The sequence below is a fragment of the Podarcis bocagei genome (genome assembly GCF_964188305.1).
Source record: "Podarcis bocagei genome assembly, chromosome: W".
In the NCBI taxonomy this organism is placed as follows: Eukaryota; Metazoa; Chordata; class Lepidosauria; order Squamata; family Lacertidae; genus Podarcis; species Podarcis bocagei.
Window position 1 is genome coordinate 79,571,237 of NC_138131.1, and position 259,000 is coordinate 79,830,236.

A 259,000-nucleotide genomic window follows, 5' to 3' on the forward strand; every position below is an offset into this window, starting at 1 on the left:
GTTCATTGACAAGAACCTGAAGAGAGGTTTCATCAGAGAGTCCAGAGCGGTGGGAGGTAGCCCAGTGTTTTTTGTGGATAAAAAAAACACGGACAAGCCGAGGCTTGTGTGTGACTTCAGGGCTTTAAACGCAGTGTCAGAACCAGTGGCCTTCCCTATGCCCAGGATTGACGACATTTTGACCAGGGTGCGGAAGGGAGAGATTTTTACAAAGCTGGACCTAAGGGGGGCGTACAACCTGATACGTATAAGGAAAGGGGATGAATGGAAAACCACCATGTTCACCCCTTTGGGGGCATTTGAATATTTAGTTATGCCCTTCGGTCTACAAGCAGGCTCGGCGTGCTTCCAATCGTTTATGAACCACGTACTGGGGCCTTTGCTTTACAAGAATTGTGTGGCCTTCCTAGATGACGTGTTGGTGTATTCTGAGAATGAGGAGCAGCATGTGAGAGACGTCAGAGAAGTGTTGAGCAGGCTGCAAGCCAACCGGCTGTGGGTGAAACTGGAGAAGTGTCAGTTTCATACCAAGGAGGTGAAATTCCTGGGGTACCGCCTGTCAGACAAGGGATTGGCCATGGATCCCGGCAAGGTCCAGGCAGTGCTGGAATGGAAAACACCCAAAACAAAGAAGGATGTGCAGAGGTTCCTAGGGTTTGGGAACTTTTATCGTAAGTTCATCCGAAACTTTGCTCACCTGACGGCGCCCATTACGGACTGTCTCAGCAGTAAGAAGAAATTCGTTTGGACTGAGGAGGCGGAGCGAGCATTTGAGGAACTAAAAAGGGCCTTCGCCTCTGAAGAACAACTTCTGCATGTGGATTTACAAAAAAAGATGAGAGTCGAAACTGACGCATCAGACAGAGCTATAGGGGCGGTGCTTCTGCAGCCAGGGAAGGAGGAGTCAGAGTGGAGACCATGTGCTTTTTTTTCGCGAAAGCTGAACAAATCCGAGAGGAACTACATGGTGTACGACCGAGAACTACTTGCCATTCATGAGGCTTTCCGGAGATGGAGGCACCTGCTAATTGGCGCACAACATAAGGTGCAAGTGTGCACTGACCACAAGAACCTAGAGTATTGGAGAACGGCCCGAGTGCTCAACCAACGGCTAGTGAGATGGGCCCAGGAGTTCTCCAAATTTAACTTTGAGATTTGTTACGTGCCAGGCCCAGAGAACATTAGGGCGGACACTCTCTCACGCAAACCTGAATATTTGGAGGGGGAGGGAGCACCCGAAGAAAGACATGTCATTCCAGAGGACCGCTGTGTGTGTGTGTGGGCATTGGTGGGGCAAAGAGAACTGGTAGAGGGAACGGAGAATGATGAATACGCCCAGGACAAACTCAGGGGTCTCAGGAGGGAGGGAGATAAACCCGGAGGTTTTGAGGAGAGAAACGGGGCGTTGTATTACAAGGGAGCGTTATATATACCTGAAGGAGAGTTGAGGGGGAAGGTACTCAAGCAGCTGCACGATAGCCCCACAGCGGGGCATTTTGGGCAACACAAAACCATGTGGCTGGTTACCAGGGAATTTTGGTGGCCCAAGGTCAGGGAAGATGTGCGGGAGTATGTGAGAGGTTGTGACCAATGCCAGCGAGCCAAAGGGGAGAGGCGGGCGCCGGCAGGGTTATTAGAACCGCTACCCACACCTGAAAGACCATGGGAAGCAGTGGCAATAGATTTCATGACTGATCTGCCAAAGTCCAGAGGGAAAACAGCCATCATGGCTGTGGTAGACCTGTTAACCAAAATGGCCCACTTTATAGCCTGCTCACATGCTGTCACGGCAGAAGAAACAGCTAAATTGTTTGTAGAAAATGTGTTTAGGTTGCATGGCGCCCCCTTGAGGGTGGTTTCAGACCGAGGGAAACAATTTACTTCCAGGTTCTGGAGGAAGCTCATGAGCTTACTGCATGTAGAGGTCAATTTTTCGACTGCCCGGCATCCTGAAACCAACGGGCAGGCGGAAAGAGCCAATGGCATCCTCCAGCAATATTTGAGGTGTTATGTGAATGACAGAGAGAATGATTGGGTGGAGAAGCTGGCGTTGGCGGAATTTGCCTACAACAATGCGGAGAACGTGTCCACAGGGATGAGCCCCTTTTTGGCTAATTACGGGTGCCATCCCAGGGCTTTCCCAGGGGGGGAAGGGGAGAGATGGAGCGTCCCGGCTGCCGAACAGTTCGTAGAAGAAATGGAAGCGATCCATCGTCAGCTCCAACTTAACTTAGACAGGGCCAAGGAGGCGTATAAGAGGCAGGCAGACAAAAACAGAAGGGAAGGTGAAACCATTAGGGTGGGGGACCAGGTGTGGCTGTCAACCCAAGGGTTACCATTCAAAGGGGGTTGTAAGAAGTTAAGACCCAAAAGACTGGGCCCATTTGAAGTCACGCAACAGGTCAACCCAGTGGCTTTCAGACTCCGGTTACCGAACCACATGAAGCTGCACCCAGTTTTCCACAGGTCGTTGCTGTCACCGTATAAAGGGGACAGAGAAGGGAGGTTCACCCGGGGACCAGCAATGGAGGAAAGGGAACACAGCAACCATGTGGCGGAGATCCTCGATTCCAGGTGGAGGGGAGATCAAGTGGAGTATTTGGTAATGTGGGAAGGGGAACCGGAGTCGGAAAACACCTGGGTCATGGCAGAGGATGTCAATGACGAGGTCTGAATAGAAACTTTTCATCAGAGGTTCCCACGTAAACCTCAGCCTGTAGCGAGGTTCCGGAGGGAATACTTTGCTACCACAGATGAGGAAGAGGAGTTGGAGGGGTTCACAGATTCCGAGGAGGAGGAGGATTCAGCGACCCGGAACGGCGACCGATGGAGGGAAATGTTCGAGACGTCTGAAGATGAAGAGGACTCTTTTAGGGGTTTTACCTCCTCACCGCCCGGAGGAGAGGGAACGGGAGGGGGTGAAGGGGGTCCTGGAGGGGAGGTGGATGTCAGGGAACTGCCATCGGAGGGACAGGTGGTGGAAGGGCTCATGGAGGCTGGGAGAGACCCAGCAGCTGAAGCAGGGGCCAGCAGGGGGAGACGTGGGTCTCTGAGGGAAAGCGAGCAAGAGGGAGGGCTCAGGGACACGTCTAGCGAGAACAGTGGGGAGGTTTCTGAACCTCCCATAGGGAGACCCACTCCTCGCCGGAAACTGTCACGCCGCGAGTCCAGAAGACGTGTTTCCGTTAAGGAGCTTTTATGCTGGAAGCGATTCCGAAAGCAACCACTGTCGGAATCTGCAAGTGACTAGAGCAGCCATGTCTGAGGGGCTCCGTCACAGACAGAGGCTTGTGGACTTGAACAAACTCTGAGGGACTACGATTTTTACGCACAAGCAGCTCATCATCCCATCACAATAAGTATGCATGCCAACCAAATGCATTATTGAAACCTTCTAAATCCAAGATATCTGTATTCTCGAGGAGCATCCACTCTTTCAGCCAGCAAAACGCTGCTGCTTCATAGTACAATTTTAAGTCCGGCAGGGCAAATCCCCCTCTTTCTTTTACATCTGTCAATATTTTAAATTTTATTCTGGGCTTTTTGCCCTGCCAGACAAATTTCGAAATGTCTTTCTGCCACCTCTTGAAACAGTCCATCTTGTCAAGAACCTGCAAAGTTTGAAACAAGAATAACATTCTAGGCAATACATTCATCTTAATAACTGCAATTCGGCCTAACATTGACAGTTTCAAATTTGACCATATTTCTAGATCTTTTTTGATTTCTGACCAACATTTTTCATAATTGTCTTTATACAAATTCAGATTTTTAGATGTCAGATGAACCCCTAGGTATTTCACCTTCTTAACCACTGTCAAACCTGTTTCATTCTGGAATTTCTCCCTCTCCATACCTGTTTAATTTTTCTCTAAAACTTTAGTCTTTTGTTTGTTCAGTTTGAATCCGGCCACCTGACCAAATTCTTGAATTATCTCCAACACCCTCTTTGTACTAGTATCTGGCTCTTGTAAAGTAAGTACCAAATCATCTGCAAAGGCCCTTAACTTATAATGTTTAGCTCTGACCTGTACACCTTTAACCTGCTGGTCATCCCTAATCATATTTAGCAAAACCTCCAGGACTGATATAAAAAGTAATGGGGAAATTGGGCACCCTGGTCGTGTCCCAGGGCTTTATCATCTTCTTTTTATGTAGGTGGAAAACAAAACCCCTTTTTGCTTAGGTCGGGGGAGATTCCGGTGCAAGTAATTTGTGATAATAAGAGGCAGAATTTTATTTTTGTTTTGTTTTGGTGTGAATTAATAAAAATTATGTTTGAAAAAAGAAAAAAATGGGTTTGGGTTAGGGTTAGGGTTAGGGTTAGGGTTAGGATTGGGGTTGGGGTTAACCCATTCGAATTGAAATAAGACCAATCAAAGCTTATTCGTCTTCTTTCTACGCATACGGAAGCAAAAAGACGGTGTTGTGTTATTTTAGTTTCATTACACACACTTTGCGATTTCTGGGTCAATGTGCATTAACACCAAAGAACACGACTTGAAATAAGTGAAGTCCAATATTCTTCTTTCTATGTAGCTGGAACACAAAACAACCTGCTTGGCTTTATTTAGGCTTATTACACTTCGCTTTGCTAGGGACAGGGTTAAGGTTAGGGTTAGGGTTAGGGTTAGGGTTAGGGTTAGGGTTAGGGTCGGGGTGAATGACCACAGAAAGAACAATCCAAGCTTATTCGTCCTCTTTCTATTGAGATGGAACCAAAACACATATTGTCAGAGCTGCCCAAGGTCCCAGCTCACAAAGGACCAACGCCAGTCCGTTGTTATATACAAGAGTCTTTATTGAAGTTCAGTTTGTCTTTCACATCAGCAGCGCGCAGCTCTACGTCTGAAACTCTAGACCGCTGAAGCTCCGTCTGAGTCTCCTCCCCCCAGACACCAGTTTAAGACCCTAGCCTTGCTCCACCTCTTCCTTTGCTCTTTCCTCCTCTGGGTCCGCCTGTCAGCTGGGGTCTCGCCCTTCCTAGACTCTTCTGACGCTGAGTCCCCTGAGTCTTCCCCCTGCCTCCGATGGGCTTTAGGACCTTGTTCCCCATCCGGGTTTTCTGCTGTCCCGCGCGCCTGTACATTCGAACTTGGCACGCAAGCCCATCCGGCAACCCTCCTCCTGACTGTTACACTGCTCCTGTCACTGCTTCCCCCTTCGGGGAGGCCAGCTGGGCCTGACCTCCCCTCCGTTCCCCCACTCTCCGACGGAGGCGTGGTCAGTCCCGACTCTTCTTCTCTCCCTGCTGGAGGAGACGCTGCCCCTGACACCTGGGACTCTTCCCCCCCACTATGCTCTGGTGGGGAAGCTGGTCCTGATCTCCAGCTGCTGCTTTGGGAGTCCCCGCTGGCCCCTTGTTTCTGGTGTGTCTCCCCTGGGACCCCCCTTGCCCTGACCATCGGCGCCTCCTTCTGGGAATCTTCTGATTCGCTGGAGAAGCTCATGGAATCTCTCAGGTCACTGCCGTACTCCCCTACGCTGCCCTCAGATCCTTCCCCTTCGCTCTCCACCTCCTCTCTCCCCTGTACCTCTGCTCCTGAGCCCCTGACATCCATCCCCCCTCGAAGCCCCCCTTCCCCCCTCCCCCTCTTCTGGGGCGGGTTCCGGGTGCTCCAGTGCTGTGGGGGTGAGTGCGGGATACAGTTCCTTCCCCCTGGCGTGCGGCCGACCAGTTGGATCCGGCCAGCCCGTAATGGGCTCGTCGACGTCGATCTCCTCTGCTTCCATCTCTCTGCATTCGTGTTCGAACCCAAGGTCCTCCCCCAACACGTCCATGTCCGTCTCTCCCCCTGTTACCTCGGGTGATGCTGTGTGCCAGGGCCCCCTTAGCAGTTCCCTGCTCCACCCCACCTCCGGTTGAGTGTCCCACCAATAAGAGCGATCCATGGCAGACCCCGAGAGTGATCCCTCCGGGGAGCTTGTGTCTTGCGCCGTTTCCTCAGCGGATGAGAACCCCTGGAACATGCTGGCTGAAAGTGTGGGTGTGAAAAGCCAGTCGTCGAAATAATCTGCCGACATAGGTCTGTGCGGGAAGAGTGCATGGAACTCGTCTTTGAGGTAGTGCTCCTCCAAGGCATAGTCCGGCACCCACCTGTTGGCGCTGGCCGGGGTACCTTCCCTGGCGAGGAGCTATTCAACTCCCTCTTCCCCCCATCTCGAATCTAAAATCTCCGTGACCTCGTTGAGTGGCGCCGCCCTCGGTGACCCCTCCCCCGTTGGCGACTTTCTAAGTGGGCGAGGTGCGGTCCCTGGCGCCTGAAACCTGTGGGGTTCCTTGTAGGGTGTGAGGACTGACCTATGAAATACTGGGAGCATTCTGGAACCCTCCGGGAGTGTCAACCGGAAGGCCACTGGGTTGATTTGTGCCTCGACTTGCTAAGGCCCTAACTGCTTGTGTTTGAGCTTCTTCTTAGCTAACGTTCTGGCCGGCACTGCCTGGGCCGCTAACCAGACCCAGTCCCCCACCTGGATGTCTTCCCCGACTCTCCTGTGCCTGTCTGCCTGCACTTTGTAGGCGTGTTTTGCTAGTTCCAAGGTCCTTCGGAGTTGGTCGTGGACCTCCTGCAACTCTGCTGCCAAGTGCTCTGCACGCCGTGGCTCCCCCTCCCCCTTCGTCTCTAACCCCGGGAAGGTTCTGGGATGCCGCCCATTGTTGGCGAAGAACGGTGTCACCCCTGTAGACCCGTGCTTCGTGTTGTTGTAGGCGAACTCGGCCAGCGGTAGGTAGTCCACCCAGGTCGAGGGCTGTTGATTCGCGTAGCATCGCAGGTACTGCTGCATGATGGCGTTGACCCTCTCCGCTTGTCCGTTGGTCTGCGGGTGTCGTGCCGAAGCTAAGTTGATCTTGACGTTCAGGATACCCAGCAGCTTCTGCCAGAAGCTCGAGACGAATTGGCGACCCCGGTCGGACAGGATGGACCGCGGTAAGCCGTGAACTTTGAACACATGGTCTATCAACAGCTTGGCGGTCTGTTCCGCTGTGGCCACCTTCACGCAAGGAATGAAGTGCGCCATCTTGGTGAACAGGTCTACGACCACGAGTACCGCTGTTTTGCTTCGCGAACTGGGCAGATCTGTGACAAAGTCCAGGGCCACCCTCTCCCACGGTTCGAGCGGCGTCTGTAGCGTTTCCAGCAGTCCCGCCGGCTTCCTGTGCACTGGTTTGGCCCTTTGGCATGTGTCACACCTAGAGACGTAATCCGCGACTTCTCCCCTCATCTGGGGCCACCAAAAGTCTCTGGCCACCAATTCCGCCATCTTGTCCTTGCCGAAGTGCCCAGCACTGGGCGCGTCGTGTAACTGCTGCAGGACTTTATCTCGGAGGTTGTCCCCAGGCACGTAGAGAGCCCCTTTGAGGGTGAGCAGTCCGTCGCGTATCTGGAACTCGTCGTCCTTCGCTGTGCCGCTTCGCACCTCCTCCATCTTGGATTGTGCGAAGGCATCCGTCTGCAGCGCACGACGCACTGCGTCCAGGTCCACGGTGGCTGAAGTGCATGCCCACGCTTTCGGTGCGAAAATGTGTTTGGCCGCCACCGGTGCCGCTTCCTCGAGATACTGCGGTTTCCTGGATAGTGCCATGACGTTGTTGTCTCCCGGGATGTATTCCATCCGGAAGTCGAAATCCGCGAAGAACTGAGTTTGCAGGGCAGCAGTTGAAGAAGGAGCAAAAAGGGTTTTCTTGTGTGTGTGTGTTTCTTTGTGGCTGATTAGCTGTTTTCCCTGTGTAAAGGTCAGAGGGGGCAGGGTTTCTGTTGAGGCAGGGAATTAGCTGTGGGAGGAGCTTATCAGAGTTTGCAGGGCAGCAGTTGAAGAAGGAGCAAAAAGGGTTTTCTTGTGTGTGTGTGTTTCTTTGTGGCTGATTAGCTGTTTTCCCTGTGTAAAGGTCAGAGGGGGCAGGGTTTCTGTTGAGGCAGGGGATTAGCTGTGGGAGGAGCTTATCAGAGTTTGCAGGGCAGCAGTTGAAGAAGGAGCAAAAAGGGTTTTCTTGTGTGTGTGTGTGTTTCTTTGTGGCTGATTAGCTGTTTTCCCTGTGTAAAGGTCAGAGGGGGCAGGGTTTCTGTTGAGGCAGGGGATTAGCTGTGGGAGGAGCTTATCAGAGTTTGCAGGGCAGCAGTTGAAGAAGGAGCAAAAAGGGTTTTCTTGTGTGTGTGTGTTTCTTTGTGGCTGATTAGCTGTTTTCCCTGTGTAAAGGTCAGAGGGGGCAGGGTTTCTAGCGGCGCACGCACTTATACCCATCTTTTAGATTTAGATTTTAAATCTAAATGTGCAGGGAATGTGCAGGCGACCTTGGAACGGACAGCTCACGGAAGAACCCCGACCAAACCCAAGAGGAGGCGTGTAGTGGTGATAGGGGATTCCCTACGGAGGGGAACAGAAGCAGTGATCTGTGGGCCTGACAAGATGTCACGGGAACTGTGCTGTCTCCCCGGGGCTAAGATCCAAGATGTAACTGAACGACTGCAAGGAATCATAAAACCCACTGACAAATACCCCTTCCTCTTGGTTCATGTGGGAACCAATGACACTGCAAGCAATAGCCTCCAGAAGATCAAAAGAGACTACGAGGCTCTCGGCAGGAAATTGAAGCAACTAAATGCACAAATTGTCATCTCATCTGTCCTCCCTGTTGAACGACGTGGCCCAGGGGGAGAGGGGAAAATAGTGGAAGTGAACAGCTGGCTTCGCAAATGGTGTAAACAGGAACGGTTTGGATTCTCAGATCACGGACTGCAGTTTCTTGAGGATGGACTTCTGGCAAGTGATGGGCTGCACCTCACAACGGTTGGGAGAAATGTTTTTGCCAAAAATCTCAGAAACCTCATCAGGAGGGCTTTAAACTGACTAATGTGGGGGAGGGAGACAGTGCTCCTGAAGGTAGGAGTCTATCAATTAATGAAGATGATCATACAAATGTCATAGACCAAATGGAGCAAACAGCACGCGGACCTTGTGGTGGGAGGAAAAAATCCTTAAATAAGAGACACGGGGGAATGATTAATGGACTTCAATGTCTGTACACTAATGCGCAAAGCATGGGAAATAAACAAGATGAGCTTGAGCTCTTGGTACAGCAAACTAAATATGACATAATAGGTATCACTGAAACCTGGTGGGATAAGTCCCACGATTGGAATGTAATAATGGGGGGGATACAATCTATTTCAGAGAAACAGACCAGACAAGAAAGGAGGAGGAGTGGCGTTATATGTCAGGGATGTGTATACCTGTGAAGAGATCCAAGATTTAGATCCTCAAAGCCAAAGTGAGAGCATTTGGGTCAAAATTAAGGGAGAGAAGAATAACAGAGACCTCATTGTGGGAGTTTACTATAGATCCCCAAGCCAAACGGAGGATATAGATGATGCCTTCCTGGAACAGATGGCCAAGCATGCAAAAGGAAGGGAGATAGTAGTAATGGGGGACTTCAATTACCCGGATATTTGTTGGACGTCAAACTCAGCCAAGAGCATAAGGTCAAACAGATTCCTCACTGGCCTTGCAGACAACTTCATTGTCCAGAAAGTGGGAGAAGCAACAAGAGGAACAGCCATTTTAGATCTGGTCCTAACCAATGTTGATGACCTGGTTAGTGGGGTAGATGTGGAAGGATCATTAGGCGCGAGTGATCATGCTCTTCTGAAGTTTACTATACAGCGGAAAGGAGCAGCCAAGCATACTAGGACTCAATTTCTTGACTTTAAGAAAGCCAACTTCATAAAACTTAGGGAAGTGCTGGGTGAGATCCCATGGACAGCAATACTAAAAGGAAAGGGAGTTCATGATGGCTGGGAGTTTGTTAAGAGCGAGATAGTAAAAGCACAACGTCAGGCAATACCAATGAGACGGAAACATGGAAGGTGCCTAAAGAAGCCAGGGTGGCTATCTAAAGAACTTTTAACTGAATTAAGATTAAAAAAGTATGTGTACAAAAAATGGAAAAGGGGGGAAACCACCAAAGAGGAATTCAAACAAATAGCCAGCACGTGTAGACACAAAGTCAGAAAAGCTAAAGCACAGAATGAACTCAAGCTTGCTAGAGAGGTTAAAAGCAACAAAAAAGGCTTTTATGGGTATGTTCGTAGCAAAAGGAAGAACAAAGAAACAGTGGGGTCACTCAGAGGAGAAGATGGTGAAATGCAAACAGGGGACACAGAAAGGGCTGAACTCCTCAATGCCTTCTTTGCCTCAGTCTTCTCCGATAAAGAAAACAATGCCCGACCTGAAGAATTTGGAGCAAATGATTGAGCAAAGGAAACACAGCCCAGAATAACTAAGGAGATAGTACAAGAATATTTGGCTAGCTTAGATATATTCAAGTCTCCAGGGCCAGATGAACTGCATCCAAGAGTATTAAAAGAACTGGCAGATGTGATCTCAGAACCACTGGCAGTCATCTTTGAGAATTCCTGGAGAACAGGCGAAGTCCCGGGAGACTGGAGGAGGGCAAATGTTGTCCCTATTTTCAAAAAGGGGAAAAGAGAGGACCCAAATAATTACCGCCCAGTCAGTCTGACATCAATACCAGGGAAGATTCTGGAGCAGATCATTAAGTAAACAGTCTGTGAGCACCTAGAAAGGAATGCTGTGATCACCAATAGTCAGCATGGATTTCTGAAAAATAAGTCATGTCAGACTAACCTGATCTCCTTTTTTGACAGAATTACAAGCCTGGTAGATGAAGGGAACACAGTGGATGTAGCCTACCTTGATTTCAGCAAGGCATTTGACAAGGTGCCCCATGATATTCTTGTAAAGAAGCTGGTAAAATGCGGTCTTGACTATGCTACCACTCAGTGGATTTGTAACTGGCTGACTCACCGAACCCAAAGGGTGCTCATCAATGGTTCCTCTTCATCCTGGAGAAGAGTGACTAGTGGGGTGCCACAGGGTTCTGTCTTGGGCCCAGTCTTATTCAACATCTTTATCAACGACTTGGATGATGGACTCAAGGGCATCCTGATCAAATTTGCAGATGATACCAAACTGGGAGGGGTGGCTAACACCCCAGAGGATAGGATGACACTTCAAAACGACCTTGACAGATTAGAGAACTGGGCAAAAACAAACAAGATGAATTTTAACAGGGAGAAATGTAAAGTATTGCACTTGGGCAAAAAAAATGAGAGGCACAAATACAAGATGGGGGACACCTGGCTTGAGAGCAGTACATGTGAAAAGGATCTAGGAGTCTTGGTTGACCACAAACTTGACATGAGCCAACAGTGTGACGCGGCAGCTAAAAAAGCCAATGCAATTCTGGGCTGCATCAATAGGAGTATAGCATCTAGATCAAGGGAAGTAATAGTGCCACTGTATTCTGCTCTGGTCAGACCTCACCTGGAGTACTGTGTCCAGTTCTGGGCACCACAATTCAAGAAGGACACTGACAACCTGGAACGTGTCCAAAGGAGGGCAACCAAAATGGTCAAAGGCCTGGAAACGATGCCTTATGAGGAACGGCTAAGGGAGCTGGGCATGTTTAGCCTGGAGAAGAGGAGGTTAAGGGGTGATATGATAGCCATGTTCAAATATATAAAAGGATGTCACATAGAGGAGGGAGAAAGGTTGTTTTCTGCTGCTCCAGAGAAGCGGACACGGAGCAATGGATCCAAACTACAAGAAAGAAGATTCCACCTAAACATTAGGAAGAACTTCCTGACAGTAAGAGCTGTTCGACAGTGGAATTTGCTGCCAAGGAGTGTGGTGGAGTCTCCTACTTTGGAGGTCTTTAAGCAGAGGCTTGACAACAATATGTCAGGAGTGCTCTGATGGTGTTTCCTGCTTGGCAGGGGGTTGGACTCGATGGCCCTTGTGGTCTCTTCCAACTCTATGATTCTATGATTCTATGATTTATTCGTCCTCCTTCTATTGAAATGGAAACAAAACACCTATGCTTGATTTGGGCTGATAACAAAAATGTCACTCTGCGATTTTTGAGTGAACGTGCTTTCTAACTCCCAAAACACCAATTTGAAATAAACCCCCAAAACACCAATTTGAAATAAACCCAATCAGAGCTGTTTGGCTTTTTTTTACCTTATTGATAAAGCTCTGATTGGGCTAATTTCAAATCCAAGATTCTTCTTTCTATGTAGCTGGAACCCAAAACAACCTGTTTGGCTTTGTTTAGGATTATTACACTTCTCTTTGCTAGGGTTGGGGTTATGCTTAGGGTTAGGGTTACTTTTTTTGTTAGGGTTAGGGTTAAGGTTAAGGTTAAGGTTAAGGTTAAGGTTAAGGTTAAGGTTAAGGTTAAGGTTAAGGTTAAGGTTAGGGTTCGGGTACTGGTTCGGTTTCGGGTACGGGTACGGGTTCAGGTTTGGGTTTGGGTTTGGGTGAATTACCACCGAAAAAACAATCCAAGTTTATTCGTTCTCCTTCAATTGAGATAGAACCGAAACACCTATGGTTGATTTCGGCTGATAATAAACATGTCACTCTGCGCTTTTTCAGTGAATGTGCATTCTAACCCCAAAAACACCAATTTGAAATAAGCCCAATCAGGGCTTTATCATCATCTTTTTATATACGTGGAACCCAAAACACCTTTTTGCTTTGGTTGGGGGTGATTTTGGTGCACACCCAAAAAACACCATGCGAATTGTAATAAGCCCAAAGAAAGCTTATTTGTCTTCTTTCTACGCATATGGAAGCAAAAAGACGGTGTTGTGTTATTTTGGTTTCATTACACACACTTTGCGATTTCTGGGTCAATGTGCATTAACACCAAAGAAAACGACTTGAAATAAGTTAAATCCAATATCAATCAATCAATCTCTTTATTCGACCGATAGTCAGAATTAAAACATTACACAATAATTATAAACTATAACATCATAGGAGATACATAAGTAAGGTAGGGCCACAGAAATAGACCTCTCACAGATAACCCACATCAAAGCATTCAGTTATACGTTTCCGACACTTGAGTGCCAGGAAAAGAAATTTAGCCACTGACAAGGTTGTTTTCCCAGAAGACTGATTTAGCAGATATGCTGTCTGCTTTCCTCTTTGTCGGGAACTGAGCTGGGGTAAGTATGGTGTTATAAGATACTGTCTTAAATCGTAGAAGGGACAGCTCAATAAAATGTGCTCTGTGGAGTCTACCTCACCCAATGCACAGTGGCATAATCTCTGGTCATATGGAACTCCTCCATATCTTCCCTTCAGGACCGCCGAGTCAAGAACATTCAGCCTAGCCGCAGTAAATAGTCTGCGGTATTCCACGTAGTGGATATCCGCCAGGTAGCAAGCTGGAGCAGCCCGATACAACTGCTCCCCCAGAAACAACCCAGGTTTCACACGGGCTATGTCCTCCTGTCTGGCAATATCCTTTAATCTTTGCGCGATCACCGCCTTTGCGTGACTATACGTCATGGACTCTATATAAAGGGAGGACAACCCACACTTCTGCACTTCCTCCACTATCTCCCCTTCCCATGGAGATTTAAAGTTATCCCTCAGAATCAAGGGGGCCAAACCCACCGGTCTGAAACAGAGCTTGAGCCATAGCCATAGCTTCGCTTTCAGGGCCACATACCTAAAGGCTTGGCAACCGGTTTCCAATCTCATGATCGCGCCTGCCACGGAGGGGGGGATCCTGAGTATGGCCCTGAGGAATTGGGTTTGGATAGATTCCAATTTTTCAAAATCCCTACGTGAGCCCAAGGCAATGCCCACCAGCAGGAGAGGGAGGACTTTCATTTTAAAGAGACGTAAGGCAACATTGACAGTTTGTGCCTGTTTCTTGGAGTACAGGGTTCTAATCACCAGGGCTGCTTTGGATGCGTTCGAGGCTATGTATTCTCTGTGCGCCAGGAAGGACCTATTTGATCTTACAACCTGACCCAGGTACTTGAAGCAACTGACCTGCTCTAAAGGAATACCATTAATTGACCATAAATTAGGTTTCGGTCGAGCAGCAAAGACCATTATTTTGGTCTTGGCATAATTTAATTGGAGCTCGTGTTGGGTCTCATATTCATGAAGAGCTCGAAGCATCCTCCTTAATCCGATGGGGGAGGTAGCTAATAGGGCGGCATCGTCCGCATACAGTAGGACATTTAAGGCTCGTCCTGCCAGTTTTGGTGGATGGAAATCAGCATTTGCCATATGTGCCACTAGCGAATTAATATAGAAGTTAAACAGAGCAGGGGCAAGCAAACAGCCCTGTCTTACCCCCCTAGTGGTGGCAACCGGATTGGAGACTAGCCCCTTACTATCTATCCTAATCCTCAAGAGGGTATTTGTATGCAAATTAATAATCAGCAAGAGAAGGCGACGGTCGATAGATGTCGCTGCCAATTTTGTCCATAGCTGGTTCCTGGGAATTAGATCAAAGGCCTGCTTAAAGTCTATAAAGGCGACGTGGAGGGCTTTTAGGCCATTGCCAGCGTACTTGGTGGCCAAGTGATTTAGGATTAAGATTTGGTCTGTTGTTGATCTTCCGGGGCGGAAACCCGCCTGCTCCTCTGCGATGATATTGTTGCTTTCCATCCAGGTCGTTAATTTGTTAAGTAGAAATCTTGAATAGATCTTCCCAATAACATTTAGCAGGCTAATTGGTCTAAAATTGGCCGGGTCTGTGCGCGGCCCTTTCTTGTGAATTAACACAATCAGTGCAGAGTTCCAGCTTGGAGGAAATTGTGCTGTTTTGTTTATATAAGTAAAAAGAGCTGCTAGGGGTGGACACCACCAATCCTTATTGGCTTTAATAACATCTATGGAAATAAGATCGTCTCCGGGTGCCTTGCCCGCCTCAAATTGGCCTATAAGTGTTTCCACTTCAGAGCAGGTAACAGGATCCCACTCTGGCAAGGGGGCCAAATCTAACCTTACTCCGCTGGCTGCGTGAGCTGCATATAAAACGGAGAAGAAGCTTTCCCAGGTGTCAGCTGAAATTTGGGGTTCTATCCTTGACAACGGTCTACCCAGATATCTGGAAATTTGATGCCAAAAGGAGGAGGGATTTCTATTTTCTGCAGCTTTTAGAAGGTTCTTCCAATCATTTCTTTCTGCCGCAAGCTTCTTTTCCTTTAATAGTGCTTTATACCTTCTCTTGAGGTTCATAAGGTGACTGCTAGGTGCGGAGTCATTTGATGCCCTATATGCCAAGAATTCATTATATAGGTTGTTCTTGAAGTGCCTACATTCCTCGTCAAACCACTTTTTATGAGAGAAATGGTTACTATTCATTACCAGGGTCTTAGCCAACGAAGGTTTTACTAAATTGTCATATATTGGCAGTGGCTCAACTGCCTGGATAAGGGAGTCCCTTGTCTCTTGCAGTTGGTCAGACCAAAGGAGTTCATTTATCCGTTGAGCCATATTGTCGGTCCATTTTAAGGCCGTGGGCCTCATCTGAAGCTGGTTATTTGTAATAGGCACACAGGAATAGGTAGCCAATTCTCCATCCAGGGTCAGAGAAAGTTCTAATGGAAAATGGTCACTTTCCAGCCTCGTTACCACCCTAAAGTTGGAAATTTTGGGAATTAGGTCTACTGATGTCCAAATAAAGTCTATGGTAGAGGCTCGGGAGCCTGACCAGAAAGTAAATTCGGCAGGGTAATCAGAACTGAGAGCTCCGTTTAAAAGGTGAAAATTAAGAGCCATCAAGGTTTGTCTACATTTAAAACCTGCATATGTAGCAACACTGTCTTTAAAATTCCTGGGTAAAAGGTCTGAGGTTAAAATGGGTAGTGAGGGATATTTATTATACTTAGCAAATAATGATTTATCAGAGTGAGACAATCGGCCATTGAAATCTCCTGCAACTAGGAAGGTGGCTTCAGGATATTTCTCTAGGAGAGTTTCAAGAGTCTGTTGAATTTCCCTCCATCTTTGGTCCACCAGGTTTTTCTTATAGATTGGGTGCAAATAAACATTAATCACCACAAACACTTCCTCCGCTGTTTGTAGCTTTACACCCAGCATGGATGACGACTGGATGTCGATTTGTTCCACCTGCAGGTTTAAGGCCAAAGAAACTAGGGTAGCCAACCCACCTTGTGGTCTGCCAGATGATAGTAAATTCTGTTGTGCATTCAGGTAGAAGCCCTTATACCCTGATAGGGAGAAGCCCTCACAAGCCCAGGTCTCTTGCAGCAAAAGAATATGGCTGCCTTTTATGTAGGCGACAAAGGATGGATCCATCAGCTTAGGTTTAATGCCAGCTACATTCCAGGATAAGAAAGTTAGTAATCTCCTGGTCACCCCTTCGAGTCATGCTGGGCCTTGCGGAACCAGCACGGCAGAATCCACCTGGGAATGCATGCGGCGAGGGGGGGCAATAGGCTGGAAGAAGGAAGTAATTGTAGCTTGCTTACCAGGCAATTTCCGAGCACCACTTACCGCAGCAGCAGCCATGGTTTGAGGCTTAATTATTGGTAGCTGCAGGGATGGATTCTGGTGCACAGGAGTATCACTTAACGACAGGTCCATAGACTCTACATTTAAAGTATGCTCTAAGATTGAGGGGGGTGGGCCTTTTGGATCTGCGGATGCTGTAGGGAACATGCAGTGTAAGGCAGGTGGAAGGCATCCTTTTCGGTTTGCCTCCAAAAGAGCATCCAGTCTTGCCACAGCTTCCGAGTTTGACCAGAGGGTTGTCGAATCTTCCACTGTATCCTGCCCGGGCTTGACATCCCGAGGCCGTGTACAGCCAGGTTGCAGATCAAAGGTCGTTAAAGCAGGTACCACTTGGGCTTGTGTAGACTGATCTACAATTGGTGAGGAATTCATCTTATTTACATGAGCATGATCTTCTGAGTTACGGAGACAGAGTAGCAACTCGTCCAATCTGTCTGTTATCTCTGTCCGCTCCAGTTTTGGCAATTGGCAATTGGGAGAAGGATAGAAGTAACTCACGCTCCGTAGAATTCTCCAGATGTATAGCCTTTGTCAGTGGAGGCAGGGGGGCGTCAATCCAGCTGATTAGATCTGCGGCCAGGGGAGTTGGGGTCGTGGCAATTGGCGGACCCTCAGACTTATCTGCTTTCTTTTTGAACGAGCAGTTTGGTAAGAGGGGGCAGATCTTGGTATTGGTAAAGACTCTTGTAGCAAGGATTCCATAGTTAATTAGAAGGCTTCTTGAGGACATAATAAGTGCAGGGAGCTTTTTGGTTTTAAAGGAGAGCAGCACTCTCTGCCTCTGAGGTCTGCTGCTAATATGATCAATATGCCTCAGGTCAATAGAGCTAGGGATTACCCTCAGAAGCTCCGCTAGGTGTCTCCTTATATCACTCTTATAATGCCAGTTTATTACCTTGCCTCTAAAGGGGCAAACCGTTAGGCAGATTTTGGTAGCTTGCAGCAGCAGTTTGTGAGGAGGTGCAGACTGTTGTTCCTTCTTATTTTGCTCACCTTGCTCACTTTTCTGATTGCCAGCAGCTTGAGGAATTATACAGGAGGTATGAGGTAAAACGGGTGCTCTGGGCATTTGTAAGGGCTTCATCTCAGGTGGTACATCAGGGGAACTGTCTTTACCTGTTAGGGATACAAGCGAGATAATCTTCTCCAAGGATCCTCGGATGTCTTTTATGTATTTAAAGATGTAGTCCACTGTTCTAGCAACCAGGTCTAAAGTAGTTGAGTGTTCAAATAGTATCTCATCAATGCAGCTTTCACGGGCTCTAGTGCAAACATTCGAGTGGATGCCAGTATTATTATTGCTTGAAGGTTTAGTAGGCAGGTTATCAAAAGGTTCTTTCACACTGGTTTCTTCGTCATTCATCTCTGCTAGCAGCGTGAAAGAGTTTGAAACCGGGATATTAAAAATATCCTTTGTACCTTCAGATTCGCTAATTTTTGTTTGTTTAGCAAGAGGCAGGCATCTCAGTTCCTCTGTGTCGTCTATATCTCTGGAATCTCTGGTACGTTTCCCAGTTCCTCTCCCACAAGCAGGGCTGTATAGTTGCTTAGTCATTTCTCTCTTCATGCAACCGCCCCAGTTTCAAGGTTAATGGTTGTCTCCCCGATAGAAAAAGGCGTCCTCCTACTTACTAATTTAAAACTAAGACTAAAAACTAAAAACTAAAGTTAAAAGTTAAAAGGTTAAAAGGTTGCTATGCTCATTAAAACAATGTTAAAAGATAAATCAGGGAGCTCACACTCACGCTGACTAAGTGCCGTTCGCCATCTTCAACCTCTATTTATTCCGATAGAACCATATCCTACGCATATGGAAGTGAAAAGACGGTGTTGCGTTATTTTCGTTTCATTACACACATTTTGCAATTTCTGGGTCAAAGTGCATTAACACCAAAGAACAAGACTTGAAATAAGCGAAATCCAATATTCTTCTTTCTATGTAGCTGGAACACAAAACAACCTGTTTGGCTTTGTTTAGGCTTATTACACTTCGCTTAGCTAGGGCTTGGGTTAGGTTTAGGGTTAGGGTTGGGGTTGGGGTTGGGGTTAGGGTTAGGGTTAGGTTTAGGGTTAGGGTTAGGGTTGGGGTTAGGGTTAGGGTTAGGGTTAGGGTTAGGGTTAGGGTTAGGGTTAGGGTTGGGGTTGGGGTTGGGGTTGGGGTTGGGGTTGGGGTTAGAGTTAGGGTTAGGGTTAGGGTTAGGCTGAGGGTTGGGGTTAAGGTTAGGGTTAGGGTTAGGGTTAGGGTTAGGGTAGGGTTAGGGTTAGGGTTAGGGTTAGGGTTAGGGTTAGGGTTAAGGTTAAGGTTAAGGTTAAGGTTAAGGTTAAGGTTATGGTTAAGTTTAAGTTTAAGTTTAAGTTTAAGTTTAAGTTTAAGTTTAAGTTTAAGTTTAAGGTTAAGGTTAAGGTTAAGGTTAGGGTTAGGGTTAGGGTTAGGGTTAGGGTTAGGGTTAGGGTTAGGGTTAGGGTTAGGGTTAGGGTTAGGGTTAGGGTTTATGACCACGAAAGAACAATCCAAGTTTATTCGTCCTCCTTCTATTGACATAGAACCGAAACAACTATGTTTGATCTCGGCTGATAACAATCATGTCACTCTGTGATTTTTGAGTGAATGTGCATTCTAACCGCAAAAGCACCAATTTGAAATAAACCCAATCAGGGCTTTATCATCTTTTTCTGTAGAATCATAGAATCATAGAATCATAGAGTTGGAAGAGACCACAAGGGACATCAAGTCCAACCCCATGCCAAGCAGGAAACACCATCAGAGCACTCCTGACATATGGTTGTCAAGCCTCTGCTTAAAGACCTCCAAAGTAGGAGACTCCACCACACTCCTTGGCAGCAAATTCCACTGTCGAACAGCTCTTACTGTCAGGAAGTTCTTCCTAATGTTTAGGTGGAATCTTCTTTCTTGTAGTTTGGATCCATTGCTCCGTGTCCGCTTCTCTGGAGCAGCAGAAAACAACCTTTCTCCCTCCTCTATGTGACATCCTTTTATATATTTGAACATGGCTATCATATCACCCCTTAACCTCCTCTTCTCCAGGCTAAACATGCCCAGCTCCCTTAGCTGTTCCTCATAAGGCATCGTTTCCAGGCCTTTGACCATTTTGGTTGCCCTCCTCTGGACACGTTCCAGTTTGTCAGTGTCCTTCTTGAACTGTGGTGCCCAGAACTGGACACAGTACTCCATGTGAGGTCTGACCAGAGCAGAATACAGTGGCACTATTACTTCCCTTGATCTAGATGCTATACTCCTATTGATGCAGCCCAGAATTGCATTGGCTTTTTTAGCTGCCGCGTCACACTGTTGGCTCATGTCAAGTTTATGGTCAACCAAGACTCCTAGATCCTTTTCACATGTACTGCTCTCAAGCCAGGTGTCACCCATCTTGTATTTGTGCCTCTCATTTTTTTTGCCCAAGTGCAATACTTTACATTTCTCCCTGTTAAAGTTCATCTTGTTTGTTTTGGCCCAGTTCTCTAATCTGTCAAGGTCGTTTTGAAGTGTGATCCTGTCCTCTGGGGTGTTAGCCACCCCTCCCAGTTTGGTGTCATCTGCAAATTTGATCAGGATGCCCTTGAGTCCATCATCCAAGTCGTTGATAAAGATGTTGAATAAGACTGGGCCCAAGACAGAACCCTGTGGCACCCCACTAGTCACTCTTCTCCAGGATGAAGAGGAACCATTGATGAGCACTCTTTGGGTTCGGTCAGTCAGCCAGTTACAAATCCACTGAGTGGTAGCACAGTCAAGACCGCATTTTACCAGCTTCTTTACAAGAATATCATGGGGCACCTTGTCAAATGCCTTGCTGAAATCAAGGTAGGCTACATCCACTGCGTTCCCTTCATCTACCAGGCTTGTAATTCTGTCAAAAAAGGAGATCAGGTTAGTCTGACATGACTTATTTTTCAGAAATCCATGCTGACTATTGGTGATCACAGCATTCCTTTCTAGGTGCTCACAGACTGTTTGCTTAATGATCTGCTCCAGAATCTTCCCAGGTATTGATGTCAGACTGACTGGGCGGTAATTATTTGGGTCCTCTCTTTTCCCCTTTTTGAAAATAGGGACAACATTTGCCCTCCTCCAGTCTGCCGGGACTTCGCCTGTTCTCCAGGAATTCTCAAAGATGACTGCCAGTGGTTCTGAGATCACATCTGCCAGTTCTTTTAATACTCTTGGATGCAGTTCATCTGGCCCTGGAGACTTGAATACATCTAAACTAGCCAAGTATTCTTGTACTATCTCCTTAGTTATTCTGGGCTGTGTTTCCTTTGCTGAATCATTTGCTCCAAATTCTTCAGGTCGGGCATTGTTTTCTTTATCGGAGAAGACTGAGGCAAAGAAGGCATTGAGGAGTTCAGCCCTTTCTGTGTCCCCTGTTTGCATTTCACCATCTTCTCCTCTGAGTGACCCCACTGTTTCTTTGTTCTTCCTTTTGCTACGAACATACCCATAAAAGCCTTTTTTGTTGCTTTTAACCTCTCTAGCCAGCTTGAGTTCATTCTGTGCTTTAGCTTTTCTGACTTTGTGTCTACACGTGCTGGCTATTTGTTTGAATTCCTCTTTGGTGGTTTCCCCCCTTTTCCATTTTTTGTACACATCCTTTTTTAATCTTAACTCAGTTAAAAGTTCTTTAGATAGCCACCCTGGCTTCTTTAAGCACCTTCCATGTTTCTGTCTCATTGGTATTGCCTGACGTTGTGCTTTTACTATCTCCCTCTTAACAAACTCCCAGCCATCATGAACTCCCTTTCCTTTTAGTATTACTGTCCATGGGATCTCACCCAGCACTTCCCTAAGTTTTATGAAGTCGGCTTTCTTAAAGTCAAGAAATTGAGTCCTAGTATGCTTGGCTGCTCCTTTCTGCTGTATAGTAAACTTCAGAAGAGCATGATCACTCGCGCCTAATGATCCTTCCACTTCTACCCCACTAACCAGGTCATCAACATTGGTTAGGACCAGATCTAAAATGGCTGTTCCTCTTGTTGCTTCTCCCACTTTCTGGACAATGAAGTTGTCTGCAAGGCCAGTGAGGAATCTGTTTGACCTTATGCTCTTGGCTGAGTTTGACATCCAACAAATATCCGGGTAATTGAAGTCCCCCATTACTACTATCTCCCTTCCTTTTGCATGCTTGGCCATCTGTTCCAGGAAGGCATCATCTATGTCCTCCGTTTGGCTTGGGGATCTATAGTAAACTCCCACAATGAGATCTCTGTTATTCTTCTCTCCCTTAATTTTGACCCAAATGCTCTCACTTTGGCTTTGAGGTTCTAAATCTTGGATCTCTTCACAGGTATACACATCCCTGACATATAACGCCACTCCTCCTCCTTTCTTGTCTAGTCTGTTTCTCTGAAATAGTTTGTATCCCCCCATTATTACATTCCAATCGTGGGACTTATCCCACCAGGTTTCAGTGATGCCTATTATGTCATATTTAGTTTGCTGTACCAAGAGCTCAAGCTCATCTTGTTTATTTCCCATGCTTTGTGCATTAGTGTACAGACATTGAAGTCCATTAATCATTCCCCCGTGTCTCTTATTTAAGGATTTTTTTTCTCCCACCACTAGGTCTGCGTGCTGTTTGCTCCATTTGGTCTATGACATTTGGATGATCATCTTCATCAATTGATAGACTCCTACCTTCAGGAGCACTGTCTCCCTCCCCCACATTAGTCAGTTTAAAGCCCTCCTGATGAGGTTTCTGAGATTTTTGGCAAAAACATTTCTCCCAACCGTTGTGAGGTGCAGCCCATCGCTTGCCAGAAGTCCATCTTCAAGAAACTGCAGTCTGTGATCTAAGAATCCAAACCGTTCCTGTTTACACCATTTACGAAGTCAGCTGTTCACTTCCACTATTTTTCCCTCTCTCCCTGGGCCACGTCTTTCAACTGGGAGGAGAGATGAGATGACAATTTGTGCATTTAGTTGCTTCAATTTCCTGCCGAGAGCCTCGTAGTCTCTTTCGATCTTCTGGAAGCTATTGCTTGCAGTGTCATTGGTTCCCACATGAACCAAGAGGAAGGGGTATTTGTCAGTGGGTTTTATGATTCCTTGCAGTCGTTCAGTTACATCTTGGATCTTAGCCCCGGGGAGACAGCACAGTTCCCGTGACATCTTGTCAGGCCCACAGATCACTGCTTCTGTTCCCCTCCGTAGGGAATCCCCTATCACCACTACACGCCTCCTCTTGGGTTTGGTCGGGGTTCTTCCGTGAGCTGTCCGTTCCAAGGTCGCCTGCACATTCCCTGAGGACTGACTTTGCTGCTCGTCTTCATATACCTGATCGACTGTAATGAGGGAGAGATCCTCAAATGGAGTCTGCTCTTCGTCTTCCATGCTAGGGGAGAGGACCTCAAAGCGACTGTGTATTTCTAAACAATCAGAGCGAACCCTGGGCCTCCTACTTCTTTGAGTCACGTTTCTCCATATATCTGGCTCCTGTGTTGGTGAACTAGCCTCCTTCTCAGGGGAGTCCCCTGTCTCCTCCTTGGTGGAGACGGTGTGCTCTCTTGCTTCCAAGAAGAGCTCCAGCTCTCTAATTCTTTGGAGCGTAGCTACACGTTCCCCCAGTTGCTGGACTTTGTCTTTTAAGAGGGCAATCAACATGCAATTGCTGCAGGTAACGCTGCCTGCAACCTTTGGCAAGATGGCAAACATTGTGCAGGAACTGCAGGCGACTGCAGCTGTTCCCTCCCCCTCCATTCTGAGAACGTGTCGTTGGGGGTGGCTACAGCGGTCCTCCATCATAAAAAGCGTGAACACAGGACAAATAACTCCCCCCACAAGAAAAAAAACAACCTAGGTCTCCCCCAACAAACGTTTGAGACTAGCTCCCCTAAATCTAAAAGCTAATCAGCCACAAAGAAACACACACACACACACACACACACACACACACACACACACAAGAAAACCTTTTTTGCTCCTTCTTCAACTGCTGCCCTGCTAGGTCTGATAAGCTCCTCCCACAGCTAATCCCCTGCCTCAACAGAAACCCTGCCCCCTCTGACCTTTGCACAGGGAGAACAGCTAATCAGCCACAAAGAAACACACACACACACAAGAAAACCTTTTTTGCTCCTTCTTCAACTGCTGCCCTGCTAGGTCTGATAAGCTCCTCCCACAGCTAATCCCCTGCCTCAACAGAAACCCTGCCCCCTCTGACCTTTGCACAGGGAGAACAGCTAATCAGCCACAAAGAAACACACACACACAAGAAAACCCTTTTTGCTCCTTCTTCAACTGCTGAGATTCAGACGGAGCTTCAGTGGTCTAGAGTTTCAGACGTAGAGCTGTGCGCTGCGGTTGTGAAAGCAAAACTGAACTTCAATAAAGACTTTTGTATATAACAACGAACCGGCGTTGGTCCTTTGTGAGCTAGGACCTCGGGCAGCTCTGACACTTACTGTTAGGGTTAGGGTTAGGGTTAGGGTTAGGGTTAGGGTTAGGGCTAGGGCTAGGGCTAGGGCTAGGGTTAAGGTTAAGGTTAAGGTTAAGGTTAAGGTTAAGGTTAAGGTTAAGGTTAAGGTTAAGGTTAGGGTTAGGGTTAGGGTTAGGGTTAGGGTTAGGGTTAGGGTGAATGACCACGAAAGAACAATCCAAGTTTATTCGTCCTCCTTCTATTGACATAGAACCGAAACACTTATGCTTGATTTGGGCTGATAACAAAAATGTCACTCTGCTATTTTTGAGTGAACGTGCTTTCTAATCCCCAAAACACCAATTTGAAATAAAACCAATCAGAGCTTTATCATCTTTTTTTTATGTAGATGGCACCCAAAACACCCTTTGGCTTAGGTCGGTGGTGATTCCGGTGCACACCCAAAAAACACCATGCGAATTGTAATAAGCCCAATCAAAGCTTATTCGTCTTCTTTCAACGCATATGGAAACAAAAAGATGGTTGTCAGAGCTGCCCGAGGTCCCAGCTCACAAAGGACCAACGCCAGTTCGTTGTTATATACAAAAGTCTTTATTGAAGTTCAGTTTCACCTTCACAACCGTAGCGCGCAGCTCTACGTCTGAAACTCTAGACCGTCGAAGCTCCGTCTGAATCTCCTCCCCCCAGACACCAGTTTAAGACTCTAGCCTTGCTCCACCTCGTCCTTTGCTCTTTCCTCCTCTGGCTCCGCCTGTCAGCTGGGGTCTCGCCCTTCCTAGACTCATCTGACGCTGAGTCCCCTGAGTCTTCCCCCTGTCTCTGGCGGGCTTTAGGACCTGCCTCCCAATCTGGGTTTTCTGCTGTCCCCCGCGCCTGTACATTCGAACTTGGCGCTCGCGCCCAGCCGGCAACCTTCCTCCTGACCGTTACACTGCTCCTGTCACTGCTTCCCCCTTCTGGGAGGCTAGCTGGACCTGACCTCCCCTCCGTTCCCCCACTCTCCGATAGAGGCGTGGTCAGCCCTGACTCATCTTCTCTCCCTGCTGGAGGAGACGCTGGTCCGGACACCTGAGACTCTTCCCCCCCACTACGCTCTGGTTGGGAAGCTGGTCCTGATCTCCCGCTGCTGCTTTGGGAGTCCCCGCTGGCCCCTTGTTTCTGGTGTGTTCCCCCTGGGACCCCCCTTGCCCTGACCATCGGCGCCTCCTTCTGGGAATCTTCTGATTCGCTGGAGAAGCTCATGAAATCTCTCGGGTCGCTGTCATACTCCCCTACGCTGCCCTCAGATTCTTCCCCTTCGCTCTCCATTTCCTCTCTCCCCTGTACCTCTGTTCCTGAGCCCCTGACAACAGTGTTGTGTTATTTTGGTTTCATTACACACACTTTGCGATTTCTGGGTCAATGTGCATTAACACCAAAGAAAACGATTTGAAATAAGTGAAAACCAAGATTTTTCTTTCTATGTAGCTGTAACACAAAACAACCTGTTTGGCTTTGTTTAGGCTTATTAAACTTTGGTTAGGGTTAGGTTTAGGGTTGGGGTTGGGGTTAGGGTTCGGGTTAGGGTTAGCGTTAGGGTTAGCGTTAGGGTTAGGGTTAGGGTTAGGGTTAGCGTTAGGGTTAGGGTTAGGGTTAGGATCAGGGTGAATGACCACCGAAAGAACAATCCAAGCTTATTTGTCCTCCTTCTATTGAAATGGAAACAAAACACCTATGCTTGATTTGGGCTGATAACAAAAATGTCACTCTGCGATTTTTGAGTGAACGTGCTTTCTAACCCCCAAAACACCAATTTGAAATATGCTTGGCAGGGGGTTGGACTCGATGGACCTTGTGGTCTCTTCCAACTCTATGATTCTATGAAATAAACCCAATCAGAGCTTTATCATCTTTTTTTTATGTAGATGGCACCCAAAACACCCTTTTGCTTAGGTCGGGGGTGATTCCGGTGCACACCCACAAAACACCATGCGAATTGAAATAAGACCAAGCAAAGCTTATTCGTCTTCTTTCTACGCATATGTAAGCGTTATTTTAGTCTCATTACACACTTTGCGATTTCTGGGTCAATGCACATTAACACCGAAGAAAACGACTTGAAATAAGGGAAATCCAAGATTCTTCTTTCTATGTAGCTGTAACACAAAAAAACCTGTTTGGCTTTGTTTAGGCTTATTACACTTTGCTTTGCTGTGATTAGGGTTAAGGTTAGGGTTAGGGTGACAGTTAGGGTTAGGGTTGGGGTTATGGTTAGGGTTAGGGTTGGGGTTAGGGTTAGGGTTAGGGTTAGGGTTAGGGTTGGGGTTAGGGTTAGGGTTAGGGTTAGGGTTAGGGTTAGGGTTAGTGTTTGGGTTAGGGTTAGGGTTAGGGTGAATGACCACCGAAAGAACAATCCAAGTTGCTGTGCTTAGGGTTAAGGTTAGGGTTAGGGTGACAGTTAGGGTTAGCGTTGGGGTTAGGGTTAAGGTTAGGGTTGGGGTTAGGGTTAGGATTAGGATTAGGATTAGGATTAGGATTAGGATTAGGATTAGGATTAGGGTTAGGGTTAGGGTTAGGGTTAGGGTAGGTTTAGGGTTAGGGTTAGCGTTTGGGTTAGGGTTAGCGTTAGGTTTTGGGTTCGGGTTCGGGTTCGGCTTAGGGTTAGGGTTAGGGTTTAGGTTAGGATTAGGGTTAGGGTTAGGGTTAGGGTTAGGGTTAGGGTTAGGGTTAGGGTTAGGGTTAGCGTTTGGGTTAGGGTTAGCGTTAGGTTTTGGGTTCGGGTTCGGGTTCGGGTTCGGCTTAGGGTTAGGGTTAGGGTTTAGGTTAGGGTTAGGGTTAGGGTTAGGGTTAGGGTTAGGGTTAGGGTTAGGGTTAGGGTTAGGGTTCTTGTGATTGACCACTGAAAGAACAATAGAAATTTTTTCAACCTCTATTTATTCAGATAGAACCATATCCTACGCATATGGAAGTGAAAAGACGGTGTTGCGTTATTTTCGTTTCATTACACACATTTTGCAATTTCTGGGTCAAAGTGCATTAACACCAAAGAACAAGACTTGAAATAAGCGAAATCCAAGATTCTTCTTTCTATGTAGCTCGAACACAAAACAACCTGTTTGGCTTTGTTTAGGCTTATTACACTTCGCTTTGCTATGGTTAGGGTTAGGATTAGGATTAGGATTAGGATTAGGATTAGGATTAGGATTAGGATTAGGATTAAGATTAGGATTAGGATTAGGATTAGGATTAGGGTTAGGGATAGGGTTAGCGTTAGGGTAGGGTTAGCGTTTGGGTTCGGGTTCGGGTTCGGGTTCGGGTTCGGGTTCAGGTTCGGGTTCGGGTTCGGGTTAGGGTTAGGGTTAGGGTGAATGACAACCAAAAGAACAATCCAAGTTTATTCGTCCTCTTTCTATTGAGATCTAACCAAAACACCTATGCTTGATTTCGGCTGATAATAAACATGTCACTCTGCGATTTCTCAGTGAATGTGCATTCTAACCCCAAAAACACCAATTTGAAATAAGCCCAATCAGAGCTTTATCATCTTCTTTTTATGTAGATGGAACCCAAAAAACCTTTTTGCTTTGGTCGGGGGTGATTCCGGTGCACACCCAAAAAACACCATGCGAATTGAAATAAGCCCAATCAAAGCTTATTCGTCTTCTTTCTACGCATATTGAAGCGAAAAGAGGGTGTTGTGTTATTTTCGTTTCATTACACACATTTTGCAATTTCTGGGTCAATGTGCATTAACACCAAAGAACACGACTTGAAATAAGCGAAAACCAAAATTCTTCTTTCTAAGTAGCTGGAACACAAAACAACCTGTTTGGCTTTATTTAGGCTTATTACACTACGCTTTGCTGGGGTTAAGGTTAGGGTTAGGATAGGGTGAGGGTGAGGGTGAGGGTGAGGGTGAGGGTGAGGGTGAGGGTTAGGGTTAGGGTTAGGGTTAGGGTTAGGGTTAGGGTTGGGTTGAATGACCACCCACAGAACAATCCAAGCTTATTCGTCCTCTTTCTATTCAGATGGAACCAAAACACCTATGCTTGATTTGCGCTGATAAAAAACATGTCACTCTGCGATTTTGGGTGAATGTGCATTCTAACCCCAAAAACATCAATTTGAAATTACCCCAATCAGAGCTTTATCATCTTTTTTTTATGTTGATGGAACCCAAAACACCTTTTTGCTTTGGTTGCGGGTGATTCTGGTGCACACCCAAAAAACACCATGCGAATTGAAATAAGTCCAATCAAAGCTTACTCGTCTTCTTTGTATGCATATGGAAGCGAGAAGACGGTGTTGTGTTATATTGGTCTCATTACACACACTTTGCGATTTCTGGGTCAATGTGCATGAACACCATAGAAGATGACATCAAATAAGCGCAATCCAAGATTCTTCTTTCTATATAGCTGGAACCCAAAACAACCTGTTTGGCTTTGTTTAGGCTTATTACACCGCTTTGCTATTTGTGGGTGAATGAACACCGAAAGAGCAAGCGAAGCTTATTCGTCCTTTTTCTACTGAGAGTGAAGCAAAACACCTATGCTTGATGTGGGCTGGTAACAAACATTTCTGAGATTTTGGGGTGAATGTGCATTCTATCCCCGAAAACACCAATTCGAAATAAGCACAATCAGAGCTTTATCATCTTCTTTTTATGTAGATGGAACCCAAAATACCTTTTTGCTTTGGTTTTTGGTGATTCTGCCGCACACCCAAATAACACCATGTGAATTGAAAAAAACCCAATCAAAGCTTATATGTCTTCTTTCTATGCATATGGAAGCGAAAAGATGGAGAAGAGTGACTAGTGGGGTGCCACAGGGTTCTGTCTTGGGCCCGGTCTTATTCAACATCTTTATCAACGACTTGGATGATGGACTCAAGGGCATCCTGATCAAATTTGCAGATGACACCAAACTGGGAGGGGTGGCTAACACCCCAGAGGACAGGATCACACTTCAAAACGACCTTGACAGATTAGAGAACTGGGCCAAAACAAACAAGATGAATTTTAACAGGGAGAAATGTAAAGTATTGCACTTGGGCAAAAAAAATGAGAGGCACAAATACAAGATGGGGGACACCTGGCTTGAGAGCAGTACATGTGAAAAGGATCTAGGAGTCTTGGTTGACCACAAACTTGACATGAGCCAACAGTGTGACGCGGCAGCTAAAAAAGCCAATGCAATTCTGGGCTGCATCAATAGGAGTATAGCATCTAGATCAAGGGAAGTAATAGTGCCACTGTATTCTGCTCTGGTCAGACCACACCTGGAGTACTGTGTCCAGTTCTGGGCACCACAGTTCAAGAAGGACACTGACAAACTGGAACGTGTTCAGAGGAGGGCAACCAAAATGGTCAAAGGCCTGGAAACGATGCCTTATGAGGAACGGCACCCATCACCGATTGTCTCAGTAGCAAAAGGAAGTTCGTCTGGACAGAAGAGGCACAGCAATCTTTCGAAAAGCTAAAAAAGGCGTTTGCTTCGGAAGAGCACCTATTGCACGTGGATCTGCAGAAGCCAATGAGGTTGGAGACAGACGCGTCAGACAGAGCGGTAGGGGCGGTGCTTCTCCAGCCGGGAGACAAGTCCAGCTGGAGGCCGTGCGCATTCTTCTCGAGGAAGCTGAGCAAGTCTGAGCAAAACTACACAGTGTATGATCAAGAACTGCTGGCTATTTATGAAGCCTTTAGGCGCTGGAGACATTTGTTAATAGGGGCGCAGCACAAGATCCAGGTGTGCACGGACCATAAGAACCTAGAGTACTGGAGGACTGCACGAGTACTCAACCAAGGACAGGTGCGGTGGGCTCAAGAATTCTCCAAGTTTTTCTTTGAGATTCGATACGTGCCGGGAGAGGAAAACGTCAGAGCAGACGCCCTCTCCCGGAAGCCGGAGTATCTGGAAGGAGAAGGACCTCCAGAAGCACGACATGTGATTCCCGAGAACCGATGGGTGTGGGGGGGAGTGTTAGTTGAGACACGAGAACTAGTAGGACTGACGAGGGACGACGAGTTCGCCCAAACGAAAATCCGGGAACTCAGAGGCACGGGGGGAAACCATGGGGGGTTTGAGGAGAAAGATGGGGTACTATATTACAGGGGAGCACTATATGTACCAGGGGATGACTTGAGGAGAAGGGTACTCAAACAACTCCATGATAACCCGACGGCGGGGCATTTCGGTCAACACAAGACCATGTTGCTGGTCACCAGGCAGTTCTGGTGGCCAAGGGTGAGGGAAGATGTACGGGAGTACGTACGAGGGTGTGACTGCTACCAGCGAGCAAAGGGGGAGAGGGGGGCGCCCGCAGGACTACTGGAACCTTGACCCACACCGGGAAAACCATGGGAGGTGGTGTCCATAGATTTTATGACAGATTTGCCCAAATCGAGAAGGAAAACAGCTGTCATGATGGTTGTTGACCTGTTAACAAAAATGTGCCATTTTATCGCTTGCTCGCATGCGGTGACGGCAGAGGAAACTGCCGGGCTGTTTGTGGATCACATCTTCAGACTGCATGGTGCCCCCTTGAGGGTTTTGTCCGACCGAGGGAAGCAATTTACTTCCCAGTTCTGGAGGAAGCTCATGAGCTTGCTGGAAGTCGAGGTGAGCTTCTTGACGGCCAGACACCCAGAGACCAACGGGCAAGCGGAAAGAGCGAACAGTATACTCCAACAATATCTACGCTCCTATGTCAGCGAGAGGCAGAACGACTGGGTGGATAAACTGGGGCTGGCAGAATTTGCGTACAATAACGCGGAACACGTGTCCACGGGGATGAGCCCGTTCATGGCCAATTACGGGTGTCATCCCAGGGCTTTCCCAGGGGGTGGGGAGGAGAGGTGGAGTGTGCCAGCAGCAGAGCAGTTTGTGGAAGAAATGGAAGCCTTACACCAACAACTTAAAATGAACTTGGAAAGGGCCAAGGAAGTGTATAAGAGGCAGGCAGACAAGCACCGCAGGGAAGGAGAAACCAGGTGTGGTTGTCAACCCAGGGGTTACCTTTCAAGGGAGGGTGCAAGAAGGTGCAAGAAGTTGCGGCCCAGGCGGCTGGTACCTTTCGAGGTAACCCAGCAGGTCAATCAAGCTCAAGTTGCCGACCAGTATGAAACTACACCCGGTGTTCCATAGGTCCCTACTCTCTCTGTACAGGGAGGGGCTGGAATTTCCAGGGCAAGAGAGAGAGGTCCCCACTCACCCACGCATAGAGGAGAGGGAACTCAGCAGTCAAGCCACGGAAATACTTGATTCAAGATTGAGAGGAGGGGAAGTGGAGTATTTGGTGGCTTGGGAGGGGGAACCTGAGTCGGAAAACACGTGGGTTCCTGCGGAGACCATCAGGGATGAGGATCTCAGGGGAGAGTTTCACAGCAGGTTCCCAAGGAAGCCCAAACCGGTAGCGAGGTTCTGGGAGGAGCAATTTGGCACTACAGATGAGGAAGAAAAGTTTGTGGGGTTTCCGGCCTCCGACAAGGAGGAAGGAGAGGAATCGGAGGGTGAGGAATCGGACTGGGAGGGTGATCTGGTATGAAGAGATAGCAGCAGGTGGAGAGCTATGTTTGAATCTTCAGAGGATGGGGGTAGCTCCTTCCGGGGATTTCCCACATCGCCATCAGAGGGAAGGGAGGAACTTAGGCCAAAGGAACGGGACGGAGGTGAGGGGGGTTCTGGGGGGGGAGGTGGATGTCAGGGAACTGCCATCGGAGCCTAGAGTGGAGGTAAGGCTCCCCGACCATGCAGGAGAAGGGACCAGCAGAGGGAGAGAGAACACTCCCTTTGGGGAAGGTTATCAGCGTGACACTGGGGAGGAAGGGGACCAGGGAAGGACTTCGGAGAGAGGGCTCCAAGACTCTTCCACAGAGACCAGCGGGGAGAGTCCAGTACCTCCGCTGGCTACGCCTACTCTGCGCGGAAATCTTCCGCGCAGGGAGGCTAGGCGGAGACTGGGCGTCAAGGAATTTTTATGTTGGAAGAAATTCAGGAAACGCCCACTGACGGATTCTGCCAGCGACTGACAAAGCCATGGAGGAAGGGCTGTCCAGCCAGGGAAAGGTTTAGCCAGGCAACGTTGCCTAGAACTTCAACATCCTTTACGCACGAGCAACCCCAATTCCCATTACACACACACTTTGCGATTTCTGTGTCAATGTGCATTAACAGCAAAGAACACGACATGAAGTAAGCGCAATCCAAGATTCTTCTTTCTATGTAGTTGGAAACCAAAACAACCTGTTCAGCTTTCTTTAGGCTTATTACACTTCGCTTTGCTATTTGTGAAGAGAATCAGAACTTACAGGGTTAAACAGTTCTGAGTGACGTCTCACATTCTGAGGCGTGGTTATGTTCACATACGGGAGTGGTTTCTCTGTGTGTGATTCTTGTTTCGGTTTGACCGAGAGGCGAAAGATATGCCCTCTTTCGCCTGGCTGATTTATGATGTTTTTGCTACACGATTAAAGACTGTTGGAGATAAGCAACAAGGCTGCGTACAGTCTGATTTATTACACACACATTGCAACAGTTTTCTACCACTGCGGAGACTCTGCTGAAGGAAGCTGACAGTGAGCTACCCACGGGAGTCCAGTGTGGCGCAGGGAAACGTGCCGGACTCCATCATCAAGCCACAGGTTATGGAAGTCAGCCAAGCTTTTGAAGCTGTTGCCAGGTCGTGCTGGTGTGTGTGAAAGCCAGCTAGAGTCCTGCCTAACGTTTGAGGCAGATCGGAGGAGGCTGATGGAGTGGGAGCTGAGGAGCCACGTCGTCCGGAGTGCCCAGTTTGGCTGCTGAGTGAGTACCTTTGGAAAAGCCAACAGAAGGGAGGCAATGTCTCAGTTCCAGGAACATGGCTTTGAGCTTAAGCTGCCATGTCAGAAACTGACTAGCCAAACTTGGTTGGAGTGGAGCTTTCAAGCAGAGCTGCTGTTAGTTGGGGAGCGGCTGTGGGATGTTGTCCAGCCGATACCGAAGGCAGCTGGGAAAGCAGAGGCTAAGAGAGCTGCAAAGCAAAGTGAAGTTGAGAAGAGTGTGCTTGCTTTTTTGGCAGAAAATGTGGATGCTCATCTGGTGCCTGTTGTCCTGGGTGCAAGAAGGCCAGAGGCCGCTTGGCTAGCACTCCAAGAAGCTTGTGGAGCTGGAGTGGGAAGCAAGGGCTGAGAAGTGGCTGCATCCGGAGGGGAGAGGCAAGATGGCGCCGGCCATTTTCTTGAGAGCCGATACACAGCTGGGAGGAGCTGGGAGGCCCCACAGGGGGGCGAAGGGACTGTTACTGTTACTGTTGCTGCTGTTGCTGCTGCTGCTACTGTTGCTTTTGCAGAGTCTGGGGGCTGTGTGGATGCTGCAACGTGTCTGTGTGAGGAGCCTGGAAAGAGGCCAAGTGCTGGGAGCCCTTTACCCACCAGAGGGGGTGCAGGAAAGCGTCCTGGGAGTCCCGTGAGAAGAGAGGGCCAAACTGGCACAGAGAGCCCTGCAAGTTGTAAGAGAAGGGGGGCCAAGCCAGCAGAAGACATGGTTCAGGCTTTTCCCATTCGTCGATGTTTTGTCTGTGAGTCTGTTGACCATCTGCGTCGTTCCTGTCCGCAGAGAGCCAGAGAGGCCGGGCAGGATGTCTCCAAGGTCGTTTCCCATGGCAGTCAGCCAGGTTTCCATGGCAGCCAGTCCAGGAGAGGAGGCCAGCGTGGGAAAGCGAAGGGAGGACGTGACTCAGGGAGTGAAGACGGTTCTTATCACCTAACTGCCTCCATGGCAACGCTATGGAACAACTCCAGTGAGGACAAAGTGATGCGCTGGGTCATCGACTCAGGAGCCAGCCATCACCTGAAGCCACCACCTAGTGGCGGAATGCGGAACTGCAGAGCTGTTTCAGCTGGGAAAACTGTTATTTTTGCTGATGGGTCACAGAGGCCTTTGTCTAACGTGGGAAATGTTTTTGTTTCTTTTTTACAGGCGGAGCTGGAAGTCTACGTTGTGCCAGAGATGCATTGTTGTCTTTTATCTGTACCTGCTCTTGTAAAGGAGGGTTATAAGGTTTGCTTTGAAAATGATGTCTGTTCCATTTCCAGGGGTGGGAGACAACTGGTCAGTGTTGCATGTCAGAACAACCTATTTGTTCTGGAGACACCTCTGGAGGGTAAGGGAGACGCCGAGACAGCACAGGCGAAGTGTGCTAGTGTTCCCATTCATGATTCTTGTGTTCACTTGTGGCACAGGAGAATGTCGCACAGCAGTTTGGAAGATGTCCAGAAGTTGCTCAGATGCACGAAAGGTTGCAAACTGAAAGCATGTGGTAAATCCCTAGATTGTAGGGCATGCAGAAGGGCAAAGGTACAAAGGTGCAGTTATCTCAGAAGTAAGAGGGTAACCACAAAACCTTTTGAGCTTGTGCACATAGACCTTTGTGGTCCCATGCAAAGTCTGAGTCTGGGCGGGGCCAGGTTTGTGCTGACGCTGACAGATGATTTTAGCCAAAATGGCTGGTCTTTCTCGTTGAAGCGGCATGGCGAGGCAGCACAACTGATTAAAGACTGGGTTGCGGAAGTGGAACTACGGTTCTCCAACAAGGTTCAGGGGTTCAAGAGCGACCGAGGGGCAGAGTTTACTGGGTCTGCTCTGCAGAGGTTTTTCAGCCAGAAGGGAATACGTCACAGGGTGACGGGTGCTACTTCTCCCAAGGAGAGGGGCGTGGCAGTGCACAAGAGTAGAGCTCTCGCTCAAGCTGCTGAGGTTCTACTGTGTGACTCCGGTTTGCCTCAGAGCTTTTGGAGCGAGGCTTGGAGGGCTGCCAACTTTACGATGAATAGGTCCTATAACTCGGTTATAGGTGACACACCGTTTTTCTTGTTGCACCGGAAAAAACCGCAGGTGCATTTCTTCCGTGTGTTTGGTTGCGAAGCCTGGGTGCTTGTGCCAAAGGCCCAACAGAAGGAAGGTGATCCGAGGTTCCAGAAAATGATCTTCTGTGGATATGAGCCTGCGACAAAGGGGTGGAGGTTTGCATATCAAGAAGGTGATCAGACCAAGCTTCTGATCAGCAAACATGCTGAGTTCTGTGAGCAGAATGGTTGGTCAAGACTCAATGAGGGTCCTGATGTTCTCTCAGAATGTCTGTCTGATTCTGAGGAGGAGGGAGAGCCAGAGGCTGAACCTGTTGCTGAGGACCAGGTCTCTGAACAGGGTCAAGAACAGGGTTGGGTTTCTCCACAGGTTGTTAAAAGAGAGCCCAAGAGTGAGCCTTCATCTCCTGTTAGCAAAGTGCAGAAGGCCCGAAGACGCAGTAAGTCAGAGGGGGAGTCTTCAGATGTAGAAGACACACTTGCTGGTCCCAGTGGGTCAGGAGGAGCACCTGAGACTGTGCTCAGACGATCCGCACGCACAACAAAGGGGGTGCCACCTGAGAGGTTTCAGGTCACCAGGGCATGGGTTGGTTTCGCGCAGTGCGAACCTGGGAGTTTTGAGGAGGTTCAACAGTTGCCTGAGACAGATGCCAGAAGGGGGCAAGAGGCAATGGGAAGGGAGTTGAACTCAAAGAGGTCTGTAGATGTGTGTTCACAGTTTCCCTCAGGATGCGAGACGAGAGGGGGTGTGAAGAGAATCAGAACTTACAGGGTTAAACAGTTCTGAGTGACGTCTCACATTCTGAGGCGTGGTTATGTTCACATACGGGAGTGGTTTCTCTGTGTGTGATTCTTGTTTCGGGAGTCCAGTGTGGCGCAGGGAAACGTGCCGGACTGCATCATCAAGCCACACTATTTGTGGGTGAATGAACACCGAAAGAGCAATCGAAGCTTATTCATCCTTTTTCTATTGAGATGTTACCATATGTTTACCTATGCTTGATTTGGGCTGGTAACAAACATTTCTGCGATTTTTGGTTGAATGTGCATTCTAACCCCCAAAACACCAATTTGAAATAGGGACAACCAGAGCTTTATCATCTTCTTTTTATGTAGATGGAACCCAAAACACCTATTTGCTTTCGTTTGGGGTGATTCTGGCGCACACCCAAATAATACCATGCGTATTGAAAAAAGCCCAGTCAAACCTTATTCGCCGTCTTCCTACGCATATGGAAGCGAAAAGATGGTGTTGTGTTATTTTGGTCTCATTGCACACACTTTGCGATTTCTGTGTCAATGTGCATTAACAGCAAAGAACACAACATGAAGTAAGCGCAATCCAAAATTCTTCTTTCTATGTAGTTGGAAACCAAAATAACCTGTTTGGCTTTCTTTAGGCTTATTACACTTCGCTTTGCTATTTGTGGGTGAATGAACACCGAAAGAGCAATCGAAGCTTATTCGTCCTTTTTCTATTGAGATGGAACCAAAACACCTATGCTTGATTTGGGCTGATAATAAACATGTCACTCTGCGATTTTTGGGTGAATGTGCATTCTAACTCCCAAAACACCAATTTGAAATAAGCCCAATCAGAGCTTTATCATCTTCTTTTTATGTAGATGGAAACAAAAGGCATTTTTGCTTTGGTTGGGGGTGATTCTGGTGCACACCGAAACAACACCATGCGAATTGAAAAAAGCCCAATCTTTTTTTTTTCTTTTTTTTTAATTTTAAAACCTTTATTTTTATTCCAACAACTTAAAAACACATATACATCGTTCACTAAAACAACATCATCAAGAAGGTAAAAAAAAAGAAAAAGAAAATTAAATAGATCCAAAATCAAATTCCATATTGTTCAGGTACTAAATCCTTATACACATCTGTTACATTGTTAGACTTCCCACCACCACAACATGAGCTGTAATTCAATAATATATTCGGCAGTGTCTTTTGTTAACCAATATTACTACCTCGCAGTTTTTATATTATACCTACTGTGATTTTGATATTTCCTAAAATCATCTCCATGTATGAGAGGAATTTGTTCCAATCGTTAATAAATTTGGTGTTTTTCTGTTGCCTGATTTTCAATGTCATTATTGCTAAATCAATATACTCAGTTAGTTTGGTTTGCCATTCTCTGATTGTTGGGACGTTGGGTGTTTTCCAATTCTGTGCCAACAGTATCCTAGCGGATACTGTTGCGTACTGGAATAGGGTTTGGTCGTTTTTCTTGATTTCATCCCCGACCATTCCTAAAAGGAATGCCTCGGGCTTTTTAGGGAAGGTATACTTTAGGATCTTTTTTAATTCCTCATAAACTGAGGTCCAGAATTTCTTTACCACCTCACAGGTCCACCACATGTGATGGAAGTCTCCCTCCTTCTTCTTACATTTCCAACAGGTCTTGTCTCCGGTTTTATACATTTTAGCTAATTTTGTTGGTGTGATGTACCAACGGTACATCATCTTTTCCATATTTTCTCGGAGACCGACACAGGCTGAAAATTTCATATCCTTATTCCATAGTTTTGTCCATCTTTCGTATTCTAGGGGGTATCCTAAGTCTATGGCCCATTTAATCATAACCTCTTTGACCTCCTCATCCATGGTGTCCCAGTCTAGTAGTTGGTTGTACATTTTGGTTAAGAGTTTTGACTTCCCTTCTATTATTTCTACTTGGAACTTAGATTTATTCTTGCTCATTCCGACTTTTTTGTGCTCATTCCATAGGGCATTGATTTGATTTGGTGGAAAAAAGCCCAATCAAAGCTTATTCGTTGTCACGGGATTTGGGGTTGCTTGTGTGTAAACCTCTAGCTGTTCCAAACTGCTTAGGGTCGGTTGTGTCTTTCCCTGACTGAGCAGCCTTGGCGCTGCTGCTCAGTTGCTAGCAGAATCCGTGAGTGGGCGTCTCCTAAATTTCCTCCAGCATAAGAATTCCTTAACGGACAACCTCCGCCTCACCTCCTCCACCCTCCTCACTGACTTCACTGGAAGAGTCTCGGAGCCTCACCTCCAAGCTGCTCTCCGCCTCTCCCTTCTTCCTGGTGTCCCCTGGACTTCCTTCCCCAGATGACGTTCTCTCTCTTCCCTTACTCGTCCCCTCTCCTGCAGAGTCCCGGAGCCTCGCTTCTCCCCTCTGCTCCGATGTCAGTTCCCTGACATCCACCTCCCTCCCAGGGCCCTCCCACCCCCCCGTCCTTTCCTCGGACGGTGATGCAGGAAACCCCCGGAAGGAACTCTCCCCTCCATCTGATGATTCAAACACCCCTCTCCATTTGCTGCTGTCTCTTCTCTCTCCCCAATCTCCCCAGTCGGATTCTTCTTCTGACACTTCCCCTTCCTCCTCTTCGGAGGCGGGAAAACCCTCAAAATCTTCCTCTTCATCGGTGGTGCCCAATTGCTCCCCCCAGAACCTCTCGGAAACCTTTCTCGGAAACCTGCTATGAAACTCCTCCTGCAGATACTCATTCCTAATCTCTTCTGCTGGGACCCATGCATTTTCCTCTGCTGGCTCCCCCTCCCACGCCACCAAATACTCCACTCGCCCCCCTTTCCACCTGGAATCGAGAATTTCAGCTGCATGGTCACTGAGTTCCCTTTCCTCCATCTGTGGATGCAAGGGTGTTTCACTTTGCTGACCCAGAAATTCCCTCCCTTCCCTGAACGGTGAGAGTAAGGACCTGTGGAACACGGGGTGCAGTTTCATGTGAGATGGCAATTTGAGTCTAAAGGCCACCGGGTTAACTTGCTGGGATACTTCGAACGGTCCCAGTCTCTTTGGCCGTAGCTTCTTGCACCCTCCTTTGAACGGTAACCCTTTGGTAGACAACCACACCTGGTCTCCCACTCTTATGGTTTCTCCCTCCCTGCGGTGCTTGTCAGCCTGCCTCTTGTACTCTTCCTTGGCCCTTTCCAGGTTTAACTTAAGCTGTTGGTGTAAAGCCTCCATCTCTTCCACAAATTTTTCAGCTGCGGGAACACTCCAACTTCCCTCCCCTTCCCCTGGGAAAGCCCTGGGGTGACACCCGTAATTCGCCATAAACGGACTCATCCCTGTAGACACATGTTCTGCGTTATTGTATGCAAACTCAGCCAGCGCTAAGTTGTCCACCCAATCCTTCTCCCTCTCGCTGTCGTAGCAGCGTAGATATTGTTGAAGTACGCTGTTCGCTCTCTCTGCTTGTCCGTTGGTTTCGGGATGTCTGGCCGTTGAGAACCCAACCTCGACGTCCAGCAGACTCATAAGCTTCCTCCAGAATCTGGTCGTGAATTGCCGTCCTCTGTCGGATAAAATCCTCAAGGGGGCGCCATGCAACCTGAAAACATGCTCTACAAACAGCTTTGCTGTTTCTTCTGCAGTCACCGCATGCGAGCACGCAATAAAATGGCACATTTTGGTCATCAAGTCAACTACCACCATTACTGCCGTTCTCCCCCTAGCTTTGGGTAAATCCGTCATAAAATCAATTGCTACCACCTCCCGTGGTCTCTCTGGTGTGGGTAAGGGCTCCAGTAACCCTGCAGGTGCTGTCCTCTCCCCCTTCGCTCTCTGGCAGCACTGGCACCCGCGTACATATTCCTTCACATCTTCCCTCACCCGTGGCCACCAAAACTGCCTGGTGACCAGTAGCATTGTCTTATGTTGGCCAAAATGTCCTGCCGTGGGGTTGTCATGCAGTTGTTTGAGTATTCTGCTCCTCAAATCCCCCTCAGGTATGTACAATGGACCCTTATAGTACAGTGCCCCGTCCTTTACTTCGAAACCCCCCCCCCCTGAGTTTCCCCAGTGATACCAAATTCCCGGATCTTGGTTTGTGCATCCTGATCATCCCTCGTCAGACCGGCCAGCTCTTGCCTCCCGACGAACACTCCCCCACACACCCATCTGTCCTCGGGAATGACATGTCGTGCTTCTGGTCCTCCCTCCCCTTCCTCGTATTCAGGCTTGCGAGAGAGGGCGTCTGCTCTGACATTTTCCTTCCCAGGCACGTACCTAATCTCAAAATTAAACTTGGAAATCTCTTGAGCCCACCGCACTTGTCGTTGGTTGATCACTCTTGCCGTTCTCCAATATTCCAGGTTCTTGTGGTCAGTACACACCTTGACTTTGTGCTGTGCACCTATGAGAAAATGTCTCCATCGTCGAAAGGCCTCGTGAATTGCCAGTAGTTCCCGATCGTACACTGTATAGTTTTGCTCTGACTTGTTCAGCTTCCTGGAAAAGAAGGCACACGGCTTCCACTGTTCCCCATTTTCCTGCTGGAGCAATATGCCCCCCACAGCTCTATCTGGCGCGTCCGTCTCTAGCCTCATCGGCTTCTGCAGATCCACATGTAGGAGCTGCTCTTCCGACGCGAAAGCCCTCTTAAGCTTTTCAAAGGAACGCTGTGCCTCTTCTGTCCATTCGAACTTCTTCTTACTGCTGAGACAATCCGTTATGGGTGCCGTTAGATGGGCGAAGTTCTTGATGAACTTCCTGTAGAAATTTGCAAACCCCAAGAACCTCTGCACGTCCTTCCTGTTCTTGGGGGGCTTCCATTCTAGCACGGCCTGCACCTTGCCTGGGTCCATGGCCAAGCCCTTGTCTGACAACCTGTAGCCCAGGAACTCCACCTCTCGTGCATGGAATTGGCATTTCTCCAGTTTGACCCACAGCTGATGCTCCTGCAGCCTTTTCAGCACTTCCCTGACATCTTTCACATGCTGCTCCTCGTTCTCTGAGTAGATAAGTACGTCGTCCAGGAAGGCCACACAATTCACAATTGGAGTCCGAAGGGCATAACTAAGTACTCAAAGGCTCCCAGAGGGGTGAACATGGTGGTTTTCCTTTCATCCCCCTCCCTCATCCTTATCAAGTTGTACGCCCCCCGAAGGTCCAGCTTGGTAAAAATCTTCCCCTTCCTTACCCTGGCCAAGATTTCATCAGTTCTGGGCATTGGGAAGGTCACTGCTTCCGACACCCTGTTCAACCCACGGTAGTCCACTACGAACCTGGGCTCATGGGAGTCTCGCTTGTCCACAAAGAACACTGGACTACCCCCCACCGCCCTCGATTCCCTTATGAACCCTCGCTTCAGGTTCTTGTCAATAAACTTCCGCAATTCCTGCATCTCCCTATCTGACATGGCGTACATGCCCATGACATGCCCACTGGCAGCTGAGCGTCTGGGAGCAAGTTGATCTGGCAGTCAAAGGGCTTGTGGGGGGGTAGCCAATCCGCCTCCTTCTCGCTGAAGACTTCTTCCAAGTCCGCATACTGAGGTGGTATCTTCCCTTTTTCCCCTACTGCCATCCCTGCCACCCTGGCTACTGCCATCCTCGAGGTTTCCCCTCCGTGGCAATGCTCTACGCAGTGGGCCGACCCAAAGGTGACTGTCCGCTGATGCCACCCTACTACTGGGTCGTGCAGTGCCAGCCAACTCATTCCCAGTATGATAGGTGGTCCTGCTAAGGTGGCTACGTGAAAGGCAATGGTCTCAGTGTGTCTGGAAACTGTCATTTTCATGGGCGGGGTCTGGTGGGTCACTTCCCCTCCCAAAAGTTCTCTCCCATCAATCGTGGTTACTTGCAGGGGATGTTCTAGAGGCACCACCTGTAGCTGGTGTTCTAGCGCAAAATCCTTGCTAAAGAAGTTGCAAGAGCTGCCTGAATCCAGCAGCGCCTTCACTTTGATGGGGTGTCCGTTTGGGAGTTCTAGCACCACCTCTATGACGATGGCTGCTCGGGGAGGGTCTGGTTTGGGCACTTCTACTGGTTGCTCGCCTGGCTGCTGTGCCCTCCTTCCTGCAGCCAAGCACGGCTGTTTCCCGGAGCCTCTTTTTTTTCCTCCTCACTCCCCACTGCCCCCACCATTCCTTGCCACGCCTTCTTCTGAGGGCATACTCTGGCAAAATGTCCCGGCTGCTGGCATAGGAAACACCTCTTACTGGTTTTCCCCTCCTTCTTACTCACCTCGCTGGAGTTTGAAAACCCGCACACGCGCGCTCCTCCAATCTCCATTGGCTCCTCGGGTGGCACAGTAGACACTGGTATGTCTGGAATGCGGTTGTCATGCCAACGCTCTGCTCTCCCTTCCCGCCTTTCCAGCGTGCGCGTCTGTCAGGGGCTCAGGGACAGAGGCACAGGGGAGAGAGGAGATGGAGAGCGAAGGGGAAGAATCTGAGGGCAGCATAGGGGAGTATGACAGTGACCCGAGAGATTCCATGAGCTTCTCCAGCGAATCAGAAGATGCCCAGAAGGAGGCGCCGATGGTCAGGGCGAGGGAGGTCCCAGGGGGGACACACCAGAGACAGGGGGCCAGCGGGGACTCCCAAAGCAGCAGCTGGAGATCAGGACCAGCTTCCCCACCAGAGCAGAGTGGGGGGGGGAAGAGTCACAGGTGTCAGGTCCAGCTAGCCCCCCCCCCGAAGGGGGAAGCAGTGACAGGAGCAGTGAAACGGTCAGGAGGAAGGTTGCCGGCTTGGCGCGCGCGCCAAGTTCAAATGTACAGGCGCGCGGGACAGCAGAAAGCCCAGATCGGGAACCAGGTCCTAAAGCCCGCCGGAGGCAGGGGGAAGACTCAGGGGATTCAGCGTCAGAAGAGTCTAGGAAGGGAGAAAACCCAGCTGACAGGCGGAGCCAGCGGAGGAAAGAGCAAAGGAAGAGGTGGAGCAAGGCTAGGGTCTTATACTGGTGTATGGGGGGAGGAGACTCAGATGGAGCTTCAGCGGTCTAGAGTCTCAGACGTAGAGCTGCACGCTGCTGATGTGAAAGGGAAACTGAACTTCAATAAAGACTTTTGTATATAACAACGGACTGGCGTTGGTCCTTTGTGAGCTGGGACCTCGGGCAGCTCTGACAGCGTCTCTTGTCGGACTCCTACAGCGAGTGCCAACTTGGTCAGCTGGTCCATCGATTCCGGGTGGGGTGAGCGGGAAAGTTCGTCTCTCACCCAAGGGGATAAGCCCTCCTCAAATAACATTTGTACTGGTTCCGAACTCAGGTCCCACCCAAGTTTATGGATCAGCATAGCAAATCTCAACCAGTACTCTCTCACTGACTGGTTTCCTTGTTTGCACCCAATCAGTTCTTTGCGCGTCACGCTCAGTTCAACATCGCTCGAGAACATGTGATCCATCGCGCTAAAAAACTTTCTCAGGTCCTTCAAGGCCGCGTTCTCCGCTGCCATTAAGGGTCGAACCCAATCTCTGGCCCGCCCCTCCAGGTGCCCCACCACGAAAGCGACTCTTCCCCCATCGTGGGCAAAGTCATCGTACTACAGCTCCAGCGCATACTGCACTTCTGTCTTAAAAACGTTATAATCTCTGGGGTTGCCCCCAAACTTCTGCACAAGTCCCGGTACCTTTCTTGCGATGGGGGTAATCTTCCCCTGGGCATCATGTGTCCTCCTTTCATCCAGCCGCGCCGCTAGTAGAGCCAGTTACTGCTCCAAGTCTCGGTTTCTCTCCTCCAGACTCTGTCCGCCTTTGGCCCCCTCTCCTGCGCCGGCTCCTCCGGTTTGACTCATGATTGTATCCCGGTCCTCTTGCACACAAGCAACGTAAGGGACTCACGGATTGCTGTCACGGGAATTGGGGTTGCTTGTGTGTAAACCTCTAGCTGTTCCAAACTGCTTAGTGTCGGTTGTGTCTTTCCCTTACTGAGCAGCCTTGGCGCTGCTGCTCAGTTGCTAGCAGAATCCGTGAGTGGGCGTCTCCTAAATTTCCTCCAGCATAAGAATTCCTTAACGGACAACATTCGCCTCGCCTCTCTGCGCGGAAGCCTTCTGCGCAGAGTGGGCGTGCCGAGTGGTGGTCCTCCACCCTCCCCACTGACTTCACTGGAAGAGTCTCGGAGCCTCGCCTCCGAGCTGCTCTCCGCCTCTCCCTTCTTCCTGGTGTCCCCTGGACTTCCTTCCCCAAATGACGTTCTCTCTCTTCCCTTACTAGTCCCCTCTCCTGCAGAATCTGGGAGCCTCGCCTCTCCACTATGCTCTGATGTCAGTTCCCTGACACACACACTTTGCGATTTCTGTGTCAATGTGCATTAACAGCAAAGAACACGACTTGAAGTAAGCGAAATCCAAGATTCTTCTCTCTATGTAGCTGGAACCCAAAACAACCTGTTTGGCTTTGTTTGGGGTTATTACACTTCGCTTTGCTATTTGTGGGTGAATGCACACCGAAAGGGCAATCAAAGCTTATTCGACCTTTTTCTATTGAGATGGAACCAAAACACCTATGCTTGATTTGGGCTGATAACAAATATGTCATCTGCGATTTTTGGTTGAATGTGCATTCTAACCCCCAAAACACCAATTTGAAATAAGCCCAATCAGAGCTTTATCATCTTCTTTTTATGTAGATGGAACCCAAAAGACCTTTTTGCTTTCGTTTGGGGTGACTCTAGCGCACACCCAAATAACACCATGTGAATTGAAAAAAGCCCAATCAAAGCTTATTCGTCTTCTTACTATGCATATGGAAGCGAAAAGATGGTGTTGTGTTCTTTTGGTCTCATTGCACACTGTCAGTGGCTCAGGAACAGAGGTGCAGGGGAGAGAGGAAATGGAGAGCGAAGGGGAAGAATCTGAGGGCAGCGTAGGGGAGTATGACAGCGACCCGAGAGATTCATAGAATCATAGAATCATAGAATAATAGAGTTGGAAGAGACCACAAGGGCCATCGAGTCCAACCCCCTGCCAAGCAGGAAACACCATCAGAGCACTCCTGACATATGGTTGTCAAGCCTCTGCTTAAAGACCTCCAAAGAAGGAGACTCCACCACACTCCTTGGCAGCAAATTCCACTGTCGAACAGCTCTTACTGTCAGGAAGTTCTTCCGAATGTTTAGGTGGAATCTTCTTTCTTGTAGTTTGGATCCATCGTAGTTTGGCTCCGTGTCTGCTTCTCTGGAGCAGCAGAAAACAACCTTTCTCCCTCCTCTATGTGACATCCTTTTATATATTTTAACATGGCTATCATATCACCCCTTAACCTCCTCTTCTCCAGGCTAAACATGCCCAACTCCCTTAGCCGTTCCTCATAAGGCATCGTTTCCAGACCTTAGACCATTTTGGTTGCCCTCCTCTGGACACGTTCCAGTTTGTCAGTGTCCTTCTTGAATTGTGGTGCCTAGAACTGGACACAGTACTCCAGGTGAGGTCTGACTAGAGCAGAATACAGTGGCACTATTACTTCCCTTGATCTAGATGCTATACTCCTATTGATGCAGCCCAGAATTGCATTGGCTTTTTTAGCTGCCGCGTCACACTGTTGGCTCATGTCAAGTTTGTGGTCAACCAAGACTCCTAGATCCTTTTCACATGTACTGCTCTCAAGCCAGGTGTCACCCATCTTGTATTTGTGCCTCTCATTTTTTTTGCCCAAGTGCAATACTTTACATTTCTCCCTGTTAAAATTCATCTTGTTTGTTTTGGCCCAGTTCTCTAATCTGTCAAGGTCATTTTGAAGTGTGATCCTGTCCTCTGGGGTGTTAGCCACCCCTCCCAGTTTGGTGTCATCTGCAAATTTGATCAGGATGCCCTTGAGTCCATCATCCAAGTCGTTGATAAAAATGTTGAATAAGACCGGGCCCAAGACAGAACCCTGTGGTACCCCACTAGTCACTCTTCTCCAGGATGAAGAGGAACCATTGATGAGCACTCTTTGGGTTCGGTCAGTCAGATTCCATGAGCTTCTCCAGCGAATCAGAAGATTCCCAGAAGGAGGCGCCGATGGTCAGGGCAAGGGGGGTCCCAGGGGGAACACACCATAAACAAGGGGCCAGCGGGGACTCCCAAAGCAGCAGCGGGAGATCAGGACCAGCTTCCCCACCAGAGCGTAGTGGGGGGAAGAGTCCCAGGTGTCAGGACCAGCGTCTCCCCCAGCAGGGAGAGAAGATGAGTCAGGGCTGACCATGCCTCTATCGGAGAGTGGGGGAACGGAGGGGAGGTCAGGTCCAGCTAGCCTCCCAGAAGGGGGAAGCAGTGACAGGTGGGAACGTTTGGGCAAAGAGGGGCTGCCAGGACCCAAGCCGGAGGGAGTTGGCCTCGGGAAGAGGGGGGGCAGCATCGTAGCCCACTTCGACGGGGACCTGCAGCAGTATCCTAACTTCAGGGCAGACATAGCTTTCACGCTCAATTTGCTTCGGAAAGACTTTAGAGATGAGGAGGAAAAAGTAGGGTTCATAATCACTCATCTGCATGGGGAAGCTAAATCGTGGCTGCACAATTTATGGCGTGAAAATGATCCCGCCCTCCAGGATTCAAACGCATTTATCAAAGCTATGGACGCTTGTCTTAAATCAACGGTAGATGTGGATGTGGCCAGGAGGGAAATGCACGGGCTGACGCAGGGCAAAGCCACGGTTAGACAATATCACTCCCGCTTTTTTGCGTTAGTAAATGTGCTGGGCTGGGAGAAGGACTCAGCTGACGTGAGGGATCTGTTCTGGGAGGAGCTAAATGGAGCCGTGAAAGATGAGCTGGCGAGGGGAGAGAGACCTACCAATACCACAGAAGTCGTCCAGAGGGCGCTGGCGATAGGGGTGCGCCTGGAAGAACGCCCTTGGAGCAGGGATGACGGACGGATGGCACGCACGCCAGCCAAACAACTCCCTTCCTTCCCAGAGAGCCAGGGCGCGCACAATCCACGCCACCACTGGGGGGGGAGAAGAGCCGATGGAGATAGGTGATGCCAGGGCTCAGACAGCGACCAGAGCCCAAACACCGGGAGCAGTCAAGACGAAGGCTCCTAGAGGGAGCAGGAAGTGTTATATCTGCAACAGTGCACTGCACATGACCAAAGAGTGTCCCCAGAGGATCCAGAAGCACACTGCAGCCTTAGCAACAGTACGGGGAGCAGTTCAGCAGGGGGAACAGCTGCAGGGAAACGACGAAGCCTGGCTGGAGGCAGAGGCACTGGGACCCAGCCAGGCGAGTCAGTGAAGCAGTCCCCAGAGATTTTGCAGCCCACAGACCCCCTCCCACCCAAACCAGTGGTGCAACTCACCGCATCACTCCAGCTGCCAAATGGAATCACCCTGGAAGTCCCTATTACCATTGACTCTGGTAGTAATGCAGACTTTATAGGAGTGGACTTCATCAGGCTACATTGCATAGCGCTCCTACCAGCCACGATGCCCCTAAACGTCGTCACGGTCGATGGCAGGAAGCTGCTGGGTGGACAGGTGGTGCAGCAAACACCGCCTCTGGTAATGCAAATTGGAAATCACCGGGAAGTCATCAGCTTCAATGTCACCCACCTGTCGGACACGCCCATAGTGTTGGGCATGAGTTGGCTGGATAGACACAGCCCGGCATTAGCATGGTACCAGCGAAAATTAACCTTCTGCTCCTCCTACTGCGCAGAACACTGCATCCGAACCAGCCAGGAAGAGGAGGGACAAGGGGATGAACCACAGCTACACCTAGGCATGGTGCAGGCGGTACCCAACAAGTACAAGGCGTTTTTGGAGGTCTTCTGCGAGAAGGAAGCGGACAAGCTGCCTCCCCACCGGCCCTACGACTGCGCGATTGACCTCCTACCGGGGGCGACGCTGCCGACTGGAAAACTGTATTCCATGTCTGAAGACGTACTGCCGGTCACCAAGATGGCGCACTTCATTCCTTGCGCGAAGGTGGCCACAGCGAAACAGACTGCCAAACTGTTCATAGACCACGAGTTCAAAGTTCACGGCTTACCACGGTCCATCCTGTCCGACCGGGGTCGCCAATTCGTCTCGAGCTTCTGGCAGAAGCTGCTGGGCATCCTGAACGTCAAGATCAACTTAGCGTCGGCACGACACCCGCAGACCAACGGGCAGGCGGAGAGGGTCAACGCCATCATGCAGCAGTACCTGCGATGCTACGCGAATCAACAGCCCTTGACCTGGGTGGACTACCTACCGCTGGCCGAGTTTGCCTACAACAACACGAAGCACGGGTCTACAGGGGTGACACCGTTCTTCGCCAACAATGGGCGGCATCCCAGAACCTTCCCGGGGTTAGAGACGAAGGGGGAGGGGGAGCCACGGGGTGCAGAGCACTTGGCAGCAGAGTTGCAGGAGGTCCACGACCAACTCCGAAGGCACTTGGAACTAGCAAAACACGCCTACAAAATGCAGGCAGACAGGCACAGGAGAGTCGGGGAAGACATCCAGGTGGGGGACTGGGTCTGGTTAGCGGCCCAGGCAGTGCCGGCCAGAACGTTAGCTAAGAAGAAGCTCAGACACAAGCAGCTAGGGCCTTACCAAGTCGAGGCACAAATCAACCCAGTGGCCTTCCGGTTAACACTCCCGGAGGGCTCCAGAATGCACCCGGTATTTCATAGGTCAGTGCTCACACCCTACAAAGAACCCCACAGGTTTCAGGCGCCAGGGACCGCACCACATCCACTCAGAAAATCACCAACGGGGGAGGAGTCCACGAGGGCGGCGCCACTCAACGAGGTCACGGAGATTTTAGACTCGAGATGGGGGGAAGAGGGAGTTGAATATCTCCTCGCCAGGGAAGGTACACCGGCCAGCGCCAACAGGTGGGTACCGGACTATGCCTTGGAGGAGCACTACCTCAAAGACGACTTCCATGCACTCTTCCCACACAGACCTATGCCGGCAGATTATTTCGACGACTGGCTTTTCACACCCACACTTTCAGCCAGCACGTTCCAGGGGTTCTCATCAGCTGAGGAAACGGCGCCAGACACAAGCTCCCCGGAGGGATGACTCTCGGGGTCTGCCACGGACCGCTCTTATTGGTGGGACAATCAACCGGAGGTGGGGTGGAGCAGGGAACTGCTAAGGGGGCCCTGGCACGCAGCATCACCCGAGGTAACAGGGGGAGAGACGGACATGGACGTGTTGGGGGAGGACCTTGGGTTCGAACACGAATGCAGAGAGATGGAAGCAGAGGAGATCGACGTCGACGAGCCCATTACGGGCTGGCCAGATCCAGCTGGCCGGCTACACACCAGGGGGAAGGAACGGTATCCCGCACTCACCCCCACAGCACTGGAGCACCCGGAACCCGCACCCGAAGGGGAGGAGGGGGGAAGGGGGGCTTCGAGGGGGGGATGGATGTCAGGGGCTCAGGAACAGAGGTACAGGGGAGAGAGGAAATGGAGAGCGAAGGGGAAGAATCTGAGGGCAGCGTAGGGGAGTATGACAGCGACCCGAGAGATTCCATGAGCTTCTCCAGCAAATCAGAAGATTCCCAGAAGGAGGCGCCGATGGTCAGGGCAAGGGGGGGTCCCAGGGGGAACACACCAGAAACAAGGGGCCAGCGGGGACTCCCAAAGCAGCAGCGGGAGATCAGGACCAGCTTCCCCACCAGAGCGTAGTGGGGGGGAAGAGTCCCAGGTGTCAGGACCAGCGTCTCCTCCAGCAGGGATAGAAGATGAGTCAGGGCTGACCATGCCTCTATCGGAGAGTGGGGGAACGGAGGGGAGGTCAGGTCCAGCTAGCCTCCCAGAAGGGGGAAGCAGTGACAGGAGCAGTGTAACGGTCAGGAGGAAGGTTGCCGGCTGTGCGCGCGCGCCAAGTTCGAATGTACAGGCGCGGGGGACAGCAGAAAACCCGGATTGGGAGGCAGGTCCTAAAGCCCGCCGGAGGCAGGGGGAAGACTCAGGGGACTCAGCGTCAGATGAGTCTAGGAAGGGCGAGACCCCAGCTGACATGCGGAGCCAGAGGAGGAAAGAGCAAAGGAAGAGGTGGAGCAAGGCTAGAGTCTTAAACTGGTGTCTGGGGGGAGGAGATTCAGACGGAGCTTCGACGGTCTAGAGTTTCAGACGTAGAGCTGCGCGCTACGGTTGTGAAGATGAAACTGAACTTCAATAAAGACTTTTGTATATAACAACGGACTGGTGTTGGTCCTTTGTGAGCTGGGACCTCGGGCAGCTCTGACACACACACTTTGCGATTTCTGTGTCAATGTGCATTAACAGCAAAGAACACGACATGAAGTAAGCGCAAAGCCATTTCCGAGCTAGAGAGGAGAGGGGGTTGCGGGCTAACCCCTCCCACACACTCCACTCGCAGGTGCTTGCCTTTTGCCCCCGCGAGAACAGGGGAATCCCCGGGCGTGCCGGCAACTTTTAGCAGCGTCTTCACAGGCATTAGGGTGATTTATGCAAGGTGCCTGGCGCTCCAGGGCACTTTAATCCGGAAATCTAATTAATCAACAGATCTATTTAAACTAAAGCCCTGGATAAAACAAATTTAATTGAAGGTCACGTATAAATGAAAATATAATTAATTAACAGATCTATTAAGTGCCTGCCTTCGATCAGACAAAATTTAATTGAAGTGCTTTATTTTATTTTTTTTTATAAAATTTTTATTGGTTTTACAAAATTTTTAAAGAGAAACAAACACGTAAAAAGACATACAAACACGTATAATTTCGTAACATTTTTTCGTAAACTTCTTTTCCGGGACTCCCCCATACCCCCCCTTTCTGCATCCCAATGTCCAAAATATTTTTTTAGCAACTTCTAAATATTCCTTTCCAACCTCTGTCGTCTTAATCTTTTCTATAATCTTATCTCATAACACTGTATCCCTTTCTTCCTGAAAATTTCAACATTCTAACATTCATCAAGTTTATAATAGTCCTTAAGGTAACTTTTAAATTTTCTCCATTCTTCTTCCGCCGTCTCTTTTCCCTGATCACGGATTCTGCTTGTCATCTCAGCCAATGTCATATAGTCCATCACCTTCATCTGCCATTCTTCTAGAGTGGGTAGATCTTGTGTCTTCCAATACTTTGCGATGAGTATTCTTGCTGCTGTTGTAGCATACATAAAGAAAGTTCTGTCCTTCCTTGACACCAATTGACCGACGATGCCCAAGAGGAAGGCCTCTGGTTTTTTAGGGAAAGTACATTTAAGTACCTATTTCATTTCATTATAAATCATTTCCCAGAAGGCCTTAATCTTCGGGCATGTCCACCAAAGGTGATAGAAGGTACCTTCAGTCTCTTTACATTTCCAACACTTATTATCAGGCAAATGATAAATTTTTGCCAGCTTGACTGGGGTCATGTACCACCTGTAAACCATTTTCATAATGTTTTCCTTTAAGGCATTGCATGCCGTAAATTTTATACCGGTGTTCCACAACCATTCCCAGTCAGCAGACATAATGTTTTGGCCAATGTCCTGTGCCCACTTAATCATAGCAGATTTAACTGTTTCGTCCTGTGTATTCCATTTCAGCAGCAAGTTATACATTCTTGATAAATTCTTAGTATTGGGTTCTAACAATTCAGTCTCTAATTTTGATTTTTCCACCTGAAAGCCAATTTTCCTATCCTGTTTGAAAAATTCCATTATTTGGTGATATTGAAACCAATTTTGTACTTTATGTTTCATTTTCTCATGACTTTGTAATTTCAATTTATCTCCCTCCTGTTCCAAAATTTCCCAATACTTCGGCCATCCGACCTCCATATTGAGTTTCTTCACTGCCTTAGCCTCCACTGGTGACACCCATCTGGGGGTTTTGTTTTCCAACAGATCTTTATATCTTATCCAAACATTAAACAGTGCTTTTCTGACAATATGATTTTTAAAGGCGCTATGCAGCTTAATTTTATCATACCATAGATATGCATGCTGTCAGAGGCTGCCTCAGGTCTCAGCTCACAAAAGACCAACGCCAAGCTCTTCTTATATACAAGGATGTTTATTGCAGTTCATTATTGGTTCCACAACCGAGGCGCGCAGCCCCGCGTCTCTAACGTCAGACATTTGAAGTCCCCTCTGAGTCGGTCCCGCCTCTACACCAACTTAAGAGGCTTGTGCTAGACCACCTCTTCCTGTCTTTCCTTTTCCGCAGGGTCTTTCTGCCCCCCCTGGGTTCCTTCCCTCCTGCTCTCTCCTGAAGCGGATTCCTCAGATGCCTGTTCCCCCCTCCTTCGTGCTTTGGGGCTAGGCTCCTCCTCCGGGCTTTCTCCATTTCCGCGCGCCTCCACATTTTGAACTTGGCGCGCGTTCGCTACCCCTGACCTTCCTCTTGACACTTACACTACTCCCTGTACTACTCTCCGCCTCTTCTGGCAGGACGTCCTGCCCCGATCTCCTTCCCCTGTCTCTTTCCTGCTCCGCTCCGTGTGTCACACTGGGAACTCCCCTCTCTTCCCTTCGTTCCTGCTGGGAAGCCGGCCCCGATCTCCCACTCCCACTCGGGGTTTCCCTGCTGCTTCCCTGCTCCTGGCAGGTCCCCCCTGTGACCCCCCTTGTCCTGACTAGGGGCGCCCCCTCCTGAGAAGCCTCCGATTCACTTGAGAGACTCATGGAAGACCTCAAGTCATTGTCATCCTCTTCCTCACTGTCCTGGGATTCTTCCTCGTCGCTCTCCATCTCCTCCCTCACCTGTGCCTCTGTCTCTGAACCCCTGACATCCATCCCCCCCTCGAAGCCCCCCCTTCCCCCCTCCCGCTGCTCGGGCGCAGGTTCCGGGGGCTCCGTCGTTGCGGAGGTCGCTGCCGGACACAGGTCGTCGACGTCGATCTCCTCTGCTTCCAGTTCATTGTTTGTGTACTCGAACCCATTGTCCTCTCCGAACATGTTCACGTCCTCCCCTCCCCCTGTTGCCTGGGTGGGGTCTGCTTGCCAAGGACCGATCCGCCACCTCGTGCGCCAGTCCTCTTCTGGTTGGTCGTCCCACCAGTAAGAAGGGTCGGTGTCCACCCCCGAACACGATCCCCTTGGAGGGCTCGACTCTGGCGTTGTCTCCTCTGCGGAGGAGAACCCTCGGAAGGTGCTGGCGGAAAGTGTGGGCGTAAAAAGCCAATCGTCGAAAAACTGTGCTGGCATGGGCCTGTGTGGGAAAAGGGCATGGAACTCGTCCTTGAGGAGGGGTTCGTCCAAAGCGTAGTCCGGCACCCAACTGTTGGCGCTGGCCGGGGCGCCCTCCCTGGCGAGAAAATATTCTACTCCCTCTTCCCCCCATCTCGAGTCCAGAAACTCTGTGACCTCGTTGACTGGTTCGTCCTTAGGTGACCTCCCCCTCTTGGGCGACTCCCTGCTTGGTTCTGGTGCCGTCCCTGACTCCTGAAATCTGTGTGGGGCCTTGTAGGGGGTGAGCACCGACCTATGAAAGACCGGGTGCATTCTGGAACCCTCGGGGAGGGCCAATCGAAACGCTACGGGATTGATCCTGGCCTCAACTTGGTACGGCCCTAGTTGCCTGTGTCCTAGCTTCTTTTTAGCTAACGACTTGGCCGGCACCGCTTGGGCCGCTAACCATACCCAGTCTCCCACCTGGATGTCTTCCCCCTCCCTCCTGTGTTTGTCCGCCTGCACCTTATAGGCTTGTTTAGCTAGCTCTAAATGTCTCCGTAGCTCGTCGTGCACTTCTTGCAATTCTGCTGCGAAATGGTCGGCTTCCTGTGGCGCCCCCTCCCCCTTCGTTACGAGCCCCGGGAAGGTTCTGGGATGCCTTCCATTGTTAGCGAAGAACGGCGTCACCCCCGTCGACGCGTGCTTCGTGTTGTTGTAGGCAAACTCAGCCATCGGCAGGTAATCCACCCAAGCCGCGGGTCGCTGATTGGCGTAACATCTCAGGTACTGCTGCATGATCGCGTTGACCCTCTCTGCTTGGCCGTTGGTCTGCGGATGTCTCGCCGACGACAGGTTGATTTTGACGTGCAGGATCCCTAGGAGCTTCTGCCAGAAGCTGGACACAAACTGGCGCCCCCTGTCGGACAGAATGGACCGTGGCAACCCATGCACCTTGAACACGTGGTCGATGAACAGTTTGGCTGTTTGCTCCGCTGTCGCCACCTTCGCGCAAGGAATGAAATGCGCCATCTTGGTGAACAGGTCTACAACCACAAGCACCGCCGTCTTGCCTCGCGAACTGGGCAGATCAGTGACAAAGTCCAGCGCCACCCTCTCCCATGGTTGCAGTGGCGTTCCCAGCGGTTCCAGCAGTCCCGCTGGCTTCTGGTGCACTGGCTTGGACCTTTGACACGTGTCACACCTGGCGACGTACTCCGCGACCTCCCCTCGCATCTGGGGCCACCAAAAGTCTCTGGCCACTAATTCCGTCGTCTTTTCCTTGCCGAAGTGGCCAGCGCTGGGTGCGTCGTGCAACTGCTGCAGAACCTTCGCGCGGAGATCGTCTCCCGGAACGTAGAGAGCACCTTTACGGGTCAGCAGGCCGTCGCGTATCTGGAACTCGTCGTCCTTCGCTGTGCCCCTCCGCACCTCTTCCATCTTGGACTGTGCGAACGGATCCGCCTGCAACGCGCGACGCACCGCCTCCAGGTCCACGGCGGCTGAAGCGCACGCCCACGCCTGCGGTGCAAAAATGTGCTTGGCTGCCACCGGTGCCGCTGCCTCGAGATACTGCGGTTTCCTGGAGAGCGCATCTGCTATGACATTGTTGTCGCCTGGGATGTACTCTATCCTGAAATCGAAATCCGCAAAGAACTCCGCCCAGCGTATGTGCCTCTGGCTCTGTAGCTTCGCCGTGCGCCAGTACTCTAGGTTCTTGTGGTCCGTGCGGACCTGCACGGTGTGCTTGGCTCCAATGAGGAAGTGCCTCCACGCCTTGAAAGCTGCGTGGATGGCCAGCAACTCCCTGTCCCAGATGGTGTAGTTCTGCTCCGACTTGCTGAGCTTCCGGGAGTAGAAAGCACAGGGCCTCCAGTTCCCCTGCGGGTCTTCCTGTAAGAGGACGGCCCCCACCGCTCTGTCAGATGCGTCAGTCTCAACCCTCATGGGCCTGCCAGGATTCACGTGTAGCAGCTGTTCTTCGGACGCGAAGAGACTCTTAAGTCTCCTGAAGGACTGCTCCGCTTGGTCCGTCCAGGTGAACTTCTTCTTCTTGGAGCTGAGAGTGTCCGTGATAGCTGCCGTCTCCCTGGCGAAACCCCTGATGAACTTGCGGTAAAAGTTGGAGAAGCCGACGAACCTCTGGACCTCTTTCCGATTTCGCGGGCTCTTCCAGTCCAACACCGCGCGGACCTTGGCGCTGTCCATGGCTAGTCCCCTGTCGGACAGCCTATAGCCCAGAAAATCCACCTCCGTCACGTCAAATTGGCACTTCTCCAGCTTGGCGTAGAGCCTGTGCTCCCGTAGCCTCTGCAGGACCTCCTTCACGTCGCTCTCGTGAGCCTCCGGCGATTCTGAGAAGATCAGAATGTCGTCGAGGAAACATACGCACTTCTTGTAGAGGAGTCCCGCTAGCACGTGATGCATAAAAGCTTGGAAAAGTGGGAGCCATTTTGGAGACCAAACGGCATAACTCTGTATTCGTAGGTGCCCAACGGCGTGAACATGGCCGTCTTCCACTCATCACCCTCTCGCACGCGTATGAGATTGTAAGCTCCGCGGAGATCCAACTTGGTGAAGATCTTCCCTTTCCGCACCGTCGCGAGCAGGTCGTCAATCTTGGGCATGGGAAAGGCCGGCTTTGTCTTTGAGTTTATGAATCTAAAGTCTACGATCAGCCTCTTTTGGGGCGTGTCCTTCTTCTTCACAAAAAACACAGGACTGCCCCCTACAGCCTTCGATTCTCGGATGAATCCCCGCTGCAGGTTGTGATCTATGAACTCCCTGAGCTCCTGCAGCTCCTCCTCGGACATGGAATACAGCTTCACAGGCGGCAGCGTTGTCCCTGGCAAGAGGTCAATAGCGCAATCGTAGGGCCGGTGAGGTGGCAACTGGTCAGCCTCCTTTTCGCAGAAAACCTCCAAAAACCCCTTGTACTTGAGGGGTACTGCTTGCGCCATGCTGAGACGTAGCTGCTGCCCCTCCTCTTGGCCCTCCTCCTCCTGACCGGTCTGGATGCAATGCTGCGCGCAATAGAACGAGCCGAAGGTGAGCTGCCGCTGGTACCACGCCATGGTCGGGCTGTGCCTATCCAGCCAACTCATGCCTAACACTATAGGCGTGTCTGACAGGCGGGTGACGTTGAAACTGATGACTTCTCGGTGATTGCCAATCTGCATCACCATGGGCGGCGTCTGTTGTACCACTTGCCCCCCCAGCAGCTTCCTGCCATCCACTGTGACGACGTTCAATGGCAGCGTGGCTGGCAGAAGCTCTATGCGATGCTGCTTGACGAACTGCACCCCCACGAAGTCTGCGTTGCTCCCACTGTCAATTGTGATGGGGACCTCCAGGGTGCGTCCATTAGGTAGCTGGAGAGTTGCAGTGAGCTGCACTACAGGCTTGGGTGGCAGGGGGTCTGTAGGCTGCAAAAGCGCTGGGGACTGCTCTACTGACTCGCCTGGCTGTGCCCCAACATTGCTGATTCCAGCCAGGCATTGTCGTTTCCCTGAGACTGCTCTTCATGCTGTGCTGCTGCAGTTACTGTTGCCAAGGCTGCAGTGTGCTGCCGGAGCCTCTGGGGACACTCTTTCGCCATGTGCGTTGCACTGTCACAGATGTAACACTTCCTGTTCCCTCTAGGAGGCTTCTTCTTGACTGTTCCGGACGCTGGGGCTCCGGCCACTGACTGAGCCTTTGCACTCCCCAGTTCCATAGGCTCCTCCCCTGCCTGCAGCTGAGGTGAGAGACGCGGACGTCCTGGATCTCTGGGAAACAAAGGAGGCACTCTAGACGGTGCGTGAAGCTGGCTACCCCCTTCATTGCGCCAAGGGCGTTCTTCCTGGCGCACTCCAATGGCAAGCGCTCGCTGCACCACGTCTGCCAGGGTTTTAGGTCTGTCCCCCCTTGCCAGCTCGTCTTTCACAGGGCCAGAGAGCCCCTCCCAAAATAAGTCTCTGACAGCCAGAGAATCTTTCTCCCATCGCAGCACATTCAGCAAGGCGAAAAAGCGAGCATGGTACTGACGTACTGAAGCCTTGCCTTGCCTTAAACCATGGATCTGCTGGCGTGCTACATCCACATCCACGGTAGACTGGAAGCAAGCGTCCATGCATTTGATAAATTCATCAGAGTCCCTTCGAGCAGGGCAATCCTCGCGCCACAGATTGCGCAGCCAAGCCCTCGCTTCCCCATGCAAGTGGGACACAATGAAACCCACCTTCTCCTCCTCATCTTTAAAGTCGTCGCGAAGCAAATGCAGCGCATATTCTACGTCTGCTTTAAAACTGGGGTATTGCTGCAGGTTCCCATCGAAGTGGGCTACCAAGTTGCCCCCTCTTCTGCCCAGTGCTACTCCAGCAGCTTTGGTCCCCGGGAACCCCACTTGGCATGCATGATCCCACCTGGCTTGCAGATCTTGGCACCGCTTTTCCGCCTCTTCCCCCTTCTTCTGGGAGACCACTACCTCAGTGGTAAGCCGGGAGACTGCGTTGCGTAGCTCAGCTATCTGCTGCTCCATACTCATGGCTGCCAAACTTCATGAGCTTTGCAAAAAAAAAAAAAAAAAAAATGCGTATTTTTGGAGGGGACTTACTGTCAGAGGCTGCCTCAGGTCTCAGCTCACAAAAGACCAACGCCAAGCTCTTCTTATATACAAGGATGTTTATTGCAGTTCATTATTGGTTCCACAACCGAGGCGCGCAGCCCCGCGTCTCTAACGTCAGACATTTGAAGTCCCCTCTGAGTCGGTCCCGCCTCTACACCAACTTAAGAGGCTTGTGCTAGACCACCTCTTCCTGTCTTTCCTTTTCCGCAGGGTCTTTCTGCCCCCCCTGGGTTCCTTCCCTCCTGCTCTCTCCTGAAGCGGATTCCTCAGATGCCTGTTCCCCCCTCCTTCGTGCTTTGGGGCTAGGCTCCTCCTCCGGGCTTTCTCCATTTCCGCGCGCCTCCACATTTTGAACTTGGCGCGCGTTCGCTACCCCTGACCTTCCTCTTGACACTTACACTACTCCCTGTACTACTCTCCGCCTCTTCTGGCAGGACGTCCTGCCCCGATCTCCTTCCCCTGTCTCTTTCCTGCTCCGCTCCGTGTGTCACACTGGGAACTCCCCTCTCTTCCCTTCGTTCCTGCTGGGAAGCCGGCCCCGATCTCCCACTCCCACTCGGGGTTTCCCTGCTGCTTCCCTGCTCCTGGCAGGTCCCCCCTGTGACCCCCCTTGTCCTGACTAGGGGCGCCCCCTCCTGAGAAGCCTCCGATTCACTTGAGAGACTCATGGAAGATCTCAAGTCATTGTCATCCTCTTCCTCACTGTCCTGGGATTCTTCCTCGTCGCTCTCCATCTCCTCCCTCACCTGTGCCTCTGTCTCTGAACCCCTGACATCCATCCCCCCCTCGAAGCCCCCCCTTCCCCCCTCCCGCTGCTCGGGCGCAGGTTCCGGGGGCTCCGTCGTTGCGGAGGTCGCTGCCGGACACAGGTCGTCGACGTCGATCTCCTCTGCTTCCAGTTCATTGTTTGTGTACTCGAACCCATTGTCCTCTCCGAACATGTTCACGTCCTCCCCTCCCCCTGTTGCCTGGGTGGGGTCTGCTTGCCAAGGACCGATCCGCCACCTCGTGCGCCAGTCCTCTTCTGGTTGGTCGTCCCACCAGTAAGAAGGGTCGGTGTCCACCCCCTAATCCACTGTCCTGGGATTCTTCCTCGTCGCTCTCCGTCTCCTCCCTCACCTGTGCCTCTATCTCTGAACCCCTGACACATGCCAACCAAATGCATTATTGAAACCTTCCAAATCCAAAATGTCTGTGTTCTCGAGGAGCATCCACTCTTTCAGCCAGCAAAACGCTGCTGCTTCATAGTACAATTTTAAGTCCGGCAGGGCAAAACCCCCTCTTTCTTTAGCATCTGTTAATATTTTAAATTTGATTCTGGGTTTTTTGCCCTGCCAAACAAATTTCGAGATATCTTTCTGCCACCTCTTAAAACATTCCATCTTATCAAGAATCTGCAAGGTTTGAAACAAAAATAACATTCTAGGCAATACATTCATCTTAATCACTGCAATTCGGCCTAACAATGACAGTTTCAAATTTGACCATATTTCTAGATCTTTTTCAATTTCTGACCAACTTTTTTCATAGTTATCCTTATACAAATTCAAATTTTTAGATGTCAAATAAACCCCCAGGTATTTCACCTTCTTAACCACCGTCAAGCCTGTCTCCTCTTGGAATTTCTCCTTCTCCATATCTGTTAAATTTTTTCCTAGAACTTTAGTTTTTTGTTTATTCAACTTAAATCCGGCTACCTGGCCAAACTGTTGGATTATTTCTAGAACCTTTTTCGTACTAGTGTTTGGCTCTTGCAAAGTCAATACTAGGTCATCTGCCAATGCTCTTAACTTATAATGTTTAGCTCCGACCTGTACACCTTTAACCTGCTGGTCATTTCTGATCATATTCAGCAACACCTCCAGAACCGAAATGAAAAGCAATGGGGAAATTGGGCACCCCTGTCGTGTTCCTTTTTCTATCTTGAATTCCTCAGTTATTACATTATTTACAATCAACTTAGCTTTTTGCTCAGAGTATATTGCACCCATACCATTCTCAAAACCTTGCCCTACCCCCATCCCATGAAGATTCTTTCTCATAAAACTCCAAGAAATATTGTCAAAGGCTTTCTCCGCGTCCACAAAAATCAATACTGCTTTAGAGTTTATATCCACCTCTAACTTTTCCAAAATATCTATTATGTTCCTTACATTGTCTGCTAGGTGCCTTTTTGGGAGAAAGCCTGCTTGGTCCTTATGAATCTTCTCCATCAACACTTTTTTAAGTCTTTTTGCCAAAATGTCTGCAAAAATTTTGTAATCCACATTAAGTAGTGATATTGGGCGGTAGTTCTTCAATTGAGTCTTTTCAGTCTCTGTCTTTGGTATGAGTGAAATGAACGCTTCTTTCCACGATTCAGGTGCCTTTTTCCCCCTCTAAAATCTCATTACAGACTTCTTTTAATGGTTGAATCAACCACTCCTTCAGAGATTTGTAATATCTGGAGGTCAGTCCATCTGGTCCTGGAGATTTGCCCAATTGCATATTCTGAATGGCAGCCTCTATCTCTTGCTCTGTTATTCTCTGATTCAGATCCATCTTACTTTGATGAGAGATTTTTTGTAATCCATATTTGTCAAGGAATTTGTCTATTTCTTCTTCATTTTGCGGTCCTTGAGTATAAAGTTTTTTGAAATAACTCAAAAAGCAATTTCTAATCTCATTGGGTTTAGATATGTTTTTTCCATCCACTTCTAGGCTTGTAACTGTATTTAGTTTCTGTCTTTTCTTCAATTGCCATGCCAGAAGTTTACCACATTTATCTGCCGATTCAAATGTCTTTTGTTTCATTTGCTTTATCTTCCATTCAATGTCTTGGTTCATCAATTCCATGTATTGTGTTTGGTATAACTTAATCTCTCTCAAAATCTCCTGGGACTTTGGCTTTGCTCTTAATTTTTTCTCTCCTTCCTTTATCTTTTCCAAAATCTTTTCCTTTTTCTCATTCTGTTTCTTCTTCTTTATTGAATTTTGTTGAATTAAGAAACCTCGCATCACAGCTTTACTTGCGTCCCAGATCACTCTTTTTTCTACCTCGGCCCTTAAATTTATTTCAAAGTAGTCCTTTAAGGTTTTTTGGGCCTTCATATGAATCTCCTTATCTCTAAAGAGGGTGTCATTCATCCTCCATGAAGTGCTTTATTGGGCAGTTTAATTGACAAGTGATCTCATCTCTTTACCCCTTTAAATAATATTCTAATTTAATGCAGAGGCGATTTATGGGGTTTAGTAAAGGGTGAATTCAAATTATCTCATTCTGCTCGCGGGCTCTGCCTAGGCATTAAGTTTCATAATTTAGTATAGTCAATTCATAGTTGTTATAGATAAATAATAAATAGAGAAATAAACAATTATTTTCTTTGGTTCCTACCTGTGTAACTGGATTGCATTGTTTTGAGTATTGCCCATTGAAATGGGTTTGGTGATTCTGGCTCCCGCCTTTTGAGGAAAGGCTGCCCTGTTTTGTTTATTGCGTAGTGAGAGGTTAAATTCAAATAACACTGTGTTCATTTTAGAGCTAATTATATAGCCATTATTTTCATATAGACCAAATTAGGGCACAACGAGCCTTACTGAAATTAGGTTAGACCTAAGTCAGTGTGGTTAATACTGACTGAGACAGCGTGGTTAATACTGAACTAGGTTTAGCCAACCTCTTCAAGGTTAGTTAATAGCTAGGCCAGTGTTGATAATACTGAACTGGGTGCAATTAGCAATCCCATAATCAAGTGCAAGCTAGACAGCGTTGACAATACTGAGCTAGGTAATTCTTGGCCGTGTTGCTGATCACGGACAGTGGATTGCGATTGCATTTAAGTCAGCGCAGGTGATACTGAACGGGTAAGGGGGTACACGGACCTCCTAGGTAGGCAATTTTAAATTGCTAGGCGAATAACTTAGTGGTTCCAGTTCACGATTCAGTTTGAAATGGCTTCCGGTGGAGACCAGCAGGCATCCACTTCCGCCAATCAGCTGGCACCCCCCGCAGGCAATGCGGGCGCTCAAGTGCCGGCCATGCCTTGCGACCCTCAAGCCTTCGCCCAATTTTTCATGGCGTTTGAAACATTTTACAGACAGTGTAGGCCTAGGGGGGCTTTGGCGCTTCCAGCCCCGGAACTGTCACAGGAGGTGATACCCGACACTCCTTCTAGCTACCAAGTTCAACAGGACATCCCCGTCATTGCAGGGGGCAGCAACCAGTCAGAAACGGCGAATACAGGTCGCCCAAATACCCGTGCACAGGCAGCCATGGCTAAGAAAACAAACCAAAGCATAGGCAAAGGAAGGGCGCCGGCTAAGGGTCCCGGCAAGGGGAAGGCCACCGCCAAGGGTGCCAGCGGTAACGCCGTCTCACAAATTGTAGACATTCCTAGTGTGTTTCAGGAACAGCAGCCCCAGCACAGCTCTACCGAGGACAGCGCGGGTTCCGCCCTGGAGGATGAGCACATTGAACCTCCCACCCCTCAGCCAGCGGCAAGTGCGACCCCAGCCAACGTTGAGGTCCAAGGTGGGAAGAGGAAGTCCAAGAGGAAGCACACGTCCTCTAAGAAGAAGAGAAGTAAGCAGTCAGAGACCGAGGATGAGTCAGGTACGCCATCCTCTGATTCGGATAGCGAGGGCCCCATGGATAGCTACTGGGGCTTGGGGGAAGATAATCCCACTTTGGGCGCATGAAAGGAGGGCCAATTCCCATCGTAAGACCTTCAATGGTGTACTGGCATGGAAGGATGGGGCATTGGTGGAGGATGTAAAAGTTGCTACCAATCAATCCACTGATTTTATATTGGGGAACCATTTGTCCCAGAAGAAGAGGAATAAGATCCTCAATGGGGATTACGTGGACATGTTTACCCTTCTCCCTCCAACCAAATTGACAGGAAAACTAACTAATGTGGGGGAGGGAGACAGTGCTCCTGAAGGTAGGAGTCTATCAATTGATGAAGATGATCATCCAAATGTCATAGACCAAATGGAGCAAACAGCACGCAGACCTAGTGGTGGGAGGAAAAAATCCTTAAATAAGAGACACGGGGGAATGATTAATGGACTTCAATGTCTGTACACTAATGCGCAAAGCATGGGAAATAAGCAAGATGAGCTTGAGCTCTTGGTACAGCAAACTAAATATGACATAATAGGCATCACTGAAACCTGGTGGGATAAGTCCCACGATTGGAATGTAAAAATGGGGGGATACAATCTATTTCAGAGAAACAGACCAAACAAGAAAGGAGGAGGAGTGGCGTTATATGTCAGGGATGTGTATACCTGTGAAGAGATCCAAGATTTAGAACCTCAAAGCCAAAGTGAGAGCATTTGGGTCAAAATTAAGGGAGAGAAGAATAAGAGAGATCTCATTGTGGGAGTTTACTATAGATCCCCAAGCCAAACGGAGGACATAGATGATGCCTTCCTGGAACAGATGGCCAAGCATGCAAAAGGAAGGGAGATAGTAGTAATGGGGGACTTCAATTACCCGGATATTTGTTGGATGTCAAACTCAGCCAAGAGCATAAGGTCAAACAGATTCCTCACTGGCCTTGCAGACAACTTCATTGTCCAGAAAGTGGGAGAAGCAACAAGAGGAACAGCCATTTTAGATCTGGTCCTAACCAATGTTGATGACCTGGTTAGTGGGGTAGAAGTGGAAGGATCATTAGGCGCGAGTGATCATGCTCTTCTGAAGTTTACTATACAGCGGAAAGGAGCAGCCAAGCATACTAGGACTCAATTTCTTGACTTTAAGAAAGCCGACTTCATAAAACTTAGGGAAGTGCTGGGTGAGATCCCATGAACAGTAATACTAAAAGGAAAGGGAGTTCATGATGGCTGGGAGTTTGTTAAGAGGGAGATAGTAAAAGCACAACGTCAGGCAATACCAATGAGACAGAAACATGGAAGGTGCTTAAAGAAGCCAGGGTGGCTATCTAAAGAACTTTTAACTGAGTTAAGATTAAAAAAGGATGTGTACAAAAAATGGAAAGGGGGTGAAACCACCAAAGAGGAATTCAAACAAATAGCCAGCACGTGTAGACACAAAGTCAGAAAAGCTAAAGCACAGAATGAACTCAGGCTTGCTAGAGAGGTTAAAAGCAAGAACAAAGGCTTTTATGGGTATGTTCGTAGCAAAGGGAAGAACAAAGAAACAGTGGGGTCACTCAGAGGAGAAGATGGTGAAATGCAAACAGGGGACACAGAAAGGGCTGAACTCCTCAATGCCTTCTTTGCCTCAGTCTTCTCCGATAAAGAAAACAATGCCCGACCTGAAGAATTTGGAGCAAATGATTCAGCAAAGGAAACACAGCCCAGAATAACTAAGGAGATAGTACAAGAATACTTGGCTAGTTTAGATGTATTCAAGTCTCCAGGGCCAGATGAACTGCATCCAAGAGTATTAAAAGAACTGGCAGATGCGATCTCAGAACCACTGGCAGTCATCTTTGAGAATTCCTGGAGAACAGGTGAAGTCCCGGCAGACTGGAGGAGGGCAAATGTTGTCCCTATTTTCAAAAAGGGGAAAAGAGAGGACCCAAATAATTACCGCCCAGTCAGTCTGACATCAATACCAGGGAAGATTCTGGAGCAGATCATTAAGCAAACAGTCTGTGAGCACCTAGAAAGGAAAGCTGTGATACCAATAGTCAGCATGGATTTCTGAAAAATAAGTCATGTCAGACTAACCTGATCTCCTTTTTTGACAGAATTACAAGCCTGGTAGATGAAGGGAACACAGTGGATGTAGCCTACCTTGATTTCAGCAAGGCATTTGACAAGGTGCCCCATGATATTCTTGTAAAGAAGCTGGTAAAATGCGGTCTTGACTATGCTACCACTCAGTGGATTTGTAACTGGCTGACTCACCGAACCCAAAGGGTGCTCATCAATGGTTCCTCTTCATCCTGGAGAAGAGTGACTAGTGGGGTGCCACAGGGTTCTGTCTTGGGCCCAGTCTTATTCAACATCTTTATCAACGACTTGGATGATGGATTCAAGGGCATCCTGATCAAATTTGCAGATGACACCAAAGTGGGAGGGGTGGCTAACACCCCAGAGGATAGGATGACACTTCAAAACGACCTTGACAGATTAGAGAACTGGGCAAAAACAAACAAGATGAATTTTAACAGGGAGAAATGTAAAGTATTACACTTGGGCAAAAAAAATGAGAGGCACAAAAACAAGATGGGGGACACCTGGCTTGAGAGCAGTACATGTGAAAAGGATCTAGGAGTCTTGGTTGACCATAAACTTGACATGAGCCAACAGTGTGACGCGGCAGCTAAAAAAGCCAATGCAATTCTGGGCTGCATCAATAGGAGTATAGCATCTAGATCAAGGGAAGTAATAGTGCCACTGTATTCTGCTCTGGTCAGACCTCACCTAGAGTACTGTGTCCAGTTCTGGGCACCACAATTCAAGAAGGACACTGACAAACTGGAACGTGTCCAGAGGAGGGCAACCAAAATGGTCTAAGGTCTGGAAACGATGCCTTATGAGGAACGGCTAAGGGAGTTGGGCATGTTTAGCCTGGAGTTAGTTCATTCGAGACCCAAATTTGATTTATTCTTGACATTGACTAATTGGTTCCGAATAAAATGTAAACTGTTTCTCCAGTGGATGTCTAAGTCTCCAAACATCAATTAGATTACAGTTTTTCGTCATTGAAAAGAAAGTCTTGGGTAGTTTTCCTTCTTTGCTAACCTGAAATTGTTCTTAACCTGAACTTTAGCTAATGGGGCCTCCTGCTGCCATTGAGCCGCCAGAGCACGATTTCTGTTCTCATCCTGAAGCAAAGTTCTTAACCTGAAGCACGATTTCTGGGTTAGCGGAGTGTATAACCTGAAGTCTATGTAAAACGAGGTACCACTGTATATATTTAAAAATTGCATCCAATTTTGACAGTGTTATTACAAACCACTTCATTCAGCCCTGCAACATCTTGCGAAGCAGCGATATACTAATATGCATCTGTTATTATGTGACATTGGTCAAGGCTTTCTGGGAAATAATATATGATGAGTTTAAAGAAAATGTTTGAAAATACATTTGTCAAAAAAGCCAGAAGCCTTCTCACTAGGTATAAGACTTCTTATGTCTGCAACGACGGCAGCAAGAATGCAACTAGCCCAATGGGGCTTAAATTGGATTGTTATGAATGAAAAAAATTAGTAAAAAAATATTTCAAAAGAGAATGCTACTTGCCCAATTAATGGGGCTTAGATCAGGTTATTCATGAAAGAAATGATAAAAAAATATTTAAAAGAAGAGAGAATGCTACTAGCCCAATTAATGTGGCTTATATTTGATTGTTATTAATGAAAAAATTAATAAAAAATAATTTAAAAAGAGAATGCCACTAGCCCAATTAATGGGGCTCATATGGGATTGTTATTAATGAAAAAATTAATGAAAAAATAATTTACAAAGAGAATGCCACTTGCCCAATTAATAGGGCTTAAATCAGATTGCTATGAATGAAAATAATAAATTCTTTAAAAGAAGAAGAGAGAACGCTACTAACCCAATTAATGGGGCTTCTATTGGATTGTGATTAATGAAAAATTAATAAAACATTATTTAACAGAAGAAGAGAGAACGCTACTAGCCCAATTAATGGGGCTTATATTGGATTGTTATCATTATCATTATTTTTCCAGGCCTTCCCATCTAGAGCCCAGAAACTCTGTAACAGTTACCTTCTCAAAGTGATGAATCGCCAGCCAGATTTCCCCTTGCGCATTGAACACACAGCCGAGGTTACTCCATGCCACAGCAAAGTTGGGTTGGGTCTCGATGGCTTTCAGGTAGCAGGCCTTGGGAGGGTCGAGAGGTAGGTAGGTACAGGGGGAAGGGGGTATTTGCACAAAAGAAAAGCAAGAGAAAAGTCCCAGTTAGCAGAGGCTTGACAACCATATGTCAGGAGTGCTCTGATGGTGTTTCCTGCTTGGCAGGGGGTTGGACTCGATGGCCCTTGTGGTCTATTCCAGCTGTATGATTCTATGATTCTACTTTAAATTTAACCATTACAGGTGGGTTTTTTAAAAAAAATTAATCCTGCTAATGTATTAACCTGTGTGCACTGCTTTTGTCAATATGCAATAAACGTTTCCCATTCTTTTTTATATTAAAACTGGAGGCATTTTTTCAGCTGCAATGGGCCTCCGGTGTCCTGTTAGTACCATTAGTTGGTACCATTTCTCGTACAGTTGATATTCCTTGCATAGATAGATTAGATAGATGATAGATAGTTAGATTAGATTAGATTAGATAGATAGATTAGGTAGGTAGATTAGATAGATACATATATAAGAAAGGTTGGTAGATGGATAGATAGATTAGTTAGATTGATTGATTGAGTAGGTAGATAGATTCAGGCATGGCCAAACCTGGCCCTCCAGCTGTTTTGGGACTACAACTCACATTGTCCCTGACCACTGGTCCTGTTAGGTAGGGATGATGGGGGTTGGAGGGCCAAGTTGGGCCACACCTGGATTAGATGGTAGGTAGGTAGATAGATTTGATAGATAGGGTAGGTAGATAGATAGATAGATAGATAGATAGATAGATAGGCAAGTAGATAGATAATAAGATAAAGTCGGTAGATTGATAAGGTAGGAAGGTAGGTAGGAGGCAGCCTAGGTCAAAGTTGACCCACTTATTTAAAAGTAACCATGCTGTTATACAGTGGTACCTCTGGATGCGAACGGGATCCGTTCCGGGGCCCCGTTCGCATCCTGAAGCGAACATGCTCGGGTCACAATTTGCTGCTTCCGTAGATGCGTGTGGCATCATTTTGAGTGTCTGCACGTGCGCAAGCTGCAGAACCCGGAAGTAACGCGCTCTGTTACTTCTAGGTCGCCACGGAGCACAACCCGAAAATGCTTAACCCGCAGCTACTTCAACCTGAGGTATGACTGTATTAGTAACAAAAATCTATTATCTTAAATATTTTCAGGCGGTGACCCTGGACCCCAACTTCCTGGATGCTTACATTAATCTGGGGAACGTCTTGAAGGAGGCGCGTATATTTGACAGGTAAGCAAATAGGCATAGAGCTTATATTCTCTTTTTTATATAAATGTTTTTTATTGGTTTTGCGTATAATCACATTACGTCTTATATTCTCAGTTTAGTGGTTGCACCCATACCCAAACTAACTCCCATTGTTGCCTAGAGGGTTGATTTTATTTAAAGCAAATTGATTTAAATCCCAAATCCATAAGACTTGATTTAAATCCCCCTTTTACCGGAAGGTTCAGCCTTGCTGGCATCCTCTTAATATTGACAATCGGAGGCAGGTTTCCTTTTTGGAATCCTAACTTCAGAGTCTTTTCTACAGTTATATCAAAATGATTTGGTTCTGCTATATACAGCCCGATTGTGACGAAATGATGGTGAGTTTTAATAAGTGAACACTTTTTATTTGAACAACTTTTCTGCTGTACTTGATTGGAAGGAGAAAAGAAACATTTCCTTCATAACAATTTAAGCAATTTATTTCACTAAAACAGTAACATGGTAGCATATGTATCCATGTTGCTTAACTGATGTGCTGAAACATTTTTTCCCCAAGAAAAACTTGGACTGAGTTTTCGCACACATGAAAAACTTAAAACAAATAATTCTTCCCCGAATTATTTATTTATTTATTTATTTCTACCCCGCTCTCACTGGCCAGGGCCGGGCTCAGGGCGGCTAACACCAAATATAAATTACAATAAAATAGAATAGAAAAAAACCCCAGTTAATTAAAATACAGCTTAAAATGCAGCCTCATCAAGACTACAAAGGGAGGAAACATCAGCTATTCACCCAAGCCAGCTATCCATGCTGGTGCTACATGGGCCAGCAAAAAAGCCACGGGAAAATTTATATACCAAATCCCATATAGGGTGTCAGAGTGAGTCTAAGCATAGAGCGAGTTAAAATAATCAAGCCTGGAGGTGACCATCGCATGGATCACTGGCCAGATCAGGGCGAGAAAGGTAAGGAACCAATTCCTTAATACGGCGGAGGTGGAAAAATGCCACCTTTGCTGTGGCTGCAACCTGTGCCTCCATGGAAAGAGAGGCATCGAAGGTTACACCCAAGCTCTTGACAGAAGGCTCTGGCACTAATTGCGCCCCCACAAGAGATGGGAGTTGGCCCCCCAACCCCATGTTGTCCTGACCCAGCCAGAGGACCTCTGTCTTCGAAGGATTTAACTTCAACTGGCTCCCACGCAGCCACCCAGCCACGGCTTCCAAGCATCTGGTCAGTGTGTCTGGGGCCGAGTCCATTGACAGATAAAGTTGGGTGTCATCAGCATATTGACGACAACTCAGCCCTAAACTCCGGACAATCTGGGCAAGGGGGCGCATAAAGATATTGAAAAGCATCTGGGAAAGGATTGTGCCCTGCGGCACTCCACACAACAAGGAGTGCCGCAGCGACAACTCCCTCCCTAGCGCCACCCTCTGTCCCCGACTTGAGATAAAGGAGCACAGCCATTGTCTGACTGTGCCCTGAATCCCCACGTTGGCAAGGCGGTGGTCCAAAAGTTTGTGATCGACCATGTCGAAGGCCGCTAACAAATCTAAAAGAATCAGCAGTCCCGGCCCGCCTCGATCCTCTTAATCGTCCTCCCAAAGCATTTTATTTTTTAAAAAACAGATTTTTATCCACCCTGGTGACAATGAAACTGAACCAGTCCTTGATCTCATTTCAGAGCCGTTGCAGCCTACCTACGGGCCCTGAGCCTGAGTCCCAACCACGCTGTTGTCCACGGCAACCTGGCATGTGTGTATTACGAACAGGGGCTGATCGATCTGGCAATCGATACCTACAAGAGGGCCATTGAGCTCCAGCCCCACTTCCCTGACGCCTACTGCAACCTGGCCAACGCGCTGAAAGAGAAAGGCAGCGTAAGAAACTGGTCCCTTTTGCCTTGGGGTGGGGGGAACATCTATATAAAAGATGTTTTATAGATGGTACTTAACACCTGCCAAAATAGCTAAAATGTATAAAACAAAAAAACTGTGCTGGAGGTGCAGTAAAGAAGAAGGGACACTTATACATTTCTGGTGGGCCTGTGAAAAAAAAATACAGAAACTTTCCTATTAGGCAGTGGTGTCCAAACTTTTTTCAAAGAGGGCCAGATTTGATGAAGTGAAGGGCCATAAGGGCCGACCAAAGTTGTTTACTTTTTTTAAGGATTGAAGTTGTTGAGCTCTTTTCTTAGGGTTTAAATTGTTGAACTTTTTTTAGGATTGAAGTTGTTTAGCTTTTTCTTAGGCTTTTACCCCATGCTGAATTGGCCAGATTAACAGAGACAATTAGGGCACAACCCAGACAAGAATTCCAAAAGGAATGGGGAAAATGCAGAGAATACTTTACCAAACAGTGCCCCAAAATATACACTTGGACTTGTTTCAATTAATTTCTACAGGAGACTTTGTGGTTTAAGTCATAATTAGGAAAAATTGTAATAATCCCATACAAAAGAAATAGTATACAAGAGGTAAATAAGGCGGCCATTTAACAGAATAAAGTCTTTTATTTTTATGTTATGTTTTCTTTGTGTAAGAGGATAGGAGTTTAATTTTGATAATTAGTCAATGGTGGTGGGTCTGTTTGTATGTATGAGTTGTTGTGGACTATGTTATAAATAAAATAAAAATTAAAAAAAGAAAATGAAACCGGTCCCTTTTGCTTTCTGTATGTCAGAGGGTTTGCTGAAAAAAGCCTTCCGGATGATGGTGACCTCGAAATTGGGCTCTTTGGGGGGGGATTTGGGGTACAGAACCTAGAAGAAGTCCTCTTTTATTTTTTCCTTTGTCATATCGTCACATACAACTTTGCTCATACCAAGCGTCGACTCCCCTCCCCCTTCCCCCGCTCCCACTCCCTGGCTTTCTTAAGCAGTCACGATCCTCTTAGCATTTCTATATCACCCTTTAAAAATTGTCCAGTAGCACCTGATGATGATGATAATAATAATAATAATAATAATAATAATAATAATAATAATAATAATAATAATAATAATAAAAAAAAAAAATTTATACCCCGCCTATCTGGCTGGGTTTCCCCAGCCACTCTTGGCGACAAAATATTAAAATACAATAGTCCTTCCCTAAACAGGGCTTGCTAAACTTGGCTTCTTCTTGGTATAATTTTTTGTATGCAGGTCCACTTCTTCAGATACAAAAGCTTCTACCAAGACCAAACTGAGTTGGTCTGCAATGTGCTACTGGACAATTTATATATTTTTTATATATTTCAACTGCGTTAGACCACCACAGCTGCCTACCTGAACATATATCGCCCTATTTACCTTCTTACTCTACTTAAAACAATTTACTTTAGCATTTGTAAATCACTTTCAAAAATTAGCCTCTGGTTTTTTTAATAACAGTATATTTAAAGATCTTTTTCAATTCTTTGTAAATCATATCCCAGTAGACTTTGACTTTAGTGCACATCCACCACCTATGGACGAAATTCCCTTCCTTCTCCTTGCATTTCTAGCGTGCCTTATCTTGAGTTATATATATTTTAGCAAGTTTAGTCGGCGTCAAATACCACCTATACGTCACCTTCATTAAATTTTTAATTAGTGCTGTACATTCAATAAATTGTTTTTGCCCATAATCTTTCCCACTTATCTAATTCAATGTTATGACCAAAATCTTGAGCCCATTTAATCATAACCGACTTAACTTCTTCATCCTTTGTATGCCATTCTTATATGTTTTTGGCAATGATTTTCTTTTACTATCTAGCAACTCTGTCTCTTAATTTTGATTTAGTATGACCAAAACCATTTCCCTTACTGTCTTCCTTAAATACATCTTGCAAAAGACGGTAAGTGTGCGGGAAAGAGAGTTTGAATCGGATTAGTCTGCTCTTGTATTTATGTTCCCCTAAACCAAGCATGTCCAAAGTCCACTTTGGGGGCCTTCCACCCATCTCTCCTAGATCTCAAAATGCATTGGTTTTGTCATATTTCCTGCTATCCTGCCAAAGAATTTAAATTTTCCCAATGTTCTTTTAGACCAGGCATGTCCAAAGTCCAGTTCAGGGGCCTAATCTGGCCCTCTGGTCGATTTAATCCGGCCCTCGTGGCGGTTTATTTATTAGGGCAAAACTTCCCCCAAAAAAGCTCAAGAACTTTAATCCTAAAAAAAGGTCAGCACCTCTGAGGTCAAATCCTTAAAAAAGGCTCAACAATTGTGGGGTTTTACTGTTAATATGCTTCTTCTTAATTGCATTTCACTATTAATATACTTCTTAATTGTATTTCAGTTCAACAATGACTTTGATAAAATACATCTTTTGTGACGTGCAGAAGGCTTGAGTTACCTATGAGGTGCAACAGTTACCATATAGCATATATTCAATATAAAAAACAGCAACAATTGGTTGTTGACAAAGGACAGCTGGCATATATATATAAAAGATATTAACTGATATGCATGCCATTCCAGATATAGCTATATAATCTCTACTGTTGGTAAGAGAAGAACTTTGGAGCAGGCATTTTCAAAAAAAGAGTTTTTTATGAACCGCTCTAATACCAAGTTACCGTCAGGAGCTGAGGGGCCGTATCAAACCTCAATCCAGCCATCACATCACAGAGCAGCCTTTTGGGCTCCTGTGAAAGACATACTAATATTCGTGTAAAAACTCTGTTTTGTGTTTCGAAGGTTGCCGAAGCTGAGGAATGCTACAATACAGCTCTCCGTTTATGTCCGACTCACGCGGATTCTCTTAATAACCTGGCGAACATCAAGCGAGAACAAGGGAATATCGAGGAGGCTGTCCGCCTCTACCGGAAAGCTCTTGAGGTACGTGCGTGGAGAATTACAACAATTAAATTGAGATATAAGGGTTAGGCATGCGTACCCTGGACTCCTAGTCTGGGTCTTTTTAAAAATCGCCGATCAAATTTTTCTTGATCAATAACGGAAATAATGGTGAAGAAGTGAAAGTGAAGTAGCATTTTGAGGCTCGACAAAGCATGGTCCGATAAGTCCCTTTTGGAAGGAAGAGGGTCTGTCCCCCTTTTTATATTCCTAGGCCTCCTGGAATGACCAAAAATCTGCTTTTTCATCAGAAGAACAATGCAAGGTGTTAAGGAACGGTACAGAAATTGAAATAAAAGCTGGGCACATGCTGTTCTCTGTGTCGGCTGAGCTTGATCCCCTGACAGTCTTATTTTCTAACAGTATTTCCTATGCGTACGAAAAAGGCAGTTCATAGGCCCATTATTATTATTATTATTATTATTATTATTATTATTATTATTATTATTATTATTATCATTACCACAAATCATTCCAAACGGTGATTTATTTTGCAGCCAGCCCCTGCCACATTTGAGCATCAAAGAGGGGCTCTTTAAAATACGGCATTGGTCATTTGACAGTCTGATCTCCCAACAGTATTTCCTATGCATGCTAAAAAGGCAGTCCATAGGTTCCTCCTCCTCCTTAATTTTTGCAAGTCAATCCAAATGAGGATTTATTTCACGCCCACAACCTTTGAGCCTCAAAGAGCAGCCTCCGTCTCTTTAGAATGCTTCTCAGGGAAACTAAGAGTAAGCTTCTTCCCCGCAGGTCTTCCCGGAGTTTGCAGCTGCGCATTCAAATTTAGCCAGTGTTTTGCAACAGCAGGGGAAGCTCCAGGAGGCCCTCATGCACTACAAGGAGGCCATCAGGTGAGCTTCCAAAGCCATGGGGAAAATAGATTGAAAGAGCTCCTCCTTACTGTATTTTAATCTTTTGCTGGAAGCCGCCCAGAGTGGCTGGGTATAAATAATAAATTATTGTTGCTGTTGTTAATAATTATTATTACTCCTCATGCGCTGGTCTGGTGCCTGTGGGAAAGCTCTCCTCTTGTGGATAAAGCACTTTCTCTTTTTCTTTTAGGTTTTTTTATTTTTTATTTTTATTTTTATTTTATTTTTTGTCCCTTGAAGGACAGCCAAATTTAAATAACAATTCGACACACAGCTGCGAGGCATTTGCGAGCTTTTTTGCGGAGAAGGTCCTGTTGCTCTGCCATGACCTCCCTGCCAATTTGGATACAATAAAGGAACTGGAGGCCCCTCGACTGTCCTCGGGTCCAGTATTGGACCACTTTGACCGGATATCCCCAGCCGATGTGGACAGACTCCTCCGAGCTGGAAAGCCCACCACCTGTCCTCTTGACCCGTGCCCGTCCTGGCTGATTAGAGCGTGCCCAGACAAGGTGCGGGCCCCCCTGGGGGATATCATCAATTTGTCCCTTGGCACTGGGATATTCCCAGGGGAACTGAAGGAGGCAGTGGTGTGTCTGCTCTTAAAGAAAACATCATTAGATCCTTTAGATCTATCCAATTACCGCCCGGTTTCGAATCTTCCATTCCTGGGTAAGGTGATTGAGAGAGCGGTTGCTGAACAGCTTGGTAGGTTTCTGGATGAAACATCTGCTCTCGATCCATTCCAGTCCGGCTTCCGCGCTGGTCATGGGACCGAGACGGCTCTGGTCGCCCTAACAGATGATCTCCGCAGGCAGCTGGATCGAGGCGGGTCGGGGCTGCTGATTCTTCTAGACCTGTCAGCAGCCTTCGACATGGTCGATCACGAACTTCTGGACCACCGCCTTGCCGACGTGGGGATCCAGGGCACAGTCCTTCAATGGCTGCACTCGTTTCTCTCCGGTCGGGGACAGAGGGTGGCGCTTGGGGGGGGGAATTGTCATCGCGCCACTCCTTGGTGTGTGGAGTGCCTCAGAGTGCGATACTCTCCCCGATGCTTTTTAACATCTTTATGCGCCCCCTCGCCCAGCTTGTCCGGAGTTTTTGGCTGGGTTGCCATCAGTATGCCGATGACACCCAACTCTATCTGTTGATGGATGGCCATCCTTACTCGGCCCCAGATACACTGACCAGATGTCTGGAAGCTGTGGCTGGATGGTTACGTGGGAGCCGGTTGAAGTTAAATCCTTCGAAGACAGAGGTCCTCTGGCTGGGACGGAGCGATATGGGATTGAGGGGGCAACTCCCATCTCTTGCATGGGTGCAATTAGTGCCAGCATCGTCCGTTAAGAGTTTGGGTGTAATCTTCGACACCTCCCTTTCCATGGAGGCGCAGATTACAGCTATAACAAAGGCGGCATTTTTTCATCTCCGCCAAGCTAAGCAGTTGGCTCCTTATCTCTCTCACCCTGACCTAGCCACTGTGATCCACGCGACGGTCACCTCCAGACTGGATTATTGTAACTCGCTCTACGTGGGGCTGCCCTTGAGACTGACCCAGAAACTCCAGCGGGTGCAGAATGCCGCGGCGAGACTCCTTACGGGGTCTTTGCTGCGAGATCATATCCATCCGGTGCTGTACCAGCTGCACTGGCTCCCGGTGGAGTACAGGATCAGGTTTAAGGTGCTGGTTTTAACCTTTAAAGCCCTATACGGCCTAGGACCCTCGTACCTATGGGACTGCCTCTCCTGGTATGTCCCACAGAGAAATTTACGGTCTGCAAATAAAAACACCCTAAAGATCCCAGGTCACAGAGAGGTTAGGTTGGCCTCAACTAGAGCCAGGGCCTTCTCGGCTGCGGCTCCAATCTGGTGGAACGCTCTGTCACAAGAGACTAGGGCCCTGTGGGACCTGACATCCTTCCGTAGGGCCTGCAAGACAGAGCTGTTCCACCAGGCCTTTGGTCAGGGCGCAGACTGACTCCCTCCTCTGGCAACCTGCACAGAATTTTGCTTGATGGTTGCCATTAATTTGATTTTAATTTGATTTAATTAATTTTATAATGAATGTTTTAAAATGTTGGACTATTTTGATTGTTGTTAGCCGCCCTGAGCCCGGCTTCGGCTGGGGAGGGCAGGATATAATTATTATTATTATTATTATTATTATTATTATTATTATTATTATTATTCAGTTTTTTTATTTTATCATTTTATTTCCATACACTCCAAACATTTTCAATATATACAATACTGGGATTATACAAACCCCTTGGACTCTCCCCCACCCCCACCCCCCGTTTCCATATTTTGCCATCTTTTCTTGCATGTAATTACAATGATTCGTTCTATTCCATTTCCTTATTTGCTACTTTGGCTTCATCAATGTTATATCAATCCTGCCTGTGGAAAACCATCTAATTCGATTTTAATTTGATCCCGATTTGTTTTTAGGAGGTAATTTAATTATTGTTTGATTTTATACTAATGTTATATATTTGATGTTAGCTGCCCTAAGACCGGTTTCGGCCAGGGAGGGCGGGATACAATTATTATTATTATTATTATTATTATTATTATTATTATTATTATTATTATTATTATTATTATTATTATTATTATTTCTAAATATGTATCTTTAAGGTATTCAATAAATTTTTCCCATTCTTGTTTAATTTTTTTTTATATATAAATAGTTTTTATTAAGTTTTAGCATTTTATATTCAACACAAACATCATTCTTGCAGACAGCATAGATGAATCCCAATCTCCCCCAGCTTCCCTCTTCTGGTTTTTTAAATATTTACTTCTCCTGCCTATCTCATTCTCCCTTAATTTTGCCATCTTTGAACTAACGATGGTTATATCCTTAAGGTTTTTGCACCATGCTTTTTCACATTTCATCTTCATTATTTTCCCCATTTTGTCCTTTTAACTTTTTTCTTTGCTTAAATTTCCTATCATCTTGATGTCTGATCTTCACAGTCATTTTGATAATCCACTCTTCTTTTGTTGGGACCTTCTCTTCCTTCCACATCCGGGCTAAGAACATTCTGGCATAAATAGAATACACTGTCTTTTTAGGTCTCTTGGTATTTCTTCACCCGTTAAACCTATTAGAAAGGCTTCTGGTTTTTACACAAATGTTCTCTCCCCCCCCCCCCCCCAGTTAATTATACAGTGGTACCTTGGTTCTCAAACTGAATGTGTTCCAAAACCAAGGTGCACTTTCCCATAGAAAGTCATGCAAAACTCTATCTAGTGAACAATAGTGAACAATGTGGTGACAGAAGAGCTTCAGATTGAAAAAGGTACACGTCAGGGGTGCCCCCTGTCCCCTTTATTGTTTATCTCAGTCCTGGAGGTTTTGCTGAACATGATAAGGAAGGATCGGCAGGTACAAGGAATACGGGTCGGAGTGAAACAATATAAACTGAAAGCATTTGCAGATGACTTGGTTTTAACATTACAGGAGCCAGAATCTAGTACAAAAAGAGTTCTGGAACTGATACAGAAATTTGGTTGGGTGGCGGGTTTCAAGTTGAACAAACAAAAAACTAAGGTGTTAGGGAAAAATTTGACAGCTACTGAAACAGAAGGGTTTCAGAAGGAAACAGAACTAAATATTGTTAAAAAAGTGAAATACCTGGGGGTCAATCTCTCCTCCAAGAACCTGAATTTATTTAAAGATAATTATGAGAAATGTTGGTCAGAAGTTAAAAAGGATCTAGAAATTTGGTCAAGACTGAAGTTGTCCTTGTTAGGCCGAATTGCAGCTATAAAAATGAACGTTTTGCCAAAGATGTTGTTTTTGTTTCAGGCCTTGCAGATTGTGGACAGAGTGGAATGTTTTGGAAAGTGGCAGAAGGATATCTCTAAATTTGTCTGGCAGGGCAAAAAGCCCCGAATAAAGTTTAAAATACTAACTGATGCAAAGGAAAGAGGGGGATTTGCCCTGCCGGACTTAAGGATATATTACGAAGCTGCAGCCTTCTGCTGGATGAAAGATTGGATCTTGTTGGAAAACACTGATGTCCTAGATCTGGAAGGCTTTAATAACTCGTTAGGTTGGCATGCGTATTTGTGGTATGACAAGGCAAAAACATATGGAATGTTTAAAAACCATATTGTCAGGAAAGCAATATTTATGGTCTGGAAAAAATACAAAGACTTACTAGAAAGCAAAACTCCGAGGTGGGTATCACCAATAGAGGCCAAGGCTCGGAAAAAACCCAATATGGAGGCCGGTTGGCCGAAATATTGGGAAATAATAGAAAACATTGGAGATAATTGGAGGTTGCAGAGCTTTGAAAGGTTAAAGGGTAAAGTGCAAGATTGGTTTCATTATGCCCAAATTAATGAGGTTTTTAAGCTAGATAAAAAAACAGGATTCCAGGTGGAAAAATCGAAACTTGAGACAGAATTGTTAGAACCAAAGACCAAGCTATTATCGAGAATGTATAACTTGCTGCTTAAATGGAACACTCAGGATGAGACAGTTAAATCAGCCATGATAAAATGGGCCCAGGACATTGGTTATAACATCATGTCTGAGGACTGGGAAAGGTTATGGACCACCGGTATGAAGTTTACGGCATGTAATGCCTTGAAAGAAAACATTATGAAAATGGTATACAGGTGGTACATGACCCCAGTCAAGCTTGCTAAGATCTACCACTTGTCCGATAATAAATGCTGGAAATGTAAGGAGGCTGAAGGGACATTCTTTCACCTCTGGTGGACCTGTCCAAGAGTGAAGGCCTTCTGGGAAATGATATATAACGAGTTAAAAAAGGTGTTTAAATACACTTTCCCTAAGAAACCAGAGGCATTCCTCCTGGGCATTGTCGGCCAGAAGGTGTTAAAGAAGGATAGAACTCTTTTTATGTATGCTACTACTGCAGCAAGGATTCTTATCGCTAAGCATTGGAAGACTCAAGATTTGCCCACACTGGAGGACTGGCAGACGCAACTGATGAACTACATGGAACTAGCCGAGATGACTGCAAGGATTCGAGACTTGGGAGAAGAAGCAATGGAGGAGGACTGGTGTAAATTTAAGGACTATTTGCAAAAGTATTATAAGTTATATGACTCTTAAGACGCCGTATGATTTGGAATATCAGCCCCAGCAACAAAATGGTTTATATAAGAAATTGGATAATTTTTACGAAAGAATCAAGGTTTAAATGGGTAAAAATGACAATATGTTATATTTTAAAAGTAAATTGAAAACAAGAGATTTAAACTTAAACTGCAATTGAAAGTAAAAAGAAACACATGAAACAAGGTTATAATTTGCTGATAATTTTATTGTTAAGAATGCACTATGTGGGAGATGTGGGGAAGCCCGATAGAAATCTGAAATAAGTTGTTGAAATGGTTGAGATTTTCTGTTTTTTCTTTCTTTCTACTGTCTATGTTCTTTCTTTTCTATTTGTAATCTGGAAAAAAACGTAATAAAAATTATTATATATAAAAAAAAGAAAGTCATGCAAAACGGATTAATCCGTACCAGACTTTGAAAAACAATCCCTAAAACAGCCATTTAACATGAATTTTACTATCTAACGAGACCACTGATCCCTAAAATGAAAGCAGTCATCCATGTACTGTACTCTAAAATAAATACAACAGTCTTGTAAATGATAAAAATGAAAATTATTTTTTTTCCTCACCTGCACTGATGATAGTCATTGTTCGGATGGGGACCGGGGCTTCTATCCGTTTCTGCAATCACACAATCAATCAATCAATCAATCAATCAATCAGTAACTAAACTGGGATCCGCACAGTCGCAAAAACAAATGAACCAAAAAAGCCTCCGAAACAAAAACACCACATAAATTGCAAAAACCAAAGCACCAAACTTAATCTGTTCCCGAAGTCTGTTTGATTGGTGCAGGCGCCCCAGAAAGAATAGCTGACAGCCAAATTTGATGTTTGGCTTCCGAAAAACGCCTGGAAACTGGAACACTTTTTCTGGGTTTTCGGCATTTGGGAACCAAAGCGTTTGAGTAGTAGTAATAATAATAATAATAATTTGTTTTTGTTTGTATCCCACCCTCGCCGGCCAAGGCTGGGCTCAGAGCAGCTAACATCATAAAAACAACACAACGAGCCTAAAAGCAGACATCAAGTAATTCAAATAAAAATTAATTCAGACAAGTTAAAATCCGGGCAGGTGGCAATTATTAGGGTGGAATTGAGAGTGATTAATAATTGCCAGAATTGAGGAGCATGGAATTTCCCAAAAGGAAAGTGCTGCTTGTCCGTATGAAGAGGATGCCACAATGCTGAACCTTTCTGTATAAAAAACCTTCTGTATAAAGAAACCTGTATAAAAAACATTTGAGAACCAAGGTCTCACTGTCTCACATGACCACTAGGGTGGTTCATAAAAAACACTTTTTTGAAGATGCCTGCTCCCAAGGTCTTATCTTACTACACTAGGGATTATATAGCTATATCTGAAATTTTGTGCATATCAGTTAATATCTCAACCCTCCATGAAAATAGCTGTTTTCTTGGACGTTTTCCTATTTTGTGAAGGCTTTGGAGAAGGCATTTTTTAAAAAAGTTTTTTTAATGAACTGCCCTAAAGACCACCGTATAGGATAGAAAGAGCCTTCTTGACCCTTACATTTCCAGCGTAACTTCAGAGTATTTTTGTACCAAAATGGCACTTTTTCTCTCCCCCTCCATGTCAGAATCAGTCCCACTTTTGCAGACGCCTATTCCAACATGGGGAACACCTTGAAGGAAATGCAAGACGTCCAGGGAGCTCTGCAATGCTACACAAGAGCAATCCAGATAAATCCTGCGTTTGCCGATGCCCACAGCAACCTCACTTCCATCCATAAGGTAAGCTTTGTGTCTCTGCTAAATCTATTTAAAAAAAAAAAAACTGGGGGGGGGGCAGCAGGGGAATCTTAGTTTTTACAAAAGGAAAACAACTGGCAAAAGCCGTCCCAAACCGAGATGGGGCACAAAAAGAAAAAGGGGAGAATTGGAATTTATGCTGGAAGTGTGAGGAGGCAGAGGGCACGCCGATACGTTTATGGTGGGGCTACAGAAACGTTAAAAAATTCATGAGGAAATAAAAAAGATGATCAGAATTAATTTAGAGGGGAAAACCAGAGGCATATTTACTGAGTATAAGAGGTAAAGAAATACCACAAGATGGGAAGATATTATTCTTATACGCGACAGCTGCAGCAAGGCTACTCCTTGCACAAAACTGGAACAGGAAATATATACCCACAAAGGATGACTGGATAAAGAAACTAATTGAATTTATAGAACTGGCAAGGTCAAGTGCAGTAATAAGGTACCAATCAAACTGGAAAATAAAAATATAATGGAAATGGTTTGAAGATTATGTGTTCAAGTACTGCTCAAAAACTAACATGTTGATATGTTTGGTTTAATGTTTGTAAATCTGGTTTATAATAATAATAAATAGTAAGTTAAAAGAGTTAAGAAATATAAATTTAGATAAAAATTGCAATGTGAATGTGAGTGAAGGAAGTCACGTGGGTATTTGGGTAAATGCTGAGTTGTGTATAGGGTTAGATGTGGGGAATCCATATATGTAATGTATAGTGTTGAAAATGTACGGCAACTAGCATGTAAAATGAAATCAAAAATAAATAAATAAATAGGGGGGAAATAAAAATGGCAATGTGAAATATTATATAGGAGGGTGAGGGGCGGTGGAGGGAAGCCACAAGGGTGGTTTTAATGTCTGAAATTTTGGGTGGTAGGGTAATACGAATTTTGTTTTGTGTCTATGTGTTTGTTTGTAAATAAATTTTTTAAAAGGAAAATGAAAAAATTGCTATTTTTACTTTGAAATAAAAATGGGGGGGGGAGGTCTTATACGGGTGATTGGGTGGGTGAATGGCTCATTTTCTTAAATTTGAGCCCCCCCAAATAGAGGGTGGCTTATATAGACGGAAAGTATGGTGGAGTTCCACACCCAAAAATCTCATTGTGACTTCCAATCACCCCTACGTCACATTTCCGATGGCGCCCTTTTGCTCGTCTCTCCTAGATCTCAAAATGCATTGGTTTTGTCATATTTCCTGCTGTCCTTTGTCAATCCACACCTGCCAAAGAATTTAAATTTTCCCAACATTTTTTTTTAGACCACACATGTCCAGCGTGTGGCCGGGGAGCGTAACCTGGTTTACTTACTGGGGCAACCCCCCCCCCCCAATGCTCAACAACTTCAATCCTAAAAAGAGCTCAACAACCTTGGGGTTAAATCCTAAAACAGCTCAACAAATTTGCCCCGCCCTCATGTCAAATCTGGCCCTCTTTGGGAAAATTTGGGCACCCCTGTAAATTTAGACAATACAGTCCTATCTCGGGTTAAATATGCTTCAGGATGAATATTTTTGGGTTGCGCTCCGCAGTGACCCAGAAGTAACGGAGCACGTTACTTGCGGGTTTCGCCGCATGCACAGACCCTCAAAATGATGTCATGCGCAGAAGCGGCGAATTGCGACGTGCAGATGCGGGTTGCATTCGCTTCAGGATGCGAACGGGGCTCCGGAACGGATCCCATTCACATCCAGAGGTACCACTGTACTCTGCAAGTGTCCTGTTCTCTATGAAATGTTTCTTCCAAAACCTCTCGTAATTCTGCCTGTATTATAATCTTGCTAATTCTGCGTATTTTAGCCTTTTTGCTAGCTACGCCAACTTAGTAGGGATGGGATTCTCCTTTCCATCCTTTGTCTGTTAAGATTCTCGCTGCGGCTATTGTAGACACTGTGACTTGCCATTGTTTTATAACCATTTATTGTAACATTTATTCTATGATCAATTACAATAATCATTCATTGTAATATTCATTTATTGTACGATTAATTACAATTTATTGTAATTGTTAAGAGTAGGTTTCTATTGAATTTTTACATGCTGATACTCAATATTATTCTATAGCATGGGGAGGCAAACTACGGCCCCATGGCCTTCTCAATCTAGCCGGGAGTCGGCATGTTTTGACACGAGTATAATGTGTCCTTTTATTTAAAATGCACCTCTGGGTTATTTGTGGGACATAGGAATGCGTTCCTTTTTCCCCCTCCCCAAAATCTAGTCTGGCCCCCACAAGGTCTAAGGGACAGTGGACGGCCCCCTGCTGAAAAAGTTTGCCGACCCCTGTTCTATTCCAATGATTGTTGAATGTTACTTTATAAGTCTACCAGGTGTGGATCATCGTGCCTTCTGTCTGTTCTTCATCTTTGGTTTTGATGGTTGAGAAAAAAGCTAGTGGCAATTGCTGAAATATCCCTCCCTTTCTAGGATTCCGGAAACATCCCAGAGGCAATTGCTTCGTATCGCACCGCCTTGAAACTGAAGCCGGATTTTCCTGACGCTTACTGCAACCTGGCGCACTGTTTGCAGGTGAGGCAGAGTTTTAAGGGCCAACACTCCCAGGGTTTCCGGCATTTGGGAACCGAGGCGTTTGAGTCCCAAGGTACCACGGTAATGGTAAAAGCGTCACCTAATTCAGGAATTGTCCAATGTCACTTTAGAGACCAACTCAGTTTGTTCTGTGTCTAAGCTTTCATGTGCAGGCAGACTTATTCAGATACACTGAAGCGGAAGTCCCCACACCCTGATATTTAGAGGGAGGGTGGGGCGGGGTATTTCTCTGAACGGTAGTAGGACTCAATCGGTATGGTCAACCTGTGGACGAATGTGTCTCATTACATATCCTAAAACTATTTCAGGTCATCTGCGTACCATCCCTTGTTTTTTCAGTCATTCACAGTTGCCAGCAGGTGGACCATACCCATTGACTCCTACTACCCTTCGGAGAAAAACCCCAACTCACCCTCCCACTATATATCAGGGTCTGGGGGCTTCTCCTTACTCTTATATAGCAGGGTCTGGGGACTTCTCCCTCTGTATATCAGGGTCTGGGGACTTCCGCTTCAGTGTATCTGAAGAAGTGTGCATGCACACAAAAGCTTATATCAGGCATCCCCAACCTGCGCCCCCCCCCGATGTTTTGGCCTACAACTCCCATGATCCCTAGCTAACAGGACCAGTGGTCGGGGATGATGGGAATTGTAGTCTAAAACATCTGGAGGGCCGAAGGCTTGGGGTGCCTGGCTTATACCAAGAACAAACTTTGTTGGTCTCTAAGGCACTACTGGACAATTTTTATATATATATTGACTTCATCAGACCAATACGGCTACCTACCTGAATCTAGAACCCTGGTTTTCTTTGCCCCCTTTCAGATCGTCTGTGATTGGACCGATTACGGCGAGAGAATGAAGAAGCTTGTCAGTATTGTGGCTGACCAGCTGGAGAAGAACCGGCTCCCTTCGGTGCACCCGCATCACAGCATGCTGTATCCACTGTCTCACGGCTTCCGAAAGGCTATTGCCGAGAGACATGGGAACCTTTGCCTGGACAAGGTGGGTCTATGCTGTGAAGAGGTGTGCGCCGCTCCGTTCCGTCAGAGTTTGAATGCTTTCATGTTGGCTTTGGATATATAATAATATATAATAATTTATTATTTCTACCCTGCCCATCTGTCTGGGTATCCTCAGCCACTCTGGGTGGCTGCCAACCAAATATTAAAAACACAAGGCAGCATTAAATATTTAAAAACTTCCCTAAACAGGGCTGCCTTCAGATGTCTTTTAAAAGTGAGATAATTGCTTATTTCTTTGACATCTGATGGAAGGGCGTTCCACAGGGCGGCCGTCACCACGAGAAGGCCCTCTGCCTGCTTCCCTGTAACTTGGCTTCTTGCAGGGAGGGAAGCGCCAGAAGGCCCTCGGGAGAGGGACCCCGGTGTCCGGGGTGGAGATGCTCCTTCAGGTCTACTGGGCCGAGGCCATTGAGGGCTTTCAAGGTCAGCACCGACACTATGAATTGTGCTTGGAAACGTACTGGGAGCCAAAGCAGATCTCTTGGGACCGGTGGTATGTGGTCTCAGTCAGACTGGATTTAAATCCTTTATTTTACAGAAAGGCTTGATCTTGCTGGCATCCTCTTAATATTGACAACCAGAGGAAAGTTTCATCTGCTGGGCTGTTTAGGGCTTTCAAGGTCAGCACCAACACTTTGAATTGTGCCCGGAAACGTACTGGGAGTCAATGCAGGTCTTTCAAGACTGGTGTTATGTGGTCTCTGCGGCTGTTCACGGCCCCCAGTCTGGCTACCACATTCTGGATTAATTGCAGTAAGGTAGCCCCACATAGAGCGCATTGCAGTCGTCCAAGCTGGAGATAACAAGAGCATGCGCCACTCTGGCAAGAGAGTCCGTGGGCAGGGAGGGTCTTATCCTGCATCCCAGATAGAGCTGCCCTGGACACAGAACAGACCTGTGCCTCCATGGGTCCAAAATGACCCCCAGACTGTGCAGCTGGTCCTTCAGGGGCACAGTTGCCCCGTTCAGGACCAGGGAGTCCCCCCCACCCGCCCACACACCACAGAACTTCAGTCTTGTCAGGATTCAACCTCAACCAGTTAGCTGCCATCCATCCTCCAACCGCCTCGAGGCACCCGCGCAGGAACTCCACCGCCTTTGCCGGCTCTGATTTGAAAGAGAGGTAGAGCTCTCTATCAGGCTTCCTCAACCTTGGCCCTCCTGATGCTTTTGGCCTACAGCTCCATGGTCCCTAGCTAGCAGGTCTAGTGGTCAGGGATGATGGGCACTGTAGTTTGAAAACAGCTGGAGGGCCAAGGTTTAGGAAGCCTGCTCTGTATTGGCGCCAATGGCTGTTAAGCGAAAAAATTCCAGGGTGAGTGACTCCTTGACAGCCTAGCTCACGGGGCACTTGTCCCCCATGGGTCCATGCTGTCAGTAAAAGGAGGAAGTCCCAGCCCGGTAATTTGGAGCAAAACAGTGGTCAGTAGACCATGATTCTTAATGTTGCACCACAGGTCTGCCCAGGAGTAAGAACCCCGAGCATGGGGCAATGTCAACTTTTAAAACTTCCTTCTTCCCCCCAGAATACACTTCAAGCAGCATCGTTGATACATCATCACTACATCACTAGCACATCACAAATGAGGAGGGGTATACAAGGGTTATGCATTCACTATGAGGTCCCTTTATCAGACCCCTTAAATCTCCATCACTGAAAGAACAATAAAACTCTTGACACGTCCTTTCCCACTGGACTTGTCTGGAGATGGGCATTCAGAACACCTGCCTTGCTAAACTGCCTTGGCAGATGTCTATGGTTGCCCCCTTGGTCCCTCCCTCGGTGGGGTGCCGTGTATGTGCTCTCAGGCTTGGGGAATTCTGGCGGGATGCCCTGTTCCTGCTGCCTACATGACTTCCTGCTTCTTGGCTCATGGAGGGAGGTGGAGCCCAAATTCGTTCAAATGGCGGAATGAGGAGAGTCGGTTAAAGCATAGATTTTCTGCGTGTCTTTCTTGGGCTGTCAAGTCAAAGGTATGTATATTTGTAACATTGGAACAACTTCAAAGATGTGGCCTCATGTCCCCCACCCCCATGTCATTTCCGTAACCCGGCTTTCTTGAATCCCCTTGCTAGATCAACGTGCTCCACAAGCCGCCTTACGAGCACCCCAAGGACCTGAAAGGCAGTGAGGGCCGGCTCCGCGTTGACTACCTGAGCTCTGACTTTGGGAACCACCCCACCTCCCATCTCATGCAGTGAATCCCAGGCATGCACAATTCGGACAAATTTGAGGTGAGGTGCACAAGAGGGCAGCTGTGTGAGTAGCTCAGGCGGCAGAGCGCTGAGACTCTGAATCTTGGGGTCATGGGTACGAGCCCCACGTTGGGCCAAACGAATGAATACAGCCTAGGACCGCCTCTCCACGGAGGATCTAACAGTCTGCAAATAAAAAAATGTTAGAGGTCCTGGGCTTCAGGGAGATTAGGCTGGCCTCGACCAGGGCCAGGGCCTTTTCAGCCTTGGCCCCGGCCTGGTGGAACTCTCTGCCACAAGAGATCAGGACCCTGTGGGATCTGACATCTTTCTGCAGGGCCTGTAAGATGGAGTTGTTCCGCCGGGCCTTTGGTTCAACCTGACTCCCCTTCTCTTTTTGTGTAAGGACTAGTATGAAAGAGGCCTCCCAGTGTTCTCACAGGCCCATATAAGAGTTGGGCCTGATGAGCGTTTACTGTTCCCAACCCTAATCCTGCGGAAAGCCATCTAATTGGATTTGAATTTGATCCTGGCTTGTTTTCAGGAGGTAATTTCGTTATTGCTTGATTTTATACCAGTGTTACATATTTGGTGTTAGCCTCCCTGAGCCCGGTTTCGGACGGGGAGGGCAGGATACAAATAAAAGTTATTATTATTATTATTATTATTATTATTATTATTATTATTATTATCATTATCATTATCATTATCATTATCCTCTTAATTTGCATCAGCCCTTGGTTGTAGCAATAAAACAACGAGATGATCTGCAAGGAATAGAAATGAAAAATCAATGATATCAAATACATTTGAGGGTTTTGAATCGAGAGTGGACCTTATTCTGACTGCCCCAGCTCAAAACCCGGCCGCCTTTGCCGTAACCTGCTCCTCTTGATCTGCCAAGAGAGGACTCTGGGGTAGTGGTTGGGCAACCCGGAACAGGCAATAAAGGAGGGGTAATCATCTCACGACAAACCTAGACAGCATCTTAAAAAGCAGAGACACCACCTTGCCAACAAGGTCAGTATAGTAAAAGCTATGTTTTCCCAGTAGTGATGTATGGAAGTGAGAGCTGGACCATAAAGAAGGCTGATCGCCGAAGAATTGATGCTTTTGAATTATGATGCTGGAGGAGACTCTTGAGAGTCCCATGGACTGCAAGAAGATCAAACCTATCCATTCTGAAGGAAATCAGCCCAGAGTGCTCACTGGAAGGACACATCCTGAAGCTGAGGCTCCAAGACTTTGGCCACCTCATGAGAAGAGAATCATAGAATCATAGAGTTGGAATAGACCACAAGGGCCATCGAGTCCAACCCCCTGCCAAGCAGGAAACACCATCAGAGCACTCCTGACATATGGTTGTCAAGCCTCTGCTTAAAGACCTCCAAAGAAGGAGACTCCACCACACTCCTTGGCAGCAAATTCCACTGTCAAACAGCTCTTACTGTCAGGAAGTTCTTCCTAATGTTTAGGTGGAATCTTCTTTCTTGTAGTTTGGATCCATTGCTCCGTGTCCGCTTCTCTGGAGCAGCAGAAAACAACCTTTCTCCCTCCTCTATGTGACATCCTTTTATATATTTGAACATGGCTATCATATCACCCCTTAACCTCCTCTTCTCCAGGCTAAACATGCCCAGCTCCCTTAGCCGTTCCTCATAAGGCATCGTTTCCAGGCCTTTGACCATTTTGGTTGCCCTCCTCTGGACACGTTCCAGTTTGTCAGTGTCCTTCTTGAATTGTGGTGCCCAGAACTGGACACAATACTCTAGGTGAGGTCTGACCAGAGCAGAATACAGTGGCACTATTACTTCCCTTGATCTAGATGCTATACTCCTATTGATGCAGCCCAGAATTGCATTGGCTTTTTTAGCTGCTGCGTCACACTGTTGGCTCATGTCAAGTTTATGGTCAACCAAGACTCCTAGATCCTTTTCACATGTACTGCTCTCAAGCCAGGTGTCCCCCATCTTGTTTTTGTGCCTCTCATTTTTTTTGCCCAAGTGTAATACTTTACATTTCTCCCTGTTAAAATTCATCTTGTTTGTTTTTGCCCAGTTCTCTAATCTGTCAAGGTCGTTTTGAAGTGTGATCCTGTCCTCTGGGGTGTTAGCCACCCCTCCCAGTTTGCTGTCATCTGCAAATTTGATCAGGATGCCCTTGAATCCATCATCCAAGTCGTTGATAAAGATGTTGAATAAGACCGGGCCCAAGACAGAACCCTGTGGCACCCCACTAGTCGCTCTTCTCGAGGATGAAGAGGAACCATTGATGAGAACCCTTTGGGTTCGGTCAGTCAGCCAGTTACAAATCCACTGAGTGGTAGCATAGTCAAGACCGCATTTTACCAGCTTCTTTACAAGAATATCATGGGGCACCTTGTCAAATGCCTTGCTGAAATCAAGGTAGGCTACATCCACTGCGTTCCCTTCATCTACCAGGCTTGTAATTCTGTCAAAAAAGGAGATCAGGTTAGTCTGACATGACTTATTTTTCAGAAATCCATGCTGACTATTGGTATCACAGCATTCCTTTCTAGGTGCTCACAGACTGTTTGCTTAATGATCTGCTCCAGAATCTTCCCTGGTATTGATGTCAGACTGACTGGGCGATAATTATTTGGGTCCTCTCTTTTCCCCTTTTTGAAAATGGGGACATTTGCCCTCCTCCAGTCTGCCGGGACTTTGCCTGTTCTCCAGGAATTCTCAAAGATGACTGCCAGTGGTTCTGAGATCACATCTGCCAGTTCTTTTAATACTCTTGGATGCAGTTCATCTGGCCCTGGAGACTTGAATACATCTAAACTAGCCAAGTATTCTTGTACTATCTCCTTAGTTATTCTGGGCTGTGTTTCCTTTGCTGAATCATTTGCTCCAAATTCTTCAGGTCGGGCATTGTTTTCTTTATCGGAGAAGACTGAGGCAAAGAAGGCATTGAGGAGTTCAGCCCTTTCTGTGTCCCCTGTTTGCATTTCACCATCTTCTCCTCTGAGTGACCCCACTGTTTCTTTGTTCTTCCTTTTGCTACGAACATACCCATAAAAGCCTTTTTTGTTGCTTTTAACCTCTCTAGCCAGCCTGAGTTCATTCTGTGCTTTAGCTTTTCTGACTTTGTGTCTACATGTGCTGGCTATTTGTTTGAATTCCTCTTTGGTGGTTTCCCCCCTTTTCCAGTTTTTGTACACATCCTTTTTTAATCTTAACTCAGTTAAAAGTTCTTTAGATAGCCACCCTGGCTTCTTTAGGCAACTTCCATGTTTCAGTCTCATTGGTATTGCCTGACGTTGTGCTTTTACTATCTCCCTCTTAACAAACTCCCAGCCATCATGAACTCCCTTTCCTTTTAGTATTACTGTCCATGGGATCTCACCCAGCATTTCCTGGATTTCCTTGAAAAGACCCTGGTGTTGGGAAAGATGGAGGGCACAAGGAGAAGGGGACAACGGAGGACGAGATGGTGGGACAGTGTTCTCGAAGCTACCAGCATGAGTTGGACCAAACTGCGGGAGTCAGTGGAAGACAGAAGTGCCTGGCATGCTCTGGTCCAGGGGGTCACGAAGAGTTGGACACGACTAAACAACAACACAATCATCTCCTCAAGGCTTTTTATAAAGCACATGCACTACTGATTTGGTGCTACATGGGACATGAGCGTTTCCCATGTGGAATCTGTCGGAATCGTCCCTCGAGTCCAGTCCAGGGCGAGACATTTGATCTTGCAAGGTTCAAAGCTGTCGGCATTTTGGGATTGCTTGGTGATGCAGATCAGGTGCTGGAGAGTCGAAATGGGACGGTGGGAAATTTCCTGATAACAGTCAAGTTGTTCTGACACTTGAGATCATTTAGGCACTGACAGATTAGACCAGGCATCCCCAGCCGTCGGCCCTTCAGATGTTTTGGACTACAATTCCCATCATCCCTGACCACTGGTCCTGTGAGGTAGGGATCATGGGAGTTGTAGGACAAAAACATCTGGAGGGCCGCAGGTTGGGAATGCCTGGATTAGACTGTTTGCTTGACTAAAACCCAAAGTCAGTATCTGTTGTGGGGATAAGCCACAAGAGGGAAGCTCTTTGGCAAAGATTCCCACATTGCAGGGGGTAAGCCTAGATGAGCCTCGTGGCCCTTTCAAACTCCCTAGTTCTATGATTATATATTAGCAATTGCTTCATCATTGAGGAAAGCTGTGATGGTTCATGCGCTTCGTAAATTCTGGCCTTTTCCTGCGATGTTTGGGAAAGATGGGCTTTGTCTACTGTTTATCGGCCTGTGTTTTGCTGCGCCTCACGTGCTTCCTGCTCAAGTGACCCTCAAATGTATTTTATACAATGGACTTTTTATTTCCATTCTTGATTGATATTTATTACGGCCATTGGCCCGTCACACGACAGTTTCCCACCAACATATATATACTTAAACCTCCAAATTTAAAACAGCTAAAAACTTACAAGAACAGACAAGAACCAAAGCAAAATAAGCAAAAGACCCAACAACATACATTACAATAAATTTGCAACATAGACATCGTCTTCTGCTCATAAATTAATAAAAGACATCAGTGGTGATATCACCTAGTTACATCCTAAAACATATATCATGGTTTAAAAGGGTCATCCGAGCCACACAGGAGTCCGTTTTTCTTCTTTAGGGATAGGACGCTGATCAAGAATCTGGCAACCGTGAGTGATCTTAGGGGATCTTCATCATTTAGTAGATATCTCAGTTTGGCTTCATTCCAATCATCGGCGATTCCCTTTAGATATGGATCAAGAAACTTGCTCCTGGCCGATGAGTGAGAAGCACAATCAAAGATTATGTGATGCAACGATTCCGGTGCCCCACAATTACAATCACATAAGAGCGATATCTGTCCATTGGAAAATCTATTTCTCAGCACGTTCGATGGGAAGGCGTTGAATCTTGCCTTTATAAAGGCATATCTATGAGTCGAAGAAGTTAAGGAATTCAAATAGTTTGGGAGCCTTAAGAGGGGTAATAAACCAAGGTTTTGAGGTGAGCAGGTACCATTGCCCAACACCATTTTCTGCTGCAAGTCCATCTCCTCTAGTTTACAGGTTACTGTTCTTTTAGCTGGAACTATGTCCTGCTCTAGTAATTTAGATGGGGAGATTCCCATTGCCGTAATTTTCAGTTGTAAATTTTTTACCCATGGGCTCTGGAAATCATCTCTCCACATACATTGTATCAAATACAAGTTTGGGAGATTGTGCCATAGAGATAACCAGTGACAGAGTATGTGCTTCCACAGGGCGTTTTCCAGGGATACAATATTAAGTTCCATGTGTAACGCTGTATTACTTACACAGTTGGGCAGTTTCAATATCCCTCTTAAAAACTGATTTTGAATAACCTGTAGGTGAGATAGGTTGACAAAAGTCCCCCAAGTTGAGATGGCATAAGCAATTGTCGGGATCACCTTGGCCTTGAACACTTTCAACGCCGATGGGATGTGGAGGGCTCCATCGGTGAAGAAGAATCGCAAGATCGCCAAGGAGATAGCTTTGGCTCTGTTTGTAACATAAGCTACATGGGCCTTCCATCTAAGGTTATGTTGTAACCAAACTCCCAAGTACAGTAGTGCCCCGCAAGACGAATGCCTCGCAAGACAAAAAACTCGCTAGACGAAAGGTTTTTTCGTCCGCGATTTGCCTCGCAAGACGAATTCCCCTATGGGCTTGCTTCGCAAGACGAAAGCCCATAGGGAAATCTCCGGGGACCTCTTTTAAATGCTAGCGGTGGGGAGCAAAGCCTTTCCCCCCCCTCCGGCCTTCAGAAGAGGTCCAGGAAGGCTGGCGGGGGCCAAAAGGCTTTGCTCCCCAGCGCCAGCATTTTAAAAGCAGTCCGGGATAGCAGGGAAGCGCTTCCTGCTATCCCGGACGGCTTTTGAAGGCAGGAGAGATCCGCGAAGCCTGGGCGCGCTGCGCGCAGGCTTCGGCATGCCGGCAAGTCTCCGCCAGCAGCGGCAGCGCTGCCGCTGCTGGCAGAGAGATCCGCGAAGCCTGGGCGCGCTGCGCGCAGGCTTCGGCATGCCGGCAAGTCTCCGCCAGCAGCGGCAGCGCTGCCGCTGCTGGCGGAAAGGTCCGGGAAGCCTGGGCATGCCGGCAAGTCTCCGCCAGCAGCGGCAGCGCTGCCGCTGCTGGCGGAAAGGTCCGGGAAGCCTGGGCCGGACAGCTTTTGAAGGCAGGCGGGGGGAGCAAAGACTTTCGCCCCCGCCAGCCTTCAGAAGAGGTCCAGGACCTGTTCCGAAGTGGGGAGGGGGGGCGGAGACACCTGGCCCCGCTGCCCCACTTCGGAAAGCTGTTCCGAAGTGGGGAGGGGGGCGGGGACACCTGGCCCCGCCGCCCCACTTCGGAAAGCTGTTCCGAAGTGGGGAGGTGGGGCGGGGACACCTGGCCCCGCTGCCCCACTTCGGAAAGCTGTTCCGAAGTGGGGAGGGGGGGCGGGAACACCTGCCCCTGCCGCCCCACTTCGGAAAGCTGTTCCGAAGTGGGGCGGGGGGGCGGGGACACCTGGCCCCGCCGCCCCACTTCGGAAAGCTGTTCCGAAGTGGGGAGGGGGGGCGGGGACACCTGGCCCCGCTGCCCCACTTCGGAAAGCTGTTCCGAAGTGGGGAGGGGGGGCGGGAACACCTGGCCCCGCTGCCCCACTTCGGAAAGCTGTTCCGAAGTGGGGCGGGGGGGCAGGGACACCTGCCCCCGCCGCCCCACTTCGGAAAGCTGTTCCGAAGTGGGGCGGGGGGGCGGGGACACCTGCCCCCGCCGCCCCACTTCGGAAAGCTGTTCCGAAGTGGGGAGGGGGGGCGGGAACACCTGCCCCAGCCGCCCCACTTCGGAAAGCTGTTCCGAAGTGGGGCGGGGGGGGGGGCGGGAACACCTTCTGAAGGCGGGCAGGGGGCGAAAGTCTTTGTCCCCCCTGCCTGCCTTCCCAGGGGCTTTTAAATCGCCCCGGACAGCGGAGAAGTCCTCCGCTGTCCGGAGCGATTTTAAAATGCCGCCCGCCAGCATTTTAAGATAGCCCCGCACAGCGGAGAAGTCCTCCGCTGTCCCAGGGTTTTTTAAAATGCTGGGGGTGGGAAGAAAAGCCCTTGTCCCCCCCCCCAGCCTTCAGAAGGTGGCCTGAAGGTGGTTTCCCTAGGAACGCATTAATTGATTTTCAATGCATTCCTATGGGAAACCGTGCATCGCAAGACGAAAAAACCGCAAGACGAAGAGAATTGCGGAACGAATTAATTTCGTCTTGCGAGGCACCACTGTATTGGAATCTATAAACTGGTTCGATGACTCTCCCATCAATTCTCCAATTATGGAGTTTCCGGCTCTTTGAGAAAACTAGGATCTTAGATTTTCCATAATTAATTGTAAGGGAATTTGTGTTACAATATGATCCAAAAAATTTTAAGGCCCTCCTGAGACCTACTCTAGAAAAGGAGAGGATGACTGCGTCATCCGCATATAGTAACAGAGGGCAACGATAAAGTGCTAGGCGGGGTGCGTGAATCCTTTCTTGAGCCTCTGTTAGGGGAGTCCTCATGTCGCTTATGAATAAATTAAACAGGAATGGAGCCAATATACAGCCCTGTCGGACACCTCTGTTAATGGGAATTGAATTGGTGAGATCGCCCTCCGGAGTGAGTCTCACTCTGGCCACTGAGTTCTCATGGAGTTTAATTATTAGCCAGAGAAGCCTTCTGTCGATGCCCCAGCGGGTGAGTTTTTCCCAGAGGATGTTCCTGGGGATACTATCGAATGCTGCCTTTAGATCAATGAATGCCACACAGAGTTGGCCACCCTTTGGGGTGGAATATTTCCAGGCAAGATGCTGTAAAATTAGAATATGATTAATTGTTGACTGTTTTGGGCGAAATCCAGCTTGTTCGGGCCCAATTAATTTTTTCTCTTCGGCCCATTGGGTAAGTCTGTTCAACAGGAAGCGGGCATACAGTTTCCCCACTATTGAGAGCAGACTGATATTTCTATAATTTCCTGGGTCGTCTGGTGAGCCCTTTTTGTGGATTGGAACGATAATAGCGTCCTTCCATACTTCCGGGATCATTCCAGAGTTGTTAACGGCATCAAAAATGGTCGCCAGGACTTAAGCCCACCAGTCCGCATGGTATTTTATAGCTTCTGCCGGGATCAGGTCTGGCCCAGGCGCTTTCCCTGTTTTGAGTTTAACGATCAAATCATGGATGTCCTCCGGATCAGTGGGGGGCCAGAGGGGAAGCTGTTCTTGAAATTCATCTCTTGTGTTAGCAGTACAGTCAGTTGTGGCAAAATAATTTTTTAAGTATGATTCCCAAACCGGGGCAGGAATAATAGTTAAAGGGTATCTTTTAGTTCTTTGATTTAACAGGAGCCAAAATTGTCTGGAGTTCCGTAATGATGAGGCTTCTATGATTGCCCGCCATTGATTCACTTGCCATTCCTGTCTAGCTCCCTTTTGAATTTGCTTGTAGGCCGATTTTGCTTGGAAATATTCTTTTGGCAGGACCGTTGCTTTATATTCTTTGTAGATGTTACCAAGAAGTTGTCTAGCCTGTTTACAAGCACTATTGAACCACAATGCACCTATCTTCCTTTGTGTTCGATTTATTTTATGCGTCGGAACAGAGAAGAAGGACGATAGATCTTCTGACAGATTCGAGAATAGTCTTAGAGTTTGGTCATAATCGTAGTAGTCCTCAATTAAGCCTGAATATGCTTGTTTTAGCCCTTGTTGGAAATATGCTGAGTATTTTTGGGCCTGTAATTCGGACCATTTAACACTTTTGATTTGCAATACTGAGTTCGTAATCAGATGTGTTGGGTGCCTGTCTCCATCTGGGGTCCAGTCTATAGTCATTGTGGCGACCAACGGTAGGTGGTCGCTCAGTTGAATATTTTCAACTTTAAAATGGGAAAATTTGGGGAAAATGTCATGAGATACTAACATATAATCCAGGACACTGTTTGCAGAGGAGCTTATGTGTGTAAAATCACCCGGTACGTCTGGCGGGCAGTTCCCGTTTAGAATCACTAAGTTTAGACGTAGTACCAATTGGTAAAGAAGGGTTCCTGCTTCATTTACCCTTTTGTCTTTGGAAAGTCTTTGAGTATGGAGGGCGAGGTCATTAATGAATTCTGGAGTTATCCACCATTTGGCTTTGATTAAAGACTCCCAGTTTGTTGCAATGCGAGCATTGAAGTCCCCTGCTATAACATTGGGTATATTGGGGTATTTGGAGAGACAAAGAGTAAGATGTTCCTCCAAAATTCCCCATTTATTGTATAAGTCTGCAGTGTTGCCTCCAGGAGGAAGATAGACATTTGTTATAACAAGTTCAAAATTTTTCCCCGTAATCAGGGCTGTAATTGCAAAGGTGGAAGCATTTACAAGCGTGAGTTTTGCCTGTATTTTCAAGGAAATTGCTATAACTAATCCTCCACTAGGCCGGCCTCCTTTAGTAGACGGGCATGCCGGTAATGATGTAACATCAAAACCATTAATATCTACTCTCCCCTCTTCCCATGTTTCTTGTAAAAGAATTACTTGGTGTAAGTTTATTAGTTTTACAAGGTCCGGGTCAGATTTTTTCCCCTTCCAACCTGCTATGTTCCAGCTTAAAAAGGAGAATGGGGGGGGGGGAGATTTGACTGGGGTTTGGGTAGTCACAATGGAGAAGGGGGGAACGCTGATCTTGGGTTGTCAGATTTAAAGAAGTCAGTAATTTTCCTTTGACTAATAGTAGATGACTTCTCTCCTTTTGACGCAGGTGTGCCTCTTGAGCTGTTTATAATTATGCTCTGCTCGCTCGGTCCTATAGGGGTAGTGTCCTGGTTTGGTCTGATCTCCTCTCTGAAATCCCTTGTTTTATCAGAGAGCTTATCACCTAGGGGGGCAGAGATTAGGTCGGTACAAGTTTTAGCTATTATTAGATTTTCCTTCCATGGGTATATCATCTTATTTATATGGCCCAAGGGGTCTTCTGTCCAGTCCGTATCGATAACAGATTGAACTTCTAGATCATCAGCTAGGGATTCTCCGTCCGATAATGATGACTCCAGGTCAGGCATTGAGGAATGTGTCGAAATTTTGTTTACATTTTGCTGTTCTTTAGTAGATATATCCATTCCGGTTGGTACAGGATGAGCTGGTTCCAAATTAACTAATGAAGGTGGCGGGACGATTGTCTGTATCGTTGCCTTGGATTTTATAGACCTATTTTGGGGCTGTGGGCTAAATTGGAGAAGGTCCACCGAGCCTTCAATGGCCCTGTTTGTTTGAATTTCTTTGTTTCCTATTTTACTTTTGGCCTGAAACATCTTCTCTCTTAATTTGTCTAATTTATTTATTATTTTTTCTTTTTCTTGTGATTGTAATTCATCAAATGAATTCATAAGGGCGCTTTCACCACTGGATATTCTGGAACTACCCAAATTCATTCCTAGTTGTGGGCTGCAGACGATCTCCTCCGTTCTCTGTGGGGAGAGCAAGATCTCTTTGTCTGGCGATTTTATAGAGCTTGTTTCTGAATCTAATGTCTCTTTCCCTTTTTCCACAAGTAGTGGATTTACTATGCTGTCCGCAAAAACCCTTGTGGGTATGATTTTTGTTTTTATGAATTTCCATTTTTCTCTTATTATTAATAAGGGTAATCTCAGCGAATGGAAGGCTAAAATAACTTTGTAAGGGCCATTTGATTGAGTTAGCGGAAGTAAAGCACGAAGATCGATATGAACTGTGCTTATTCTCAGGATTTTACTTAGGGCAATTTTAGCTCCTTCTAAGCTTGACCAGTCCCATATCTCTGACCTTATCGTTAGGCACACCTTCTTTGGTTGCAGTGTTAGATTTTGCTTACACATGAGATTGTTTAGTTTGTATTTTCTCATCCCCTTTGCCCCAGATTTTGGTGGGGCTATCCGTGGAGGTCCCCTCTGGTAGTTATTTTTGAGGGCAATTTTGGCATCCATATCCATCACTTTTTCAGTTAGCTTGGAAATTGAGCACGTCAGAAAGTCTATCTTTTTAAATATACAGTCCAGTGTCCTAATGACTAATTGTAAATGGGAGGACTCATTTCCCAGCTGGTTCTCTTTATCCTGGATCTTTTTTCCATCCACGTCGGACCCACCTTTAATGGGAGTGCTCGTTAGATTACAAGTGTGTAAGATGGTATTTTGGGGCTTGGGAATGGCTACATCCAAGTCACTTAGTGGAAGAAATCTATTGTGTGTAGTAACTGCTGCTTGAGGATTTGACTGGACTCTTCTTCCCTTAGCTTGTAGCTTGGGGCTAGGGAGAAGCAGTAATTCCTCTGCTTCTCTGAGGCGTTTCCTCTTGCCCATAGCCACAGTAGATATGAACTAAATAATATAAATAATACAGGAGAGAAGAAGGGAACTTCCTACCACAGTCAGTGATTTAGCTGTGCAGCTGAGTATTTAACTCCAGGGATTTCTCCACAGTTCGTTGAAGAGCTATAATAAGAGTAAAATTCCGATAGAGATTTACTCCTGTTGAGGGCTCTAGTAAATCTTCTCCAGCTCAGCCCTCTTCACGGTTAATTATACAAGTCAAGGGCTCTCAATTTAAATCTTTATCCGGTCCCCCGTCCCTCCCCTATTCGGTCTCTGGGGTAAGTGAAGGCAGGCTTTACTTAAAACAGAAGGGTCTCACCGCTTTGCGAACTTCCAGGCTTTTGTTTTGTTTAATTGGAACTTCCGTCTCCTTTCTTCTCACCTCTCTCTGCCGTAGACTTCTTCTTCGCCTCTCAAAGTGTAATTTCAGCAACCCGAAGCCTCACAGCCTCACAGCTTTCCACACTAGCTGGTAGGATGACGAAGTGCAGCTGGAGAAAGCGGCTCGGGAGGGAGGCTGGGTCCTCAAGCCCGTCGGGTTCAGCTGCTTGTCCAGGCACCTGAGGACTCCTATGGTCTCCTCTGGTCCTCCCCTGGCCTGGCTTCAAAACTTCGGCTTGGCTTCTTTCCCTTCCCCAAGTATTGAGACTCCGCTCAGACCCTGTCTCCAGGCTACAGCTACAGCAGCGGTGATCCAGTGCCCGGGAGTAATTTTAACCAACGCTTGCCTTCTAGTTCCTTGTGTAGCCGGTGATTCAGTGTCCTTCCAACAAGGGAGACAAATTGCTGTGTCACTTGTAGGTTTAAATGCCTTAGCTAGCAATTAAAACAGGTAAAAAGAAATTAATAAAACTGTTAAAAACTAATAAAAAACTGCACGACTAGCATGGAGCTTAGAGCAGGGCTGCCCTTGCCGGCGCCATCTTGGAAGCTCTCCCCCCACCTCTCGGGCGTGGAATTGGCATTTCTCCAGTTTGACCCACAGCTGATGCTCCTGCAGCCTTTTCAGCACTTTCTTGACATCTTTCAGATGCTGCTCCTCGTTCTCTGAGTAGATAAGTACGTCGTCCAGGAAGGCCACACAATTCTTGTACAGCAGGGACCCCAACACGTGGTTCATGAAAGCTTGAAATGTGCTGGAACCCGATTGTAATCCGAAGGGCATCACGAGGTACTCAAAGGCCCCCAGAGGGTGAACATCGTGGTTTTCCATTCATCCCCCTCCCTCATCCTTATCAAATTGTACGCCCCTTGAAGGTCCAACTTGGTAAAAACCTTCCCTTTCCTTACCCTGGCCAAAATGTCATCAATTCTGGGCATAGGGAAGGTCACTGGTTCCGATACCCGGTTGACCGACCTATAATCTACGACCAAGCGGGGCTCCTTGGAGTCTCTTTTGTCCACAAAGAACACTGGACTGCCCCCCACCGCCCTTGATTCTCGTATAAAGCCCCTCTTCAGGTTCTTGTCAATGAACTTCCGCAACTCCTGCATCTCCCTGTCTGACATGGCGTACAGCTTACCCACTGGTAACTGAGCCCCTGGGAGTAGGTTGATCTGACAGTCAAAGGGCCTGTGAGGGGGTAGTCTATCCGCCTCTTTCTCACTGAAAACTTCTTCCAGGTCTGCATACTGAGGTGGTACTTATGGCAACGGAGAGGCCAAAGTTGCCATGAGTTCCAAGAAAAACAAACATGGAGTCCAGCACGCTTCCCTTTGCGCAGCTCTGCTGTCTGTCCGTGCTGATCCAAAAATCCTTCCTGCCTCTCCCTCTTGCCGGTAGCAGAGATAAACACAGCGGTGAAGCAATTGCAGTAATAAATTCAGACACAAAGGCGTTCCTTATCTTCTTAGCCTTTAATCATGAAGTTTAACAGCATAACTTCAAACCTGGTGAAAGCTCACCCATCTTGCGTCCTCTCTCCGCAAAAGCGAAACCAGACTGAAACTCTCAGAGTCAATCCACTCCCATAAGAGTTTCTAACCACGCCTCAGGTAAGAGACGTCACACAGAACTCCTTAACCCTGTGAGTTCTGAAACCAATAACAGTACTCTCACCTTTTCTCCCACCGCTATCCCTGCCACCCTGGCTACTGCCATCCTCGGGGCTTCCCCTTCGTGGCAGTGCTCTACGCAGTGAGCTGACCCAAAGGTGACTGTCCGCTGGTGCCACCCCACTACTGGATCGTGCAGTGCCAGCCAGCTCATTCCCAGTATGATTGGTGGCCCTGCTAATGTGGCAACGTGAAAGGCAATTGTCTCAGTGTGTCTGGAGACCCTCGTTTTCATGGGAGGGGTCTAGTGGGTCACTCCCCCCCAAGAGTTCTCTCCCATCAATGGTTGTTACTTGCAGGGGGTGTTCGAGAGGCACCACCTGGAGTTGGTGTTCTAGTGCAAAATCCCTGCTAAAGAAGTTGCAAGAGCTGCCAGAATCCAGCAATGCCTTCACCTTAATAGGGTGTCCGTTGGGGAGTTCTAACACCACCTCTATGGCTATTGCTGCCCGGGGGGGGGGGGTCTGGTTTGGGCACCTTCACTGGTTGCTCGCCTGGCTGCTGTGCCCGCTCTCCTGCAGCCAAGCCTTGCCGTTTCCCTGCTCCTGCTCTCCCCCCGCGGCCCCCACCATTCCTTACCACGCTTTTCTCTGAGGGCAGACTCTGGCAAAATGTCCCGGCTGTAGGCAGAGAAAACACTTCCTGGTCGTTTTCCCCTCTTTCTTGCGAACCTCGCCGGAGTTTGAAACCCCGCGCACGCACGCTCCTCCAATTTCCATTGGTTCCGCGGGCAGCACGGGCGGTGCAGGTGGCCCAGGCACGTCTGGAATGCGATTGTCATGCCAACGCTCCACTCTCCCTTCCCGCCTTTCCAGAGCACACGCCTCTTGGCGTACTCCCACAGCAAGCGCCATTTTAGTCAGCTGGTCCATCGATTGCGGGCGGGGCGAGCGGGAAAGTTCATCTTTTACCCAAGAGGCTAAGCCTTCCTCAAATAGCATTTGCACTGGTTCTGAACCCAGTTCCCACCCGAGTTTGTGGATTAGCATTGCAAATCGTGACCAGTACTCTCTCACTGATTGGTTCCCTTGTTTGCACTCCATCAGCTGCTGGCGTGTCACGCTTTGCTCCACATCACTTGAGAACATATGGTCCATGGCGCTAAAAAATTTCCTCAAGTTCTTTAAGGCGGCATTCTCCGATGCCATTAAGGGCCTAATCCATTCTCTGGCCCCGCCTTCCAGGTGCCCTATCACAAAAGTGACCCTCCCCCCATCGTCTGCAAAGTCCTCATACTGCAGGTCCAGCGCATATTGCACATCTGTCTTAAAAGCATTATAGTCTCTGGGGTTGCCTGAAAACTTCTGCACTAGTCCCGGTACCTTCCTTGCGATGGGGTTGGGCTTCCCCTGGGCATCCTGAGTCCACCTTTCATCCAGCCGCGCCGCTACTATAGCCAGTTGCTGCTCCAACTCTCTGTTTCTCTCTTCGAGCGTTGGTTCCTTCCTGGCCCCTCTCCGGCGCCTGCTCCTCCAGCTTGACTCATGACACTGCCTCTGCTGCTCTCCGCACAAGCAACAAGGGACTGACGGATTGCTGTAATGGGAATTGGGGTTGCTTGTGCGTAAACTGCAAGCTGCTGCAAGCTAGTCGTATAGCTAAAACTTTCCCTGGTTTGACAGCCCTTGAAACGCGACTGTCTTAGTCACTGGCAGAATCCGTCAGTGGGTGTGACCTAAATTTCTTCCAACATAAAAGTTGCTTGACTCCAAGTCTCCTCCTAGATTCTCTGCGTGGAAGCCTTCTGCGCAGCGTGGGCGTGCCAAGCGGAGGTCCTGTGCTCTCTCCGCTGATTTCACTGGAAGTGTTATATGTCAGGGATGTGTATACCTGTGAAGAGATCCAAGATTTAGAACCTCAAAGCCAAAGTGAGAGCATTTGGGTCAAAATTAAGGGAGAGAAACATAACAGAGACCTCATTGTGGGAGTTTAGTATAGATCCCCAAGCCAAACGGAGGACATAGATGATGCCTTCCTGGAACAGATGGCCAAGCATGCAAAAGGAAGGGAGATAGTAGTAATGGGGGACTTCAGTTACCCAGATATTTGTTGGATTTCAAACCCAGCCAAGAGCATAAGGTCAAACAGATTCCTCACTGGCCTTGCAGACAACTTCATTGTCCAGAAAGTGGGAGAAGCAACAAGAGGAACAGCCATTTTAGATCTGGTCCTAACCAATGTTGATGACCTGGTTAGTGGGGTAGAAGTGGAAGGATCATTAGGCGCGAGTGATCATGCTCTTCTGAAGTTTACTATACAGCGGAAAGGAGCAGCCAAGCATACTAGGACTCAATTTCTTGACTTTAAGAAAGCCGACTTCATAAAACTTAGGGAAGTGCTGGGTGAGATCCCATGGACAGTAATACTAAAAGGAAAGGGAGTTCATGATGGCTGGGAGTTTGTTAAGAGGGAGATAGTAAAAGCACAACGTCAGGCAATACCAATGAGATGGAAACATGGAAGGTGACCTAAAGAAGCCAGGGTGGCTATCTAAAGAACTTTTAACTGAGTTAAGATTAAAAAAGGATGTGTACAAAAAATGGAAAAGGGGGGAAACCACCAAAGAGGAATTCAAACAAATAGCCAGCACGTGTAGACACAAAGTCAGAAAAGCTAAAGCACAGAATGAACTCAGGCTTGCTAGAGAGGTTAAAAGCAACAAAAAAGGCTTTTATGGGTATGTTCGTAGCAAAAGGAAGAACAAAGAAACAGTGGGGTCACTCAGAGGAGAAGATGGTGACACAGAAAGGGCTGAACTCCGCAATGCCTTCTTTGCCTCAGTCTTCTCCGATAAAGAAAACAATGCCCGACCTGAAGAATTTGGAGCAAATGATTCAGCAAAGGAAACACAGCCCAGAATAACTAAGGAGATAGTACAAGAATACTTGGCTAGTTTAGATGTATTCAAGTCTCCAGGGCCAGATGAACTTCATCCAAGAGTATTAAAAGAACTGGCAGATGCGATCTCAGAACCACTGGCAGTCATCTTTGAGAATTCCTGGAGAACAGGTGAAGTCCCGGCAGACTGGTGGAGGGCAAATGTTGTCCCTATTTTCAAAAAGGGGAAACGAGAGGACCCAAATAATTACAGCCCAGTCAGTCTGACATCAATACCAGGGAAGATTATGGAGCAGATCATTAAGCAAACAGTCTGTGAGCACCTAGAAAGGAAAGCTGTGATCACCAATAGTCAGCATGGATTTCTGAAAAATAAGTCATGTCAGACTAACCTGATCTCGTTTTTTGACAGAATTACAAACCTGGTAGATGAAGGGAACGCAGTGGATGTAGCCTACCTTGATTTCAGCAAGGCATTTGACAAGGTGCCCCATGATATTCTTATAAAGAAGCTGGTAAAATGCGGTCTTGACTATGCTACCACTCAGTGGATTTTTAACTGGCTGACTGACCGAAACCAAAGGGTGCTCATCAATGCTTCCTCTTCATCCTGGAGAAGAGTGACTAGTGGGGTGCCACAGGGTTCTGTCTTGGGCCCGGTCTTATTCAACATCTTTATCAACAACTTGGATGATGGATTCAAGGGCATCCTGATCAAATTTGCAGATGACACCAAAGTGGGAGGGGTGGCTAACACCCCAGAGGACAGGATCACACTTCAAAACGACCTTGACAGATTAGAGAACTGGGCCAAAACAAACAAGATGAATTTTAACAGGGAGAAATGTAAAGTATTGCACTTGGGCCAAAAAAATGAGAGGCACAAATACAAGATGGGGGACACCTGGCTTGAGAGCAGTACATGTGAAAAGGATCTAGGAGTCTTGGTTGACCACAAACTTGACATGAGCCAACAGTGTGACGCGGCAGCTAAAAAAGCCAATGCAATTCTGGGCTGCATCAATAGGAGTATAGCATCTAGATCAAGGGAAGTAATAGTGCCACTGTATTCTGCTCTGGTCAGACCTCACCTGGAGTACTGTGTCCAGTTCTGGGCACCACAGTACAAGAAGGACACTGACAAACTGGAACGTGTCCAGAGGAGGGCAACCAAAATGGTCAAAGGCCTGGAAACGATGCCTTATGAGGAACGGCTAAGGGAGCTGGGCATGTTTAGCTTGGAGAAGAGGAGGTTAAGGGGTTATATGATAGCCATGTTCAAATATAGAAAAGGATGTCATATAGAGGAGAGAGAAAGGTTGTTTTCTGCTGCTCCAGAGAAGCGGACACGGAGCAATGGATCCAAACTACAAGAAAGAAGATTCCACCTAAACATTAGGAAGAACTTCCTGACAGTGAGAGCTGTTCGACAGTGGAATTTGCTGCCAAGGAGTGTGGTGGAGTCTCCTACTTTGGAGGTCTTTAAGCAGAGGCTTGACAACCATATGTCAGGAGTGCTCTGATGGTGTTTCCTGCTTGGCAGGGGGTTGGACTCGATGGCCCTTGTGGTCTCTTCCAATTCTATGATTCTATGATTCAAAGATGATAAAGCTCTGATTGGGCTTTTTTCAAATTGGTGTTTTTGGGTTTAGAATGCACATTCAACCAAAAATCGCAGGTGACATGTTTGTTACCAGCCCAAATCAAGCATAGGTGTTTTGGTTCCATCTCAATAGTAAAAGGACGAATAAGCTTCGATTGCTCTTTCGGTGTTCATTCACCCACAAATAGCAAAGCGGTGCAATAAGCCTAAACAAAGCCAAACAGGTTGTTTTGTTTTCCAACTACATAGAAAAAAGAATTTTGGATTGCGTTTACTTCATTTCGTGTTTTTTGCTTTTAATGCACATTGACACAGAAATCGCAAAGTGTGTGTAATGAGACCAAAATAACACAACACCATCTTTTCGCTTCCATATGCATAGAGAGAAGACATATAAGCTTTGATTGGGCTTTTTTCAATTCGCATGGTGTTATTTGGGTGTGCGCCAGAATCACCCCAAACCAATGGAAAAAGGTATTTTGGGTTCCATCTACATAAAAAGAAGATGATAAAGCTCTGATTGGGCTTATTTCAAATTGGTGTTTTTGTTTGTTTTTTATGTTTTTTTAAAAGATATTTTATTAAATTTTCACAGTAAAAGACAAAAAAAGTACGAAATCACACAAAACAAAAAACAATACGATACAAAAATACAGACATCAAACATACAACATAGTTAAACCAAACTTCCATAACCCTCTTTCTTGACCCCCCTCGCCTCTCCCTTTCCTGTGTTCCCATTTACCAAATCATGTTCAGCAATGCTTCACCTTCTCTCAGAATTTGTTTTAAATTAAACATTTCAGCTATTATGTCTCCAATTTTACCCTTTGTTATCAAATATTTAGATATTTAAACTTGACATAATATTATTCAAATTTCATCTTTGTTCTTATAGTTCAGTTATTTTCATATTTTGTTCAACTAGGTTACTAATGCCATGTTGTCTTTATATCCTGCATCATTCTAACATTCATACATTTTACAGTACTTTTGCAAATAGTCCTTAAATTTTTTCCAGTCCTCTTCCACTGTCTCTTCTCCCAGGTCCCGCATTCTGCCAGTCATTTCTGCCAATTCCACGTAGTCAATCAGTTGCATCTGCCATTCTTCCAGAGTGGGCAAATCTTCTATCTTCCAGTACTTTGCGATGAGTATTCTTGCTGCTGTTGTCGCATACATAAATAAAATTCTGTCCTTCTTTAGCACCCTCTGGCCAACAATGCCCAAAAGGAAGGCCTCTGGTTTCTTAGGGAAGGTATATTTAAATACCTTTTTTAGTTCATTATTGTCCCAGCTCACAAAGGACCAACGCCAGTCCGTTGTTATATACAAAAGTCTTTATTGAAGTTCAGTTTGTCTTTCACATCAGGAGCGTGCAGCTCTACGTCTGAGACTCTAGACCGCCGAAGCTCCGTCTGAGTCTCCTCCCTCCAGACACCAGTTTAAGACCCTAGCCTTGCTCCACCTCTTCCTTTGCTCTTTCCTCCTCTGGCTCCGCCTGTCAGCTGGGGTCTCGCCCTTCCTAGACTCTTCTGACGCTGAGTCCCCTGAGTCTTCCCCCTGCCTCCGGCGGGCTTTAGGACCTGGTTCCCCATCCGGGTTTTCTGCTGTCCCGCGCGCCTGTACATTCGAACTTGGCGCGCGCGCCCAGCCGGCAACCCTCCTCCTGACCGTTACACTGCTCCTGTCACTGCTTCCCCCTTCGGGGAGGCCAGCTGGACCTGACCTCCCCTCTGTTCCCCCACTCTCCGACAGAGGCGTGGTTAGTCCCGACTCTTCTTCTCTCCCTGCTGGAGGAGACGCTGCCCCTGACACCTGGGACTCTTCCCCCCCACTATGCTCTGGTGGGGAAGCTGGTCCTGATCTCCAGCTGCTGCTTTGGGAGTCCCCGCTGGCCCCTTGTTTCTGGTGTGTCTCCCCTGGGACCCCCCCTTGCCCCCTACGCTGCCCTCAGATCCTTCCCCTTTGCTCTCCATCTCCTCTCTCCCCTGTACCTCTGCTCCTGAGCCCCTGACATCCATCCCGCCCTCGAAGCCCCCCTTCCCCCCTTCCCCTCTTCTGGGGCGGGTTCCGGGTGCTCCAGTGCTGTGGGGGTGAGTGCGGGATACAGTTCCTTCCCCTGGTGTGCAGCTGACCAGTTGGATCCAGCCAGCCCGTAATGGGCTCGCCGACGTCGATCTCCTCTGCTTCCATCTCTCTGCATTCGTGTTCGAACCCAAGGTCCTCCCCCAACACGTCCATGTCCGTCTCTCCCCCTGTTACCTCGGGTGATGCTGCGTGCCAGGGCCCCCTTAGCAGTTCCCTGCTCCACCCCACCTCCGGTTGAGTGTCCCACCAATAAGAGCGGTCCGTGGCAGACCCCAAGAGTGATCCCTCCGGGGAGCTTGTGTCTGGCGCCGTTTCCTCAGCAGATGAGAACCCCTGGAACGTGCTGGTTGAAAGTGTGGGTGTGAAAATCTGCCGGCATAGGTCTGTGCGGGAATAGTGCATGGAACTCGTCTTTGAGGTAGTGCTCCTCCAAGGCATAGTCCGGCACCCACCTGTTGGCGCTGGCCGGGGTACCTTCCCTGGCAAGGAGATATTCAACTCCCTCTTTCCCCCATCTTGAGTCTAAAATCTCCGTGACCTCATTGAGTGGTGCCGCCCTCGGTGACCCCTCCCCCGTTGGCGACTTTCTAAGTGGGCGAGGTGCGGTCCCTGGCGCCTGAAACCTGTGGGGTTCCTTGTAGGGTGTGAGGACTGACCTATGAAATACCGGGTGCATTCTGGAGCCCTCCGGGAGTGTCAACCGGAAGGCCACTGGGTTGATTTGTGCCTCGACTTGGTAAGGCCCTAACTGCTTGTGTTTGAGCTTCTTCTTAGCTAACGTTCTGGCCGGCACTGCCTGGGCCGCTAACCAGACCCAGTCCCCCACCTGGATGTCTTCCCCGACTCTCCTGTGCCTGTCTGCCTGCACTTTGTAGGCGTGTTTTGCTAGTTCCAAGGTCCTTCGGAGTTGCTCGTGGACCTCCTGTAACTCTGCTGCCAAGTGCTCTGCTCCCCGTGGCTCCCCCCCCTTCGTCTCTAACCCCGGGAAGGTTCTGGGATGCCGCCCATTGTTGGCGAAGAACGGTGTCACCCCTGTAGATCCGTGCTACGTGTTGTTGTAGGCAAACTCGGCCAGCGGTAGGTAGTCCACCCAGGTCGAGGGCTGTTGATTCGCGTAGCATCGCAGGTACTGCTGCATGATGGCGTTGACCCACTCCGCTTGTCCGTTGGTCTGGTGTCGTGCCGACGCTAAGTTGATCTTGACGTTCAGGATGCCCAGCAGCTTCTGCCAGAAGCTCGAGACGAATTGGCGACCCCGGTCAGACAGGATGGACCGTGGTAAGCCGTGAACTTTGAACACGTGTTCTGTGAACAGTTTGGCAGTCTGTTCCACTGTGGCCACCTTCGCGCAAGGAATGAAGTGCGCCATCTTGGTGAACAGGTCTACGACCACGAGTACCGCTGTTTTGCCTCGCGAGCTGGGCAGATCTGTGACAAAGTCCAGGGCCACTTTCTCCCACGGTTCGAGCGGCGTCTGTAGCGGTTCCAGCAGTCCCGCCGGCTTCTTGTGCACTGGTTTGGCCCTTTGGCATGTGTCACACCTAGAGACGTAATCCGCGACTTCTCCCCTCATCTGGGGCCACCAAAAGTCTCTGGCCACCAATTCCGCCGTCTTGTCCTTGCCGAAGTGCCCAGCACTGGGCGCGTCGTGTAACTGCTGCAGGACTTTAGCTCGGAGGTCGTCCCCAGGCACGTAGAGAGCTCCTTTGCGGGTGAGCAGTCCGTCGCGTATCTGGAACTCGTCGTCCTTCGCTGTGCCTCTTCGCACCTCCTCCATCTTGGATTGTGCGAAGGCATCCGTCTGCAGTGCGCGACGCACTGCGTCCAGGTCCACGGTGGCTGAAGCGCATGCCCACGCTTTCGGTGCGAAAATGTCTTTGGCCGCCACCAGTGCCGCTTCCTCGAGATACTGCGGTTTCCTGGATAGTGCATCTGCCATGACGTTGTTGTCTCCCGGGATGTATTCTATCCGGAAGTCGAAATCCGCAAAGAACTCCGCCCAGCGGATGTGTCTCTGGTTCAGGAACTGCGCCGTGCGCCAGTACTCCAGGTTCTTATGGTCCGTGCGGACCTGCACAGTGTGTCTGGCTCCGATGCGGAAGTGCCGCCACGCCTTGAAGGCTGCATGAATGGCTAGCAACTCCCTGTCCCAGATGGTGTAGTTCTGTTCCGACTTGCTGAGTTTCCTGGAGTAGAATGCGCAGGGCCTCCAGTTCCCTTGCGGATCTTGCTGCAACAGGACCGCCCCCACCGCTCTGTCTGATGCGTCAGTCTCAACCCTCATTGGTTTGCCGGGGTTTACGTGTAGCAGCTGTTCTTCGGACGCGAAGAGATGCTTGAGTCTCCGAAAAGACTGTTCCGCCTGGTCCGTCCAGGTGAACTTCTTCTTCTTGGAGCTGAGGGTGTCCGTGATAGCCGCCGTCTCCTTCGCGAACCCCTTGATGAACTTGCGGTAAAAGTTGGCGAAGCCGACGAACTTCTGGACCTCCTTCCGATTGCGCGTGCTCTTCCAGTCCAACACCGAGCGGACCTTGGCGCTGTCCATGGCGAGTCCCTTGTCGGACAGCTTGTAGCCCAGGAAATCCACCTCCGTCATGTCGAACTGGCACTTCTCCAGTTTGGCGTAAAGTCTGTGCTCCCGTAGTCTCTGCAGGACCTCCTTGACGTCTCCCTCGTGAGCCTCCTGCGATTCCGAGAAGATCAGGATGTCGTCTAGGAAGCATACGCACTTCTTGTAGAGGAGGCCCGCTAACACGTGGTGCATGAAGGCTTGGAAACAATGGGAGCCATTTTGCAGACCAAACGGCATAACTCTATATTCATAGGTGCCTAAAGGCGTAAACATGGCCGTCTTCCACTCATCGCCCTCCCGCATGCGTATAAGGTTGTACGCCCCTCGTAGATCCAACTTGGTGAAGATCCGTCCCTTCCTCACCGTCGCAAGCAGGTCGTCGATCTTGGGCATGGGGAATGCTGTGGGCTTTGTCCTGGAATTTATGATCCTGGAATCAACTACGATTCTCCGTTGGGGCGTGTCTTTCTTCTTCACGAAAAACAGGGGACTGCCCCCCACTGCTTTGGATTCAAGTTGTGATCTATGAACTCCCTGAGTTCTTGCAGTTCGTCCTCAGACATGGAATATAGTTTTCCAGTCGGCAGTGTCGCCCCCGGTAGGAGGTCAATCGTGCAGTCGTAGGGCAGGTGGGGAGGCAGCTTGTCCGCTTCCTTCTCACAGAAGACCTCCAAAATTGCCTTGTACTTGTTGGGCACCGCCTGCACCATGCCTAGGTGTAGCTGCTGTTCATCTTCCTGTCCCTCCTCTTCCTGGCCGGTTCGGATGCAGTGTTCTGCGCAGTAGGAGGAGCAGAAGGTCAATTGCCGCTGGTACCATGCTAATGCCGGGCTGTGCCTATCCAGCCAACTCATGCCCAACACTATGGGCGTGTCCGACAGGTGGGTGACATTGAAGCTGATGACTTCGCAGTGATTTCCAATTTGCAGTACCATAGGCGGCGTTTGCTGTACCACCTGTCCACCCAGTAGCTCCCTGCCATCGACCGTGACAACGTTTAGGGGCATCGTGGCTGGTAGGAGCGCTATGCGATGTCGCCTGATGAAGTCCACCCCCACAAAGTCTGCATTACTACCAGAGTCAATGGTAATAGGGACTTCCAGGGTGAATCCATTTGGCAGCTGGAGTGATGTGGTGAGTTGCACCACTGGTTTGGGTGGGAGGGGGTCTGTGGGCTGCAAAATCTCTGGGGACTGCTTCACTGACTCGCCTGGCTGGGCCCCAGTGCCTCTGCCTCCAGCCAGGCTTCGTCGTTTCCCTGCAGCTGTTCCCCCTGCTGAACTGCTCCTCTTACTGTTGCTGAGGCTGCAGTGTGCTTCTGGATCCTCTGGGGACACTCTTTGGCCATGTGCTGTGCACTGTCGCAGATGTAACACTTCCTGCTCCCTCTAGGAGCCTTCGTCTTGACTGCTCCTGGTGTTTGGGCTCTGGTCGCTGTCTGAGCCTTGGCACCACCGATCTCCATCGGCTCTTCTCCCTCCCCCAGTGGAGGCGTGGAGTGCGCGTGCCCTGTTTCTCTGGGTATGAAGGGAGGTGTTTTGGCCGGTGTGCGTGCCAGACGACGCTCATCCCTGCCCCAAGGGTGTTCTTCCAGGCGTACCCCTATCGTCAGCGCTCTCTGGACGACTTCTGTGGTAGTGGTAGGTCTCTCCCCCCTCGCCAGCTCATCTTTCACGGGTCCATTTAGCCCCTCCCAGAACAGATCCCTCACGGCATCAGAGTCCTTCTCCCAGCCCAGCACATTTACCAACGCAAAAAAGCGGGAGTGATATTGTCTCACCATGGCTTTGCCCTGCTGCAGCCCGTGCGTTTCCCTCCTGGCCACATCCACATCTACCGTTGATTTAAAACAAGCGTCCATAGCCTCGATAAATGCGTTTGAATCCTGGAGGGCGGGATCATTTTCGCGCCTGTCAGGGCTGCCTCAGGTCCCAGCTCACAAAGGACCAACGCCAGTCTCTCTTTATATACAGAAACGTTTATTGCAGTTCATTTTTCGTTTCACAGCCGAGGCGCGCAGCCCCACGTCCGTAACGCTAGACTGCTGAAGTCCCCTCTGAATCAGTCCCTCCCCTGCACCAGTTTAAGATGCTTGCTTTGCTCCACCTCCTCCTGTCTTTCCTTTTCCGCAGGGTCTTTCTGCCCGCTGGAGTTTCGCCCCTCCTGGATTCCTCTGACACTGAATCCCCAGATGGCTCTCCCTCCCTCCTGCGGGCTTTGGGACCTGGCTCCTCCCCCAGGCTCTCCGTTTCCCCTCGCGCTTGCACATTTGAACTTGGCGCGCGCGCCTAGCTTCCAACCTTTCTCCTGATCGTTACATCACTCTCTCACTGCTCCCCTCCCCTTCCGGGAGGATAGCTTGTTCTGACCTCCCCTCCGTTCCTGCCGACGGAGCTGCTTCCCCTGACACACTGGAACCTCCCCCCCTTCGCTACGCTCTGGAGGGGAAGCCGGTCCCGATCTCCAGCTGCTGCTTCGGGATTCCCTATTTGCTCCTTCCCCCTGATGAGTCCCCCCTGGGGCTCCTCTTGTCTTGGCTACAGGCGCCCCCTCCTGGGAATCCCCCGATTCGCTGGAAAGGCTCATGGAATCCCTCGGGCCACCGTCCTCCTCTTCCTCACTGTCCTCGGACTCTTCCCAATAGTCCTCCCTCTCCTGCCTCCCATGTGCCTCTGCTCCTGAACCCCTGACATCCATCCCCCCTCGAAGCCCCCCTTCCCCCCTCCCGCTGCTCGGGTGCTGGTTCCGGGTGCTCCATTGCCGTGGGGGGTAATGCTGGAAACAGTTCATTTCCCCCGGTCTGCCGCCCCCCAACTGGATCCGGCCAGTCCTTGATGACCTCGTCTACGTCGATCTCCTCTGCTTCCAATTCAGTGTATGTGTGCTCGAACCCGGGCTCCTCCCCCAACACGTCCATTTCCGCCTCTCCCCCTGTTACCTCGGGCGATGCTATTTGCCAAGGCCACCTTAGCCACCTCCTGCTCCACCCCACTTCTGGCTGATCGTCCCACCAGTAAGAGCGGTCCGTGTCCACCCCCGAGCACGATCCCCCCCCGGAGACTTCCAGTCGGCGCCAGCGTTTAATGGCGGTCCTTTCTCCGAGCTCCGGAGAAGGACTGCTCCGTGAGTTCGGGTCTGACCCGCTACGGCAAGCGGGGGACCCCTAAAATCACAGGCGCAGAAGCCTGTGAACAAGGAGACTCGGTGGGAACCAGAAGCGCCCCCCTTTACTGCGAAAGAGCCTTTTTAAAGGCTCCGGAACGGCATCGGGAGTGAGCGTGGTGCTGAGAGTCGCAACCCAGCCCGCGGAGTGAAGCCGCGTTGCCATGAACGGAGAGCGCCGATTCCTTCCTGTAAATTGAAATTCGACTGAAAAACCCGTGAGTAGGACTGAAAGATTATTTGGGACTTTAAAACTAAAATTTAAAATTCAGCCGGAAACGGGAAAGGCAAAAAATAAGGAAGTCTGCCTTCCCCCAACTGCATGACAGACTAAGCAACGAAAACACAAAGCTGCATCTGAAGGAAAATAATCTTATGACTGCTTAACCTTGGCATTGGACATGATCTCCTCTCTAGCAGGCAGGGGCAGAGGGGAGAAAAAGTGACTTTATAACCTGCATGACTTTTTAAAAGAGAAAAGTTTTCCGCTGCCTTAATCCCCTGAGACGGACTGTCAAAATAAGATACCAGGAACTGTATTTAGAACTTGATACAACTTGTTACAAAGTTATACTGTGGAAGCTCTGCTTGTTACAGTGTTGGGACTTTGCTGCAACAACTCTTTGGATAGTGTGGACAGAGTAATTATATAGAAAAAGTGTTGCAGCACTTATATTGAGGAATCCTGGTCTCTTTGTTCTTTGTTTCCTTCACTTGGACATTTTGGTTTGCTCCCTCTAGAGGGTTGAGAAGTAACAGTTGCACAGCAACGGATTAAGACAGTGGGATTTTCCATCAGGAAACTGCTCCTGTGAGAACGTCCTTGGGACATGAGCGGCCCAGCAGATGAGATAACTACCAGAGCTAAAGCAAAACAACAACAACAAAAGAAAAGAGGCTCAATATCAAGCCTAACACCGACAGGAGCAGCTGGGCAAGAAAAAGTGACAGCTGTTTCAATGGATTCAATGACACAGGCGTTACTCAAGTTAAATCAATCTTTAGAAGCTTTGACAAAGCAGAGTACAGAAAATTCACAAAAATTAACAGAATTAACAGCAAGGTTGGACTTGAATACGAAAAGTGTGACATCTAACACAGAATCTATAAATAAGCTGATTGAAGAAAACTCTGCAACACGTAAAATCGCAGAGGACGCCAGACATATTGCTGAAGAGACACAGGAAAAACTAGAACCAATCTCCAGAAAAGTGTATGAACATGATGCAACCTTGTCTTTGCTGGAATTACAGAGAAAGGAGAGAAACCTGAAATTAAGACTAGTTCCCGAAAGTGAAGGGGACAGCCTTGTGGAGTTCCTCACACAAGAGTTTTCTGACTTTTGGCAGGAAGAATTGCAGGAGGAAGAATTTAAGATAACAACAGCATTCAGATTGGGCAGGAGACAGAACAGAAAGACTCCGAGGGATTGCCTGATTACTTTTAGATCCAAGGAAGAAAGGGACAAAATATTAAAACTACATTACCAAAAGGCCTTGGAAATTGAAAACTCTCATATACAAATCTTCAAGGACATCCCTAAATATATTCTTGAGGTGAGAACCTTCTATAAAGATCTGGTCTACCTGCTGAAAAGGAACAACATACTTTTTAGGTGGGAGTTCCCACAAGGACTGTCCTTTAACTACAAGGGAAAGAAGGTGAAAATAAAAACAATTCAAGACAAAGAGAAGTTTTTGGAGAAAAACCACGAGGATTTGCAGAAGGGAACGGTAGACCCAATTCCAGAGGTAAAAGGGGCGGTAGATATCTTGAATCTATCGTTTGGACTTAAACCACCATCAGAGGAAGAGCAGCAACTTGGAGCGGTAGGAGGAGTAAATGACAAATAACAAGATGGCCCTGCAATTCCTTAGCTGGAATTGTAATGGGCTGAACATGCCCACGAAAAGACGTCAAGTTTTTCATATTCTGAAAAGAGAAAAATTGGATTTGCTTTGCTTACAAGAAACCCATGTGACAAGGGTACACAGGAAATTACTTATAAATAAAAGACTAGGACAAGAATTCATCTCATCGGATAAAGTTAAGAAAAGAGGAGTGGTGATTTATGCAAAAGAGAAATTGGCCCCAAGAATGATGTTTAAAGACGAACAAGGAAGATATTTGGCAATTGAAATACAAATACAAGGAGAAAAACTGTTAATTGTTGGAATTTATGCACCAAATGAAGGGAAGGCGGAATTTTTTAAGAAGCTGCATGGAACTCTGATGGACTATTTGGACTATAATGTAGTAATCATGGGAGATATGAATGGTGTGGTTTCTACAAATATGGACAAGGCACAAAGACAGACAATCTCTAAGGAAGGGAGACTTCCGAAGACCTTCTTTGAAATGACTGAAAATATGGACTTGATAGATATTTGGAGAACAAGGAAGCCACTCGAAAGAGAGGGAACTTTCTTTTCTCAAGCAATGATGACCTGGACCAGAATCGATCAAATCTGGATTACTAGTGGGCTGGCTCCAAAGATCAAGAATATAGAAATCTGCCCCAAGACTTGCTCTGACCATAACGCCGTGAAGATGGAAATGAAATTTATAACAACTGGTCAATTTAGATGGAGGATGAATGACACCCTGTTTCGAGATGAGGAGATCCACAGAAAGGCCCAAAAAACCTTAAAGGACTATTTTGAATTAAACCTAAAAACTGATGTAGAAAAAAGAGTGATCTGGGACGCAAGTAAAGCTGTGATGCGAGGATTCCTAATCCAACAAAATTCAGTAAAAAAGAGAAAGCAAAATGAGAAGAAGGAAAAGATCCTGGAAAAGATAAAAGAAGGAGAGAAGAAATTGAGATCAAAACCAAAGTCCCAGGAGATTTTGAGAGAGATCAAGTTATACCAGACACAATATATGGAACTGATGAACCAAGAGATTGAATGGAAGATAAAGCAAATGAGACAAAAGACATTCGAATCTGCAGATAAATGTGGTAAGCTTCTGGCTTGGCAATTGAAGAAAAGACAGAAACTAAATACAGTTACAAACCTAGAAGTGGATGGAAAGAATATATCCAAACCCAATGAGATTAGAAACTGTTTTTTGAGCTACTTTAAAAAATTATATTCACAAGGACCGCAGAAGGAAGAGGATATAGATGAATTCCTTAAAAAATATGGACTACAAAAAAATCTCTCATCAAAGCAAGGTGGATCTAAACCAGAGAATAACAGAACAAGAGATAGAGGGTGCCATTCAGAACATGCAACTGGGCAAATCTCCAGGACCAGATGGACTGACTTCCAGATACTATAAAGCTTTGAAGGAGTGGTTGGTACAACCGTTAAAGGAAGTCTGTAACGAGATTCTAGAGGGGGAAAAGGCGCCAGAATCGTGGAAAGAAGCTTATATTACACTCATACCAAAGACAGAGACTGAAAAGACTCAGCTTAAGAACTACCGCCCAATATCATTACTCAATGTGGATTACAAAATCTTTGCAGACATTTTGGCAAAAAGATTGAAAAGAGTGTTGATGGAGAAGATTCACAAGGACCAAGCAGGCTTTCTCCCAAAAAGGCACTTATCGGACAATGTAAGGAATATAATAGACATTCTGGAATTGCTAGAGGTGAACATAAACACTAAAGCAGTGCTGATCTTTGTGGATGCGGAGAAAGCCTTCGACACTATTTCTTGGAGTTTTATGAAAAAGAATCTTCATGGGATGGGGGTAGGCCAAGGATTTGAGAATGGTATGGGTGCGATATATTCTGAACAAAAAGCTAAGTTGATTGTAAATAATGTGATAACTGAAGAATTTAAGATAGAAAAAGGGACACGACAAGGGTGCCCAATTTCCCCATTGCTTTTTATATCAGTCCTGGAGGTTTTGCTAAATATGATTAGAGATGACCAGCAGGTTAAAGATGTACAGGTCGGAGCAAAACATTATAAGTTAAGAGCCTTTGCAGATGATTTGGTACTTACTTTACAAGAGCCAGATACTAGTACAAAGAGGGTGTTGGAGATAATTCAAGAATTTGGTCAGGTGGCCGGATTCAAACTGAACAAACAAAAGACTAAAGTTTTGGAGAAAAATTTAACAGGTATGGAGAGGGAGAAATTCCAGAATGAAACAGGTTTGACAGTGGTTAAGAAGGTGAAATACCTAGGGGTTCATCTGACATCTAAAAATCTGAATTTGTATAAAGACAATTATGAAAAATGTTGGTCAGAAATCAAAAAAGATCTAGAAATATGGTCAAATTTGAAACTGTCAATGTTAGGCCGAATTGCAGTTATTAAGATGAATGTATTGCCTAGAATGTTATTTTTGTTTCAAACTTTGCAGGTTCTTGACAAGATGGACTGTTTCAAGAGGTGGCAGAAAGACATTTCAAAATTTGTCTGGCAGGGCAAAAAGCCCAGAATAAAATTTAAAATATTGACAGATGTAAAAGAAAGAGGGGGATTTGCCCTGCCGGATTTAAAATTGTATTATGAAGCAGCAGCGTTTTGCTGGCTGAAAGAGTGGATGCTCCTCGAGAATACAGATATCTTGGATTTAGAAGGTTTCAATAATGCATTTGGTTGGCATGCATACTTATGGTATGATAAAATTAAAGTGCATAGGGCCTTTAAAAACCAGATTGTCAGAAAAGCATTATATAATGTCTGGATAAGATATAAAGACTTGCTGGAAAACAAAACCCCTAGATGGTTGTCACCCTTGGAGGCTATGGCATTGAAAAAGCTCAATATGGAGGCCGAATGGCCAAAGTATTGGGAAATCTTGGAACAAGACGGAGATAAATTGAAGTTACAGAGTCATGAGAAATTGAAACCCAAAGTACGAGATTGGCTCCATTATTATCAAATAATGGAGGTGTACAAACAAGATAGGAAAATTGGCTTCCAGGTGGAGAAATCAAAATTAGAAACTGAATTGTTAGAACCCAATACTAAGAACTTATCAAGAATGTATAATTTGCTGCTGAAATGGAATACACAAGATGAAACAGTTAAATCAGCTATGATTAAGTGGGCACAGGACATTGGCCATAATATTATGTTTGCTGACTGGGAATGGTTGTGGAACACCGGGATAAAATTTACGGCATGTAATGCTTTAAAGGAAAATATTATGAAAATGATCTATAGGTGGTACATGACCCCAGTCAAGCTAGCAAAGATTTATCATTTGCCTGATAACAAGTGCTGGAAATGTAAAGAATCTGAAGGTACTTTCTACCACCTTTGGTGGACGTGCCCAAAGATTAAGGCCTTCTGGGAAATGATATATAATGAAATGAAAAAAGTACTTAAATGTACATTCCCTAAGAAACCAGAGGCCTTTCTCTTGGGCATTGTCGGCCAATTGGTGTTAAAGAAAGATAGAATTTTCTTTATGTATGCTACAACAGCAGCAAGAATACTTATCGCAAAGTATTGGAAGACACAAGATCTACCCACCTTGGAAGAATGGCAGATGAAAGTGATGGACTATATGACATTGGCTGAGATGACTGGCAGAATCCGTGATCAGAGGAAAGAGACGGCGGAAGAGGATTGGAAGAAATTTAAAATTTATCTTAAGAACTATTATAAAATTGATGAATGCTAAAATGTCGAGGTGTTGAGAAAGAAAAAGGGATTACAGTGACATAAGAATAAGTTGAAGAAAAGACTATGAGGACACATATTTGATAAAATTATTTAGAAGCTGCTGAAATAATCTTGGAAATTGGGATGCAGAAAGGGGAGGTATGGGGGAGTCTGAGAAATGAGGGTAATGAAAAAAAGGTTAGGAAATTATACATGTTTGTTTGTCCTTTTATTTGTTTGTATTGTTTAAAAAATGCTGTAAAACCAATAAAAAATTTATATATATATATAAAAAGAGCACAATCCCCTTGGAGGGCTCGATTCCGGCGTCGTCTCCTCTGCGGAGGAGAACCCCTGGAACGTGCTGGTGGAAAGTGTGGGCGTAAAAAGCCAGCTGTCGAAATAATCCGCTGGCATGGGCCTGTGTGGGAAGAGTGCATGGAACTCGTCTTTGAGAAGCGGTTCCTCCAGAGCATAATCCGGCACCCAACTGTTGGCGCTGGCCGGGGTACCCTCCCTGGCGAGGAGATATTCTACTCCCTCCTCCCCCCATCTCGAGTCCAGAATCTCCGTGACCTCGTTGAATGTCGTGGCCCTCAGTGACTTCCCCCCCCCTCTGGTGACTTTCTGCGTGGGTCTGGTGCTGTCCCTGGCTCCTGAAACCTGTGTGGGGCCTTGTAGGGTGTGAGCACCGACCTATGAAAGACCGGGTGCATTCTGGAACCTTCTGGGAGAGTCAACCAAAAAGCTACAGGATTGATCCTGGCCTCAACTTGGTATGGCCCTAGCTGTTTGTGTCCTAGCTTCTTCTTAGCTAACGACTTGGCCGGCACTGCCTGGGCCGCTAACCATACCCAGTCCCCCACCTGGATGTCTTCCCCTGCCCTCCTGTGCCTGTCTGCCTGCTCCTTGTAGGCGTGTTTAGCTAGCTCCAAGTGCCGTCGGAGTTCCTCGTGGACCTCCTGCAATTCTGCTGCTAAGTGCTCAGCTCCCTGCGGCTCCCCCTGCGCCGTCGTCTCCAACCCCGGGAAGGTTCTGGGATGTCGCCCATTGTTGGCGCAGAACGGTGTCACCCCCGTTGACGCGTGCTTCGTGTTGTTGTAGGCAAACTCGGCCAGCGGTAGGTAGTCCACCCAAGTCGCAGGCTGTTGATTGGCGTAACATCGCAGGTACTGCTGCATGATGGCGTTGACCCTCTCCGCTTGGCCGTTGGTCTGCGGATGCCTCGCCGACGCTAAGTTGATCTTGACGTTCAGGATACCCAGGAACTTCTGCCAGAAACTGGAAATGAATTGGCGGCCCCGGTCGGACAGGATGGACCGTGGCAAGCCGTGAACCCTGAACACGTGGTCTATGAACAGCTTGGCGGTCTGTTCCGCTGTGGCCACCTTCGTGCAAGGAATGAAATGCGCCATCTTGGTGAACAGGTCTACAACCACAAGTACCGCCGTCTTGCCTCGCGAACTGGGTAGATCAGTAACAAAGTCCAGCACCACCCTCTCCCACGGCTGTAGTGGCGTCTCCAGCGGTTCCAGTAGTCCCGCTGGCTTCTTGTGCACTGGTTTGAATCTCTGGCAAGTGTCACACCTGGCGACGTAATCCGCGACCTCTCCTCGCATCTGGGGCCACCAAAAGTCCCTGGCTACTAAGTCCGCCGTCTTCTCCTTGCCGAAGTGACCCGCGCTGGGTGCGTCGTGCAACTGCTGCAGGACCTTCGCGCGGAGATCGTCCCCCGGCACGTAGAGAGCACCTTTGCGGGTTAGCAGGCCGTCGCGTATCTGGAAATCGCCGTCCTTTGCTGTGCCCCTCCGCAGTTCCTCCATCTTGGATTGCGCGAACGGATCCGTCTGCAGCGCGCGACGCACCGCGTCCAGGTCCACGGCGGCTGAAGCACATGCCCATGCCTGCGGTGCGAAAATGTGCTTGGCCGCCACTGGTGCCGCTTCCTCGAGATACTGGGGTTTCCTGGAGAAAGCATCTGCTATGACATTGTTGTCTCCTGGGATGTACTCTATCCTGAAGTCGAAATCCGCAAAGAACTCCGCCCAGCGTATGTGCCTCTGGCTCTGGAGCTTCGCCGTGCGCCAATACTCTAGGTTCTTATGGTCCGTGCGGACCTGCACAGTGTGTCTGGCTCCGATGAGGAAGTGCCTCCACGCCTTGAATGCTGCATGAATGGCCAGCAACTCCCTGTCCCAGATGGTGTAGTTCTGCTCTGACTTGCTGAGCTTTCTGGAGTAGAACGCGCAAGGCCTCCAGTTCCCTTGCGGATCTTGCTGCAAGAGGACCGCCCCCACCGCTCTGTCCGATGCGACAGTCTCAACCCGCATGGGCCTGCTGGGATTCACGTGTAGCAGCTGTTCTTCGGACACGAAGAGGCTCTTAAGTCTCCGAAAGGACTGCTCCGCCTGGTCCGTCCAAATGAACTTTTTCTTCTTGGAACTGAGGGTGTCCGTGATAGCCGCCGTCTCTTTCGCGAAACCTTTGATGAACTTGCGGTAAAAGTTGGCGAAGCCGACGAACCTCTGGACTTCCTTCCGATTGTGTGGGCTCTTCCAGTCCAACACCGCGCGGACCTTGGCGCTGTCCATGGCGAGTCCCTTGTCGGACAGCCTGTAGCCCAGAAAATCCACCTCCGTCACGTCGAACTGGCACTTCTCCAGTTTGGCGTAGAGTCTGTGCTCCCTTAGCCTCTGCAGGACCTCCTTTACGTCACTCTCGTGAGCCTCCGGCGATTCCGAGAAGATCAGGATGTCGTCGAGGAAGCATACGCACTTCTTGTAAAGGAGTCCCGCTAGCACGTGGTGCATGAATGCTTGGAAACAGTGGGAGCCATTTTGGAGGCCAAACGGCATAACTTTGTATTCATAGGTGCCCAACGGCGTAAACATGGCCGTCTTCCACTCATCACCCTCCCTCATGCGTATGAGATTGTACGCGCCGCGCAGATCCAGCTTGGTGAAGATCTTCCCCTTTCGCACCGTCGCGAGCAAGTCGTCAATCTTAGGCATGGGAAATGCCTTGGGCTTTGTCATCGAGTTTATGGCCCTAAAGTCTACGATGAGCCTTTTTGGGGGCGTGTCCTTCTTCACGAAAAACACAGGACTGCCCCCCACTGCCTTGGATTCTTGGATGAATCCCCGCTTCAAATTGTGCTCTATGAACTCCCTGAGCTCCTGCATCTCGTCCTCGGACATGGAATACAGCTTCGCAGTCGGCAGCGTCGCTCCTGGCAAGAGGTCAATTGCGCAGTCGTAGGGCCGGTGGGGGGGGCAACTGGTCAGCTTCCTTTTCGCAGAAGACCTCCAAAAACCCCCTGTACTTGTGGGGCACCGACTGCACCATGCCCAGGTGCAGCTGCTGCCCTTCCTCCTGGCCCTCCGCTTCCTGGCCGGACTGGATGCAGTGCTGTGCGCAGTAGGATGAACCAAAGGTGAGTTGTCGCTGGTACCACGCTAATGACGGGCTGTGTCTATCCAGCCAACTCATGCCCAACACTATAGGCGTGTCTGACAGGCGGGTGACGTTGAAACTGATGACCTCGCGGTGATTCCCAATCTGCATCACCATGGGTGGTGTCTGTTGTACCACCTGCCCGCCCAGCAGCTTCCTGCCATCGACTGTGACAACGTTTAAGGGCAGCGTGGCTGGTAGAAGCGCTATGCGATGTTCCTTGATGAACTGCACCCCCATGAAGTCTGCGTTGCTACCGGAGTCAATGCTAACAGGGACTTCCAGGGTGAGTCCATTAGGTAACTGGAGAGTTGCAGTGAGTTGCACCACTGGCTTGGGTGGTAGGGGGTCTGTAGGCTGCAAAATCGCTGGGGACTGCTTTACTGACTTGCCTGGCTGAGCCCCAGCATCTCTGCTTCCAGCCAGGCACTGTCATTTCCCTGAAACTGCTCTCCGTGGTGAGCTGCCTCTGTTACTGTTGCTAAGGCTGAAGTGTGCTTCTGGAGCCTCTGGGGACACTCTTTGGCCATGTGTTGCGCACTGTCACAGATGTAGCACTTCCTGCTCCCTCTAGGAGGCTTAGTCTTGACTGCTCCGGGCGCTGGGGCTCCGGCTGCTGTCTGAGCCTTGGCACCACCAAGCTCCATCGGTTCCTCCCCCTCCCTCAGCGGAGGCGAGGGATGCGTACGTCCCAGGTCCCTGGGAAGAAAAGGAGACGCTCTAGCCGGTGCACGCACCTGGCGACCCTCATCACTGTGCCAAGGGCGTTCTTCGTGGCGCACTCCTATCGTGAGCGCTCTCTGCACGACGTCTGCGAGGGTTTGAGGTCTGTCCCCCCTTGCCAACTCATCCTTTACGGAGCCATTGAGTCCCTCCCAGAACAAATCTCTCACTGCCACGGAGTCCTTTTCCCAGCCCAGCACATTCAGCAATGCAAAAAAGCGCGAATGGTACTGTCGTACTGTAGCCTTGCCTTGCCTCAATCCATGCATCTCGCGCCTTGCCACATCAATGTCCACGGTAGATTGGAAACAAGCGTCCATGGCCGCGATAAATGCGTCAGAATCCCTGCGGGCAGGACCATCTTCGCGCCATAAATTGCGTAGCCAGGCTTTAGCTTCCCCATGCAAGTGGGATACAATGAAGCCTACTCTCTCCTCCTCATCTCTAAAATCCTTCCAAAGCAAATGCAGCGCATATACGACGTCAGCTCTGAAACTGGGATAATGCTTCAGGTTCCCATCGAAGTGGGCTACTAAACTGCCCCCCTGCCAGCCGAGTCCAATTCCCTCTGACCTGGGCCCCGGGAACCCTTCTTTGCATGCACGCTCCCACCTGGCTTGCAGATCCTGGCATCGCGCTTCTGCTTCCTCTCCTGTCTTTTTGGAGATCAGTACTGCCGTGGAAAGCTCCACTACTGCGTTTCGCAGTTCTGTTAGTTGCTCCTCCGCAGTCATCTCTGCCAACCTTCGTGAGCTTGCAAAAAAAAATTTTTGCGTACAGAGCGGGGACTTACTGTCAGGGCTGCCTCAGGTCCCAGCTCACAAAGGACCAACGCCAGTCTCTCTTTATATACAGAAATTTTATTGCAGTTCATTTTTCGTTTCACAGCCGAGGCACGCAGCCCCACGTCCGTAACGCTAGACCGCAGAAGTCCCCTCTGAATCAGTCCCTCCCCTGCACCAGTTTAAGATGCTTGCTTTGCTCCACCTCCTCCTGTCTTTCCTTTTCCGCAGGGTCTTTCTGCCCGCTGGAGTTTCACCCCTCCTGGATTCCTCTGACGCTGAATCCACAGATGGCTCTCCTGCGGGCTTTGGGACCTGGCTCCTCCCCCGGGCTCTCCGTTTCCCCGCGCGCTTGCACATTTGAACTTGGCGCGCGCGCCCAGCTTCCAACCTTTCTCCTGATCGTTACATCACTCCTCTCACTGCTCCCCTCCCCTTCCGGGAGGATAGCTTGTTCTGACCTCCCCTCCGTTCCTGCCGACGGAGCTGCTTCCCCCTTTTTTTATTATAATTTTTTTTATTGGTTTTACAATTTTTTTAAAAACAATACAAACATATAAAAAGACATACAAACACGTATAGTTTCATAATCTTTTTTTCATAAACCTTGTTTCTCAGACTCCCCCATACCTCCCCTTTCTGCATCCCGATGTCCAAAATTTTTAGCAACTTCTAATTATTTCTCTCAAGCCTCTGTCCTCTTAATCTTTCCTTCAGTCTAATCTTATATCACTGTAACCCTTTCTTTCTCAAAACCTCGACATTCTAACATTCATCAAGTTTATAATAGTCCTTAAGATAGATTTTAAATTTCTTCCATTCTTCTTCCGCCGTCTCCTTTCCCTGGTCACGGATTCTGCCAGTCATCTCAGCCAATGTCATGTAGTCCATCACTTTCATCTGTCATTCTTCCAGGGTGGGTAGATCTTGTGTCTTCCAATACTTTGCGATAAGTATTCTTGCTGCTGTTGTAGCATACATAAAGAAAATTCTATCTTTCTTTAACACCAATTGGCCGACAATGCCCAAGAGAAAGGCCTCTGGTTTCTTAGGGAATGTACATTTAAGTACTTTTTTCATTTCATTATATATCATTTCCCAGAAGGCCTTAATCTTTGGGCACGTCCACCAAAGGTGGTAGAAAGTACCTTCAGATTCTTTACATTTCCAGCACTTGTTATCAGGCAAATGATAAATCTTTGCTAGCTTGACTGGGGTCATGTACCACCTATAGATCATTTTCATAATATTTTCCTTTAAAGCATTACATGCCGTAAATTTTATCCCGGTGTTCCACAACCATTCCCAGTCAGCAAACATAATATTATGGCCAATGTCCTGTGCCCACTTAATCATAGCTGATTTAACTGTTTCATCTTGTGTATTCCATTTCAGCAGCAAATTATACATTCTTGATAAGTTCTTAGTTCTTACATTTCCAACACTTGTTATCAGGTAAATGGTAGATTTTTGCTAGCTTGACTGGGGTCATGTACCACCTATAGATCATTTTCATAATGTTTTCCTTTAAGGCATTACATGCCGTAAATTTAATACCGGTATTCCACAACCATTCCCAGTCAGCAAACATAATTGTCAGAGCTGCTTCCAGATCCTAGCTCACAGAGGATCACGCTAGCCAGCGGTCACTTTATAAAAGTCTTTATTGAGTTACAGTTTCCATTCTCAAGCTGCGGCGCGCAGCTCTACGTCTTATGGGTTAGACCGGCGAAGCTCCGTCTGAGTCTCCGCCCCCTGTGCACCAGCTTACTAACCTAGCTTTACTCCACCTTTTCCGCCTGACCGTTATTCTCTGGGTCCCTCTGCCCCCCGTGGTCTCTTCCTTCCGGGACTCTTCTGACGCGGACCCCCCGGACCCTCCTGTCTCCTTGCGCCGGGCTTTAGGACCTGGCTCCCTTTCAGGGCTGCTTACTGCGCCACCTTCCTGTGCATTTGAACTTGGCGCGCGCGCCCAACCTTCCACTTTCCGCCTGACCGTTTCTTCGCTCCCCGATGGAGGTGTGGCCACTCCTGACTCGTGCCCTCCCTCCTGTTGCGAGCTGCCAGCGCTCGATACCTGGCGCCCTTCTTCTCCCCTGCTCTCTGTTGGTGACGCTGGTCCCGATTTCCAACTGCTCCCCTCTGAGCCCCCTCTGGACCCTTCTCCCTGGGGTGTCCCCCTAGGCTCCCCCCTTGCTCTGGCCACTGGTGCTCCTTTCTGTGAATCTTCTGATTCACTGGAAAGACTCGGAGATCTCGGGTCGTCGTCATCACTCATCTTTTCTTCTGCCTCCTCCCCCTCGCTCTCTGTTTCCTCCCTTGCCCTCGCCTCTGCTCCTGAACCCCTGACAATAATGTTATGACCAATGTCCTGTGCCCACTTAATCATAGCTGATTTAACTGTTTCATCTTGTGTATTCCATTTCAGCAGCAAATTATGCATTCTTGACAAATTCTTGGTATTGGGTTCTAACAGTTCAGTCTCTAATTTTGATTTTTCCACCTGGAAGCCAATTTTCCTGTCCTGTTTGTAAACCTCCATTATTTGGTAATATTGGAGCCAATCTCGTACTTTAGGTTTCAATTTCTCATGACTTTGTAATTTCAATTTATCTCCATCCTGTTCCAAAATTTCCCAATACTTTGGCCATCCGACCTCCATATTAAGTTTCTTCAGTGCCTTAGCCTCCAAGGGTGACAACCATCTAGGGGTTTTGTTTTCCAACAAATCTTTATATCTTATCCAAACATTAAACAACGCTTTTCTGACAATGTGATTTTTAAAGGCCTTATGCACTTTGATTTTATCATACCATAGATATGCATGCCAACCAAATGTATTATTAAAGCCTTCTAAATCCAAGATATCTGTATTCTCGAGGAGCATCCACTCTTTCAGCCAGCAAAACGCTGCTGCTTCATAGTACAGTTTTAAGTCCGGCAGGGCAAATCCCCCTCTTTCTTTTGCATCTGTAAGTATTTTAAATTTTATTCTGGGCTTTTTGCCCTGCCAGACAAATCTCACAATGTCTTTCTGCCACCTCTTGAAACAGTCCATCTTGTCAAGAATCTGCAAAGTTTGAAACAAAAATAGCATTCTAGGCAATACATTCATCTTAATAACTGCAATTCGGCCTAACATTGACAATTTTAGATTTGACCATATTTCTAGATCTTTTTTAATTTCTGACCAACATTTTTCATAGTTGTCCTTATACAAGTTCAAATTTTTAGATGTCAAATGAACCCCTAGGTATTTCACCTTCTTAACCACTGTCAAACCTGTCTCTTCTTGAAATTTCTCCTTCTCCATGACTGTCAAATTTTTTTTCTAAGACTTTAGTTTTTTGTTTGTTCAGTTTAAGTCCGGCTACCTGGCCAAATTGTTGAATTATCTCCAACACTCTTTTCGTACTAGTGTTTGGCTCTTGTAAGGTCAATACTAAGTCATCTGCGAATGCCCTTAACTTGTAATGTTTAGCTCCGACCTGTACACCTTTAACCTGCTGGTCATTTCTAATCATATTCAGCAACACCTCCAGAACAGAAATGAAAAGCAATGGAGAAATTGGGCACCCCTGTCGTGTTCCTTTTTCTATCTTAAGTTCCTCCGTTATCACATTATTTACAATCAGCTTAGCTTTTTGTTCAGAATATATTGCACCCATACCATTCTCAAAACCTTGGCCTACCCCCATCCCATGAAGATTCTTTTTCATAAAACTCCAAGAAATATTGTCAAAGGCTTTCTCCGCGTCCACAAAAATCAGCACTGCTTTAGTGTTTATGTTCACCTCTAGCAATTCCAGAATGTCTATTATATTCCTTACATTGTCCGATAAGTGCCTTTTTGGGAGAAAGCCTGCTTGGTCCTTATGAATCTTCTCCATCAACACTCTTTTAAGTCTTTTTGCCAAAATGTCTGCAAAAATTTTATAATCCACATTAAGTAATGATATTGGGCGGTAGTTCTTAAGTTGAGTCTTTTCAGTCTCTGTCTTTGGTATGAGTGAAATATACGCTTCTTTCCACGATTCTGGTGCCTTTTCCCCCTCTGAAATCTCGTTGCAGACTTCCTTTAACGGTTGAACCAACCACTCCTTCAAAGATTTATAGTATCTGGAAGTCAGTCCATCTGGCCCTGGAGACTTGCCCAATTGCATGTCTTGAATGGCACCCTCTATCTCTTGTTCTGTTATTCTCTGGTTTAAATCCACCTTGCTTTGATGAGAGATTTTTTGTAATCCATATTTTTTAAGGAATTTATCTATGTCCTCTTCATTTTGTGGTCCTTGAGAATAAAGTTTTTTGAAATAACTCAGAAAACAGTTTCTAATCTCATTGGGTTTAGATATGTTCTTTCCATCCACTTCTAGGCTTGTAACTGTATTTAGTTTCTGCCTTTTCTTCAATTGCCATGCCAGAAGTTTGCCACATTTATCTGCTGATTCGAATGTTTTTTGTTTCACTTGCTTTATCTTCCATTCAATCTCTTGATTCATCAATTCCATATATTGTGTTTGATATAACTTAATCTCTCTCAAAATCTCCTGGGACTTTGGTTTTGATCTTAATTTTTTCTCTCCTTCTTTTATCTTTTCCAAAATCTTTTCCTTCTTCTCATTCTGCTTTCTCTTTTTTATTGAATTTTGTTGAATCAAGAATCCTCGCATCACAGCTTTACTTGCGTCCCAGATCACTCTTTTTTCCACATCGGCCTTTAGATTTATTTCAAAATAGTCCTTTAAAGTTTTTTGGGCCTTCATGTGGATCTCCTTATCTCGAAACAGGGTGTCATTCATCCTCCATCTAAATTGACCAGTTGTTGTAAGTTTCATTTCCATCTTCACGGCGTTATGGTCGGAGCAAGTTTTTGGGCAGATTTCTACCCTCCTAATCTTTGGAGCCATCCCACTAGTGATCCAAATTTGATCAATTCTGGTCCAGGTCATCATTGCTTGAGAGAAAAAAGTTCCCTCTCTCTCAAGAGGGTTCCTTGTTCTCCATATGTCTATTAGGTCCATATTTTCCGTCATTTCAAAGAAGGTCTTCGGAAGTCTCCCTTCCTTGGAGATTGTCAGTCTTTGTGCCTTGTCCATATTTGTAGAAACTACACCGTTCATGTCTCCCATAATTATCATATTGTAATCCAAATAGTCCATCAGAGTTTCATGAAGTTTCTTGAAGAATTCCGCCTTGCCTTCATTTGGTGCATAAATTCCAACTATTAAGAATTTTTCTCCTTGTACTTGTATTTCAACTGCCAGATATCTTCCTTGTTCATCTTTAAACATCATTTTTGGAACCCATTTCTCTTTTACATAGATCACGACTCCTCTTTTCTTAACTTTATCCGATGAAATGAATTCTTGTCCTAATCTTTTATTTATGAGTAGTTTCCTGTGTGCTCTGGTTACATGGGTTTCTTGTAAACAAATCAAGTCCAATTGTTCTCTTTTCAAAATATGAAACACTTGACGTCTCTTCAAAGGCATGTTCAGCCCATTACAAGTCCAGCTAAGGAATTGCAGAGCCGTCTTGTTATTTTTCTGTTACTCCTCCAACCGCTCCAAGTTGTTGCTCTTCCTCTGATGGTGATGGGTTAAGTCCAAACGATAGGTTCAGAATGTCTAGTGCTCTCCTTTGTTCTGCAATTGGATCCACAGTTCCCTTCTGTAAGTCCTCTTGGTTTCTTTCCAAGAATCTCTCTTTGTCTTGTATTGTCTTTATTTTCACCTTCTTTCCCTTATAGTCAAAAGACAGTCCTTGTGGGAACTCCCACCTGAAAGGGATGATGTTCTTCTTCAGCAGGTAAACCAAATCCTTATAGAATGTTCTCAACTCCAAGATATGTTTAGGGATGTCTTTAAAAATCTGTATGGATGAATTTTCAATTTGCAAGGCCTTTTGGTAGTGTAATTTTAATATTTTATCTCTTTCTTCCTTAGATCTAAGGGTAATCAAACAGTCCCTCGGGGTCTTTCTGTTCTGTCTTCTGCCCAGTCTAAATGCTGTTGTAATCTTAAATTCTTCCTCCTCCAAGTCTTCCCAGAAACCAGCAAACTCTTGTGTTAAAAACTCCACCAGGTTGTCTCCTTCGCTCTCGGGAATCAGTCTTAATTTCAGATTTCTTTCCTTTCTCTGTAATTCCCACAAAGCCAGAGTTACATCATGTTCATGAACCTTTTTAGCAATTGGCTCTAAGTTCTCTTGAGTCTCTCCAGCAATAGTTCTAGCTTCCTCTGCAATTTTACGTGTTGCAGAATTTTCTTGAACCAGCCTGTTTATAGATTCTGTATTCAAGTCCAATCTTGCTGTTAGTTCTGTTAATTTCTGTGTATTTTCTGTACTCTGCTTTGTCAAGGTCTCCAAAGATTGATTTATCTTGAGTAACGCTTGTGTCACTGACTCCATAGAGGCAGCTGTCACTTTTTCTTGTCCTGTTATTCCTGTAGGAGTTACGCCTGTAATTGAGCCTCTTTTCTTTTGTTGCTGTTGCTGGTGTTGTTGCTGGTAGAGCTGCTGTTGCTGGTAGAGCTGCTTCCCCTGACACACTGGAACCCCCCCCCCCTCCGCTACGCTCTTTAGGGGAAGCCGGTCCCGATCTCCTGCTGCTGCTTCGGGATTCCCTATTTGCTCCTTCCCCCTGATGAGTCCCCCCTGGGGCTCCTCTTGTCTTGGCTACAGGCGCCCCCTCCTGGGAATCCCCCGATTCGCTGGAAAGGCTCATGGAATCCCTCGGGCCACCGTCCTCCTCTTCCTCGCTGTCCTCGGACTCTTCCCAATAGTCCTCCCTCTCCTGCCTCCCACGTGCCTCTGCTCCTGAACCCCTGACAGCGCCATAAATTGCGCAGCCACGATTTAGCTTCCCCATGCAGATGAGTTATTATGAAGCCTACTTTCTCCTCCTCATCTCTAAAGTCTCCCCTTCGCTCTCCATCTCCTCTCTCCCCTGTACCTCTGCTCCTGAGCCCCTGACAATTATATTTCATTTCCCAGAAAGCCTTAACCCTTGGGCACGTCCACCATAGGTGAAAGAATTTTCCTTCAGTTTCTTTACAATTCCAACACTTATTGTCTGGCAAATGATATATTTTTGCAAGCTTGATTAGGGTCATGTACCACCTGTAAATCATTTTCATAATATTTTCTTTCAGGGCATTACATGCCGTAAATTTCACACCAGTGGTCCTCAAATTGGTGTTTTTGGGGTTAGAATGCACATTCACCCCAAAATCGCAGAAATGTTTGTTACCAGCCCAAATCAACCATAGGTAAACATATGGTAACATGTCAATAGAAAAAGGACGAATAAGCTTTGATTGCTCTTTCGGTGTTCATTCACCCACAAATAGCAAAGCGGTGTGTAATGGTTGGGAGTTACTCGTGCGTAATCCTGCTCTGTTTGAGCATCGGGTTGCTTGGTTAAACCCTCCGGACTACGCAGCCCATGGTAGCGTGGCTGCTCTTAGTCACTTGTAGAATCTGACTGTGGGCGTTTCTTAAAGCGTTGCCAACATAAGAGTTGTTTGACGCCCAATCGTTTCCGCCTCTCACTGCGCGGGAGTCTCCTGCGCAGGGTGGGCGTGGGCAGCGGGGTGCTTGGGCTCTCCTCACTAACTTCCAACGAAGAGTCCTGGAGCCCCTGCACCTCCCTGTCCCGTTGCTCTCCTGGATCCCTGGTGTTACACTCATTCTCTTCCCCTTCTTCCCGGCTAAGTCTCCCTCTAGCGCTTGGACCTTCCCCTGCAGAATCCGAGACCCTCTCCTTCTCCCGTGCCTCTGATGGCAGTTCCCTGACATCCACCTCCCTCCCAGGGCCCCCTTCACTCCCCCTCCGACCCGGGGGCTCTGTTGCAGCCTCTTCTCTGGTCGGCGAGCCAAGGAAACCCCTGAAAGAGCTGTCCTCCTCACCTGTGGGTGTGAACACCTCTTCCCACCTGCTAAGGTTCCCACCCAAGGAATGACTCTCCCAATCCGATTCTTCTTCGGATTCTGAAAACCCTTCGAAACTCTCTTCCTCCTCCGTCGTGCCGAACTGTTCTTCCCAGAATCGCTCTAAGGGCTTGGGTTTATCTGGGAACCGTCGGTGGAACACTTCCACCATATGCTCGTCGCCAACTGCCTCTGCCGGCACCCACGTGTTTTCCGACCAGGGCTCTCCTTCCCACGCCACCAAGTACTGCACCTGCCGCCCTCACCACCTTGAATCCACTATCTCTGCGGCCGAGCTCTGGTGTTCCCTCTCTTCTACCTGTGGTTGTGGCAAGACTTCTACCTCCCGCCCCTCTAATTCCCGCCCCTCTCTGTGCGGTGAGAGCAAGGACCTGTGGAACACGGGATGTATTTTCATGTTGTTGGGCAACCTGAGCTTGAACGCCACTGGGTTTATCTGTTGTATAACTTCAAACGGGCCCAGTCTTCTGGGCTGCAACTTCTTGCACCCTCCCTTAAAGGGTAACCCTTGAGTGGACAACCACACGCGATCCCCCACCCTAATGGTTTCCCCTTCCCTCCGGTGTTTATCTGCTTGCTTCTTGTAACTGGCTTTAGCCCTTTCTAGGTTCATCTTGAGCTGTTGATGTAACGCTTCCATTTCTTCCACAAACTGTTCAGCAGCAGGTACACTCCAGCTCTGTTCCTCATTGCCCGGGAACGCCCTGGGATGACACCCATAATTGGCCAAGAAGGGGCTCATACTGGTGGACACATGTTCAGCATTATTGTACGCAAATTCTGCTAGCGCTAGTTTCTCTACCCAATCATTCTGCCTTTCGCTAACGAAGCAGCGTAAGTATTGCTGGAGTACACTGTTTGCCCTTTCCGCCTGCCCATTGGTTTCTGGGTGTCTCGCTGTCGAGAAGCTTACCTCGACTTGCAGTAGGCTCATGAGCTTCCTCCAGAACCGGGAAGTAAATTGTTTTCTGCGGTCAGATAAAACCCTCAAGGGGGCGCCATGCAGCCTAAAAATGTGTTCTACAAACAACCGTGCCGTTTCTTCCGCCGTCACCGCATGGGAGCAGGCGATAAAGTGGCACATTTTGGTTAGCAAGTCTACTACTACCATCACTGCTGTTTTTCCCCTTGATTTGGGCAAATCCGTCATGAAATCAATTGACACCACCTCCCAGGGTTTGTTTGGCGTGGGTAAGGGTTCCAGCAAACCTGCTGGCATCGTGCGTTCCCCTTTGGCCCTCTGGCAGCGGTCACACCCTCTTACATATTCACGTACACCTTCCCTCACCCGTGGCCACCAAAATTGTCGGGTCACCAGCATCATGGTTTTGTGTTGCCCAAAATGTCCCGCTGTGGGGGTGTCATGTAGTTGTTTGAGTACCCTTCTTCTTAGAGCCTCCCCCGGTACGTACATCACCCCCCTGTAGTACAACACCCCTTCCTTCTCCTCAAACCCCTCTGGTGCTCCCCTCCCCTCTTGGAGTTCCCTGATTTTAGTCCGGGCGAATTCATCGTCCCTAGTGAGTCCTGCCAGTTCTCTCGTGCCCACTAGAGTACCCCCACACACCCATCGGTCCTCAGGTATGACGTGGCGGGTCTCCGGCGGCCCTTCTCCTTCGAAGTACTCTGGTTTCCGCGAAAGAGCGTTTGCTCTCACGTTTTGCTGGCCGGGCACATACTGGATTTCGAAAGAAAACTTGGAAAACTCCTGCGCCCAGCGAATCTGTCTCTGGTTGAGCACCTGTGCTGTCCGCCAATATTCCAAGTTCTTGTGATCTGTGCAGACCTGGATCTTATGCTGCACCCCTATCAGCAGAAGGTGCCACCGACGAAAGGCGGCGTAAATTGCTAGCAGTTCTCGGTCGTACACGGTGTAGTTTTGTTCCGACTTGCTCAGCTTCCTCGAGAAGAAGGCGCACGGTTTCCATTCTTGCTGGCTCAGTCCTGGCTGCAACAGAACCGCCCCGATGGCTCTTTCTGACGCGTCCGTCTCCAACCTCATAGGTTTCTCCAAATCCACATGTAGTAATTGTTCCTCCGACGCGAATGCCTTCTTCAATCTTTCAAAGGATTGCTGGGCTTCCTCCGTCCACACAAACTTTCTCTTACTACTGAGACAGTCCGTGATTGGGGCCGTCAAGTGTGCGAAGTTCTTGATGAACGTCCGGTAGAAATTGCCAAAACCTAGGAATCTCTGCACATCCTTTCGTGTCTTTGGGGTCTTCCACTCCAATACTGCTTGCACCTTGCTTGGGTCCATCGCTAAGCCTTTGTCAGATAGCATGTACCCCAGGAACTCCACCTCTCGGGCATGAAACTGACATTTCTCTAGCTTGACCCACAACTGGTGTTTCTGCAAATGTTGTAGCACTTCCCTGACATCTCTCACATGTTGCTCCTCATTTTCTGAATAAATCAAGACGTCGTCCAGGAATGCTACACAGTTCTTGTAAAGCAGAGACCCCAACACGTGGTGCATGAACGCTTGAAAACAGGCGGAGCCTGACTGTAATCCGAAAGGCATAACGAGATATTCAAAGGCCCCCAGGGGTGTGAACATGGTGGTCTTCCATTCATCCCCCTCTCTCATCCGGATTAAGTTGTAAGCCCCCCTCAGATCTAGCTTGGTGAAATTCTTTCCCTTCCTCACTCTTGTCAGAATGTCATTGATTCTGGGCATCGGGAAAGTCACAGGTTCTGACACCAAATTTACCCCCCTGAAGTCCACGACCAGCCTCGGTTTATCAGTGTCCTTTTTGTCCACAAAAAATACTGGACTGCCCCCCACTGCTTTTGACTCTCTTATAAACCCTCTCTTTAGGTTCTTGTCGATAAAGTCCCGTAACTCCTTCATCGCTATGGGGGTGGGTTTCCCCTGAGCATCCAGCGACCGTCGTTCTTCCAGCCTCGCTGTCAGGATGGCTATGTGCTCTTCCAAATCGCAGTTTCTCTCCTCCAGCGATTGGCCTCCAGCTGCCCCTCCCCTGGCTCCAGCTCCTCCGGTCTTACTCATGATGCCCCCTTCTGCTTGTTGCGCACGAGCAACTTTCAGGGTCAGTCAGAATGCTGTAATGGTTGGGAGTTACTCGTGCGTAATCCTGCTCCGTTTGAGCATCGGATTGCCTGGTTAAACCCTCCGGACTACGCAGCCCATGGTAGCGTGGCTGCTCTTAGTCACTTGTAGAATCTGACTGTGGGCGTTTCTTAAAGCGTTGCCAACATAAGATTTGTTTGACGCCCAATCGTTTCCGCCTCTCACTGCGCAGGAGTTTCCTGCGCAGGGTGGGCGTGGGCAGCGGGGTGCTTGGGCTCTCCTCGCTAACTTCCAACGAAGAGTCCTGGAGCCCCTGCACCTCCCTGTCCCGTTGCTCTCCTGGATCCCTGGTGTTACACTCATTCTCTTCCCCTTCTTCCCGGCTAAGTCTCCCTCTAGTGCTAGGACCTTCCCCTGCAGAATCCGAGACCCTCTCCTTCTCCCGTGCCTCTGATGGCAGTTCCCTGACACGGTGTAATAAGCCTAAACAAAGCCAAACAAGTTGTTTTGGTTTCCAACTACATAGAGAGAAGAATCTTGGATTTCGCTTACTTCAAGTCGTGTTCTTTGCTGTTAATGCACATTGACACAGAAATCGCAAAGTGTGTGTAATGAGACCAAAATAACACAACACCATCTTTTCGCTTCCATATGCGTAGAAAGAAGACGAATAGGCTTTGATTGGGCTTTTTTCAATTCGCATGGTGTTATTTGGGTGTGCGCCAGCATCACCCCAAACGAAAGCAAAAAAGTTTTTTTGGGTTCCATCTACATAAAAAGAAGATGATAAAGCTCTGATTGGGCTCATTTCAAATTGGTGTTTTGCGGGTTAGAATGCACATTCACCCAAAAATCGCAGAAATGTTTGTTACCAGCTCAAATCTGCTGGGAAAAAGCACCAATGATAAAGCCAGCTGCAGGTGGCTGGAATGCAAAACAGGATGTTGTTGTTTCAAACTGTACTGTTGGGAAAAAGGGGGAGTCTATTCTCTGTACTGAGCACCGGATGTTAGCTCAGAGTGTCATCTGACCTGTGCTAGAAGCACAGGGGAGGAGTTATGACTCTTCTGATGGAGTCTGAAGGGTGCAGTCACGTTTCTTTGTACTGCTGAATGACAGGAATAAAAGACATGTAAATAGGACTCCTGTCTGTCTCATTTCCCCTCCCTGGGGGGGAAAGCAAGGAGAGAGAAGCAGAGGGTGTGTTCTCCTCACATCTAACGAGGAGAATCACCGGTTTACGACCTAGCCTGCCGGGAGTAGCAGACGGAAGGTAAACAAGTATCTCGCTCAGTTTGCCCGTGAAGGCCAGTTTACCTCTGACTGTGAGCTGAGATACTGACATATGGCAGCTTTCGGTGGTTGCGATTCATCGAACATCTGCATGAGAGGCTGGTGGATTGTCCTCCTCTGCTCCAAGGGAGAAAATAGCGTCTGAGAGCAGCCAGAAGCTGAACAGACGGCTGGACCCAGAGGAAAGTGTTTTCCAAGCAACGGAGCTCAAGGTATGCTGCATTTCGGGCTAAAAGTTAGAGATAAGCTTTCAAGTATGCACAGTTGCTAAGCGACGCTCGTCAGAGACGTGGAAATTTACTGGCTGCGCAGATGGCTCTGAGAGAGGGCCTGGGAAGCGAAAGTTTTGTTTTGACTATGTCTTCGATGCTGTGCAAGGTCTGAGAAACAGCTTGCAGCTTGCCTGGAAAGGCAGTAAACAAGTCCAGCAGAGGCTATTGGAGTTTTAGCAAGGCTGGAAAGTGAGACAGAGGCTTGGCTTCAAGATGGATGCCAAGAAGGGGGGAGCCCTGCCTTATTCATCTCCCCTGACCAGTGGCAGTTATTCATCATGGTCTGGAAAGACGACTACCCCAGAAGGGGTGAGCAAGGATGATGCTGGCCAAGTTCCTAAGAGCTCATCGAAAACTGAGGAGAGCTTTGACCCTAGATGGGGGAGCGAAGGAACTGTTCCAGCTGCACTGGAAGTGAAGGACAGGGGGAGGGAAGAACAGAGTTCAAATCTCCCCGCTGCTGAAGCTACTGAGGAGCGAGTTGTAGCATTGAGCGCTGTCCGATGTTACAATTGTGGACAGACTGGGCATCTACAGCGAAACTGTAGGAAGCCGCGCCAGTCAAGAGGAGCGAAGAGCAGCTCTACGAAGCCTGAGGCGTCAGGCAAAAGCCGTACCAAGTGCCAGGTGAAACCTGCAAAGGCTATGATGGCGAAAGGAACCACGCCAGATGTTGGGAACGCGTTCATAATCGACACTGGCTGTACAAAACACATGTACCCGCACAGAGAACTGTTTTCAACGTTGAAGAAGCAAAGCTTCACTGTGAAACAGGCCAACGGTCAGGAGCTGAAAGCGACCGGGATTGGGACTGTGTATCTTGAGAGTCTGAACTTGACTATAAACAATGTTTACCTGGTTCCAGAACTGAGATTTAATCTGCTGAGTGTGTCGCAGATTGCAAAGAAAGGACTGAAACTGTCCTATGATGCTAAAAGCTGCAAGATCTACAAAGATGGAGAACTGTTTCTTACTGCCAGAGAGAAGGATGGACTGTATTTGTTGACTTTTGATCAAAGTGATTACATGAAATGTAATTCTTCTGGTTCTAACGAAATCTCTCTTGCAGGTGTGACCAGTGTGAGCACCAGGAAGGTGACCAAGAAGGTCGACAGAGCATTTCAGCGGGTGTATGCTGATGTGATTGGTCCTCTAGAACCATCTAGAGGCGGTTCAAAATATTACCTTGTGTGTGTGGATTGTTTTACTAATTATTCTTGGGTTTTTGTGATGGAAAAACCGCAAGAGACCTTAGAAAGGTTTCAGGAGTTTTGTGACAAGGTTAAAAATATGCATGATGCTAACATTGATTGTCTCTTCACAGATGAGAAACAAGTTTTTCTGTTACAGAAGTTTCAGAAGTTCCTGGATGGAAAAGGGATAGACCACAAAGTTGCTGTTTCAACCGAAGCATGGAACAGGGGGGTCTGTGTGAGGGTGAACAAAGAATTGCAAAAGGGGATGCATGCGCAATTGCTGAGTTCACATTTGCCACATGAATATTGGGCCGAGTCGCTAGCGTCCTATGTTCACATGTGGGTGAGAAAGGTCTCAACAGAGTTGGGATGTTCTCCTTTTGAGAAGCTGTTCCATAGAAAACCTTCTGTTGACTATTTTAAGGTTTTCGGGTCTCATGTGAGAACAGAAGCTCCAGGTGGAGTAAAGAATGCCAGAGGCATTTTTGTGGGTAATGAAAAGGGTCTCTACAGAGTACTTTTGTCTGAATGTGGCCAGGTGATTCTCACAAAGTTTCTTGAGAGTGCTCCAGTACAAGAGCGGGTAGTTGTACACACATTTCCCACAGGTGACAATTCAGATGATGATTTTTCTGATTACACAGATTACAGTGGTACTGATGATGACAGTGATAGCTCAGAGAGTTCAGTTGTAACAGTCATTGAGAGTAAATCTCACACAATGGATAGACCTTCACAGGTGAAGGAGGAACCACTGTTTGCCATTGCTACTGGTTCTCAACAAAGTCCAGAGGTTGAACCAGTGAGCACAGAGGATCAGAACCTCATACGCAGGTCTGAGAGAGTCACAAAGGGTGTACCACCAAAGAGGTACTCAAAAGAGTTTGCATGTGTTGCTATTGTTAACAACTCAAAGCAGGTTAAAGCAGTGTCTAAGTCAGAGACAAAGACACAACAGAGAGTAGCTAACCAAGGTAATGCAGAAGCACTCATTCCTTGGAAGCCAGACAACCAGAGAGGTACACTGGTGAAACCAGTGGTGGGGAGTTCCAAGGGTGGAACTGAAACAACAGGGGACTGTTATATGTATAACAACTGTTTGTTTTCTAATCTGGATCATGTTTTGCCTATTGATGCTTTTGGGGGAGGATGTTGGGAAAAAGCACCAAGGCAAAAGCCAGCTGCAGGTGGCTGGAATGCAAAACAGGATGTTGTTGTTTCAAACTGTACTGTTGGGGAAAAGGGGGAGTCTATTCTCTGTACTGAGCACCGGATGTTAGCTCAGAGTGTCATCTGACCTGTGCTGGAAGCACAGGGGAGGAGTTATGACTCTTCTGATGGAGTCTGAAGGGTGCAGTCACGTTTCTTTGTACTGCTGAATGACAGGAATAAAAGATATGTAAATAGGACTCCTGTCTGTCTCATTTCCCCTCCCTGGGGGGGGGGGAAGCAAGGAGAGAGAAGCAGAGGGTGTGTTCTCCTCACATCTAACGAGGAGAATCGCCGGTTTACGACCTAGCCTGCCGGGAGTAGCAGACGAAAGGTAAACAAGTATCTCGCTCAGTTTGCCCGTGAAGGCCAGTTTACCTCTGACTGTGAGCTGAGATACTGACAAAATCAAGCATACGTAAACATATGGTAACATCTCAATAGAAAAAGGACGAATAAGCTTCGTTTGCTCTTTCGGTGTTCATTCACCCAGAAATAGCAAAGCGAAGTGTAATAAGCCTAAACAAAGCCAAACAGGTTGTTTTGGTTTCCAACTACATAGAAAGAAGAATCTTGGATTGCGCTTACTTCATGTCGTGTTCTTTGCTGTTAATGCACATTGACACAGAAATCGCAAAGTGTGTGTAATGAGACCAAAATAACGCAACACCATTTTTTCGCTTCCATATGCGTAGAAAGAAGACGAATAAGCTTTGATTGGGCTTTTTTCAATTCGCATGGTGTTATTTGGGTATGCGCCAGAATCACCCCAAACGAAAGGAAAAAGGTGTTTTGGGTTCCATTTACATAAAAAGATGATGATAAAGCTCTGATTGGGCTTATTTCAAATTGGTGTTTTTGGGGTTAGAATGCACATTCAACCAAATATCGCAGATGACCTGTTTGTTATAAGCCCAAATCAAGCATAGGTGTTTTGGTTCCATCTCAATAGAAAAAGGACGAATAAGCTTCGATTGCTCTTTCGGTGTTCATTCACCCACAGCCAAGCGGTGTAATAAGCCTAAGCAAAGCCAAACTGGTTGTTTTGGTTTCCAACTACATAGAAAGAAGAATTTTGGATTGCGCTTACTTCATGTCGTGTTCTTTGCTGTTAATGCACATTGACACAGAAATCGCAAAGTGTGTGCAATGAGACCAAAATAACACAACATCATCTTTTTGCTTCCATATGCGTAGAAAGAAGACGAATGCTTTGATTGGGCTTTTTTCAATTCGCATGGTGTTATTTGGTTGTGCACCAGAATTACCCGCAACCAAAGCAAAAATGCCTTTTGTTTCCATCTACATAAAAAGGAGATGATAAAGCTCTGATTGGGCTTATTTCAAATTGGTGTTTTGGGTGTTAGAATGCACATTCACCCAAAAATCGCAGAAATGTTTGTTACCAGCCCAAATCAAGCATAGGTGTTTTGGTTCCCTCTCAATAGAAAAAGGACGAATAAGCTTTGTTTGCTCTTTCGGTGTTGTCAGGGAACTGCCATCAGAGGCACGGGAGAAGGAGAGGGTCTCGGATTCTGCAGGGGAAGGTCCTAGCACTAGAGGGAGACTTAGCCGGGAAGAAGGGGAAGAGAATGAGTGTAACACCAGGGATCCAGGAGAGCAACAGGACAGGGAGGTGCAGGGGCTCCAGGACTCTTCGTTGGAAGTTAGTGAGGAGAGCCCAAGCACCCCGCTGCCCACGCCCACCCTGCGCAGGAGACTCCCGCGCAGTGAGAGGCGGAAACGATTGGGCGTCAAACAACTCTTATGTCGGCAACGCTTTAAGAAAAGCCCACAGTCAGATTCTACAAGTGACTAAGTGCAGCCACGCTAATATGGGCTGCGTAGCCCGGAGGGTTTAACCAGGCAATCCGATGCTCAAACGGAGCAGGATTACGCACGAGTAACTCCCAACCATTACAGGTGTTCATTCACCCAGAAATAGCAAAGCGAAGTGTAGTAAGCCTAAAGAAAGCCAAACAGGTTGTTTGGGTTTCCAACTACATAGAAAGAAGAATCTTGGATTGCGCTTACTTCATTTCATGTTCTTTGCTGTTAATGCACATTGACACAGAAATTGCAAAGTGTGTGTAATGAGACCAAAATAACACAGCACCATTTTTTCGCTTCCATATGCGTAGAAAGAAGACGAATAAGCTTTGATTGGGCTTTTTTCAATTCGCATGGTGTTATTTGGGTGTGCACCAGAATCACCCCAAACGAAAGCAAAAAGGTTTTTTGGGTTCCATCTACATAAAAAGAAGATGATAAAGCTCTGATTGGGCTTATTTCAAATTGGTGTTTTTGTTGGTTTCTGCTCTCTTCACTGTGCAGCGAAGTGCTTGTCACAAGACAATGTTTACATTCCACAGTCAGAGTACTGTCGGGTTTTCCCACGGGAATGGGAAACTGGATGTGACGTACACTGGTTTCCTGTTTTTCACTGACTCTCTCGGTGTTCTTCATTCCGAGGAGAAGGACGGTTGCTTCTCTGCTCCCGCAGAGGCAAGATGCATGTTTGTAATTTCTCTACATTGAACTGAAAATAAAGCAACATTAAGCATGTGGCACGTACTGCTCATCATTCCGTTGTGCACAGGACTCTGCAATTACAACATTTTTGGTTCCGGGCCCAGAAAGACGCAATCAAACTGAAGAATGGAGACTCCAGAAGTCGAGTCGGAATGCCGGCAGAGGAATAGACAAACGGATCGGCGTTATCTGCTCTGCGCGTCAAGTTTGATTGATGGAGGTATGTGCTCATGCTCCGGGCAGCCTGCCAGCTTCTAGTTTATGGTTTTATGGCTGGATTTTGAACTTTTGAAGCCGTTTTTGCCGCGATACAGGCAAAGGCACTAAGTCACAGGCTCACAGGCTTGGTGGCTGGGAAAGCGAAAGTACTTTTCACAAGTGCTTTTGGAAGCAGCTGTACTGTGACGCAGCTTGATTAAAGTAGCAATGATGGCTAATGCAAAGCTGGCTGATGCTTTTGGGATTCCTAAGCTCAATAAGAAAAATTATACGGACTGGGTACTTTATGCAGAGGCTGTTCTGTGGAAGGAAGGTCTGTTTAATGTTATTACAGACAACCCCCCAGCTCCAATTACAGATGAATGGGCTACAAAGGATTCCAAAGCAAGGGGAACGCTTACGTTGATAGTATCCCCAGAAGAGCTCTGTCTGTTGCGTGGAAAGACCACAGCCAGAGAAATTTGGGACACTTTAAGAGAGGCTCACTTGAGGACAGAGGCTGGTTCCTCAATGTACTACTATGCCAAGCTGCATGGTATGGCTCTTGCTGAAGGTGGAGATGTGAGTACACACCTGATGGAGATGCAAAATCTGAGACATGAGTTGCAACAGAGAGGACTCAACTTTCCAGAGGCTGTGTATTCCTTTATGATACTACATTCTTTGGGTCCAAGTTGGGAGTCCGTTGCCACTCAGATTGCTGTTCAGCCAACTGCTCAGCTCACAGTAGCCTATGTTACTGCCGTGATCCAGAATGAAGCAGATCGCCGGGGTGCTAGCTGCATGGGTATGGGGGAGTCTTCACAGACGTCATCCCAGAGTGCAGTGGAACCACCAGAGGGCGCCAAAGCTTTGAAGGCAGTGAAATGCTACTCGTGTGGACGTCTAGGCCATATGAAGAGGGAATGCAGATATCCCAGGGCCAAGACAGAGCAGCGCAGCGGACGTTCATCGCGTGGGAAAGGCCAAAGCAAAGGCAAAGGTCCGGTGTCCAGGACAACGCAGCACAAGGCAATGGTCTCACGCTTCACTCCAAAGGTTGCAAAGGTCCAGAAGACGTCTAGATCTTTCTTCGTTGTTGATTCAGCAGCTACCCACCACATGTGCAACGATAAGCGACTGTTCGTGTCTTTTACACCGCAGGAAGGTGCGATTCACCAGGCGGATGACCACACAATCCCCAGTCAAGGCTACGGAACTGTTGTACTTCACAGTTTGGACTTATCGATACAGGATGTACTGTACGTTCCAGATGCCACACACAATCTTCTAAGTGTGATGCAGCTGAATGAACGGAACATTGACGTTTCCTTCAAGAACAAGAAATGCACCATCACAAAGAAAGACGATTATGTATTGCATGCTGAAAATGTTGATCGTTTGTTTGTATTGTATTATGATGATGTGCAGAATGATACTTGTTGCATTGCAGGTTCTAACAAAAGTTTGCATGCAGGATGTATTCATGATTTTCACTGAAAATTTGGTCATTTGCATTTTGAGGCAGTATCTAAAATGCCTGCCTTGGTTGAAGGTATGACTATTAAACCCTGCAGGTACCACATGAAGTGCAAAGCATGCGCAGCAAACAAGGTGAAAATGGCTGCGAAAGGTAAGGTGTCTAGTAGGCAAGCTACAGAACCATACCAGGTTGTTCATGCTGATTTAGTTGGTCCACTATCGCCCTCTTTGGGTGGAAATAGGTTCTTCATGGTTCTCATTGATGCATTTTCCAGGTATATTTATGTGTACAATCTCAAGCAGAAATCAGAGGCTTTTCAAAGGTTTAAGGAATTCTGTGCTTGGTTGGAAAATGTGCATGGTAAGAAGATAAAAACTCTTTTCACTGATCGCGGGGGAGAATTCACTTCTCAGCAGTTTGAAGCTTTTCTGACTGAGAAAGGAATTCAACACGATTTGTCCAGTCCTCGCTCGCCATGGCAGAATGGACTTTGCGAAAGGGCAAATCAGACATTGCTTCAAGGGTTAAAAACCTTGCTGCATGATGCCAATCTTCCAGAGAGTTATTGGGCCGAATCTCTCTCGTGTTTTGTTTACAGTTACAATCGCAGATTATCTTCAGCGATTGGTTGTACCCCCTATGAGAAAATGTTTGGCAAGAAACCATACATCAAGCACATGAAAATTTTTGGTTCGGACATGTGGGTTCACTCGCCACAAAACTCCAAGTTAGACAAGCGTGGATTGCATGGTATCTTTCTAGGTTATCAGAAAGGTTCTTACAGAATAATGATGACTGACTCTATGACAATTAAGCTGACAAGAAGTGTTGAGTACAATGCCAAGTGGGGGGAGAATGTGGGAATTTTTCAATGTTATCCTGATGACAGTGATGAGACTGAGGATAAGCAACAGCAAAAGCAGCGACAGCAACCCACACCCACTGATGAAGGTTCTGATTCTGAGTCTGAATCTGAATCGGATACTTCAGAGGATTTCAAGAGTGCGAAAGCCTCTATGCGACCCTCTGAAAGCTCTGATCAGGAATTGGAAGAACCATTGTTCACAATAGGCCACTTTTCTCCTAAGAAGGAAGAGGAAAGTGTTGAAGACCAAAGGCTAATTCGCAGGTCACAAAGAGCCACAAAAGGCAGACCTCCAAAGAGATTTGCTGATGAATTTGCTAAGACAGCAGTAGCAGCTGTTAAAAGCTCCAAGAAGGTATTTGAACCTTCAAGTTTCCAAGAAATCCAGGATTTGGATTCTAAGGAAGCTGAGCCATGGTTAAATGCCATGAAGGCTGAGCTTGATTCCTTAGAAAGGAACAAAACATGGGAGCTAGTTCCAGTAGTTCCAGGAATGAAACTGCTTGGAAGCAAATGGGTCTTCAAAGCGAAGACTGATCAAAATGGCAAGATAGTCAGACACAAAGCCAGATTGGTAGCCAGAGGTTTTGCACAGGTACCAGGTGAAGACTATCACGAGACCTACTCACCCACTGTGAGATATGAGAGCATTAGGCTTATGCTCAAGCTAGCTGCAGAGGAAAATCTACACATTAGTCACCACGATGTGAATACAGCGTTTTTGTACGGATCTCTAGGTGAATCACTTTATATGCTTCCACCTGATGGCGTACAGGTAAAACAGGGATTTGTTTGTGCTCTAAAGAAGTCCCTTTATGGTCTCAAACAAAGTGCACGGTGTTGGCACACAAAACTCACTGAAGCATTGTTTTCTCTAGGTTTTCAGCAAGGGAAAGCTGATCCATGTGTATTTGTCAAAGAGGAGGGGCAAAAGAAGCTGTATTCTTTGTTTTATGTTGATGATATTTTATTCTTTTGGAAAGATGTCACAATGTACAATAACGCCCTAGCTCAGCTCAAAGAGCACTTTGACATGAAAGATCTCGGTGAGGTAAACAACTACCTATCTCTGGAAATAGAAAGAGATCAAAGTGGTAACATTCTAGTACACCAGTCACGAAAAATTGCTGATGTGTTAAGCAAACTGAACCTGATGGATGCTAACCCTGTAGACACACCCATGACAACAGGTTATCAGGTAGAAGACACTGAAGAAGCATTTTCTGACACTACACTGTACAGAAGTGTGCTAGGCAAGCTAAACTTCATTGCCAGATGTTCAAGACCTGACATTGCTGTTAGCTGTAATTTGCTAAGCAGACAAGTTAACAATCCTACTGTTAAGGATTGGAAAGCTCTGAAACGCATAGCACGCTATTTAAAAGGCACTATGCATTACAGACTGAGATTTAACAATCAGAAGTCTGGTGGTCTTGAGATTTTTGCAGATGCAAGTTTTGGAAGTGACACTGCAGACAGGAAAAGTACGTCTGGAGTTTGCTACATGTACAATCAGGGTCTATTTGATTGGTCTTGCAAGAAGCAAACAACAATTAGCTTAAGTACTTGTGAAGCTGAACTGAATGCACTGTCTTATTCACTTAAGGATTGTGAATGGTTGTTACAATTGTGCAAAGACATGAAAATTCCTGTCAAATGTCCAATCCAGGTTTACCAGGACAACAAAGCATGTTTGGCTTTGCTGAATTCAGAAGGTTATAAGCAAAGCACGAAGCACTTGCAATTGAAGGTGCAACATGCTAGAGAACATATTCAGAAGGGACTCGTAACGGTGTCCTATATGCCAGGTAATGAAATTCCTGCTGATGTATTGTCCAAGATTGTATCAAGGGATCAACACTGTACCTATGTACAGAAGTTGGGTTTGTACTGATGTTGTACGAACACGCTGCCCAGTGATGTTCACAGAAAGGGGGAGGATGTTGGTTTCTGCTCTCTTCACTGTGCAGCGAAGTGCTTGTCACAAGACAATGTTTACATTCCACAGTCAGAGTACTGTCGGGTTTTCCCACGGGAATGGGAAACTGGATGTGACGTACACTGGTTTCCTGTTTTTCACTGACTCTCTCAGTGTTCTTCATTCCGAGGAGAAGGACGGTTGCTTCTCTGCTCCCGCAGAGGCAAGATGCATGTTTGTAATTTCTCTACATTGAACTGAAAATAAATCAACTTTAAGCATGTGGCACGTACTGCTCATCATTCCGTTGTGCACAGGACTCTGCAATTACAACAGTTTTTGGGGTTAGAATGCACATTCAACCAAAAATCGCAAAAATGTTTGTTACCAGCCCAAATCAAGCCCAGGTGTTTTGGTTCCCTCTCAATAGAAAAAGGACGAATAAGTTTTGATTGCTCTTTCGGTGTTCATTCACCCACAAATAGCAAAGCGAAGTGCAATAAGCCTAAACAAAGGCAAACAGGTTGTTTTGGTTTCCAACTACATAGAAAGAAGAATCTTGGATTGCGCTTACTTCATGTCGTGTTCTTTGCTGTTAATGCACATTGACACAGAAATCACAATGTGTGTGCAATGAGACCAAAATAACACAACACCATCTTTTCGCTTCCATATGCGTAGAAAGAAGACGAATAAGCTTTGTGTCACGGGAAATGGGGTTGCTTGTGTGTAAACCTCCAGCTGTTCCAAACTGCTTAGAAGTTGGTGGTGTCTTTCCCTGACTGAGCAGCCTGGGTGCTGCTGCTGCTCAGTCGCTGGACGTATCCGTGAGTGGGTGTTTCCTAAATTTCCTCCAACATAAAAGCTCCTTGACAGACACCCTTCGCCTCGCCTCTCTGCGCGTAACCCTTCTGCGCAGAGTGGGCGTGCCCAGAGGTGCCCCTCCACTCTCTTCACTACCTTCAGTGCCAGCATCTCGGAGCCTCTCCTCCGAGATGCTTCCTCCCTCTTCCTTCTTCCTGGTGTCACCGGGACATTCTTCCCCAGATGACCTTCTCTCTCTACCCTTACTCGTTCTTTCTTCCGCAGAATCGGGAAGCACCGCCTCTCCCCTCTGCTCCGATGTCAGTTCCCTGACATCCACCTCCCTCCCAGGGCCCTCCTCTCCCCCCGTCCTTCCCTCTGACGGTGACGCAGGAAACCCGCGGAAAGAACTCTCCTCTCCATCTGACGATTCAAACACCCCTCTCCATTTGCTGCTGTCTCTCCCCTCTTCCCAATCGGATTCTTCTTCTGGCCAACCCCCTACCTCCTCTTCGGAGGTGGGAAAACCCTCAAACTCTTCCTCCTCATTGGTGGTGCCAAATTGCTCCCTCCAAAATCTCTCTGGTGGTTTGGGCTTTCTCGGGTACCTGCTATGAAACTCCTCCTGCAGGTACTCATCCCTCATTTCTTCTGCTGGGACCCATGCGTTTTCCTCATCTGGCTCCCCCTCCCATGCCACCAAATACTCCACCCTCCCCCCTTTCCACCTGGAATCGAGAATCTCAGCTGAATGTCCACTGAGTTCCCTTTCCTCCATCTGTGGATGCAAGGGTGCTTCATTTTGCTGACCCAGACACTCCCTCCCTTCCCTGAAAGGTGAAAGTAAGGACCTGTGAAACACAGGGTGCAGTTTCATGTGAGATGGCAATTTGAGCCTAAAGGTCACCGGATTAACTTGCTGAACTACTTGGAATGGTCCCAGCCTCTTTGGCTTCTTGCACCCTCCTTTGAACGGTAACCCTTTGGTGGACAACCACACCTGGTCCCCCACTCCTATGTTTTCCCCCTCCCTGCGGTGCCAGTCTGCCTGCCGCTTATACACTTCTTTGGCTCTCTCCAGGTTTAACTTAAGCTGTTGGTGTAAAGCCTGCATCTCTTCCACAAACTCCTCCGCTGCGGGAACACTCCAACTTCCCTCCCCTTCCCCTGGGAAAGCCCTGGGGTGGCACCCGTAATTTGCCATAAACGGACTCATCCCTGTAGACACATGTTCTGCGTTATTGTATGCAAACTCAGCCAACGCTAATTTGTCCACCCAATCATTCTCCCTCTCGTTGACGTAGCAGCGTAGATATTGTTGCAGCACGCTGTTCGCTCTCTCTGCCTGTCCATTGGTCTCCGGATGCCTGGCCGTTGAGAACACCACCTCCACGTCCAGCAGACTCATAAGCTTTCTCCAGAATCGGGACGTGAATTGCTGGCCTCTGTCGGATAAAATCCTCAAGGGGGCGCCATGCAACCTGAAAACATGCTCTACAAACAACTTGGCCGTTTCTTCTGCAGTCACCGCATGCGAGCACGCAATAAAATGGCACATTTTTGTCATCAAATCAACTACCACCATAACTGCCGTTTCCCCCCTGGCTTTGGGTAGATCAGTCATAAAGTCAATTGATACCACCTCCCATGGTCTCTCTGGTGTAGGTAAGGGTTCCAGTAACCCCGCAGGTGCCGACCTCTCCCCCTTCGCTCTCTGGCAAACCTGGCACCCTCGTACATACTGCTTCACATCCTCTCTCACCCGTGGCCACCAAAACTGCCTGGTGACTAGTAACATAGTTTTATGTTGGCCAAAATGTCCTGCCGTGGGGTTGTCATGCATCTGTTTGAGTATTCTGTTTCTCAATTCCCCCTCAGGTATGTACAAGACCCCTCTATAGTACAATGCTCCGTCCTTTACTTCGAACCCCCCCCCCCGAGTTTCCCCAGTGATATCAATTTCTCGCATTTTGGTTTGTGCATATTGATCATCCCTCGTCAACCCGGCTAGCTCTTGCCTCCCGACGAACACTCCCCCACACACCCATTTGTCCTCGGGAATGACATGTCGTGCTTCTGGTCCTCCCTCCCCTTCCTCGTATTCAGGCTTGCGAGAGAGGGCATCTGCTCTGACATTTTCCTTCCCGGGCACGTACCTAATTTCAAAATTAAACTTGGAAAACTCTTGAGCCCCCCGCACCTGTCGTTGGTTGAGCACTCTTGCCGTTCTCCAATATTCCAGGTTCTTGTGGTCAGTACACACCTGGACTTTGTGCTGTGCGCCTATGAGAAAATGTCACCACCGTCGAAAAGCCTCGTGAATTGCCAGCAGTTCTCGATCGTACACTGTGTAGTTTTGCTCCGACTTGTTAAGCTTCCTGGAAAAGAAGGCACACGGTTTCCACTCCCCATTTGCCTGCTGAAGCAATATCCCCCCTACAGCTCTGTCTGATGCGTCCGTCTCTAGCCTTATCGGCTTCCGCAGATCCACGTGCAGGAGCTGCTCTTCCGACGCAAACGCCTTCTTGAGCTTTTCAAAGGAACTTTGGGCCTCCTCCGTCCATACGAACTTCTTCTTGCTGCTGAGACAATCTGTTATGGGTGCTGTTAAATAAGCGAAGTTCTGGATAAACTTCCGGTAAAAATTTTCAAACCCCAAAAACCTCTGTACATCCTTCCGGTTCTTGGGAGGCTTCCATTCTAGCACGGCCTGCACCTTGCCTGGGTCCATGGCCAGACCCTTCGCTGACAACCTGTAGCCCAGGAACTCCACCTCTCGTGCATAGAATTGGCATTTCTCCAGTTTGACCCACAGCTGATGCTCCTGCAGCCTTTTCAGCACTTCTCTGACGTCTTTCACATGCTGCTCCTCATTCTCTGAGTAGATGAGTACGTCGTCCAGAAAAGCCACACAATTCTTGTACAGCAGGGACCCCAGCACGTGGTGCATGAAAGCTTGAAAGGTGCTCGATCCCGATTGTAATCCGAAGGGCATAACTAAGTACTCAAAGGCTCCCAGAGGGGTGAACATGGTGGTTTTCCATTCATCCCCCTCCTTCATCCTTATCAAGTTGTACGCCCCCCGAAGGTCCTACTTGGCAAAAATCTTCCCCTTCCTTACCCTGGCCAAAATGTCATCAATTCTGGGCATTGGGAAGGTCACTGGTTCCGACACCCTGTTCAATCCACGGTAGTCCACTACGAGCCTGGGCTCATGAGAGTCTCTCTTGTCCACAAAGAACACTGGACTACCCCCCACCGCCCTCGATTCCCTTATGAACCCTCGCTTCAGGTTCTTGTCAATAAACTTCCGCAATTCCTGCATCTCCCTATCTGACATGGCGTACAGCTTGCCCACTGGCAGCTGAGCGTCTGGGAGCAAGTTGATCTGGCAGTCAAAGGGCCTGTGGGGGGGTAGCCGATCCGCCTCCTTCTCGCTGAAGACTTCTTCCAAGTCCGCATACTGAGGTGGTACTCTCCCTTTTCCCCCCACCACCATCCCTGCCACCCTGGCTACTGCCATCCTCGAGGTTTCCCCTCCGTGGCAATGCTCTACGCAGTGAGCTGACCCAAAGTTGACTGTCCGCTGGTGCCACCCTACTACTGGGTCGTGCAGTGCCAGCCAACTCATTCCCAGTATGATGGGTGGTCCTGCCAGGGTGGCTACGTGGAAGGCAATGGTCTCAGTGTGTCTGGAAACCGTCATTTTCATGGGAGGGGTCTGGTGGGTTACATCCCCTCCCAAAAGTTCTCTCCCATCTATCGTGGTTACTTGCAGGGGATGTTCTAAAGGCACCACCTGTAGCTGGTGTTCTAGCGCAAAATCCTTGCTAAAGAAGTTGCAAGAGCTGCCTGAATCCAGCAGCGCCTTCACTTTGATGGGGTGTCCGTTTGGGAGTTCTAGCACCACCTCTATTGCGATGGCTGCTCGGGGGGGGGGTGTCTGGTTTGGGCACTACTACTGGTTGCCCGCCTGGCTGCTGTGCCCTTTTTCCTGCAGCCAAGCCTTGCCGTTTCCCGGTGCCTCCTTCTTTTCCTCCTCACTCCCCACTGCCCCCACCATTCCTTGCCACGCCTTCTTCTGAGGGCATGCTCTGGCAAAATGTCCCGGCTGCTGGCATAGGAAACACCTCTTATTGGTTTTCCCCTCCTTCTTACGCACCTCGCTGGAGTTTGAAAATCCGCGCACGCTCACTCCTCCAATCTCCATTGGCTCCTTGGGCGGCACTGCCGACGCTGGCATGTCTGGAATCCGGTTCTCCTGCCAACGCTCAGCTCTCCCTTCCCGCCTTTCCAGTGCGCGTGTCTCTTGTCTGACTCCCACAGTGAGCGCCAACTTGGTCAGCTGGTCCATCGATTGAGGGCGGGGCGAGCGGGAAAGTTCGTCTCTCACCCAAGGGGATAAGCCCTCCTCAAACAACATTTGAATAGGTTCCGAACTCAGATCCCACCCAAGTTTATGGATCAGCATAGCAAATCTCGACCAGTACTCTCTCACTGACTGGTTCCCCTGTTTGCACCCCATCAGTTCTTTGCGCGTCACACTCAATTCCACATCGCTCGAAAACATGTGATCCATTGCGGAGAAGAACTTTCTCAGGTCCTTTAAGGCAGCGTTCTCCGCTGCCATTAAGGGTCGAACCCAATCTCTAGCTCGCCCCTCCAGGTGCCCCACCACGAAAGCAACTCTTCCCCCATCGTCGGCAAAGTCATCGTACTGGAGGTCCAACGCATACTGCACTTCTGTTTTAAAAGCGTTCTTACGCACCTCGCTGGAGTTTGAAAATCCGCGCGCGCTCACTCCTCCAATCTCCATTGGCTCCTTGGGCGGCACTGCCGACGCTGGCATGTCTGGAATCCGGTTCTCCTGCCAACGCTCAGCTCTCCCTTCCCGCCTTTCCAGTGCGCGTGTCTCTTGTCTGACTCCCACAGTGAGCGCCAACTTGGTCAGCTGGTCCATCGATTGAGGGCGGGGCGAGCGGGAAAGTTCGTCTCTCACCCAAGGGGATAAGCCCTCCTCAAACAACATTTGAATAGGTTCCGAACTCAGATCCCACCCAAGTTTATGGATCAGCATAGCAAATCTCGACCAGTACTCTCTCACTGACTGGTTCCCCTGTTTGCACCCCATCAGTTCTTTGCGCGTCACACTCAATTCCACATCGCTCGAAAACATGTGATCCATTGCGGAGAAGAACTTTCTCAGGTCCTTTAAGGCAGCGTTCTCCGCTGCCATTAAGGGTCGAACCCAATCTCTAGCTCGCCCCTCCAGGTGCCCCACCACGAAAGCAACTCTTCCCCCATCGTCGGCAAAGTCATCGTACTGGAGGTCCAACGCATACTGCACTTCTGTTTTAAAAGCGTTGTAATCTCTGGGGTTGCCCCCAAACTTCTGCACAAGTCCCGGTACCTTTCTTGCGATGGGGGTAATCTTGCCCTGGGCGTCATGCGTCCTCCTTTCATCCAGCTGCGCCGCTAGTAGAGCCAGTTGCCTCTCCAGATCTCGGTTTCTCTCCTCAAGACTCTGTCCGCCTCTGGCTCCCTCTCCTGCGCCTGCTCCTTCTGTTTGACTCATGACTGTTCCCCAGTGCTCTTACACACAAGCAAGGTAAGGGACTCACGGATTGCTGTCACGGGAATGGGGTTGCTTGTGTGTAAACCTCCAGCTATTCCAAACTGCTTAGAAGTTGGTGGTGTCTTTCCCTGACTGAGCAGCCTAGGTGCTGCTGCTGCTCAGTCGCTGGACGTATCCGTGAGTGGGTGTTTCCTAAATTTCCTCCAACATAAAAGCTCATTGACAGACACCCTTCGCCTCGCCTCTCTGCGCGTAACCCTTCTGCGCAGAGTGGGCATGCCCAGAGGTGCCCCTCCACTCTCTTCACTACCTTCAGTGCCAGCATCTCGGAGCCTATCCTCCGAGGTGCTTCCTCCCTCTTCCTTCTTCCTGGTGTCACCGGGACATTCTTCCCCAGATGACCTTCTCTCTCTACCCTTACTCGTTCCTTCTTCTGCAGAATCGGGAAGCACCGCCTCTCCCCTCTGCTCCGATGTCAGTTCCCTGACACTTTGATTGGGCTTTTTTCAATTCGCATGGTGTTATTTCGGTGTGCACCAGAATCACCCCAAACGAAAGCAAAAAGGTGTTTTGGGTTCCATCTACATAAAAAGAAGATGATAAAGCTCTGATTGGGCTTATTTCAAATTGGTATTTTTGGGGTTAGAATGCACATTCAACCCAAAATCGCAGAAATGTTTGTTACCAGCCCAAATCAAGCCCAGGTGTTTTGGTTCCCTCTCAATAGAAAAAGGACGAATAAGTTTCGATTGCTCTTTCGGTGTTCCTTCACTCACAAATAGCAAAGCGGTGTAATAAGCCTAAACAAAGCCAAACAGGTTGTTTTGGTTTCCAACTACATAGAAAGAAGAATCTTGGATTGCGCTTACTTCATGTCGTGTTCATTGCTTTTAATGCACATTGACACAGAAATCGCAAAGTGTGTGTAATGAGACCAAAATAACACAACACCTTCTTTTCGCTTCCATATGCGTAGAAAGAAGACGAATGCTTTGATTGGGCTTTTTTCAATTCGCATGGTGTTATTTGGGTGTGCGCCAGAATCACCCCAAACGAAAGCAAAAAGGTGTTTTGGGTTCCATCTACATAAAAAGAAGATGATAAAGCTCTAATTGGGCTTATTTCAAATTGGTGTTTTTGGGGTTAGAATGCACATTCAACCAAAAATCGCAGATGACATGTTTGTTATAAGTCCAAATCAAGCATAGGTGTTTTGGTTCCATCTCAATAGAAAAAGGACGAATAAGCTTCGATTGCTCTTTCGGTGTTCATTCACCCACAAATAGCAAAGCGAAGTGTAATAAGCCTAAAGAAAGCCAAACAGGTTATTTTGGTTTCCAACTACATAGAAAGAAGAATCTTGGATTGCGTGGCAAGTCCCCTCCCCCTTGTGAAATAAAGACACGGGACACAATATTTAAGGTTAATGCAGTGTTTCCCAACCACTGTTCCGCGGCACACTAGTGTGCCGCGAGATGTTGCCTGGTGTGCCGTGGGAAAAATTAAAAAATTCGAAAGATTTTTTTTTTTTAAGTCAAATTTTCGATTGGGGCGCCCTCACTAGATGACCCCTGGGGTTCCCTCCCTCCCTCCCGCTCTGCGCCTCCCTCCTCCTCCTCCTCCTCCTCCGGGGAGGCCCTTCCTGGCTCTCGACCAAGGCTTGGCGGCTGCCACTCACTCACTCGCTCGCCCACCCGTCCCTCCATCCCTGCACCCGGCCTCTCCCCCTCCGTCCCCGGCGCGGGGGCTGCCGGGATCCGTAGTCCCCTCGCCCTTGGGCTCCGCGCCCGCGCGGGGTGCACAAACTACGTTTCCCAGCGTGGCCTGGCGGGCCGGGCGTTTTGTTTGAAGCGCTCTTCTCCCGGCCATGGAATGAGCGTGGCGGCGGCGGCTGGGCGGGCAGGGGCTCTTCCGCGTGGACCCCACGCAGCCTGCCTGCGCCCCCGCGGAGATCGGGCGGCAGGATGGAGCCCGGGGATCCCCGCGGAGGCGGAGCGGCGGAGGCGGAGGCTGCCCCCCAGGTAGGGCTGCGTCGGGGGGGGGTTATTTTTGCAATGCTGTATCCGCGCCGGAGGGGACGCATCGGACCGCGGGGAGACCCCTTGGCGTGCGTGCAAGGCAATGCATGTGTGCAGGCGTTGCATGGAGTGCAGTACAATGCAATGGCAACGCGGCGCCCTGCATGCATGCATGCAACTTCCACCGGCGCTCCGGACTTGGCAGGTGAGGGGGGTCCCCAGTGGGCGGCAGAGAGAGCCGGGAGGGCAAAGGGGAGCCGGGGGGAGCAGCGCTGCTCCCCGAGCCGAGCCCGGGGAGAAACTTCGGCGTCGTTGCGCCGGGTGTTGGAAGCGGAGGCTGGCGGGGGCCCCTCATCTGCAAAACCTGGTCGCCTCTCATATATTTCGTGCATTGCATTCATCGCCCGCTTTCTCCTCCAAGGAGCTCCCGGGGGCGCGCGTGGTTCTCCCCGTGTTATCCTCGCAACAACAGCCCTGCGAGGTGGGTCAGGCGAGTGGCCCAAGGGAGCACCCAGGGATTGTCCTGGCCAGGTGGGGTGATTTGAACCCTGCTCTCTGCCCGGTCTTCGTCCTCATTTAGCCCCCACATGTGCATGACTGTGCATGACTGAGGTTTTTCCCCCTCGTCTTGGCTATGGTGTGAGTCTGTGCTGTTAATTAATGGGGTTCTGCCTTCGGAGAAGATGAGCCAGCCCTCAAGGAGGTGATTATGTAATTTGCTAGCAATTCATGTCCCTCCCGGCGTGACGCTGCGCGCTGACGTCACGGGGCTGTAATGGTGGTGTGCCTCGAGATTTTTTTCATGAAACAAGTGTGCCTTTGCCCAAAAAAGGTTGGGAAACACTGGGTTAATGAGCATAAAAAAGGCCACAACTTTATTGATTACACAATTGAAAGGTATTGGCCTTAGGCATTGGCTCCTATCGACTACCCGGCATGGAGACCGGGAAGGGTTAACCACCAGCCGTGGGAGTCCTGTTGAAGTACACCAACTAAGATCCCACGGGTGTCACCGCTCGGGGGCGTGCCGGAGGCCCTTACCTTCCTAGGTTTCGGACAAGGCAACGCCCCCCGGAGTCCTCTACCGGACTACCCATTTTCATTGGGGGAAGGTGATGGCGCTTCCTTCCCCCCTCATTTGCATAACAATTACCCCTGCCAATGCCTAACCGCCAATACTGAGAAGTTGTGACGTTTGCTACGAGGTAGGCGAAAAAACCAAAAGGCTGGAAGTGCGCCAAGTTGGAAAAATTCCTACCAGGCCCCTTGCGGCGACCAACCGAAGTCCATAGCAAGGTCATATCTAGCTAAGCCTAAAGGGTGGTTGGGATGGGATAACCGGTGAGCTGGAACGGGGCAAAGAGGGCGGTCCCCGGACGTGCCTGGCCTTAAATGGGCTAGGCCCCGCCGCCCCGGCCCCACCAATTGGCGGGCAGGGTTGCCGGCATGCCCGGGGATTCCCCTGTTCTCGCGGGGGCAAAAGGCCAGTCCCCGCGAGTGGAGTGTGTGGGAGGGGTTAGCCCGCAACCCCCTCTCCTCTCTAGCTCGGAAATGGCTTTGCGTGGCAAGTCCCCTCCCCCATGTGAAATAAAGACACGGGACACATTATTTAAGGTTAATGGGCATAAAAAGGCCACAACTGTATTGATTACAGAATTGGAAGGTATTGGCCTTAGGCATTGGCTCCTATCGACTAACCGGCATGGAGACCGGGAAGGGTTGTCCACAAGCCGTGGGAGTCCTGTTGAAGTACGCCAACTAGGATCCCACGGGTGTCACCGCTCGGGGGCGTGCCGGAGGCCCTTACCTCCCTAGGTTTCGGACAAGGCAACGCCCCCCGGAGTCCTCTACCGGAATACCCATTTTCATTGGGGGAAGGTGATGGCGCTTCCTTCCCCCCTCATTTGCATAACAATTACCCCTGCCAATGCCTAACCGCCAATCAAGCAAAGCTCGCCGCCAATACCTTCAAGCCTGTAACCAATCCGTAATCCCTGCTATGATGTCCCCCAACCAAATATCATTTCCAGCATCTGACAGATGCACGCCATCCCGTCTGTAGAGGGCCTTGTTGCTGTACTGGATGCCTGGGTGCCTAATGACGCACCCGTCCAGAGCCACCACTCTACGTTCCACAGCCCGTTCCAAGACCTTTCTTGCCTTGTTGATTCCAACCGGGCTCACACAATCCCTCCACGTCCTCCTCTCAAGCAGCGAGGACCACAAGATCGTAATGTTTGGGTAAGTCGCCATCAGATCAGCAAAATCGTCAAAAATGTTTCATCTCAAGTCAATAGCTTTGCGATACGCTAAGTCGTTTCCCCCCAACTGGACAACCAGGGCATCAGGTGGGCCCTCCGAGGCAGCTCTCGCCATCACGGCTGGCTTGAATTCGCTCCAGCGCATCCCTCTATGCGCTATCCACGCCAGCTCTACATTTGCAGGCAAGCTCAGATTTATACCCAAACCGGTGTTCATGGCACGATTCTTGGCCCAATGCACGACGCTGTGGCCCACCAGCCAAATGCGCACCCTCTTGTATTCTGAAAAGCAAACAGGCAGAAAACCACGGTCAGGAAACCCCACAGCTAGTCATAAATTCTTTCTCACATAAGCTCTGTATGCATTAGATCTCCACCGCCCCAAGTCCTTTATCCTGTCTGCTGAGAGCCCAAGGTGCACTGCAGTGGTTGCTGCCCCTATCCGAAAGGAGTGAGCCGCAAATTCGGCCGCGGACAGACCGCAAGCTGACAATGCCAAGCGCATCACCCGCGTAAACTGATGCCTGGCCAAGAGCGATCCATCCGCGTGAATAAATAGGGGGCCGGGGCTACTGGGTCTTAAGTAGAGGAAACGCCTCGTATCCCTCACCGGGCAGGGACCACTAGCCTGTGCAGCTGGTAGCCGAAGGAGGGCCCCTCTGCCCTGTTGGTCCGTCTTAGAGCTCCGTACTTGAACCATCAGGTCAGTCTCTGATAGGGTCAGATCACTTAACAGGATGCCCCTCTGGCCGTGGGCAACCCCTCCCTCGCAGACTACCTCACCTATGTGCAGGGCACCAAAGAAGGCTACGGAATAAGCGGCAGAGAATAGGCGCACTTCATATTTTGACCAGCATATTTCTCGTAATTTTGTATCTGAGTCAAAATATCATACGTTATGGGCCTCCTCTTGTCAGAGCTGGGGGGCTGTAGCTGGCGCCAGCCCTCTAAGGTCTTACGCACGATAAATTGTGCGCACGGGTCGATGGCGAAAAAGGCTTTACAAAAATAGGAAATCCCCGCGGACTGAATATTGAGAGTCTTTGGTGCCCTGCCCAGCTCCTTCAGATGGGTTAAGTAGTGGAGGACCTCCCTTGTTGAGGGAATGGAATTCTGCTTTGCGCTGGGTATACTGCTGCGGAACTTTAAAAAGTCAGCCCAAGCCTTCTTGTATGATCTCATTGTGGAAGGGGCAACTGCACCGAATACTCCCTTCATCATTTCCTGCTCCCAAGGCTCCAGAGATGCTCCGGGAAAGGCATTGATGATTGTTCCGCTTCCGGCGCTAATGAGCGAAAGCGCTCCATCTGAAAACGAGACAGAGCATCCATGATGTCATTATTAATGCCAGGTACGAATTTGGCTGAAAAATATATATTCTGCTCCAAACACAGGAGGACGAAGGACCGTAACAAGTTACCCACCCTGGTGGAGCGCGCGGACTGCTGAGAAAGAACCGCTACCACTGCCTGGTTATCTGTGTTGAAACAAACCCTATGGTTGCGGAACTGCTCCGACCAAAGATGTACTGCCACCACGATAGGGAAAAATTCCAAGAATGTAAGGTCCCGAGTAATGGGCTGGCCCTGCCAGTCTGCAGGCCACTTTTTGGCACACCACTGGCCCCTGAAGTAAACCCCGAAACCCAAGGAACCTGCTGCATCTGACTGAACTTGGAAATCAGCGTTGAGCGCCATGGAGTCTTGCCACAAGGATATACCGTTGTACTTGTCGAGGAACTGTAACCAAACTCCCAGATCTGCCTTAACTTCTTTGGAGAGGCGCACCCTATGCTGTGGTGCCCTGAGACCAGTGGCCAATCTGGCCAGGCGGCCACAAAAGGGGCGACCCGGCGCCACTACCCTACAGGCGAAATTTAGGTGGCCTAGCAGGGACTGAACTTGCCTTAAGGTAACCTTCCTCAGGGGTAGCAGCTGCTGTATCAGTGCTTTAAGAGCGATCAATTTATTCTCGGGCAGTCTAGAGGTCTGGGCCACGGTATCTAACTCGATGCCAAAGTAGACAATAGAGGTGGCTGGACCCTCCGTCTTTTCGGCGGCTAGCGGCACCCCTAGCTCACCAGCTAAAGCCGTGAAGGCCTCCAAGAGGGCGGAGCATCGCTGCCTGTTATCTGCCACCAAAATAAAATCATCAAGACAATGCGACACGCCCAACGACCCTGTCCTGAAGCGTAGGGCCCAGTCCAAAAACGTACTAAACGACTCAAAGGCTGAGCAAGCCACGGAACAACCCATCGGCATTGCTTTGTCAATGAAATACGCTCCGTCAAATCTAAAGCCCAACCAACGGAAATCAGCTGGGTGGACGGGAAGGAGGCAGAATGCCGACTCGATGATGCATTTGGCTAGAAGTGCCCCCTGCCCAAATCGCCGAATCATTTTCACTGCTTGGTCAAAGGAGGCGTATTTTACTGTACAAAGCTCCTGGGGGATCGCATCATTGACAGAGCCTCCCCTTGGGTGGGAAAGGTTGTGTATCATGCGGAATTCCCCTGGGGTCTTCTTTAGTACAATGCCCAGAGGGGATAGGTGAAGTCCTTCAAAGGGGGGTTCGGCAAAGGGGCCTGCCACCCTCCCTGCCTTGATTTCCTTCTCTATCTTTTTTCTAACTATCTCTGGTCTTTCCTTAACAGACTTTTGATTTTGTGGGTTCCCGGTGTTGGGGGGGAAGCCACGGGGATTCTGAACCCCTTGGAGAACCCCTCCCAAAGGTATTGTGCAGCTGTTCGATCGGGATACTGGTCCAGTAAGGTTTTGAGGGGCTGAAGTTTGATGGGGGAGGAGGCTAAACCCAGGTGCAAGTTACTGGCGGTTACCAGGCCCCTGGCGGGTGGATCCGGGGGCACCCCTGTTATTGTTGTGGAAGAACCCCCGCCCCCCGAAAGGGCTACTGTTTGTTCTTGAAGCAGGCAGAGGCGGGGTGGTTACCCCAGCACCGCTCACATTCATGCAGATACTTACAGGAGGGTCGCGAGCATACACCCCTGTTGTACTCCCAGCACTGACGGCGCCGCTTCACCTCTGTCTTACCCGCCTTGGATGAGTCCTGATTTTTCTTTTCGATGTAGGGATTGACGTCCTCGCCCCAGTAATTAGGATCCGTTAGATCCCAGTGGGTGGAAGGCAGGAGAGAAGCGTTTCTACGGAAATTCTCATTGTACGTTAAAGCGGCATTTTCTCCCGCGAGAGCATGTGCCCTCCTCACGTGAGCCAGATAAGCAACCAAATCCATGGAGCGCCGAGGATAAGCTGCACACACAACTCCCATGAAAACCTGGTACCCATCCAACCAATTCTCAAAGGTGCGCTCTGCCCTAGGCGTCCTGTACCTCCGCTTACCATAGGACCGCCTCTTTTCCCCTTTTAGAATCATAGACTCATAGAATCATAGAATCATAGAGTTGGAAGAGACCACAAGGGCCATCGAGTCCAACCCCCTGCCAAGCAGGAAACACCATCAGAGCACTCCTGACATATGGTTGTCAAGCCTCTGCTTAAAGACCTCCAAAGTAGGAGACTCCACCACACTCCTTGGCAGCAAATTCCACTGTCAAACAGCTCTTACTGTCAGGAAGTTCTTCCTAATGTTTAGGTGGAATCTTCTTTCTTGTAGTTTGGATCCATTGCTCCGTGTCCGCTTCTCTGGAGCAGCAGAAAACAACCTTTCTCCCTCCTCTATGTGACATCCTTTTATATATTTGAACATGGCTATCATATCACCCCTTAACCTCCTCTTCTCCAGGCTAAACATGCCCAGCTCCCTTAGCCGTTCCTCATAAGGCATCGTTTCCAGGCCTTTGACCATTTTGGTTGCCCTCCTCTGGACACGTTCCAGTTTGTCAGTGTCCTTCTTGAACTGTGGTGCCCAGAACTGGACACAGTACTCCAGGTGAGGTCTGACCAGAGCAGAATACAGTGGCACTATTACTTCCCTTGATCTAGATGCTATACTCCTATTGATGCAGCCCAGAATTGCATTGGCTTTTTTAGCTGCCGCGTCACACTGTTGGCTCATGTCAAGTTTGTGGTCAACCAAGACTCCTAGATCCTTTTCACATGTACTGCTCTCAAGCCAGGTGTCCCCCATCTTGTATTTGTGCCTCTCATTTTTTTGCCCAAGTGCAATACTTTACATTTCTCCCTGTTAAAATTCATCTTGTTTGTTTTGGCCCAGTTCTCTAATCTGTCAAGGTCATTTTGAAGTGTGATCCTGTCCTCTGGGGTGTTAGCCACCCCTCCCAGTTTGGTGTCATCTGCAAATTTGATCAGGATGCCCTTGAGTCCATCATCCAAGTCGTTGATAAAGATGTTGAATAAGACCGGGCCCAAGACAGAACCCTGTGGCACCCCACTAGTCACTCTTCTCCAGGATGAAGAGGAACCATTGATGAGCACTCTTTGGGATCGGTCAGTCAGCCAGTTACAAATCCACTGAGTGGTAGCATAGTCAAGACCGCATTTTACCAGCTTCTTTACAAGAATATCATGGGGCAGCGAGGGAGGGGGAGGGTCCAGTGTGTCAGAGGGAGCAGCTCCGGCGACAGAGAAAGGGGAGGGATCAGAGCAAGCCGTTCTCCCGGAAGGGGAGGAAAGCAGTGAGGGGAGTAGCATAACTGTCAAAAGGAAGGTCAGAAGTTGGGCGCGCGCGCCAAGTTCAAATGAGGAGGCGCGCGGGAGAACAGGGAGCCCGGAGGAGGAGGGGCCAGGACCCAAAGCCCACAGGAGGGGGCAGGAGCAGTCTGGAGACTCCGCTTCAGGAGAAAGCAGGAGGGGAGGAACCCCGACGGGCAGAAAGACCCTGCGGAAAAGGAAAGAGAGAAAGAGGTGGGGCAGCGTTAGCTTATTAAACTGGTGTAGGGGTGGGACCGATTCAGAGGGGACTTCAAACGTCTAGGCTAAGAGACGCGGGGCTGCACGCCTCGGTTGTGGAACCCATAATGAACTGCAATAAACACCCTTGTATATAAGAAGAGCTTGGCGTTGGTCTTTTGTGAGCTGAGACCTGAGGCAGCCCTGACAGTAAGTCCCCTCCCAAAAGTACGCAAAATTTTTTTTGCGAAGCTCACGAAGTTTGGCGGCCATGAGTATGGAGGAGCAGATAGCTGATCTACGCAACGCAGTCTCCCAGCTTACCACTGCGGTAGTGGTCTCCCAGAAGAAGGGGGAAGAGGCGGAAAAGCGATGCCAGGATCTGCAAGCCAGGTGGGATCATGCATGCCAAGTGGGATTCCCGGGGTCCAGATCTGCAGGCGTAGGACTGGGCAGAAGGGGAGGCAACTTGGTAGCCCACTTTGATGGGAACCTGAAGCAGTACCCCAGTTTTTGAGCAGACGTCGAATATGCGTTGCATTTGCTTCGCGACGACTTTAAAGATGAGGAGGAGAAGGTGGGGTTCATTGTGTCCCACTTGCATGGGGAAGCGAGGGCTTGGCTGCGCAATCTGTGGCGCGAAGATTGTCCTGCTCGAAGGGACTCAGATGAATTTATCAAAGCCATGGACGCTTGCTTCCAATCTACCGTGGATGTGGATATAGCACGCAAGGAGCTGCATGGTTTAAGGCAAGGCAAGGCTACAGTACGTCAGTATCATGCTAGGTTTTTTGCCTTGCTGAATGTACTGAAATGGGAGAAAGATTCCCTGGCAGTAAGAGACTTGTTTTGGGAGGGGTTGTCTGGCCCTGTAAAAGATGAATTGGCAAGGGGGGTCAGACCTCAAACCCTAGCAGAACTTGTGCAGCGGGCGCTCGCCATTGGAGTGCGCCACGAAGAACGCCCTTGGCGCAATGAGGAGGGTCGCCAGCTTCACACACCCTCTAGAGCGCCTCCTTTCCTTCCCAGGGATCTAGGACATACGCGTCCCTCACCTCAGCTGCAGGCAGGGGAGGAACCAATGGAACTTGGTGGTGCACAGGCTCAGTCAGCTGCCGGAGCCCCAGCGTCCGGAGCAGTCAAGACGAAGCCTCCTAGAGGGAACAGGAAGTGTTACATCTGTGACAGTGCGATGCACATGGCCAAAGAGTGTCCCCAGAGGCTCCAAAAGCACACTGCAGCCTTAGCAACAGTAACTGCAGCAGCACTACCTGAAGAGCAATTTCAGGGAAACGACAATGCCTGGCTGGAAGCAGAAATGCTGGGGCACAGCCAGGCGAGTCAGTAGGACAGTCCCCAGCGCTTTTGAAGCATACAAACCCCCTGCAACCCAAGCCAGTGGTGCAGCTCACTGCAACTCTCCAGCTACCTAATGGACGCACCCTGGAAGTCCCCATTACAATTGACAGTGGGAGCAACGCAGACTTCGTGGGGGTGCACTTCGTCAAGCAGCATCGCATAGAGCTCCTACCAGCCACGCTGCCATTGAACGTCGTCACAGTGGATGGCAGGAAGCTGCTGGGTGGGCAGGTGGTACAACAGACGCCACCCATGGTAATGCAGATTGGCAATCACCGAGAAGTCATCAGTTTCAACGTCACCCGCCTGTCAGACACACCTATAGTGTTAGGCATGAGTTGGCTGGATAGGCACAGCCCAACCATGGCGTGGTACCAGCGGCAGCTCACTTTCGGCTCGTCCTATTGCGCGCAGCATTGCATCCAGACCGGTCAGGAGGAGGAGGGCCAAGAGGAGGGGCAGCCATGGGGGACTAGCCATGGACAGCGCCAAGGTCCGCGCGGTGTTGGACTGGAAAAGCCCGCGAAATCGGAAGGAGGTCCAGAGGTTCGTCGGCTTCGCCAACTTTTACCGCAAGTTCATCAGGGGTTTCGCCAGGGAGACGGCAGCTATCACGGACACTCTCAGCTCCAAGAAGAAGAAGTTCACCTGGACGGACCAGGCGGAGCAGTCCTTCAGGAGACTTAAGAGTCTCTTCGCGTCCGAAGAACAGCTGCTACACGTGAATCCCGGCAGGCCCATGAGGGTTGAGACTGACGCATCTGACAGAGCGGTGGGGGCCGTCCTTTTACAGGAAGACCCGCAGGGGAACTGGAGGCCCTGCGCTTTCTACTCCCGGAAGCTCAGCAAGTCGGAACAGAACTACACCATCTGGGACAGGGAGTTGCTGGCCATCCACGCGGCTTTCAAGGCGTGGAGGCACTTCCTCATTGGAGCCAAGCACACCGTGCAGGTCCGCACGGACCACAAGAACCTAGAGTACTGGCGCACGGCGAAGCTACAGAGCCAGAGGCACATACGCTGGGCAGAGTTCTTTGCGGACTTCGATTTCAGGATTGAGTACATCCCAGGCGACAACAATGTCATAGCAGATGCGCTCTCCAGGAAACCGCAGTATCTCGAGGAAGCGGCACCTGTGGGAGCCAAGCACATTTTTGCACCACAGGTGTGGGCGTGCGCTTCAGCCGCCGTGGACCTGGAGGCGGTGCGTCGCGCTTTGCAGATGGATCCGTTCGCACAGTCCAAGATGGAAGAGGTGCGGAGAGGCACAGCGAGGGACGACGAGTTCCAGATACGCGACGGCCTGCTAACCCGTAAAGGTGCTCTCTACGTTCCGGGAGACGATCTCCGCGCGAAGGTTCTGCAGCAGTTGCACGACCACCCAGCGCTGGCCACTTCGGCAAGGAAAAGACGGCGGAATTAGTGGCCAGAGACTTTTGGTGGCCCCAGATGCGAGGGGAGGTCGCGGACTACGTCGCCAGGTGTGACACTTGCCAAAGGTCCAAGCCAGTGCACCAGAAACCAGCGGGACTGCTGGAACCGTTGGAGACGCCACTGCAACCGTGGCAGAGGGTGGCGCTGGACTTTGTCACTGATCTGCCCAGTTCGCGAGGCAAGACGGCGGTGCTTGTGGTTGTAGACCTGTTCACCAAGATGGCGCATTTCATTCCTTGCGCGAAGGTGGCGACTGCGGAGCAGACCGCCAAACTGTTCATAGACCACGTGTTCAGGGTGCACGGCTTGCCGCGATCCATCCTGTCCGACCGCGGTCGCCAGTTCGTTTCCAGTTTTTGGCAGAAGCTCCTGGGTATCCTGAACGTCAAGATCAACTTAGCGTCGGCGAGACACCCGCAGACCAACGGCCAAGCGGAAAGGGTCAACGCCATCATGCAGCAGTACCTGCGCTGTTACGCCAATCAGAAGCCTGCGACTTGGGTGGACTACTTGCCGATGGCCGAGTTTGCCTACAACAACACGAAGCAGGCGTCCACGGGGGTGACGCCGTTCTTCGCCAACAATGGGCGGCATCCCAGAACCTTTCCGGGAGTGGAGACGACGGTGCAGGTAGCGACGCAGGGAGCGGAGCATTTGGCCGCAGAATTGCAGGAGGTCCACGAGGAGCTCCGACGGCACTTAGAGCTGGCTAAACACGCCTACAAGGTGCAGGCAGACAGGCACAGGAGGGCAGGGGAAGACATACAGGTGGGGGACTGGGTATGGTTGGCAGCCCAGGCGGCGCCTACCAAGTCGTTAGCCAAGAAGAAGCTAGGACACAGACAGCTGGGGCCATACCAAGTTGAGGCCAAGATCAACACCGTAGCTTATCGGTTGACCCTCCCAGAAGGTTCCCGAATGCACCCGGTCTTTCATAGGTCGGTGCTTACGCCCTACAAAGCCCCACACAGGTTTCAGGAGCCAGGGACGGCACCGGACCCACGCAGGGAGTCCCCAAGGGGGGGGGAAGTCACCGAAGGCCGAGACACTCAACGAGGTCACAGAAATTCTGGACTCGAGATGGGGGGAGGAGGGAGTAGAATACCTCCTCGCCAGAGAGGGTACCCCGGCCAGTGCCAACAGTTGGGTGCCGGGCTATGCTCTGGAGGAGCCCCTTCTTAAGGACGAGTTCCATGCACTCTTCCCACACAGGCCCATGCCAGCGGAATTTTTCGACGACTGGCTTTTTACGCCTACACTTTCAGGCAGCACCTTCCGGGGGTTCTCCTCAGCAGAGGAGACCACGCCAAAATTGAGTCCTCCAAGGGGATCGTGCTCGGGGGTGGACACGGATCGCTCTTACTGGTGGGACGACCAACCAGAGGATGAGTGGCGCAGGAGATTGCTGAGGGGGCCCTGGCAGACAGCAACGTCCGAAGAGACAGGGGGAGGGGAGGACATGGACGTGTTAGGAGAGGACCTTGGTTTCGAGCACACAAGCAATGAGCTGGAAGCAGAGACGATTGACGTCGACGAACTTTATCCAAGATCTACCCCAGCGACTGAGGAGCTTCCGGAACCTGCACCCGAGCAGCGGGAGGGGGGAAGGGGGGGCTTCGAGGGGGGGATGGATGTCAGGGGTACAGGGACAGAGGCACAGGGAAGGCAGGAAATGGAGAGCGATGGAGAGGAATCCCAGGAGAGCGAGGAAGAGGATAGCAATGACGCAGGGGATTCCATGAGTCTCTCCAGCAAATCAGAGGATTCCCAGAAAGGGGCGCCTGTGGTAAGGGCAAGGGGAGCCCCGGGGGGAAAGTGTCAGGAGCGGTGGGCCAGCAGGGGACCCCAAAGCGGCAGCTGGGAATCAGGGCCAGCCTCCCCACCAGAGCGCAGCGAGGGAGGGGGAGGGTCCAGTGTGTCAGAGGGAGCAGCTCCGGCGACAGAGAAAGGGGAGGGATCAGAGCAAGCCGTTCTCCCGGAAGGGGAGGAAAGCAGTGAGGGGAGTAGCATAACTGTCAAAAGGAAGGTCAGAAGTTGGGCGCGCGCGCCAAGTTCAAATGAGGAGGCGCGCGGGAGAACAGGGAGCCCGGAGGAGGAGGGGCCAGGACCCAAAGCCCGCAGGAGGGGGCAGGAGCAGTCTGGAGACTCCGCTTCAGGAGAAAGCAGGAGGGGAGGAACCCCGACGGGCAGAAAGACCCTGCGGAAAAGGAAAGAGAGAAAGAGGTGGGGCAGCGTTAGCTTATTAAACTGGTGTAGGGGTGGGACCGATTCAGAGGGGACTTCTAATGTCTAGGAGAAAGAGACGCGGGGCTGCACGCCTCGGTTGTGGAACCCATAATGAACTGCAATAAACACCCTTGTATATAAGAAGAGCTTGGCGTTGGTCTTTTGTGAGCTGAGACCTGAGGCAGCCCTGACAACACCAAACTGGGAGGGGTGGCTAACACCCCAGAGGACAGGATCACACTTCAAAACGACCTTGACAGATTAGAAAACTGGGCCAAAACAAACAAGATGAATTTTAACAGGGATAAATGTAAAGTATTGCACTTGGGCAAAAAAAATGAGAGGCACAAATACAAGATGGGTGACACCTGGCTTGAGAGCAGTACATGTGAAAAGGATCTAGGAGTCTTGGTTGACCACAAACTTGACATGAGCCAACAGTGTGACGCGGCAGCTAAAAAAGCCAATGCAATTCTGGGCCTCATCAATAGGAGTATAGCATCTAGATCAAGGGAAGTAATAGTGCCACTGTATTCTGCTCTAGTCAGACCTCACCTGGAGTACTGTGTCCAGTTCTGGGCACCACAATTCAAGAAGGACACTGACAAACTGGAACGTGTCCAGAGGAGGGCAACCAAAATGGTCAAAGGCCTGGAAACGATGCCTTATGAGGAACGGCTAAGGGAGCTGGGCATGTTTAGCCTGGAGAAGAGGAGGTTAAGGGGTGATATGATAGCCATGTTCAAATATATAAAAGGATGTCACATAGAGGAGGGAGAAAGGTTGTTTTCTGCTGCTCCAGAGAAGCGGACACGGAGCAATGGAGCCAAACTACAAGAAAGAAGATTCCACCTAAACATTAGGAAGAACTTCCTGACAGTAAGAGCTGTTCGACAGTGGAATTTGCTGCCAAGGAGTGTGGTGGAGTCTCCTACTTTGGAGGTCTTTAAGCAGAGGCTTGACAACCATATGTCAGGAGTGCTCTGATGGTGTTTCCTGCTTGGCAGGGGGTTGGACTCGATGGCCCTTGTGGTCTCTTCCAACTCTATGATTCTATGATTCTATGCGCCTGCTGGATGTCGAGGTTAGTTTCTCGACGGCCAGACATCCAGAAACCACGGACAAGCAGAGAGAGCTAACAGCATACTTCAACAATATCTACGCTGCTACGTCAACGAGAGGGAGAATGATTGGGTGGACAACTTAGCGCTGGCTGAGTTTGCATACAATAACGCAGAACATGTGTCCACAGGGATGAGTCCGTTTATGGCGAATTACGGGTGTCACCCCAGGGCTTTCCCAGGGGAAGGGGAGGGAAGTTGGAGTGTTCCTGCAGCTGAAAAATTTGTGGAAGAGATGGAGGCTTTACACCAACAGCTTAAGCTAAACCTGGAAAGGGCCAAGGAAGAGTACAAGAGGCAGGCAGACAAGCACCGCAGAGAGGGAGAAACCATTAGAGTGGGGGACCGGTTGTGGTTGTCTACCAAAGGGTTACCTTTCAAAGGAGGGTGCAAGAAACTACGGCCAAAGAGACTGGGACCGTTCGAAGTAGCCCAGCAAGTTAACCCGGTGGCCTTTAGGCTCAAATTGCCATCTCACATGAAACTGCACCCCGTGTTCCATAGGTCCTTACTCTCACTGTTCAGGGAGGGGAGGGAATTTCTGGGTCAGCAAAGTGAAACACCCTTGCATCCACAGATGGAGGAAAGGGAACTCAGTGGCCATGCAGCTGAAATTCTCGATTCCAGGTGGACAGGGGGGCGAGTGGAATATTTGGTGGCGTGGGAGGGGGAGTCAGAAGCGGAAAACACATGGGTCACAGCAGAAGAGATTAGGGATGAGTATCTGCAGGAGGAGTTTCATAGCAGGTATCCGAGAAAGCCCAAACCACCAGAGAGATTCTGGGGGGAGCAATTTGGCACCACCGATGAAGAGGAAGAGTTTGAGGGTTTTCCCGCCTCCGACCAGGAGGAAGGGGAATTATCCGAAGAAGAATCCGACTGGGGAGATTGGGGAGAGAGGAGAGACAGCAGCAAATGGAGAGGGATGTTTGAATCATCAGATGGACGGGAGAGTTCCTTCCGGGGGCTTCCTGCATCACCGTCCGAGGAAAGGACGGGGGAGGGGGAGGGGGAGGGCCCTGGGAGTGAAGTGGATGTCAGGGAACTGACATCAGAGCATAGTGGAGAGGCGAGGCTCCCAGATTCTGCAGGAGAGGGGACTAGTAAGGGAAGAGAGAGAACGTCCTCTGGGGAAAGAAGTCCAGGTGACACCAGGAAGAAGGGAGAGGCAGAGAGCAGTTTGGAGGGGAGGCTCCGAGACTCTTCCAGTGAAGTCAGTGGGGAGGGTGGAGGACCACCACTCGGCACGCCCACTCTGCGCAGAAGGCTTCCGCGCAGAGAGGTGAGGCGAAGGTTGTCCGTTAAGGAATTCTTATGCTGGAGGAAATTTAGGAGACGCTCACTCACGGATTCTGCTAGCGACTGAGCAGCAGCGCCAAGGCTGCTCAGTCAGGGAAAGACACAACCGACCCTAAGCAGTTTGGAACAGCTAGAGGTTTACACACAAGCAACCCCAATTCCCGTGACAGCAATTCGTGAGTCCCTTACGTTGCTTGTGTGCAAGAGGACCGGGATACAATCATGAGTCAAACCGGAGGAGCCGGCGCAGGAGAGGGGGCCAAAGGCGGACAGAGTCTGGAGGAGAGAAACCGAGACTTGGAGCAGCAACTGGCTCTACTAGCGGCGCGGCTGGATGAAAGGAGGACACATGATGCCCAGGGGAAGATTACCCCCATCTCAAGAAAGGTACCGGGACTTGTGCAGAAGTTTGGGGGCAACCCCAGAGATTATAACGCTTTTAAGACAGAAGTGCAGTATGCGCTGGAGCTGTAGTACGATGACTTTGCCCACGATGGGGGAAGAGTCGCTTTCGTGGTGGGGCACCTGGAGGGGCGGGCCAGAGATTGGGTTCGACCCTTAATGGCAGCGGAGAACGCGGCCTTGAAGGACCTGAGAAAGTTTTTTAGCGCGATGGATCACATGTTCTCGAGCGATGTTGAACTGAGCGTGACGCGCAAAGAACTGATGGGGTGCAAACAAGGAAACCAGTCAGTGAGAGAGTACTGGTTGAGATTTGCTATGCTGATCCATAAACTTGGGTGGGATCTGAGTTCGGAACCTATTCAAATGTTGTTTGAGGAGGGCTTATCCCCTTGGGTGAGAGACGAACTTTCCCGCTCACCCTGCCCGGAATCGATGGACCAGCTGACCAAGTTGGCGCTCGCTGTAGGAGTCCGACAAGAGACGCGCGCTCTGGAAAGGCGGGAAGGGAGAGCAGAGCGTTGGCATGACAACTGCATTCCAGACATGCCAGCGTCTACTGTGCCACCCGAGGAGCCAATGGAGATTGGAGAAGCGAGCGTGCGCGGGTTTTCAAACTCCAGCGAGGCGCGTAAGAAGGAGGGGAAAACCAGTAAGAGGTGTTTCCGCGGACTTCCGGGTTGACGCGATCTGGAAATGGCGGATTCCCTCCGAGCTGCGGAGGGAATCGGCTCTACCGAGGATGGGTCTTTGCCGCGCCGGCGACGCGGGGACCCTTAAAAACCGCAGGCGCGGAAGCCTGCGGACTGAAGACTCGGCGGGTGCCTTAAGCGCCCCCCCTGATTCGCAAAGAGCCTTTTTAAAGGCTGCGGAGGGGATACGGGGGTGGCGTGGCACTGAGAGTCGATCACTACCTTGGTAGAGCGAAGCCGCGAGCCATAACCAGAGAGCGCCGACTTCCTTCCTTGAAAATCTGGACTGAAAGAACTACCCGTGAGTAAGACGGATTGGGACTTTAAAAAATTTTACCTTGAATTAGAAACGACCGGGGGGGGTGTTAAAAGGAAGTCCGCACCCCCCCCCTTGCAGAAGATCTAAGCAACGACATAAGAGCTAAGCTGGAGAGCCTACCCTTGGTGGGGTGAGTTAAAAAGGACATTAACTTCCAAGATTTAACTAAAGGAAATTTTGGGCTGGAGAGTGGAGTTTTGGAAACCCTCCTTTTGCTTTAAACAACCCCCCCTCCCGGGCTCAGGAACGTCCTGCCTTTGTGCCTGTGTAAGAGCTGCGGAGTTTGACAGCTGTCAAAGCTGCCAAACGGGCGGTTTAAAGTGAGAAATTGTCATTTAAGATCCCTCTGGACTAAGACGAGTTATAATTGAGCTAAAACTGTTGGAAACAAAGTAATAACAATCAGTTAAAGGATTGTTGGTGAAAAGGCAACTAAGTAACCAGATTCCCCCTAGGGGGAATTCTGTGAAACTACAATGGATACAATGGCTGTGGAAGGAAAGTTACTAGTGGAAATCGAAAGGATGTTTCAATTGGTGGGAATCTTACAGGAGCAGAGCTTGGCCATGAATAAACAACTTGAGACTATGACCTTGGGAACAGGCAACTCTGCTCTTTGTATTGAGGACCTCAATGAGAAAGAATCCACAGCTGATTGGGAAACAATATCTACAGAGCTGGAAGAGACTAAACAACAAGAAAAAGAAGAAGTAATCCTGGGAAGCAACAACCAAAAGTTGACATCTGTGGAATACAAGCAAGGAGACGCTGGGAACATATCCACCACAAGTCTGCGAAAGATACAGAAGAAGAAGGAGGAGGTCCCAAGACAAAATGGAATACAGGAATTTAAAACAAAGAAATATGATTGGGGCCTCCGTTTGGACTTAGACTTTGAAGAGATAGACTTTGTGGAAATTCTTCAGCAGCTACCTTTGAATCTTCTTGTGGGAAGAGGATATATTTTGATGGTGAAAGAACTTTTCCCAGATCCGACGACTGACATAAAGGACTACCAACAGGACAGGCGGAGAGGGACGGAAAGAGATTTGAAAGCCTCGGACGTGAGGAACCCAGGCTGAGAATCTCGAATTTGGATTTTTATTGGGAAGGGACAAAAACCGGGGATGGGAGGGAGGGAAGAAGAGATTCTTAAAAACTCTTAAGACTTTTAGGTTTGGTTAAGATGACTCTTAATCTAAGATAAAATGAAAATCGATGGAAGAGAACTTAAGTCCAACTTATGAAAATCAATTTTTATTATAAAAAAGGTAATAAGATGAATAAGATTGTTAAGAGGAGAAATATCAACTTGCTGATATAATCTTGAAACTGGGATGCACGAGGGGAGGTGGGGGGAAGTCAGGGAACAAGGTTATGAAACGGGGATTTGCTGATTCTATACATGTTTTTGGTCTTTTGTTTTTTCTTTGTGTATGTTTTGTCTATATAAAAGCAGAAAACCAAATAAAAATTTTATAAAAAAAAAAAAAACCAGTAAGAGGTGTTTCCTATGGCAGCAGCCGGGACATTTTGCCAGAGCCTGCCCTCAGAGGAAGGCGTGGCAAGGAATGGTGGGGGCAGTGGGGAGTGAGGCGGGAAAAAAAGAGGCACCGGGAAACGGCCGTGCTTGGCTGCAGGAAGGAGGGCACAGCAGCCAGGCGAGCAACCAGTAGAAGTGCCCAAACCAGACCCTCCCCGAGCAGCCATCGTCATAGAGGTGGTGCTAGAACTCCCAAACGGACACCCCATCAAAGTGAAGGCGCTGCTGGATTCAGGCAGCTCTTGCAACTTCTTTAGCAAGGATTTTGCGCTAGAACACCAGCTACAGGTGGTGCCTCTAGAACATCCCCTGCAAGTAACCACGATTGATGGGAGAGAACTTTTGGGAGGGGAAGTAACCAACCAGACCCCTCCCATGAAAATGACAGTTCCCAGACACACTGAGACCATTGCCTTTCACGTAGCCACCTTAGCAGGACCACCCATCATACTGGGAATGAGTTGGCTGGCACTGCACGACCCAGTAGTAGGGTGGCACCAGCGGACAGTCACCTTTGGGTCAGCTCACTGCGTAGAGCATTGCCACGGAGGGGAAACCCCGAGGATGGCAGTAGCCAGGGTGGCAGGGATGGTGGTGGGAGAAAAGGGGAGGCTAGCACCTCAGTATGCAGACCTGGAAGAAGTCTTCAGCGAGAGAGAGGCGGATAGACTACCCCCTCACTGGCCCTTTGACTGTCAGATCAACCTACTCCCAGGGGCTCAGTTACCAGTGGGTAAGCTGTACGCCATGTCAGACAGGGAGATGCAGGAGTTGCGGAAGTTCATTGACAAGAATCTGAAGAGGGGCTTTATACGTGAATCAAGGGCGGTGGGGGCAGTCCAGTGTTCTTTGTGGACAAAAGAGACTCCAAAGAGCCCCGCTTGGTCGTAGATTACAGGTCCGTGAACCGGGTGTCGGAACCGGTGACCTTCCCAATGCCCAGGATTGATGACATTTTGGCCAGGGTAAGGAAAGGGAAGGTTTTTACCAAGTTGGACCTTCGGGGGGCGTATAATTTGATAAGGATGAGGGAGGGGGATGAATGGAAAACCACCATGTTCACCCCTCTGGGGGGCTTTGTGTATCTCGTTATGCCCTTCGGATGACAATCGGGATCCAGCACATTTCAAGCTTCCATGCACCAGGTGCTGGGGTCCCTGCTGTACAAGAATTGTGTGGCCTTCCTGGACGACGTACTTATCTACTCAGAGAACGAGGAGCAGCATGTGAAAGATGTCAGGGAAGTGCTGAAAAGGCTGCAGGAGCATCAGCTGTGGGTCAAACTGGAGAAATGCCAATTCCATGCACGAGAGGTGGAGTTCCTGGGCTACAGGTTGTCAGACAAGGGCTTGGCCATGGACCCAGGCAAGGTGCAGGCCGTGCTAGAATGGAAGCCTCCCAAGAACCGGAAGGACGTGCAGAGGTTCTTGGGGTTTGAAAATTTCTAAAGGAAGTTCATCAATAACTTCGCCCATCTAACGGCACCCATAACGGATTGTCTCAGCAGCAAGAAGAAGTTCGAATGGACGGAGGAGGCCCAGCGTTCCTTTGAAAAGCTTAAGAGGGCGTTTGCGTCGGAAGAGCAGCTCCTGCACGTGGATCTGCGGAAGCCGATAAGGCTAGAGACGGATGCGCCAGACAGAGCTGTAGGGGGGATATTGCTTCAGCAGGGAAATGGGGAGTGGAAACCGTGTGCCTTCTTTTCCAGGAAGCTTAACAAGTCGGAGCAAAACTACACAGTGTACGATCGAGAACTGCTGGCAATTCACGAGGCTTTTCGACGGTGGCGACATTTTCTCATAGGCGCACAGCACAAAGTCCAGGTGTGTACTGACCACAAGAACCTGGAGTATTGGAGAACGGCAAGAGTGCTCAACCAACGACAGGTGCGGGGGGCTCAAGAGTTTTCCAAGTTTAATTTTGAAATTAGGTACGTGCCTGGGAAGGAAAATGTCAGAGCAGATGCCCTCTCTCGCAAGCCTGAATACGAGGAAGGGGAGGGAGGACCAGAAGCACGTTATGTCATACCCGAGGACAGGTGGGGGGGGGAGTGTTCGTAGGGAGGCAAGAGCTGGCCGGTCTGACGAGGGATGATCAGTATGCACAAACCAAGATCCGGGAAATTGGTATCACTGGGGAAACTCAGGGGGGGGGGTTCGAAGTAAAGGACGGGGCACTGTACTATAAGGGTGCATTGTACATACCTGAGGGGGATTTGAGGAGCAGAATACTCAAGCAATTGCATGACAACCCCACGGCAGGACATTTTGGACAACATAAGACAATGCTACTGGTCACCAGGCAGTTTTGGTGGCCACGGGTGAGGGAAGATGTGAAGGAGTACGTACGTGGGTGCCAGTGCTGCCAGAGAGCGAAGGGGGAGAGGACAGCACCTGCGGGGTTACTGGAGCCCTTACCCACACCAGAGAGGCCATGGGAGGTGGTATCAATTGACTTTATGACGGATTTACCAAAAGCCAGGGGGAAAACGGCAGTAATGGTGGTAGTTGACTTGATGACCAAAATGTGCCATTTTATTGCGTGCTCGCATGCGGTGACTGCAGAAGAAACAGCAAAGCTGTTTGTAGAGCATGTTTTCAGGTTGCATGGCGCCCCCTTGAGGATTTTATCCGACAGAGGACGGCAATTCACGACCAGATTCTGGAGGAAGCTTATGAGTCTGCTGGACGTCGAGGTTGGGTTCTCAACGGCCAGACATCCCGAAACCAACGGACAAGCAGAGAGAGCGAACAGCGTACTTCAACAATATCTACGCTGCTACGTCAGCGAGAGGGAGAAGGATTGGGTGGACAACTTAGCGTTGGCTGAGTTTGCATACAATAACGCAGAACATGTGTCTACAGGGATGAGTCCGTTTATGGCGAATTACGGGTGTCACCCCAGGGCTTTCCCAGGGGAAGGGGAGGGAAGTTGGAGTGTTCCCACAGCTGAAAAATTTGTGGAAGAGATGGAGGCTTTACACCAACATCTTAAGTTAAACCTGGAAAGGGCCAAGGAAGAGTACAAGAGGCAGGCTGACAAGCACCGCAGGGAGGGAGAAACCATAAGAGTGGGAGACCAGGTGTGCTTGTCTACCAAAGGGTTACCGTTCAAAGGAGGGTGCAAGAAGCTACGGCCAAAGAGACTGGGACCGTTCGAAGTAGCCCAGCAAGTTAACCCGGTGGCCTTTAGACTCAAATTGCCATCTCACATGAAACTGCACCCCGTGTTCCACAGGTCCTTCCTCTCACCGTTCAGGGAAGGGAGGGAATTTCTGGGTCAGCGAAGTGAAACACCCTTGCATCCACAGATGGAGGAAAGGGAACTCAGTGACCATGCAGCTGAAATTCTCGATTCCAGGTGGAAAGGGGGGCGAGTGGAGTATTTGGTGGCGTGGGAGGGGGAGCCAGCAGAGGAAAATGCATGGGTCCCAGCAGAAGAGATTAGGAATGAGTATCTGCAGGAGGAGTTTCATAGCAGGTTTCCGAGAAAGGTTTCCGAGAGGTTCTGGGGGGAGCAATTTGGCACCACCGATGAAGAGGAAGATTTTGAGGGTTTTCCCGCCTCCGAAGAGGAGGAAGGGGAAGTGTCAGAAGAAGAATCCGACTGGGGAGATTGGGGAGAGAGAAGAGACAGCAGCAAATGGAGAGGGGTGTTTGAATCATCAGATGGAGGGGAGAGTTCCTTCCGGGGGTTTCCTGCATCACCGTCCGAGGAAAGGACGGGGGAGGGGGAGGGCCCTGGGAGGGAGGTGGATGTCAGGGAACTGACATCAGAGCAGAGGGGAGAAGCGAGGCTCCGGGACTCTGCAGGAGAGGGGACGAGTAAGGGAAGAGAGAGAACGTCATCTGGGGAAGGAAGTCCAGGGGACACCAGGAAGAAGGGAGAGGCGGAGAGCAGCTCGGAGGTGAGGCTCCGAGACTCTTCCAGTGAAGTCAGTGAGGAGAGTGGAGGACCACCACTCAGAACGCCCACTCTGCGCATAAGGCTTCCGCGCAGAGATGCGAGGCGGAGGTTGTCCGTTAAGGAATTCTTATGCTGGAGGAAATTTAGGAGACACCCATTCACGGATTCTGCTAGCGACTGAGCAGCAGCGCCAAGGCTGCTCAGTCAGGGAAAGACACAACCGACCCTAAGCAGTTTGGAACAGCTAGAGGTTTACACACAAGCAACCCCAAATCCCGTGACAACGAATAAGCTTTGATTGGGCTTTTTTCAATTCGCATGGTGTTATTTCGGTGTGCACCAGAATCACCCCCAACCAAAGCAAAAATGCCTTTTGTTTCCATCTACATAAAAAGAAGATGATAAAGCTCTGATTGGGCTTATTTCAAATTGGTGTTTTTGGGGTTAGAATGCACATTCACACAAAAATCGCAGAAATGTTTGTTACCAGCCCAAATCAAGCATAGGTGTTTTGGTTCCATCTCAATAGAAAAAGGACGAATAAGCTTCGATTGCTCTTTCGGTGTTCATTCACCCACAAATAGCAAAGCGGTGTAATAAGCCTAAACAAAGCCAAACAGGTTGTTTTGGTTTCGAACTACATAGAAAGAAGAATCTTGGATTGTGCTTACTTCATGTCGTGTTCTTTGCTGTTAATGCACATTGACACAGAAATCGCAGTGTGTGCAATGAGACCAAAATAACACAACACCATCTTTTCGCTTCCATATGCGTAGAAAGAAGTCGAATAAGCTTTGATTGGGCGTTTTTCAATTCGCATGGTGTTATTTGGGTGTACGCCAGAATCAGCCCAAACGAAAGCAAATAGGTATTTTGGGTTCCATCTACATAAAAAGAAGATGATAAAGCTCTGATTGGGCTTATTTCAAATTGGTGTTTTTGGGGTTAGAATGCACATTCACCCAAAAATCGCAGAGTGACATGTTTATTATCAGCCCAAATCAAGCATAGGTGTTTTGGTTCCATCTCAATAGAAAAAGGACGAATAAGCTTCGATTGCTCTTTCGGTGTTCATTCACCCACAAATAGCAAAGCGAAGTGTAATAAGCCTAAAGAAAGCCAAACAGGTTGTTTTGGTTTCCAACTACATAGAAAGAAGAATCTTGGATTGCGCTTACTTCATGTTGTGTTCTTTGCTGTTAATGCACATTGACACAGAAATCGCAAAGTGTGTGCAATGAGACCAAAATAACATAACACCATTTTTTCGCTTCCATATGCGTAGGAAGACGACGAATAAGGTTTGACTGGGCTTTTTTCAATTCGCATGGTGTTATTTGGGTGTGCGCCAGAATCACCCCAAACGAAAGCAAATAGGTGTTTTGGGTTCCATCTACATAAAAAGAAGATGATAAAGCTCTGGTTGACCTTATTTCAAATTGGTGTTTTGGGGATTAGAATGCACATTCAACCAAAAATCGGAGAAATGTTTGTTACCAGCCCAAATCAAGCATAGGTAAACATATGGTAACATCTCAATAGAAAAAGGATGAATAAGCTTCGATTGCTCTTTCGGTGTTCATTCACCCACAAATAGTGTGGCTTGATGATGCAGTCCGGCACGTTTCCCTGCGCCACACTGGACTCCTGAAACAAGAATCACACACAGAGAAACCACTCCCGTATGTGAACATAACCACGCCTCAGAATGTGAGACGTCACTCAGAACTGTTTAACCCTGTAAGTTCTGATTCTCTTCACACCCCCTCTCGTCTCGCATCCTGAGGGAAACTGTGAACACACATCTACAGACCTCTTTGAGTTCAACTCCCTTCCCATTGCCTCTTGCCCCCTTCTGGCATCTGTCTCAGGCAACTGTTGAACCTCCTCAAAACTCCCAGGTTCGCACTGCGCGAAACCAACCCATGCGCTGGTGACCTGAAACCTCTCAGGTGGCACCCCCTTTGTTGTGCGTGCGGATCGTCTGAGCACAGTCTCAGGTGCTCCTCCTGACCCACTGGGGCCAGCAAGTGTGTCTTCTACATCTGAAGACTCCCCCTCTGACTTACTGCGTCTTCGGGCCTTCTGCACTTTGCTAACAGGAGATGAAGGCTCACTCTTGGGCTCTCTATTAACAACCTGTGGAGAAACCCAACCCTGTTCTTGACTCTGTTCAGAGACCTGGTCCTCAGCAACAGGTTCAGCCTCTGGCTCTCCCTCCTCCTCAGAATCAGACAGACATTCTGAGAGAACATCAGGACCCTCATTGAGTCTTGACCAACCATTCTGTTCACAGAACTCAGCATGTTTGCTGATCAGAAGCTTGGTCTGATCACCTTCTTGATATGCAAACCTCCACCCCTTTGTCGCAGGCTCATATCCACAGAAGATCATTTTCTGGAACCTCGGATCACCTTCCTTCTGTTGGGCCTTTGGCACAAGCACCCAGGCTTCGCAACCAAACACACGGAAGAAATGCACCTGCGGTTTTTTCCGGTGCAACAAGAAAAACGGTGTGTCACCTATAACCGAGTTATAGGACCTATTCATCGTAAAGTTGGCAGCCCTCCAAGCCTCGCTCCAAAAGCTCTGAGGCAAACCGGAGTCACACAGTAGAACCTCAGCAGCTTGAGCGAGAGCTCTACTCTTGTGCACTGCCACGCCCCTCTCCTTGGGAGAAGTAGCACCCGTCACCCTGTGACGTATTCCCTTCTGGCTGAAAAACCTCTGCAGAGCAGACCCAGTAAACTCTTCCCCTCGGACGCTCTTGAACCCCTGAACCTTGTTGGAGAACCGTAGTTCCACTTCCGCAACCCAGTCTTTAATCAGTTGCGCTGCCTCGCCATGCCGCTTCAACGAGAAAGACCAGCCATTTTGGCTAAAATCATCTGTCAGCGTCAGCACAAACCTGGCCCCGCCCAGACTCAGACTTTGCATGGGACCACAAAGGTCTATGTGCACAAGCTCAAAAGGTTTTGTGGTTACCCTCTTACTTCTGAGATAACTGCACCTTTGTACCTTTCCCTTCTGCATGCCCTACAATCTAGGGATTTACCACATGCTTTCAGTTTGCAACCTTTCGTGCATCTGAGCAACTTCTGGACATCTTCCAAACTGCTGTGCGACATTCTCCTGTGCCACAAGTGAACACAAGAATCATGAATGGGAACACTAGCACACTTCGCCTGTGCTGTCTCGGCGTCTCCCTTACCCTCCAGAGGTGTCTCCAGAACAAATAGGTTGTTCTGACATGCAACACTGACCAGTTGTCTCCCACCCCTGGAAATGGAACAGACATCATTTTCAAAGCAAACCTTATAACCCTCCTTTACAAGAGCAGGTACAGATAAAAGACAACAATGCATCTCTGGCACAACGTAGACTTCCAGCTCCGCCTGTAAAAAAGAAACAAAAACATTTCCCACGTTAGACAAAGGCCTCTGTGACCCATCAGCAAAAATAACAGTTTTCCCAGCTGAAACAGCTCTGCAGTTCCGCATTCCGCCACTAGGTGGTGGCTTCAGGTGATGGCTGGCTCCTGAGTCGATGACCCAGCGCATCACTTTGTCCTCACTGGAGTTGTTCCGTAGCGTTGCCATGGAGGCAGTTAGGTGATAAGAACCGTCTTCACTCCCTGAGTCACGTCCTCCCTTCGCTTTCCCACGCTGGCCTCCTCTCCTGGACTGGCTGCCATGGAAACCTGGCTGACTGCCATGGGAAACGACCTTGGAGACATCCTGCCCGGCCTCTCTGGCTCTCTGCGGACAGGAACGACGCAGATGGTCAACAGACTCACAGACAAAACATCGACGAATGGGAAAAGCCTGAACCGTGTCTTCTGCTGGCTTGGCCCCCCTTCTCTTACAACTTGCAGGGCTCTCTGTGCCAGTTTGGCCCTCTCTTCTCACGGGACTCCCAGGACGCTTTCCTGCACCCCCTCTGGTGGGTAAAGGGCTCCCAGCACTTGGCCTCTTTCCAGGCTCCTCACACAGACACGTTGCAGCATCCACACAGCCCCCAGACTCTGCAAAAGCAACAGTAGCAGCAGCAGCAACAGCAGCAACAGTAACAGTAACAGTCCCTTCGCCCCCCTGTGGGGCCTCCCAGCTCCTCCCAGCTGTGTATCAGCTCTCAAGAAAATGGCCGGCGCCATCTTGCCTCTCCCCTCCGGATGCAGCCACTTCTCGGCCCTTGCTTCCCACTCCAGCTCCACAAGCTTCTTGGAGTGCTAGCCAAGCGGCCTCTGGCCTTCTTGCACCCAGGACAACAGGCACCAGATGAGCATCCACATTTTCTGCCAAAAAAGCAAGCACACTCTTCTCTTTTTTTTTTATTTTTTTTTTAAATAATTTTAATTTTATTAGAAAAAAGATTCACGTTACATGTCAAACTTCAGATACATATAAACATGTCATTAAAAGGTATAAGAGAAGAAAAAAGAAAAAGCAAGCAAAAAACAGAAAATTACAAAAAAGAAATTCTTAAAAGAAAAAGGAGAGAAAAAAGAAAAAAAAGAAAAAGAGCGAAAAAACAAAAAGAGAAAAGGCAGCAAAAAACGGACAGACTTCCGTTCAACTTGGTCCAGGATTACACAATCATAAAAGAATATTTGCAGTAGAACTTGCAATGGTATTTAACATCGACGGTGTTAATTATCTTCTGCTGTTATGTTACTAATACCCATATTGTCCTCAACATAAATTAAAAATTTCTTCCACTCATCTTTAAGTTTCATAGTATTATTTTGCCTTAATTTCTGTGTTAATCTCGCTAATTCTATATATTGATATAATTTCACTTGCCACTCTCCGATCGTAGGCATGTCAGGGGATTTCCAATTTTGTGCAATTAGGATTCTCGCCGCGGCAGTCGCATATCCTGGGGAAATTATATTTTAAAATTTTTTTCAGTTCATCATAAATCTTTCCCCAGAATTCCTTCACTGCCTCACAGGTCCACCAAATATGGAAAAAGGTCCCAACCTTCTCTTTGCATCTCCAACAACTATTATCGACAGTTTTATACATCTTTCCTAGCTTTACTGGGGTCAAATACCAGCGGTATATCATTTTCTCTAGGTTTTCTCGGAGTGTTGCACACGCTGTAAATTTTATACCCTTCCTCCAGAGTGTCTGCCATTTATTATAATCAATATTATATCCAAGGTCTTTATCCCACTTCACCATCGCGCCCTTCACCAAATCCTCTCTTGTATCCCATTCCAATAGTTGTTTATATAATTTGGAGAGGTGTTTATCATTACTCTCTAAGATTTCTGTCTGGAATCTTGATTTTTTATCACTCATCCCCTGTTTCTTGTGCTCACTCCACAATGCATTAATCTGGTGGAAGTGAAACCATTCTTTTATCTTGTCTTTCAACTCGTCATAAGACTTCACCTTCCAACCTTCTTCTGTCTTAGTTAGGAGGTCCTCATAGGTCCACCTTTCTCCCATCATATTCGGTTTTTTTATTTTGACAATATCCACTGGGGAGAGCCACCAAGGGGTTCTTTCTTCAATCAGTTTTTTATATCTATTCCACACCTCCAATAGTGAACCTCTAATTATGTGGTTAGAAAACCCTCTGTGTATCTCCCCTTTCCCCTGCCACAAATAGGCGTGCCACCCAAACCTAATATCAAAACCTTCCAGGTCCAATAAATCAGTGTTTCTGAGGGTGGCCCATTCCTTTAGCCAGCTTAAACAAGCTGCCTCATAGTATAACCTTAAATTCGGTACCCCAAATCCGCCCCTCTCTCTTGCATCTGTCAGGTATTTAAACCTTATCCTGGCTCTTTTCCCCTGCCAAATGAACTTAGTCAAAATTCTTTGCCAATTCCTAAAACGGGTGGTGCCTTTAATTATCGGGATATTTTGGAACAAAAACAATAATCTTGGGAGGATGCACATTTTAATCGCCGCCATCCTCCCTGTCCATGAAAGCTTCAGCCTCTGCCAGATGTCCAGATCTTTTTTTATTTCCTGCCAAATCTTATCATAATTATCTTCTACCAAATTTATATTTTTTGGAGACAGCCAAATTCCCAGATATTTTACCTTATTCACAATTTTTATACCGGTCCTTTGTTCCAATTGAATTTTGTCCTCAATAGCCAAATTCTTTGTTAAAATTTTTGTTTTCTTCCTATTTAGTCTAAATCCTGACAGTCTGCCGAATTCCTCTAATAATTCTATCACCTTACTTACACTATCCACTGGTTCTTCCAGGGATAGGACTAGGTCGTCGGCATATGCCTTTAGCTTAAGTTCTTTCTTTCCAATTCTTATCCCCTTCACACCCACTGCATCTCTTATTCTATTTGCAATAACTTCCAAAACCATTATGAAGAGCAGGGGGGATAAAGGGCAGCCCTGCCTTGTGCCTTTCCCAATCTTGAATGATTTAGTTAGGCTGTTGTTTACAATCAGCATAGCCTGTTGTTCCGAGTAAATTGCTTTGATTCCTTTCAAATAGGGACCTTCAATACCCGCCTTTTCCAAGCATAGTGATAAAAACTCCCAAGAGACATTATCAAAAGCCTTCTCGGCGTCTATAAAGATTAGTGCGGCTGGGATATCTATCCTTGTATCTAAGTATTCAATGATATTTAATATGTGACGCACATTATCTTTCTGGTGTCGATTAGGGAGGAATCCCGCTTGGTCTTTATGGATGTATTTCATTAATAGTTTCTTGAGTCTACTTGCCATTATATCGGCAAAGATCTTATAGTCGTTGTTAAGCAAAGAGATTGGCCTATAATTTTTTATATCAGTTTTCTCAGTTTCTGATTTTGGAACTAAAGTTATGAATGCCTCCTTCCAGGAGCCGGGGATTTTCCCTCCCTGGAGGATGTTATTGATAACATCTCTGAGTACTGGAGCAAGGAGTTCCTCTAGTGTTTTATAGTATTTTGAGGGCAAACCATCCGGCCCGGGGGCCTTTCCATTTTTCATCCTATTAATAGCTTCCTTCACTTCATCTACAGTAATTTCCTTATTTAATCGTATTCTGTCCTCTTCCGATATATATTTTCCTCTTTCCTGCTCCAAAAATCTTTCAATTTCTAATCTATCTTCAGTTCCTCTTTCATATAACTTTTCAAAGAACTGAACGAACCTCTTTTCTATTTCATCTGGGGCTTCTATGATGTTATCTTCCATTATTATTTTACTTATCACATTTTGCTTTTTCCTCTTTCTCAACTGCCACGCGAGTAACTTCCCCATTTTATTTGCCGATTCAAAAAACCTCTGCTTCATGTATTTGATTCTCCAATCTATTTCCTGGTTTAGTATAGCTGAATACTGGGCCTGTAGCACCTTTAAGGCACGAGTGGCCTCAACATCTGCTGGGTTTGTGGTCAGTTTCCTTTCGTAATTTCTCAGTTGTGTGAGGATTTCTTCTTTCTTTCGTTCTCTTAGTTTCCTCCTAAGGTTATTTTGTTGAATTAGAACACACTTTTGTTGAATTAGAACACACACTTTGTTGAATTAGAAGCACACTCTTCTCAACTTCACTTTGCTTTGCAGCTCTCTTAGCCTCTGCTTTCCCAGCTGCCTTCGGTATCGGCTGGACAACATCCCACAGCCGCTCCCCAACTAACAGCAGCTCTGCTTGAAAGCTCCACTCCAACCAAGTTTGGCTAGTCAGTTTCTGACATGGCAGCTTAAGCTCAAAGCCATGTTCCTGGAACTGAGACATTGCCTCCCTTCTGTTGGCTTTTCCAAAGGTACTCACTCAGCAGCCAAACTGGGCACTCCGGACGACGTGGCTCCTCAGCTCCCACTCCATCAGCCTCCTCCGATCTGCCTCAAATGTTAGGCAGGACTCTAGCTTGCTTTCACACACACCAGCACGACCTGGCAACAGCTTCAAAAGCTTGGCTGACTTCCATAACCTGTGGCTTGATGATGGAGTCTGGCACGTTTCCCTGCGCCACACTGGACTCCCGTGGGTAGCTCACTGTCAGCTTCCTTCAGCAGAGTCTCCGCAGTGGTAGAAAACTGTTGCAATGTGTGTGTAATAAATCAGACTGTACGCAGCCTTGTTGCTTATCTCCAACAGTCTTTAATCGTGTAGCAAAAACATCATAAATCAGCCAGGCGAAAGAGGGCATATCTTTCGCCTCTCGGTCAAACCGAAACAAGAATCACACACAGAGAAACCACTCCCGTATGTGAACATAACCACGCCTCAGAATGTGAGACGTCACTCAGAACTGTTTAACCCTGTAAGTTCTGATTCTCTTCACAAATAGCAAAGCGAAGTGTAATAAGCCTAAAGAAAGCTGAACAGGTTGTTTTGGTTTCCAACTACATAGAAAGAAGAATCTTGGATTGCGCTTACTTCATGTCGTGTTCTTTGCTGTTAATGCACATTGACACAGAAATCGCAAAGTGTGTGTGTAATGGGAATTGGGGTTGCTCGTGCGTAAAGGATGTTGAAGTTCTAGGCAACGTTGCCTGGCTAAACCTTTCCCTGGCTGGACAGCCCTTCCTCCATGGCTTTGTCAGTCGCTGGCAGAATCCGTCAGTGGGCGTTTCCTGAATTTCTTCCAACATAAAAATTCCTTGATGCCCAGTCTCCGCCTAGCCTCCCTGCGCAGAAGATTTCTGCGCAGAGTAGGCGTAGCCAGCGGAGGTACTGGACTCTCCCCGCTGGTCTCTGTGGAAGAGTCTTGGAGCCCTCTCTCCGAAGTCCTTCCCTGGTCCCCTTCCTCCCCAGTGTCACGCTGATAACCTTCCCCAAAGGGAGTGTTCTCTCTCCCTCTGCTGGTCCCTTCTCCTGCATGGTCGGGGAGCCTTACCTCCACTCTAGGCTCCGATGGCAGTTCCCTGACATCCACCTCCCCCCCCAGAACCCCCCTCACCTCCGTCCCGTTCCTTTGGCCTAAGTTCCTCCCTTCCCTCTGACGGCGATGTGGGAAATCCCCGGAAGGAGCTACCCCCATCCTCTGAAGATTCAAACATAGCTCTCCACCTGCTGCTATCTCTTCGTACCAGATCACCCTCCCAGTCTGATTCCTCACCCTCCGATTCCTCTCCTTCCTCCTTGTCGGAGGCCGGAAACCCCACAAACTTTTCTTCCTCATCTGTAGTGCCAAATTGCTCCTCCCAGAACCTCGCTACCGGTTTGGGCTTCCTTGGGAACCTGCTGTGAAACTCTCCCCTGAGATCCTCATCCCTGATGGTCTCCGCAGGCCTCTCATTCTTGAATCAAGTATTTCCGTGGCTTGACTGCTGAGTTCCCTCTCCTCTATGCGTGGGTGAGTGGGGACCTCTCTCTCTCGCCCCGGAAATTCCAGCCCCTCCCTGTACAGAGAGTAGGGACCTATGGAACACCGGGTGTAGTTTCATACTGGTCGGCAACTTGAGCTTGATTGACCTGCTGGGTTACCTCGAAAGGTACCAGCCGCCTGGGCCGCAACTTCTTGCACCTTCTTACACCCTCCCTTGAAAGGTAACCCCTGGGTTGACAACCACACCTGGTTTCTCCTTCCCTGCGGTGCTTGTCTGCCTGCCTCTTATACACTTCCTTGGCCCTTTCCAAGTTCATTTTAAGTTGTTGGTGTAAGGCTTCCATTTCTTCCACAAACTGCTCTGCTGCTGGCACACTCCACCTCTCCTCCCCACCCCCTGGGAAAGCCCTGGGATGACACCCGTAATTGGCCATGAACGGGCTCATCCCCATGGACACGTGTTCCGCGTTATTGTACGCAAATTCTGCCAGCCCCAGTTTATCCACCCAGTCGTTCTGCCTCTCGCTGACATAGCAGCGTAGATATTGTTGGAGTATACTGTTCGCTCTTTCCGCTTGCCCGTTGGTCTCTGGGTGTCTGGCCGTCAAGAAGCTCACCTTGACTTCCAGCAAGCTCATGAGCTTCCTCCAGAACTGGGAAGTAAATTGCTTCCCTCGGTCGGACAAAACCCTCAAGGGGGCACCATGCAGTCTGAAGATGTGATCCACAAACAGCCGGGCAGTTTCCTCTGCCGTCACCGCATGCGAGCAAGCGATAAAATGGCACATTTTTGTTAACAGGTCAACAACCATCATGACAGCTGTTTTCCTTCTCGATTTGGGCAAATCTGTCATAAAATCTATGGACACCACCTCCCATGGTTTTCCCGGTGTGGGTCAAGGTTCCAGTAGTCCTGCGGGCGCCCCCCTCTCCCCCTTTGCTCGCTGGTAGCAGTCACACCCTCGTACGTACTCCCGTACATCTTCCCTCACCCTTGGCCACCAGAACTGCCTGGTGACCAGCAACATGGTCTTGTGTTGACCGAAATGCCCCGCCGTCGGGTTATCATGGAGTTGTTTGAGTACCCTTCTCCTCAAGTCATCCCCTGGTACATATAGTGCTCCCCTGTAATATAGTACCCCATCTTTCTCCTCAAACCCCCCATGGTTTCCCCCCGTGCCTCTGAGTTCCCAGATTTTCGTTTGGGCGAACTCGTCGTCCCTCGTCAGTCCTACTAGTTGTCGTGTCTCAACTAACACTCCCCCCCACACCCATCGGTTCTCGGGAATCACATGTCGTGCTTCTGGAGGTCCTTCTCCTTCCAGATACTCCGGCTTCCGGGAGAGGGCGTCTGCTCTGACGTTTTCCTCTCCCGGCACGTATCGAATCTCAAAGAAAAACTTGGAGAATTCTTGAGCCCACCGCACCTGTCCTTGGTTGAGTACTCGTGCAGTCCTCCAGTACTCTAGGTTCTTATGGTCCGTGCACACCTGGATCTTGTGCTGCGCCCCTATTAACAAATGTTTCCAGCGCCTAAAGGCTTCATAAATAGCCAGCAGTTCTTGATCATACACTGTGTAGTTTTGCTCAGACTTGCTCAGCTTCCTCGAGAAGAATGCGCACGGCCTCCAGCTGGACTTGTCTCCCAGCTGGAGAAGCACCGCCCCTACCGCTCTGTCTGACGCGTCTGTCTCCAACCTCATTGGCTTCTGCAGATCCACGTGCAATAGGTGCTCTTCCAAAGCAAACGCCTTTTTTAGCTTTTCGAAAGATTGCTGTGCCTCTTCTGTCCAGACGAACTTCCTTTTGCTACTGAGACAATCGGTGATGGGTGCTGTTCCTCATAAGGCATCGTTTCCAGGCCTTTGACCATTTTGGTTGCCCTCCTCTGAACACGTTCCAGTTTGTCAGTGTCCTTCTTGAACTGTGGTGCCAAGAACTGGACACAGTACTCCAGGTGTGGTCTGACCAGAGCAGAATACAGTGGCACTATTACTTCCCTTGATCTAGATGCTATACTCCTATTGATGCAGCCCAGAATTGCATTGGCTTTTTTAGCTGCCGCGTCACACTGTTGGCTCATGTCAAGTTTGTGGTCAACCAAGACTCCTAGATCCTTTTTACATGTACTGCTCTCAAGCCAGGTGTCCCCCATCTTGTATTTGTGCCTCTCATTTTTTTTGCCCAAGTGCAATACTTTACATTTCTCCCTGTTAAAATTCATCTTGTTTGTTTTTGCCCAGTTCTCTAATCTGTCAAGGTCGTTTTGAAGTGTGATCCTGTCCTCTGGGGTTTTAGCCACCCCTCCCAGTTTGGTGTGATCTGCAAATTTGATCAGGATGCCTTGAGTCCATCATCCAAGTCGTTGATAAAGATGTTGAATAAGACCGGGCCCAAGACAGAACCCTGTGGCACCCCACTAGTCACTCTTCTCCATCTTTTCGCTTCCATATGCATAGAAAGAAGACATATAAGCTTTGATTGGGTTTTTTTCAATTCACATGGTGTTATTTGGGTGTGCGGCAGAATCACCAAAAACCAAAGCAAAAAGGTATTTTGGGTTCCATCTACATAAAAAGAAGATGATAAAGCTCTGATTGTGCTTATTTCGAATTGGTGTTTTCGGGGATAGAATGCACATTCACCCCAAAATCTCAGAAATGTTTGTTACCAGCCCACATCAAGCATAGGTGTTTTGCTTCACTCTCAGTAGAAAAAGGACGAATAAGCTTCGCTTGCTCTTTCGGTGTTCATTCACCCACAAATAGCAAAGCGGTGTAATAAGCCTAAACAAAGCCAAACAGGTTGTTTTGGGTTCCAGCTATATAGAAAGAAGAATCTTGGATTGCGCTTATTTCATGTCATCTTCTATGGTGTTCATGCACATTGACCCAGAAATCGCAGTGTGTGTGTAATGAGACCAATATAACACAACACCGTCTTCTCGCTTCCATATGCATACAAAGAAGACGAGTAAGCTTTGATTGGACTTATTTCAATTCGCATGGTGTTTTTTGGGTGTGCACCAGAATCACCTGCAACCAAAGCAAAAAGGTGTTTTGGGTTCCATCAACATAAAAAAAAGATGATAAAGCTCTGATTGGGGTAATTTCAAATTAATGTTTTTGGGGTTAGAATGCACATTCACCCAAAATCGCAGAGTGACATGTTTTTTATCAGCGCAAATCAAGCATAGGTGTTTTGGTTCCATCTGAATAGAAAGAGGACGAATAAGCTTGGATTGTTCTTTCGGTGGTCATTCAACCCAACCCTAACCCTAACCCTAACCCTAACCCTCACCCTCACCCTCACCCTCACCCTCACCCTATCCTAACCCTAACCTTAACCCCAGCAAAGCGTAGTGTAATAAGCCTAAACAAAGCCAAACAGGTTGTTTTGTGTTCCAGCTACTTAGAAAGAAGAATTTTGGTTTTCGCTTATTTCAAGTCGTGTTCTTTGGTGTTAATGCACGTTGACCCAGAAATCGCAAAGTGTGTGTAATGAAACGAAAATAACACAACGCCCTCTTTTCACTTCAATGTGCGTAGAAAGAAAACGAATAAGCTTTGATTGGGCTTATTTCAATTCACATGGTGTTTTTTGGATGTGCACCGGAATCACCCCCGACCAAAGCAAAAAGGTTTTTTGGGTTCCATCTACATAAAAAGAAGATGATAAAGCTCTGATTGGGCTTATTTCAAATTGGTGTTTTTGGGGTTAGAATGCACATTCACTGAAAAATCGCAGAGTGACATGTTTATTATCAGCCGAAATCAAGCATAGGTGTTTTGGTTAGATCTCAATAGAAAGAGGACGAATAAACTTGGATTGTTCTTTTGGTTGTCATTCACCCTAACCCTAACCCGAACCCGAACCCAAACCCAAACCCAAACCCAAACGCTAACCCTACCCTAACGCTAACCCTATCCCTAACCCTAATCCTAATCCTAATCCTAATCCTAACCCTAATCCTAACCCTAACCCTAACCATAGCAAAGCGAAGTGTAATAAGCCTAAACAAAGCCAAACAGGTTGTTTTGTGTTCGAGCTACATAGAAAGAAGAATCTTGGATTTCGCTTATTTCAAGTCTTGTTCTTTGGTGTTAATGCACTTTGACCCAGAAATTGCAAAATGTGTGTAATGAAAAGAAAATAACGCAACACCGTCTTTTCACTTCCATATGCGTAGGATATGGTTCTATCTGAATAAATAGAGGTTGAAAAAATTTCTATTGTTCTTTCAGTGGTCAATCACAAGAACCCTAACCCTAACCCTAACCCTAATCCTAACCTAAACCCTAACCCTAACCCTAACCCTAAGCCGAACCCGAACCCGAACCCGAACCCGAACCCAAAACCTAAGGCTAACCCTAACCCAAACGCTAACCCTAACCCTAAACCTACCCTAACGCTAACCCTAACCCTAACCTTAACCCTAACCCTAATCCTAATCCTAATCCTAATCCTAACCCTAACCCTAACCCTAACCCTAACCCTAACCCTAACCTTAACCCTAACCCCAACGCTAACCCTAACTGTCACCCTAACCCTAACCTTAACCCTAAGCACAGCAACTTGGATTGTTCTTTCGGTGGTCATTCACCCTAACCCTAACCCTAACCCAAACCCTAACCCTAACCCTAACCCTAACCCTAACCCTAACCCTAACCCTAACCCTAACCCTAACCCCAACCCCAACCCTAACCCTGACCCTGACCCTAACCCTAACCCTAACCCTAACCCCAACCCTAACCATAACCCCAACCCTAACCCTAACTGTCACCCTAACCCTAACCTTAACCCTAATCACAGCAAAGCAAAGTGTAATAAGCCTAAACAAAGCCAAACAGGTTGTTTTGTGTTACAGCTACATAGAAAGAAGAATCTTGGATTTCCCTTATTTCAAGTCGTTTTCTTCGGTCTTAATGTGCATTGACCCAGAAATCGCAAAGTGTGTAATGAGACTAAAATAACGCTTACATATGCGTAGAAAGAAGACGAATAAGCTTTGCTTGGTCTTATTTCAATTCGCATGGTGTTTTGTGGGTGTGCACCGGAATCACCCCCGACCTAAGCAAAAGGGTGTTTTGGGTGCCATCTACATAAAAAAAAGATGATAAAGCTCTGATTGGGTTTATTTCATAGAATCATAGAGTTGGAAGAGACCACAAGGTCCATCGAGTCCAACCCCCTGCCAAGCATATTTCAAATTGGTGTTTTGTGGGTTAGAAAGCACGTTCACTCAAAAATCGCAGAGTGACATTTTTGTTATCAGCCCAAATCAAGCATAGGTGTTTTGTTTCCATTTCAATAGAAGGAGGACAAATAAGCTTGGATTGTTCTTTCGGTGGTCATTCACCCTGATCCTAACCCTAACCCTAACCCTAACCAAAATAAAAAAATTCCTTCCAGTAGCACCTTAAAGACCAACTAAGTTAGTTCTTGGTATGAGCTTTCGTGTGCATGCACACTTCTTCAGATACACGAAAGCTCATACCAAGAACTAACTTAGTTGGTCTTTAAGGTGCTACTGGAAGGAATTTTTTTATTTTGACTATGGCAGACCAACACGGCTACCTATCTACTACCCTAACCCTAACCCTAACCCTAACCCTAACCCTAACGCTAACGCTAACGCTAACCCTAACCCCAACCCTAACCCCAACCCCAACCCTAAACCTAACCCTAACCAAAGTTTAATAAGCCTAAACAAAGCCAAACAGGTTGTTTTGTGTTACAGCTACATAGAAAGAAAAATCTTGGTTTTCACTTATTTCAAATCGTTTTCTTTGGTGTTAATGCACATTGACCCAGAAATCGCAAAGTGTGTGTAATGAAACCAAAATAACACAACACTGTTGTCAGGGGCTCAGGAACAGAGGTACAGTGGAGAGAGGAAATGGAGAGCGAAGGGGAAGAATCTGAGGGCAGCATAGGGGAGTATGACAGCGACCCGAGAGATTTCATGAGCCTCTCCAGCGAATCAGAAGATTCCCAGAAGGAGGCACCGATGGTCAGGGCAAGGGGGGGTCCCAGGGGGAACACACCAGAAACAAGGGGCCAGCGGGGACTCCCAAAGCAGCAGCGGGAGATCAGGACCAGCTTCCCAACCAGAGCGTAGTGGGGGGGAAGAGTCTCAGGTGTCAGGACCAGCGTCTCCTCCAGCAGGGAGAGAAGATGAGTCAGGGCTGACCACGCCTCTATCGGAGAGTGGGGGAATGGAGGGGAGGTCAGGTCCAGCTAGCCTCCCAGAAGGGGGAAGCAGTGACAGGAGCAGTGTAACGGTCAGGAGGAAGGTTGCCGGCTGGGCGCGAGCGCCAAGTTCGAATGTACAGGCGCGGGGGACAGCAGAAAACCCGGATTGGGAGGCAGGTCCTAAAGCCCGCCGGAGACAGGGGGAAGACTCAGGGGACTCAGCGTCAGATGAGTCTAGGAAGGGCGAGACCCCAGCTGACAGGCGGAGCCAGAGGAGGAAAGAGCAAAGGACGAGGTGGAGCAAGGCTAGAGTCTTAAACTGGTGTCTGGGGGGAGGAGATTCAGACGGAGCTTCGACGGTCTAGAGTTTCAGACGTAGAGCTGCGCGCTACGGTTGTGAAGGTGAAACTGAACTTCAATAAAGACTTTTGTATATAACAACGAACTGGCGTTGGTCCTTTGTGAGCTGGGACCTCGGGCAGCTCTGAAAACCGTCTTTTTGTTTCAATATGCGTTGAAAGAAGACGAATAAGCTTTGATTGGGCTTATTACAATTTGCATGGTGTTTTTTGGGTGTGCACCGGAATCACCACCGACCTAAGCCAAAGGGTGTTTTGGGTGCCATCTACATAAAAAAAAAGATGATAAAGCTCTGATTGGTTTTATTTCAAATTGGTGTTTTGGGGATTAGAAAGCACGTTCACTCAAAAATAGCAGAGTGACATTTTTGTTATCAGCCCAAATCAAGCATAAGTGTTTCGGTTCTATGTCAATAGAAGGAGGACGAATAAACTTGGATTGTTCTTTCGTGGTCATTCACCCGAACCCTAACCCTAACCCTAACCCTAACCCTAACCTTAACCTTAACCTTAACCTTAACCTTAACCTTAACCTTAACCTTAACCTTAACCTTAACCTTAACCTTAACCTCAACCTCAACCTCAACCTCAACCTCAACCTCAACCTCAACCTCAACCTTAACCTTAACCTTAACCTTAACCTTAACCTTAACCTTAACCTTAACCTTAACCTTAACCTTAACCTTGTTGGGAAACTGCCAGGGAGATAACGTCCATCATGGCCCCCAAGCCGGAGTTCTGGACGACCATCGGCCTCCCGTAGTCACGCAGATCCAACAGTTAGGGGCACAAAGCCTTAGAAATTCCTAGCCACATTCCAGGGCTTGGTGCACCCTCTTTCAGCAGAAAGCACAGTCAAAAGCTTGCACCGCAGAAGAGCAGAAGAGCATATTTACAGACTTTATTAGCGTTTAACAGAACAAAAGAAAACGTGACCGTTCTGTGTCAGCATCTCTGGCCGACTGGCAAAAACGAAAGGAAACAACAGCAGACATAAACATCCTGTGACTAGGACATGCGCAGACTCTGTGACTTACAAAGCCTGCTCCCTTTTAAGGTGGAACGGAAATATCCTAACATCCTCCCCCTTTCCGTGTAACCTGTAGTACCTGTGGTTCAACCCAATTGCAACCTTTGTACATAAACCTTAAGTTGTTCTCTGTTAACAACCTTCGACAACAGATCAGCAGGAATTTCATTTCCTGGCATGTAGGACACCTGAATCAGTCCTTTCTGAATACACTCTCTTGCACGATGTAGCTTAATCTGCAAGTACTTGGTTCTTTGCTTGCAACTCTCGGAGTTCAGCAAAGCCAAACAAGATCTATTGTCTTGATACACTTGTACAGGACATTTCACAGACACCCTGATGTCCTTAAACAGTTGCATCAACCATTCACAATCCATGAGTGAAAATGACAGAGCATTGAGTTCTGCTTCACAGGAACTTAGGCTCACTGTTGTCTGCTTCTTGCACAACCAGTCAAACAGGCAGTGGTTGTACATGTAGCATACTCCAGAAGTGTTTGTACCATCTGTGGTGTCACTTCCAAAACTTGCATCAGCGAAGATTTCAAGACCTCCAGTCTTCTGACTGGTGAACCTCAGCCTGTAGTGCATAGTCCCTTTCAAATAGCGGGCTATGCGCTTCAGAGCTTTCCAATCCTGAACCGTAGGATTGTTGGCATGTCTGCTAAGCAGATTACAGCTTACAGCTATGTCAGGTCTTGAACATCTGGCAATGAAATTCAGCTTGCCTAGAATGCATCTGTATAGCGTTGTGTCAGAAAACGCTTCAGCAGTACTGTCTACCTGGTAACCTGTCACCATCGGTGTGTCTGCTGGGTTTGCATCAACCAAATTCAACCTGGTTAACACATCAGCAATTTTCTGTGTTTGGTGTACCAGAAAATTACCTGCTTGGTCCTTCTCCACCTGCAGAGAAAGATAGTTGGATACCTCACCAAGATCCTTCATGTCAAAGTGCTCCTTCAGCTGAGCTAGGGTGCTTTGGTAAAAAGCCTGATTCTTCCAAAACATCAGAAGATCATCAACAAAACATAAACAATACAGTTTGTTTTGCCCCTCCTCCTTGACAAACACACATGGATCAGCTTTGCCCTGGTGAAAACCTAGAGAAAGCAATGTCTCAGTGAGTTTTGTGTTCCAACACCTGGCACTCTGCTTGAGACCATATAAGGATTTCCGCAGTTTACAGACCATTCCCTTCTGTATCTGCATCCCATCAGGTGGAAGCATGAACAGCTCCTCCCCCAAAATCCCGTACAAAAAAGCTGTATTAATGTCGTGGTGGGTAACATGCAGTTTCTCCTCCGCAGCGACCTTGAGCATCAGCCGAATGCTCTCATATTTGACTGTGGGTGAGTAGGTCTCGTGGTAATCCTGTCCTGGTACCTGTGAAAAACCTCTGGCAACCAATCTGGCTTTGTGTCTGACTACCTTGCCATTCTGGTCTGTCTTGGCCTTGAAGACCCATTTGCTGCCAACCAGTCTCATTCCTGGGACTACCGGTACCAGTTCCCAAGTTTGGTTCCTGTTCAAGGAATCAACTTCAGCCTTCATGGCATTAAGCCAAGGCTCAGCATCTTTAGAGGTTAACTCCTGAACCTCTTTGAAGCTTGAAGGTTCCCATACCTTCTCTGAGCTACTAAGAACAGCAGTTGCTGTCTTAGCAAACTCATCAGCATACCTCTTTGGAGGTCTGCCCTTGGTCGCGCTTTCAGATCTGCGTACTAGACGCAAGTCTTCTGGACTCATCTCCTCCTTCTTAGGAGAAAAATGACCAATGGTGAACAGTGGTTCTTCCAGTTCATTGTCAGACGCATCAGATGGTCTGACTGAGGCCTGTGCGCTCTTGTAGTCTGCTGTGTCATCACTGTCACTGACACCAGCAGCAGCAGCAGCGCCGCCCACTGAACTGGAATCCGAACTCTGATCATCATCATCCTCATCCTCATCCTCATCATCATCAGCAGCAGCTTCAGCTTTAGCTGCTTGCTTGACATCACTTTCATCCTCCTCTGGGTAACTCTGGAAAATTCCCACATTTTCCCCCCACTTAGGATTGTACTCAACACTCCTTGTGAACTTAATGGACTGAGAGTTAGTCATCCATACCCTGTATGCACCTTTTTCGTACCCCATGAACAAACCATGTGCCCCACGCTTCCCAAGCTTGTTGGTTTGTTGTGTGCGTACCCACATGTCAGAACCAAATATTTTCATGTGTTTGGTGTTGGGTTTCTTGCCAAACATCTTCTCATAGGGGGTACAACCAATGGGTGATGACAATCTGCGATTAAAAGAATAAACAAAATTCCCCAAAGCCTCCCCCCAAAACTTGTCAGGGAGATTGGCATCATGCAACAAGGTTTTGATTCCTTGCAGCAATGTTTGATTTGCTCTCTCCGCAAGCCCATTCATCCATGGCGATCTGGGCGTTGACATGTCATGCTGGATTCCCTTCTCAGTCAGGAAAGCTTCAAACTGCTGAGAAGTAAACTCCCCGCCCCGATCAGTAAACAAACAAGAAATACGTTTATCGTGCACATTTTCCAACCAAGCACAGAATTCCTTAAACTTCGGAAACGCTTGTGATTTCTGTTCGAGCAAATACACATGAATGTACCTGGAAAAAGAATCAATTAGAATCATGAAGTACCTTGCTCCTCCTAAAGAGGGCGCAAGTGGCCCAACCAGGTCCGCATGCACTAGCTGGTAGGGTTTGGAAGCCTGCCTGCTAGACTCCTTGCCTTTTGGAGCAACCTTCACCTTGTTCTCTGCACTTGATACACATTTCATGTGAAATTTACAGGGTTTGATGTTCAAACCCTCAACCACCTCTGGCATCTTGGCCAGTGCCTTCCAAGAGAGGTGACAAAACCTTCGATGCGCATCATGAATGCAACCTGCATGAAGAACTTTGTTAGTTTGTGCAACACAACAAGAATCAGCATTAGATACAACAACAGTGTCGTCATAAGTTATATGGAACAAACCATCCATAAACTTTGCATGCAAATAGTCCTCTTTGCCTTTACTGATGACACAGACGCTCCTCTTGAAGGAAATCTGAAAACCACGCCCAGTAAGCTGTGGGACGCTCAACAAGTTGCTTGCAGCTCCTGGAACAAAAAGTACATTACTGATGGTAGTGTGCAGACTTGCAAGTTTCACAGTCCCTTCTCCTGCAATTTGCAACGTCCTTCCATCAGCCAGGTGGATCTCACCTTCCTGAGGCTTGAAGGAGATAAAGAGATGCCGATCCTTCGAGATGTGGCGGGTACAGCCTGAATCAACAACAAAGCTGCCTTTGACTGTTGGAGCAGTCTTTACAGCAAGCAAACCCTTGTTTTGTACCGGTGTGGGCTTTTGCAGCTTGCCCCCCTGCTGCTCCTGGCCAGCTGACGTGCCTTTAGCCTTTGGTGAAGCTGTGCCAGCAAGCAAAACCTTGCTTTCCACTGGCGTGGGCTTTTGCAGCTTGCCCCCCTGCTTCTGGTCAGCAGACGTGCCTTTAGCCTTTGGTGAAGCTGTGCCAGCAAGCAAAACCTTGCTTTCCACTGGCGTGGGCTTTTCACCCTCCCTCTGCTCCTGGCCATCTGCAGACGTCTGACTTTGTTTACCTTTGCCTTTCCGGCCTCTGCAAAGGCGATGACCTTGGTTCTCACGAGAACCAGAGCTCTCAGCTGCCGACTCCTTGGCTCCCCCTGGAGGCTGGTATGCTGCCTGGGATGACGTAACGGCCAGCTCCCCCTGCAGCTTGCAACCGGTGCCCTCAGCATCCCTGCATTCACTCGCATTCTGGGAAACAGCTAGGACCTCCGATGCAGTCAAACTCTGGGCTGGGATTATGGGGTTGTGAGCTTTTTTCAAAGCATTCCACATTCCACATGCAGTGGTGTTGCCAGCCAGCGTCTTAATTTCCTCAAGAGATACGGATAGGACTATTACGTCTATCGCTTTCGAATCATGCGATTTCCATCTCTCTGTCAGAGGAACCGGAGGGGGCTCAGAAACGACATGCCACACCCCAAACTGACGCAGCAAACTCTCACACCATTTTGCCCAGGTTTCATAATTCTGCCCATCCAACTTAGGGCATTCAGCATTTGCCTTTGGGCACTGAGTGGCCTCTGAAGCTTCAAAAGCGTGGAAAAACTCCATTCCAGCTTTTACAATTAGCCGTGAGTCTATTTTAACTCGAGAGACTCCTTATCTTGGCAGCCATTAATCACGAAGCCTTTTTGGCTCAGCTCCCAGGCCAATTAATCTGCCGGAGATCAAAGACTCCTTGCGAGGTAAACAGAAAAACCAAAAGCCTCCCTCATTTCTTTCGCTTTTCCCACCGTACCTCTTAAACGCAGTCTGTTGCAGCTTTACTCTCCTGTAGGTGCCATGAATCTGGGCCCGAAACCTTGTTGTTGGGAAACTGCCAGGGAGATAACGTCCATCATGGCCCCCAAGCCGGAGTTCTGGACGACCATCGGCCTCCCGTAGTCACGCAGATCCAACAGTTAGGGGCACAAAGCCTTAGAAATTCCTAGCCACATTCCAGGGCTTGGTGCACCCTCTTTCAGCAGAAAGCACAGTCAAAAGCTTGCACCGCAGAAGAGCAGAAGAGCATATTTACAGACTTTATTAGCGTTTAACAAAACAAAAGAAAACGTGACCGTTCTGTGTCAGCATCTCTGGCCGACTGGCAAAAACGAAAGGAAACAACAGCAGACATAAACATCCTGTGACTAGGACATGCGCAGACTCTGTGACTTACAAAGCCTGCTCCCTTTTAAGGTGGAACGGAAATATCCTAACAAACCTTAACCTTAACCTTAACCCTAACCCTAACCCTAACCCTAACCCTAACCCTAACCCTAACCCTAACCCTAACCCTAACCGTAAGTGTCAGAGCTGCCCGAGGTCCCAGCTCACAAAGGACCAACGCCGGTTCGTTGTTATATACAAAAGTCTTTATTGAAGTTCAGTTTTGCTTTCACAACCGCAGCGCACAGCTCTACGTCTGAAACTCTAGACCACTGAAGCTCCGTCTGAATCTCAGCAGTTGAAGAAGGAGCAAAAAAGGTTTTCTTGTGTGTGTGTGTGTTTCTTTGTGGCTGATTAGCTGTTCTCCCTGTGCAAAGGTCAGAGGGGACAGGGTTTCTGTTGAGGCAGGGGATTAGCTGTGGGAGGAGCTTATCAGACCTAGCAGGGCAGCAGTTGAAGAAGGAGCAAAAAAGGTTTTCTTGTGTGTGTGTGTGTGTGTGTGTGTGTGTTTCTTTGTGGCTGATTAGCTTTTAGATTTAGGGGAGCTAGTCTCAAACGTTTGTTGGGGGAGACCTAGGTTGTTTTTTTTCTTGTGGGGGGAGTTATTTGTCCTGTGTTCACGCTTTTTATGATGGAGGACCGCTGTAGCCACCCCCAACGACACGTTCTCAGGATGGAGGGGGAGGGAACAGCTGCAGTCGCCTGCAGTTCCTGCACAATGTTTGCCATCTTGCCAAAGGTTGCAGGCAGCTTTACCTGCAGCAATTGCATGTTGATTGCCCTCTTAAAAGACAAAGTCCAGCAACTGGAGGAACGTGTAGCTACGCTCCAAAGAATTAGAGAGCTGGAGCTCTTCTTGGAAGCAACAGAGCACACCGTCTCCACCAAGGAGGAGACAGGGGACTCCCCTGAGAAGGAGGCTAGTTCACCAACACAGGAGCCAGATATATGGAGAAACGTGACTCAAAGAAGTAGGAGGCCCAGGGTTCGCTCTGATTGTTTAGAAATACACAATCGCTTTGAGGTCCTCTCCCCTAGCATGGAAGACGAAGAGCAGACTCCATTTGAGGATCTCTCCCTCATTACAGTCGATCAGGTATATGAAGACGAGCAGCAAAGTCAGTCCTCAGGGAATGTGCAGGCGACCTTGGAACGGACAGCTCACGGAAGAACCCCGACCAAACCCAAGAGGAGGCGTGTCGTGGTGATAGGGGATTCCCTACTGAGGGGAACAGAAGCAGTGATCTGTGGGCCTGACAAGATGTCACGGGAACTGTGCTGTCTCCCCGGGGCTAAGATCCAAGATGTAACTGAACGACTGCAAGGAATCATAAAACCCACTGACAAATACCCCTTCCTCTTGGTTCATGTGGGAACCAATGACACTGCAAGCAATAGCCTCCAGAAGATCAAAAGAGACTACGAGGCTCTCGGCAGGAAATTGAAGCAACTAAATGCTCAAATTGTCATCTCATCTGTCCTCCCAGTTAAAAGACGTGGCCCAGGGAGAGAGGGAAAAATAGTGGAAGTGAACAGCTGGCTTCGTAAATGGTGTAAACAGGAACGGTTTGGATTCTTAGATCACAGACTGCAGTTTCTTGAAGATGGACTTCTGGCAAGCGATGGGCTGCACCTCACAACGGTTGGGAGAAATGTTTTTGCCAAAAATCTCAGAAACCTCATCAGGAGGGCTTTAAACTGACTAATGTGGGGGAGGGAGACAGTGCTCCTGAAGGTAGAAGTCTATCAATTGATGAAGATGATCATCCAAATGTCATAGACCAAATGGAGCAAACAGCACGCAGACCTAGTGGTGGGAGGAAAAAATCCTTAAATAAGAGACACGGGGGAATGATTAATGGACTTCAATGTCTGTACACTAATGCGCAAAGCATGGGAAATAAACAAGATGAGCTTGAGCTCTTGGTACAGCAAACTACATATGACATAATAGGCATCACTGAAACCTGGTGGGATAAGTCCCACGATTGGAATGTAATAATGGGGGGATACAATCTATTTCAGAGAAACAGACTAGACAAGAAAGGAGGAGGAGTGGCGTTATATGTCAGGGATGTGTATACCTGTGAAGAGATCCAAGATTTAGAACCTCAAAGCCAAAGTGAGAGCATTTGGGTCAAAATTAAGGGAGAGAAGAATAACAGGGACCTCATTGTGGGAGTTTACTATAGATCCCCAAGCCAAACGGAGGACATAGATGATGCCTTCCTGGAACAGATGGCCAAGCATGCAAAAGGAAGGGAGATAGTAGTAATGGGGGACTTCAATTACCCGGATATTTGTTGGATGTCAAACTCAGCCAAGAGCATAAGGTCAACAGATTCCTCACTGGCCTTGCAGACAACTTCATTGTCCAGAAAGTGGGAGAAGCAACAAGAGGAACAGCCATTTTAGATCTGGTCCTAACCAATGTTGATGACCTGGTTAGTGGGGTAGAAGTGGAAGGATCATTAGGCGCGAGTGATCATGCTCTTCTGAAGTTTACTATACAGCGGAAAGGAGCAGCCAAGCATACTAGGACTCAATTTCTTGACTTTAAGAAAGCCGACTTCATAAAACTTAGGGAAGTGCTGGGTGAGATCCCATGGACAGTAATACTAAAAGGAAAGGGAGTTCATGATGGCTGGGAGTTTGTTAAGAGGGAGATAGTAAAAGCACAACGTCAGGCAATACCAATGAGACGGAAACATGGAAGGTGCCTAAAGAAGCCAGGGTGGCTATCTAAAGAACTTTTAACTGAGTTAAGATTAAAAAAGGATGTGTACAAAAAATGGAAAAGGGGGGAAACCACCAAAGAGGAATTCAAACAAATAGCCAGCACGTGTAGACACAAAGTCAGAAAAGCTAAATCACAGAATGAACTCAAGCTGGCTAGAGAGGTTAAAAGCAACAAAAAAGGCTTTTATGGGTATGTTCGTAGCAAAAGGAAGAACAAAGAAACAGTGGGGTCACTCAGAGGAGAAGATGGTGAAATGCAAACAGGGGACACAGAAAGGGCTGAACTCCTCAATGCCTTCTTTGCCTCAGTCTTCTCCGATAAAGAAAACAATGCCCGACCTGAAGAATTTGGAGCAAATGATTCAGCAAAGGAAACACAGCCCAGAATAACTAAGGAGATAGTACAAGAATACTTGGCTAGTTTAGATGTATTCAAGTCTCCAGGGCCAGATGAACTGCATCCAAGAGTATTAAAAGAACTGGCAGATGTGATCTCAGAACCACTGGCAGTCATCTTTGAGAATTCCTGGAGAACAGGCGAAGTCCCGGCAGACTGGAGGGGGGCAAATGTTGTCCCTATTTTCAAAAAGGGGGAAAGAGAGGACCCAAATAATTACCGCCCAGTCAGTCTGACATCAATACCAGGGAAGATTCTGGAGCAGATCATTAAGCAAACAGTCTGTGAGCACCTAGAAAGGAATGCTGTGATCACCAATAGTCAGCATGGATTTCTGAAAAATAAGTCATGTCAGACTAACCTGATCTCGTTTTTTGACAGAATTACAAGCCTGGTAGATGAAGGGAACGCAGTGGATGTAGCCTACCTTGATTTCAGCAAGGCATTTGACAAGGTGCCCCATGATATTCTTGTAAAGAAGCTGGTAAAATGCGGTCTTGACTGTGCTACCACTCAGTGGATTTGTAACTGGCTGACTGACCGAACCCAAAAAGTGCTCATCAATGGTTCCTCTTCATCCTGGAGAAGAGTGACTAGTGGGGTGCCACAGGGTTCTGTCTTGGGCCTGGTCTTATTCAACATCTTTATCAACGACTTGGATGATGGACTCAAGGGCATCCTGATCAAATTTGCAGATGACACCAAACTGGGAGGGGTGGCTAACACCCCAGAGGACAGGATCACACTTCAAAACGACCTTGGCAGATTAGAGAACTGGGCCAAAACAAACAAGATGAATTTTAACAGGGAGAAATGTAAAGTATTGCACTTGGGCAAAAAAAATGAGAGGCACAAATACAAGATGGGTGACGCCTGGCTTGAGAGCAGTACATGTGAAAAGGATCTAGGAGTCTTGGTTGACCACAAACTTGACATGAGCCAACAGTGTAACGCGGCAGCTAAAAAAGCCAATGCAATTCTGGGCTGCATCAATAGGAGTATAGCATCTAGATCAAGGGAAGTAATAGTGCCACTGTATTCTGCTCTGGTCAGACCTCACCTGGAGTACTGTGTCCAGTTCTGGGCACCACAATTCAAGAAGGACACTGACAAACTGGAACGTGTCCAGAGGAGGGCAACCAAAATGGTCAAAGGCCTGGAAACGATGCCTTATGAGGAACGGCTAAGGGAGCTGGGCATGTTTAGCCTGGAGAAGAGGAGGTTAAGGGGTGATATGATAGCCATGTTCAAATATATAAAAGGATGTCACATAGAGGAGGGAGAAAGGTTGTTTTCTGCTGCTCCAGAGAAGCGGACACGGAGCAATGGATCCAAACTACAAGAAAGAAGATTCCACCTAAACATTAGGAAGAACTTCCTGACAGTAAGAGCTGTTCGACAGTGGAATTTGCTGCCAAGGAGTGTGGTGGAGTCTCCTACTTTGGAGGTCTTTAAGCAGAGGCTTGACAACCATATGTCAGGAGTGCTCTGATGGTGTTTCCTGCTTGGCAGGGGGTTGGACTTGATGGCCCTTGTGGTCTCTTCCAACTCTATGATTCTATGATTCTATGATTTATTCGTCCTCCTTCTATTGAAATGGAAACAAAACACCTATGCTTGATTTGGGCTGATAACAAAAATGTCACTCTGCGATTTTTGAGTGAACGTGCTTTCTAACCCCCAAAACACCAATTTGAAATAAACCCCCAAAACACCAATTTGAAATAAACCCAATCAGAGCTGTTTGGCTTTTTTTTACCTTATTGATAAAGCTCTGATTGGGCTAATTTCAAATCCAAGATTCTTCTTTCTATGTAGCTGGAACCCAAAACAACCTGTTTGGCTTTGTTTAGGATTATTACACTTCTCTTTGCTAGGGTTGGGGTTATGCTTAGGGTTAGGGTTACTGTTTTTGTTAGGGTTAGGGTTAAGGTTAAGGTTAAGGTTAGGGTTCGGGTACTGGTTCGGTTTCGGGTACGGGTACGGGTTCAGGTTTGGGTTTGGGTTTGGGTGAATTACCACCGAAAAAACAATCCAAGTTTATTCGTTCTCCTTCAATTGAGATAGAACCGAAACACCTATGGTTGATTTCGGCTGATAATAAACATGTCACTCTGCGCTTTTTCAGTGAATGTGCATTCTAACCCCAAAAACACCACAAAAAAAATCACAAAAATACAAAGCTAAAAGAGGATTGGAACAAATTTATGGTTTATTTTGAAGGTAATTTTAAAAACTTACCAAATACAGCAGGTCTGTTTTAAAACTTCCGATGTGCAAATTAAAAATAATATACCAGCGGTAAAAATGAAACTATTGAAAGTATATACCCGAAATCAGTAGGGAAGGAAGTCGTTGTTTTTATGTTCTTTGTTGTAGTTTTTTGTCTCCCCTCTTTTTTACTTTACTTGATTTTTTTTTCTTTTCTCACTTTTTCTTTTTTTCTTTTTAGTATGAATGTATTTGTTTTTTCTGTTGTGTGTATAAAAGGAATTCAATAAAAAGAATTTAAAAAAACAAAAAACAAACTCCCAGCCATCATGAACTCCCTTTCCTTTTAGTATTGCTGTCCATGGGATCTCACCCAGCACTTCCCTAAGTTTTATGAAGTCGGCTTTCTTAAAGTCAAGAAATTGAGTCCTAGTATGCTTGGCTGCTCCTTTCCGCTGTATAGTAAACTTCAGAAGAGCATGATCACTCGCGCCTAATGATCCTTCCACATCTACCCCACTAACCAGGTCATCAACATTGGTTAGGACCAGATCTAAAATGGCTGTTCCTCTTGTTGCTTCTCCCACTTTCTGGACAATGAAGTTGTCTGCAAGGCCAGTGAGGAATCTGTTTGACCTTATGCTCTTGGCTGAGTTTGACGTCCAACAAATATCCGGGTAATTGAAGTCCCCCATTACTACTATCTCCCTTCCTTTTGCATGCTTGGCCATCTGTTCCAGGAAGGCATCATCTATGTCCTCCGTTTGGCTTGGGGATCTATAGTAAACTCCCACAATGAGGTCTCTGTTATTCTTCTCTCCCTTAATTTTGACCCAAATGCTCTCACTTTGGCTTTGAGGATCTAAATCTTGGATCTCTTCACAGGTATACACATCCCTGACATATAACGCCACCCCTCCTCCTTTCTTGTCTGGTCTGTTTCTCTGAAATAGATTGTATCCCCCCATTATTACATTCCAATCGTGGGACTTATCCCACCAGGTTTCAGTGATACCTATTATGTCATATTTAGTTTGCTGTACCAAGAGCTCAAGCTCATCTTGTTTATTTCCCATGCTTTGCGCATTAGTGTACAGACATTGAAGTCCATTAATCATTCCCCCGTGTCTCTTATTTAAGGATTTTTTCCTCCCACCACAAGGTCCGCGTGCTGTTTGCTCCATTTGGTCTATGACATTCGGATGATCATCTTCATTAATTGATAGACTCCTACCTTCAGGAGCACTGTCTCCCTCCCCCACATTAGTCAGTTTAAAGCCCTCCTGATGAGGTTTCTGAGATTTTTGGCAAAAACATTTCTCCCAACCGTTGTGAGGTGCAGCCCATCACTTGCCAGAAGTCCATCCTCAAGAAACTGCAGTCCGTGATCTAAGAATCCAAACCGTTCCTGTTTACACCATTTGCGAAGCCAGCTGTTCACTTCCACTATTTTCCCCTCTCTCCCTGGGCCACGTCGTTCAACAGGGAGGACAGATGAGATGACAATTTGTGCATTTAGTTGCTTCAATTTCCTGCCGAGAGCCTCGTAGTCTCTTTTGATCTTCTGGAGGCTATTGCTTGCAGTGTCATTGGTTCCCACATGAACCAAGAGGAAGGGGTATTTGTCAGTGGGTTTTATGATTCCTTGCAGTCGTTCAGTTACATCTTGAATCTTAGCCCCGGGGAGACAGCACACTTCCCGAGACATCTTGTCAGGCCCACAGATCACTGCTTCTGTTCCCCTCAGTAGGGAATCCCCTATCACCACTACACGCCTCCTCTTGGGGTTGGTCGGGGTTCTTCCGTGAGCTGTCCGTTCCAAGGTCGCCTGCACATTCCCTGAGGACTGACTTTGCTGCTCGTCTTCATATACCTGATCGACTGTAATGAGGGAGAGATCCTCAAATGGAGTCTGCTCTTCGTCTTCCATGCTAGGGGAGAGGACCTCAAAGCGATTGTGTGTTTCTAAACAATTAGAGTGAACCCTGGGCCTCCTACTTCTTTGAGTCACGTTTCTCCATATATCTGGCTCCTGTGTTTGTGAACTAGCCTCCTTCTCAGGGGAGTCCCCTGTCTCTTCCTTGGTGGGGACGGTGTGCTCTGTTGCTTCCAAGAAGAGCTCCAGCTCTCTAATTCTTTGGAGCATAGCTACACGTTCCTCCAGTTGCTGGACTTTGTCTTTTAAGAGGGCAATCAACATGCAATTGCTGCAGGTAAAGCTGCCTGCAACCGTTGGCAAGATGGCAAACATTGCGCTGGAATCGCAGGCGACTGCAGCTGTTCCCTCCCCTTCCATCTTGAGATCGTGTTGTTGGGGGTGGCTACAGAGGTCCTCCATCATAAAAAGCTTGAAGACAGGACAAATAACTTCCCCCAGGAAAAAAAAACCTAGGTCTCCCCCAACAAACGTTTGAGACTAAATCTAAAAGATTTAAAATCTAAATCTAAAAGATGGGTATAACTGCGCGCGCCGCTAGAAACCCTGCCCCCTCTGACCTTTACACAGGGAAAACAGCTAATCAGCCACAAAGAAACACACACACACAAGAAAACCCTTTTTGCTCCTTCTTCAACTGCTGCCCTGCAAACTCTGATAAGCTCCTCCCACAGCTAATCCCCTGCCTCAACAGAAACCCTGCCCCCTCTGACCTTTACACAGGGAAAACAGCTAATCAGCCACAAAGAAACACACACACACACACACAAGAAAACCCTTTTTGCTCCTTCTTCAACTGCTGCCCTGCAAACTCAGTTCTTCGCGGATTTCGACTTCCGGATAGAATACATCCCGGGAGACAACAACATCATGGCACTATCCAGGAAACCGCAGTATCTCGAGGAAGCGGCACCGGTGGCGGCCAAACACATTTTCGCACCGAAAGCGTGGGCATGCACTTCAGCCACCGTGGACCTGGACGCAGTGCGTCGCGCGCTGCAGACGGATGCCTTCGCACAATCCAAGATGGAGGAGGTGCGAAGCGGCACAGCGAAGGACGACGAGTTCCAGATACGCGACGGACTGCTCACCCTCAAAGGGGCTCTCTACGTGCCTGGGGACAAGCTCCGAGATAAAGTCCTGCAGCAGTTACACGACGCGCCCAGTGCTGGGCACTTCGGCAAGGACAAGATGGCGGAATTGGTGGCCAGAGACTTTTGGTGGCCCCAGATGAGGGGAGAAGTCGCGGATTACGTCTCTAGGTGTGACACATGCCAAAGGGCCAAACCAGTGCACAGGAAGCCGGCGGGACTGCTGGAACCGCTACAGACGCCGCTCGAACCGTGGGGGAGGGTGGCCCTGGACTTTGTCACAGATCTGCCCAGTTCGCGAGGCAAAACAGCGGTACTCGTGGTCGTAGACCTGTTCACCAAGATGGCGCACTTCATTCCTTGCGCGAAGGTGGCCACAGCGGAACAGACCGCCAAGCTGTTGATAGACCACGTGTTCAAAGTTCACGGCTTACCGCGGTCCATCCTGTCCGACCGGGGTCGCCAATTCGTCTCGAGCTTCTGGCAGAAGCTGCTGGGTATCCTGAACGTCAAGATCAACTTAGCTTCGGCACGACACCCGCAGACCAACGGACAAGCGGAGAGGGTCAACGCCATCATGCAGCAGTACCTGCGATGCTACGCGAATCAACAGCCCTCGACCTGGGTGGACTACCTACCGCTGGCCGAGTTCGCCTACAACAACACGAAGCACGGGTCTACAGGGGTGACACCGTTCTTCGCCAACAATGGGTGGCATCCCAGAACCTTCCCGGGGTTAGAGACGAAGGGGGAGGGGGAGCCACGGGGAGCAGAGCACTTGGCAGCAGAGTTACAGGAGGTCCATGAGCAACTCCGAAGGACCTTGGAACTAGCAAAACACGCCTACAAAGTGCAGGCAGACAGGCACAGGAGAGTCGGGGAAGACATCCAGGTGGGGGACTGGGTCTGGTTAGCGGCCCAGGCAGTGCCGGCCAGAACGTTAGCTAAGAAGAAGCTCAAACACAAGCAGCTAGGGCCTTAGCAAGTCGAGGCACAAATCAACCCAGTGGCCTTCCGGTTGACACTCCCGGAGGGTTCCAGAATGCACCCAGTATTTCATAGGTCAGTCCTCACACCCTACAAGGAACCCCACAGGTTTCAGGCGCCAGGGACCGCACCTCGCCCACTTAGAAAGTCGCCAACGGGGGAGGGGTCACCGAGGGCGGCGCCACTCAACGAGGTCACGGAGATTTTAGACTCGAGATGGGGGGAAGAGGGAGTTGAATATCTCCTCGCCAGGGAAGGTACCCCGGCCAGCGCCAACAGGTGGGTGCTGGACTATGCCTTGGAGGAGCACTACCTCAAAGACGAGTTCCATGCACTCTTCCCGCACAGACCTATGCCGGCAGATTATTTCGACGACTGGCTTTTCACACCCACACTTTCAGCCAGCACGTTCCAGGGGTTCTCATCCACTGAGGAAACGGCGCAAGACACAAGCTCCCCGGAGGGATCACTCTCGGGGTCTGCCATGGATCGCTCTTATTGGTGGGACACTCAACCGGAGGTGGGGTGGAGCAGGGAACTGCTAAGGGGGCCCTGGCACACAGCATCACCCAAGGTAACAGGGGGAGAGACGGACATGGACGTGTTGGGGGAGGACCTTGGGTTCGAACACGAATGCAGAGAGATGGAAGCAGAGGAGATCGACGTCAACGAGCCCATTACGGGCTGGCTGGATCCAACTGGTCAGCCGCACGCCAGGGGGAAGGAACTGTATCCCGCACTCACCCCCACAGCACTGGAGCACCCGGAACCCGCCCCAGAAGAGGGGGAGGGGGGGAGGGGGGCTTCGAGGGGGGGATGGATGTCAGGGGCTCAGGAGCAGAGGTACAGGGGAGAGAGGAGATGGAGAGCGAAGGGGAAGGATCTGAGGGCAGCGTAGGGGAGTACGGCAGTGACCTGAGAGATTCCATGAGCTTCTCCAGCGTATCAGAAGATTCCCAGAAGGAGGCGCCGATGGTCAGGGCAAGGGGGGTCCCAGGGGAGACACACCAGAAACAAGGGGCCAGCGGGGACTCCCAAAGCAGCAGCTGGAGATCAGGACCAGCTTCCCCACCAGAGCATAGTGGGGGGGAAGAGTCCCAGGTGTCAGGGGCAGCGTCTCCTCCAGCAGGGAGAGAAGAAGAGTCGGGACTGACCACGCCTCCGTCAGAGAGTGGGGGAACGGAGGGGAGGTCAGGCCCAGCTGGCCTCCCCGAAGGGGGAAGCAGTGACAGGAGCAGTGTAACGGTCAGGAGGAGGGTTGCCGGATGGGCTCGCGCGCCAAGTTCGAATGTACAGGCGCGCGGGACAGCAGAAAACCCGGATGGGGAACAAGGTCCTAAAGCCCGTCGGAGGCAGGGGGAAGACTCAGGGGACTCAGCGTCAGAAGAGTCTAGGAAGGGCGAGACCCCAGCTGACAGGCGGACCCAGAGGAGGAAAGAGCAAAGGAAGAGGTGGAGCAAGGCTAGGGTCTTAAACTGGTGTCTGGGGGGAGGAGACTCAGACGGAGCTTCAGTGGTCTAGAGTTTCAGACGTAGAGCTGCGCGCTGCTGATGTGAAAGACAAACTGAACTTCAATAAAGACTTTTGTATATAACAACGGACTGGCGTTGGTCCTTTGTGAGCTGGGACCTTGGGCAGCTCTGACAATATGTGTTTTGGTTCCATCTCAATAGAAAGAGGACGAATAAGCTTGGATTGTTCTTTCTGTGGTCATTCACCCCGACCCTAACCCTAACCCTAACCCTAACCCTAACCCTAACCCTAACCCTAACCTTAACCCTGTCCCTAGCAAAGCGAAGTGTAATAAGCCTAAATAAAGCCAAGCAGGTTGTTTTGTGTTCCAGCTACATAGAAAGAAGAATATTGGAATTTATCTAGAATGTATAACTTGTTGTTGAAATGGAGTACACAGGATGAAACAGTTAAATCGGCTATGATTAAGTGGGCACAGGACGTTGGGCATAACATCATGTCAGCTGACTGGGAATGGTTATGGAACACCGGTATTAAATTTACGGCATGTAATGCCTTAAAGGAAAACATTATGAAAATGGTTTATAGGTGGTACATGACTCCAGTCAAGCTGGCAAAAATTTATCATTTGCCCGATAACAAATGTTGGAAATGTAAAGAGACTGAAGGTACCTTCTACCACCTTTGGTGGACATGCCCGAAGATTAAGGCCTTCTGGGAAATGATCTATAATGAAATGAAAAAGGTACTTAAATGTACTTTCCCTAAAAAACCAGAGGCCTTTCTCTTGGGCATTGTCGGCCAATTGGTGTCAAAGAAGGATAGAACTTTCTTTATGTATGCGACAACAGCAGCAAGAATACTCATCGCAAAGTATTGGAAGACACAAGATTTACCCACTCTGGAAGAATGGCAGATGAAAGTGATGGACTATATGACATTGGCCGAGATGACAGGCAGAATCCGTGACCAACGAAAAGAGACGGTGGAAGAAGAATGGAGAAAATTTAAAAGCTATCTTAAGGACTATTATAAACTTAATGAACATTAAAGTGTTGTGGTTTTCAGAAACAAAGGGATACAGTGATACAAGGTCGGAATATAGAGAGGATCAAAGATGACAGAGGTTGGAAAGTAATAATTGGGAGTTGCTACAAAACTGTGGATATTGGGATGCAGAAAGGGGGGGTATGGGGAAGTCCAAGAAAAGAAGTTTATGAAAATATGTTATGAAATTATACGTGTATGTTTGTTTTTTTAAGTGTTTGTTTGTTTTTAAAAATTTTGTAAAATCAATAAAAATTTTATTAAAAAAAAAAAAAGAAGAAGAATATTGGACTTCACTTATTTCAAGTCGTGTTCTTTGGTGTTAATGCACATTGACCCAGAAATCGCAAAGTGTGTGTAATGAAACCAAAATAACACAACACCGTCTTTTTGCTTCCATATGCGTAGAAAGAAGACGAATAAGCTTTGATTGGTCTTATTTCAATTCGAATGGGTTAACCCCAACCCCAATCCTAACCCTAACCCTAACCCTAACCCTAACCCAAACCCAAACCCTTTTTTTTCTTTTTTCAAACATAATTTTTATTAATTTACACCAAAACAAAACAAAAATAAAATTCTGCCTCTTATTATCACAAATTACTTGCACCGGAATTTCCCCCGACCTAAGCAAAAAGGGGTTTTGTTTTCCACCTACATAAAAAGAAGATGATAAAGCCCTGGGACACGACCAGGTGCCCAATTTCCCCATTACTTTTTATATCAGTCCTGGAGGTTTTGCTAAATATGATTAGGGATGACCAGCAGGTTAAAGGTGTACAGGTCGGAGCAAAACATTATAGGTTAAGGGCCTTTGCAGATGATTTGGTACTTACTTTACAAGAGCCAGATACTAGTACAAAGAGGGTGTTGGAGATAATTCAAGAATTTGGTCAGGTGGCCGGATTCAAACTGAACAAACAAAAGACTAAAGTTTTAGAGAAAAATTAAACAGGTATGGAGAGGGAGAAATTCCAGAATGAAACAGGTTTGACAGTGGTTAAGAAGGTGAAATACCTAGGGGTTCATCTGACATCTAAAAATCTGAATTTGTATAAAGACAATTATGAAAAATGTTGGTCAGAAATCAAAAAAGATCTAGAAATATGGTCAAATTTGAAACTGTCAATGTTAGGCCGAATTGCAGTTATTAAGATGAATGTATTGCCTAGAATGTTATTTTTGTTTCAAACTTTGCAGGTTCTTGACAAGATGGACTGTTTCAAGAGGTGGCAGAAAGACATTTCGAAATTTGTCTGGCAGGGCAAAAAGCCCAGAATAAAATTTAAAATATTGACAGATGTAAAAGAAAGAGGGGGATTTGCCCTGCCGGACTTAAAATTGTACTGTGAAGCAGCAGCGTTTTGCTGGCTGAAAGAGTGGATGCTCCTCGAGAATACAGATATCTTGGATTTAGAAGGTTTCAATAATGCATTTGGTTGGCATGCATACTTATTGTGATGGGATGATGAGCTGCTTGTGCGTAAAAATCGTAGTCCCTCAGAGTTTGTTCAAGTCCACAAACCTCTGTCTGTGATGGAGCCCCTCAGACATGGCTGCTCTAGTCACTTGCAGATTCCGACAGTGGTTGCTTTCGGAATCGCTTCCAGCATAAAAGCTCCTTAACGGAAACACGTCTTCTGGACTCGCGGCGTGACAGTTTCCGGCGAGGAGTGGGTCTCCCTATGGGAGGTTCAGAAACCTCCCCACTGTTCTCGCTGGATGTGTCCCTGAGCCCTCCCTCTTGCTCGCTTTCCCTCAGAGACCCACCTCTCCCCCTGCTGGTCCCTGCTTCAGCTGCTGGGTCTCTCCCAGCCTCCGTGAGCCCTTCCACCACCTGTCCCTCCGATGGCAGTTCCCTGACATCCACCTCCCCTCCAGGACCCCCTTCACCCCCTCCAGTTCCCTCTCCTCTGGGCGGTGAGGAGGTAAAACCCCTAAAAGAGTCCTCTTCATCTTCAGACGTCTCGAACATTTCCCTCCATCGGTCGCCGTTCCGGGTCGCTGAATCCTCCTCCTCCTCGGAATCTGTGAACCCCTCCAACTCCTCTTCCTCATCTGTGGTAGCAAAGTATTCCCTCCGGAACCTCGCTACAGGCTGAGGTTTACGTGGGAACCTCTGATGAAAAGTTTCTATTAAGACCTCGTCATTGACATCCTCTGCCATGACCCAGGTGTTTTCCGACTCCGGTTCCCCTTCCCACATTACCAAATACTCCACTTGATCTCCCCTCCACCTGGAATCGAGGATCTCCGCCACATGGTTGCTGTGTTCCCTTTCCTCCATTGCTGGTCCCCGGGTGAACCTCCCTTCTCTGTCCCCTTTATACGGTGACAGCAACGACCTGTGGAAAACTGGGTGCAGCTTCATGTGGTTCGGTAACCGGAGTCTGAAAGCCACTGGGTTGACCTGTTGCGTGACTTCAAATGGGCCCAATCTTTTGGGTCTTAACTTCTTACAACCCCCTTTGAATGGTAACCCTTGGGTTGACAGCCACACCTGGTCCCCCACCCTAATGGTTTCACCTTCCCTTCTGTTTTTGTCTGCCTGCCTCTTATACTCCTCCTTGGCCCTGTCTAAGTTAAGTTGGAGCTGACGATGGATCGCTTCCATTTCTTCTACGAACTGTTCAGCAGCCGGGACGCTCCATCTCTCCCCTTCCCCCCCTGGGAAAGCCCTGGGATGGCACCCGTAATTAGCCAAAAAGGGGCTCATCCCTGTGGACACGTTCTCCGCATTGTTGTAGGCAAATTCCGCCAACGCCAGCTTCTCCACCCAATCATTCTCTCTGTCATTGACATAACACCTCAGATATTGCTGGAGGATGCCATTGGCTCTTTCCGCCTGCCCGTTGGTTTCAGGATGCCGGGCAGTCGAAAAATTGACCTCTACATGCAGTAAGCTCATGAGCTTCCTCCAGAACCTGGAAGTAAATTGTTTCCCTCGGTCTGAAACCACCCTCAAGGGGGCGCCATGCAACCTAAACACATTTTCTACAAACAATTTAGCTGTTTCTTCTGCCGTGACAGCATGTGAGCAGGCTATAAAGTGGGCCATTTTGGTTAACAGGTCTACCACAGCCATGATGGCTGTTTTCCCTCTGGACTTTGGCAGATCAGTCATGAAATCTATTGCCACTGCTTCCCATGGTCTTTCAGGTGTGGGTAGCGGTTCTAATAACCCTGCCGGCGCCCGCCTCTCCCCTTTGGCTCGCTGGCATTGGTCACAACCTCTCACATACTCCCGCACATCTTCCCTGACCTTGGGCCACCAAAATTCCCTGGTAACCAGCCACATGGTTTTGTGTTGCCCAAAATGCCCCGCTGTGGGGCTATCGTGCAGCTGCTTGAGTACCTTCCCCCTCAACTCTCCTTCAGGTATATATAACGCTCCCTTGTAATACAACGCCCCGTTTCTCTCCTCAAAACCTCCGGGTTTATCTCCCTCCCTCCTGAGACCCCTGAGTTTGTCCTGGGCGTATTCATCATTCTCCGTTCCCTCTACCAGTTCTCTTTGCCCCACCAATGCCCACACACACACACAGCGGTCCTCTGGAATGACATGTCTTTCTTCGGGTGCTCCCTCCCCCTCCAAATATTCAGGTTTGCGTGAGAGAGTGTCCGCCCTAATGTTCTCTGGGCCTGGCACGTAACAAATCTCAAAGTTAAATTTGGAGAACTCCTGGGCCCATCTCACTAGCCGTTGGTTGAGCACTCGGGCCGTTCTCCAATACTCTAGGTTCTTGTGGTCAGTGCACACTTGCACCTTATGTTGTGCGCCAATTAGCAGGTGCCTCCATCTCCGGAAAGCCTCATGAATGGCAAGTAGTTCTCGGTCGTACACCATGTAGTTCCTCTCGGATTTGTTCAGCTTTCGCGAAAAAAAAGCACATGGTCTCCACTCTGACTCCTCCTTCCCTGGCTGCAGAAGCACCGCCCCTATAGCTCTGTCTGAGGCGTCAGTTTCGACTCTCATCTTTTTTTGTAAATCCACATGCAGAAGTTGTTCTTCAGAGGCGAAGGCCCTTTTTAGTTCCTCAAATGCTCGCTCCGCCTCCTCAGTCCAAACGAATTTCTTCTTACTGCTGAGACAGTCCGTAATGGGCGCCGTCAGGTGAGCAAAGTTTCGGATGAACTTACGATAAAAGTTCCCAAACCCTAGGAACCTCTGCACATCCTTCTTTGTTTTGGGTGTTTTCCATTCCAGCACTGCCTGGACCTTGCCGGGATCCATGGCCAATCCCTTGTCTGACAGGCGGTACCCCAGGAATTTCACCTCCTTGGTATGAAACTGACACTTCTCCAGTTTCACCCACAGCCGGTTGGCTTGCAGCCTGCTCAACACTTCTCTGACGTCTCTCACATGCTGCTCCTCATTCTCAGAATACACCAACACGTCATCTAGGAAGGCCACACAATTCTTGTAAAGCAAAGGCCCCAGTACGTGGTTCATAAACGATTGGAAGCACGCCGAGCCTGCTTGTAGACCGAAGGGCATAACTAAATATTCAAATGCCCCCAAAGGGGTGAACATGGTGGTTTTCCATTCATCCCCTTTCCTTATACGTATCAGGTTGTACGCCCCCCTTAGGTCCAGCTTTGTAAAAATCTCTCCCTTCCGCACCCTGGTCAAAATGTCGTCAATCCTGGGCATAGGGAAGGCCACTGGTTCTGACACTGCGTTTAAAGCCCTGAAGTCACACACAAGCCTCGGCTTGTCCGTGTTTTTTTTATCCACAAAAAACACTGGGCTACCTCCCACCGCTCTGGACTCTCTGATGAAACCTCTCTTCAGGTTCTTGTCAATGAACTCTCTTAGCTCCTGCATCTCTCTGTCTGACATGGCGTACAACTTGCCTACAGGGAGCTGTGCCCCAGGGAGTAAATTGATTTGACAGTCAAAGGGTCTATGCGGGGGTAGTTGGTCAGCTTCCCTTTCGCTGAACACGTCGCTGAGATCTGCGTATTGTCGTGGTACCTTCACTTTCTCCGTTACTTCCGTCCCTGCTAGGGTGGCTTGGGCCCCTGCTGAACCCTTTCCCTCTTTGCAGTGTTCTAAGCAATGTGCTGAACCAAAGGAAACCACTCTCTGATGCCAGCCCACCAGCGGATCATGTAACGCTAGCCAGCTCATCCCCAAAATAATAGGAGCCCCTCCCAAGCTGGCCACATTAAACGCTATCAGTTCTGTGTGCCTTGCCACCTTCGTTATCATTGGGACGGTCTGCAAGCTGACTTCTCCTCCCAACAGCTCCCTGCCATCGATCGTGGTCACCTGCAGGGGGTTGCTTAAAGGGATCGTCTGTATCTGGTGTTCAGCTGCAAACTCTTTGCTCATGAAATTGCAGGAGCTGCCTGAGTCCAACAGCGCCTTTATCTTTAGAGGGTGTCCGTTTTGCAGCTCTAGCGACACTTCTATCACTAGGGCAGGTTTAGGAGGTTCTGGCGTGGGCACTTTCACTGCTCTTTGGCCTGGCTGCTGTGTCCCGACGGTGGCAGCCAGGCATTGGCTTTTACTTGCTCCGGTATTTCCTCCTCTCTCCCCTCAACAGCTCCCACCATCCCTTGCCATTCCTTCCTCTGGGGGCAGACTCTGGCAAAGTGACCTGGCTGTTGGCAGAGATAGCATTTCCGGGCGCCTTTCCCCTCCTTCTTTCCCCCCTCACTGGGCTTTGAAACTGCGAGCGCGCGCGCTGTTCCGATTTCCATCGGCTCTGCCGGCGGGAAAGTTGGCTCTGGAATGTCTGGAATGCGGAACTCCTTCCAACGTTCCCCCTTCCCTTCCCGCCTCTCCAAGGCTCTCGCCTCCTGGCGCGCTCCTATGGTCAGCGCAGATTTGGTCAGCTGATCCATAGAATCCGCCCTAGGACCCCGGGAAAGTTCGTCTTTCACAGCCGAAGCAAGCCCTTCTTCAAATAGCATTTGAATGGGTTCCGCCGATAAGTCCCACCCCAATCTGTGAACCAGCATGGTGAACGCAGTCCAGTACTCACGGACAGATCAGCTCCCCTGTTTGCAAGCCATTAGCTGTCTGCGCACCACTCCCTGCTCAATATCGCTGGAAAACATCAGATCCATGGCACGAAAGAACTTCATTGTGTCCTTTAGGACGTCATTTTTCGTTGCCATCAGGGGTCTAACCCAGTCTCTCGCCCCCTTCTCAAGATGCCCAATCACGAAAGCCACTCGCGATTCCTCGTCAGGGAATTCATCAAACTGCACATTGAGGGCATATTGCATCTCTGTCCTAAAGGCATGGTAGTCCTTGGGGTCCCCCCCAAACTTCTGCACCAATCCTGGTACCTTTCTGGTGCACTGGGTGGCTTTCCCCTTTATGTCTGCATCCTGAGCCCTTCTCTCCTCAAGCCTCGCCGTCTGCAGCGCTAGCTGGATCTCCAACGCCCGGTACCTTTCCTCCAGGCTTGGACCCGCTCCAACTCCTGCTTCTCCGGTTCCGGCTGGGTCGCTCATGATGCCTTCTCCTGCACAAACTGCTTACAGAGACTGTCGGAATGCTGTGATGGGATGATGAGCTGCTTGTGCGTAAAAATCGTAGTCCCTCAAAGTTTGTTCAAGTCCACAAACCTCTGTCTATGACGGAGCCCCTCAGACATGGCTGCTCTAGTCACTTGCAGATTCCGACAGTGGTTGCTTTCGGAATCGCTTCCAGCATAAAAGCTCCTTAACGGAAACACGTCTTCTGGACTCGCGGCGTGACAGTTTCCGGCGAGGAGTGGGTCTCCCTATGGGAGGTTCAGAAACCTCCCCACTGTTCTCGCTGGACGTGTCCCTGAGCCCTCCCTCTTGCTCGCTTTCCCTCAGAGACCCACCTCTCCCCCTGCTGGTTCCTGCTTCAGCTGCTGGGTCTCTCCCAGCCTCCGTGAGCCCTTCCACCACCTGTTCCTCCGATAGCAGTTCCCTGACACTTATGGTATGATAAAATTAAAGTGCATAGGGCTTTTAAAAACCATATTGTCAGAAAAGCATTATCTAATGTCTGGATAAGATATAAAGACTTACTGGAAAACAAAACCCCTAGATGGTTGTCACCCTTGGAGGCTAAGGCATTGAAAAAGCTCAATATGGAGGCCGAATGGCCAAAGTATTGGGAAATCTTGGAACAAGACGGAGATAAATTGAAGTTACAGAGTCATGAGAAATTGAAACCCAAAGTACGAGATTGGCTCCATTATTATCAAATAATGGAGGTGTACAAACAAGATAGGAAAATTGGCTTCCAGGTGGAGAAATCAAAATTAGAAACTGAATTGTTAGAACCCAATACTAAGAACTTGTCAAGAATGTATAATTTGCTGCTGAAATGGAATACACAAGATGAAACAGTTAAATCAGCTATGATTAAGTGGGCACAGGACATTGGCCATAATATTATGTTTGCTGACTGGGAATGGTTGTGGAACACTGGGATAAAATTTACGGCATGTAATGCTTTAAAGGAAAATATTATGAAAATGATCTATAGGTGGTACATGACCCCAGTCAAGCTAGCAAAGATTTATCATTTGCCTGATAACAAGTGCTGGAAATGTAAAGAAACTGAAGGTACTTTCTACCACCTTTGGTGGACGTGCCCAAAGATTAAGGCCTTCTGGGAAATGATATATAATGAAATGAAAAAAGTACTTAAATGTACATTTCCTAAGAAACCAGAGGCCTTTCTCTTGGGCATTGTCGGCCAATTGGTGTTAAAGAAAGATAGAATTTTCTTTATGTATGCTACAACAGCAGCAAGAATACTTATCACAAAGTATTGGAAGACACAAGATCTACCCACCTTGGAAGAATGGCAGATGAAAGTGATGGACTACATGACATTGGCTGAGATGACCGGCAGAATCCGTGATCGGAGGAAAGAGACGGCGGAAGAGGATTGGAAGAAACTATTATAAAATTGATGAATGCTAAAATGTTGAGGTGTTGAGAAAGAAAAAGGGATTACAGTGACATAAGAATAAGTTGAAGAAAAGACTATGAGGACATATATTTGATAAAATTATTTAGAAGCTGCTGAAATAATCTTGGAAATTGGGATGCAGAAAGGGGAGGTATGGGGGAGTCTGAGAAATGAGGGTAATGAAAAAAAGGTTATGAAATTATACATGTTTGTTTGTCTTTTTATTTGTTTGTATTGTTTAAAAAATGCTGTAAAACCAATAAAAAATTTATTAAAAAAAACCAGAAATCGCAAAGTGTGTGTAATGAGACCAAAATAACACAACACCGTCTTTTTGCTTCCATATGTGTAGAAAGAAGACGAATAAGCTTTGATTGGACTTATTTCAATTCGCATGGTGTTTTTTGGGTGTGCACCAGAATCACCTGCAACCAAAGCAAAAAGGTGTTTTGGGTTCCATCAACATAAAAAGAACATGATAAAGCTCTGATTGGGCTTATTTCAAATTGGTGTTTTTGGGGTTAGAATGCACATTCAACCAAAAATCGCAGAGTGACATGTTTGTTATTGAACTGTGTGCTAACCTTGCTTGCCTAATCGCCGCTTGCTTATGCTGCTACCTCCGCTTTTTTAAAAAAAAGAATACTCTGCTTGCATTCAGAATATGTTCCTAACGCCACACCTAAAATGGCCGCCCGTGCCTCCACAAATGTCCCTTCCCAAGATGGCGACCGTGGTCTCTTCCCCTCACCTCAACAACACTACTACCACGCGTGCCCACAAAGATGGCGCCGGTTCTCTGCCCTTAACAAAGCCCTTAACAGAAATGGAAGCCTCAGCTTCAAAACCCACCTTAGTGGAGGCGGGCGGATGCCAAAGCAACCCAGCAAACCAATCCCGTGAGAAAAGGCAAGCGAGCGGAGTTGGAAAGCAGAAACGCGAGTGTCAGAGCTGCTTCAAGATCCTAGCTCACAGAGGATCACGCTAGCCAGCGGTCATTAAGTAAAAGTCTTTATTGAATTACAGTTTCCATTCTCACGCTGCTGTCTGCAACTCTACGTCTACTAGCTAGATCGGCGAGGCTCCGTCTGAGTCTCCGCCCCGTGCGCACCAACTTAATATCCTAGCCTTGCTCCACCTTTTCCTCCTGACTGTCCTCCTCTGGGTCCCTCTACCCCCCGGGGCTTCTTCCTTCCGGGATTCTTCTGACGCTGACCCGGACCCTTCTGCCTCCTTGCGCCGGGCTTTAGGACCTGGTTCCCTTTCGGGGCTGCTCACTGCGCCGCCTTCCTCTGCATTTGAACTTGGCGCGCGCGCCCAACCTTCCACTTTCCTCTTAACCGTTTCTTCGCTCCCCGATGGAGGTGTGGCCACTCCTGACTCCTGCCCTCCCTCCTGTGGTGAGCTGCCAGCGCTTCCCCCCTGGCTCCTTTCCTCTTCCCTGCTTCCTGGCGGTGACGCTGGTCCCGATTTCCAGCTGCTCCCCCCTGAGTCTCCTCTGGCTCTATCTTCCTGGGGTGCCTCTCTAGATTCCCCCCTTGCCCTGGCCACTGGTGCTCCTTTCTGTGAATCCTCTGATTCACTGGAAAGACTGGGAGATCTCGGGTCGTCGTCATCACTCATCCTTTCCTCTGTCTCCTCCCCTTCGCTCTCTGTTTCCTCCCTTGCCCGTGCCTCTGCACCTAAACCCCTGACATCCATCCCCCCCTCGAAGCCCCCCAGTCCCCCCTCCCCTCCTTCCGGTGCTGGAGCTGGGGGCTGCTGTTGCAAAGGGACGAACGTCGGATATCGGTCGCTTCCCGTGGCGGGCCTCCATCGGAACTCTTCCGGGTCTTCCTCCCTGCTCTCGTTGACGACAGTCACCTCCTCTTCCATCTCTGTGCCGCCGTGCTCGAAACCAGGGTCGTCCCCGAAAATGTCCATGTCCGTCTCTCCCGCACTTCCTCCAGGCGGCGTTGCTCGGCCGGAACAGTCCAGCCACTTCCTGCGGAACTGCTCCTCCGGCCTATCGTCCCACCAATACGAGGGTTCTGAGACAGATCCCGAGGGTGACCCCTCCGGGGAACGGACGTCTCGTGTCGGTTCCTCGTCCGAGTCGAACCCCCTGAACGTGCTGTCCGAAAGCGTGGGCGTGAAAAGCCAGTCGTCGAAAAAGTCCGCTGGCATAGGTCTATGTGGGAAGAGGGCATGAAACTCGTCTTTGAGCAGAGGTTCGTCTAAAGCGTAGCCCGGCACCCAGCTGTTCGCACTGGCCGGGGTGCCCTCCCTGGCGAGAAAGTATTCTACTCCCTCTTCCCCCCATCTGGAGTCCAAAATCTCCGTGACTTCGTTGATGCGCTCCTCCTGTGCCACTCCCGCGTGCCCCGTTCCTTCTCTGAGCGGACTCGGCGCCGTTCCGGGTTCCTGGAACCTGTGCGGTGCCTTGTAGGGAGTGAGCACCGATCTGTGGAACACCGGATGCATTCTGGAACCCTCCGGAAGCGCCAGCCTGAAAGCCACCGGGTTGACCTGCTCTTCGACTTGGTAGGGCCCCAGTTGTTTATGCCCTAGTTTCTTCTTGGCCAACGACCTGGCCGGCACTGCGTGGGCTGCTAACCAGACCCAGTCTCCCACGTGGAGCTCTTCGCCAACCCTTCTGTGTTTGTCCGCTTGTACCTTGTATGCGTGTTTAGCCAGCTCCAGGTGGCGCCGCAGCTGATCGTGGACTTCCTGCAGCTCCGACGCGAACGCATCTGCTGACTGCGGCTCCCCTTCTCCCCTGCATTCCAGTCCCGGGAAGGTTCTAGGGTGCCGCCCGTTGTTGGCGAAGAACGGCGTGACGCCCGTGGATACGTGCTTCGTGTTGTTGTAGGCAAACTCTGCAAGCGGCAGGTAATCCACCCACGTCGCAGGCTGTTGGTTCGCATAACATCTCAGGTACTGCTGCATGATGGCATTGACTCGCTCCGCTTGCCCGTTGGTCTGCGGGTGTCTCGCCGACGCCAGATTGATCTTGACGTTTAGGAAGCCCATCAGCTTCTGCCAGAAGTTCGAGATGAACTGCCGCCCGCGGTCGGACAGAATAGACCGTGGCAGACCGTGAACCTTGAACACGTGGTCTATGAACAGTTTGGCGGTTTGCTCTGCCGTGGCCACCTTAGCACACGGAATGAAATGCGCCATCTTGGAGAACAGGTCCACCACCACCAACACTGCCGTCTTGCCCCTTGAGCTGGGCAGATCCGTGACAAAGTCCAGAGCCACCCTTTCCCAAGGTTCGACCGGAGTTTGCAGCGGCTCCAACAGTCCAGCCGGCGGTTTGTGCACCGTCTTTGCCCTCTGGCAAGTGTCACACCTCGCCACGTAGTCTGCGACCTCCCCTCTCATTCCAGGCCACCAGAAATCCCTGGCTACTAATTCCACCGTCTTCTCCTTGCCAAAGTGCCCGGCCGTGGGTGCGTCGTGCAGCTGCTGAAGCACCTTGGCTCGAAGTTCGTCACCCGGCACGTAGATGGCCCCTTTACGGATGAGCAATCCATCTCGTAGCTGGAAACCGTCGGCCGCTGCCTTGCCCCCTCGCACCTCTGCCATCTTCGTTTGTGCGAAGGAGTCCCCCTGCAACGCTCGCCGCACCGCCTCTAGGTCCACGGTCGCCGCGGCGCACGCCCACACTGTCGGTGCAAAGATGTGCATGGCGGCCGCTGGTGTTGCGTCCTCCAGATACTGTGGCTTGCGGGAGAGAGCGTCTGCCATGATGTTGGTGTCCCCCGGGACATACTCTATTCGGAAGTCGAAGTCCGCAAAGAACTCAGCCCAACGTATCTGCCTCTGGTTCAGGAACTGTGCCGTGCGCCAGTGTTCCAGATTCTTGTGGTCCGTGCAAACCTGCACCGTGTGCTTGGCGCCGATCAGAAAGTGCCTCCACGCCTTGAACGCTGCATGAACGGCCAGCAACTCCCTGTCCCATATGGTGTAGTTCTGCTCGGACTTGCTGAGCTTCCTGGAGTAAAACGCTCCCGGCCGCCACACGCCCTGCTGGTCCTTCTGCAGCAGGACCGCCCCCACTGCTCTGTCCGAAGCGTCTGTCTCCACCCTCATCGGCATGCTGGGGTTGACATGAAGCAGCTGCTCTTCCGACGCGAAGAGACGCTTGAGGGCCTGAAAGGACTGCTCCGCCTGCTCTGTCCAGATGAACTTCTTCTTCTTGGAGCTAAGGGTGTCAGTGATGGCCGCCGTCTGCATCGCGAAGCCCTTGATAAACTTGCGATAGAAGTTCGCAAAGCCGACAAACCGTTGGACCTCCTTCCGGTTGCGTGGGCTCTTCCAATCCAACACTGCTCGAACCTTGGCGCTGTCCATGGCGAGCCCCTTGTCAGACAGCTTGTAGCCCAGAAAATCCACCTCCGGCACGTCAAATTGGCACTTCTCCAGCTTGGCGTAGAGCCTGTGTTGCTTTAGCCTGCCCAGCACTTCCTTGACGTGCTTGTCATGTTCTTGCTGCGACTCCGAAAAGATTAGGATGTCATCCAAGAAACAGACGCACGTCTTGTAGAGAAGTCCCGCCAACACGTGATGCATAAATGCTTGAAAAACGTGAGCGCCATTTTGCAGTCCAAAAGGCATAACTCTGTATTCGTAGGTACCCAGTGGCGTGAACATGGCTGTCTTCCACTCATCACCCTCCCGCATGCGAATGAGGTTGTACGCCCCCCGCAGGTCCAACTTGGTGAACACCTTTCCCTTCCGTACCTTCGCCAGGAGGTCGTCGATGCGGGGCATGGGGAAGTCCGACGGCTTGGTCACACTGTTCAAAATCCTGTAATCCACTACGAGTCTTTTTTGGGGTGTGTCTCGCTTCTTAACAAAGAATACAGGACTGCCCCCCGCTGCCTTAGACTCTCGGATGAAACCGCGCTCCAAATTATGATCGATGAAGTCTTTGAGTTCCTGCAGTTCGTCCTCAGACATGGAATACAGCTTCCCTTTAGGCAGCGCCGCCCCCGGCAGCAGGTCAATTTTGCAGTCATATGGTCTGTGAGGGGGTAGCCTGTCCGCCTCCTTCTCGCAGAAAACTTCCAGAAATTCTGCGTACTTGTGGGGAATCGCTTGCAGCGTGCCTAGCAGCAGCTGTGACTCCTCTTCCTCTCCTTCCTGCCTGGGTACGATGCAGTGTTCAGCACAAAAGGAAGAGCCGAAAACCAGCTGCCTCTGGAACCAAGCCATCGTTGGGCTGTGCTTGTCCAGCCAACTCATGCCCAATACAATGGGCGTGTCAGACAGTTGAGTGACGTTGAAGCTGATGACTTCCCTGTGATTTCCAAGTCGCATCACCATTGGTGGCGTCTGCTTCACCACTTGCCCCCCTAGCAGCTCCCTGCCATCCACAGTGACAACCTGCAGGGGCAGTGTGGCCGGCAGCAACTGCACAGCGTGCCTGTCGACAAATTCCTGCCCTATAAAGTCCGCGTTGCTGCCGGAGTCGATGGTGATTGGCACGTCCATGGTGATTCCATTGGGCAGCTGGAGAGATGCTGTGAGCCTCACTACTGGTTTGGGCGGGAGGGGGTTCACTGGCTGTAAAATCTCTGGGGACTGCGTCACTAACACGTCTGGCTGGGCCCCAGTGCCTCTTCCTCCAGCCAGACATCGTCGTTTCCCTGCTGTGGTCCTCCCTGCTGCGTTGCTGCAGTCACCATTGCTGAGGCTGCAGTAAGCTTGTGGGGCCTCTGGGGACACTCTTGCGCCATATGCCCTGGCTGCTCACAGACGTAACACTTCCTGGTCCCTCTAGGAGGCTTCGCCTTCACTGCTGCCGGTGCTAGGGCTCTGGTTGCTGACTGAGCCCTTGCACCTCCAACCTCCATAGGTTCGGCTCCTCCTCCTGGCGGAGGCGTGGATTGCGCCCGTGCTGCTTCTCTGGGAAAGAAGGAGGGGCCCCCGGCTGGTTCGCGCCCTCCACGTCCTTCGTCCTTGCTCCACGGACGTCCTTCCAGCCTCACCCCCACAGCCAGTGCCCTCTGAACGACCTCCTGGGTGGTTCGGGGTCTCTCCCCCCTCGCTATCTCATCTTTAATCGAGTTGTGCAGTCCCTCCCAAAAGAGGTCTCTTACAGGAGCCGAATCTCTGTCCCATTCCAGGGCGCTGACCAAGGCGAAAAAGCGGGCATGATACTGTCTGACGCTGGCCCTCCCTTGTCTCAGCCCATGCACCTCCTTCCGTGCAAGATCAATGTCAATACTTGATAAGAAACACCCATCCATCGCTTTAATAAAGGCATCCGCATTCTGGAGCGCCGGATCGTTATCTCTCCATAAATTGCGCAACCATGCTTTCGCCTCCCCATGCAGATGGGACATGATGAACCCCACTCTCTCCTGTTCATCTCTAAAGTCTTTATGCAACAGTTGCAGTGCGCACAGTACATCGGCTCTAAAGTTGGGATACTGTTGCAGGTTCCCATCGAAGTGAGAGAGCAGTCCGCCTGTCCGTCTCGCCAACCCAATTCCCTCCTGCCGGGGTGTTTGCTTTGCCAGTACGTCTAACCTGACCTGGAGATCCCTGCAGGCGGCAGCTGCCTCGTCCTCTCTCTTCCTGGATGCGAGAACCTCGGCGTTCAGTTGTGCCACTGCTTTCCTGAGGTCCTCTATCTGCTGCTCAGCCGTCATGTCTCCTGCCGTTCGTGAGCTCGCTAGTGGGCGCCTGTTTCTCTCCCCTCCTCGAGGCTGCAGATGCCCACAATGTGGAGACGGAGCCTACTGTCAGAGCTGCTTCAAGATCCTAGCTCACAGAGGATCACGCTAGCCAGCGGTCATTAAGTAAAAGTCTTTATTGAATTACAGTTTCCATTCTCACGCTGCTGTCTGCAACTCTACGTCTACTAGCTAGATCGGCGAGGCTCCGTCTGAGTCTCCGCCCCGTGCGCACCAACTTAATATCCTAGCCTTGCTCCACCTTTTCCTCCTGACTGTCCTCCTCTGGGTCCCTCTACCCCCCGGGGCTTCTTCCTTCCGGGATTCTTCTGACGCTGACCCGGACCCTTCTGCCTCCTTGCGCCGGGCTTTAGGACCTGGTTCCCTTTCGGGGCTGCTCACTGCGCCGCCTTCCTCTGCATTTGAACTTGGCGCGCGCGCCCAACCTTCCACTTTCCTCTTAACCGTTTCTTCGCTCCCCGATGGAGGTGTGGCCACTCCTGACTCCTGCCCTCCCTCCTGTGGTGAGCTGCCAGCGCTTCCCCCCTGGCTCCTTTCCTCTTCCCTGCTTCCTGGCGGTGACGCTGGTCCCGATTTCCAGCTGCTCCCCCCTGAGTCTCCTCTGGCTCTATCTTCCTGGGGTGCCTCTCTAGATTCCCCCCTTGCCCTGGCCACTGGTGCTCCTTTCTGTGAATCCTCTGATTCACTGGAAAGACTGGGAGATCTCGGGTCGTCGTCATCACTCATCCTTTCCTCTGTCTCCTCCCCTTCGCTCTCTGTTTCCTCCCTTGCCCGTGCCTCTGCACCTAAACCCCTGACAGCGAGCAAAATGCAATGTGAACCCGGGGGGCTGAAAACAGTGGGGGGGGGGTTAGAAGGAGACGCGGACCTAGCGCTAAGAGGGAGAAAAGCAGGAGAACAGCTAAGAGAGGCAGTCAGCCGGTAAACCTAAGAAAGCAACAAACAACCACACACGCAAACAAAACAGAAAACTGAAGGGGGAAAACCAGGAAACCCGAGAGCACAGCAGGGAAGACAAGAAAACAAACCACCGGCAAGTACTCCCGCGATCCAGCAAGAAGGGAGGAGCGGAAGGTGGCTGGGCGCTCCGCTCCGTGTACTTTACCCCTCCTGCTCTCCGGCTTCAACAAGACGCTCCCTGCGTTGCCTGATCGTGGGTGTTCCAGCGGCTGCACTGATCCTCCTACGACTCCCAAACTACGACTCCCAAACTACGACTCCCAAACTAAGGCAAGTGAAAAAACCGCTCAGCTGGAAAGGGGCAAAGAGGGCGGTCCCCGGGCGTGCCTAGCCTTAAATAGGCTAGGCCACGCCTCCCCGGTCCGCCGATTGGCGGGCCGGGTCGCCGACACGCCCGGGGATTCCTTAATCTCGCGGGGGCAAAGGCCAGCCCCCGCGTGGGATGTGGGAGGGATTTCTGCCCGCAACCCCCTCTCCTCCCAGGTCGGAAATGGCTTTGTTATCAGCCCAAATCAAGCATAGGTGTTTTGGTTCCATCTCAATAGAAAGAGGACGAATAAACTTGGATTGTTCTTTCGGTGGTCATTCACGCTAACCCTAACCCTAACTCAAAGCCTAATCCTAACCCTAACCCTAACCCTAACCCTAACCCTAACCCTAACCCTAACCCTAACCCTAACCCCAACCCCAACCCCAACCCCAACCCCAACCCCAACCCCAACCCTAACCCTAACCCTAACCCCAACCCTAAAAAAATAATTTGGTGTTCATAACCCTGACCCTAACCCTAACCCTAACCCAAACCCAAACCCAAACCCAAACCTTAACCCTAACCCTAACCCTAACCCTAACCCTAACCCTAACCCTAACCCTATGCCTAAGCCTAATCCTAATCCTAAACCTAAACCTAAACCTAAGCCTAAGCCTAAGACTAAGGCTAAGCCTAAGGCTAAGCCTAAGCCTAAGCCTAAACCTAAGCCTAAGCCTAAGCCTAAGCCTAAGCCTAAGCCTAAACCTAAGCCTAAGCCTAAGCCTAAGCCTAAGCCTAAGCCTAAGCCTAAGCCTAAGCCTAAGCCTAAACCTAAACCTAAACCTAAGCCTAAACCTAAACCTAAGCCTAAGCCTAAGCCTAAGCCTAAACCTAAACCTAAGCCTAACCGTAACCCTAACCCTAACCCTAACCCTAACCCTAACCCCAATCCTAACCCTAACCCTAACCCTAACCCTAACCCTCACCCTCACACTAACCCTAACCCTAACCCTTATCCTAACCCTAACCCTAACCCTAACCCTAACCCTAACCCTAACCCTAACCGTAACCCTAACCCTCACCTTAACCTTAATCTTAACCCTAACCCTAGCACAGCGAAATGTAATTAAGCCTAAACAAAGCCAAACAGGTTGTTTTGTGTTCCAGCTACATAGAAAGAAGAATATTGGATTTCGCTTATTTCAAGTCGTGTTCTTTGGTGTTAATGTACACTGACTCAGAAATCGCAAAGTGTGTGTAATGAAACGAAAATAGCGCAACACCGTCTTTTTGCATCCATATGCGTAGAGAGAAGCCGAATACGCTTTGATTGGTCTTATTTCAATTCGAATGGGTTAACCCCAACCCCAATCCTAACCCGAAACCCTAACCCTAACCCTAACCCTAACCCTAACCCAAACCCAAACCCCAACCCCAACCCCAACCCCAACCCCAACCCCAACCCTTTTTTTTCTTTTTTCAAACATAATTTTTATTAATTTACACCAAAACAAAACAAAAATAAAATTCTGCCTCCTATTATCACAAATTACTTTCTTTAGGACTTCCTTCAGCTTCTCCACAAATCATCCGTAGTCATTTTTTATTTTTTTTAATAAAATATTTTATTCAATTTTCAAACATAGAATAGAGAATCACATAGCAAACATACCAACAAACAATATAGAAAAGAGAAGAAAAGAAAGGGGAAAAAAAGAAAAACACAACTATTCATAATATTTTTATATAACTAACTGGACTTCCTCGCATCTCCCTACCCTGCATTCTCTATAATAAAAATACCAGCAAATTATTACCTTGTTTCAATTCTTATTTTATACCTCTCAAATATTATACTTCTAATCTTAAAGTAATTTTTGACAATTAGTTGAAACTTAAGTTAAACATAATATTATTTTAAGTTTCGACCTTTTCTTGCATATCACTTAATTTTCTAAATCTTTCAGATGAGTTGCTGGAGCCATGCTTTTCTGAATCATGCAATTTCTTAACATTCATACAATTTATATTGTTTTTGTAAATAGTCTTTAAACTTTTTCCAATCCTCTTCCATTGTTTCTTCTCCCAAATCTCGGATTCTGCCAGTCATTTCGGCCTGTTCCATATAGTCCATCAGTTGCGTCTGCCACTCTTCCAGTGTGGGCAAATCTTGTGTCTTCCAATATTTTGCAATAAGTATTCTTGCTGCTGTAGTTGCATACATAAAAAAAATTCTGTCCTTCTTTAACACTTTCTGGCCGACAATGCCCAAGAGGAAGGCCTCTGGTTTCTTAGTGAAGGTATACTTAAATACCTTTTTTAACTCATTGTAGATCATTTCCCAGAAGGCCTTCACTTTCGGGCAAGTCCACCAGAGGTGAAAGAATGTCCCTTCAGCCTCCTTGCATTTCCAACATTTATTATCAGACAAATGATATATCTTAGCAAGCTTGACTGGGGTCATGTACCACCTATATATCATTTTCCTTCAGGGCATTACATGTCGTGAATTTCATACCGGTGGTCCATAACCTTTCCCAGTCTTCAAACATAATGTTGTACCCAATATCCTGAGCCCATTTTATCATGGCTGATTTAACTGTCTCGTCCTGAGTGTTCCATTTAAGCAGCAAGTTATACATTCTTGAAAGTACCTTGGTCTTTGGTTCTAACAATTCTGTTTCTAATTTCGATTTTTCCACCTGGAATCCTATTTTTTTGTCCAAATTAAAGACCTCTTGAATCTGAGCGTAATGTAACCAATCTCGCACCTTATTCTTCAGTTTCTCCAAACTCTGCAACCTCCAGTTGTCTCCGATTTTTTCCATTATTTCCCAATATTTTGGCCAACCGGCCTCCATATTGAGTCTTTTCCGGGCCTTAGCCTCCATTGGTGATAACCATCTTGGGGTCTTATTTTCTAATAAGTCTTTGTACTTTGTCCAGACAATAAATATTGCTTTCCTGACAATATGGTTTTTGAATCCTTTGTGAACCTTTACCTTGTCGTACCACAAATATGCATGCCATCCAAAAGCATTATTGAACCCTTCCAGATCTAGGACATCAGTGTTATCTAAATGTAACCAATCCTTCATCCAGCAGAAAGCTGCAGCTTCATAATATAACCTTAGGTCCGGCAGGGCAAATCCCCCTCTTTCCTTTGCATCAGTTAGAATTTTAAATTTTATTCTGGGCTTTTTGCCCTGCCAGACAAACTTAGAAATGTCTTTCTGCCACTTTCCAAAACATTCCACTCTGTCCACAATCTGTAGGGTTTGAAACAAAAATAACATCTTTGGCAATACATTCATCTTTATAGCTGCAATTCGACCCAACAAGGAAAGTTTCAATCTTGACCAAATTTCTAAGTCCTTTTTAATTTCTGACCAACATTTTTCATAGTTATCTTTAAATAAGTTCAGATTTTTCGCAGTCAAGTTAACCCCTAGGTATTTCACTTTTTAAACCACATTTAAGTCTGTCTCTTTCTGAAACCTTTCTGATTCCAAAGGTGTCAAATTTTTCTCCAAAACCTTAGTTTTTTGCTTGTTCAATTTGAATCCCGCCACCCGACCAAACTCATGAATCAATTCCAAAACTCTTTTCGTACTAGATTCCGGCTCCTGTAATGTTAAAACCAGGTCATCTGCAAAAGCTTTAAGTTTATACTGTTTCACTCCGACCTGTATTCCTTCCACCAACCGCTCCTCCCTAATCATGTTCAAAAGCACCTCCAGGACTGAGATGAATAACAAAGGGGATATAGGGCAACCTTGTCGTGTTCCTTTTTCAATTTTAAACTCTTCTGTCACCACATTATTAACTATCAATTTAGCTTTTTGTTCTGAATAGATTGCCTCTATCCCATTTTCGAACCCCCGTCCCACTCCCATCCCTTTAAGATTTTTCTTCATAAACTTCCAAGATATATTGTCGAAGGCCTTCTCCGCATCTATAAAAATTAACACTGCTTTAGCATTCATATTTGTTTGCAAAAGCTCCAAAATGTCAATAATGTCCCTAGTATTGTCAGATAAATGTCTACCTGGGAGAAAGCCTGCCTGGTCCTTATGAATTACTTCATTCAAGACTTTTTTAAATCTACCTGCCAAAATATCTGCAAAAATTTTGTAATCCACATTTAGGAGTGAGATGGGACAGTAGTTCTTGAGTTGAGTCTTTTCAGTTTCCAGTTTGGGAATCAATGTGATGTATGCTTCTTTCCACGATTCCGGTGCCTTCTTCCCCTCCATAATCTGATTACAAACCTCCATTAATGGTTGTATCAAATAGTCTTTCAATGTCTTGTAGTACTTGGAGGTAAGTCCATCAGGCCCTGGAGATTTGCCTAATTGCATGTTCTGAATGGCACCTTCAATTTCTTGTTGTGTTATTTTGTAATTCAGGATTGTTCTCTTGTCCTGGGGTAATTTTGGTAGTCCATTAATTTTTAAGAATCGGTCTATCTCAGTCTCTTTTTGCGGCCCTTGCGTGTAAAGTTGTTGATGTTGGTTTCTGCTCTCTTCACTGTGCAGCGAAGTGCTTGTCACAAGACAATGTTTACATTCCACAGTCAGAGTACTGTTGGGTTTTCCCACGGGAATGGGAGACTGGATGTGACGTACACTGGTTTCCTGTTTTTCACTGTTCTCTCGGTGTTCTTTTGTTCCGAGGAGAAGGACGGTTGCTTCTCTGCTCCCGCAGAGGCAAGATGCATGTTTGTAATTTCTCAACATTGAACTGTAAATAAAGCAAGTTAAGCATGTGGCACGTACTGCTCATCATTCCGCTGTGTAAAGGACTCTGCAAATACAACATTTTTGGTTCCGGGCCCAGAAAGACGCAATCAAACTGAAGAATGGAGACTCCAGAAGCCGAGTCGGAATGCCGGCAGAGGGACAGAGAAACGGATCGGCGTTATCTGCTCTGCGCGTCAAGTTTGATTGATGAGAAGGTATGTGCTCATGCTCCGGGCAGCCTGCCAGCTCCTAGGTTATGGTTTTATGGCTGGACTTTGAACTTTTAAAGCCGTTTTGCCGCGATACAGGCAAAGGCTCTAAGGCACAAGCTCACAGGCTTGGGAGGCTTGAAAACCAAAAGTACCTTTACAAGCGCTTTTGGAAGCAGCTGTACACAGACACAGCTTGTTTAAAGCAGCAATGATGGCTAATGCAAAGCTGGCTGATGCTTTTGGGATTCCTAAGCTCAATAAGAAAAACTATACGGACTGGGTACTCTATGCAGAGGCAATTCTGCGGAAAGAAGGTCTGTTTAATGTTATTACCGACAACCCCCCAGCTCCAATTACAGCTGAATGGGCTACTAAGGATTCCAAAGCAAGGGGAACACTTACATTGATAGTATCCCCAGAAGAGCTCTGTCTGTTGCGTGGAAAGACCACAGCCAGAGAAATTTGGGACACTTTAAGAGAGGCTCACTTGAGGACAGAAGCTGGTTCCTCAATGTACTACTATGCCAAGCTGCATGGTATGGCTCTTGCTGAAGGTGGAGATGTGCGTACACACCTGATGGAGATGCAAAATCTGAGACATGAGCTGCAACAGAGAGGACTCACCTTTCCAGAGGCTGTGTATTCCTTCATGATAATACATTCTTTGGGTCCACGTTGGGAGTCCGTTGCCACTCAGATTGCTGTTCAGCCAACTGCTCAGCTCACAGTAGCCTATGTTACTGCCGTGATCCAGAATGAAGCTGATCGCCGGGGTGCTAGCTGCATGGGAAAGGGGGAGTCTTCACAGACGTCATCCCTGAGTGCAGTGGAACCACCAGAGGGCGCCAAAGCTTTGAAGGCAGTGAAATGCTACTTGTGTGGATGTCTAGGCCATATGAAGAGGGAATGCAGATATCCCAGGGCCAAGACAGAGCAGCGCAGCGGAAGTTCATCGCGTGGAAAAGGCCAAAGCAAAGGCAAAGGTCCGGTCTCCAGGACAACGCAGCACAAGGCAATGGTCTCACGCTTCACTCCAAACGTCGCAAAGGTCCAGAAGACGTCTAGATCTTTCTTCGTTGTTGATTCAGCAGCTACCCACCACATGTGCAACGATAAGCGACTGTTCGTGTCTTTTACACCGCAGGAAGGTGCGATTCACCAGGCGGATGACCACACGATCCCCAGTCAAGGCTACGGAACTGTTGTTCTTCACAGTTTGGACTTATCGATACAAGATGTGCTTTACGTACCAGATGCAACACACAATCTACTCAGTGTTATGCAGCTGAATGAACGGAACATTGACGTTTCCTTCAAGAACAAGAAATGCACCATCACAAAGAAAGACGATTATGTATTGCATGCTGAATGCGTTGATCATTTGTTTGTTTTGTATTATGATGATGTTGTGCAGAATGAGACTTGTTGCATTGCAGGTTCTAACAAAAGTTTGCATGCAGGATGTATTCACGATTTTCACAGGAAATTTGGTCATTTGCATTTTGAGGCAGTATGTAAAATGCCTGCCTTGGTTGAAGGTATGACTATTAAACCCTGCAAGTACCACATGAAGTGCAAGGCATGCGCAGCAAACAAAGTGAAAATGGCTGCGAAAGGTAAGGTGTCTAGTAGGCAAGCTACAGAACCATACCAGGTTGTTCATGCTGATTTAGTTGGTCCACTATCACCCTCTTTGGGTGGAAATAGGTACTTCATGGTTCTCATTGATGCATTTTCCAGGTATATTTATGTGTACCATCTCAAGCAGAAATCAGAGGCTTTTCCAAGGTTCAAGGAATTCTGTGCTTGGTTGGAAAATGTGCATGGTAAGAAGATAAAGACTCTTTTCACTGATCGCGGGGGAGAATTCACTTCTCAGCAGTTTGAAGCTTTTCTGACTGAGAAAGGAATTCAACACGATTTGTCCAGTCCTCGCTCGCCATGGCAGAATGGACTTTGCGAAAGGGCAAATCAGACATTGCTTCAAGGGTTAAAAACCTTGCTGCATGATGCCAATCTTCCAGAGAGTTATTGGGCCAAATCTCTCTCGTGTTTTGTTTACAGTTACAATCACAGGTTATCTTCAGCGATTGGTTGTACCCCCTAGGAGAAGATGTTTGGCAAGAAACCATACATCAAACACATGAAAATTTTTGGTTCTGACATGTGGGTTCACTCACCACAAAGCTCCAAGTTAGGCAAGCGTGGATTGCATGGTATCTTTCTAGGTTATCAGAAAGGTTCTTACAGAATAATGATGACTGACTCCAAGAGTGCTCTGATGGTGTTTCCTGCTTGGCAGGGGGTTGGACTCGATGGCCCTTGTGGTCTCTTCCAACTCTATGATTCTATGATTCTATGACAATTAAGCTCACAAGTAGTGTTGAGTACAATGCCAAGTGGGGGGGAGAATGTGGGAATTTTCCAATGTTATCCTGATGACAGTGATGAAACTGAGGATAAGCAACAGCAAAAGCAGCCGCAACAACCCACACCCACAGATAAAAGTTCTGATTCTGAGTCTGAAACTGAATCGGATAATTCAGAGGATTTCAAGAGTGCGAAAGCCTCTATGCGACCCTCTGAAAGCTCTGATCAAGAATTGGAAGAACCATTGTTCACAATAGGCCACTTTTCTCCTAAGAAGGAAGAGGAAAGTGTTGAAGACCAAAGGCTGATTCGCAGGTCACAAAGAGCCACAAAAGGCAGACCTCCAAAGAGATTTGCTGATGAATTTGCTAAGACAGCAGTAGCAGCTGTTAAAAGCTCCAAGAAGGTATTTGAACCTTCAAGTTTCCAAGAAATCCAGGATTTGGATTCTAAGGAAGCTGAGCCATGGTTAAATGCCATGAAGGCTGAGCTTGATTCCTTAGAAAGGAACAAAACATGGGAGCTAGTTCCAGTAGTTCCAGGAATGAAACTGCTTGGAAGCAAATGGGTCTTCAAAACGAAGACAGATCAAAATGGCAAGATAGTCAGACACAAAGCCAGATTGGTAGCCAGAGGTTTTGCACAGGAACCAGGTGAAGACTATCACGAGACCTACTCACCCACTGTGAGGTATGAGAGCATTAGGCTTATGCTCAAGCTAGCTGCAGAGGAGAATCTACACATTAGTCACCACGATGTGAATACAGCATTTTTGTACGGCTCTCTAGGTGAATCACTTTATATGCTTCCACCTGATGGCGTACAGGTAAAACAGGGATTTGTTTGTGCTCTAAAGAAGTCCCTTTATGGTCTCAAACAAAGTGCACGGTGTTGGCACACAAAACTCACTGAAGCATTGTTTTCTCTAGGTTTTCAACAAGGGAAAGCTGATCCATGTGTATTTGTCAAAGAGGAGGGGCAAAAGAAGCGGTATTGTTTGTTTTATGTTGATGATATTTTATTCTTTTGGAAAGATGTCACAATGTACAATAACGCCCTAGCTCAAATGAAAGAGCACTTTGACATGAAAGATCTTGGTGAGGTAAACAACTACCTATCTCTGGAAATAGAGAGAGATCAAAGTGGTAACATTCTAGTACACCAGTCACGGAAAATTGCTGATGTGTTAGACAAACTGAACCTGATGGATGCTAACCCTGTAGACACACCGATGACAACAGGTTATCAGGTAGAAGACACTGAAGAAGCATTTTCTGACACTACACTGTACAGAAGTGTGCTAGGCAAGCTAAACTTCATTGCCAGATAGAATCATAGAATCATAGAATCATAGAGTTGGAAGAGACCACAAGGGCCATCGAGTCCAACCCCCTGCCAAGCAGGAAACACCATCAGAGCACTCCTGACATATGGTTGTCAAGCCTCTGCTTAAAGACCTCCAAAGTAGGAGACTCCACCACACTCCTTGGCAGCAAATTCCACTGTCGAACAGCTCTTACTGTCAGGAAGTTCTTCCTAATGTTTAGGTGGAATCTTCTTTCTTGTAGTTTGGATCCATTGCTCCGTGTCCGCTTCTCTGGAGCAGCAGAAAACAACCTTTCTCCCTCCTCTATGTGACATCCTTTTATATATTTGAACATGGCTATCATATCACCCCTTAACCTCCTCTTCTCCAGGCTAAACATGCCCAGCTCCCTTAGCCGTTCCTCATAAGGCATCGTTTCCAGGCCTTTGACCATTTTGGTTGCCCTCCTCTGGACACGTTCCAGTTTGTCAGTGTCCTTCTTGAACTGTGGTGCCCAGAACTGGACACAGTACTCCAGGTGAGGTCTGACCAGAGCAGAATACAGTGGCCCTATTACTTCCCTTGATCTAGATGCTATACTCCTATTGATGCAGCCCAGAATTGCATTGGCTTTTTTAGCTGCCGCGTTACACTGTTGGCTCATGTCAAGTTTGTGGTCAACCAAGACTCCTAGATCCTTTTCACATGTACTGCTCTCAAGCCAGGCGTCACCCATCTTGTATTTGTGCCTCTCATTTTTTTTGCCCAAGTGCAATACTTTACATTTCTCCCTGTTAAAATTCATCTTGTTTGTTTTTGCCCAGTTCTCTAATCTGTCAAGGTCGTTTTGAAGTGTGATCCTGTCCTCTGGGGTGTTAGCCACCCCTCCCAGTTTGGTGTCATCTGCAAATTTGATCAGGATGCCCTTGATGTTCAAGACCTGACATTGCTGTTAGCTGTAATTTGCTAAGCAGACAAGTTAACAATCCCACTGTTAAGGATTGGAAAGCTCTGAAACGCTTAGCACGCTATTTGAAAGGCACTATGCATTACAGACTGAGATTTAATAATCAGAAGTCTGGTGGTCTTGAGATTTTTGCAGATGCAAGTTTTGGAAGTGACACTACAGACAGGAAAAGTATGTCTGGAGTTTGCTACATGTACAATCAGGGTCTATTTGATTGGTCATGCAAGAAGCAAACAACAATTAGCTTAAGTACTTGTGAAGCTGAATTGAATGCACTGTCTTATTCACTTAAGGATTGTGAATGGTTGTTACAATTGTACAAAGACATGAAAATTCCTGTCAAATGTCCAATCCAGGTTTACCAGGACAACAAAGCATGTTTGGCTTTGCTGAATTTGGAAGGTTGTAAGCAAAGCACGAAGCACTTGCAATTGAAGTTGCATCATGCTAGGGAACATATTCAGAAGGGACTCGTAACGGTGTCCTATATGCCAGGTAATGAAATTCCTGCTGATGTATTGTCCAAGATTGCATCAAGGGATCAACACTGTACCTATGTACAGAAGTTGGGTTTGTACTGATATTGTACGAACACGCTGCCCAGTGATGTTCACAGAAAGGGGGAGGATGTTGGTTTCTGCTCTCTTCACTGTGCAGCAAAGTGCTTGTCACAAGACAATGTTTACATTCCACAGTCAGAGTACTGTTGGGTTTTCCCACGGGAATGGGAGACTGGATGTGACGTACACTGGTTTCCTGTTTTTCACTGTTCTCTCGGTGTTCTTTTGTTCCGAGGAGAAGGACGGTTGCTTCTCTGCTCCTGCAGAGGCAAGATGAATGTTTGTAATTTCTCAACATTGAACTGTAAATAAAGCAAGTTAAGCATGTGGCACGTACTGCTCATCATTCCGCTGAGTACAGGACTCTGCAAATACAACAGTTTAAAGTATCTCTGGAAGCATTTTCTAATTTCCTCAGGGTTCTGGATGTTTCTCCCTTCATTCTCTAAGTTTGTAACCGTATTCAGTTTTTGTCTCTTTTTCAACTGCCATGCTAGCAGTTTCCCACATTTATTTGCTGATTCAAATGACCTTTGTTTCATTAATTTAATTTTCCACTCAACTTCTTGATTTATCAATTTAGCATATTGTGCTTGGTGGAATTTGATTTCTCTCAGAACCTCCTGTGATTTTGGTTTTGATCTTAATTTTTTCTCAGCATCTCTTATCTTCTCCAAGATCTTATCCTTTTTCCCATTCCAAAGTCTTTTCTTTATCGTATTCTGTTGTATCAGAAACCCCCTCATAACAGCTTTGCTTGCATCCCAGATTACTCTTTTTTCCACTGTAGTATTCAAATTTATTTCAAAATAGTCTTTTAGAGTCTTGTGGGCCTTCTTCACAATCTCCTGATCTCTTAACAAGGTGTCATTCATTTTCCATCTGAAGGAACCGATTGGAATTAGTCTCATTTCCATTTTCATAGCGTTATGGTCGGAGCAGGTTTTTGGGCAGATTTCCACTTTTCTAGTCTTAGGTGCCAGTCCTCTAGTTATCCATATTTGGTCAATTCTTGTCCATGTCAGATGTGCTTCAGAAAAGAATGTTCCTTCTTTTCCTAGGGGGTTCTTTGTCCTCCAGATGTCAATCAAGTCCAAATTGTCAGTTAGCTCAAAAAAAGTTTTAGGTAGTCTGCCGTCTTTTGTCAAATTTTGATTTTGTGACTTATCCATGTTTGTAGAGACCACCCCATTCATATCTCCCATCATAATGATGTTGGTATAGTCCAGATAGTCCAGCATTGTCTCATGCAGCTTCCTATAAAATTCTGATTTCCCCTCATTCGGTGCATAGATTCCTAATATTAAATTTTTTTCTCCTTGAGTCTGTATCTCGATTGCCAAGATTCTTCCTTGCTCATCTTTAAATAAGAATTTTGGTGACAGGCTCTCCTTTGCATAAATCACCACTCCTCTTTTCTTGACTCTGTCCGATGAAATAAATTCTTGGCCTAGTCTTTTATTAATTAGCACTTTTCTATGGAGCCTAGTCACATGCGTTTCCTGCAAGCAAATAATGTCCAACTGTTCTTTTTTCAATACATGAAATATTCTTCTTCTTTTTTCCGGGGAATTCCCACCATTAATATTCCAGCTAAGGAGCTGCAGAGACATCCTGGATCAGTCTGCTATTCCTTTGGTGGTGGCGTCTCTTTCTTTTGATCCTCTGGTCCCAAAGGTGCAGGAGCAGGTACAGGTACAGGTGGAGGTGGTGGCCAAGACCCAGGTCCTGCTATTCCTTTCTGAAGGTCCTCTCCGTGGTCGTTCAAAAACTTGTCTTGATCTTCTGCTGTTTCAATTTTTATTTTCTTTCCTTTAAAGCTAAAGGATAGTCCTTGAGGAAATTCCCACCTAAAGGGAATTGAATTACCTTTCAGTAATCTTGTTAATTCTGTATATATAGATCTAAGGTCCAAGAGTTGCTTCGGAATATCCTTGTAAATTTCTGCTCTAATGCCTTGAATAACCAGTGATTTTTCAAAATGAAGGCTTAATATTTTATCTCTCTCTTGCTTGGATCTCAAAATAATCAAACAGTCTCTGGATCTATCTTTCTTCACCAATCTTCCCAGTCTGAAAGCACTTACGATTTTAAAGTCCTTGTCTTCTCCAATAGCCCAAAACTTTGAAAATTCTGATGTCAGATAGCCTATTAAGTCCCCCTGTTCAAGTTCTGGGATGGCTCTCAGTCTGAGATTATTCTCCCTATTTCTCAGTTCGATCATAGACATCATAGACAGGTAGGCCTGCTGTTCACTTATCTGTTTGTGCAGAGGTTTTACCTCCACCTGTACTGCTTCGGCCTTTCGATTGGCTTCCGCGGCTTTTTGATTCGCTTCCTCAGCTAATTTACGGTTTTCTGCAGTTACTTCCTGTAAATTCCCAATTGCTTGTGTATGTTGAGCAACTTGTTCAGTCAATTTACTGATACTGGCTGTAGCATGATCAATTTTGGCTGAATGCTCGTCTGCTTTCTTATTTAAACTTTCCAATTGTTCTAAAATTTGTTCTAAAACAGCTGCAGATCCTCCTGTAGCCATATCTTCTAATGATGTCTGCTCGGTTTCTCCTTCATGTATCTCTAAAACAGCTGGGACAGATGATCTGCGTGGCTGAGAAGTCAAAGTTGTTTGCACTAAATGTTTAGCTTTCGCTTTAGCCAATCTTGTTTTGCCCGTACCACTCATTCCAGTCCTGTCTACGTGCCAAGGTCAAGCTGTGTAAAGTCCCATGGGAATCACAATTCCAGAGAGTAAACAACAAAGCAGTAGAGAATAAAAACAAAAAGCAGGTCTCAGACAGCTGTAAGTCCAAAATCCTCTAGGGGGAGTGTAACGATGCCTCAGAAAAGAAAATAGAGTTGTTCCGCCATTAAAATCCAAACAGTTTTAAACCGCAATGAAAGGATCCTTCAGCTCCCTTTTAGCATGCAGAGCTTTCCCAAAATTGAAACAAAGTCTCTAAAGAGGTGCGAGAAGCAGTTTTCCCATTTGTATCCAGACTATAACACTCCAATGTAACACTTTCAGTAGTTAAACAGTCTCAGCAGTTTGACAGTTCTTTTTTAAACTGGCAGCCCGTGAATTTGGGCTTCTCCGTCATTTATAAATCCACAAAAGGGGGAGGAAAGTCCAGTCCAAAGCCAACAAAAGTAGAACAAAAGTTAACTCTCTTAATCTCTTAGAAACCAGTTCAAATGTTGCACAAAAGTCCAAACTTCTAAAGTCACTTTAAAAAGATTCCAGCTTGTCAAATTCTTTGCTTTAATTCTTTAAGCACTGCAGGGAGACGGACTTCCTGGTTGCGTCTCCTGCTTTCACCAAATTTAGTCACTTTAGTCCCGAAATTCTTAAATTCCCCTTACTCACGGGTTTGTAGTTTTGAATCAAATGTTCCAGGAAAAAAGGTCGGCGCTCATCGGCAGCAGCTGCACGGCTTCACTTCTGCAGAAAGAGCGATGAACTCACAGCACCGCGCCAGCCCTTCCACGTTCCGGAGCCCCTTACGGGGTTCCTTCTTCGTTTTGGGGGGCGCTTCTGGTGCCCGCCGAGTCCCACGGCCACAGGCTCACTCTACCTGTGGTTTTTCTTTATGGGTCTCCGCTTCGCCGTAGCGGACGACCCTTTTCCGCGGAGCTCCCCTTCACAGCGCAAAGGGGACCGCCATTACCGTTTTGCGCCGCCTCCAGAAGTCCATCCGTAGTCATTTTTTAAATTACGCATTTCATAATTTATATTGACATTATTTGACTCCTTACTTCCATTTCTCTTTAGACAATACTCCTACATTTTTCACAGTGCTCTTTTAAACCCCACTAGCATTATCTGTCCTTCACTTATATTTTCCAGATGTTCCACAAATTTCCCCCAGTCCTCAATGAACCTCTGGTCTCTTAAGTATCTAATTTTTCCCGTCAATCTATCCAACTCCGCGTAATCTAACAGTTTCATTCTCCATTCCTCAACTGTCGGTATTTTCTGTTGTTTCCAGTTTTGGGCCAGGAGGACTCTTGTTGCAGTCGTTGCATATTGAAACAATTTACAATCGTTACTCTTTATCTCCCTTCCTAATATTCCTAACAGGAAGGCCTCGGGTTTTTTTTTTCAAATGTATACCTTAAAATTTTCTTCATTTCATTATATACACTTTCCCAAAAACCTTTTACCTTTTTGCATTCCCACCACATGTGGTAGAAAGACCCCTCTTTTTCCCTGCATTTCCAGCATTTATTACAAGTTTTTTACATTTTTGCCAATTTTGCAGGGGTTATATACCATCGGTAAAACATCTTCATTATATTCTCCTTCAGCGTCATACAAGCCGTAAATTTTAGGTTTTTTTCCAAAATTTTTCCCACTCTCCAAAATGTATATTATGTCCGATGTCCCTGGCCCAATGTATCATGACCGACTTTACTTCCTCATCTATCAGATTCCACTCTAGCAGCAAATTGTACATTTTGGATAAAGTTTTATAATCGCTATTTATTATTTCAATCTGGAATTTGGAGTCTTTATCAGCATATCCTCTGTCTTTAATATCTTTCCTGAACATTTCATTTATTTGAAAACAATGTAGCCAATCAAACACATTTTCTTTAACCTGTTCGTACGGTTTCATTTTCCATTTCCCCCCTTCTTTGAATAACAATTGATCGTAAGTAATCCAGTTGCCTCTCATATTGTTCTTCTTGACGCTCATAACTTCTAGTGGGGATAGCCAGTGTGGAACTTTAGGTTCTAATAAATATCTATTCCTTTCCCACACTTCAATCAGGGGACCTCTAAAGATGTGGCTTTCGAAACCCTTATGGATTTTCTTCTTCTCATGCCATAAGTACGCATGCCACCCAAACCTGTTCTCGAATCCCTCCAGGTCTAACAGTTCCTTCTTTTCCAATTTTATCCATGCTTTCAACCAGCAAAGGCACGAAGCCTCATAATATAGTTTCAAATCTGGCAGGGCAAAACCTCCTCTTTCTTTTGCGTCTGTTAAAAGCTTAAACTGAATTCTCGGCCTTTTGCCCTGCCAGATATATTTTGAGATTTCTCTTTGCCATTCTTTGAATATCTTAGTTCCCTTAATTACAGGGATAGTCTGAAATAAAAACAACATTTTTGGGAGCACATTCATCTTAATTGTAGATATCCTACCCCAAAATGACAGTTTCAACTTTCCCCACACCTCGAGGTCCTTTCTTATTCCTTTCCATGCCGGCTCGTAGTTATTCTTGAATAAATCTATATTTTTCGGGGTTATCCATATTCCTAAATATTTCACCTTTTTGACCACCTCTATCTCTGTTTGTTGTTGCACTTCTTCAATTACACTTAAGTCTGTATTCTTTGTCATTATTCTTGGACTTTGCTGGTCAGCCGCGATCCCCGCTAATTGATTTGTGATCCTCAATTAGCGATTTATGGCCGCCCGGCACACTTCCGCTCCGCAGCTCTCAGTCACGCCTCAGCAGAGTTTAACACAGCGGTGTAAAACTGTCAAGTATCTTGGCTCAGCTTCCAGACAAACACACACAGAGTACAGGTTTGTCTATTTACAGTTGTTTATTCCAACAAATCTCCGGAAAAACCAGGACTGCTTGCAGCCATTATAAGACTGCTCCTTTCCCCTCACAGCATAGAGTGAGAATGGCAAACTCCTCCCAATCTCCTCCCAGCTTCGAAAACTGACATCAGAATGGTGTGGCATCATGGGAACAACTTAACCTGTTAAGTTCCAGACCCAACACCCCCCTTTGCCGCACATTCTGACAAGACCCTTTTGAGTTCAACACCTTCCCCTTTGCCTTGTGCCCCTTCCCGGCATCTTTCCCAGGCACCTGTTGAACCCCTTCAACACTCCCAGAATCACACTGTGCGAATCTTGCCCACGCACTTGTTGCCTGGTATCTTTCAGGTGGAATGCCCTTTGTTGTGCGACTAGACCTTCTGGGCATAAACTCAGATGTTACCTCTGACTCACTGCCACCAGGAACTGTGTCCTCAGCATCACGGGATTCCCCCTCTGATTTAAAGCGTTTACGAATCCTCTCCATTACACTCACAGGAGAACTGGGCTCGCTTTTGGGTGTTCTCCTAACATCTTGCGGAGAAACTACCGATACCTCCTCCTGTTCCTGACTTTGGTCAGTGACCTGATCGTCATCATCAGACTCAGCCTCTCCTTCCTCCCCCTCAGAATTTTCCTGTTCTGAATCAGAAAGACATTCTGAGAGCACATCACGCATGACAGCAGTTTGTGACTTTTTATCCTGCTCATAGAACTCAGCGTGTGTACTGATCAGTAACTTACTCTGATCACCTGATGGAAATGCGAACCTCCATGCACGTGCTTCTGGCTCATACCCGCAGAATATCATTTTCCGGAACTTGGATCCATCTGGCCCCTGCAAAGCAGCAGGTACTGACACAGATGCACGTGACCCAAACATACGCAAAAAATGAATCTGGGGTTTCCTGCCATGCAACAACCCAAACGGTGTGTCACCTACCATTGAATTGTAGGTACGATTCCAGGTGAAGCTCACATACCTGATTGCCTCCAGCCAAAACCTTGGAGGTAACCCAGAATCTTTCAGCAACACCTGTGCAGCCTGGACCAGAGCCTCACATCGGAGCTCTGACACTCCTCTCTGATTGGGTGAAGTCACTGTGTGACGTATCCCTTTCTTGCGAAAGAACTTCTGCAAAGCAGAACCTGTTGACTGGGCTCCTCTGTCACTTGTGACAGCTTGCACTCTGGTGGAAAACCTTTGTTCCACCTCCTCAATCCAACTTTTGATCAGCTGTGCTGCATCATCCTTGGATTTGAGACCGTGAGTCCAGGTGTTCTGCGTAAAATCTTCCTGCATTGTCAGCAGATACCTGGCCCCTCCCAGACTTGGTTCCTTTACAGGACCCCACAAATCCACGTGGACCAGTTCAAAAGGTTTTGTTGTTACCCTCTCTACTTTTGGATAACTGCATCCTTTTACCTTTGCCAGTTTGCAAGTTTTACAATTCACAGCATATCCACATTCTGAGATCTTACAACCTTTGGAAACCTCCGGCAGCACCTGTAGTTCTTCTAGAGAACCATGAGCTGTTCGTGCATGCCAAGCATGGACACATGAATCATGATTGGGAATTGTAGCACGCAGTGCTTGTGCTTTCTCAACCTTCCCATCACCCTCCAGAGACGTTTTAAGAATGAAGAGATCATTCTGCCCCTTTTTAACCTTGGCAAGCATCCTCCCTCCTTTGGAGATTGTGCAGACATCATCCTGAAAACAAACCTTAAATCCCTTTTTCAGTAAATAAGGCACAGATAAAAGACAGTGGTGCATCCCAGGAACAGTACAACACTCCAACGTCTCCTGTAAAATAGAAAAATGCACATTTACAGCATTAGTCACATTTCTTTTCTGTCCATTTGCAAAGAGAACAGTCTTCCCAGCCGGAATTGCCTTGCAATTCCACCTCTCGACAGCAGGTGTCTCTGGAATCAAATTGCAATTAGCTGCAGAGTCAATAACAAAACTAAGCTCTGAGCTTGTCCCACCGCCTTGCTCAAACAAAGCAAGACTGGCCGTGAGTTGATACGTCTCTTCCTGGCACCTGGCACGTCCACCAGCCTCAGTCCCACGCCTGGTTGTTTTTCCAGACCGGTTGCCATGGAAACCCGACTGGTTCCCATGAGAAGTGTCCTTGAAACCTTCCTGTGCAGCTGCCCTCGCTCTGCTCCGGTGGGGGCAATCTCGACGCAGATGTCCCGCTGCAATACACACGTAGCAACGACGAGTGGAAAAACACTGCCCGGGGCTCTTTTCAGCTGGCTTGGCCCTCCTTCTTCCGGAAAAGCACTTCTTGCCAGATCCGCCCCCCCTGAACGCCACTCCAGCAGGCACAGTGGAAAACTTTTCAAACTTGCCTTTGGAATTTGCCGCCCCCCGACTTGCTCACTAGCACTCCTTGAGGCTAAATCATCAGGAACAGGGGCTCCAGCCATCTCTAGGCTTCCAGCTTCCATCTGCCCTTGGCCCTCTGCTGAGTCTTCACACAGACGTTTCAGCACTCGCCAAGCCTCACACGCAGATTCAATGCTTTCCAGGTGATGTTGCAAATTAGCATGAACACCTGCTCTCAACATGCAGATCTCAGCTCTCATAGCTTTCTCCCTCTGCATTTTCTCCTCCAGAGAAACAGATCGCGACTTTCCTGCATCTCTGTCATCTCTGTCCACCAGCAGTTCCACTGGCTCTCTCTGGGAAATGTCCCAAACTTCCGTGGCCAAAAACCACGCTCTCACCCTTCTTGCCCAGGTATCCCACGCTTGGGCGGTGAGTTCCTCAAGCTGTTCAAACGGAGCTTGAAACACCTCCTGGCCATCTGCCATGTTCTCCCGTTCTCCCAAGGGGCTCCAAGCTGTACTTACAAAATCACCAGCTCCTCTGGCTTCTGTCCCTGGAGAAACGATGCCTTGCTGCTCTCAGCTCTCAGCAACACAGGCAAATCTCTGCGTCTTTCAGCTTGCTTGCTTGCTTGCCTCCGCCTCCTGCCGTGCTTCTCTGCTCGACACCGCAGATTTCAAAGCTCCCGGCAGCCTCCCGTGACAGTTTTACGATCGGTGATTAAGGTTAAACATAACCTCTTGGACTTTGTTGGTCAGCCGCGATCCCCGCTAATTGATTTGTGATCCTCAATTAGCGATTTATGGCCGCCCGGCACACTTCCGCTCCGCAGCTCTCAGTCACGCCTCAGCAGAGTTTAACACAGCGGTGTAAAACTGTCAAGTATCTTGGCTCAGCTTCCAGACAAACACACACAGAGTACAGGTTTGTCTATTTACAGTTGTTTATTCCAACAAATCTCCGGAAAAACCAGGACTGCTTGCAGCCATTATAAGACTGCTCCTTTCCCCTCACAGCATAGAGTGAGAATGGCAAACTCCTCCCAATCTCCTCCCAGCTTCGAAAACTGACGTCAGAATGGTGTGGCATCATGGGAACAACTTAACCTGTTAAGTTCCAGACCCAACAATTATTTTAGTCTTTTTCTTATTTAATTTGAAGCCTGCCACTTTACCAAATTGTTCGAATTCTTCCAGTACCTCATTTATTGAACTCGTCGGGTCTTCTATCGTTATTACCAAATCATCTGCGAACGCTTTGACTTTATATTCATTTTGGCCAATTGTTATTCCTTTTATCTTCTTATTTTGTCTTATTGAATTCAGGAGGACTTCCAACACCGTTATAAACAACAATGGGGAAAGTGGGCATCCCTGTCTTGTTCCTTTTGCTATCTTTATTTCTTCTGATACCACATTGTTTATAATCAGTTTTGCTTTTTGTTCTGTGTAAATTGCCTTTACTCCGTTGAAAAATTCTTTACCAACCTCCATATATTCCAGATGCTTTAACATAAAGTCCCAAATTATATTGTCGAATGCCTTCTCTGCATCCACGAACATCATTATAGCTTGCTTCTCACTCCTGGCAGACAGATATTCTACTATATTATGTTTCTTATATTATCTTTCATTTACCTGCCAGGTAAGAAGCCCGCTTGATCCCCGTGGATGCTTTCTAACAATATGTTTTTCATTCTTTTCGCCAGAATTCCTGCAAAAAATTTATAATCTATATTTAATAGTGAGATCGGCCTATAATTTTTAACTTGCAATAAATCTGAGTCCTGTTTCGGAATTAATGTAATAAATGCATCTTTCCATGTTTCTGGTATTTCTCTTTCTTTTAAGATGTTATTCATTACTTCTTTCAATGGTGTCATCAATGCGAATTTCATTTCTTTGTAGTAGTTAGCGGTGAATCCGTCTGGACCTGGAGCTTTCCCCCTTTTTAATTCTTTTATTACTTCTTTTATTTCTTCTATCTCTATTGGGGTATTCAGTTGTTCTTTTTTATCTATCGGAATCGTCTGCATCTTTTTTTCTTTCAGAAATCTTTCTATTTTCCTCAAGTTGTTTTTCTCTCTGTTTTTATATAATCCTCTGTAATAATCCAAGAAACCCTTCCTTATTTCCTTAGGGTTAGTTATCTCTTCTCCATCCACTACAATTTTATTTATTGTGTTTTGTTCCTTTCTTTTTTTGATTTGCCATGCCAGCAATTTTCCTGATTTGTTTGCAAATTCAAAACTTCTTTGTCTTAGTTTTTTAATATTCCATTCCACTTCTCTGTTTATTATCATTGCAAACTGGGATTGCAAAGCTTTAATGTTTTCTTTTATTCTCTTATTAGGTTTTTTAACTAATTTTTGCTCATTGTCCATTATCTGCTTCAAAATATCTTTTTTCCCTTTTTCTCTACCCTTATTTTTAATGACATTCTGCTGGATGAAAAAACCTCTCATCACTGCCTTGCTTGCATCCCAAACCACTTTTATTTTTGTACCTTTATTCAAATTATCCATAAACTATTCCGTCAACCTTTTTTGTGCTTTTTCAACAATTTCTTGGTCGTCTAAAAGGTAGTCTTTCATTCTCCACCTAAAAGTTCTTTCTTCCAAACCTTTTAGTTTCATTTTTATTGGGTTGTGATCAGAGATCATTTTGGCTTGGATTTCTACCCGAAGAGTTCTTGGCGTTAATTCATTCGAAATCCAAATCTGATCTATTCTGGACATTGACTGGTTCGGCTCAGAGTAATAAGTGAACTGTTTTTCCAGTGGGTGTCTAAGTCTCCAGATATCTATCAAATTACAATTTTTAACCAATGAAAAAAAAGTTCTAGGTAACTTCCCTTCCTTACTTCTTCCATCTCTGAGTCTATCCATTTCCAATGACACCACTGCATTCATATCTCCCAATATTATAATTTTCTGATCTACATATTCAGATAGTTTTTCTTCCAGAATTTTGTAAAACTCAGACTTATTACCATTTGGTGCATAGATCCCGACTATAATTAGATTTTCTCCCTGCCATTTGATTTGGACCGCTATTATCCTTCCTTCTTCATCTTTAAAAATTTGTTGAGCTTCAATTTGGTTTTTGACATAGATGACCACTCCTCTTTTTTATCTTTATCTGAGGATATAAACTCATTTCCTAATCTTTTATTAATCAATATTCTTTTGTGTCTTCTTGCTACGTGTGTCTCTTGTAGGCAAATAATGTCCAGGTTTTCTTTTTTTAAGATTTGTTCAATTTTATTCCTTTTTTTCCTCATTCATCTCATTAATGTTCCAGTTCCAAATTTTTAACGCCATGGTGATTTAAATTTAAATAGATTTGTTTCTCCTTTTATAATTTAGCTGTTTCTTCTTCCTCCTGTTCCTCTTCTTCTCCTGATGTCTTTCTTGTTTCTTCCTCTGAGTCTGCGCCTCCTGCTGCCTCTTCTCCTTTATCTTCTTCTTTTTCTGATCTCAGTTCTTTATATTTTCTCAGGAATTTTCCAGTTTCATCTAGGCTTATCAGTCTATGCCTCTTGCTTCTGTAAATGAATGAAATACCTTCCGGGAACTCCCATTTGAATTCTATGTTATTTTTCTTCAGCGTCTGCACCAATGCTTTATACGGCTCTCTGCGTCTCAGTAATCTAATTGGTATGTCTTTAAAGATTATTATGTAGTTCCCATTAATGCTCAGTCTTTTTTCTCTATTTTTTTGCAGAATCATATTTCTCATTTCCCTTTCTTTAAATGTGATCAAGCAGTCTCCTACAAATTTTTTTACTCTAGTTGTTTTTACACGTAGTCTAAATGCAGATTGTACCTGTCAGGGCTGCCACCCAGTCCCAGCTAACATAGGACCACGTTAGCCAGCGTTCACGTTAAAAGAGTCTTTATTAGATTACAGGTTCCATTTCCAAACTGCAATGTGCAGCCCTACTTCTTCTAGGTCAGACCGGCGAAGACCCGTCTGAGTCTCCGCCTCTAGCACACCAGTTTAATACCCTAGCCCTGCTCCACCTCCTGCGCCTTTCCTTCCGTCTCTGGGTCCTTCTGCCCCCCGGGGTCTCTTCTTTCCTACTCTCTTCTGACGCGGACCCCCCTGACCCTTCCGCCTCCTTGCGGCGGGCTTTGGGACCTGGCTCACTCTCTGGGCTGCTTACTGCGCCAGCTTCCGCTACATTTGAACTTGGCGCGCGCGCCCAACTCCCTACCTTCCTCTTGATCGTTTCGTCGCTCCCCGAGGTGGGCGTGACTACTCCTGACTCATGCCCTCCCTCCTTCTGAAAGCTCCGGAAACCGATATCTGGTCCCCTTTCTCCCCGCTGCTCCCGGCTGGGCACGTGGGTCCCAATCTCCAACTGCTGCTCTCTGATCCCTCTCTGGACCCTTCTTCCTGGGGTGTCCCCCTGCTTTCCCCCCTTGCTCTGACCGCTGGCGCTCCCTTCTGGGAATCCTCGGACTCACTGGACAGGCTCGGTGATCTCGGGTCGTCATCCCCACTCATCTTTCCTTCGTATTCCTCCCCCTCGCTCTCTGTCTCCTCCCTTCTCTGCGTCTCTGCTCCTGAACCCCTGACATCCATCCCCCCCTCGAAGCCCCCCCTTCCCCCCTCCCCGCTTTCAAGGGTGGTTGCTGGGTGCTCCATCATCACGGGAGTGAATGCCGGATACAGTTCGCTCCTCGTCGCTGGCCGCCAACTGAAGACCTCCGAGTCTTCCTCCTCGCATTCGTCAACGGTGAGCTGCTCCGCCTCCATTTCAGTGCCGCCGTGCTCGAAACCAAGATCCTCCCCGCACACGTCCATGTCAGTCTCTGCGTCGGTCGCTTGACCTGGCATCTCCAGCCACCTCCGGCGCCACTGCTCCTCTGGCCGATCGTCCCACCAATACGAGGTGTCGGACGCTGAACCCTCCGGTGACCCCTCTGGGGAACGTGTGCCCTGTGCGGGCTCCCCGTCCGAGTCGAATCCATGGAACGTGCTGGAGGAAAGTGTGGGCGTGAACAACCAGTCGTCGAAGAAGCCTGCTGGCATGGGTCTGTGTGGGAAAAGGGCATGAAACTCGTCCTTGAGCAGGGGTTCCTCCAAAGCGTAGTCTGGCACCCAGCTATTAGCACTGGCCCGGGTGCCCTCTCTGGCTAGGAGGTATTCTACTCCGTCTTCCCCCCATCTGGAGTCCAAAATCTCCGTGACTTCGTTGATGGGGTCCTGCTGCGGCAATCTCCCCGCCTCCGTCCGCTCCTGAGACGGACTCGGTGCCGTTCCTGGTTCCTGGAACCTGTGAGGTGCCCTGTAGGGAGTGAGCACCGACCTGTGGAACACCGGATGCATCCTGGAACCCTCCGGTAGCACCAGCCTGAAAGCAACTGGGTTGATCTGCGCTTCGACTTGGTATGGACCGAGTTGCTTGTGCCCCAACTTCCTCTTGGCTAACGATCTGGTCGGCACTGCGTGGGCTGCCAACCAGACCCAGTCTCCCACTCGGATCTCTTCGCCAACCCGCCTGTGCTTGTCAGCTTGCACCTTGTATGCATGCTTCGCTAGCTCCAGCTGCCGTCGAAGTTGATCGTGGACCTCCTGCAACTCAGACGCGAAAGCGTCCGCCGTCTGGGGTTCCCCTTCCCCCACTCTGTCCAGTCCCGGGAAGGTTCTGGGATTCCTCCCATTGTTGGCGAAGAACGGCGTCACCCCCGTGGACACGTGCTTCGTGTTGTTGTAGGCGAACTCGGCGAGCGGCAGGTAATCCACCCACGTCGCAGGCTGTTGATTGGCATAGCATCTCAGGTACTGCTGCATGATGGCATTGACCCTCTCCGCTTGCCCGTTGGTCTGCGGGTGTCTCGCTGATGTCAGGTTGATCTTGACGTTCAGGAAGCCCATCAGCTTCTGCCAGAAATTCGAGATGAACTGGCGGCCGCGGTCAGACAGTATAGACCGCGGCAGCCCGTGCACTTTGAACACGTGATCTATGAACAGTTTGGCTGTTTGTTCTGCCGTGGCCACCTTCGCACACGGTATGAAATGTGCCATCTTGGTGAACAAGTCCACCACCACTAGTACAGCTGTCTTGCCCCTCGAGCTGGGTAGATCCGTGACAAAGTCCAGGGCCACCCTCTCCCACGGTTCAAACGGCGTTTGCAGCGGTTCCAGTAGTCCCGCCGGCGGTTTGTGCACTGGTTTGGCCCTCTGGCAGGTGTCGCACCTCGCGACGTAGTCCGCGACTTCCCCTCTCAGTCTGGGCCACCAAAAGTCCCTTGCGACTAATTCCACCGTTTTTTCTGTGCCAAAGTGCCCGGCCGTGGGTGCGTCGTGCAACTGCTGCAGTACCTTGGCGCGAAGTTCGTCTCCCGGCACGTAGATGGCCCCTTTACGTAAGAGCAAGCCGTCTCGTATCTGGAACTCGTCGCTCTTCGCCGTGCCCTTGTGCACCTCGGCCATCTTCGCCTGCGCGAATGAGTCGTCCTGCAACGCCCGCCGCACCGCATCCAGGTATACTGTGGCTGAAGCGCACGCCCACGCTGTTGGCGCGAAGATGTGCATGGCTGCCGCTGGCGTAACCTCTTCGAGGTATTGCGGTTTTCGGGACAGTGCATCCGCCATGATGTTGGTGTCGCCTGGGACGTACTCTATTCGGAAATCGAAGTCAGCAAAGAACTCCGCCCAACGTATCTGCCTCTGGTTCAGGAACTTCGCCGTGCGCCAGTGCTCCAGATTCTTGTGGTCCGTGCAGACCTGCACCGTGTGCTTGGCGCCGATCAGGAAGTGCCTCCACGCCTTGAAAGCTGCATGAATGGCAAGCAACTCCCTGTCCCAGATGGTGTAGTTCTGCTCCGACTTGCTGAGCTTTCTGGAGTAGAACGCTCCCGGCCTCCAGACCCCCTGTGGGTCCCTCTGCAGCAGGACCGCTCCCACTGCTCTATCGGACGCGTCTGTCTCTACCCGCATCGGTCTGCTGGGGTCGATATGCAGCAGTTGCTCCTCCGACGCGAAGAGACGCTTGAGTGCCTGAAAGGACTGCTCCGCCTGCTCCGTCCAGATGAATTTCTTTTTCTTGGAGCTTAGCGTGTCCGTAATAGCCGCCGTCTGCATCGCGAACCCCTTGATAAACTTGCGATAGAAGTTGGCGAAGCCCACAAACCGCTGGACCTCCTTCCGGTTGCGCGGGCTCTTCCAATCCAACACCGCGCGAACCTTGGCGCTGTCCATGGCTAGCCCCTTGTCCGACAACTTGTAGCCCAAGAAATCCACCTCATTCGTGTCGAACTGGCACTTCTCCAGTTTGGCGTACAGTCTATGCTGCTGCAGCCTCTGCAGCACCTCCCGAACGTCTTGGTCATGTGCTTGCTGCGATTCGGAGAATATCAGGATGTCATCCAGAAAGCAGACGCACTTCTTGTAGAGGAGTCCCGCCAACACATGATGCATGAAAGCTTGAAAACAGTGAGAACCGTTTTGCAATCCAAACGGCATCACTCTGTATTCGTAGGTGCCCAGAGGCGTGAACATGGCTGTCTTCCACTCATCGCCCTCCCTCATGCGGATGAGATTGTACGCCCCTCGCAGGTCCAACTTGGTGAACACGCGTCCCTTGCGCACCGTCGCCAGTAGGTCGTCAATCCTGGGCATGGGGAAATCAGAGGGCTTGGTCATCTTGTTCAAGAGGCGAAAATCCACCACAAGTCTTTTTTGGGGCGTGTCCTTCTTCTTCACGAAGAAAACAGGACTGCCCCCTACTGCCTTGGACTCCCGGATGAAACCGCGCTCCAAATTGTGATCTATGAACTGTTTGAGTTCCTGTAGTTCGTCCTCAGACATGGAATACAGCTTCCCTTTCGGTAGCGTCGCCCCTGGTAGGAGGTCAATCTTGCAGTCATATTGCCTGTGCGGTGGTAGCTTGTCTGCCTCCTTCTCGCAGAAGACTTCCAGAAAGTCTGCGTATTTGTGGGGGACTGCTTGCAACGTTCCCAACTGCAGCTGTGATTCCTCCTCCTCTCCCTCCTGTCTGGGCAGGATGCAGTGTTCTGCGCAGTAAGAGGAGCCGAAGATCAGCTGTCGCTGGTACCAAGCCAGTGTCGGACTGTGCCTGTCCAGCCAACTCATGCCCAACACAATGGGTGTGTCCGACAGTCGGGTGACATTAAAACTGATGACTTCCCTGTGGTTACCAAGTCGCATCACCATTGGCGGCGTCTGCTTCACCACCTGCCCCCCCAGCAACTCTCTGCCATCCACTGTGACGACTTGCAGGGGCAGAGTGGCAGGCAGTAGCTGTATAGCGTGCTGCTCCACAAAATCCTGCGCTATAAAGTCTGCGTTGCTTCCCGAATCCACAGAAAGCGGCACTTCGATAGTGACGCCATCGGGTAGCTGGAGAGATGCGGTGAGCTGCACTACTGGTTTGGGTGGGAGGGGGTCCGTTGGTTGCAAGATCGCTGGGGACTGCTTCACTGATGCGTCTGGCTGGGCCCCAGTGCCTCTGTCTCCAGCCAGACATCGTCGTTTCCCTGCTGGGGTTCGCTGTGCTGCGTGGCCGCTTTCACTGTTGCGGAGCCTGCAGTGTGCCTGGAGCTCCTCTGGGGACACTCTTTCGCCAAGTGTTGTGAGCTGTCGCATATATAACACTTCCGGTTCCCTCTAGGAGGTTTAGTCTTGACTGCTGCCGGTGCAGGGGCTCTGGTAGCTGACTGAGCCCTGGCGCCTCCCACCTCCATAGGTTCCACTCCCCCTCCTGGCGGAGGTGTGGATTGCGCACGCGCAGCTTCCCTGGGAACGAAAGAGAAACTTCTCGCTGCTTCGCGCCCTCCACGTCCTTCGTCTCTGCACCATGGACGTTCTTCCAGCCTCACCCCCACAGTCAGCGCCCTTTGGACCACCTCCTGCGTGCTCCGGGGCCTCTCCCCCCTCGCAATTTCGTCTTTAACAGCACTGCTCAGACCCTCCCAGAACAGGTCTCTGACTGGGGGCGAATCCCGGTCCCATTCCAAGGCACTGACCAGCGCAAAAAAGCGGGCGTGATACTGCCTTACGCTCGCCTTCCCTTGTCTCAGTCCATGAATCTCCCGTCGGGCAAGATCCACGTCAATGGTAGATAAAAAGCACGCATCCATCGCTTTGATAAAGGCATCTGCACTCTGAAGCGCCGGATCTTTATCCCTCCACAAATTGCGTAGCCACGCTTTAGCATCCCCATGCAAATGGGATAGTATAAACCCCACTTTCTCTTCCTCATCTCTAAAGTCTTTTGCCAGCAGTTGCAGTGCGCACATTACGTCTGCTCGAAAATTGGGGTACTGTTGTAAATTCCCATCGAAGTGAGCCACAAGCCCCCCTGCTCTCCGTGCCAACCCAACCCCCTCCGGTCTGGGTCCTGGTTGCCCTTGCTTAACCAATGCTTCAAACCTGGCGTGGAGATCTCTGTAGGCGGCCGCCGCATCCTCCTCCCTTTTCTTGGATGCCTGTACCTCTGCGTTCAATTGTGTCACTGCCTGTTGCAGCGCTGAAATTTTCTCTGCTTCCGTCATCTCTGCCAACCGTTGTGAGCTTGCTCCCAAACACCAATTTCCTCCTCTCGCTGCTTCTGCCTCCGCTGCGAGGTATCAGGTGTCCGAAGCTATTATGAGACGGGTCTTACTGTCAGGGCTGCCACCCAGTCCCAGCTCACATAGGACCACGTTAGCCAGCGTTCACGTTAAAAGAGTCTTTATTAGATTACAGGTTCCATTTCCAAACTGCAATGTGCAGCCCTACTTCTTCTAGGTCAGACCGGCGAAGACCCGTCTGAGTCTCCGCCTCTAGCACACCAGTTTAATACCCTAGCCTTGCTCCACCTCCTGCGCCTTTCCTTCCGTCTCTGGGTCCTTCTGCCCCCCGGGGTCTCTTCTTTCCTACTCTCTTCTGACGCGGACCCCCCTGACCCTTCCGCCTCCTTGCGGCGGGCTTTGGGACCTGGCTCACTCTCTGGGCTGCTTACTGCGCCAGCTTCCGCTACATTTGAACTTGGCGCGCGCGCCCAACTCCCTACCTTCCTCTTGATCGTTTCGTCGCTCCCCGAGGTGGGCGTGACTACTCCTGACTCATGCCCTCCCTCCTTCTGAAAGCCTCCGGAACCCGATATCTGGTCCCCTTTCTCCCCGCTGCTCCCGGCTGGGCACGTGGGTCCCGATCTCCAACTGCTGCTCTCTGATCCCTCTCTGGACCCTTCTTCCTGGGGTGTCCCCCTGCTTTCCCCCCTTGCTCTGACCGCTGGCGCTCCCTTCTGGGAATCCTCGGACTCACTGGACAGGCTCGGTGATCTCGGGTCGTCATCCCCACTCATCTTTCCTTCGTATTCCTCCCCCTCGCTCTCTGTCTCCTCCCTTCTCTGCGTCTCTGCTCCTGAACCCCTGACAGTACCGATCTTGCCATTTCTTCTACTGGTAATTTCATCCATTGAGCTAATTCTGTTATCAATTTCTCTTTAATGTTTTCACCTTGTGATTCTGGGACTGCTCTAAGTCTCAAATTAACTTCCCTCTGCCTTAGTTCATTCATGGCTATTACGTCCTTCATTTCTTCTTGCGCTTTACTCAGTTCCATCATCTCCACTTTAATCCTATCTTCTTCACGTTTCACATCTTTCATTTCTAATCTCGTCTTTTTCAATCCCTCTTCCACGGATTGTGTTCTTCTAAATACTTCCTTTATTTGCCCTTTCAGTTCATTAACTGTTTCGTCCATTTTTTTATCCATTTTCCCAATCTTATTATCTACTTGTTCTAATTTTACTTCTAATTTTTTTCACTTTGTTTAATTTCCGCAAACATTCTTAATATATCTGCTTTGAAGTCTATTTCTTGCTTGGATCCTTTTCTTTCTGTTGGTGTCCCCCCCTCCATCCTCTTTGTTGGATTCGACATTATATCTTATTTAACCCAAAACCCTCTATTACGTACCAAAATATTTTTATATCTCAATTTCTAAATTATAATTTGTAACCCCTCAACCAAAATGCCAAGTACGTTTACAAAATTTTACACAATCCCCAAATAATACCAATATAACCCCAAAATATATTCCAGCAACCAAGCAGGGTCTGTTCCTGTTCCTCTTCTTGTCCCCCACTCAGGCTAATCCACTTAGTTACCCAGTCTGCTTCTTCCTTTTGGCTTTAGTTATCAATTTTCAGTTTGATTTTCAATTTTATAGTCTCTTCAGATTCCTAACTTCAAATATTAGCACTTTAATCCTAATAATAAAAAAGTAATCAAAAAGGAAAGGGAATATATATTATCGAACCCAAAGAGGGGGAGAAGGACTATATTATAACATCCAAAGTCTGTCTGTCTTGGTATCCGAGAGCACCCTTTAATTAAAGTCCGTAAAATTGGAAGAAGAAGAAAAAACAAATTGCAATATTTTATTCTATCCGCTAGGTGTCCTCCGTTGTTATGGCATAATTCGGAAGTGAAGAAAAGGGAATTGAGGAAATGAATCAGTACTTTAGTGTCTTTTAAATATTACTATATTCCAATTCCAGTAATAACATAAGCAGGATTAACAAACAAAAAACAAAAATAAGTTAATTCAACCAAAGCCACCAAAATGCGTTGTTGATTACTACGCTTCAAGTTCTTTAATGGCGTCGGAACCTTCTCTTCCTTTTCACTGTCCTTTGTTCTTTAAAAGTGAAAGTGGAGAACAGTTCCTTCTTCTCTCCCCCCCCCTCAGTTCATCGAGTACTTCCAGTTTTCAAAGCGATACTTTCTGTTCCCTATTTTAGTTCTAACCAGTTCTTGATATTAAGTATCCTCTTTCCACAGGATACTTTTGATGTAAAAATCATGCAGGGAAACAAACAATAGAATCATAGAATCATAGAATCATAGAGTTGGAAGAGACCACAAGGGCAATCAAGTCCAACCCCCTGCCAAGCAGGAAACACCATCAGAGCACTCCTGACATATGGTTGTCAAGCCTCTGCTTAAAGACCTCCAAAGTAGGAGACTCCACCACACTAGACCGCCGAAGCTCCGTCTGAGTCCCCTCCCCCCAGACACCAGTTTAAGACCCTAGCCTTGCTCCACCTCTTCCTTTGCTCTTTCATCCTCTGGCTCCGCCTGTCAGCTGGGGTCCCACTCTTCCGAGACTCATCTGACGCTGAGTCCCCTGAGTCTTCCCCCTGCCTCCGGCGGGCTTTAGGACCTGGTTCCCAATCCGGGTTTTCTGCTGTCCCACGTGCCTCTACATTTGAACTTGGCGCGCGCGCCCAGCCGGCAACCTTCCTCCTGACCGTTTCACTGCTCCTGTCACTGCTTCCCCCTTCGGGGAGGCTAGCTGGACCTGACCTCCCCTCCGTTCCCCCACTCTCCGATGGAGGTGTGGTCAGCCCAGACTCATCTTCTCCTCCTGCTGGAGGAGACGCTGGCCCTGACACATGGGACTCTTCCCCCCCACTCTGCTCTGGTGGGGAAGCTGGTCCTGATTTCCAGCTGCTGCTTTGGGAGTCCCCGCTGGCCCCTTGTTTCTGGTGTGTCTCCCCTGGGACCCCCCTTGCCCTGACCATCGGCGCCTCCTTCTGGGAATCTTCTGATTCGCTGGAGAAGCTCATGGAATCTCTTGGGTCACTGTCGTACTCCCCTACGCTGCCCTCAGATTCTTCCCCTTCGCTCTCCATTTCCTCTCTCCCCTGTACCTCTGCTCCTGAGCCCCTGACAGGTGTTAATGCACATTGACCTAGAAATCGCAAAGTGTGTGTAATGAAACCAAAATAACACAATACCGTCTTTCGCTTCCATATGCGTAGAAAGAAGACGCATAAGCTTTGATTGGTATTATTTCAATTTGCATGGTGTTTTTTGGGTGTGCACCAGAATCACCCCCAACGAAAGCAAAAAAAATTTTTGGGTTCCATCTTCATAAAAAGAAGATGATAAAGCTCTGATTGGGTTATTTCAAATTGGTGGTTTTTTGGTTAGAATGCACATTCACCCAAAAATTGCAGTGACATCAGCCTAAATCAAGCTAGGTGTTTTGGTTCCACCTCAATAGAAAGAGGACAAATAAGCTTGGATTCACCCTGACCCTAACCCTAACCCTAACCCTAACCCTAACCCTAACCCTAACCCTAACCCTAACCCTAACCCTAACCTTAACCCTAACCCTAGCAAAGCGATGTGTAATAAGCCTAAACAAAGCCAAACAGGTTGTTTTGTGTTCCAGCTACATAGAAAGAAGAATCTTGGATTTCACTTACTTCAAGTCGTGTTCTTTGGTGTTAATGCACATTGACCCAGAAATCGCGAAGTGTGTGTAATGAAACGAAAATAACGCAACACCGTTTTTCCGCTTCCATATGTGTAGAAAGAAGCCGAATAAGCTTTCATTGAATCATAGAATCATAGAGTTGGAAGAGACCACAAGGGCCATCGAGTCCAACCCCCTGCCAAGCAGGAAACACCATCAGAGCACTCCTGACATATGGTTGTCAAGCCTCTGCTTAAAGACCTCCAAAGAAGGAGACTCCACCACACTCCTTGGCAGCAAATTCCACTGTCGAACAGCTCTTACTGTCAGGAAGTTCTTCCTAATGTTTAGGTGGAATCTTCTTTCTTGAAGTTTGGATCCATTGCTCCGTGTCCGCTTCTCTGGAGCAGCAGAAAACAACCTTTCTCCCTCCTCTATGTGACATCCTTTTATATATTTGAACATGGCTATCATATCACCCCTTAACCTCCTCTTCTCCAGGCTAAACATGCCCAGCTCACTTAGCAGTTCCTCATAAGGCATCGTTTCCAGGACTTTGACCATTTTGGTTGCCCTCCTCTGGAAACGTTCCAGTTTGTGAGTGTCCTTCTTGAATTGTGGTGCCCAGAACTGGACACAGTACTCCAGGTGAGGTCTGACCAGAGCAGAATACAGTGGCACTATTACTTCCCTTGATCTAGATGCTATACTCCTATTGATGCAGCCCAGAATTGCATTGGCTTTTTTAGCTGCCGCGTCACACTGTTGGCTCATGTCAAGTTTGTTGTCAACTCGGAGGACAGATGAGATGACAATTTGTGCATTTAGTTGCTTCAATTTCCTGCCGAGAGCCTCGTAGTCTCTTTCGATCTTCTGGAAGCTATTGCTTGCAGTGTCATTGGTTCCCACATGAACCAAGAGGAAGGGGTATTTGTCAGTGGGTTTTATGATTCCTTGCAGTCGTTCAGTTACATCTTGGATCTTAGCCCCGGGGAGACAGCACAGTTCCCGTGACATCTTGTCAGGCCCACAGATCACTGCTTCTGTTCCCTCAGTAGGGAACCCCCTATCACCACTACACGCCTCCTCTTGGGTTTGGTCGGGGTTCTTCCGTGAGCTGTCCGTTCCAAGGTCGCCTGCACATTCCCTGAGGACTGACTTTGCTTCTCATCTTCATATACCTGATCGACTGTAATGAGGGAGAGATCCTCAAATGGAGTCTGCTCTTCGTCTTCCATGCTAGGGGAGAGTACCTCAAAGCGATTGTGTATTTCTAAACAATCAGAGCGAACCCTGGGCCTCCTTCTTCTTTGAGTCATATTTCTCCATATATCTGGCTCCTGTGTTGGTGAACTAGCCTCCTTCTCAGGGGAGTCCCCTGTCTCCTCCTTGGTGGAGACGGTGTGCTCTGTTGCTTCCAAGAAGAGCTCCAGCTCTCTAATTCTTTGGAGCGTAGCTACACGTTCCTCCAGTTGCTGGACTTTGTCTTTTAAGAGGGCAATCAACATGCAATTGCTGCAGGTAAAGCTGCCTGCAACCTTTGGCAAGATGGCAAACATTGTGCAGGAACTGCAGGCGACTGCAGCTGTTCCCTCCCCCTCCATCTTGAGAATGTGTCGTTGGGGGTGGCTACAGCGGTCCTCCATCATAAAAAGCATGAAGACAGGACAAATAACAACTAATCAGCCACAAAGAAACACACACAAACAAGAAAACGCTTTTTGCTCCTTCAACTGCTGCCCTGCTAGCTCTGATAAGCTCCTCCCACAGCTAATCACCTGCCTCAACAGAAACCCTGCCCCCTCTGACCTTTGCACAGGGAGAACAGTTAATCAGCCACAAAGAAAGACACACACACAAGAAAACCCTTTTTACTCCTTCTTCAACTGCTGCCCTGCTAGGTCTGATAAGCTCCTCCCACAGCTAATCACCTGCCTCAACAGAAACCCTGCCCCCTCTGACCTTTGCACAGGGAGAACAGCTAATCAGCCACAAAGAAACACACACACACAAACACGAAAACCCTTTTTGCTCCTTCTTCAACTGCAGCCCTGCTAGCTCTGATAAGCTCCTCCCACAGCTAATCACCTGCCTCAACAGAAACCCTGCCCCCTGTGACCTTCGCAAAGCTAGAACAGCTAGTCAGCCACAAAGAAACACACATACACACACAAACACACACACGAAAACCCTTTTTGCTCCTTCTTCAACTGCTGCCCTGCTAGCTCTGATAAGCTCCTCCCACAGCTAATCCCCTGCCTCAACAGAAACCCTGCCCCCTCTGACCTTTGCACAGGGAGAACAGCTAATCAGCCACAAAGAAACACACATACACAAGTAAACCCTTTTTGCTCCTTCTTTAACTGCTGCCCTGCTAGCTCTGATAAGCTCCATCTACAGCTAATCACCTGCCTCAACAGAAACCCTGCCCCCTCTGATCTTTGCACTTGGAGAACAGCTAGTCAGCCACAAAGAAACACACACACACAAGAAAACGTTTTTTGCTCCTTCTTCAACTGCTGCCCTGCAAGCTCTGATAAGCTCCATCCACAGCTAATCACCTGCCTCAACAGAAACCCTGCCCCCTCTGACCTTTGCACAGGGAGAACAGCTAGTCAGCCACAAAGAAACACACACACACACAAGAAAACCCTTTTTGCTCCTTCGTCAACTGCTGCCCTGCTAGATCTGATAAGCTCCTCCCACAGCTAATCACCTGCCTCAACAGAAACCCTGCCCCCTCTGACCTTTGCACAGGGAGAACAGCTAATCAGCCACAAAGAAACACACAGACACAAGAAAACCCTTTTTGCTCTTTCTTCAACTGCTGCACTGCTAGCTCTAATAAGCTCCTCCCAGAGCTAATCACCTGCCTCAACAGAAAACCCTTCCCCCTCTGACCTTTGCACTGGGAGAACAGCCACAAAGAAACACACACACACACACACACACACACACAAGAAAACCCTTTTTGCTCCTTCTTCAACTGCTGCCCTGCTAGCTCTGATAAGCTCCTCCCACAGCTAATCACCTGCGTCAACAAAAACCCTGCCCCCTCTGACCTTTGCACAGGGAGAACAGCTAGTCAGCCACAAAGAAACACACACACACACACGAAAACCCTTTTTGCTCCTTCTTCAACTGCTGCCCTGCTAGCTCTGATAAGCTCCTCCCACAGCTAATCACCTGCCTCAACAGAAACCCTGCCCCCTCTGACCTTTGCACAGGGAGAACAGCTAATCAGTCACAAAGAAACACACACACACACACACATACAAGAAAACCCTTTTTGCTCCTTCTTCAACTGCTGCCCTGCTAGCTCTGATAAGCTCCTCCCACAGCTAATCACCTGCCTCAACAGAAACCCTGCCCCCTCTGACCTTTGCACTGGGAGAACAGCCACAAAGAAACACACACACACACACACGAAAACCCTTTTTGCTCCTTCGTCAACTGCTGCCCTGCTAGATCTGAAAAGCTCATACCACAGCTAATCACCTGCCTCAACAGAAACCCTGCCCCCTCTGACCTTCGCACAGGGAGAACAGCTAATCAGCCACAAAGAAACACACACACACACACACACACACACACACACAAGAAAACCCTTTTTGCTCCTTCTTCAACTACTGCCCTGCTAGCTCTGATAAGCTACTCTCCCACAGCTAAATCACCTGCCTCAACAGAAACCCTGCCCCCTCTGACCTTTGCACAGGGAAAACAGCTAGTCAGCCACAAAGAAACACACAGAAACAAGAAAACCCCTTCTGCTCCTTCTTCAACTGCTGCACTGCTAGCTCTGATAAGCTCCTCCCAGAGCTAATCACCTGCCTCAACATAAACACTGCCCCCTCTGAACTTTGCACAGGGAGAACAGCTAGTCAGCCACAAAGAAACACACACACACAAGAAAACCCTTTTTGCTCCTTCTTCAACTGCTTCCCTGCTAGGTCTGATAAGCTCCTCCCACAGCTAATCACCTGCCTCAACAGAAACCCTGCCCCCTCTGACCTTTGCACAGGGAGAACAGCTAGTCAGCCACAAAGAAACACACACACACAAGAAAACCCTTTTTGCTCCTTCTTCAACTGCTGCACTGCTAGCTCTGATAAGCTCCTCCCAGAGCTAATCACCTGCCTCAACAGAAACCCTGCCCCCTCTGACGTTTGCACTGGGAGAACAGCAACAAAGAAACACACACACACACACACACACACACACACACACAAGAAAACCCTTTCTGCTCCTTCTTCAACTGCTGCCCTGCTAGCTCTGATAAGCTCCTCCCAGAGCTAATCACCTGCCTCAACAAAAACCCTGCCCCCTCAGACGTTTGCACAGGGAGAACAGCTAATCAGCCACAAAGAAACACACACAAACAAGAAAACCCCGTTTGCTCCTTCTTCAACTGCTGCCCTGCTAGCTCTGATAAGCTCCTCCCACAGCTAATCACCTGCCTCAACAGAAACCCTGCCCCCTCTGACCTTTGCACAGGGAGAACAGCCACAAAGAAACACACACACACAAGAAAACCCTTTTTGCTCCTTCTTCAACTGCTGTCCTGCTAGCTCTGATAAGCTCCTCCCACAGCTAAATCACCTGCGTCAACAAAAACCCTGCCCCCTCTGACCTTTGCACAGGGAGAACAGCTAGTCAGCCACAAAGGAACACACTCACACAAGAAAACCGTTTTTGCAAATTATTTCAAATTGGTGTTTTTGTTGCACATTCACTCAAAAATTGCAGAGTGACATTTTTGTTATCACCCCAAATCAAAGGTGTTTTGTTTCCATCGCAATAGAAGGAGGACAAATAAGCTTGGATTGTTCTTTCGGTGGTAATTCACTTTTACTCTAACCCTACCCCTACCCCTAACTCTAACCCTAACCCCAACGCTGACCCTAACTGTAACCCTAAACCTAACCCTGACCCTAACCCTAACCCTGACCCTGACCCTGACCCGAACCCGAACCCGAACCCGAACCCGAACCCGAACCCGAACCCTAACTATAACCATAACCCGAACCCAAACCCGAACCTTTGATTGGTCTTATTTCAATTCGCATCGTGTTTTTTGGGTGTTTTTTCGGAATCACCCCCGACCAAAGCAAAAAGGTCCTC

General features: G+C 48.1%; 1 protein-coding gene across 1 annotated transcript; it reads left to right on the top strand.

Moving 5' to 3' along the window:
- Nucleotides 1–40,734: 40,734 nt before the first annotated feature.
- LOC308578217 (uncharacterized protein) lies at nucleotides 40,735–182,537 on the top strand (the record flags this gene model as incomplete). Its single annotated transcript, XM_081178467.1, has 6 exons — nucleotides 40,735–40,764; nucleotides 68,775–68,882; nucleotides 71,667–71,807; nucleotides 72,579–72,679; nucleotides 79,411–79,474; nucleotides 182,523–182,537. 6 exons carry the CDS (start codon nucleotides 40,735–40,737, stop codon nucleotides 182,535–182,537), a joined length of 459 nt encoding a protein of 152 aa, XP_081034593.1.
- Between the last annotated feature and the right edge of the window lie 76,463 nt (nucleotides 182,538–259,000).